Genomic DNA, 288,358 nt, shown 5'->3' on the forward strand with positions numbered 1-288,358 from the left:
AACACGTTCTTTCCAACATCCCAATACATGTTGACCAGGGGCGGATCCAGCATGATTTGGGAGGGGGCGATTAGGACGATTTTATAGACTATACATACATAAAAGCTTAAAATTTTAAAATTTTATATGTAATTAAAACAAATCCACCACTGTGTTTAGCTGTGTTGATCGGATACTAATACATTCTAATAGCTTAGAAATACCAAATAATTAAAAAATATATGTTTAAAACTTTTTTACCATATGCTGAGAGCACTAGAGGGTTGGAAACGCGTCCTTTCAACCTCCCTTAAAAGAGTAGCTCCCAGACTCGTACATTTGTCATGCTAGTAAATATGCTGATTGTAATTACTAGGTATTCCGACAGCATATTCCATAGAATTAAGTAATTAATTGAAATAATAAATTGTATTTAGTAAAGTTTTATTTTCAGCGAAATCCAAGCGGCAATAAAATCCCTTGGTTCCTATTTATTCAACTACGAATTGACACTAAACTGTCGCCGAACTCTTCAGGAGATGGCCCAACAGAACCGTGTACACCTCACATAGGTCCCGGGACGCAAGGACATAGAGGGAAACTGCGCTGCAGACGAACTTGCTAGGCAGGGTACGACCAGACAGATTCTTCCTGACAAAGAACGCCTAGGTATGTCTTTTGCCACTTGCAAGCTAATGCTAAACGAGTATTCCTACAGTCAAGCTAACCAAAGATGGCTACTAACCCCGGGGTGTAGAACATCAAAGCAATCCTGGCCCGTCACGTCTACACCCTTCTAGGAGTTCTGACTGGGCACTGCCTCATCGGACGGCATGAGGAAAGGCTTGGAGCGCCCTTTCGACGATGCTGCAGAAGTTGTAAAGAATACGAGGAAGAGAAACGGTGATGCACCTCATCTGCAACTGCCCGGCGTTAAGTGGCCCCAGACAACGTCGTATGGGAGCTCTCTTCCTGTGCAATCTCCGCCAGGTCTGGGAGCATGATATAAGGGACTTGGTAGCTTTTATCAGGTCGTCGAAATGGTTCGAAGAGAAGAGCTAATGGTGAACTGATACTGGCCTATGTTGCCCATGTGGCAGCCACAACTACCATCCTAACCTAAAGTTTTAGGCGTTAACAAGCGTAATAATAAATAAATTTAATTAAATATGGAGCTAAGTGCCACCTTTATCTATGCATAATGGACTGATTTCGAGACTATTTCGCAACCAATTTGGAACAATTTCATGACAGTTACAGGATGAATTCGGGAATACTTCTAGATTATTTCAGAGCCAATTTGGAACAATTTCAGGATCACTTCGGGACTATTTTAGGTTTCCCTTCGGAACAACTTCTGGATAATTTTATAGACATATTATAAAATAAATTGTTATTATTCAAGCTTATAAAAATCGAATGAAATTGCTTTTAAAGCCGAAGTAAAGGGTCTTCGAAAAGAACGTAAAAATGCCTGTTTTTGAGTTTTCACATTTTGTGCATTTGTGACTACATTATCACTTTAAACTGTAATACTGTACGAGTGAAAAATATTTATTTGGTGTTCCTTAAGAAAAAACATCCCACCTAAGGTCCGTCTCATACTTTACTGAAAGAAGGACGGGACTGTCGTGCGGTCACCTACGGGAGGCGAATCGTGTTACAAATATGAATGTATCATATACATATTTAGGAGGCGGGCCTCTGGCGACCCCAAGTTCCTCATGGAATGAGGGGTTGTGGCGGGATGACCTGGAAGGTTCAATGTGGTCATATTAAATCGTTCCCGTGATGTGGGGCCTCATGGAATAGAGGGGTGGGGCGGGATGGCCTTGAAGGTTCAATGTGGTCATATTAAATCGTTCCCGAGATGTGGGGTTAGTATCTTAATGGCGTTTGTTACCGGAACGTACCGGATATATCTCCGGCAAAGGACCATCAACATCGATAAAGCTCCCCAAAACCTTCGGGGTGTGTTTATCGCTACAACAACAACAATAACAACATGCCTATGTTCTCATAAATAGAGCTGAGCAACAGCCTTAACCCGTTTATAAGATGCGAACAAAAGAATGTATAGGATATGTAATATACAGAGAACAAATGTAAATACATATCAAATAAATAATAGATCAGTAATACTTATACAAAGTTTGACGTCTCTTGTTGTCAACATGGTATAGCTATGACGATGAATCTCTTATCTGAACAATAGGTTGTATGTATACTACATATACAACCGATCTCTACGATTTTTCAGACAACATATATGCCGTATACGTCAGCATTAGCTGAAATTTGAAGCTTCTAGCTGCTTGAATGGGCCGGGATTACGAAACCTTATCTAAACAATCGGTTGTATGGGATATATGCTATAGTGGTCCGATCCGGTCGGTTCGGACAAATGTCTGGTTGTTTGGTTGGTTGGAGTGGCGAGTCCCAACTGACTCCAGTTAGCGCTCAAGCGCCGTTTTGATACCACAACTCGTGGGTTAACCAATGAAAGGGTGTTGTAAGAAGATCAATAAACATTTTTAAGCGCCTCAGGGAAATCCGTCCCCCTATATCCATCCCGTGGAGTTTATAAATTTGAGAAGCTCCTTGAGTTCTGGGAGGCTTTCCAAGAAACTTTATTCTGCTTCGACAGTGTGCTGGGCATTCGCACAGCAGATGCTCAACCGTTTCCTCCGCCTCCGGACGCTTGCAGCTGTGACAGGAGGTATTGTGTTCCAGTCCCATCCGTGGCGCATGTGCCCCAATTGTCCAATGACCCGTGAGCACCGTAAATACTCTGGACATATCCCTTCTGTTCGTCTTAAGGGCAGCTATAGATCGTTTTTCGTTATATAATGGCCACATGTTCTTGAAAACTCTACAGGACCGCAACCGTTTCCACCTATTGTTGGCCTCGCTCAACCAGTGCTGGGAGATGCGACCCTTAATGATTCCCAGGGGTGCAAGGACCTCCTTCGCTCCTATCAAGAGCCGCTCCACCCCGTGCCAGCTCATCTGACATCTCGTTACTCTGTATGTTTCGATGCCTCGGCACCCATATCAGTGTAACCAACTGCCGGCTCGCCAGAATCATGGCGCTCTCCCTACACTGCCTAACCAGGTTTGATGATATCGTCTCTGACCCGAGGGCCCCAAGAGCCGCCTGGCTATCGGAGAAAATGGCTACCCTGTTACCATTACCATTGATATCCATTAACCCTTTACACGCCTCTTGGATAGCGAAAATCTCAGCTTAAAACACGCTTGCCGAGTCGGCAACCGGATACATAAGGACGTGGGCGGGACAGTCGCAAATATTCCCACTCCCACTCCGCAAGTCATTTTAGATCCGTCCGTGAAAACCGAGATTTCGAATATCTGTGTGATCCCCTCGTCTTTCCAATCTTTCCTTGTGGCGAAGAGAATTGTGTAGTTTGTGTCGAAGACTGTCCTTGGACATATGTAGTCCGTTTTTACTAGATGCGAAAGTCGTTAATATTGCGCAGGATACGCAATGTCCGTGTGTACGCTCTCTCCAAAGGCCCAACTCCGGAAACCTTAGAGCCCCTTGAGATGCCGTTTCCTTGATAAAGAGATCTACCGGTGGAACATTGCATATCACGTTTAAAGCTTCCGAGGGGCACGACCTTATTGGCCCCGTGATCGCTCCGTAGGCAGATAGCTGAACTTTCCCTAGCATGTTAGTTATGTATTTCACTTCTACCGCCTTCCACCATACGAGTGCCCCATATGTCAGAATTGGTCGAATCCATGCCATGAGGTCTGGCCTCAGACCCCACTTTTTACCTAGCATTCCTTTGCAGGCATACATAGCCCCGTAGGCTCGTTTGACTCTGTGCTCTGTGTTAAGCCTCCAGTTCAGCTTAGGTGTTAAAAAGGCTGCTAGGTATTTGGCCCTTTCAGAAAGACTCAACTCCTGGCCATCAAGAGTGGGAAGGTTTAAACTTAACGCTTAGTCCGGCGGTCTCCGCCCAACTACTCAGCTTCCTCAGTGATCTCTGCATGATCCCACTAATCACATTGGGACACAGACCAGACCGGGGTCCAATATATACCCGCTCACTAAATTTCATCAAGATATCTCAAATATTTAGAGACTTGCTTGCGTTCAAACAGACGGCCATGGCTAAATCAAGGATCAAGGATGATAAACCTGTCCCAAAATAGTCTTGAATTGATTGTGAAGTTTGCCCTAAATGATAAATTAATTATTCCGAAGTGCTCCTGAAACTGTTCCAAATTGGTCCCGAAATACTTTTCAAATTATTCTGAAGTAATACTCTAACTGTCCCGAATTGATACCTAAAATAGTCCGGAAGCGATCCGCAAATTCTTCCGAATTGGATCACATGTAATCTCGAAATATTCTGAAGCCATCATGAAATGTTCACGAAATGGTGTCGAAGTAGTTCCAACATGGTTCAGGAATATACGATACAGTTCCATCCCTTTAAATTTTTTATTGAAGTCCGTTAATCATTTACGCATGGACAAATGTGACACTTAGTTGACGTGCACGCGCGTCTCCCCTGCCCCTTATCTGAATAGCATGATTTGCCCACTTTTCATTGAACTATGTGCTATATCATCGTATGGAAAGAAACGATCAGACCCTGTGTTTTGTATAAATCGATGTGTTCTTGTTTTAAGGAAAAAGTTATAAGTCCGTTTTTACTGCTGTTTTTCTTAACCCACTCTCCTACGGATATGTTTACAAATTTCGCTTTTATTCACTCTTGAAATAAATAATTTTTATTCGCCGGCCTTTCATTTAGTAGTAAACGTTTCATTGTATAAAATTTAGAAATATGTTATTTATAGTTTTTACTATCTATGTAATACTTCTATATTGCTACCACCGGCTAGATCATGACCATGGCGCAATAAAACCAGTCAGGTGATCTCAGTAGTAAAATTTGTATTGTATTTGTACTGCCCTCATAGTCCGGTCATGAATTTAAAAGTAGTAGGAAGGGTAAATTTTTGGTACTATTTAGCTACTCTTTTGGTACTTTAGCAATGTAATGCGCGGAAGAGTCAAACTCGATATATCTCACACATTGGAAACGGAAACATGACAGAAAAGTAAAGACACCAAGAGGAAGAGTAGAAGTAAGAATGGTTTGAGAGAAATTGTTAAAAAGAGGTTTACAGGAAGAGTAAGAATAAGGATAAGATTAAGATTAATAGTTGGATAAGAGCAAGAGTAGGAATAGTAAGAGGAAAAACGGGTAGATTTACGGAATAATGAAAGTGAATTTGACTGGGCCGATTAAGGTAAAGTAGAAAATGCAGTGGGGAGGTAAAAAGAGAGGATGTAACGGGTTAGCCAGAGGAGAGGCAAGTGGATAGATAGAGAAAGTCGGAACCATGGCTGTCGGGTTTGGTCATACGGCTGTTTTATGTTTGTCTAAACGTTTCCAGGGTCAGCCAGAGCTGTTTAAAATAAAGTTTTGCTGAGCGAAATATTTCTTTTTTGCCATCAATTAATTTCTATGAGCTCTGATTTTTGAAGCATCGTTGCTGTAATATTGCCGCTATATTTTTACGCCAGCCACCATTTTCGGCTCACTGAACGCTACCTCTTAACGCTTGGTTTACATAGATATTGGTTTAGTTTTCATATTACAAGCCTCCCAGATACTCATCCGTGACTTCATGATGTTGTTCCAGATCGTCAATCTTTTCATTGACGTCAGCAATATGTTTCCACATTTCTTAGTTGTGGAAAATGGGATACTCTGTAGATCCAGATATTCAGTCGCGTTGACTAAAACTTTTCCATTTCCACTCAGAAAAAGAAAATAAACCCTCCCACAAAAGGAAATACAGATCGCAGGCATTGTTTTCCTGAACGTTACTTAATATTTAAGAAAGGTATTAATGTAATATTTTTTTATGATACTATAATTATAAGTGTTGCTTCTTTGTCATGTTTCCGTTTCCAATGTGTGAGATATATCGGGTTTGACTCTTCCGCGCATTACATTGCTAAAGTACTAAAAAAGGAGCAAAATAGTAACATAAATTATCCGTTCCTACTACTTTAAAATTCACGTCCGGATTATGGAGGCCGTCAAATTGTTGTTATATTACTGAGATCACCTGCTGGTTTTATTGCGTCATGGGCGGGCTAGGTACACTCACCAAAATCAGATTGCCGAGGTATTGTTGTGCCAATGTTTTTGTTTTTATACTCAATAATCGAATGTTCCTAAATTTTAGTTTTTTCTTGTCACACTTATGCTGCTACAATCGCAAAAATTTGTAGACTGTCTTATATATATATATGTATATACATATATAGGAGTATTACATATATGGCTTTTACAAGAAAAGTTGATTTACGCCAACATAATTAATTTATAAATATTTACAGAAAAGATTACACAAGTTTTGAGTTTCCATATTTAGATTCGCTTTAAGCTGTATCATATAAAACACGATAAACACACCTACCAGGTATAGTACAAAATTGAGTCAAAGGGTTGTGTAGCGCAACCCTCTCAAGGGGTTGCCAGCGAAATATATAGCTTCTCCAACCCAATTGTCAACCTCGCCTATCCGTGGCGAATCCTGTTTCATTAACAGCCGAGGCTCTGGCGACACCAAGCTCCTCATGGAACTTGGGTGTGGGGAGGGAGGGATGGCCTGAAGGTTTAATGTGGCCATATAAATCGTTCCCGAGATGGTCGGGCTAGTACTTTAATGGTGCTGTGTTACCGGAGCGTACCGGATCTGTATCCGGCAAAGGACCATCACATCGATAACACTCGCCAAAGCCTTCGGGGAGTGTCTTTATCGTTAATACAACAACAACAGCAACCAGGTATAACCGTTTCGGATATTATTGACGTTTTCCCGCAAAGAAAAAAATTCAAATTTTTCAACATGCATATTTATTTTTTCTCAAACAAAAACCAATTTAAATATCATGATTCAATCACAAGAGGTTTGCTCGACAGACACATTTTTTGACAATCGCAGCCATTTTGCTTCCAAATCGAATTGATATCCGTTAACTGTGTTGTTTCTTTGCGAGTTTTTGAAAAATATTAGTAGTAGAAATAGGAAGCAATCACTTTACAAATACCCGATAAGTACTGAACTGCATAATTCCTTAGAAATCTTTTTTAAATTTTATAGTGAATTTATTAACTATGCCTCGATCTATAAGTATGACTGAACATTGAACATAGGTAATTTTATGAAAAGAAGAAATCGCGCACTTTCGTAAACCCATGAATATACGAAACCTAAACCAATTCAAAATTCATCGTTCAACGTCAAAACCTCGACTATTAAATCGATTCACGTAAAAATGTCATTAGTAAATAATGGAGATTCCATAACGAAATGTACTCATTGGGCATGTTAACTTAATACGCGTCTAAAAATATCGAGAGGTGACCTCGACAACAATAATCCGAAGGCGGAAAAGAAAAATTGTATCTCTGTCCGGAGATATTTGCAGTTGAAGTTGGCAATTTTCATATGGTTGTTGTAATGTTTTTGTGCACTGAAAATTATTTTGTATACAAAGGGATTTTGCACGCATTTAATTTTGATCCCATCTCATTGGTGGACCGGCCAAAGTAATTTTTTATAAGCTCGGATGAAGGCCGCCACGCAACCCGGGGTAATTTTTCGGTTTTCGTCAATATCTTTTGAACGAGCTAAAATTTTTATTTCCGTCTGCGAATTATTGTTATCGAGGTCAATACGCGTCTTTTGACACTTCTCTGGATATTTTTGGGCGCATATTAAAAGTCGACCTTCCATTCTATTAATTCCATATATTCGGAACATTCGACTCCATTTAAGAATTTGGGGAATCGGTTTATATTTGAAATATTATGTATATACTTATTCGATATATTCGGACCTCGTGAGGTAGTATCAAATTAACGTATTCCGAATATTCTAAATTAACGGTTTATCTGGAACGCTTCCATGAATACTTAGCGGAAAAGAGCTTTCCGAAATTTCAGAATAAAAAGGTGAATTCTCGCTGTGTGGCAGGACCGCACAAAAGCTTTACTCTACTGTCAAAGTCAAGGTAGGAATATAAAGTTCTAAGACAATAAGCCATTTTCTTTTATTTTTGTTTTTGTCAGTTCATTGCGGCTGCTGAGTAGCGTATCACCCCATGTCGACTGCCTGTTCAAAATCGTGCTATCTCTAAATATTTTTCAAAAATTTCCCAATTCAGGATTTGTCACAAAACCGCCCTATATTAGAGTTAGATTGAAGAACGCTTCATCTCAGAATGCTTTTCATTAACTCCCTCTTATGACAAAATGCATTGAACTTATGCTCATATAGGGAGTTTTTGAAACAAATTTTGAGATCGTGCATTTTTGAATAAAATTCTAACGTACGGCATTCTTCAAACAATTTCTGAAATAATGACCAAGCCAACATAACTTTATCAATTCACGAAATATTTAGTAGAAAATTGTTTCCCCAAAAACTTTTGGCATTTACAAATTTATTATCACTACTAATATGCTACCAAAGAGTCCTTTCTACTACAATTTTCACTGAAGGGTATTGAATTATTCCCCGTTTTTCTTACTTCGTAAAAGCAACCCGTCCAGATTTTTCAACTTGGGATTGTCAAAGGTCTGTCCTCATTGGAGAACAAACCTGCAGTAATTGAATCATGATTGAATATTTTACTTTGTTTATTTTTTAATTTCCTTTTATTCTGAGATTGATTTTAAAATATATTGCGCAAAAACTTCAAAAAAAAAAATAAACAAGTAAGGAAGGCTAAGTTCGGGTGTAACCGAACATTACATACTCAGTTGAGAGCTATGGAGACAAAATAAGGAAAATCACCATGTAGGAAAATGAACCTAGGGTAACCCTGGCATGTGGTTGTATGATATGTGTATCAAATGGAAGGTATTAAAGAGTATTTTAAGAGAGAGTAGGCCATAGTTCTATGGATGGACGCCATTTAGGGATATCGCCATAAAGGTGGACCAGGGCTGACTCTATAATTTGTTTGTACGATATGGGTATCAAATGAAAGGTGTTACTGAGCATTTTAAGAGGGAGTGGGCCTTAGGTCTATCGGTGGACGTCTTTTCGAGATATCGCCATTCAGGTAGACCAGGGGTGACTCTAGAATGTGTTTGTACGATATGGGTATCAAATGAAAGGTGTTACTGAGCATTTTAAGAGGGAGTGGGCCTTAGGTCTATCGGTGGACGTCTTTTCGAGATATCGCCATTCAGGTGGACCAGGGGTGACTCTAGAATATGTTTGTACGATATGGGTATCAAATGAAAGCTGTTAATGAGTATTTTGAAAAGGAGTGATCCTTAGTTCCATAGGTGGACGCCGTTTCGAGATATCGCCATAAAGGTGGACCAGGGGTGTCTCTAGAATGTGTTTGTACGATATGGGAATCAAATAAAAGGTGTTACTGAGCATTTTAAGAGGGAGTGGGCAATAGGTCTATAGGTGGACGCCTTTTCGAGATATCGCCATTAGGGTGGGCCAGGGGTGACTCTAGAATGTTTGTACGATATGGGTATGAAACGAAGTGTTACTGAGCATTTTAAGAGGGAGTGGGCATTAGGCCTATAGGTGGACGCCTTTTCGAAATGTCGCCATTAGGGTGGGCCAGGGGTGACTCTAGAATGTGTTTGTATGATATGGGTATCAAATGAAAGATGGTAATGAGTATTTTAAAAGGGAGTAATCCTTAGTTCTATAGGTGGACGCCTTTTCGAGATATCGCCATATGGGTATCAAACGAAAGGTGTTACTGAGCATTTTAAGAGGGAGTGGGCATGAGGTCTATAGGTGGACGCCTTTTCGAGATATCGTCATTAGGGTGGGCCAGGGGTGACTCTAGAATGTGTTTGTACGATATGGGTATCAAACGAAAGGTGTTACTGAGCATTTTAAGAGGGAGTGGGCATTAGGTCTATAGGTGGACGCCTTTTCGAGATATCGCCATTAGGGTGGGCCAGGGGTGACTCTAGAATGTTTGTATGATATGGGTATCAAACGAAAGGTGTTACTGAGCATTTTAAGAGGGAGTGGACATTAGGTCTATAGGTGGACGCCTTTTCGAGATATCGCCATTAGGGTGGGCCAGGGGTGACTCTAGAATGTGTTTGTACGATATGGGTATCAAATGAAAGGTGGTAATGAGTATTTTAATAGGGAGTAATCCTTAGTTTTATAGGTGGACGCCTTTTCGAGATATGGCCATAAAGGTGGACCAAGGGTGGGTGACTCTAGAATGTTTGTACGATATGGGTATTAAACGAAAGGTGTTACTGAGCATTTTAAGAGGGAGTGGGCATTAGGTCTATAGGTGGACGCCTTTTCGAGATATCGCCATTAGGGTGGGCCAGGGTGACTCTAGAATGTGTTTGTACGATATGGGTATCAAATGAAAGGTGGTAATGAGTATTTTAAAAGGGAATAATCCTTAGTTCTATAGGTGGACGCCTTTTAGAGATATCGCCATAAAGGTGGACCAAGGGTGACTCTATAATGTTTGTACGATATGGGTATCACGAAAGGTGTTACTGAGCATTTTAAGAGGGAGTGGGCATTAGGTCATAGGTGGACGCCTTTTCGAGATATCGCCATTAGGGTGGGCCAGGGGTGACTCTAGAATGTTTGTACGATATGGGTATCAAACGAAAGGTGTTACTGAGCATTTTAAGAGGGAGTGGGCATTAGGTCTATAGATGGACGCCTTTTCGAGATATCGACATTAGGGTGGGCCAGGGGTGACTCTAGAATGTTTGTACGATATGGGTGTCAAACGAAAGGTGTTACTGAGTATTTTAAGAGGGAGTGGACATTAGGTCTATAGGTGGACGCCTTTTCGAGATATCACCATTAGGGTGGGCCAGGGGTGACTCTAGAATGTTTGTACGATATGGGTATCAAACGAAAGGTGTTACTGAGCATTTTAAGAGGGAGTGGGCATTAGGTCTATAGGTTGACGCCTTTTCGAGATATCGCCATTAGGGTGGGCCAGGGGTGACTCTATAATGTGTTTGTACGATATGGATATCAAATTAAAGGTATTAATGAGGGTTTTAAAAGCGAGTGGCCCTTAGATGTATATGTGAGGGCGTTCTCGCGATATCGACCAAAATGTGGACCAGGTGATCCAGAAAATCATCTGTCGGGTACTGCTAATTTATTTATATATGCAATACCACTAACAGTATTCCTGCCAAGATTGCAAGGGCTGTTGATTTCGCCTTGTAGAACTTTTTCATTTTCTTCTACTTAATATGGTAGGTGTCACACCCATTTTACAAAGTTTTTTCCAAAGTTATATTTTGTGTCAATAAACCAATCCAGTTACCATGTTTCATCCCTTTTTTCGTATTTGGTATAGAATTATGGCATTTTTTCATTTTTCGTAATTTTCGATATCGATAAAGTGGGCGTGGTTATGGTCGGATTTCGGCCATTTTTTATACCAAGATAAAGTGAGTTCAGATATAAGTACGTGGGCTAAGTTTAGTAAAGATATATCGGTTTTTGCTCAAGTTATTGTGTTAACGGCCAAGCGGAAGGACAGACGGTGGACTGTGTATAAAAACTGGGCGTGGCTTCCACCGATTTCGCCCATTTTCACAGAGAACAGTTACCGTCATAGAATCTATGCCCCTACCAAATTTGAGAAGGATTGGTAAATTTTTGTTCGACTTATGGCATTCTAGACAAACTAAATGAAAATGGGCGGAGCCACGCCCATTTTGAAATTTTCTTTTATTTTTGTATTTTGTTGGATCATATCATTACTGGAGTTGAATTTTGACTTAATTTACTTATATACAGTAAAGATATTAAATTTTTTGTTAAAATTTGAATTAAAAAAAATTTTTTTTTAAAAAGTGGGCGTGTTCTTCATCCAATTTTGCTAATTTTTATTTAGCACATATATAGTAATAGTAGTAACGTTCCTGTCAAATTTCATCATGATATCTTTAAAGACTGTCAAATTACAGCTTGCAAAACTTTTAAATTACCTTCTTGTAAAAGTGGGCGGTGCCACGCCCATTGTCCAAAATCATACTAATTTTCTATTCTGCGTCACAGCGCCAACCCATCTACCAAGTTTCATCGCTTTAACCGCCTTTGGCAATGAATTATCGCATTTTTTCGGTTTTTCGAAATTTTCGATATCGAAAAAGTGGGCGTGGTTATAGTCCGATATCGTTCATTTTAAATAGCGATCTGAGATGAGTGCCCAGGAATCTACATACCAAATTTCATCAAGATACCTCAAAATTTACTCAAGTTATCGTGTTAACGGACAGACGGACATGGCTCAATCAAATTTTTTTTCGATACTGATGATTTTGATATATGGAAGTCTATATCTATCTCGATTCCTTTATACCTGTACAACCAACCGTTATCCAATCAAAGTTAATATACTCTGTGAGCTCTGCTCAACTGAGTATAAAAATCATGGCCGACCAGAAGGGAGAACGGTTATACCTTTTAAGTGTTTTATCATGATATAAAACATTCAAACCGCTTACTCGAAAAAAAAATTTCCTACTTGTGACACAAGAATGATGTATGAATTAAATTCAGAGCTAAATTGATGGTTAAGTATATGACATCAGCTTAAAGGACGCCTATGTGAAGTTGCTTTCAAATATTATTATTTTTTAATTGAAAAAACAACGCATAAACTAATTTACATTTATTTGTTGTTGTAACTGTTTTTATTAATATTCCCACATTTAAATAAGCAAATCGTCTTTACTTTTTTTTTAATAGCTTATGGCAAAAATATTTACTGTCTTAGTTTTGTTCAAAAGTTTGTTATGCTTCTTCTTTCATTCTTTCTTTTACGCTTACAATATCAGCGCTTTAATTGGTTATTATTAATTTTTTATATTATAAATATGTAACTGTATAGATATATCGCATACTTATTTTATATAATTAATTTTTGTTTGGTATTTTTAATTTTAGCATTAATCTCTAAATATATATATTTACTACATTACTAATCATATAAATAGCAAATTGCTTTCAAATGGGCGTTGAACGATGACAGCCTTATGTGTCACGATGAACATAACAAAGAGAAAATATATATATATATATATATACATATGTATGTACGTCGTATATAGTGTATATGTATGAATGTACAATCAGATTTATATACAATAGATACGGCAATCTATGCTATAAAGATTGTTTATAAAGTGAAAGGTGCGAAAATGAGTTTACAGCATTCGGAGTTTAAGAACGCTCTAATATTAAAATTCATGAAGTAGTATGAAAATCAGTGCTCCCAACTACATTGTCACTGTATGATTTTTTTCTTATTTCATTCTTTCCAAGGAGTGTTCTTTCTCGGCTGTCAGTTCCGAAAAGTCTCATTTCATAAACCGATTGATGAACGAAATTTTTCAGAATATTTTGCATATTCAATCGAAGACCTTGTTACGGAAATGAATTACCTCTGAAAATGATTCAAATTTTGTTGAAAACCTGTCCATATAGGAATTTGTTTCAAAATTGACCAATCAAAATATATAATAAAAATATAAGGTTCTCAACGCGGCAGTTGGGAAAAGGTGTTTCTAAACTGAGTTTTGTGATAAGGCGTTCTGGAACCATTTTCGTACCGGCAGCCGAGGACGTTCTTTCACTCAAGCACCGATTATCGTTTCTTCCGCGTCTTGTAAACTTTGAAAGAAATGAGATTGCCTAACTGTGCGTGCACCTGCCATTCTTACTGCTAATTAGTTAATATTCAATATTTAACGATGTACAATCAAATGCCCATTGGAAAATTGATGAAAAGCGTAATAGTATAAAACAAAATACAACAAAAAAGATAAGAGTATATAGTAATAAATATTCGTTTAATTTTGACATAGTCGCCGTTACTTTCGTCACTATAAACACCGACGTAGTTGCCCCATTAATTTATTAAATGTTTAATATTTTTTCTGCTTTGCAGAAGTTGTTGTAGATGAGGTTTTTGCCGTTAATGAGCTGTCTTTGGCAACATCAGTGACACTGCCGACGTTTTTGCTAATTGCGCCGCCAAGGCTTCCAGGTGCCATAACTGATTTTACAACTAAAATTAAAAGAAATGATATTTTTTTATTTCATTTTACAACAATAGGTACGTTCGTAAAATTTAATAAGTTTAAGACGTATTACACAATAATTTCTTTTATTAAATTATTGTTTTTTATTATGCTGGAAAAACTGAAAGGAATTAAACACACGGCTATTTCAGTCCTGCCAAAGATCTATTCAGCTATCTTTGTATTTTCAATTTAGAAATTATATTCTCCCCGAGTGAGATTCGAGGTTTTAGTTCCGCAGGCCTAACATTAAGCTATGACTGCGTCTGTATGTATGTGGCTCTACTTAAGTTTTTCTTTTTGTTGTTGTTGTTTTTATTTAATTTTATTTTTCACCTCGCGAGACCTGACATTTTCACCGACCAAATCATAAATAACGTCGCATTTATAACATGGACATGGCAAATGCCGATCATATTGGACATCCACGTCGATGGCATTACGCTACCGACTGTTTTACACCCAAAAATACTGGCTGTGTGTTCGATCAGGATCTATATTTTGACGAACCGCAGTTTCTGTTGAATATCCAGAAGCCTGGGCATCCCAACAGGTGCTTGGAAAGTCATCCCCGCAAGCATTATGAGGAAATACGGCACCTGAGAACACAGCAGTATGTAGAAGAAGACACAAAATGCGTCGGACCTCTATGCCAGGAATTGACCGACGAACCCTGTTCTTAAATATAAATGCCGTGAACTCGCCGAAGAGGAAACCATTATCCCCAGGGATACGCGCGTAACTCTAGCTTCACTTCGATCTGGATACTGTAACAGGGTCAACTCTTACTCTTACCTACCCATAATCATCGTCTACATACATAATGTATGTTTACAAAGTACTCTTGCAACATGTTGAAAATAAGGGAAACCAATAATCAAATTAAAACACCTCATGGCATAGAAGGTTCAATGTGGTCATATTAAATCGCGCATATCTACTTCAAAGCACCTCATCCAAACCGACTAACTCGATGAACCCTAGCAGTTCTCTTGGCTTGAAGGATTGACTGTGGGAATGCTCTGGCCATGGTGACCCCATAACTTAGCCCTGCGTCTTTAGATTGCGTCGCATTGCAGGAGGATATTGGGACCCAGGCAAACAGTACTACTTTGTGTGCTCGTAATTGGTTCAGCTTTTCTACTCACTCAAGAACCAGTGCTGACATTATTTCGAACGCCGAATTGCCTTGAGTACGGAAATTGTTTCAGTGGACTATCCGCGCCGGAGGTTGAGGTCAGCGCATTGACTTGTAGCGCTTCCGGGTGCGCTCCCAGAGGTACTGATATTTTGGCCCTGAGTCCGAAGATTTCGGCTCCAATCCCCTCTGGTGTCTTCCAGCCATCTGTGTACCATACGATCTTGTGTAGCCGTTGGATGCTCTCCAGTCTCCTTTCATTCCATGTAGTCTTGGCTCCTAATTCTACTTTATACATTTTCTTAAAAATAACCTGCCTGAGGATATCATCCCTCGGAAGTTGAGATCTTCTCTCTTAATTCCTCCATGTTCCGGGGCGAGATAACTTTACCTTTGCCCGAGCCCCCTTGGCGGTATTCAGGAGGGTTCTCTTGGCTGACTGCTCTATCGCTATGTGTAGCGGGGCTAGGTCGAGGATAGCTTTAAGCGCTGTTGTGGGGCATTTGCACATAGCTCCTGTGATGCACAAACACGCCAGTCGTTGAAGTTTTGTCAGCGCTTGCCTCGTCGTCACTCGAGTCGTTCTCGATGCCCAGGCTATCGAGCCATAGGTTCACATAGGATTAAAATCATCAAATCTCTTGCCGGCAGTACTTGGGGTAAAGATAAAGAAACGCTCATTACCACTTACAAAGCAATTGGCCAGCCGATTGCATGCTAAGCGTCCCCGATATGGTCGCCAAGCCTAAAGGCTACTCACTGGAAGAAAATACAGGCCTGCCAAAATACCGCCCGCAGAACCGCTAAGGGCTGTCTTCTTATGTCCCCAGAACACCATCTACATAGTGAGGCGAGAATACTCCCCATTAGGGAGAGAAATGAAATGCTAACCAAACAGTTTCTGTTCAATACCGAGAAACCTGGGCATCCCAACAGACATCTGATTGATGAGGTTACACCGCCCAGGGGCTTAAGGGGTCATCTCCGTAAGCATTAGGAAATACGGCACCTGAGAACACTGCCGTATGAAGCTGAAAAGCACAAGCAGGTCCTCAGTGAAATCCACAAACAGGCGGCGGACCTCTATGCCAGGAATTGCCCGGTGAATCCACTACTTAAAGAACAATACCCAAAACTAGCAGAGGAGGAACGCACTCTCCCTGGGGAAACGCGCGTCACTCTAGCTCAACTTCGATCTGGGTACTGTAACAGGTTAAACTCTTACCTATTCATAATCAACTCCGACATACAAAATGTATATCCTGCTTGCAATGTGTCCCCACATGTCACCAACCATCTCTTCAACTGTATTGTGGAACCAACGCCTCTAACACCCCTCTCATTATTGTCCACCCTTGTTGAAACAGCAAGTTTTCTTGGACTCACGTTAGAGGACATTTATGAAAATTTGTGATTGGTCGCACCTATTGGATGAGGCGAAGCACTGCTACAACAGCAGCAACATGGTTTTTACTCTCATGGTATACATCAATCTTAGTACATGTGGGCTGCATCCCCATGATTTGCCCACTAGACGTTTGCATACCATGATGGACTTCGTGGCCCTAGTTGTCATGGAGTGAAGTGTTGCTTCCAGAGGAGGTTGGTGTCAAAGGTGACCCCAAGTCGTTAACACTCCCCAAAACCTTTGGGGAGTATTTTTATCGCTACATCAACAAATTTTTGCATAACGTTGACTAACAAGTTCCGAAGTATTTATTATAAGCTGGTTTTAGTTGTGGATACTAGTTTTTTAGTTTTGGATACTAGCTACTAAGTTTAAACATCTACAAAGTCTTTTTGAAGTTTCACTGCAAACTGTTAAATGTAATTACCAATTTTCTTTTGAGTATCACGCATTACACTTTCGCCATCTTTATGATGTTTTGTCGACGCTGTACAACTAATTTCACTATGACCTCCACTTAATTAATCGCCATGTTCGTCAATAGTTTGCATTACATTTAACGCAGCAGCGCTTGTTGGTGCCGCCATATTTGAAACACTAGCTGCGTTTGCTGCTTGCTTGATCTCTTCCTCTGACTCGTGTGTGCTAGTTGGTGAATCTTTTTCCTCTGCAATGCGCGGCAACATCTCTCCTGGAGCAGGTAAATTAATATTAGTGGGCGTACCAACAACTAAAGCCGTTGCGTCTGTTGTATTTAATATGCCACCACTAGATATTTGAGATTCATTAAAATTATCTGCAATAGCAATTGCGGTTGCTCCTTTTGTGCCACCGCTATAACTATTAGGTCCAGCAACGCTGCTACCACCACCCACACCACCACTAGAACAAATAAATCCTTGTTGCATTGCATTTATTGGTGGTAACATTGTTCCTGCTGCAGTGGTAGATGCTCCACCACCACTAGCAGTAACAATTGCATTCGTTGCCGTACCAGCATTTGGACGCCATACTCCACCAATTGCACGCTGCTGTGGCTGTTTGATAGGTGGCGAGCAACAAAGTGGTGAAATTAATGTACATTTTGCTTCAGCGCTACGCGGATGTAGACGGTCTGGTGATAGTGCACGTCTAAGTAAGGGCGAACTAGGTTCTCCGCTTTTGGTACGTACAAACCCGGTTTTCTTTGAACAGCTTCCTATTGTTTGCACGGCGGGCAATGAACTGCCTGGACTATATGATTGTGTGGTATTCGAAGCACCCGGCTGATGTCCGACAATTGGAAAAGCCAATGGTGATGGTGAACGTGTGGGTGAAGCTGGGAGTGGCGAAGGCGATGGAGTGCGTGCTAATGGCGAAAGTGGTATGTGGCCGACTGACTTGCGTCGATTTGGCGGCAATGCACCAGCGGCGCTGGTATGTAGCGATTTAACAACACCAGCACCACTACCACCGGTTGGACAAACGACAACGGCGTTACTGGCGCCACAACCAGCCGTGTGTAATTTGTGCTTAAGACCATGTAATGTAGATGGACGCTGATAAAGTTGCGGCACGGCAGTGGGTGATACTGAAATGTAGTAAATATTTTATATTTATATGAAGATAAATTTTTTGCATTTGTTTTATCTATATAGCATACCTGGAATATTACCCACACCACCACTACTGGCAACAGCAGCTGCTGAACCCATCACACCACCAACCATAGGGTTAGTCACACCATGTGGGAGCATTACGTTCGATGCTGATGTTGAAATTGCCAAAGCTGATGTTTTAATTGGTGTGCTAGCAAATGTCGGTTGTGCTTGGGTGGAATTGTTACCACCTGTTGGAGTATTTGGTGCTGATGAAGATGGTGAAGTTGATGGCGAAGAATTGCCAGCTGATTGGCAACAACTACTACTATGATAGGATGAGTCCATAGGTGATAAATTGCGAGTGCTTAGATTGGCACCTACGCTGGAACAAACATTACCACAAGAACCACCGACAACAGAGGACACTGTTGTATTAGTTGGAGAGCCTGCTATACCAGCGGCGATCTATAAACAAAGAGACGTGAGTTATTTGTACATTTGTTAGTAAAGCTTTAATATCGTCGGCTGTCAGGCAAATTGTCATATTGTAAAATTTTCAAATTTTCGTACTTTATACCGCAATATCATCGCTGCGGTGTAATACCAGCATAATACACACATAATCACTGCTACAACAACAACAACAAGCAGCATAATGTAGTCAGATACCATAAATACTGTGACGAATATTAGCAACACTAAGGGATACTATCATCTCCAAGCCGATACTGAGCACTGACTTGTATGCAAATAACCAAATTAATCATTATGTCTACACAAATGTCCATACAAGCAGCGGAGAGCAACGCACAAACACATGCATATATCTGAGATACTCCCAAAAGTATGCAATTATTTATGCAAGTATCACTCACATATACACGCGCATATGAGAAGCTATACACGTGCATCTGTAGTTATAATTTTATAGCTGATAACTAACTAGTAAATTCTAGAAATAGAACCGCCTAGAAATATGCCAACGAGGAAACCAAACACTATAAAAGCAGCAACAGTTGAGGCACGACCAATAAGTTTGATTTAAGCACGCTTTCTGTCGAGAAGTAGTAATGTTATTTTGAAAGTAGTTAATAAAGACCAATTTGCATTATCGAATATTGGAGTTATTTATTCAACAGTTTAGTGATTCGAACGTTAAGAAGGTTGCAAATAAGAGGAATTTCAGTAAATTGGTGTCAGAAGAGGATTTTTTGAATAAATTCCGAAGATGTCAAATACAACTTGGACATGGCAAAGTGGGGCGAATTGAAGATCCACCAACTGAAGAAGGAGTTGGAGGGCCGTGGATTGAATACAACCAGCAATAAACTCGAACTTCAGGCACGACTACGAGAGGCAATGGAAAGGCAGAGGTGGATGCTTTGAGAGGTCGTATACAGGAATTGCAACGTAATCGCCCGGCTGCTTCAGCGAGTAATACGAACGTAATAACTCCATCTTTTGACGGTTCTGTTCCTTTCCAGGTCTTTAAGCTACAGTTTGAGAAGACCGCAGCAGTGAACAATTGGAATGCTGAAGATAAAGTTGCAGATCTCTTCGTGGCATTGAAAGGGCCAGCAGCGGAAATCTTACAGACGATTCCAGAGTACGAACGGAACAGTTATGAAGCATTGATGGCCGCTGTCGAGAGACGTTATGGAAACGAGCATAGAAAGCAAATATATCAAATTGAGTTGCAAAACCGCTACCAAAAAGCGAATGAGACTCTGCAGGAGTTTGCGTCAGATGTTGAAAGGCTGGCCAATCTAGCAAATGCGGACGCACCCGTGGAATACACCGAGAGGGTAAAAATCTAAAGCTTCATAAATGGCATACGAGAAGTGGAAACGAAACGAGTTGCATATGCGAATCCAAAACCAACATTTTCTGAAACGGTATCGCATGCACTGACTCAGGAAACAGCCTCACTTTTGAGTAAGCTAGCGTACAAAGCTCATCGAGTGGAAGTGGAAAGGCCAGACTGGGTAGACACAATTTTGGCAGCACTGAAGGGGTCACAACAGAAAAATGCTGGAGTTATGAAGTGTTTCAAGTACGGCAACCCAGGTCACATTGCACGTCATTGCAGCACCGGTTCTAATAGTTCCAACCAGGCATGCTTAACGAACGAAACGATATCATTTCGTTACGATAAACAACGCTAATAAACGAAACGAAGTGACTTGCCTGGTTCCAACAATGTGGGTGGCCGTAAACGCAGAGCTGAAGTAGATGAGCAAATCTTCAAATCTACTCAATCGTTAAACTAAAGCGAGTCAGCCGCAACGGGCGACAGCTGGCTCCCGCAATTGAATGCCCCATAATCTCTATCTCGAACATTGGAGGAAGGTCAAGCAATCTTACTGTCGGAGGACATGTGGATGGAAAGGAACGTTTACTGACTGCAGATACGGGGGCATCTCATTCCATCATTCGATCAGATTTAGTCAATAAGAAGATAAGACCATTGCTTGGAGCAAGATTACGTACAGCCAAGGGAGAGGACACCCAGGTAATTGGAGAAGTAGCATGTGAAGTAGCAATTGGGAACGTCACGGTACTACATAATTTTATAGTGGCAGAGAGTGTTGATGAAATCTTAATTGGAGTGGACTTCTTACTCGATCAAGGCATCAAGATCGATATGCAGAACATGGATGCGATATAAGAACATGGATGTGCCACTTAATTTCGGCTACGAGAGAGGCTACAGCAGTACTGCATTGCAGGGATTTTATGGCAGCTTGGCTGTCAGAGAAAATTGAAATAGAATTGGTTACCTGCAGGTTAGCAAGATAGCGGGCTGCTTCCCAGATAGCTATGAGTTTAGCCTGAAAAACACTGCAGTGATCAGGTAGGCGAAAGCTCTCGCTTAGATTGAGCTTCTCCGAGAATATCCCGCTGCTGACTCTGTTGTTTAGTTTAGAGCCATCTGTAAAAACGGAGATTTCGTGTGATCCCGGCTCTACGCCGTTTGCCCACTCGTTCCTCTCTGGGATTCTTGTGGAAAATTTGTTGTCCCAGCAAGGGGGCGATGTTGTATGGTCCAATTTCAAGAAGGTTTCAGGGACTTGCTTCAGGATCCGGGTGTGACCAAACCTGCAATTGTTTTTTTGTATAGTTACTCCAATGGTGAATTACCTTCCAGCGATTTCATTCTTTACTTTTCTATACCTTATAAGTTCTATATTTAAAATGTTATGTCAAACATTTATACTACAAGTTTTGTTCGAAAAAATCACGTATGGCAACTCTACATGCGAGAGAAGAAATTGAGAATAAGCAGTAAAGTGACGCGCGGCGAAGTTCAAAACTACCCACTCAGCAGTTAGGTGATTAAATTTGGAATCTTTGCTATAACTTTTTCAAAAATTTACCGTTTGGGATCTTTTTTTTTAAATTTGTTTTTAAATGTAATTTTCGGAAAAAATATAAAAAAATTTTTCAAGTTTTTAATTTTTCAGTTTTTCAATATTTTTCGAATTTCGCCATTTTTTTTTTTCTCATAAAAACTTCAATCAATTCTGCAATCATCCCCACTAATCCCGGAGTGGGCCGATTTTTTTTTTTTTTTTATCGAAAAAAAAACTAAATATTTTTTGTATTTTTTCCGAAAAGTACATTTAAAAACAAATTTAAAAAAAAAAGATCCCAAACGGTCAATTTTTGAAAAAGTTATAGCATTTTGAAAAAAAAACACCGTTTTTTTTTTAAATTCATAACTTATTTTGAGTTGGACACCGGTTTTGTTTTCAAAATGCTATAACTTTTTCAAAAATTTACCTTTTGGGATCTTTTTTTTTTTTTAATTTGATTAAATTCGATAAAAAAAAAATCGGCCCACTCCGGGATTAGTGGGGATGATTGCAGAATTGATTAAGTTTTTTATGAGAAAAAAAAAAAACATGGCGAAATTCGAAAAATCTCGAAAAACTGAAAAATTACAAAAAAAAAAAAACTTTAAGAATTTTTTTATATTTTTTCCGAAAAGTACATTTAAAAACAAATTTTTAAAAAAAAAAAGATCCCAAACGGTCAATTTTTGAAAAAGTTATAACATTTTGAAAACAAAAACGGTGTTTTTTTTAAATTCATAAATTTTTTTGAGTTGGATGAAAAAATTTGAAAAAATTCTGAAAAACGTCTTTCGTAAGCTAGAAAAAGAAGAAAAACTTTCAGCCAATTCTAAAGGGGTCGGGTTCAAAATTGGTCGAAATGGGATGGAATACCTCGTTTAATATACAACGTGAAATTTTCCGATTCAGTCAAGTTGCCTTTAAATAATAATAAACTAAGTTCAAATAAAAGAATATATAATAAAATAAAATAAGAATAAGAATAAAAATAAATTAGCATAACAGACAATATAAAAAATTTAATGTTATATTTTTGTAACGTTGTTTTTTTTTTGTTTTTTTTGTTCAGTACAAGATCTACTTCATCTAAAATAAGGATTAAATCTGCAAATGCAAAAACATTTTCGGGCAAATTTACCATTGTTATAAATAAATTTAGTTAGTTTCAACGAAAGTTAACTCATTATTTGTGAATTCATGTTTTTTTGAAAACAACTGAAATAAAAAACAAAGAATCGGTTAAATAAAGACCTATGTATTTACGTGTGAGTGAAATTTACCACAAAAAATGGGCCGGTCAAAAATGAATTCTAATTAAGATTTTTTGGTACGCTACAAAATATTTTGGAACAATTTTTTAGGATTTTGGTAGAGGCTATTATAGGTAAGTGGGAACAATGGGAAACCATGTTTTAATCTTTCACCGTCTAGCGCGTACGCTTATGTAGGTTTGTGTCTTAGAGCACTTATATAATTGGTCCACAGATGGTGCGCTTTTGTGCATGAAAGTAAATATCGATATTTGGAGAGATTGTTGGATTTACAAAAAACTTTTCTATTAATTATAAACAAGTAGAGTAATATTTGTTAACAAAAATAAGCCTATGCACTGCGGCTGATCCATACGAATCGATTCATATAACTTTTATATGATTTTACGAATGCTAGCTATGCGAAACCGCCTGTCAATTGTTCGTATGGAAATTTTGTTATCGTATTAATATATATATTACTAAATATAGCAATAAAATCATTAGAAATGAAATTTACTTATGTGTAAATTATACAAATAAAAAAATAAAAAACTACATACGTAAGTTTAAAGATATATTTATCCGGCTTTTATTTTTTCCACAGGTATCAAAATGTCATAGGTATGAACAGAAAACTTTGTTGATGTAAAAGTTTACGCTATTAATCTAGAAAAAAACAGAAATATCTGTTATTTCGATAGATTTCACTGTCAGTGTCATTTCGACAATTAAACACTGTTAATTTAACAGTTTACGCTGGTTATTTCGAATGAACAGAAATCCCTTTCATGTTAACAGTTTTGATTGGTATTCTTAGAGCGATAGTAATAATTGTCAATTTAACAAAACTAGGGGTAAAGTATAATGAAACAACTTTTTTTCTTTATTTGGCTACTAAAACGGTCAATTACGAATCAACTATTTGTGCGTAGTTGATTCGACATCTTGTTGCGATGGATAAAAATTTACAGAAATTTCGGTTGAATAAACCCGTATTTCGGTTGATTTTACCAGTATTTTTCTTTCAGTGTATGCTTCAGTGGCCAGACGGCCTCCCATCATATACCAGCAGGCACAAATTGCTTGTTCTTCAGGCTTTGCATGACAGAAGAACTTTTATCTCACTCATGCTTGCCTATAATGTAATAAACTTTAGCATGAATTGCTCTGATTTATCTAATTTGTTCACTCCATATATTCCACTGCGTGATCTTCAGAATAATAGATTATTTATCGAAATAACTCATAAAACGATTATGGTATGAATGAACCTATAACTAGGACTATATATCTAGCAAATCGATTCAGTAGTGTTATTAATTTTAATAACAGCTTATATAAGTTTAAGCTTGAATTGTTTTCTATTTTTAACTAGTCTTTAAGAAAGCATGTAGTTATCGGCATGTAAGATTATGGTCAGCGCAAAGCATTTATCAAACACCAAAGACATGTCTCAATTGGGTGAATCCAATTTCAAGGGGTTGTGTTGCGCAATATATAGCTTCTCCAACCCAATTGTCAACCTCACCTACTCGTGGCGAATCCTGTTTCATTGACAGCCGATGCTCTGGCGACCCCAAGTTCCTTATGGAACTAAGGGCTGGGGAGGGCGGGATGGCCTAGAAGGTTTAATGTGGTCATATAAATCGTTCCCGAGATGGTCGGGGTAGTACCTTAATAGTGCTTTGTTACCGGAACGTACCGGATCTATATCCGGCAAAGGACCATCAACATTGGTAACACTCCCCAAAGCCTTCGGGGAGTGTCTTTATCGTTAATACAACAACAACAACAAAGCATGTAGTTTTAGACTGAATGAATCAAATAAATAAATAAAATGCGCGCACAAAGAAAGGACTAGTATTTCAGATTGATATTGTAACGAATTTACTTGCAAATCCTCTTATTTGCAACCTTCTGCTAAGTTCTAATCACTAAACTGTTGAATAAATAACTCCAATATTTAATAATGCAAAATGGCCTTTATTAAAGTACTTCACAATAAATAACTCAACTATTGCCCCGACAGATAGCGTGCTTAATCGAAAACTGATTGTAGCGCCTCTACCTTTGGTGCTTTTATACTTTATGATTTCCTCGTTGCATCTTCTAGGCGCTTCCAGAATTTACTTAGTTACTGCCATATAATTATAACTACAGATGCACGTGTATAGCTTCTCATATGAGCGCGTACTTCCACAATTACAATTGCATACTTTCGGGAGCATCTCAGATAAGATATCTGCATGTGTTTGTGCATCTCTTCTCCGCTGCGTGTACGTACATATGTGTAGACATAATGATTGATTCGTTTATGTAAATACATAATGATTGATTTATGGATGTGCATACAAGGCGCTGCTTAGCATCGGCTTATAGATGGCAGTACCCCTTAGTGTTGCTAATATTCGTAACAATATTATTGACAGGTTGACTTAGCACATTCTTTTTAACAGCTGACGACTTAGCACATTTACACATCTTGCCACACAGCACATAAAATTAAAAATTAAAATATTTTTTTTTGTGATCGATGTATTTTGAATTCAGTTTTAAAACTGCATTAAAATGCAATTTTTCAAAAAAAAGTGACTTAGCACATTTTCACATTAAGCTAACGATATAATGTTGTTATATTCCGTAAAGATATTGATGCATAGTCAAATTAAAAAGGGGTTTAAAGTCTGTTAAGGCTTTTTGACATTATTTTCTATGACCTATCTGTCAAAAAAGCTACAACCAGCATTAGAACCTACATATTTTGTATTAAACTAAATTGTTTGTCAAGACTAGTCTTTAAAAACAAAAATTTTAACAATGAGTGCGGTAGTTAACCGATTTTGTTTGTTTTCACCCAGTGCATAAGTATTATTAATATAAATATATAAATTATATTTTAAACGGTCTTATATATAAATAAATAAATGTAAGGCGCGATAACCTCCGAAGAGACTTTAGGCCGAACTTCTCTTCCAAATTGCATCGTGCTCCTTTTTAATTTTTCTTACAAATTGGCGGGACGCGACCTACTTGTTTTACGCCGACTCCGAACGGCATCTGCAAGGCATATGAGTTTTCACTGAGAGCATTTCATGGCAGAAATACACTCGGAGTGCTTTCCGAATTGAAAAAGCTTGTTTCTAAAATTAAGATGCTGCTTTTCCCGGGGTGTGAACCCAGGGTCTTCGGTGTAATAGGCGGAGCACGCTACCATCACACCACGGCGGCCGCCATATAAATATGTAAATATGTGAATACATAAATACGCATGCTTGCTACATATACATACATACATATGAATATAGAAATGAAAATAGTAGTCACGAAACTGATTCTCAATTCTTTCAGTTCCAGCCACGGTTACCAAATTTGGGACCAAAATTCGTCGAAAAAAGACCAAAATTTCAAAAATTTTCTTTTATTGGTATACAAACAATGTAATAACAACAACTTAAAAAGCATAAAACAACACGACGTTACAAACAAACAAAAAGTGCTTCAACTAAAATTGATGATAATTATTGATGATGATAATTAAATACATTTTATCACATATGGGCATATTTTTCAGTCTTATAAACATATGTATGTGTATATATTTAAAAACTTAAAGCATATATGTTTATAATATACTAGCAGACCCGTCAGACGTTGTTCTGCCCTAAATTTGATCTATCTGCATACATTTTAATAAGCTTTTTCCATCTAACTCGGCCCTCCCCCTCTTCACTTTTTCTTTATCCTTTTATTCACTCCTCCCTACGTGTTTTTCGCTTCATCTATCTCTATCTTCGTCTCACTCTATCTCTTCTCTATCTAGTCTCCTTCCCTCTTTTCCCTTCTCTCAAGTTTTTCCCACTCTTCTTAATTCCTTATTGCCAGTCCCAGAGTGTGGTATGCATTTTGTTCCAGTCCCATTCCGAGTCCCAGTCCCACTCCGAGTCTCAGTCCCAGTCTGTTGAAGATACCCAAAACACAATACTGCAATATAACAACTTCGAGTATTTATTAAAGTATATTTGAGCAGAAAATTTTCACACGTTTATTGAATTCAGATGTCTATCAAGAATTGAACATCAGCTTATTATGAGTATGTATATCAGAACGAATGTAAAAGGAAATGTTAAAAACAAGAGTTGCCATTAGTGTACTAATTTGATTATACATAACATTTTCCCTCCTCTCTCGGATTCATAAGCTGGTATATCTTAGGCGATCCACCGGTTTCTTATTTCGTTCGGAACGTCGCAGCGGAGGGGTCTGCGGCGGTGCATCATCTACTTCGGTACTCACCGGTAGACCTGAAGTTTGATGGGCTTGCGGTGCTTGGGTTGGTGACGTATTTGGCTTGACACTGGGTGCCGAAGACTCGATATCCCAATCGGGCGATTGGGGTGGAAAACTTGTATTAGGTTGTTTTTTGGGACTTGTACTGGTGCTCTCATTTTCGTTCCTCCTTATTTGGTTTTGGTGACGACGAATGGTGTATTTAGGTGTCTCTATGACATACATCATCCTACCGCAAGTTTCAATGATTTTACCTTGTATCCAGCGTTCTCTCCCTGCATAATTACGAGCATAAACGAGTTGTCCCACTTGAAACTTGGATTGCTTGGTTTTACTATGGTGTTCCTTCGGTAGTAATGCTGAGAAAAGCGTACGTGGTTGTCTTCCATGTAATAACTCCGCTGGTGATTTTCCCGTGCTCGGGTTTGGAGTGGCTCTATAAGTTACGAGATATTTTAAGAGGGCTGATTCGGTGCTTCTTGTTTCTTTTAACAATTTCGTTATCGACTCCTTGCAAGTCCTCACAAACCGTTCGGCCAAACCGTTAGATGAAGGATGGAACGGTGCGCTTTTCAAATGATCGATATTATTTAGCTTACAAAATTTTTGGAACTCCGATGAGGTCAACTGACTACCATTATCTGAGACTAACGTCTGAGGTAGTCCTTCAATTGCAAAAATTTTTTGTAGCGTGGAAATTGTTGCATCGGTTGTGGTAGAGTTCATTTTTACTACATACGGAAACCTGGAGAACGCATCTACCAGGATGATCCACATAGATCCTCAAAAAGGGCCAGCAAAGTCTACATGTACCCGTTCCCACGGTGTTGCGGCCTCCGGCCACGAAGAAAATTCACGTTTCGGTTGACTAGCCGACGACTGGCAAACAGTGCATACTCTACCCACTTTTTCGATAGCCTTTTCAATTTCCGGGAACCACACATAGCGACGCGATATCTGCTTTATACGCGCAGTGCCCCAATGACCATCGTATAGCATGTTTAATGTGCACTGCTGTAACTTTTTTGGTATGACTTCTCGCAGATACTCAGTTTGTAGTAGAATAACGCCATCTTGGCATGACAGCTGGAAACGACGTTCAAAAAACGGTTTCAATATTCGTTGCGATTCCTTGAGTCGGGCAAGCCATCCCTCTAAAATCATTCTTTTAACGAGTTTAAGGTTTTCGTCCTTTTCAGTATGTTCCGCTATGACGGCAGCACTGAGCGGAATAGACTCAATGACGACTGAGTTTATTTCTTGCACATATTGCATTGCCAATTCCTTGGAATCGAAGTCCTTGTCGCCTCCCGCTGGTAATCTTGAAAGAGCGTCTGCGTTTCCATGTAGAGACGTGTGTCGATATTTGATAGAATAATCGTAGGCCTGTAAGAGAATCGCCCATCTTTGAAGACGGTGCATGGTCATAACAGGGAGTTTCTTATTTGGACTGAAGATCGTTGTTAAGGCATGGTGATCGGTGAGTAACTCGAAATGCCGACCGTAAAGAAATTGATGGAATCTAGTAACCCTCAATATGAGGCCCTGTCCCTCTTTTTCAACTTGCGAGTAGTTCGCCTGACTTTGTGTAAGTGTTTTGGACGCAAATGCAATTGGTTTTTCTTGGCCATCGGGGTAGCGGTGAGATATCACTGCCCCAATGCCATTTTTAGAGGCGTCGGTTGCTAAAATGATGGACAGATTCCCGTCATACTGCACTAATAGTGTGGCTTTAACAATTTCATTTTTCAAGGTTTTAAAAGCTTCTTCTTGCTCACTGCCCCATTGGAATTTCGCTGTCTGCCTACGTAAGACATTCAATGCGCTAGACTTTGATGAAAAGTTAGGAATGAATTTGTTATAATAATTAAGTTTTCCAATGAATGTTTCCACTTCTCTAACACTCGTAGGCCTAGGCATAATTTTAATTGCTTCAAGTCTTTTTTCGGAAGGTTTAATACCCTGACAGCTAATTACGTGACCCACATATTCTATATGTTCGCTTGCAAATACATATTTATTGTATTCGCAGCGAAGCCCATATTTCACAAATCGTGTAAAAAGCTCACGCACGTTGACGTGCTCCTTATGTGTACGTCCTGTAACTATAACATCATCTAAATACGTGGCACAACCTGTCATTCCGCTTATAACTCCCTATAAAAATGCCTGGAGCGCTGGCAATCCCGAATGGCAGTCTTTGATACTGATATAACCCGAAGGATGTGTTTATGACCAGGAATTTCTTAGATTTCTCACTGAGAGGTAGTTGATGATAAGCTTCGCTTAGATCAAACTTTGAAAACAATTTTCCTCCACGGACCTTTATAAACAACTCCTCTACTTTGGGGACTGGATACCGATCAATTTCGATCTGAGGATTTATGCCTACTTTAAAATCTGCGCATATTTGGATTTTCCCATTAGGGTTTCGCACGGTGACAATAGGAGCGGCCCATTCACTCGCATTAATTGGTTTTAGAAAACCTACTGATACTAATCGTTCGATTTCGGCACGCACCTCATTATGCAACGCAAATGGTATACCATATGGTTTATTGAACTTCGGTGTGGCGTTTGGTTTGAGGGCTATATTAGCTTCGAACAACTTACACTGCCCGGACGGTTCTGATTTGAATATACCTGGAAGCTCCATGCTGAGGTTTTTTAATGTTAAGGCTAACGATTCGGTACATTCCTTGCCTGTGTGAGAAAGCGAAAAGTTATTGCATTGAAAATTTGTTGGTAACGATATTTGAAAATTGAGTTTACGAAACCAGTTTAAACCGAGAATATTGGTTGCGTCTTCGGAATCCGCAACTGGCAGTGGTAAGAACTCGTCAATATTCTTGCCCTGGACTTGAACTGTGGTTGCTCCTCAAACAGGAACGATAGTCCCCCCGTATGCGTTTAGCTGTTAATTTGTAGGTTGGCACGGTGGTTGGCCGATTTCCCTATAGCCAGCAGATCCAATAACCGAACACGACGCTCCCGTGTCTACTTGGAACGTGAGTTTTGTTTTATTTACGTGTAAGTCCACCATTATTTTTTTTGTCATTTCCAAAAGTATGTACTGTATCCAATGTACAGATTTCTTCCATATTTTCATCTTCACCGAACTCGATGGCATTGATGTTGTTGTTTCGAACAGGTTTCTTTGCTCCCATCGCCGACTTACATACCGAGGCTAGGTGCCCAATTTTTGAGCAGCGATTACATTTAACTTTGTTCTTATAATGATAACAATCTTCTCGTTTATGGGAATTGGAGCATCCGGGACACGATTGTAACATCTGTTCACTTACTTTGCGAGTTGATGTTCGAGACAGCTGTCCGGATTTCGTTTTTTGAACCACATTGACGGTGGCTGCTTCGGCTCCCTGAATTTCGTTGCATGTACGTACGGTGGCTTCGTATACTGTCGCGATATTAAGTATTTCCTCTACAGTTGGATTTACTTTTTGTAACGCAGCTGTTCGCACTTTCTCATGTGGAGTATGGATAACGATCATATCACGGATTTTACTGTCCGCGTATGATTCTTCACAGCCCTGCTTAGCACACTTAAATAGGCAGTCTTTTGCTGCCCCTTTTAGTTCAGCCACCCAGTCACTATACGATTGCTCTGATTTCATAAGGGTACGATAAAATTTAAATCTTGCGCTTAGAACGTGTACCTTTTCGACGAAGTGCTGAGTCAGCGCGGAAGTTATTTCTTTGAACGTTTTCTCCTTCACCTTCCCATCAAACAACTTCTGGAGAAGCTCCACGTTTTCAGTTCCGATCCAGCTTAGGATACAAGCGCGTTTTGCGTTATCGTCATTAACCCCATGAGCTTCAAAATGTTGTTCCAGCTGTAATAGGTATGTACTCCAGCGATATCGTTCATTTTACATAGCGATCTGAGGTGAGTGCGCAGTAACCTACATACCAAATTTCATCAAGATACCTCAAAATTTACTCAAGTTGTCGTGTTAACGGACGGACGGACATGGCTCAATCAAATTTTTTTTCGATACAGATGATTTTGATATATGGAAGTCTATATCTATCTCGATTCCTTTATATCTGTACAACCAACCGTTATCCAATCAAAGTTAATATACTCTGTGAGCTCTCCTCAACTGAGTATAAAAATATACTTGGTTCCACTAAAGATGTTGTGCCCATCTATGAACGAAGCGGGATTTACCAAATCAGTTGTGCGAGCTGCGATGCAAAATACATAGGACAAACCAAACGACAAATCGCGGTTCGCTTTAAAGAGCATGAGTAACATACAAACAACAAACATACACATCTTTCTGCAGTAGCAGCGCATTGTAATTCGAAGTCAGATGACAACCCAACCATGCGATGTACAACTACAAAAAATTGGACGCATACGAATCGTTGTACATCAACAAAAATAAGAGCACAATGAACGCTGACAATGGCAATATAAATTCACCTCCCTTTTCTTTAGTGTAGTTAATAATGTTTTATGAACAAATCTTTTTGTTACATGTACACATATTATGTTTGTTTATTTTCTGTAATTTTTATTTTAGTCGCGCGTCGCTGATGATGAGTAGCCGGTCCGCTCGAAATGCATACGTTGTGCCAAATAAATATACTGTTGTGTGAGACGTTAAGCATACCAGTGTTTTGATTTGACCAAATTTTTTTGTAGTCATAGAGGAAGTAATCTCTCAAATTATAAATTAATAGCAGACTACAAACATAAGGTTCAACTATTTGATAAAATATAGTGATTATATATTTCATGATTCTCGTTAATTATATTTAACCATTGAACCACACTGGTCAAAACAATATCAAAGATTTAGAAAACACTTTTTTTTTGGTAAGATTTTTTTAGGAGTGCTAATGTATTTTTACCATGAAAAGCTTTTCAGTGAAAATTGATCTGCATGTAAATCGTGTCAATTGTTTTTTATATAACACTGTCGGTATTATTTTGTTGTACTATAAAAGTTAGAGTATATTATGGATATGAAATTGGTGCGATAAAATGAATAACATGTGTAACATCGGAAAAATATCATATTGACTAGGAACACCACCAAGAAAGTTTATCACTCACCTGCTGTATCTCTGCCGAAGCACGTTTGCTGCTGATCCGCCGAAATAGTGAAGTTTTCCGCTTCTTGTCGTGATCTTTCTTTGTTTGTTTCTTCTGTCTGTTCACGCCTTTTTTTGCCAGCTTGCTTTGCATCAAATCACGCTTACGTCCACCACTTTGAATGCTAGTATGCTCCAAAGGTGTGGCACGTAAAGTTGCATGCTCACCACCGCTCAACAACAATTGCAGAACTTGTGTATGGTATAAACCCTGCACCTGTTCCCCATTTATATGTGTAATTAAATCGGCCGGACGTAGGCCTGCTTCAAACGCTGGACTACCTTCTTCGACAGCCATCACTAAATGATGCATCGTATAAAAATCTGTATCTCCATAATAAACACGAATCGTATGGACTGTGAAACCAAAACCACGTGGACCGCGCCTTATTATAATAGGTGGTTTTAAATTTGTCACTAACGGTGAAAGATCGCGACACGGTGATGTATCACGCGAACTTGCTGTACTGGAACCACCGTTACCACCGCCGGCACTACCTCCACCACCACTACCTGGCGATTGAATACCAGCTGTAATGCCGCATAGCTGCTGCGCCAACTGCTGATTATCCACAGCGCTGGACATCAATGACAAACCCAATGCCGATGCTGATTTTACAATAGAACGCGAACGATGTTTGCCTGAATGACCGTCCATTGATTTATGGTGATGATGTGTCAATGCTAGTGGCGATTGTTCGCGCGTATTCTCTGCAGATGATGAGCCACCACTTACCGTCTCGTCTTCAATTGAAATCGAGAAGCGTGGTAATATATCACGTGCACATACGCCCTTGCGTTTGCGATGGATTTGCGGCGAGAAGTCGTCACTATCTGTAGCGGTAGACGATTCTGGTGTACTGCGTGAGGGTGCTGCAACGCCTGGTATTAAAGATGTATGTACATTTGCTGTTGATTTAACTAAAACAGTGGGTGAGCTAGATGTCGCAACATTAGATACTGCAGCTGCAGCGGTTTGTGCAGGAGCAGCACTCAGCACTGTAGCTGGAGGTGTGGCTGGGGTGGTAATTATTGCTGTTGTAGATGGTGGCATGCTATGGCATTGTGATTGGTGTTCACGTTGTTGCAAATATGCTGTGCCACTGCCAGCGCTACTGGCAGGTGATGCCGATGGACTGGATATGGATGACTGACGTAAAAATTGATTGAGCAAGCGAAGTTCGTTGTCATTGCCGATAGTTATATTATGTAATAATTCTGGCAAATATTCAGCATCGGGAGTGGATGGTACTTTGAGACAACCAGATGTTAACTGTTGAAAAAAAGAGAACATCAATGAACTTATAGAATTTTACCAATTTACCTAGTTTTAATAACTCACGTCAAGTTTTCGCAGCTGAGGTGTTGTCAGCAACTTATTCGCTATAAAATCGCTGCTCATGCTTGGTGATAGGGCAGAGGAATTTTTACGTTTCATCAATGCCATAGATGGGTCCATGGTAGTTGTGGTGTTGGTGGTTTCGCTTGACCCTGAACTATGGCTTTTAGTGGTAGTAGCATCAATCGCGGGACAATTTTTCACATCAGCTTGTGGCCCCCATTTATCAATACTAGAAGAAAATGAAGCGCTAGTAGTTGTTGGTGTTATTGTATTGGTGGAAGTTGTCGATGGTACACGAGACCATGAATAGTGTTGTTTACGATATTGTGGTGTTAATGAAGAAAATGAACCAAAAACTGGTATATCATCGGTGTCGTCGGTATCTTCACCAGCCAAATCGTGATTGTAACGATCCATACGAGCTACGTGTGCAATAAAATGTATACATAACATCATAGATAAGGAATGTTAATATACAGATTCACTTACTATCAAAATAACTCGTGTCATCATCAGTCGATAACTGTGGTACAAATTCAGCCTTTTGTCGAAGCAGTGAATTCCAGTCTAAGCCTATGAAATAAATATGTTCTTTTACTTCCAAAGCGCCTCCTTGAGTGCCTAAGCGTTCCCGTGGATTTTGTTGTAACAATTGGGTGATAAGATCCTTTGCTTCCGGTTGTACATCCCAATCTTCACTATCCGGCCATTCAATATCGTCATTGACAGTATGGGCAAAAAGTTCTTCAGCAGTTTCGCCAAAAAACGGTACACAACCAATTAGAAACTCGTACAATATAATGCCCATGGACCACCAATCGACCGGCTTTCCATATCCTTGTCGTAATATTACTTCTGGTGCTATATATTCAGGCGTACCATAGACCTGAAATAATTTTGTAAGGGACATAATATATGGATTAGGTGAGGTTGAACTGGCTATACATTCACTGAATGCGCTAAAAGTGTCACCAAAAGTTTGTTCGACGACCAAACTGAAAACTCCTCTAGGGACTTACTTACTTAATTGGCGCTTGACCGTCTAAACGGTTATGGCCGTCCAACAAGGCGCGCCAGTCGCTCCTTCGCTCCGCCAACCGGGGCCAATTGGTCACACCACCTGGCCCTTCCAACGGAGTGGGGGCCGTCCTCTACCTCTGCTTCCATAGGCGGGTACCGATAGAAACACTTTCTTGGCCGGAGCATCATCTTTCATTCGCATAACATCGCCTAGCCAGCGCAGCCGCTGCGTTTTAATTCGCTGGACTATGTTGATGTCTGCGTAGAGCTCGTACAGCTCATCATTAAATCTTCTTCGGTACTCGCCATCGCCAACGCATAGAGGTCCATAAATCTTTTGAAGAACTTTTCTCTCGAACACTCCAAAAGCCGCTTCATCTGCTGTTGTCATGGTCCATGCCTCTGCCCCATATAGCAGGACGGGTACGATAAGTGACTTGTAGAGCATGATTTTCGTTCGCCGAGAGAGGACTTTACTTTTCAATTGCCTACCTAGTCCAAAGTAGCATTTATTGGCAAGATTGATTCTTGGCTGGATTTCAGCGGTGACGTTGTTGCTAGTGTTGATGCTGGTTCCCAAATAAACGAAGTCTTTTACTATTTCGAAATTATGGCTGCCAACAGTAGCGTGGTTGCCAAGGCGCGTATGCGCTAACTCTTTGCTCGATGACAGCAGGTACTTCGTTTTGTCGTCAGTCACCATCACCCTGCAAAAATCGCGAGTACTCCATGCATGCATGTATGGAGTACTCGCTATGGACCAACCGAGTACTCCAAAATTAACCACAATTCATACAAAAAATATGGTCCAATTAACATAGCGGTGTCCTAGGACTGCACCATATACTCCAGCTCCGCATTACATCAGAGTAATCCATGGAGTACCTACAGTCCAATAAACATCGTGTAGTGATTACAATCGTTAAAAACGAGCAATGATCGGCTTACAATGTGTTCGTGTAGAAACATGAGTTGGTCCATTGCTGCATTACAGATGAGTATAATGGTAAGTACTCCAGTGGACCACATGATCCAACGATTTTTGCAGGGCAATCCCATCTTTACCGCTTCTTTTTCCAGTTTGGAGTAAGCAGAACTAACAGCGCGGGTGTTAAGGCCGATGATATCAATGTCATCAGCATATGCCAGTAATTGCATGCTTTTATAGAATATTGTTCCAGTGCGGTTAAGTTCACCAGCTAGTATAATTTTCTCCAGCATCAAATTAAAGAAATCGCACGGTAGGGGGTCACCCTGTCTGAAACCTCGTTTAGTTTCGAACGGCTCGGAGAGGTCCTTCCCAATTCTGACCGGGCTGATGGTGCTGCTCAACGTCATTTTGCGGGGAAACCAAATTCAGACATAGCGGCATATAGGCAGCTCCTTTTCGTGCTGTCGAATGCGGCTTTAAAATCGACGAAGAGGTGATGTGTATCGATTCTCTTTTCACGGGTTTTTTCCAAGATTTGGCGCATTGTGAAAATCTGGTCGATGGTAGATTTACCAGGTCTGAAGCCGCACTGATAAGGTCATATCAGCCGGTTCACGGTGGGCTTCAATCTTTCGCACAATACACTTGAAAGGACCTTATATGCGATATTAAGAAGGCTGATTCCACGATAGTTGGTGCATTTTGCAGTATCCCCCTACTTGTGGACTGGGCAAGGAACACTTATAGCGTTTTCTTTTCTGGCTAAGGTGTTACGCTTTTTGTACGCCGCGCAAGGGTTGTTGTTCTATTCTAAAAAACAGGCAACGCATTTACGGAGTATTTCGTTCTTTTGTGAAAATTGTTGCGTGCTCACAACGCAAAAGCGTTACACTTTTACCCTGTATAAAATGGCGGTGTGTCAGTGCAACTCTGTGAAACTCTCAATTCGCTCTTAAGTTCCACATATACTCTGTTAATATGAGTGAATATGGTGAGTTGAAATGTTCTTTGCACTATAAAGGTTGAAAATTTTCTGGGGTAGGATTAACTCTATTAAGGCTTTACCATTTACTTAGGCAACAATTTATTTCAGAAAAGAAAACGGTATTAGATTCCAATCGTCGGGCATGCACTCGTCCGCCCATATTTTGCTAAGAAGCTGCTGCATGCGCCTTACCAACTCCTCGCCGCCGTACTTGAATAGCTCCGCAGACAATCCATCAGCGCCCACGGACTTGTTGTTTTTCAATCTGGTTATTGCTATTCTAACTTCGTCATAATCGGGCGGGGGGACATATATTCCATCATCATCGATTGCGGAATCGGGTTCGTCACCTCTGCGCGGTTCGTCATCTCTCCTCTAGGCAATTATGTTATAAAATAATAGTCTTGTTGTTGTAGCAGCGCTTCGCCCCATTCAATAGGCGCGACCGATCATTAATTACCATCAATATCCTCTAAAGGGAGTCCAAGGAAACTTGCAGTTTGAAAAGGGGTGCACCAAAGTGAGAAGGGTGTTAGAGGCGTTGGTTCCATATTGCAATTGAAGAGACTGTGGGGACACAGGGCAAGCAGCACAAACACTTTGTATGTCGGGGTTGATTCTGGATAGGTAAGAGGTTAACCTGTTACAGTACCCAGATCAAAGTTCACCTAGAGTGACCCGCGTTTTCCTAGGGAGAGTGCGTTGCTCTTCTGCGAGTTCTGGGTATTTTTATTTAAGAACTGGACTCGCTGGGAAGTTCCTGGCATAGAGGTCCGACGCCTGTTTGTGGATATCACTGAGGCCCTGTTTGTGCTTTTTTGCTTCATACAGCTGTGTTCTCAGGTGGGTGCGGTATTTCGTATTAGGACACCACCCTGTGGTACCCCTTGTTAATTCTTCTGGGTTTAGATGTTATGTTCCTGAATTGCACCGATGCTTCCCGACCGAGGAAATAATTTGCGGTCCACCTTTCGAGACTTGGAGGAAGGGAGGACCCTTCCAAGTCTTGTAGTAACGTGCCGTGGTTGACCGTATCAAAAGCTTTTGACAGGTCTAAGGCAACGAGTACTGTCTTGTGGTGGGATTTTTGATTTAATCAGCAATTTGTCTGCGTGTTAATGGCGTTTAGCGCGGTGGTGGTGCTATGTAGTTTTCGAAAACCATGCTGATGATGGCAAGATGCAAATTCGCAGTGAAATAGGGAAGCAGAATGGCTTCAAGTGTTTTGGCTACTGGCGATAGGCGAGATATCGGACGATAAGATTCTCCTATGTTAGCTGGTTTCCTAGGCTATAATAGCGGAACCACCCTGGCCATATTCCATTTTTCTGGAACGACGAGGGTGGACGGACAGGTTGAAGACATGCGCTGTAATATTAAATCCCTCTTTGCCAAGTTTTTTAAGCATCGACATGGCTATGCCACCTGGACCTACTGGTTTAGACGGTTTAGCATGAACGATGGCATCTCCAACCTTTTTGGCGGTGATGGTAATTGGGGACGCGCTGTGTTCATGCACGCTCCCCTTGACGGGCATCAGTCGGGATAGAGAGGGCAGCAAAACGATTGTCAGTATAAGTTTTGTAATCTTCCCACTTTCTTTTTTTAAGTCGATAAAAGTGCGTTTTTCAGTAGTGATGAAGTCGGCAGATCGCTCGAGAGAAAGAAGTATGGGTAGGTGGTCGGATGCCAATGTTACCATCGGCTGCCAGTTGACGCAGTTTACGAGTCCTGCACTCACGATAGAAATATCTAGCAAACTGCGACAGCTTCCTACCATACGAGTGGCAGCGTCTCCGTTTATCGTGCAGAACATCGTTTCCTCTATTTGGTCCGCCAACATCTAACCCCTGCTGTCCACCTGTAGGTTAGAATGCCATAGATCGTGGTGGACATTGAAATCGCCAAAGATAATGCAATTATCGCTAGTGAGTACCGCGCTTATGTCAGGGCAGTATCCACTGCGGCAACAGGTGACAGGAGGGATGTAGATGTTGATAATTTCTAAATTTACATCGCCTGACCAGACAGATATGCCTTGACGTTCCAGGACACTGTCCCCGCGGCCGATGTCGGGATCAAATATATTATATTGCACTGAGTGGTGGGTGATAAATGCGAGATCGCCTCTATTTCCACTCTCGCGATCTTTTCTGTGGATGTTATATCCAGAGCAGGTATGCAAAGCAGATCTTGCCGTGAGTTTATTCTCTTGGATCGCAGCAATGTGGATGGGGTTACATTAAATGGGGTTACAATGCGGACGTTGTGCCGTACCATACACTTAACTATCTCCGTGATCTTCCGTTAACCCATTAGAGTTTAACTTCAGTATTCTGAAGTGCAGTGGGGAAGACGTCGTCACTCTGGTGTAGGTGGGTTTGCGGCCTGGAAGCATGGCGAGATGAAACCCGTCGGGGGGTTGCCGTCGCTGAGACCAGAACATCTAGGAAAATGGCACTGTCCAAGGCAGTAACTGGGCAGATGTCGCAAACATATATATTCGGTGCTGGCGAACGGTGCACAAGGTGTTAGGGACTAAGGGTATGTTTTCCTGACCTACTCGTGTGAGAGTGCCGGAAGGAGGGGGAGAAGAAGACGGGGACAGGGGCTGATGCTCGGCATTTCTACCTACTCTGCTACTGAGATTTTAGTTATGAGTAGGAACGGCCGTATGAGCCGGTACTTGTTTTGCTTGCTGAGCAGCGGATCTGCTAGAGGGTAGTGGGGGGCGCTAAGGCGCAGACTACGCGACAACTTTGTGCGTGAACCGCAAAGTGCCACAAAAGATTTGTAAAGGTGACGGGGATATTCCGTCAGGTGTAACGTGTAACATAACACACCGACAAGAGTGTGACCGTTCTAAAAGGATTCTTTTCCCGGCAAACGCAGCAAAACCATTTCCCTGGAGCGGGAATGGTAAAAAAATGTTGTCCTGCGCAGTCGGTCTAGTACTAGAAGGTACTAGTACCGAACGTTATCGGATTCCTTACCGGCAAAGGTCTGCCCACATACTTAGCACTAGCCGAAACCTTCGCTAAAAAAATGGCACTGCAGATGGCACAGCACCAAAACCAGTTTGTCTTCTAATTAAATTTGACAAGGGATGACGAAAATTCGTTTCAATATACATCAACGTTTCATTTTGTTGCTTACTGATAAAAGTAGACGATCAGTAGGAATAAGAGACAAAAGGAAACGATTGATTCTTAAAAAAATTACTTGGCGCGATTTACCTCCGAGGAGATTTAGGCCGAGCTTTTTTTAAACTTGCATCGTGCTTCTCTTAATTTTACCTACAAATTGGCGGGACGCCACCTACTTGTTTTGACTCCAAACGACAGCTGCAAGGCAGATACATTTGCACTGAAAAGCTTTTCACTGCCGAAGGGCCACCCCGCAAAGAAAGGTTTTTGTTTTAATGAAACAAACTGTTTCCTAAACCTTCGGTGTAGTAGGGGGAGCACGATAATATCACATTTATCGGCCGCCCACTATGATTCTTAAATTTCTTAACAGTCCCCAGTTCTCTTTAATTTTTACATGTCAAAGCTACCTTCCGCACCAGAAGGAGTTACTATCATTTCCTAAGCAACGACTGCTCGATAGTGGCAACAGGACTTGGCCCTTCCCTATGGGCCACTTAGTTTCCTTGGACTCCCGTTATATGACTTTCATGACAATTTGTGAGTGGTCGCACCCATTGAATGGAACAAAGCACTGTTAACTCAACAACAATGGGCCACAAAAAAAATTATATGTACATTTGACCATGCCCATCTGTTGTCGTTGTTGTGTTAACAGTACTTCGCCCCATTCAATGGGCACGACCTCTCACAAATTATCATCAAAGTCTTTTAAAGGGAGTCCAAGGAAACTGGTAGTTTCAACAGGGGCGGACCATAGAGATTGGTGTTACAGGCGTAAATTCCCCATTACAATTGAAAAGATGCTTGATGTCATGTGGGGATACATCGCATGCAGGACATACATTTCGTATGTCGGGCTTGATTTTGGACAAGTAAAAGCTTAACCTGTTACAGTAACCAGAACGAAGATGAGCCCTGGTGACTCATGTCTCCCTTGGTAGTGTACTTTCTTCTTCTGCAAGAATGGGATATTGTATATTGATAACAGGATTCACGGGGCGCGTCCTGGCAAGGGCGTTAACCGATTCTGTGTGGATTTTGCTTAGGGCCTCTTTATGCTTGTCTGGATCAAACGGCTGTGTTGGCAGGTGCCGGATGTCGTCATAGTGCTTCCCTTAACCCCCAGGGAGGTGGGGCTAGTACAAGGAGTTGTTTGCTAAGTTGTCCTGGTTTGTAACAGATTTGCAAAAACTGCCTGTTCAGCATTTCGCTGTGCTCTTTAATGTTAAGCTCTTTGGCCTCAATATGGAGGTCGTGTTCCCGTGGCAGTTCTGATTGCAGCATTTTGACAGGCCTAGAACCTTTTCAAGTATATGTTTTTAAGACCTGGCGACCAAACTGGTGATGCTTAGCACATGGGCAGCCGGAAATTGATTTGTACGTGGTTAGCAACGTTTCTTTAACTTTTCCCCCGGCAAGCGACTTGAATATGCCCATCTGTCAGCATGTATACCGAAGTGTTTAGTCTAAATGTCAGGTTCGTTCAGATGGAACACAGAAGCCCTTTTTTGGTCACAAAATCTCAACTTCTCAACTCATTATAGTAAGCGCGAAAAAGGATATAATGTTGTTGTTGTTGTAGCGATAAGGTTTCTCCCCGAAGGCTTTGGGGAGTGTTATCCATGTGATGGTCCTTTGCTGGATACAGATCCGGTACGCTCCGGTAACACAGCACCATTAAGGTGCTAGCCCGACCATCTCCGGAACGATTTATATGACAACATTAAACCTTCAGGCCATCCCTCCCTCTCCACCCCCTAGTTCCATGAGGAGCTTGAGGTCGCCAGAGCCCCGTCTGTTAGTGAAGCAGGATTCGTCACGGATAGGTGATGTTGACAATTGGGTTTGGAAAAGCTATATATTGAGCTGGCAACCTGAAGGGCTACGCTACACAGCCCTTTGAATGTGTTATTTTAGTCGCCTCTTACTACAGGCATAATCTTTTGATATAATCTTTTTAACGTTACCGCTGTGGTAGTTGTCGTCTCTAGGCAGCAGTATCACACAATATTTTAATTAAAAACCAGATTCTCAGACATGTACTGCAATTTACTTTCGAGTGAAATCCCTTGCGGTAAATTTAAATAGGCTCAACAAGCAATTTTCAATTGCAGCGCAGGCCGGTATATTTTTAGATTTTAAATTTCTAGTAGAAGTCAAAATAAAATTTTTTTCGCTCACCTGTTTGTCGCTAAACTGCCTCGTTTCCGAATCTATATAGCCTTCATATAAGTTAGTTGCCAAGGACATTAAGCCCATTTTCGACAAACCAAAATCCGTTAGTTTTATATGCCCCAAAGCCGTTATGAGTAAATTATCTGGCTTAAGATCACGATGTACAATACCATAACTATGCAAATATTCTACCGCTAATACTGTTTCCGCAAAATAAAAACGCGCCATATCGGGTGGCAATGGACCAATATTCTTTAAAAGTGTCGCACAATCACCACCCTCAACATATTCCATTACCAAACACAAATGCTTCTTCGTCTCAAAAGAGCAATACATACTAACAACGAATGGATTATCAGCAAATGAGAGTATATCACGCTCAGCAAATACTTGTTCCACCTGATTACGTAGAATGAGATTATTTTTATTTATTTTTTTCATGGCAAAACGTTGGCGTGTAGTTTTATGTTTAACCAAATATACAGCACCATATGCGCCATTTGAGATCAATTTTACAACATCAAAATCATGTTCGTTTGGTATTGGTTGTTGCGCTGTTTGTGTATTCTGTTGAGCAGTATTAGTGCGTTGAGCGAGTGTCATTGTAGTTGTGGCATTAGCTACCGCTGTACAAATTGCTGCACCAAATGTTGGCAATGGCATGTCTGGACCACCAGCTACTGGCGTTTGTGGTGGTTGTAGTGGTACCGGCGGATGTGGAGTACATGTGCCACTACCTGCTCCATGTGAATCGATATTCAACAATGCATTCGACGATGAATTTAAGTTTGATGTAACACAGGTATGTGGTGATTTTAAAAGCAATGGTGTGGTGCTTTGCCCTTCGGAAATATTTTGCATAGTGGTACATTCTGTTGACGAATCATTACCCTCACATAACGCTTGTGTTTCTTTCATTTCCTGTTGCATCTCAGCAATTGGATCACGATTCAAGCCCAATTTATGTATTATGTACTGGGGTATATCTGCTTTAATACCTTGTATTGCTTTTGCTTGACCCTCAGCAGCCTCTAATAGTTGATAAAATTCCTCTGGATCAAATTCTAAACATTCAAGCAAACGCGCTGGTCTTGATATTATTAAAAGTAACTTTTTAATAACACCCGTTAATTCTGCAGCAGCCTCTGGCGATTTATCTTTCGTTTCCAATAGCAAACGTTCGAGATTCTCACTCATTTCGTAGAAATATCGTGATGTTATCAGCTTTGCTTCAGATTTATGTAAGCAATCCCGCGCCATCTCCAGAACTTGATGATGTACAAAACTATTTGTGAAAAGAAAAAGTTGCACATGAATATATTTAGGTATGTAACACGCATTTGACATAATACCAAGTCGCAATGCGAGGCCTAAACTTAATTTTATGGCAATAGTGGCTACAGCTAACGTGCATAGTTTTAAGGAAACTTTAAGACATTTCCTTTGCTCGACCACTTTAACTTCGTTAATCCTTTTTCCTCACTTCTGCTCTTTCGACCATTCACTCACTCTAACCTTCTACGTTTTACTCTTTCTATTATGCACCCAGGCAACTCTCTTTCCATCTCTCTCTCCGTATCCTTTTTAATCTTGAACCATAAGTATTTAGATTTTTCATCTAATAATTTGGGAAAATTTTAACAACGTGACATCAGGATGGACAAGGCGACAGCTGCTTCGATTATACCTTGTAAATCTCTTCAAAGCCTTTTCTTCCGGGAGTGGGATTTGAACCCGCACTTACATTTAAAGCAATAAGGGTAATCCCCGCTTTAAACTCATACCTTTAGATTTTTCTTTTCTAGCAATGGTGCCCTTGCCTGAATAAATACAATACTTTTTTTATGTTAATCTAAGTAAAAAGCTGCCTATGTCCCGAATCGAACCATAAATACGATTAATAATAATAGTAACTTTATCGGAACCCGCCTATGGAAGCAGAGGAAGAGGACGGCCACCACGCCATTGAAAGGACTAGGTGGAAAATCGATTTAAACTCCCTTGGAGGGACCAGTTGGCAGATCGAAGGAGCGACAGGCGCCCGTTGTTGGACGGCCATAGCCGTTTAAAAGGTTAAGCGCCAATTACGGAAGTAAGTAAGTAGCTTGGCGCGATATTAATCCGAGGATATTAAGGCCGTGCTACTCTTCCAATTTGTGGTGCGCTTTTTTTTTCTTCGGACCTACATGTTTTGTGCCGACTTCGATAGCCATTTGCTAGGGCAGATTAATTTGCTGAGAAACAGAAAACACTCGAAGGGCTTGCCAAATAACTGCCGACAGTTTGACCCGTTTAAAAAAAAATTTCTTCAGTATTTTGAGCGGGGACCATTGTTAAGTTAAGCCAAACGAACCACAGCGGCTGCCATAGAGGTTCCGAAAAAATGTGAATTTAATAATTGGTTTGCATGGTGGGTGCTATGCGCCTTTCTTTAAATAATTTTAAAATGCATAGTTCTCCCAGCAAGAGCTAGCAACCCAGCAAACACGCTCTCTTAACGTTAAAGAGTTTTTATGTAGGCACGTTCAATAACTAGTGTAATATCGGCTCGCGAACACACTAGTAATCGAGCTAGAATGATTAGTTATCTAATCTTCATCCAATCTTTATCTAACTTCGGAGCTTTTTAGGAATAAGTTGAAGAAGTATATAACATACATAATGAAGTATATAACATTCATGCCAGTCCCCACGGCTTCGCGATAACTGACGCTGATTAGAACAACAAAGAAAATGAAGTCTACCTTCACGTATATCTCCAACTAAGTGCTCCTTTTTAAGCGGTTTTATTTAGCTTGACTTGACAGGCCGGTCGGCTGGCTATGATAAAAAGAATCGCCGCTAGGTGGCGCAAGGATCGAGATATTCAAAAAAATCGGGTCCGATTTGGTCCATATTTGGAACAAATATTACATACAGTCCGGTAGAAGTGACATCAAAATATTTTGGAGTTCGAGGAGGGACAAGCATACGTGGCGCAGAGTCGAGTAAAGTATTTGGAAGGATTATGTATTGAAGACTTAGATTGCAACGAATTGTCAGGAAAGAGTCCTTGTAATAATGAGTCCCTAAATGATTTATTTTTATTTAATTGTCTGATCAACGCCCGAGATTGATGAGGAGCGTGATGACTAGTACCTAGGACCTACCTAATTATTTTCTAGCTTTTAGTATTATTATACCTTCATGTAAGTATTGTTTTCAATAAAACCATTTAACTTAACATTTTTTTAATGATTTTCTTTAGTTTTTTCTACAAACTGGCGGGACCGGACCAACATGTTTTATGCCGACTCTCAACGACAACTGCAAGCCAGATCAATTTTCATTGAGAAGCAGAAATACACGCGGAGTGTTTGCAAAACCACTACCGAGGGTCAACCCCACTTAGGAAAACTTTTTTCTAAATTTTTTATGTTACTTTGCCCGGGACTTTAACCCTGGATCTTCGGTATGGTAAGCAAAGAATACTGCGGCTGAAATCATGGTTATTGGCATGGTTTGCGAGATCCCCTTTTTATAAAATGTAATGCTTCTTTATTTAAAAAGAAAAAACGGTTAAGATCATCATAAATGATTCACTCTTTAAAGAGAGTAACCTACCGCACAATTGGTTGAGAATCACGGAAGCTATTGCATGCCACACTTTTATTCTCATTTATGAAATGTTTTAATCTTTCTTCCATTTGTTGTGTAGCTTTCGGAAAGCGTTCTTTGTACATCGTATTCATCATTGCAACATCATTGTCCACTATGGGCGAACGTGACGGGCTTGAGAGCGAACGTGAACGTGGACGGTGAAAAGGTGACGTACGACCAGCTAAACCAACAGAACTATTACTGTTTTCGCCACCACCAGGAGCATGTGCACCAGCTGCGTTGTTGATTGATGCACCACCGGACACTGCTTCAGAAGCTGGACAAACTTTACCGCCAGCACATAACACATTCTTATCGACACAACAATTTGGACAATTTAAGCGAACTTGTGAATGTTTTTGTTGGTTAGAAGCAAGCTCTAACGAACTTGAATTGTTGTTATTGGTACTCGTTAAACTGCTGATGTTCGTTGTAGATTGTGGAACGGACATTGTTTTGCTCGTTGTTGGTATAACCGCAGTAGTTGTAGAGGCGGTGGATGGCATTGATCCATATGCGCCAGATAATAAAGCGCAATGTTTTTGACAATGTAGGCGAGGTGCTGCTGCTATGGCAGCTTGTAAATGCTCAACACAACATGTAATGGTATTCGATGAGTCTTGTGCAGCATCATTGTTGGGAGGAATGTTTTGTAATTGATGAAGCGCTTCCTGGCTAGAGCATTGGGACTAAAATATAAATTATATACATATTGATTTTATATATGACGTGACATTTTATAAAACTTACCGACAAATTCGAACTTCCAGGCGTTGTACCATAACCTGAGGACGGGAACGATGCCACAGACCATCGCCTACCATCACCAAGGCAGGAAGCTAGTCGTTTTATGGGTGCAAATGGAAATTGCATAGGGGAGTTTATACGTGGACTATCGACAGGGCTGGCCGAGTATGGTGAATGTGAACGTGGTGAAGTTGTGCAAGCATTAATGCCAGCCGTAACTAAACTCAAACGATGATGTGCTACACCAGTAGATGTTCCGCTTACGATATTACCGCGCATCACTACGCCGTGTAAATGATGTTTGCCAATACCCAAGCCAACACCGCTTCCGGAACGAGAAATATTTAATGTATTCGTTGCTGCTTGTGCATTTGTAGAAGAGCTGCTAGAGCCACTAGCAATGTTGCTCTGAGAAGAGCTACAGTTATGCATAGATGTACGAGCATGTACGTTACATGTCGCTGACGAATGAGACATTGTAAGTGTATGCGGGCCTGGACTAACGTAGCTGGTAATGTCATGAACGCCACCACTATTACGTAAATAGCTGCCTGTAAGACATGGTGCCGATTTGCCAAGTGGGGAATTACGCATACGTGCCAGATTTGACGCATCTAAAGAAAGAATGTAAATACACACTTGAAACCGAATTAAGACTTCATGTAGCTCCTAAGCTCAACAGTCAATCAGAGTAAGTGGACCGGTTCTTTATCGAATTGACGCTTGACTTTAATTTAGGTAATGATTGATATTAACACAATTTTCTCTCATCTTACCACGTATATCCCGTGACAGAAAACAATTTTTAAATCACAAATGTGAAATGGTAGGTGCCCACTCTACGTACGTACCAGTGAGCTGCAATTATTCATCTTTTAAGGTTATTAGTGGACTAACCAAAAAATGAGTATTAGTGCGTATGCAAACAAAGAATATCAAGCACTTATATCCACTAACACACATTTACATAGTCATGCTTCGTAAAATGAATAACCGCTCATAAGCCACGAAGGAGTTTAGTACTCAATTGACTTATTGAGCTTCTGACGCTAGCAACACAATGATGTACGCGAAACTAAACTGAATACAGCGCCAAAGTAAAACCGATGATAAACGAAGTATACAGTGTATTACACACGAAATCAAAGTTCTACTGAGTTAAAGCCACTATGGCATCAGTTTATACTCAACAATGTCATATATGTATGAGACATATGTGTTACGGGGCACTCGTATGTATTTTCTATTTTATGTGCTAATCACTCATAGTATTTGTCTGTACTTGACTGAGTACGCATTTAAACACAATTTTTTGGCTCATGACTAAGTACACTAATTTTATTAGTACTGAAAGCAGATCTCTGGTATGTACTCGGTATTATTATTATTATTATTATTAGGACTCCTTGCACTTATTTATATCTATTGTGCTTGACCTTTCAGCCCTTTAATGAATTTAAGGTCCTCTTCTGGCTTTTTATTCCATATCTCGAAGGGATTAAGAGTCACGCCACCTAGATGGGAGATAACTGCCTTGCCAGAGAAGCGCAATCGCAGAGACTGTGAACCGGCGTTTCATCCTCCAGCTCCCAAAAGCGACAGATTTTTTTATCGGATGGATTTAACTTACTTTGGTGATATCGTAGCCTACAGTGTATATTGAGAGTTCTTAGGCCTGCTCTGCTTACATTAATGAATTTGGCTGATACTCTCGTCACTAGGAGTATAAACAATTTGGCCTGCCTTTGTCCTGGGCATTCAATCTAGTGTCGTCTGAACTGCTATGTTTCTCAGTTATTAATGCTTTCCCTAGTGTACCTTTGTGAGTCCACAGAAGACCTCTGGACCATAGAACGTTACTGAGGCACCCTCTTTGGCTAGTTATTCTAATGTCCCTGATGAACGAGAACCCATCCTAACAAAACCTTTTTTTTGGTTACAAGTCAATTCAGACCCCAATGCATTCGTCCGCTGGCTTAGAAGTAATTGTGTAAGACTGCAAGGCGCGCAAGACTGCTTGGCTGTCTGCCAAAACTTTTACTGTACGCAAAACTTTTACTGCATTGATTTCCGCGTGAAAAATAGTGGGGTTCGTATAGATGCCATTTTCCGTTTTTCCATCATCAAATTTTAATCCATCCGCGAACCAGACCGATGAGTAACTGTGAGTATATGGCCACTCTGTTTCTCAAAGAGTGCTGTCCACAATTAACACCTCAAAATTCCGTACGATTTTGAAAGTAGGGGCTAATGAATTACGTAGTATCAATATGGCATTTGCCATGCATTTTCTGATTACTTTCATATGCTCTGTCATGTTTCCGCTCTTTAATGCAGAAAGTTTTGCCTCTTTCCCTATGACAATAGGGAAGGGAGGTATTTCACTAAGCCACTATGTGCATCAACAGGGGACTTTCTCATCGCACCCATTATGCCAATACAAACTAGTGGATGCAGTTTGCTATCCTTTGCGTGGTCTTCGGTCTCCAACTAAACAAGCATAGGTGACTATTGGTTTCACAACAGTATTAAATGTCCAGTTTATCATTTATGGGTAGCGTGCTCCGCCTATCACACCGTATGCCCTGGGTTCAACTCCCGGGCAAAGCAACATCAAAATTTTAGAAATAAGATTTTTCAATTAGAAGAAAATTTTTCTAAGCGGGGTCGCCCCTCGGCAGTGTTTGGCAAGCACTCCGGGTGTATTTCTGCCATGAAAAGCTCTCAGTGAAAACTCATCTGCTTTGCAGATGCCGTTCGGAGTCGGCATAAAACATGTAGGTCCCGTCCGGCCAATTTGTAGGGAAAATCAAGAGGAGCACGACGCAAATTGGAAGAGAAGCTCGGCCTTAGATCTCTTCGGAGGTTATCGCGCCTTACATTTATTTTTTTTATTTTACTATGTGCATCAACAGGGGACTTTCTCATCGCACCCATTATGCCAATACAAACTAGTGGATGCAGTTTGCTATCCTTTGCGTGGTCTTCGGTCTCCAACTAAACAAGCATAGGTGACTATTGGTTTCACAACAGTATTAAATGTCCAGTTTATCATTTTGGGAGATAGCCCCAATGTTTTGCCTATATGACGAAACAAGCTCTTGTTGCTCTGTTGCACGTACTCAGTAAATTCATATATTATTATTTTGGATACTAGGTTAGGTTAGGTTGAACTGGCGAATCCGTGAGGACCTCAGATAGACTGAACGGGTCCATAGTGCTACCAGAGAGCAGGACATATGACCATAAAAAAACCAGGACATATGTTATACAACAACTCCGTTCTCTTGCAAATACTAAAGCTTTCTAGGACCTGTGCCACTTGCAGCTTCTATCCTGTCAGTCCTATCTTTTTAATGATAGGAGTAACTTTGTTAGTCCAAATTTGTAAGACCTACACTTGATCTTCGATACTTTCCAGCCCCGAGCTTGAGTTCACACCCTTCCCGCTTGGTCGATAATGTGCAACTATCACCTTCTCTTCATCTCGCCCAATCTAATTCGGACGTCTACGGAGGAAGCTTCGAGGTATGCGCCACTTTTCGCTAGTCCATTCGCTTTTTCATTCCCATCTATTCCCTGATGCCCTGGCATCCAATAAAGATGTAAGCTTCTCCCTATCCCGATTCTTTTCAGGGATATGTTAGTGTAGTCAGTTCGTCCTGTAATTGATGACGCTATACTTTTATGGCCGTATGGTCTGCGATCCAAGCTGCCTCGAGGCACTGAGCCTAGTAGCAGTTGTTAGCGCTTTGTTCTTTGCAGGTCTACAGGTGGAATGTGCAGGATAGCATACAGTGCAGCCGTTGGGGCTGTTTTCAGGGTTCTCATATTGCTAAAAAATTAGGTAGGTTCTTTTTTGAATGGCTGTCCACGAAGCCAGAAGCTAATTGTTGTCCTTACACCTGTGACAGTGGCAAAGTCATCTGCGCACGCCGTAAGTTTGACAGTCCTCATCGAAACGCCTGAGCAGCTGGTTGATGACCAGAGTTCACGGCAGTCGCTGTCCACAGATTCTGTGGCCTCATACAACCGCCATTATGAAGTAATTAAGACCACGCATGATGGCCCATTTAGAGACATTGTTGAAAGCTCCGGCAATGTTTAAGTAGATTCCTACCCACCCTACGCAGTGCCGTGCCTACCGACTTGCCTTAGGTGTATGCATGTTGTGTTGTGGAGAGCAGTTTTTCATCCATGCAAATAGTCAAGGAGTTATTTTTCTTGTTCTTCATTGAACACTGGTTTATGACCCAAATTTACTCTGTGGTAAAATACCAAAAAAAAACAAAAAAAATTTTTTTTTAAAGAATATACACAATAAACCAAAAAAAAGGTCAACCATTCACGCTCAGATGGTTTGCTCAACTAAAAGGCGGCGTGTTTGGCAAGTAGGTGCCACCAGACGTCACATATATTTTTTTTTTAATTCCACACCAATTGTAGAAGGTGGATCAGATATCCCTCTGTACCGCATTAGCCGCCTATACCACAATTACGCACTTCCTCTAAGCTTGAATAGAAAAAAATTGAATTAAAAGAAAATCTTACCACTTCCCGATGAACGCAACGAGTATCCATGCTGATAAGAGATCTTACGTAGTAACGCATTATAACTGCGTCCAGTTAACGATACAGAACTGCCTGACAATCCACCCGAAGATGATTTCGTCAAGTTCGAACTATGCAACAATGGATGCGATGTTGTTAACGAATTAGCACTAACATTATTATCTCCACTAGAAACTTTTGGTGATGCACTCAACACTTCCAAACGTGTTGACAACTTAGGAGCGCTAACATTCATATCCTGCTTATTGCTAATTCTTGGGCTACAACCTCCACTGCCGCCACCACTACCGCTTCCACCACTTGCGCTTAAATCGTGATCGGAATCATCAAAAACAAGTGCGCGTGCTGAATAGCTCGATTGTGGTCGCATTCGTGCCATAGATGCAGCACTCAAGTGACGCTTAGCTACTGGACTTCCAGTGGAGGTAGTAGCTGAGGAAGAAGATTTGTAAAAGCTTCCTGGTGCTGAAGCGACACTCAAATTATTGATACTCGGCGAGCTTATCGTTGTGGCAATACTTTCGTCGGGATGAAACGCAGCACTCAACATTTCGTGCAATGAAGTGGTGGGCTCAGCGCTCTTAACAATACATCGAGCATCATTTCCACCGGTCAAATTGTCAGTGGCATCACAGAGTTTATTTGGAGTAGATGTTGAAATTTTCGCACCACCTATATGACGGTCACCGCCACCACTACCAATGCCATCACTGCCACTTGAAGCTGTTAGGAACGAGGCGGTGTTTATATTAGAATTTGTTGTTGTTGCATCACTGCAGGTGGTATAATTGATTGATGTGGTTGCAGCTGTTGATGTATTTGTATTATTGGTGGGGATGTTAGTGGTACTAATGGTGGGATGGGACTTGCTGTTGGTGTTGCTTGTACGCGATTTTGACTCTTCCCGACTCATTTTCGTTCACCTGATTTTTGAAGCTTCTGGCCGGTCGTATTGAAAATCGGTCCGGGTTTATCAGCTTCGTTTATTAGTTATTATATTTCATTTGACAGGTAATTAATGCACATCTTAGCAGTCTCTTAGCAAGACAAAAATTTTACGCTAAATTTTAATTTCCAATTTGCCATGCATTTGATTTAAATGATCATCATTGCTGAATTAAGATTCAATGTAGCATCGCAACTCGATAATCGTAAGAATTTTAAGTCATATTTATTCACAACCTGTAAAAAATAAATAAATTTAATATATTTCATTTAATAGAGATATCTACATCTAATATATAAAATTCTCGTGTCGCAGTATTTGTGGTTGAGCTCCTTCGGCACGGCTCGACCAATACTCATGGAATTTTGTGAGCACATAGTAGGTCTGAGAATCTTATATAATAAGAGATGGAGAAGAATAAAAAGAACTTTAGAGGAAAACCAGGGAAGGAGCAAGCGACTGAGAAAGAGATACGAGCTAGACGAAGATAGAGAGAATGGGATAAATGGAGCGGGGGAGGGAGGAGAGGGAGCTAGAGAAAAGGGGGAATGGAAAAAACGAAGAGCGAGAAAAAGAAACAAAGAGAGGCAAAGGCAGAGGGAGGAGTGAATAAAAGGATAAAGAAAAGGGGGAGAGATGGGGAGGGCGAGTAAGATGTAAAACTCTTTCGAAAATCGACACTGATTATGGTGCAACGCCGAAACCGGTTTGTCTCCAAACCAATTTTGACAAGGGATGACGAAAAATCGTTCCAATATACATCAATTATCCATCCGGTCGGAAAATTAACAAAGCAAAACCAATCAGGTAAAAACTTCTTAAACGGAATGCAGCTAGAACAAATTTAGGGAAGCACAATGTCTGCCGGGTCTGCTAGTCATATTGTAACGAATTTCGGGAAATTCCGCTTATTCCAATATTCAATAATGCAAAATGGTCTTTATTAGACTACTTTGAGGTACTTCGAAATAACAATTATACTTCACAATTAAACTTCACTTCGCAACTGATAGCGTGCTTAAATTACTGGTTACTGACTACTTAGCTTGCGCTGCTTTTATACTCTCCGTTGCTTCATTCGCATATTTCTACTAAAGTCTAGACGTTTAGCCTTCTAGAACTGCTGCATCTCCTTCTTGGTAATTTCTATATACATGTATATTTGTAGTTTATGTTTATTTTATAGCCATATGCGGGTGTATGCCTGAGTACTACTTCGGTTGATGATTACATGTGTTTGTGAGTATCGCTTCGTTGCTTTGTATGTATGTGTGTAAATGATGATTGATTTGTTTACGTACACAAGAGTGGCAGCTTGCTTTATTGTTGTTGTGCCTTTATTTATTTAGTATCAGCTTAGTGATGCTAATATTCGTCAAAATATGTACATATAAGTTTTGTATTATGGGATTCGGACAACCCAATTAATAATGTAATTATACAGATTTCCTCAATTTAAACGATTACTTATTGTGTTCCGTTTCTCTTATTAAACGAACCATTAAAGCTGTTCCATTTGTGTGTTGAAGATTATCTGCCAGTCTTGCGATATTAAACAAAGAGAAAACTGATGCCTAATGATGCGGTGTTAATCTATTTGGAAACCTTCGCGCACTGGCAGAAAAGTCCTAGGAGAAATCGCTGTTCTAAGCTCGGTAATTGAAGATGATAATGATTTGATATTCCTGGTGTTTCCATATGACTTAAGTTACCACTCACAAGAAAAATCATATTGTAACGAATCTTATTCGCAACCTTCTACTAACGTTCGTATCCCTAAACTGTTGAATAAATAACTCCAATATTTAATAATGCAAAATGGCCTTTATTAAAGTAATTCACAATAAAACTTATACTTCGCTTACTGATAGCTTGCTTAACTCAAACTGACTGACTCAGCCTGTGCCGCTTTTATACTCTTCGGTTTCCTCGTTCACCCATTTCTCCCAAGGTCTAGTAATTTCGTGAACCTGATGCTTGTTTACCCACTATATACACGTATATTTGCAATTTGTATCCATATGCGTGTGTATATGTGAGCGGCTGATGATGACATGCGCTTGTATCTCTCTCTGTTGCCCCGCACGTATGTGTGCAGACATAATGATTAATTTGTTTACGTACATACAAGTGTAGCAACTTGCTTTATTGTTGTTGTGGCTTTATTTACTTAGTATCAGATTAGTGATGGGAGTATCACTTAGTGTCACTAATATTCGTCACACTGCCCTCCACATAAGTCTGATCGTCCCGATCAGACAAATCTCTCGATCTAACCGCTGCTAGCCTCTCCAAATGAACCACCCTTCTGTTTCGTGGTTTCCCAATTGTTTGTATGCGGTATATGACATCACTGATCCTCTTCACAACCCTGTACGGGCCTTCCCAACTGCACCAAACTTCGGATGGGACACCTTTCCGCCGGTGAGGGTTGTATAGCAGTTCCAAATCTCCCTCCCGAAAACCTTCCGAATTATTTTTCTTGTCGTACCTGTGTTTCATCTTACTACTCATTACCCTGGGTCGTTTCCTCGCACTCTGTTGTTTGGCCAATGAAGAACTACTTCGCAGAGCTTGATCTTGACGGATTGACTTTGCATCATCAGTTTCGTCTTGACGTTTCACAATAGTAGTGCGCGCTGGCTTGAAACCACCCTTGCATTCTTTCTGGCAAATTCTTTCAGTCATTTTAGTGCGTCCATTAGGGTTTGTCAATGCCAGTGTTTTTCTCGCAGGTACCGTTGGTTTTGATTTGTTTGGCCCATTCGTTCCATCAACCCTTGCCCGATTGCTGCCTTTGACTTTTGTTGTTTTTGTCGAATCTCTTTCACCAGCACTCGATTACTGCTGAACCCTTTTTCCAAACTGAAGTTAAGTGGCACATTCTGGCTCTCATAACGTATCACCCTTCACTGCATATCGATCTTGATGTCATGGTCAACCAAGAAGTCCACTCTCAATAGGACTTCATCAACGATCTCCGCCACAACGAATTTGTGTAGAACTGTGACCTTTGCAATTAAGACTTCACATATCACTTCTCCCTGGACTTGGTTATACTCGCCAGTGACCGTACGCAACCTTGCTCCAGGTAACGGTTTTACTCTCCTGTTGACCAAGTCAGATCGGACTAAGGAATGAGATGCGCCCGTATCTACAGTCAGTACACGTTCTTTGTCATCCACATTCCCTCTGACGGTAAGACTGCTCGATTTTCTACCAATTTGCGACACAAATATCACAGGACGTTCAATAGCTGGAGCTAGCTCTCGATCTCTACATTTTACTCGCTCCTGCTCATCTCCTCCAGCTTTGTTATTAAGACCACCCATGCTGTTGAAACCACTATAATCAAGATCGCAATGACGTGCAATGTGACCGGGCTTCCCGCATTTGATAACTCTTTCACTCCGCTTTTGCGATCCTTTCAGCGCCTCCAATATTACGTCGACCCACTCTAGCCTTTCTACTTCAACACGGCGTGCTTTGAAAACTGGCTTACACAGAAGCGACGCTGTTTCCTGAGTCAGAGCATGTGATACCGTTTCTGCGAATGTCGGCTTTGGGTTTGCGTATGTAGCTCGCTTTGTTTCGACGTCCCGCATGCCATTTATAAAGCTCTGAATCTTTACCCTTTCAGTGTATTCCACGGGTGCGTCCGCATTCGCTAAATGTGCCAGCCTTTCAACATCCGACGCAAAGTCTTGCAATGATTCACCAGGCCTCTGGAAGCGGTTCAGTAACTCCATTTGTATATCTGTCTCCTATGCTCAGTTCCGTATCGTCTCTCTAGAGCGCCCATCAATGCTTCATAAGAGTTCCGTTCGCCCTCTGGAATGGCTTGTAAAATCTCAGCTGCAGGCCCTTTCAACGCCATGAACAGTGCAGCAACTTTATCTTCAACATTCCAGTTTTTCATTGCTGCGGTCTTCTCAAACTGTAGCTTAAAGACCTGGAAAGGAACAGAACCGTCAAAGGATGGTGTTTTTACCTTTGGATTGCTTGCTGAAACAGCTGGGCGGTTTAGTTGTAACTGCTCCATACGACCTTTTAACGCTTCTATCTCGGCATCAATTTTGTCCTCGAGTTGTAAAATGTTTGCATCATGCTCTTCTAGTTTCACAAAGAGCTGCGATGATACCTGTTCCGAAATTTGTGCCGACATTTCAGATATAAGTTCCTCTTGCGCTTCCAGTTGAGATGCCAAATATGTCTTCTGTTCTTCCAATTGTTATGTTATACGGGTTTCCTGCCATTCCAGTTGGGATGCCATATCGGTTGATATTTGTGACGACATTTCTGAAATGCGCGTTTCTTGTGCTTCAATATTCGATGTTATACGTGTTTCCTGTGATTCCAGTTGAGATGCCATTGTCGATGTTTGAGCAGATATTGCAGCCAAAATCGTGTTCAAGTCTGTGCTCGTAACTGTCTGCGATGTTTCATTTTTCTCTTAAATTTTTGTTGTCTCCTCGCCATCAAGAGGAAAGACATACTCTTCCACGTTAATTCCTTCTGCTTCCATTGCCTCTCGTAGTCGTGCCTGAAGTTCGAGTTTAATGCCGCTTGTATTCAATCCACGGCTCTTCAACTCCTTCTTCAGTTGCTGGATCTTCAATTCACTGAACTTTGCCATGTCCAAGTTGTATTCAAAATCTTCGGAATTTATTCAGCAATTCCTCTTCTGACACCAATTGTAACGAATTTACTGCAAATCCTCTTATTCGCAACCTTCTACTAACGTTCGTATCGCTAAACTGTTGAATAAATAACTCCAATCTAATCTAATATATATCTAATCTAATATCTAATCTAATATCTAATATATATTATAAATGGGAAAGTTTGGATGTTAAGATGTTTGGATATTTGGATGTTTAGATGTTTGGATGTTTGGATGTTTGGATGTTTGGATGTTTGGATGTTTGTCCAGACGTTTGTCTTTGTGACTCAATAACGCAAGAACGGCTGGACCGATTTGGATGAAATTTTGCACACATATAGCCAATAGTCTAGAAGGATCTACTAGCTATATATTTTTCAAAAGGGGCGTGGTCCCCGCCCCCTAGGAACAGTTATAATTTAATTATTATATTTTTTCGTCTTTGCGACTGAATCACGCCAGAATGGCTACACGGATTTTGATGAAATTTGGGACACAGACAGTAGTCTACTAGCGAAATTTTTTTCGAACATGGAAAGAGGGGTGGGGGTCCCAGGACCCTTCGAGAAATTATTTTTCATAATTTTTACACATTATAACTTTACGTATACTGGCCTTCACCAATATCACAGACTCAAGGGGTCAAATAAGTCGAGGGCTTACAAAGTAAGCAGTGACACCCTCCGCCCGCCCCCCTTTATCTCCCCCTCTGGTGTAAAATCCATAAATTGTTATAACTCAATCTAAATTTTCTCCTAAATCAATAGTTTTTGGTATCTGGTACATACAGAACGAGATCTAGACAATTTTGGAGGAACGATGCTTTTATTAGCTTTACCTGTATGTTTCTATCTAACTTTTTATTCGCTCCAATGCGCCTGCTGCCTTATTAACATGGTTTTATAATTAGCTTCACCTTATTTGTAATCCCGTAAGGGTCAGTCGAGACCCTTCCGGGATCATTTCTGGATGGTTTTCGGGATCGGTCCGGGATTACGCCGGGGTAATTTCGGGACTTTTTCGGGACTATTTCGGGATCATTTTGGGACCCTTCCGGGATCATTTCTGTATAGTTTACGGAATCCGTCCGGGATCCCGTCGGGGTTATTTTGGAACATTTTCGGGACTATTAGGGGATCATTTGTGGACCTTTCCGGCATCATTTCTGGATAATTTTCGGTATCCGTCCTGGATGCCGACGAGGTCATTTCGGGATTATTTCGGGATCATTTGGGATACCTACCGGCATCATTTCTGGATGGTTTTTGGGATTCGTCCGGGATCCCGTCGTGGTCATTTCGGGACTTTTTCTCGACTAATACGGGATCATTTGCGGACCCTTTCGGCATAATTTCTGGATAGTTGTCGGGATCCGTTCGGGATCCCGTCACGGTCATTTCGGAACTATTAGGGGATCATTTGAGGACCTTTCCGGCATCATTTCTGGATAGTTTTTGGAATCCTTTCGGGTTCCCGTCAGGGTCATTTCGGGGCTTTTTCGGGATCATTTAAGGATGGCTTTCAGGATTCGTCCGGGAACCCGTCAGGGTAATTTCTGAACTTTTCCTAGACTATTTCGGGATAATTGTGGGACCTTCCCAAGATCATTTCTGGATGGATTGTGGGATCAGTCCGGGATGCCGTCAGGGTCATTTTGGTATTAGGTGATCATTTGAGGACCTTTCCGGCATCACTTCTGGATGGTTATCGGTATCCGATCAGGATCCCCTCGGAATCATTGCGGGACTTTTTCGGGATCATTTGGGGTCCCTCCCAAGATCATTTCTGGATGGATTTCGGGATCTGTCCGGGATCCCGTCAGGGTCATTTAGGGGTGCGTTCGAGATCCCGTCAGGGTCATTTCGTGACTTCTTCGGGAATATATCGGGATCATTTCTGGATGGTTTATGGGATCCGTCCATGACCCCTTAAGGGTCATTTCGGGACTATTAGGTGATCATTTGAGGCCCTTTCCGGCATCACTTCTGGATGATTTTCGGTATCCGTTCGGGATCCCGTCGGAATCAATGCGGGACTTTTACGGAATCATTTGGGATTCCTTCCGGCATCATTTCTGGATGGTTTTCGGGATTTGTCCGGGATCCCGTCGGGGTTATTTCGGGACCTTTTCGGGGCTAATACGGGATCATTTGGGGATCCTCTAGGGGTCGTTTCGTGACTTTTTCTGTATTATTTCGGGATCATTTTGGGACCCTTTCGGCATAATTTCTTGATGGTTTGCCGGATCCATCAGGGTCATTTCGGGACCATTTTGGGATCATTTGGGGACCCTTCCGAGATCATTTCTGGATCCGTCCGGGATGCCGTAGGAGCCATTTCGGGATTTTTTGTTACTTTTCCGGGATAGTTTTTGCACCCTTCCGGGATCATTTCTGGATCTGTGCGGGATCCCATCTGGGTCAATTCCGGACTATTTCGGGATCATTTTGGAATCCTTCCGGAATCATTTCTGTATGGTTTTCGCGATCCATCGTGGATCCCCTCGGAGCCATTTTGGAACTTTTTCTGGAGTTAGTCGGGATAATTTAGGGACCCTTCCTGGATATTTTCTGGATGGTTTCTGAGATCCGTCCGGGAGCCCGTCAGGGTAATTTCGGAACTTTTTCGGGACTATTTCGGGATCAATTTGGTACCCTTCAGGCATCATTTCTGTGTGGTTATCTGGATAAGTCTAGAATCGTGTCGTTGTCATTTCGGGTTTTTTTGGGACTACTTCGGGAACTTTTGGAAACACTTCCGGGGTGTTTCTGGATGGTTTTCGGGATCCGTCCGCGATAGCGTCGTGGTCATTTCGTGGCTTTTTCTGGATAATTTCGTTATCATTTTGGGATCCTATCAGGTTATCAGCTCATAAAGTTCTTTTTTTTACTCAATTACAAAAATAAAATGCATTAGACAGACAAAAAATTTTAAACAGATAACTTTATAAGCAGGCTAACGTGAATAGCCCACATATTTCATTTTCTCCTTGCGGACGGGGCCGCGGGTAAAGGCTATCTAATATATATTATAAATGGGAAAGTTTGGATGTTAAGATGTTTGGATGTTTGGATGTTTGGATGTTTGTCCAGACGTTTGTCTTTGTGACTCAATAACGCAAGAACGGCTGGACCGATTTGGATGAAATTTTGCGCACATATAGCCAATAGTCTAGAAGGATCTACTAGCTATATATTTTTCAAAAGGGGCGTGGTCCCCGCCCCCTAGGAACAGTTATAATTTAATTATTATATTTTTTCGTCTTTGCGACTGAATCACGCCAGAATGGCTACACGGATTTTGATGAAATTTGGGACACAGACAGTAGTCTACTAGCGAAATTTTTTTCGAACATGGAAAGAGGGGTGGGGGTCCCACGACCCTTCGAGAAATTATTTTTCATAATTTTTACACATTATAACTTTACGTATACTGGCCTTCACCAATATCACAGACTCAAGGGGTCAAATAAGTCGAGGGCTTACAAAGTAAGCAGTGACACCCTCCGCCCGCCCCCCTTTATCTCCCCCTCTGGTGTAAAATCCATAAATTGTTATAACTCAATCTAAATTTTCTCCTAAATCAATAGTTTTTGGTATCTGGTACATACAGAACGAGATCTAGACAATTTTGGAGGAACGATCAGTGGTCCTCTCCTCTACTCCCGCCATCCGCCCTCCATCAATTGTTTTTATTAGCACGCTTTTATTAGCTTTACCTGTATGTTTCTATCTAACTTTTTATTCGCTCCAATGCGCCTGCTGCCTTATTAACATGGTTTTATAATTAGCTTCACCTTATTTGTAATCCCGTAAGGGTCAGTCGAGACCCTTCCGGGATCATTTCTGGATGGTTTTCGGGATCGGTCCGGGATTACGCCGGGGTAATTTCGGGACTTTTTCGGGACTATTTCGGGATCATTTTGGGACCCTTCCGGGATCATTTCTGTATAGTTTACGGAATCCGTCCGGGATCCCGTCGGGGTTATTTTGGAACATTTTCGGGACTATTAGGGGATCATTTGTGGACCTTTCCGGCATCATTTCTGGATAATTTTCGGTATCCGTCCGGGATGCCGACGAGGTCATTTCGGGATTATTTCGGGATCATTTGGGATACCTACCGGCATCATTTCTGGATGGTTTTTGGGATTCGTCCGGGATCCCGTCGGGGTCATTTCGGGACTTTTTCTCGACTAATACGGGATCATTTGCGGACCCTTTCGGCATAATTTCTGGATAGTTGTCGGGATCCGTTCGGGATCCCGTCACGGTCATTTCGGAACTATTAGGGGATCATTTGAGGACCTTTCCGGCATCATTTCTGGATAGTTTTTGGAATACTTTCGGGTTCCCGTCAGGGTCATTTCGGGGCTTTTTCGGGATCATTTAAGGATGGCTTTCAGGATTCGTCCGGGAACCCGTCAGGGTAATTTCTGGACTTTTCCGAGACTATTTCGGGATCATTTTGGGACCTTCCCAAGATCATTTCTAAATGGATTTCGGGATTTGTCCGGGATGCCCTCAGGGTCATTTTGGGACTATTAGGTGAGCATTTGAGGACCGTTCCGGCATCACTTCTGGATGGTTTTCGGTATCCGTTCAGATTCCCGTCGGAATAATTGCGGGACTTTTTCGGGATCATTGGGGTCCCTTCCAAAATCATTTCTGGATGGTTTTTGGGATTCGTCCGGCATCCCGTCGGGGTCATTTCGGGACTTTTTCTCGAATAATACGGGATCGTTTGCGGGCCCTTTCGGTATCATTTCTGGATAGTTGTCGGGATCCGTTCGGGATCCCGTCAGGGTCTTTTCGGAACTATTGGGAGATCATTTGAGGACCTTTCCGGCATCATTTCAGGTTAGTTTTCGGGATCCTTTCCGGGTCCCATCAGGGTCATTTCGGGACTTTTTCGGCATCATTTAAGATTGGTTTTCAGGATTCGTCCGGTATCCGTCAGGGTAATTTCTGGACTTTTCCCAGACTATTTCGGGATAATTTTCGGACCCTCCCAAGATCATTTCTGGATGGATTTCGGGATCTGTCCGGGATGCCGTCAGGGTCATTTTGGGACTATTAGGTGATCATTTGAGGACCTTTTCGGCATCACTTCTGGATGGTTTTCGGTATCCGCTCAGGATCCCGTAGGAATTATTGCGGGACTTTTTCGGGATCATTTGGTGTCCCTTCCGGCATCATTTCTGGCTGGTTTTTGGGATTCGTCCGGCATCCCGTCGGGTTCATTTCGGGACTTTTTCTCGACTAATACGGGATCATTTGCGGGCCCTTTCGGCATCATTTCTAGATAGTTGTCGGGATCCGTTCGGGATCCCGTCAGGGTCTTTTCGGAACTATTAGGTGATCATTTGAGGACATTTCCGGCATCATTTCTGGATAGTTTTCGGGATCCTTTCGGGGTCCAGTCAGGGTCATTTCGGGATCATTTAGAGATGGCTTTCAGGATTCGTCCGGGAACCCGTCAGGGTAATTTCTGAACTTTTCCTAGACTATTTCGGGATAATTGTGGGACCTTCCCAAGATCATTTCTGGATGGATTTTGGGATCAGTTCGGGATGCCGTCAGGGTCATTTTGGTATTAGGTGATCATTTGAGGACCTTTCCGGCATCACTTCTGGATGGTTATCGGTATCCGATCAGGATCCCCTCGGAATCATTGCGGGACTTTTTCGGGATCATTTGGGGTCCCTCCCAAGATCATTTCTGGATGGATTTCGGGATCTGTCCGGGATCCCGTCAGGGTCATTTAGGGGTGCGTTCGAGATCCCGTCAGGGTCATTTCGTGACTTCTTCGGGAATATATCGGGATCATTTCTGGATGGTTTATGGGATCCGTCCATGACCCCTTAAGGGTCATTTCGGGACTATTAGGTGATCATTTGAGGACCTTTCCGGCATCACCTCTGGATGATTTTCGGTATCCGTTCGGGATCCCGTCGGAATCAATGCGGGACTTTTACGGAATCATTTGGGATTCCTTCCGGCATCATTTCTGGATGGTTTTCGGGATTTGTCCGGGATCCCGTCGGGGTTATTTCGGGACCTTTTCGGGGCTAATACGGGATCATTTGGGGATCCTCTAGGGGTCGTTTCGTGACTTTTTCTGTATTATTTCGGGATCATTTTGGGACCCTTTCGGCATAATTTCTTGATGGTTTGCCGGATCCATCAGGGTCATTTCGGGACCATTTTGGGATCATTTGGGGACCCTTCCGAGATCATTTCTGGATCCGTCCGGGATGCCGTAGGAGCCATTTCGGGATTTTTTGTTACTTTTCCGGGATAGTTTTTGCACCCTTCCGGGATCATTTCTGGATCTGTGCGGGATCCCATCTGGGTCAATTCCGGACTATTTCGGGATCATTTTGGAATCCTTCCGGAATCATTTCTGTATGGTTTTCGCGATCCATCGTGGATCCCCTCGGAGCCATTTCGGAACTTTTTCTGGAGTTAGTCGGGATAATTTAGGGACCCTTCCTGGATATTTTCTGGATTGTTTCTGAGATCCGTCCGGGAGCCCGTCAGGGTAATTTCGGAACTTTTTCGGGACTATTTCGGGATCAATTTGGTACCCTTCAGGCATCATTTCTGTGTGGTTATCTGGATAAGTCTAGAATCATGTCGTTGTCATTTCGGGTTTTTTTGGGACTACTTCGGGAACTTTTGGAAACACTTCCGGGGTGTTTCTGGATGGTTTTCGGGATCCGTCCGCGATAGCGTCGTGGTCATTTCGTGGCTTTTTCTGGATAATTTCGTTATCATTTTGGGATCCTATCAGGTTATCAGCTCATAAAGTTCTTTTTTTTACTCAATTACAAAAATAAAATGCATTAGACAGACAAAAAATTTTAAACAGATAACTTTATAAGCAGGCTAACGTGAATAGCCCACATATTTCATTTTCTCCTTGCGGACGGGGCCGCGTGTAAAGGCTAGTATATTATAAATGGGAAAGTTTGGATGTTAAGATGTTTGGATGTTTGGATGTTTGTCCAGACGTTTGTCTTTGTGACTCAATAACGCAAGAACGGCTGGACCGATTTGTATGAAATTTTGCACACATATAGCCAATAGTCTAGAAGGATCTACTAGCTATATATTTTTCAAAAGGGGCGTGGTCCCCGCCCCCTAGGAACAGTTATAATTTAATAATTATATTTTTTCGTCTTTGCGACTGAATCACGCCAGAATGGCTACACGGATTTTGATGAAATTTGGGACACAGACAGTAGTCTACTAGCGAAATTTTTTTCGAACATGGAAAGAGGGGTGGGGGTCCCACGACCCTTCGAGAAATTATTTTTCATAATTTTTACACATTATAACTTTACGTATACTGGCCTTCACCAATATCACCGACTCAAGGGGTCAAATAAGTCGAGGGCTTACAAAGTAAGCAGTGACACCCTCCGCCCGCCCCCCTTTATCTCCCCTCTGGTGTAAAATCCATAAATTGTTATAACTCAATCTAAATTTTCTCCTAAATCAATAGTTTTTGGTATCTGGTACATACAGAACGAGATCTAGACAATTTTGGAGGAACGATCAGTGGTCCTCTCCTCTACTCTCGCCATCCGCCCTCCATCAATTGTTTTTATTAGCACGCTTTTATTAGCTTTACCTGTATGTTTCTATCTAACTTTTTATTCGCTCCAATGCGCTTGCTGCCTTATTAACATGGTTTTATAATTAGCTTCACCTTATTTGTAATCCCGTAAGGGTCATATCGAGACCCTTCCGGGATCATTTCTGGATGGTTTTCGGGATCGGTCCGGGATTACGCCGGGGTAATTTCGGGACTTTTTCGGGACTATTTCGGGATCATTTTGGGACCCTTCCGGGATCATTTCTGTATAGTTTACGGGATCCGTCCGGGATCCCGTCGGGGTTATTTTGGAACATTTTCGGGACTATTCCGGAATCATTTGGTGACCCTTCCGGCATCATTTCTGGATGGTTTTCGGGATCCGTCCGGGATCCTGTCGGGGTCATTTTGGGACTTTTGCGGGATCATTTGGGGTCTCTTCCGGCATCATTTCTGGATGGTTTACAGGATCCGTCCGGGATCCTGTCGGGGTCATTTTGAGAATTTTGCGGGATTATTTGGGGTCTCATCCGGCATCATTTCTGTATGGTTTTCGGGATCCGTCCGGGATCCTGTCGGGGTCATTTTGGGCCTTTTGCGGGATCATTTGGGTTCTCTTCCGGCATCATTTCTGGATGGTTTACGGGATCCGTCCGGGATCCTGTCGGGGTCATTTTGGGACTTTTGTGGGATCATTTGGGGTTTCTCCCGGCATCATTTCTGGATGGTTTTCGGGATCCGTCCGGGATCCTGTCGGGGTCATTTTGGGACTTTTGCGGGATCATTTGGGGTCTCTGCCGGCATCATTTCTGGATGGTTTACGAGATCCGTCCGGGATCCTGTCGGGGTCATTTTGGGACTTTTGCGGGATCATTTGGGGTCTCTTCCGGCATCATTTCGGGATGGTTTACGGGATCCGTCCGGGACCCTGTCGGGGTCATTTTGGGACTTTAGCGGGATCATTTCGGGTCTCCTCCGGCATCATTTCTGGATGGTTTTCGGGATCCGTCCGGGATCCTGTAGGGGTCATTTTGGGACCTTTGCGGGATCATTTGGGGTACCTTCCGGTATCAATTCTAGATGGTTTTCGGGATCCGTCCGGGATCCCGTCGATGTCATTTCGGGACTATTTCTCGACTAATACAGGATCATTTGTGGACCCTTACGGCATCATTTCTGGATAGTTTTAGGGATCCGTTCGGGATCCCGACGGGGTCATATCGGGACCATTTGGGGTCTCCTCCGGCATCATTTCTGGATGGTTTCCGGATCCGTCCGGGATTCCGTCGGCGTAATTTCGGGACTATTAGGGGGTTATTTGGGGACCTTTCCGGCATCATTTCTGGATAGTTTTAGGGATCCGTTCGGGATCCCGACGGGGTCATATCGGGACCATTTGGGGTACCTACCAGCATCATTTCTGGTTGGTTTTCGGGATCCGTCCGGGATCCCGTCGGGATCATTTCGGGACTATTTCGGGATCATTTGGGTACCTACCTTCATCATTTCTGGATGATTTTCGGGATCCGTACGGGATCCCGTCGGAGTCATTTCAGGACTTTTTCGGGATCCGCCTGTGATCCCGGCGGGGTCATTTCGGGACTATTTCGGAATCATTTGGGGAACCTAGATGGATAGTTTTCGGGATTCGTCCGGGATTCCGTCTGGATCATTTCAGGACTTTTTCGGGATCATTTGGGATATCTTCCGGCCACTTTTCTAGATGGTTTTCGGTATCCGTCCGGGATACCGTCAGGGTAATTTCGGGACTATTTGGGGATAACTTGGGAACCTTTCCGGCATCATTTCTGGATAGTTTCCGGGATCCTTCGGGGATCCCGTCAGGGTCATTTCGGAACCCGCGACTAATGCGGGATCATTTGGGGACCCTTTCGCCATCATTTCCGGATGGTTTTCGTGATCAGTCCGGGATACCGTCAGGGTAATTTCGGGACTATTTGGGGATAACTTGGGAACCTTTCCGGCATCATTTCTGGATAGTTTCCGGGATCCGTCGGGAATCCCGTCAGGATCATTTCGGAACTATAAGGGGATCGTTTCATTTTTCATCTTTCTTTAAGGGGATCATTTCACATTCCAGCATCATTTCTGTATACTTTTGGGGATCCGTCCGGCATCCCGACGGGGTCATTTCTGGCCTATTTCGGGATCATTTTGGGGTACCAACCGGCATCATTTCTGGATGATCCGGGATCCGTCCGGGATCCCATCGGGGGAATTTCGGGAATTTTTCGGGATCATTTGGGGTCCCTTCCGGCATCATTTCTGGATCGTTTTCGGGATCCGTCCGAGATCCCGTCGGGTTTATTTTTTTACTTTTTCGGGAAAATGTCAGGGAATTTCGAGACTGTTCTTGGATCATTTGGGGATCCTTCAGGGATAATTTCTGGATGGTTTTAGGGATCCCGTCGGGGTAATTTCGGGACTTTTTCACGACTATTTCGGGGTCAGTTGCCCTTAAAGATCATTTCTGGGTGGTTTTCGGGATCCGTCCGGGATCCCGTCGGGGTTATTTCGCGCCTTTTCGGGATCATTTTGGGACCCTTCCGGGATAATTTCTCTATGATTTTCGGGATCTGTTCGGGATCCCTTCGTAGTTTTTTCGCGACTTTATCTGGGATAAATTGCGGACCCTTTAGAGATCAATTCTGGATGGTTTTCGGTATCGGTCTGGTCATTTCGGGACTTTTTCGGGACTATTTCGGAATCATTTTGGGACCACTCCGGCATAATTTCTGGGTGATTTTCGGGATCTGTCCGGGATCCCGAAGGAGTTTTTTCGGGACTTTTTCAGGACTATTTCTGGATTATTTGCGGACGTTTCAGAGCTCAGTTCTGGATGATTTTCGGGATCTGTCCGGGATCCCGTCGGAGTTATTTCGGGGTAATTTTGGGACCCTTCCAGGATAATTTCTTCATGATTTTCGGGATGGGTCTGAGTTTTTCGTGACTTTCGGGACTATTTCGGGATCATTTGCGGAACCTTCAGAGATCAATTCTGGATGGTTTGTGGACTTTTCCGGGATCATTTGGGGATCCCTCCAGAGTCATTTCTGGATGGTTTTCGGGATCCCGTCAGGGTCATTTCGGGCCTTTTTCGTGACTACTATTTCGGAATCATTTTGGGACTCCTCCGGGATAATTTCTGGGCGATTTTCGGGATTTGTCCGGGATCCCGTCAGAGTTTTTTCGGGACTTTTTCGGACTATATCGGGATCATTTGCGGACCGTTCAGGAATCAAATCTGGATGGTTTTCGGGATCCGTCCGGGATCCCGTCAGCGTCATTTCGGGACTTTTCGTGACTACTTCGAGATTATTTTGGGACCCTACCGGCATCATTTCTGGATAGTTTTCGAGATTTGTCCAGGATCCCGTCGGCATCATTTCGTGACTATTTGGTGTTATTTAGGGACACTTCCGGGATCATTTTAGGTCTCTTCGAAACCGGTAGTTCAGCACACATGGCCGTGGATTTACGGCAAATTATTCGTAATTAAAATTCGGTATGTTTTATCTTTAATATATCACAGCTTTTTCGTTCTATTTTTAAATGAATCCTGTAACGAACTATTACAACTATAATTAAAATTTTTGTAATATTTTAACCAACTAAATACCTGAAAAAGCAACACTGCTTTCATTTAAAAACTTCTTTTTGGTTTTAGCTAATTGCAGTTTCACTCCTTTGTTCTATGAGTAGTAATTCTTTCACCCCTGTCATATCAATTAATTTAACTTAGAAACAAAATGTATTTTTTTTAATTCGAAAAAAGTGTATTGTACTATTCATGTAAGCGTGCCCATCAGCTCAGTTAGTTCTTTTTTTTTACTGTATTAAAAAATAAAATACATTGACAGAAAAAAATTTTAAACAGACAACTTGATAAGCAGGCTAACGTGAATAGCACATATATTTTATTTTCTCCTTGCGGACGGGGCCGCGGGTAAAGGCTAGTATATATTATAAATGGGAAAGTTTGGATGTTTGGATGTTTGTCCAGACGTTTGTCTTTGTGACTCAATAACGCAAGAACGGCTGGACCGATTTGGATGAAATTTTGCACACATATAGCCAATAGTCTAGAAGGATCTACTAGATATATATTTTTCAAAAGGGGCGTGGTCCCCGCCCCCTAGGAACAGTTATAATTTAATTATTATATTTTTTCGTCTTTGCGACTGAATCACGCCAGAATGGCTACACGGATTTTAATGAAATTTGGGACACAGACAGTAGTCTACTAGCGAAATTTTTTTCGAGCATGGAAAGAGGGGTGGGGGTCCCACGACCCCTTCGAGAAATAATTTTTCATAATTTTTACACATTATAACTTTACGTATACTGGCCTTCACCAATACACAGACTCAAGGGGTCAAATAAGTCGAGGGCTTACAAAGTAAGCAGTGACACCCTCCGCCCGCCCCCCTTTATCTCCCCCTCTGGTGTAAAATCCATAAATTGTTATAACTCAATCTAAATTTTCTCCTAAATCAATAGTTTTTGGTATCTGGTACATACAGAACGAGATCTAGACAATTTTGGAGGAACGATCAGTGGTCCTCTCCTCTACTCCCGCCATCCGCCCTCCATCAATTGTTTTTATTAGCACGCTTTTATTAGCTTTACCTGTATGTTTCTATCTAACTTTTTATTCGCTCCAATGCGCCTGCTGCCTTATTAACATGGTTTTATAATTAGCTTCACCTTATTTGTAATACCGTAAGGGTCATATCGAGACCCTTCCGGGATCATTTCTGGATGGTTTTCGGAATCGGTCCGGGATTACGCCGGGGTAATTTCGGGACTTTTTCGGGACTATTTCGGGATCATTTTGGGACCCTTCCGGGATCATTTCTGTATAGTTTACGGGACTTTTTCGGGATCATTTGGGGGCTCTTCCGGCATCATTTCTGGATGGTTTTCGGGATCCGTCCGGGATATCGTCGGGGTCATTTGGGGACTTTTTCGGGATCATTTGGGGGCTCTTCCGGCATCATTTCTGGATGGTTTTCAGGATCCGTCCGGGATCTCGTCGGGGTCATTTGGGGACTTTTTCGGGATCATTTTGGGGCTCATCCGGCATCATTTCTGGATGGTTTTCGGGATCCGTCCGGGATCCCGTCGGGATCATTTCGGGACTTTTTCGCGACTAATACGGGATCATTTGGGAACGCTTTCGGCATCATTTCTGGATGGTTTTCGGGATCCGTCCGGGATCCCATTAGGGTAATTTCGGGACTATTAGGGGATCATTGGGAACCTTTCCGGCATCATTTCTGGATAATTTTCGGGATCCGTCCGGGATGCCGACGAGCTCATTTCGGGACTATTTCGGGATCATTTGGGATACCTACCGGCATCATTTCTGGATGGTTTTTGGGATTCGTCCGGGATCCCGTCGTGGTCCTTTCGGGACTTTTTTTCGACTAATACGGGATCATTTGCGGACCCTTTCGGCATCATTTCTGGATAGTTTTCGGGATCCCGTCACGGTCATTTCGGGACTATTAGGGAATCATTTGAGGACCTTTCCGGCATCATTTCTGTATTGTTTTCGGAATCCTTTCGGGATCCCGTCAGGGTCATTTTGGGACTTTTTCGGGGCTAATACGGGATCATTTGGGGATCCTCTAGGGGTCGTTTCGTGACTTTTTCTGTTTTATTTCGGGATCATTTGGGGACCCTTTCGGCATAATTTCTGGATAGTTGTCGGGATCCGTTCGGGATCCCGTCACGGTCATTTCGGAACTATTAGGGGATCATTTGAGGACCTTTCCGGCATCATTTCTGGATAGTTTTCGGAATCCTTTCGGGATCCCGTCAGGGTCATTTCGGGGCTTTTTCGGGATCATTTAAGGATGGCTTTCAGGATTCGTCCGTGAACCCGTCAGGGTAATTTCTGCACTTTTCCGAGACTATTTCGGGATCATTTTGGGACCTTCCCAAGATCATTTCTGGATGGATTTCGGAATTTGTCCGGGATGCCCTCAGGGTCATTTTGGGACTATTAGGTGAGCATTTGAGGACCTTTCCGGCATCACTTCTGGATGGTTTTCGGTATCCGTTCAGATTCCCGTCGGAATAATTGCGGGACTTTTTCGGGATCATTGGGGTCCCTTCCGACATCATTTCTGGATGGTTTTTGGGATTCGTCCGGCATCCCGTCGGGGTCATTTCGGGACTTTTTCTCGACTAATACGGGATCATTTGCGGGCCCTTTCGGTATCATTTCTGGATAGTTGTCGGGATCCGTTCGGGATCCCGTCAGGGTCTTTTCGGAACTATTGGGAGATCATTTGAGGACGTCTCCGGCATCATTTCTGGTTAGTTTTCGGGATCCTTTCCGGGTCCCATCAGGGTCATTTCGGGACTTTTTCGGCATCATTTAAGATTGGTTTTCAGGATTCGTCCGGGATCCGTCAGGGTAATTTCTGGACTTTTCCCAGACTATTTCGGGATAATTTTGGGACCCTCCCAAGATCATTTCTGGATGGATTTCGGGATCTGTCCGGGATGCCGTCAGGGTCATTTTGGGACTATTAGGTGATCATTTGAGGACCTTTTTGGCATCACTTCTGGATGGTTTTCGGTATCCGTTCAGGATCCCGTCGGAATTATTGCGGGACTTTTTCGGGATCATTTGGTGTCCCTTCCGGCATCATTTCTGGATGGTTTTTGGGATTCGTCCGGCATCCCGTCGGGGTCATTTCGGGACTTTTTCTCGACTAATACGGGATCATTTGCGGGCCCTTTCGGTATCATTTCTGGATAGTTGTCGGGATCCGTTCGGGATCCCGTCAGGGTCTTTTCCGAACTATTGGGAGATCATTTGAGGACCTTTCCGGCATCATATCTGGTTAGTTTTCGGGATCCTTTCCGGATCCCATCAGGGTCATTTCGGGACTTTTTCGGCATCATTTAAGATTGGTTTTCAGGATTCGTCCGTGATCCGTCAGGGTAATTTCTGGACTTTTCCCATACTATTTCGGGATAATTTTGGGACCCTCCCAAGATCATTTCTGGATGGATTTCGGGATCTGTCCGGGATGCAGTCAGGGTCATTTTGGGACTATTAGGTGATCATTTGAGGACCTTTTCGGCATCACTTCTGGATGGTTTTCGGTATCCGATCAGGATCCCCTCGGAATCATTCCGGGACTTTTTCGGGATCATTTGGGGTCCCTCCCAAGATCACTTCTGGAAGGATTTCGGGATCTGTCCGGGATCCCGTCAGGGTCATTTCGGGACTTCTTCGGGACTATATCGGGATCATTTCTGGATGGTTTATGGGATCCGTCCATGACCCCTTAAGGATCATTTCGGGACTATTAGGTGATCATTTGAGAACCTTTCCGGCATCACTTCTGGATGATTTTCGGTATCCGTTCGGGATCCCGTCGGAATCAATGCGGGACTTTTACGGAATCATTTGGGATTCCTTCCGGCATCATTTCTGTATGGTTTTCGGGATTTGTCCGGGATCCCGTCGTGGTTATTTCGGGACCTTTTCGGGGCTAATACAAGATCATTTGGGGATCCTCTAGGGGTCGTTTCGTGACTATTTCTGTATTATTTCGGGATCATTTTGGGACCCTTTCGGCATAATTTCTTGATGGTTTGCCGGATCCATCAGGGTAATTTCGGGACCATTTTGGGATCATTTGGGGACCCTTCCGAGATCATTTCTGGATCCGTCCGGGATGCCGTAGGAGCCATTTCGGGATAGTTTTTGCACCCTTCCGGGATCATTTCTGGATCTGTGCGGGATCCCATCTGGGTTAATTCCGGACTATTTCGGGATCATTTTGGAATCCTTCCGGAATCATTTCTGTATGGTTTTCGCGATCCATCGTGGATCCCCTCGGAGGCATTTCGGAACTTTTTCTGGAGTTAGTCGGGATAATTTAGGAACCCTTCCTGGATATTTTCTGGATGGTTTTTGAGATCCGCCCGGGAGCCCGTCAGGGTCATTTCGGAACCTTTTCGGGATCATTTTGGAACACCTTTAGGGATCATTTCTGTGTGGTTCTCTGGATACGTCTAGAATCGTGTCGCTCTCATTTCGGGTTTTTTTGGGACTATTCGGGGAACTTTTGGAGACCCTTTCGGGGCATTTCTGGATGGTTTTCGGGATCCGTCCGCGATAGCGTTGGGGTCATTTCGTAGCTTTTTCTGGATAATTTCGGGATCATTTGGGATCCTATCAGGTTATCAGCTCATTTAGTTCTTTTTTTTACTCAATTACAAAAATAAAATGCATTAGACAGAAAACAAAATTTTAAACAGATAATAAGCAGGCTAACGCGAATAGCCCATATATTTAAAATTTTCCTTGCGGACGGGGCCGCGGGTAAAGGCTAGTATATATTATAAATGGCAAAGTTTGGATGTTAAGATGTTTGGATGTTTGGATGTTTGTCCAGACGTTTGTCTTTGTGACTCAATAACGCAAGAACGGCTGGACCGATTTGGATGAAATTTTGCACACATATAGCCAATAGTCTAGAAGGATCTACTAGCTATATATTTTTCAAAAGGGGCGTGGTCCCCGACCCCTAGGAACAGTTATAATTTAATTATTATGTTTTTTCGTCTTTGCGACTGAATCACGCCAGAATGGCTACACGGATTTTGATGAAATTTGGGACACAGACAGTAGTCTGCTAGCGAAATTTTTTTCGAACATGGAAAGAGGGGTGGGGGTCCCACGACCCCTTCGAGAAATTATTTTTCATAATTTTTACACATTATAACTTTACGTATACTGGCCTTCACCAATATCACAGACTCAAGGGGTCAAATAAGTCGAGGGCTTACAAAGTAAGCAGTGACACCCTCCGCCCGCCCCCTTTATCTCCCCCTCTGGTGTAAAATCCATAAATTGTTATAACTCAATCTAAATTTTCTCCTAAATCAATAGTTTTTGGTATCTGGTACATACAGAACGAGATCTAGACAATTTTGGAGGAACGATCAGTGGTCCTCTCCTCTACTCCTGCCATCCGCCCTCCATCAATTGTTTTTATTAGCACGCTTTTATTAGCTTTACCTGTATGTTTCTATCTAACTTTTTATTCGCTCCAATGCGCCTGCTGCCTTATTAACATGGTTTTATAATTAGCTTCACCTTATTTTTGATATCGCCGGGGTCATTTGGGGACTTTTTCGGGATCATTTGGGGCTCTTCCGGCATCATTTCGGGATGGTTTTCGGGATCCGTCCGGCATCTCGTGGTCATTTGGTGACTTTTTCGGGATCATTTGGGGGCTCTTCCGGCATCATTTCTGGATGGTTTTCGGGATCCGTCCGGGATCCCATCAGGGTAATTTCGGGACTATTAGGGGATCATTTGTGGACCTTTCCGGCATCATTTCTGGATAATTTTCGGTATCCGTCCGGGATGCCGACGAGGTCATTTCGGGATTATTTCGGGATCATTTGGGATACCTACCGGCATCATTTCTGGATGGTTTTTGGGATTCGTTCGGGATCCCGCCGGGGTAATTTCGGGACTTTTTCGGGACTATTTCGGGATCATTTTGGGACTCTTCCGGGATCATTTCTGTATAGTTTTCGGGATCTGTCCGGGATCCCGTCGGGGTTATTTTGGGACATTTTCGGGACTATTCCGGAATCATTTCGGGATTTTTTCGCGATCATTTGGGGGCTCTTCCGGCATCATTTCTGGATGGTTTTCGGGATCAGTCCGGGAACCCGTCGGGGTACTTTCGGGATCATTTGCGTGCCTTCGAGAGATAAATTCTTGATGGTTGCCGGGATCATTACGGGACTTTTTCGGGGTTATTTTGGGTCCCTTTAGGCATCATTTCTGGATGGTCTTCGAGATTCGTCCGGCATCCCGTCGGGGTCATTTCGGGACATTTTCGCGACTAATACGGGATCGTCTGGGGACCCTTTCGGCATCATTTCTGGATGGTTTTCGGGATCCGTCCGGGATCTCGTCGGAGTAATTTGGGGACTTTTTCGGGATCATTTGGGGGCTCTTCCGGCATCATTTCTGGATGGATTTCGGGATCTGTCCGGGATGCCGTCAGGGTCATTTTGGGACTATTAGGTGATCATTTGAGGCTCTTCCCGGCATCACTTCTGGATAATTTTCGGTATCCGTTCAGGATCCCGTCGGAATAATTGCGGGACTTTTTCGGGATCATTTGGGGTCCCTTCCGGCATCATTTCTGGATGGTTTTTGGGATTCGTCCGGCATCCCGTAGGGGTCATTTCGGGACTTTTACTCAACTAATACGGGATAATTTGCGGGCCCTTTCTGTATCATTTCTGGATAGTTGTCCCGAACGGATCCCGTCAGGGTCTTTTCGGAACTATTAGGAGATCATTTGAGGACCTTTCCGCCATAATTTCTGGATAGTTTTCGGGATCCTTTCGGAGTCCCATCAGGGTCATTTCGGGACTTTTTCGGCAACATTTAAGATTGGTTTTCAGGATTCGTCCGGGATCCCGTCAGGGTAATTTCTGGACTTTTCCGAGACTATTTCGGGATCATTTTGGGACCCTCCCAAGATCATTTCTGGATGGACTTTGGGATCTGTCCGGGATGCCGTCAGGATCATTTTGGGACTATTAGGTGATCATTTGAGAACCTTTCCGGCATCACTTCTACATGGTTTTCGGTATCCGTTCAGGATCCCGTCGGAATAATTGCGGGACTTTTTCGGGATCATTTGGGGTCCCTTCCGGCATCATTTCTGGATGGTTTTTGGGATTCATCCGGCATCCCGTCAGGGTAATTTCGGGACTTTTTCTCGACTAATACAGGATCATTTGCGGGCCCTTTCGGCATCATTTCTAGATAGTTATCGGGATCCGTTCGGGATTCCGTCAGTGTCTTTTCGGAACTATTAGGAGATCATTTAAGGACCTTTCCGACATCATTTCTGGATAGTTTTCGGGATCCTTTCGGGGCCCCGTCAGGGTCATTTCGGGAATTTTTCTCGACTAATACGGGATCATTTGGGGACGCTTTCGGCATCATTTCTGGATGGCTTTCGGGATCCGTCCGGTATCCCGTCGGGGTCATTTCGGTACTATTTCGGGATCATTTGAGGTACCTTCCGGCACCATTTCTAGATGGTTTTGGGGATACCTCCGGGATCCCGTCAGGGTCATTTCGGGACTATTTCGGGATACCTTCCGGCATCATTTCTGGATAGTTTTCGGGATCCCGACGGGGTCAGTTCAGGACTTTTTCTCGCCTAATACGGGATGATTTGGGGACCCTTTCAGCATTATTTCTGGATGCTTTTCGGGATTCGTCAGGAATCCCGTCGGGGTCATTTTTGGACTTTTTCGGGACTAATACGGGATAATTAGGGGAGCCTTTCGGCATCATTTCTGGATGGTTTTCGGGATCCGTACGGGATCCTGCCGCGGTCATTTCGGGACTATTTCGGAATCATTTGGGGTACCTTCCGGCATCATTTCTATATGGTTTTGAGGATCCGTCCGGGATCCCGTCGGGATTATTTCGGGACTTTTTATCGACTGGTATCGGATCATTTGGGGACCCTTTCGGCATAATTTCTGGATGGTTTTCGGGATCCGTCCGGGATCCCTTCGGGGTCATTTCGGAACTTTTTCGGGATCATTTGGGGTCCTTTCCGGCATAATTTCTGGATGGTTTTAGGTCATTTCGGGACTATTAGGGGATCATTTGAGGACCTTTCCGGCATCATTTCTGGATAGTTTTCGGAATCCGTGTGCGATCCCGTCGGGGTCATTTCAGGACTTTTTCGGGACTAATACGGGATCATTTTGGGACCCTTCCGCAATCATTTCTGTATGGTTTTCGCGATCCGTCGTGGATCCCCTAGGGACCCTTCCTGGATTTTCTGGATGGTTTTCGAGAACCGTCCGGGAGCCCGTCAGGGTAATTTCGGAACTTTTTCGGGACTATTTCGGGATCATTTTGGTACCCTTCAGGCATCATTTCTTTGTGGTTCTCTGGATAAGTCTAGAATCGTGTCGTTGTCATTTCGGGTTTTTTGGGACTATTCCGGCAACTTTTGGAGATCCTTCCGTGGCATTTCTAGATGGTTTTCAGGATCAGTCCGCGATAGCGTCGGGGTCATTTCTTGGATTTTTCTGGATAATTTCGGGATCATTTTGGGATCCTATCAGGTTATCAGCTCATTTAGTTCTTTTTTTACTCAATTACAAAAATAAAATGTATTAGACAGAAACATCTTTTTAAACAGATAACTTGATAAGCAGGCTAACGTGAATATCCCATATATTTAATTTTCTCCTTGCGGACGGGGCCGCGGGTAAAGGCTAGTATTTAATAATGCAAAATGGCCTTTATTAAAGTAATTCACAATAACACTTATACTTCGCTTACTGATAGCTTGCTTAACTCAAACTGACTGACTATGCCTCAGCCTGTGCCGCTTTTATACTCTTCGGTCTCCTCGTTCACCCATTTCTCCTAAGGTCTAGTAATTTCGTGAACCTGATGCTTGTTTACCCGCTATATACACGTATATTTGCAATTTGTATCCATATGCGTGTGTATATGTGAGCGGCTGATGGTGACATGCGCTTGTGAGTATCTCTCTCTGTTGCCCCGCACGTATGTGTGCAGACATAATGATTAATTTGTTTATGTACATACAAGTGTAGCAGCTTGCTTTATTATTGTTGTGGCTTTATTTACTTAGTTTCAGATTAGTGATGGGAGTATCACTTAGTGTCACTAATATTCGTCACAATATATATTATTTTTAATTGCTGTTTATATGTACGAGTCCCTTTTTCGCTCCTATTTGGAATCCAAATCTATAAATAAAGTTTTGGTTGTAAAGATGGAGATTCGGGCTATTAGCGAGCGTGGGCAATTTTGGTCGTAGTGCTTTTGTTTAGCTATATTTTATTAAAATAATTTGTTAAAAATAAACGATTGTGAGCACACAAAGAAATCTATTTGTACTATGGCACTATTGTGAATATTTGCACTGCATTACCGGCAGTTGTTTTTGTACGCTAGATGGCAGGACAAGCTGTAAAGTTTAATTGATTGACGGCGGTTGCTGTTATACGCTATATGGCAGCGCAAGCTGTAAGTTAATAGAACAGCTGATTTCTGTTAATATTTGATAAGATGCGCACGGGTCAGGCTCGTCTAATAAAATTATGGAAAGTGTGACCTTAAAAGTCACCCACATCAACCGGAGTAAGTTTTTATTAACGAATTAATTTGTAGTATTTAAATTATTTTCAGAATTCCTTTGAGGAATGGTATGGGAAATGTGAAAGTACTGGGGAAGAAACTTCATTTTTACAAAGTAGTATTTTTTTTTTTTTTTTTCAAAACAAAAAAGTCCATGCACTCGAGGCTTCTAACAAACAAAAAAAGAAATTGCTTTTGTTATTTTTCGTTAAGGAATTGAAATGTAATCAATTCCTTTGCTGCGGAGCAACTTTCTTGTTCCAATTACCTAGGAATGTAATTGGTAATGTGATGTAATTGTATTTCGCCAGGTCTTGTTTTTAGGATTTCGGAATTGTCGGAACTGACCTTTTTTTGGAATAATTTCAGAATGATCTGAAATAATAAGGAAATAAAGCTGAACGAGTCCAGAATCTTGACAATATCTTAAAAAAGTGAAAGAAATAATCATACCAATCTCTGGTAATGAATGGTTCTAAATATAATAATTGGATGTTGTTGCAATATTTGGGTTTTCGCATCTTTTGTTATCTGAGCATTCCTTTGTAACATAGTGCCGAGCGATTCGCGAAAAAACACCTCTATAACTTTACATAATCTTATAATTTTAAACGAGCAATTCTTGTATATTTGTATGTGTATAGCCGAACGATCTCGGGAACAGCTCAACCAATTTAAATGAAATTTGGCACAGAGATAATAGCCGTGTTTTTTTTACACGCGTATACGTTTCGTTTTCGCGTGAAAAAAAACGCCTATCCTCGCTTAAATAATGCTTAGGATACCTATCTAGCGGCAATGGTTAAACAACTAGCTACAGCAACAGGGTGTACCGAAAAGCGGAGACACAACCCTCTGTTGTATTTCTGTGTATAACATATAGCTGAATCAGTTGTGATAGTGGACGCGCATCGAATATATAGAATTAGTGCAGAGGGTGAAACATAGACACATATTTCAGTTACATCTGAGTATAATGCGTATTGAAATTTAGTAGTACTAATTTTATGCGTCGCAAATTTCAGAGGTGTATTTAAAGTTTGTCGCCTAGCAGTCCATATAAAGTTTAAGCGTAAACGTATATAGATGAGAAAAAAAAAAAAAAACACAGCTAATGTATCACATTCTAAGACTTTCTACCTAGATGTTGCTACTCAGTGTTTCACAAGGTTGCCACCTATTCGAAATTTAAAAAAAATTGCATGAGATATGCCGATGCATTACAATAGAGACATTTTCAGTAGGGTTGCCATTTAGGGTTAGGGTAGTTAGACGAAATAGTATTCTTATATTTGTATGTTTGTATAGTCGAACGATCTCGGGAACGGCTCAACATTACAATAGGGACATTTTTAGTAGGGTTGCCAGTTAGGGTTGGGGTAGTTAGACGAAATAGTACTCTACTTACTCATATTCTATTAAAGCTTTAAAGGAGAACATTAAAGTTAAAAATCTTCGTAAAAAATCTTACACATGATTCGACTTAATTTTCTTAATTTCACACACGCTAATAAAATTGAAATACAATATCAAGGCACCGTGGCAAATTATAGCAAAATATATTTAAATGCATATTTCTGGCAAATATGAAATGAATAATTGCAATTTCTCACAGATTACTATTAGAAAGATTTCTCACATAGCAAAAAGATATCTCACCATGGTAATTTGGTACCGTTGAACACTAGAGGCATATGTTCAATTTGAAAACGATATCTAACCATTTAACTACTTACCAAGAGGTGGCGCTTAGGGAAGTAAGTTGACATTTAATTAAACTAACTGATAGTTGTCATTCGTAAAAATTGCAAGTTTTTGGAATGTAATAAAATTGTGAGAATTTCATAGTGTATAACTAAAAAAATGTTTGAAATTAATAATTCGGCGATGATGACATGTAGAACAAAGTATGTTATGCGGCATACTCGAAGATTGCCGAGCAAAGCTCGGTCGCCCAGGTACTTAATCTTTATATGTGACCGGGCCTATGAAAAGGTGGCTTATGACTCAAAAAAAAGAAAACTACTAAGAAACTGAAGAAATGCATTGCTTATCTTTAACAGCTGTCTCTCGCAATTTCTGTTTTGATTCAGAAGCCACCTTTTCATAGGCCGGGTCACATATGCTTTCTACGACCTATGCTACTTGCTGCTGCTAGATCTGATACCCATGCCTAAAAGTTGGATTCCCAGCCTTGCAAGCGCAGGGCACAACCACAAAACGTGCTCGATCGTTTCCTCCGCTAACCCGAATCTTCTACATCACTAATTAAATTATAAATATTTGCGTTAAACTTGTATCTAAATGATGCTTTCGTTTGAGAAATTTTGCATTCCAATGAGGTACTATACGAGTCTCTATAAGTATAAGTAATATTTTTATAGCAGAACTATTTAAATTACATGACCAAACGAAAAAAAAACGTTATCATAATATAACAAGCGAAATATTTGTATGCGCCGATGTGAATTTACTTATCTCAAAGCAAATGTTGATATTTAAAATCATGAATTTATCAACTATTCTGTTCAACAAGTACTTGACACTTTATTTAAAGATGTTGATTAATATTGGAAACAACTTAATCAACTTTGCTGACGGGGCTTTCAAGAATTTCTATAAACGGGCGATCATGGATGGTGTTAACTGCATTGAAGTACATCCAGTCATAACCAGATGTATTGGCTGAATGTTACATTGCAGGAAGATTACTTCACAATGGAGGTTGTATGAGGCCACGATATAAGTGGACAGATGACATTGCAGTTGTCACAAGTGTAAGGTGCCTTTCAAAAATTAGGTATTTGATGGATTGGCGCTTCGGGATTTACATACCTGGGCATATAATGTCGTACCGGATCTATATCTGACAAAGGACCATTAAAATCGATAACACTCCCCAAAATCTTCGGTCTTTAGTGAGTGTCTTTATCAGCGGCCGCCGTGGTATGATGGTAGCGCACTCCGCCATCCACACCGAAGATCCCGGGTTCACGCCCAGAGGAAGGCAACGTCAAAATTTTAGAAACAAGTTTTTTCAATTAGAAAATTTTTCTAAGCGGGGTCGCCCCTAGGCAGTGTTTGGCGAAGACTCCGAGCGTTTTTCTGCCATGAACGTCTCTCAGTGAAAACTCATCTGCCCGGAGTACTAGGGAATGTGTAGTCGTAGACGTAGTGTGTGGTATTGGTATGCTGTATGGACTAACAAAGAATATAAGAGTTATGGTTACTACTCTGCAGCGTAATGTGGGAGGGTTGATGAGCGCAATCACCCAGCACTTCACATACACATAAATTAAGATCACTGTGCATATACACAATTTGTATGCATACTATCGCACGAAGAGATGTAGTATATACTGGTGTTTTGTTGGAAAAATATTATTTGGTAAGATTTAATGAAATATAAAAGTGCAATCAAAGAAAAAATAAAATTAAATTTAAAAAAATAAAGCAAAATAAAAGAAGAGAAAAATAAAATAAAACAACCTAAAATCAAATAAAATAAAACAAATCAAAATTAAATAAAACGAAATAGAATTCAATAAAATAAAACAAAATAAAACAAAACAAAATAAAATAAAACAAAATGAAATAAAACAAAACAAAATAAAGTAAAACAAAATAAACCGCTGTGATAGCTGAATGGTTATGGCAGCGGCGCCTAAACGTTGCCGGTGAAGGAATTTTTTTTTTTTTATTTCTTCTATTCTTATTTGAACAATTTTTTTATTTACAAAAAAGTGTATCATAACAATAATAATTATTTAAGAATTCATGAGCTTAAAACCGGCTTATAATAATTGAATATTCAATTATTATGTTTCGATGAAACCTTTAATAACATTACCAAATTGCCGGATGATGATTACGTGGCTGTTTTCGAAATGGTACCATCGCAATATGCCAGTAAACGCTTCTTTCTTTCTTTTCAGTTTCTTTTAGAAAAATATGAATATTCAATTATTATAAGCCGGTGTTAAGCTCATGAATTCTTAAATAATAAGTATAAGTTGAACACACTATTAAACAAAAAAACATAACAATAATAAGATAAAACAATTATTAGCGGCGTTTTTTTTACATCTATATACGTTTACGCTTAAACTTTATATGGACTGCTAGGCGAAAAACTTTAAATACACCTCTGAAATTTGCGACGCATAAAATTAGTACTACTAAATTTCAATACGCATTATACTCAGATGTAACTGAAATATGTGTCTATGTTTCACCCTCTGCACTAATTCCATGTATTCTATGCGCGTCCATTATTTATCACAACTGATTCAGCAATATGTTATGCACAGAAATACAACAGAGGGTTGTGTCTCCGCTTATCGGTACACCCTGTGCTGTAGCTAGTTGTTTAACCATTGCCGCTAGATGGGTCCCCTAAGCATTATATAAGCGAGGATAGGCGTTTTTTCGCGCGCAAACGAAACGTATACGCGTGTAAAAAAAAAACCGGCTATTGTTAGGCCTTAAGCTCGATTCGAACCCGCGATAAAACCAGATAAAATAAAATAAAACAAAACAAAATCGAATGTAATAAAATAAAATAAAACAAAATAAAATGAAATAGAATCAAATAAAATAAAATCAAATACATTTTTTACGTAAACTTATAGATTTATTAAGAGAAAGTTACAATGGGTAAGTGTTAAATTTTATTGACGTGTTATCGCAAAATTATCGATTTTTTAAATGTATCGATTTTTTATCGTAATGTTATTGATTTGTTAACAACGACTCATCGGTTTGTTATGCAACAGATACCGATAAAATTTCTATATAAAATCGATAACAAAAGTGCAACCCACCGATAACAAGCTGATAAGAAACCTATGAGAATAAGATGAAAAGCTTCTAACAAATCGATAGCAACCTGATTCGTTATCAATAATAAACTGAAAATAAAACAATGACTTCTCGACGAGGCTCTTCTCACAAAGCCCGAGATTATTTGTTTCTAGAAAAATACCTCTGTTGTTTTACTTCAACCTATAGAGCTCACCCACTTAAAAACGTCAGTTTCCTAGATGTTTACACATAGAACTTTACGAGTACTTAGTACTTAGAGTACTTACACCCTTTTTTCGATAATAAAGGAAACAAGACTTCATTTGATAATCTCGTTTTTCAATAAGTTTAAAGTTATATATTATAAGTTTTTGATTGAAAAAAAAAAAACTAACTAATTTTGTTCGATTATTGGTAAAATTGACGTCAAGATCCTTTCCTGCAATAAGCTAGCTTACCGGAGTGCTTATTGGGTAGTACGTATGTGACAATTCAGTCTCAGGTTGTTATTTTTAATTACTAGCCCTGTAAAGTTCTGTAACAACTCTCACGCTTGTTTATTATTCGATTATTATTGATTCCGATTTTACAGCTTAATGTTATTTTTTATGTAGAAAACCCCCTGAAGCCGTGGCGATGCATTCACACATTTTTAATTAGCACAACATTCTTTGCATTGCTCAAGAGTTTGTTTTCAAATTTTATTTTCAAAACATATTACAAATGCAAACCAAATAAAAATAAACAAATAATGCAGGTGAATGTTTTTAAATGAATGAAAGTCAAGGCACGTAATATTGCAAAGAAAACAAAAGCCACTCAAAAAATACTAAGTATATTGCGCTAATGTTTTTTATGTATCAATCATCAGCATTCGAAAGTAGGAACATACTAAATTTAATATATTTGGAAATTTTATTTATCACTTAGTATTAAAAGAAGAAAGAAAAAAATTACACACTCATCATGAAGATTTACGCTGACTGACCGAATAACCGAACAACCGAACAAACGTGAATGACTTTTCATTCCTTCCTTTTAATTTATTTCTGGACACAGTACGTTCATACTAACAAATTGTATAGGTACTTACGTTATACAAACGTACGCAGGCTTATTAAGGTGTTCCAAAATATGCATATGAGAAAATCCCAGATCAAAATAAACTTGGCTTTTCTTAAGATTTGAAAATGTCCTCATTGGTACGGCGCTCAACCAGCCTTTTCAGGTACATATTGTGACGAATATTAGCAACACTAAGGCATACTATCATCTCTAAGCTGATACTAAGCAGTCACTTGTATCTACATAAACAAATCAATCATTATGTCTACACATATGTACATACAAGAAGCGGAGAGATATGGAAAGCACATGCATATACCTGAGACACTAACAAAACTGTGCAATCATCGGTGGAAGTATCACTCACATATACACGCGCATATGGCTATGCGAGAAGCTATAAACGTGCATCTGTAGTTTATAACTGGTAAACAAGTAGTAAATTCTAGAAGAAGAAACGCCTAGAAGTATGCGAACGACACAGCAGAGAGTATAAAAGGAGCAAAAGCTGAGTAAGCAGAATCAGTTTGATTTAAGCACGCTATTGGTTGCGAAGTATAAGTGTTATTGTGAAGTACTTTCAAAGAAGTCTAATAAAGACCATTTTTCATTATTGAATATTGGAGTTATTTATTCAACAATTTAGCGACACGAACGTTAGTAGAAGGTATAAAATAAGCGGAATTTCCCTAAATTCGTTACAATATGTATATATTTAAATTCATTACAAACAGTGCCACTTTTAAACTGCTATTATACCTACAGTTAAACCGTTATCGATTTGAGTGACCACCTGTAAGAAGTGTATGAATAAGCAAATAAATCAGTCAATTGACGTTTAGGTTTTTGATGTTTAAACATCTTTGCTCAGGGTATGACAGAATCTTACTTGGTTACCAGCTATATGCGTGTGTATTTGTAGTATATAGCCCCTTGCATAGCCATATGCGCGTATATATGCGAGTACTACTTCGGCTGATCATTACATCTGTGTGTAAGTTATCTCTTCGTTGCCTTGTATGTATTTGGTAAATGATGGTTAATGTGTTTATGTAGCTTGCTTTAATGTTTTTGTTGTTGTGCATTTATTTAGTGATGTGAAGATTCGCCACAATATTATTGCTTTTATCGAAACATGCTCAAACCTGATGTTTTAATTTCGAAATTTTTTGCGACGAGTACCAGACCTATAGAAATAACCGTTTAGATAGAACCCGGGGTGGCGTTTTGCTAGCTGCACATTCTTCAATTCCATCTGAAGATGTTTATTTAACCGCAGTCGATTCCATCGCATTAGAACGCATCCGAATCTTACTATGCGGGGGTCATATTTACTTAGCTGTTTCCTATATTCCACTGTCTTCTGATCTATTAGTGTATATATATTTCACTGTTAAAATCAATCAATCATACTCAATGATTTTATTAGGCGACTTTAACCTGCCACATATATCTTGGAGCACCGTTGATAACAACATTGTCCCTGTATCTTCCAATGTGCGTAACTTCTTGGAAGAAATTACTGGATGTTACCTTAATCAGATTAACGTCTTTCCGAATACATAAGTATGAAAAATTTTAGACTTAGCATTTGTTGACGACATAGCTGAATTCCTTGTAATTCGGTAAGAACCTCTTGTTTTACCTGAAGACATTTATAATCCTTCTCTTGAGATAATTTACGAAATTATAATCAACAAGCTCGGCTGCACTAATAAAACATGTGTCTCCAGTTGCTTTGATTTTTCCAAAACTAAGATTTAAAAAATTAAGTAAAGCTCTTTCTAAAATAACGTGGCATAAATATAAAGATGATGTAAAGCAAAACGTGTATATGGCCAAACGCACTTCCTCATGTACATAATTAACCAATGCAAGCCTAATTTACAAAGGAGCTAAAAGCCTTAAAAAATAAAATCATTATTCAAACTATATAACAAAACTTCTTTTGCAGGCCAAAGTCATTTTTTTGATTTCGTAATTCTAAACGCAGAATTAACGGATTCCCTTCTTTTAGAAATAGCATTTCTGGCAACAATTAAGACATTGTAAACTTGACTTACTTTGTTTCGCTGATTTTCCGACAGGGCGGATAAATGATGTATATTGGAACGATTTTTGTTCCGATCTGTTATTGTCGTTTGTCTTGTATTTATAGTTCGCAAGTACATGAGCAGGTATTGTAATAATTGATGCTTGTGTATATTTATGTATATGTCTGTTCTTCAGAACCGAGGGTGGTTTTTACTGCTCGATTAGTGTTGCTGACTGAGGCAGGTAAAAGTCTGTAATTCTAGTCGTTTCACCTTCTATGTGGGTTTGTTGCTTTGGTGCGTTTATTGTTTCTTATAAACAAGTTTTAAAGGCTCAAATATTGTGTCAGAAATTCTATTTATCTGTTCGTTTATTATTCTACCGTTGAATGCTTTCTGTTTGTAGATTTCCATGTTTTCGAGTACGTTCAGACATCGGCCTTTTGCTTGTATGTGAAGCGCACTGACTGTTTTATTGATGTTTGCTGGGGAACATTCCTGTTCGACCATGTGATTCGTTTGGATTCCTGTTTTTTTTTTGTTGTAATCTCTGATGTGTTCTCTGAACTTCGTTCTTATTTTCCGTCCTGTTTGTCCTATGTAACTGTGCTGGCATCCGCAGGTAAGCTGGTATACGCTAAACGGATCCTCTGAGTTAGTGTTATTTCTTAATTTTCGCCCTCAATTGTTCGATGCTTTGAACGCTGTGTTAATGTTGTATTTCTTAAAGAAATTTGCCAATTTATTTGTTGCCTTTCCAGTATATGTCATAGTCGTCCAGGTGTTATTATTTTCCTTTTCATTATTTCTTTTTGGTTCCCCATGCGTCCTTCTGAGCTTATCTACTAGTGCTTTTTTTTATATCTCCTGTTTGACTGCGAAGAATCGTAGACTGTAACGTAGAAGAATTCGCATTTTATAGTATGTATCTTGTTCCTACTCAGCGTGCAATTGCTGGCATATGCTGATGACATTGATCATCGGACTAAACACCCGCGCCGTTAGTTCTGCCTACTCCTAACTGGAAAAAGAAGAGGTAAAATGGGTTTGATGGAGAATGAGGTCAAAACGAAGTACCTGCTGTCATCGAGCAAAGAGTCAGCGCATATGCGCCTTGGCAACCACGCTACTGTTGGCAGCCATAATTTCGGCACGTAGTAAAAGGCTTCGTTTATTTGGGAACCAGCAGTAACACTAACAACAACATCAGCTCTGAAATCCAGCGAAGAATCACTGTTGCCAATAAATGCTAATTTGGACTAGGCAATTGAAGGGTAAAGTCCTATATCGGCAAACGAAATCACAATCTACAAGTCACTTACCGTACCCGTCCTGCTATATGGTGCAGAAGCATGGACCAGGACAACATCAGATGAAGCGGCTCTGGAAGTTTTCGAGAGAAAAGTTCTTCTTTATGGACCTCTACGCGTTGGCGATGGAGAGTACCGAAGAAGATTTAACGATGAGCTGTACGAGCTCTACGCAGACATCACTGCGCTGGCTAGGCCATGTTATGCGAATGAAAGATGCCGCTCCGGCAAAGAAAGTGTTTCTATCGGAACTTGCCTATGGAAGCAGAGGGAAAGGGAAGGACCAGGTGGAAACCAATTTAAACTCCCTTGGTGTGACCAATTGGCGCCAGTTGGGCAGAGAAAAGAATTGACTGGCGCGCCTTGTTGGAGGGCCATAACCGTTTAAACTGTTAAGCGCCAATTAAGTAAGTAAATAAAACAAAATAAAAAAAATTATTTAAATAAAATCGATTTTTAATCGACGAGTTATCCATTTGTTATCTAAAGCTTTTGGATTTATCTTCGAAAAATTGTCTATATGTTATCGATATGTCAGCTACTTTTTATCGGAGTATTTCGAAAACTACTATTTGCTATCAAAAAGTTATCGATTGTTAAAGAAATTTATCGCTATGTTATCAAAACGATATAAATTTATTTTCGGCAACTTATAGATTTGTTATTGGATTGATATTAACTGGTTATCGGCGTGCTATCCAAACGTTATCGATTTTGCTATGAAAAATTTTTGATTTGTTATCGAAAAGTTATTGATTTCTAATCGGATGGTGGTATTGGCAATTAGTTATCGATTTGTTAACCACACTCATTGCATTTTATGGAAAAGAAACCTAAAACTTCAATTTAAAATCGATTACATGTGTGTAACCCTTCGATAGCAAGTCGATATGAAACCAATAAGATGGCCATAACAAGTAAGGAAGTCTAAGTTCGGGTGAAACCGAACATTACATACCCAGCTGTACTTTAGAAATGCTGTTGTTGTTTCTTTTGTGTGCGTAATAGTGTTACAAGGCTACGCAATAATACATATACATATTGTAACGAATTTTCTTGCAAATCCTCTTATTTGCAATCCTCTGCTAAGTTCGAATCTCTAAACTGTTGAATAAATAACTCCAATTTGGAATAATGCAAAATGGCCTTTATTAAAGTACTTCACAATAACACTCAAACTGTGCAACGAATAGCTTGCTTAATAACCAAACTGATTGATAGCTCATATGAAACTCTACTATTCAAAATAATACTGCTCTTGCTCGCTAGATAGCGTCTTAGTCGAAACTGCTTGACAACTCAAATCAAACTGAATTCCAGCGCCTCTACAATTGTCGCCTTTTATACTCTTTGATTTCAACCTTCGCATCTTCTAGAATCTACTAGTCCAGCAGCTCTCAATCTTTTCAGCTGTAACTACAATTGCACAATTTTATACATCTTCTAGGCGCTTCCAGAATCTACTAGTCCAGTAGCTCTCAAACTTCTCAGCTGTAACTACAATTGCACAATTTTATAGTTTTTCTCATTGCATACTTATAGGAGTATCTCAGATATATGCATGTGTTAGTGCATTGACTCTCCGCTGCTCGTATACGTACATGGTACATATATGTAGACGCAGTTATTGTTTCGTTTATGTAGATACATAATGATTGAATTATTGATTTGCATTCACGTCACTGCTTAGCATCGGCTTAGAGACGGCAGCACTCCTTAGTTTTGCTAATATTCGTAACAATATGGTTCCATTCTGAACTACTTTTCATTTAAAAGAAGCAAAAAGGATACAGAGGCTAACACCAATAATAATAATGCAGTTTTCCTTCAGATATGGGGATTTCCTTGTTCCTTATTTTAAAATAAAGATACAACAGAACAATAAACATAAACACACAAGTGCCATCGTACTAAAAAGCGTTATTACAAAAAAAAAGGGCAGGGTTATTAACGAAATTTTCCAACTTTTACTAGAAATAGCTTATTACCTATATCTACGCACTTTTACAAAATCTTTTATATAAAAGAAGGCGATGTAAAAGATTTAGTCCATTTTTACTGAAAATATTTCCTGTTAAAAGGCATACATGTGCACGAAATTTTTCGTCGAGTTATGGCTCCAGAAACGTTGGGAAATGCATTGTAAGAAAGAGGCAGTGCCACACCCATTTTACAGGATTGGAATTTTTTCCCATTTCTTGTTATAACGGCACAAAATACGATTGGTACAAAACTTTTTTTTGCTAAGATTTAACTTATTATTTTTGCCTACGACCCTTTTTAAAGTCATTTATATAAAAATGGGCGTAGTCGTTAACCAAATTTACCCGTTTTTTTCTAGAAATATTTCCTGCTATAGTGAAAATTTGTGTACCCAATTTTATTACGATCCGTTAATTTTTCTTCGAGTTATGGCTCCCGAAATATAGAAAATTGCTTAGTCATAAGAGGGGCGGTGCCACGCCCATTTTTTTAAATTTGAAGTTTTTCCTGTTTATTGTTATAAATCCACTTGGGAAATGAAATAAAAAAAAAAATAAATGTAAGGCGCGATAACCTCCGAAGAGATCTAAGGCCGAGCTTCTCTTCCAATTTGCGTCGTGCTCCTCTTGATTTTTCCCTACAAATTGGCCGGACGGGACCTACATGTTTTATGCCGACTCCGAACGGCATCTGCAAGGCAGATGAGTTTTCACTGAGAGCTTTTCATGGCAGAAATACAATCGGAGCGCTTGCCAGACACTGCCGAGGGGCGACCCCGCTTAGAAAAATTTTCTTCTAATTGAAAAATCTTATTTCTAAAATTTTGATGTTGCTTTGCCCGGGAGTTGAACCCAGGGCATACGGTGTGATAGGCGGAGCACGCTACCATCACACCACGGGAAATGAAATACCATTGATATAAAGCTCTTCTTTTGCAAAGATATAGCTTATTTTATTCGACCACGACCCTTTTAAAAATCTTTTATATATAAGTGGGCGTGGTCTTTGACCGATTTCGTTAATTTTTCTTCAAAGCATTCCCTGTAGTAAAGGCAACCCAACCTCTCTGCCGAATTTCGTCACGATAGGTTTAGCGATTTTTGATTTATGATTAATAATATTTGTAAAATTGATTTCATCACAAGTGGGCGGTACCACGCCATAGCAGTCCACACGTCAAATTTCAACGTTCTAGGTGTTTTATTTCCTAAATAATCAGGGTTTTTATGTTTACCAAAATGTTATATGTATATATAAAAAGTGGGTTTGGTTATCATCCGATTTCGCTCATTTTCAATACCAATTTATTCTGGGTCAGATAAGCTCGTGTACCAGACATGGCTGAATGACATTTTTTTCGATACTGATGATTTTGATATATGGAAGTCTATATCTATCTCGATTCCTTTATACCTGTACAACCAAACGTTATCCAATCAAAGTTATAATACCCTGTGTACAAGTACAGCTGGGTATAATAAGATTTTATTGTAAATACGACTGAAATATTTTTGCTTGCGGCACATATATTCATATAAGGCTTTTTGTTAAAATGAAAGTGTGTGTGATATTGTACTTTGCCACAACCTGAAATTAAAGATTTTACAATGAATTCGACACCCTTGTGAATTGCCGAATTGTTTGTAAGCCAATTAAATAATACCAAAATTCGGTCAATTTCTTTGAGACTTGATCCGATTTTTCGATGAATTTTGGTCCCAAATGAAAATATCGTGTGGCAACCGTGGTTAAAATCATTGAAATAAGACGTGCAGCGCTCCGTCTAATAACATGGAACTCTCTATTACTTACGTTTTGTCGACATTTTTGAAAAATATATTCACTGTTATTATCCAAACAAAATTGTAATTGAATTATCAGGGCTCGCTTAATAAATAATACTGCACAAGTATTCATACCTAATTTCCTACTTTGTGATATTTTTAGAAGAAACGAAGGAACAATTTATATTCAGGATCGCTAACAAAAGAAAGTATTGCTGATGTCACGTATAAAGGTATGTACATATGTATGTGAAAAAAGTGGAAAAATCGGAGCTTATTATTTTTAAATTACAAAGGAAAATAAAAATATTTGTTAAGTTAATACATACATACATGTGTATGTGCATATGTAAATCACATGATTCACGATTTTTAAACAAAGTAATACATAGTACGTATGTCAAGTACCAGAACAAAGAGAAGTTCTTAAGAAAGCAGAATTTCAGGATCCCTCAATATTACGAATTGCTAAAATAGCTAAGTTATATTGAACTGGCCGGCCCGTGACGACCTCACATAGACTGAATGAGTCCATAGTGCTAAAAAGCTAAGTAACAGTTAACTTTTCAACGGGACTCCAGCTCAACTTTGGGCTATTAACTTTAATAAAATGTTTGTCCTTTTCAGCAATTTGGAAAAAGTTGTCTCGAAATCAAGGCACTAAACCCACTAAAATAGCTTCCTGTTTTTTTTTTTTAATATATCACTTTCAGTTCTGGTTTCGTCCTTCAACATTTATTTTGGCTTTGATTTCATTCCAGTTTTGGTTTCGGAATAAAAACATGAACACAAGTTGGTAGACAAAAAAATATTTATTTAATGATGTATGTATGTACTTATAAAGAAAACCAGTCTGAATCGTTGATCAGGTTATATTAGACCGAACTAGGCCTCAGGTTAAACTAGTTTGTTACGATAGAAGAGCCAGAGAATGTTTACAAGAACAAAGCACGTGGTTAGGTATTCAGAGTTGAGTTGAAATTAGTTTCTGTTTGTATATTATTATAGTAGGGGATCCGAGTGCAAAAAACATATTGCATGTTGTATTGAAAATGGACCAGTATAAACTCATTTACTGGTATTTGGGGCAACCTCAAACCGTGGACTTGCAGATCCTAGCTTGGCAGGAAGTGGTAATTCGTCGATGAAAAGTCAATTTTCTGCGAAAATATGTTGCATAGTGTATTCAAATAAAATGTTCAAATTATGAAAGCTGGCAACGCCCCGACCCCAAAAGTACCGACTTGCCACCTCTTATCCTGGAAGAAACCCTTGGCAAGTCGGTTCAAAGGTGGCGCACTATATGTTACATCTTTTTTACCGATCTGAAATTTTGCAGTAGGGGTAATCTCTATTTTCTCAAGCTATTATCATACACGTGGCAGGAAAAAAAAATTGCAGGCTTTAAGTTCACAATTGCTTGCACTATTTCAAAAAGATTTAATACTACGGATTATAATACGGTTTAGTGATTATTTATTAATGCATAGTTCAAACATGACGAAATAACCAACATGGCTGTATTTATAAATTAAAGGAAAAATGTTTACATTAGTCTGTGCCTTAATCGTATATATTGTGGCGAATGTTGACATCACTAGGCTGTTAATAATTAATCGCGCAACAACAAAAACCTAAAGCAGCCACTCTTATGTACATGTACACATTAAAGCTAGCAACACTTATGTATAAGGCAACGAAGAAATATCTCACACACACATATGTAGTCATCAGCCGAAGCAGTTACTCACACATTCACACGCATATGGCTATAAACTACCAATATACATGTATATAGCTGGTAACCAAGCATGAGATACAAGTGTTCGTGAAATTACTAGACCTTAGGAGAAATGGGTGAACGAGAAAACCGAGAGTATAAAAGCAGCGAAAGCTGAGTAATAACTAATTAGTTTTAATTTAAATACGCTATTGGTTGTGAAGTACTACTCCCAAAGTAATCTAAATAAAGACCAGTTTGCAATACTAAATATTGGAATGATTTATTCAACAGTTTAGCGATTCGAACGTTAGAAAAGGTGTATAAATAATCGGAATCTCCCAAAACTCGTTACAATTGGTGTCAGAAGACAAATTGCTGAATAAATTCCAGAGTTGCAGAGCACAACAAAGACATGGCAAAGTTGAGTGAATTGAAGATCCAGCAGCTGAAGAAGGAGTTGGAGAGCCGTGGATTGAATACAACCGGCAATAAATTCGCACGACTAAGGGAAGCTATGGAATTGGAAGGAATCGACGTTGACGAGCACACTTTTCATTCTGATGTGGAGGAGGCAACAACAAAAATGGAAGAGAAAAACGAAACATCGCAGACAGTTACCAGCACAGACTTGAATGTGATATTGGCTGCAATATCTGCACAAACATCGACAGTAACATCCAAGATGGAAACTCAGCTGGAAGAACTGAAGACATATATAACATCCCAACTGGAATCACAGGAGACACGACAAGAAGCACGTTTTTCATAAATGTCGTCACAAATAGCATCCAGGATTTAAGCACAGGAGGCACGTATATCTGAAATGTCGGCACAAATTTCAGCGCAGATATCATCTCAGATCTCTACACCACTTGAAGAGCAGGAAGCCCGTATATCATCTAAGCTGGAAGCGCGCATGGAAGAGAAACTAAACCAGTTTCATGAAGATTTCAGTGGTCGAGGTAGATGCTTTAAGAGGTCGTATACAGGAGCTGCAACTAAATCGCCCAGCTGTTTCAGCAAGCAATCCGACGGTAAAAACTCCATCTTTTAACGGATCTGTTCCCTTCCAGGTATTTAAGCTTCAATTTGAGAAGACGTCAGCAGTGAACAACTGGAATGCTGAAGATAAAGTTGCTCCACTGTTCGTGGCATTGAAAGGGCCTGCAGCTGAAATCTTACAGACTATTCCAGAGTACGAGCGGAACAGTTATGAAGCATTGATGGCCGCTGTCGAGAGACGTTACGGAAGCGAGCATAGAAAACAGATATACCAAATTGAGTTGCAAAACCGCTACCAAAAAGCTAATGGCTTTGCAGGAGTTTGCGTCGGATGTCGAAAGGCTGGCCCATCTAGCAAATGCGGACGCACCCGTGGAATACACCGAGAGGGTAAAAATCAAGAGCTTTATAAATGAGCTACATACGCAAACCCAAAGCCAACATTTGCTGAAACGGTATCCCATGCACTGATTCAGGATACTTCACTTTTGAGTAAGCCCGCATACAAAGCTCATCGCGTGGAAGTGGAAAGACCAGACTGGGTGAACACAATATTGGGGGCACTGAAAGGATCGCAAAAGTGGAGCGAAAGAGTTATCAAATGTCTGAAATGCGGGAAGCCAGGTCACATTGCACGTCATTGCGATCTTGACCCTCGTGGTTCCAACAGCTTGCATGGTTTTAACTACAAAGCTGGAGCAGATGAGCAAGAGCGAGCCAGATGTAAAGATCGAGAACTTGCTCCAGCTATTGAATGTGCTGTGATATCTGTATCACAAATCGGAAGAAAATCGAGCAGTCTTACTATCAGAGGAAATGTGAACGGCAAGGAGCGTGTACTAATTGTAGATACGGGCGCATCTCATTCCTTGATCCGATCTGATTTGGTCAACAGGAGAGTAAACCCATTGGCTGGAGCAAGATTGCGTGCGGTCACTGGCGAGTATAATCAAGTCCAGGGAGAAGTGGCATGTAAAGTCTTAATTGGAAAGGTCACGGTTCTACACAAATTCGTTGTGGCAGGGATTGTTGATGAAGTCATATTGGGAGTGGACTTCTTAGTTGACCATGGCATCAGGATCGACATGCAAAGAAGGAATATGTGCTATAAGAACCAGGATGTACGACTCAACTTCAGTTTGGAGAAAAGGTTCAGCAGTAAGCGAGTGCTGGTATCGTCTTATACGGTCACTTATAGAAACCCATTTTCACTCAAAACGATAAATATGAAACTGTCGAACTATTTATTAAAATGATAATAAATTGTGGATCTAATGTGTGCGTAATATTCCTAGCTCAAATATTTGGACTTAAAAGATTTATTTCGATGGCGGATCGTAACCGCGATGCGGGCCAGCTTTTAAATGTTATTGAAAAATTCTTCAGCTTCACTACTGCTACAGCTGAGTTAGGCTAATTTTTTTGCATCTCCTCTCAAGCCCCCACTCACCCAATAAGCAGTCGACGAAGTTCTTCTCACAAAGCCGGGAGCAGTTTGTTTTGGGTAAAGTTACCTCTGTCTGACTACTACGTACTCGCGCCTTTTTTTCTATCATGAAAAGCAAATGCCGTTCAAAGTTCATATAAAAAATGTTTACACGCTGAAAATTGAAAAGTACAACCATACGAACTGGAATAGAAACTCGGCCTTAATCTTAAAATGTATTACGCTACACACATTCTGTAAAATTTCAGAGCTTCTATTATTAAACGCTAAATGACATTTATAATAATATTATCTCACTTTTATAATCTAAGATCAACAGACAAGTGAGCCGTGGTCAGGGATGTCGTGAATGAGTGCTATTCAAAAATCATCAAATTATCACAAAGAAGAATGCTTTTACTTTATTTTGGAGATAGACGGCAATTGAAAAATTAAATATATAAGTGCCGAAAATTTACTCTAATTAGTCATGATACTTAAGTTTATAATTATATATACACACACATTTATACCAATAAGTGAACTATATTTTATGTAAATATTTTAGGCAATTTAAAAACGAGTGAAAGAAATGAATAAGTAAAGAGGAAATCAAGTACCAAGTTAAAATAATCAAAAAATATTCAACTTAAAATATAAGCACATTCGTACACTGAGGGAAATCTATACAATTTGCCCTATACGTAAGCACTTGGTGAAATTTGAAGCCTCTAGCTGTTAAAAAGCTTCTTATCTGAAAAAAATTCTTAATTGAACGGTGGTAAGGAATTTCCGCTATATATCCGGCCGATCTCTTCGATTTTTTTCAGACAAAAATATGCTCTTGATTTCATCTTATAAATTGAGGAAAATATGACAAAAATCCTCTTTTCTGAAAAATTGGTTGTAAGGGGATATATGCTTTAGTGGTCCGATCCGGCCAGTTCTCAAAAATGTATAAAACCGAAATGCACCCACTCGCGAAATTTTATTAAAGTATCTCAAAATTTGAGGGAATAGTTTTCGTTCAAACAGACAGACGGACATGGTTAAATCAACTCAGCTCGTCATCCTGATCATTTCAGCACACTTATTGGTGAGTTTATATCGTTTCTTTAAGGACTTACAATTTTGAGGTTCGTGACAAACTTAAAATGTTATTTCATTTTCATGAAAGATATAACAAATATGAGCAGGACTGTCTTCGGCTGTGCCAGACAACAATTAATGCCATATATGTTAGCATTTTGTGAAATCTTAAGCTTCTATGTCTGTTAAAATTGGGTAGAAATTACGAAAATCTTCTTATCTGAATAATCGGTTGTATGGGATATATGCTATATATACGACCGATGTCTAAAATTTTTTCAGACATAAGTTTATACAGTATACGTAAGCATTTGGTGAAATTTAAAGCTTCTAGCTGTTAAAATTGGTTGTATGGGATGTACATATTGTAACGAGTTTTGGCAAATTCCGCTTATTCCGTTCAAAAACACTACAATATTCTGTATTACAAAATGGTCTTTATTAGACTACTGTGAGAGTACTTCACAATTATACTTTACTTCGCAACTGATAGCGTGCTTAAATCAAAACTGATTACGTCATTCCTCAGCTTGCGCTGCTTTTATAATCTCTGTTGCCTCGTCAGCATATTTCTCCAAAGGTCTAGACGTTTCACCTTCTAGAATCTCTTGCTTGGTTACCAGCGATATACATGTATATTTGTAATTTGTAGCCATATGCGTGTGTATATGTGAGTACTACTTCAACTGATGACCACATATGTGTGTGTAAAATATCTCTCGTTGCCTTGTATGTATGTGTATAAATGATGATTGATTTGATGTATACAAGAGTGGCAGCTTGCTTTATTGTTGTTGTGCCTTTATTTACTTAGTATCAGTTTAGTGATGATAATATTTGGCACAATATGTATATGTAATATATGTACACATATGAGGCCGATCTCTACGATTTTTTCAGACAACAATATGTGCCATACACAAAACCATTTGGTAAATTGGCTGATGAATTGAGGAAGATATGACAAAAATCCTCTTTTCTGAAAAATCGGTTGTATAAGCTATAGTGGTCTCACCAAATTTTATCGAAATAACTCAAGAATTGAGGGACCAGTTTGTGTTCAAACAGGCACACCGACAGACAGACATGTCTAAATCAACTCAGATGGTCATCCTGATCATTCCGATATACTTATTGGTGGATGTATCTCTTCTCCTTTAAGGACTTACAATTTTCAGATTCTTGACAAACTTAATGCACCATTTAACTTTCACGAAAGTTATAAGCCTGTCCCATCAATAAATACACTGGATCACAAATTCCAACTTTTTTTCTGCACCAGAGACGCCATTATGAAATTCCTATGTAAAATCACCCCCTGATTTCGAAAATCAAGGTTATTTTTAATTCTATGGTAACGTTTTTGAGATATTTACGAATAACGGTTTTTTCCAAAAAAAAAAAAAATTTAACCACTTAATCATATATATCTCAAGAACGAATTGAGAAATTCCAAAACGGTTTGAAGCTTTCAAAAGGTAATACAATTTTCTATAAAATGTGCATACAACACTTTTAGCTAGACCCTGCAGACTCAAAGATAACGAACAATCATTACGGATTTTTTTCCATTTTTTTTTAAAAATATACAACAAATTGTACTTTGTTAGGAAGGATCTCGAAAACTTTTTATTTTTTTGCAAAATTGTTTTTTTCTCTCTAAGCTCTGTTTTATTACAAAAAAATAAGTTTTCATTCAACAAAATCGATGGACTAATACAAAAGTTATAAGCATTCAAGTAAATATATCCATTTAATACTTAAGTACCCTACTGGTACATATGTGTTTTCGAAATCAGGGGGTGATTTTACATAGGAATTTCATAATGGCGTCTCTGGTGCATTTTGGCTGTAAACCAGTGATATTAGAGCTGTAATTTTGTTCGCAAATTTTCGGGCTGTTCGAAGAAATTAGTATTCGAAAACATGTCTTTTATTTATTGCTCGAAAATAATTGAGCTTGAACTCCATCAATTCGAGCTTTTTCAAGTAGTTTGTGCAATTTCTATTAAAATACTTTTGACTTCTTTGTCAGCGGCTTACTTTTAAATTTTAGAAGCTATTTATACCATGATACCAAGGCGAATTCAGTACCAGGTGGTGTTATCCCATCAGCTGATTGATTCTTCTTGATAATATTTATACAACTAGATGCATATAAATATTTTGGCAGTCAATATGACCAACAGACAAATATGTCGATCAGCGTGACTGATCGATAAGTGTGTTGGTCAATGTGAATGGTTGACAAATGTAACAGATACGTGCCGTGTGTGTCAGCATGCCCATATGATGTTGAACTCGCGCTGAGTTCAAATAATTATGTGGGTCAGTTTAACTTGAATACTTGTGTGGTCGATATGTGTGTGTGTATATTGTACCATCAAGAATGCATTGACAGAAACGCATTCAAAGTAATGCTACAATATGTCAGCCAAGGCGAATTCATTACCAGGAGTTGTTATCCCAACAGCTGATGGCTTCTTCTTGATTATAATCAATTTAAGAAAATTAGTATAGTCGATTATAATGTCTATGTTATCTCAATAGATTTTCAGGTGTAGGAAAATTTAGAAACATGAAAATTTCAAAATGCGATATCTCAGCGAAAAAAAATGATATTTGAGCAAACTCAACGCCATTTGAAAGAAGAAGACTTGTATTTAAAGTTGCCATCCTTTAATTTTGGTGAAAGAAAACATCTGCAAGGCTACATAACCTCAAATATGGACAAACACGGCATTTTTTGCACTTAGGTTACGATATCTCGAAAACAAGAGCTGATAGAGCAATTTTGAGGCCAGATTTGGATTCAGCGCATCATAGACCTTCGGAAATATATAGTCTGGTTTCTGGGTCTGAGATGCTGTCGGCCTGTGTTATTTTCCAAGCACTGCTATCGCAAAAAAATTATGTTTTGGAATTTTGGATTTTTTGTGGTATATTTTTACATAACTCTATGTACTAGAAGCATACAAATATTTTCAGAGCTGATAAAATGTGAGGTAATTAAATGCAGCTAACTATCAGGAGAGAAGTGATTCTGAATCAATACTCTTTTTTTGAATAACTATACAAATAAATTTAAAAAATTTTCCAGAAAAATCCTTCAAATCAGAGCCATGGCTATTGTATAAGAGCCACACCGAACGCTCCTGAATATTAAAGAGGAGTTCGCTTGATGCCACATTACTGTGTGCTGGAGGTTAATCTGTAGCACTCGCCGCAATATTGATTTCTTTGCCCTTCTCCAAATTTCGGGCATTGCGACTACGTCTTCTGTTTGCACTGAGTACAACATATAATCCGCTTCCTTGTTTGTTTTGGCAGACGGATGTAAGCGGAGTAAGTTTTAATCGCGTGTCGGTATACCACTGTTATGAAGCAACCGGTTTGGCGCGTTCTCCGACTTCACCACACATGGGATTCAGGACTTGCTTTTGGAAGTTTGGAAAAACACACATTAACTATTCCAAAGTGCTAATAAACATTACTCAGCCCTATCATCTTAACTCCATTATTTATTTAGTTAGTCCCGGCGGCCACCGTGGTGTGATGGTAGCGTGCTCCGCCTATCACACCGTATGCCCTGGGTTCAACTCCCGGGCAAAGCAACATCAAAATTTTAGAAATAAGATTTTTCAATTAGAAGAAAATTTTTCTAAGCGGGGTCGCCCCTCGGCAGTGTTTGGCAAGCACTCCGGGTGTATTTCTGTCATGAAAAGCTCTCAGTGAAAACTCATCTGCTTTGCAGATGCCGTTCGGAGTCGGCATAAAACATGTAGGTCCCGTCCGGCCAATTTGTAGGGAAAATCAAGAGGAGCACGACGCAAATTGGAAGAGAAGCTCGGCCTTAGATCTCTTCGGAGGTTATCGCGCCTTACATTTATTTTTATTTTTTTTAGTCCCGTAACATTCTGACTTTTCCTCAGATCTCCAAGTTTCCATAGATATCTGACCATCCACTGAGCCAAAAAGTGCATTGTAAAAACAAGAACGCGACATATTAATTCAATAACTTTCAACTTAGAGGAAAAATAATATTGAAATACATTAATTTAACAATTTTCAACTTTGATTTGATTGTATTTATTCATTATTTCGAAAATAATATTGAAATAACTTCTTTTTAATGTTGCACCATATTATTTTAAAAATTTTTTGATATTAATTCTAACTAAATTTAAAAGACGGTATTTTATCAACCAAAAATGGTGAAATTGTGACAATAATGTAAGATCAAGGAGCAATTGTTGAAGAATTTGCACTAGAAAATGTGAATTTCAGTGAAAGTGACCAAAATAATGTGTCCATCGATGAAGCCAATGACGAAGAAGATAGAAAAAACTGATCGAATGGCTGAAAGATCATGCATTATCAAAAGTTTTGGTGTATCTTCAAAGCAAGTTTATCTATTATTATTAATATTAAAAAATTCTAATTTTAAATATGTATATATATAAGTGTAGATGCACAGGTAGCTCTTGAAAGCCTTCAATATTTAGACAAGGATGACATAAAGGAGGCTAATCCACCGATTGGCCTCCGGGCAAAGTTTCGCCGTAAAAACTGATATATGAATTGTACTGAAGGTTTTGTAAAGTCAGTAAACCTTAAAGGGGGTAGTAAAGGAGGGGGAGAGGTCTACAATTTCGTAATTTAATACTATTAGCGTGTGTGTTTAATTTAATAATATGCGTTTTTAATTTAATAATGTACGTTTTTAATTTATAACGTTTTCATTTAATATTAATAATTGGCATTCTGAATTTAATATTGCTTCTGTTTTGCATCAACAATGTTCACTATTAATTTAATAATTCTTTCATATTGATTCAATAAGACGACAACTAAATTCGATAAGAATCAAATATTAAATCAATGCCGAAAAATATTAAATATGTTGAATATTGCGCAACATTAAAATAAAGTTGTTCTATATTGAAATAAGAATTTTCGACATTACTAGACTTTCGTTAATGTTTATTATTGAATCTATGTCGTTTTTTTTTTTGATTTTATGTTGTTTTTTCTCTGGGTGTAGGAATACCTGCGATCTATAAGTGCCACAATTAAAACTGAGAAACTGCTACGTCGCTTCGTTCAACTTCTTGTTGACAAGGAAGCATCAAGCGTTTGCTCCTTTTAGGCTCTATGAGTAAACTGAGCTTCTTTGTTATCTGCTGTGGTAAGGCCACCGTTACTTGGCATGGTGAGTGTTCCCTTCACTTTCTGTTCAAGTACCGCGTACAAATTCAAGTATGGCGCTCGGTAAGCCCCTGCAACAGTCCCAGCTGGCTGCCCTAGCAATGGCTTGAGATCAAATACCGGAAAAAACTATGATGTATTTTGGTGTTGGGGTGAAGTTTGGAGCAATCGTTACGTTGAGCCGAATACGAAATAGATCAAAGAATCGAAAGAAAGACTATTAGAATTGCAGACCAAAATGTTTTTTTTCAAGGTTCGAATCGAGCTCAAAAAAAAGAAAAATGTTTTTTTTTTTTGAGACGTTATTTTTTTAAGATATGGTGGCGCTCTTTCAAAAGGGCAAAGGCGTAGAAAAGAAGAAGTGCAACTACCTCTCTATATTTATATCACACCAATATTGTGACGAATATTAGCATCACTAAACTGCTACTAAATAAATGCACAACAACAATAAATCAGCCACTCTCATGTAGAAGGTTGCGAAGAGATACATATCTCACACACACAAATATGTAGTCATCAGCCGAAGTAGTTACTCACACATACACACGCATACATATATGTAATACTCCTATATTGCTAATAGAAAATTCTCGCAATGTGTTTTGAATTCGAAATCAACACAAGACAGCCTATAAAATTTTTGTGATTGTAGCAGCATAAGTGTGACAAGAAAAAATTTTAATTTAGGTACATTCGATGATTGAATACAAAAACAAAAACGTTTAAACAGCAATATATCGGCACTCTGATGTTTGGGAATGTACCTAGCCTTTTGTAGCAATATAGGAGTATAACATATATGCACGCATATGACTATGAGAAACGCATAAACTACAAATATACATGTCTTTATTTTTTTATTTTTACATTTTTATAGATGATAACCAAGCAGGAGATACAAAAGTTCTAGAAGGTGAAACGTCTAGACCTTAGGATAAATATGCCAACGAAGCAACGGAGAGTATAAAAGCAGTGCAAGCTGAGTAATCAGGATCGGTTTGATTTAAACACGCTATTAGTTGCGAAGTGAAAATATTGGAGTTATTTATTCGACAGTTCAGCGATCGAACGTTAGCAGAAGTTTTCGAATAAGCGGAATTTCCCAAAATTCGTTACAACATCTTCTTGTGGATCATGAAAAGGTGGACCAACCAAAAAGGACGCCCGGAACGCATTGACTACTCTGGGTACAGTTATTTTACAAGCTTATAGCCCGCCCTACTCAAACAAAATCCAAGAACCGGGCATTGTGTCAAATGTTCACGCGAAAAATGAAATATTGAGAAAAACTTATTTTTAAACAAATAAAAAAATGTAAAATCCAACAAATTTGTAGAAAAAATTAAAAAGTAAGAAACTTTGAGTTAATCTCTTTACAACACTTTTCCATCAGTCGAACTAAAATCGATAAATTCTACCGAAATTTGGTTACAATATTGCTTTTAGAACAGTGTTCGGGAGAAAAGTCTGCGAAAAATCTTCGAACCTTTACGCGTTGGCGAGTTCCGAAGAAGATTTAATGATGATTTAACAAATACGAGCTTTACGCAAACATCAACATAGTCCAGCGAATTAAAATGCAGCGGCTACGCTGACAAGGCCATGGTATGCGAATGAAAGATAACGCTGCCTCTAAGAAAATATTTTTATCGTAACCCGCCTATGGAAGCAGAGGAAGAGGGCGGCCCCCAATCCGTTGGAAGGAACAGGTGGAGAGGATTTAAACTCCCTTGGTGTGAACAATTGACGCTAGTTGGCAGACCGAAGAAGCGACGGGCGCGCCTTTTTGGACGGTTATAACCGTTTAACCGGCTAAGCGCCCATTAAGTAAGTAAGTATTGCTTTTAGAACCGTATTCTTAAGTGTTTTGGTTAAGTTTCCTCCGATGTAAAACACCGATTTTTTCATGAAATATTATTACGAACACTCCGAGCATAATATTCAAAAACTACATGCTTACTAAGTTTTTGCAAAAAAAAAAACTTTTTGACTGCAGCTGTACACAAATATGTAGCTATTTTCTATTGTCGCATTACTGCCTGACAAAAACACACCCTGCAAAAATTGTTGGATCATGTGGTCCACTTGTGTCATACTGGAGTACTTACCACTATACTCCACTGTAGTGCAGCAATGGACCAACTCATGTTTCTACACGAACATATTGTAAGCCGATCATTGATCGTTTTTAACGATTGTAATCATTCACGATGTTTATTGGACTATGGGACTCCATGGATTACTCTGATGTAATGCTGAGCTGGAGTATATGGTCCAGTCCTAGGAAATCGCAATGTTAATTGGACCATATTTTTTGTATGAATTGTGGTTAATTTTGGAGCACTCGCCTGGTCCATAGCGAGTTGGTTGGTTGGTTGGTTGCTGTGCTGCCCGGCTATGTAGCCGGGCCAAAGTAGCGCTCTAGGCGCCATTTTGATGCACTTTCTTCTGGAACCAATTATGTGTTGGCTGATGTACCGGTGCGTGTTGCTTTACTCAAACCACTTGGTTGAAACTATAAACTTACTGATGTCCTTGATGCGGCAGTTTGACACCGCCCTTAAGTCGGGAAACACATAGTTGCCTAGAGTTCGGGACCGAAAGTTCGCGAGGGCTGGGCACTAGCAGAGGAAGTGGGTAACCGATTCCTCGGCACCCTCCTGTCTACAACTCCTACACCTCTCATTGTAGGGGATACCCATTCTACTCGCGTGCGGGCCAAACGGCCAGTGCCCTATAATAGTGGCGGTGATTCTGTGTATTTCCTGCCTAGATCTATTTAGTAGATCATCGGTTCTTTTCTGGTTGTACTCTGGCCAGATTAGTTTGGTGGTTCTACAGGTGTCCGTAGAGTACCAATCACGGATTGCTATTTTCTTAAGATAGGTGAGAATATCTCTTTTAATTGATGTGAGTGGTCGATGCGCGACTGCTTCTGTGATGTCTAACGATGCTCCCGCCTTTGCTATTTCATCCGCTTTTTCGTTGCCGTCAATGTTCCTGTGGCCGGGTACCCAGCTGAGTGTGATAGCTGCCTGGTTAGCTGCTTCACGTAGCACCCTCTTACAGTTGTCGACGGCTTTTGAGGATGTGTACGGTGATTCTAGCGTTTTTACCGCCGCTTGACTGTCGGAGTATATGACTACCTCACCGTCTATCCGGTTCTGCAGCAGGAAGATTCACGCCCTCTCTATTCCTTGCCGCTCTGCTTGGAAGATGCTGGCTGTGTTTGGAAGGCGGATGGGGATTGCGACATTTAGTTGGTTGGAGAAGACATACATGCATGCAAGGAGTACTCGCGATTTTTGCAGGGCAGTCGTCTAAGTTTAAACACCAGCTATCATTGACAGACGCAAAGAGCACCACACTAATCAAATACCTACATACAATTATCTTTGTCTTTGAGTATTTTCGTAATTTTGTATGTTTAGCATTGCAAAATAGAGGAACTCACATGATAATTGAATTCAATTCTGTTTGTTTTATTTACCTAAACGGCCCACTAAAGCGCAAATACGTATCAGTGTACTACACAAGCTGCTTTATTTACGTTTTCAAGTCGATAGTCGAGCTCTAACATAGAGCGCGTGGCTTAAAAAGAGCGTGCTCGAAACTTGGTCATATCCAGCACGAGGTGCATGCATAAAAGTACACATCAAGCTACATGGTTGTCCCCGATCGAAATACACGCAATCAGACCGACTACGTTGTGATAAGACTACTGACGGCATGTCTCCAGTCGCTACATCCAAAATACGCGCCCGCCTCTGGGTGGCTAATCGAAAGGAACAAGAAACACAAGGAAAGCTAGCTAAACGTCTGCAATCGCAACAGACTGCCAATAATTTCGCAACTCGACTCTCACACCTATTAGACAGCACAAGTCAACCGGACGGAATGCAGGAGCAGTTAGATCATATCTCTAAAACTCTTCGTACCGCCGCCGAGGAGAATATTTTATTAAAAAATTCGGCAACAGATGGAAGGTTTTAAGTCTGGAGAAAAGTCCTGTAAGAACGAAAACGGCGACGTTGTCACCGATGTGCAGAGATTGCCTATATTAACACTTCTGTTGTTGTTGTTGTAGCAGTGCTTCGCCCCATCCAATAGGTGCGACCGATGACAAATTGTCAGCAATATTCTCTAACGGGAGTCCAAGGAAACTTGCTGTTTCAACAGGGGTGGACCATCATGAGAGGGGTGTTATAGGCGTTGGTTCCACAATACAGTTAAAGAGATGATTGGTGTCATGTGGGGACACGTTACAAGCAGGGCATATATTTTGTTTGTCGGGGATGATTCTGGGATAGGTAAGAGTTTAACCTGTTACAGTATCCAGATCGAAGTTGAGCTAGAGTGAGTTTTGGGTATTATTCTTTTAGTATAGGACTCACCGGGCAATTCCTGGCATAGAGGTCCGACGCTTGTTTGTGGAGTTCACTGAGGACCTGCTTGTGTTTTTTGGCTTCATACGGCTGTGTTCTCAGGTGCCGTATTTCCTCATAAGGCTTACGGAGATGACTCCTTAAGCCCCTGGGTGGCGTTGGCTCATCAATCAGATGTCTGTTGGGAACTGTTTGGTTAGCATTTGATTTCTCTCCCTAATGGGGAGTATTCTCGCCTCATTATGTGCTTAGGTGTTCTGGGGACATAAGAAGACAACCCGTGGCGATTCTGAGGGCAGTATTTTGGCAGACCTGTAGCTTCTTCCAGTGAGTAGTCTTTAGGCTTGGCGACCATATCGGGGACGCGTAGCATGCAATCGGCTGGCCAATTGCTTTGTAAGTGGTAATGAGCGTTTCTTTATCTTTACCCCAAGTACTGCCAGCAAGAGATTTGGGGATTTTATTGCGGCTCTGGATTTTCGGTACAATTGCGGCTGCATGCCAACCAAAATGTAGATCCTGATCAAACGTCACACCCAAGAGTTTGGAGTATAAGACAGTCGGTAGCGTAGTGCCATTGACGTGGATGTTCAAAATGGTCGACATTTGGGACGTCCACGTTGTAAATAAGGTCGCCGATGATTTAGTCGGTGATAGTGTCAGGTTTCGCGAGGCGAAAAAATGGAGAGATCAGGGTGTTGAGGGGTAAATAAAAGCAATGTTGTCGTTTGAGAATATTTTTAATTCTGAATTCTAAAGTTATTTACAATAGCTTATAAAGAAAATCTTAAAAATATGTTCCTAAAACTAATTATATGTGTATGTGTGATTGTTTACATGTATGATAGGGATTCATTTATTATTTGATTAATGCTAGCCTCTTGATTTTTATAACATTTACAAGTAGGCAAACATTTTAAAACTAAGATAAGAAACGTATCTTGTGTTTGGCTATAAATGTCAGACAGTAAAATGATTTAGGTATATTTGTATATGTATGTACATTTGTAATTTTTATGTGTTGTGAACGAAGTGATCGTTTTGCTAAATATATGTATGTACATGTGTTTGTTGGAAATATCAGTTTACGTGTCAATATTACTTCTCAAAAATATCTACGGATTATATTACTAATATTTGTTCACATGTGTATATGCATGTTCAATTTTTATTTGAACATATTGCCGAGGGGAAAATTATCGTTTAGGTCTAGATATGTTTTTATTGAAATGGATGTGTGTGGACTGTATGTATTTTGCTATTTTACTGTGTGTGTAAATGTTTTTATATTTTTATGTTTGTGGATGTGAAAGATTTATAGTGATTTTATCTTTTGACTTGCATTTGTATATGACATAAAATATTAAAAGGCAAATAATAATTAAAATTATTAGTATTAGAGACAAATGTCCGCTATGATTTTTTAAATTTAGGTTGCTTATCTTTAGTTCATTTTTGGCCAATATTTCAATATCCCCTTTGATTTTGTCTAACTCCTTGTTACTGCTTATATTGTTGATTTGTAGTGGAGTTATGTTGTCCTCAGAAATGTTGTGTATGGCTGTGGCTATTGGATCCTGTTCTGTATTGATTGTGCTCTGCATTTTAAATATTTGTAAACCTGATATGGTTATACCTTCGTGCCTGGCAGTGCAACCGGATTTGATGGAAAGAATACCTTGGGCTGGAATTTCCATTATTTCGGTTTTGCTGTTACCGCAGTCTAAATGTAACGTGGAATTTTTAAATACTTTGTAAATCCACTTATTGTCTTGGTATAGTTCTGCCCATAATGGAGTTTTCTTTGTTTCCTCATACTGGCAATCTGCTTGGCTGCCTTTTAAAAGTGGTGACAGTTCACAGGTTTGATCCAAAGCAGATTTCCACGGCGTTTTTCCTTTGCATATGAGATGGCTATTTAAACCTCTAGTACACTTATTCAGTTCTGCTTGAGAAATTAAAAAATACAAGTGCAGCCCGAAGTTGTATACTAAGAAATTATTTTTTTGTTTTATCTTTATGATTTTTCCTTTGTACTCAAATGGGATCGCTATCAGTTTGTATATTTCTGACGATTCGCTGTGCATAAGTGGTATTTCTGCTTTAATTACCAGCTTGTTGTCGATTATGAGTCCATTTGCTCTCATAAGATTGTATACATCGCGTAGTTGGTTGTTATCTTACTGTCCAGGTATTTGAAGTTTTGATGGAAGTTTTTCTTTAATCAGTACCAATTCCTTGTTCAACTGTGTTGGAGTGATAAGAGTTGGATTAATTCGTCCATGGTTCAAGTCTATCAATAATTCAATTATAGACTTTTGAATAGTCTCACATTCGCTCAATAAAATGGTGACTTGGGTTACTAACATTTGAAATTGGATGGCCATTTTATCTTTGTTAATGTTTTTTATTAATTCTGACTGAAACCTGTTGATTTGACTGGCTATTTTTGTAAATTGCATATTGACCTCATTTACATTTTTACTTATTATGTTTGCCGTGGAATTTATTATTGAAAATTGAGCCTTTAATCTCTCTTTGATGTTATGCTGGTTATTCAGTAGTAATCTGAAGTTGGATTCTATTTGCTCTTCGCTGTCAGCATCCATTAGACCAAATAGCATATTATGAATAGAGCCAATCCATTCAAAGGGAGCCCTTCGTTGTCTTTTATTGGACACGATTAAATCGTGACTACTTTTTATCGCTTCATACCGCCTTCCTAGTGACAGCGATATAACCGTGCATGCTTACTCGAAATCTGACAACAGATTGCAGTGATTTTTTATTCGATGTAGACAGCCTGGCATCATATTCATTTGTTCAAAATATGAATGGAGATCATAATAGATTACCAAATTCCAATTTGAAGTTATGACGTCCATCTTTCCCAGTGAATCCAAATAGATAGCTGTGTTATCTGGAAGTTGAGCAACTACTCCATTGCTTCCTGTTTGACTGCTGACTGCTTTGAATCCATTTATTGGTGTAATACAAAACAGAACCATAAGTAGAAGTGCACATACGTTTGTACTTGGTCTGTGCTTTGCCAGTTTACTTGATTTAAATGTAGTTAGTACCTGTGCTAGTGATTCATCCGCTCGCTCTTCTTGATTAGTGTCTGGTGATATAGCTAGCGGACATAACTTCTGAATCGGTCGTTTCAGCGTACTATTCTGTAGCTTCAATGTGGCGACTCAAACTCTACCATCAAGTCCTGGATGGTACTCTATTATTCTACCAAGAGGCCATTTAGCTGCTTGGGTATTCTCATCCTGACAACAGATTGCAGTGATTTTTTATTCGATGTAGACAGCCTGGCATCATATTCATTTGTTCAAAATATGAATGGAGATCATAATAGATTACCAAATTCCAATTTGAAGTTATGACGTCCATCTTTCCCAGTGAATCCAAATAGATAGCTGTGTTATCTGGAAGTTGAGCAACTACTCCATTGCTTCCTGTTTGACTGCTGACTGCTTTGAATCCATTTATTGGTGTAATACAAAACAGAACCATAAGTAGAAGTGCACATACGTTTGTACTTGGTCTGTGCTTTGCCAGTTTACTTGATTTAAATGTAGTTAGTACCTGTGCTAGTGATTCATCCGCTCGCTCTTCTTGATTAGTGTCTGGTGATATAGCTAGCGGACATAACTTCTGAATCGGTCGTTTCAGCGTACTATTCTGTAGCTTCAATGTGGCGACTCAAACTCTACCATCAAGTCCTGGATGGTAGTCTATTATTCTACCAAGAGGCCATTTAGCTGCTTGGGTATTCTCATCCTTTACTATGACTATGTCACCTATTTTCATATCTTCTGCTGGTGTTTTCCACTTATTTCTCTGTTGAAGGGTGTGTAGATATTCATCCTTCCAACGTTTCCAAAAATCTCGCTGATTTTTTTGTATCAGCTTCCATTTATTCAAAGATGATATATTGTTGTCATCTTCTGAAGATGGTATCGATACCAATGGTCTCCCGATTAGAAAATGGCCTGGGGTCAAAGCATCCATTCGGTTTTCATCATTAATGGCATATAGTGGGCGTGAGTTTAATGATGCCTCGATCTGTGCTAGAACAGTAGACATCTCCTCAAATGTTAGTTTTGTGTCTCCGATTGCTCGTTTCAAATGATATTTCATTCCTTTTACACCAGCCTCCCATATTCCACCAAAATGTGGTCCTGCCGGGGGAATAAGATGCCAAGTAATTTGCTCATTGGCTAAGATTGGTGCAACTTCACAATTTTGTTTTACAGCTTTTTTAAAGTCCTTGTCGAGCCATCTGCTTGCACCCACGAAATTAGTTCCATTGTCGGAGTAAATGTGTAGAGATTTTCCTCGTCTGCCAAAAAATCTTCTTAGTGCTGCCAAAAATGCTTCTGTTGACAAGTCACTGACGGCTTCCAAATGTATAGCTTTGGTTGAAAGGCAGACAAATACTGCGACATATCCTTTGAACGATTTTTGTCCTCGTCCTTTAGAACACCTCATTTGAAAAGGTCCGGCATAGTCTACTCCAGTATATGTAAAGGGACTGGATATCGACACTCTGGCTAATGGAAGATCACGCATGAGCTGCGTTGCAGCAGCTTGCTTGAACCGTATGCATTTACAACAGATACGTATGCAATGTTTCACTGCATTTTTTAAACCGATTATCCAGTATTGTCACCTGACGACTGCTTCTGTTAACCGATTTCCACCATGTATTGTCGCATGATGAGCATCTTTAATAATTAATCCGGCCAAGTTTGATTTTGGTACGACTATTGGGTGCTTTTCATTATAAGGTAGCTCTGAATTTGTAAGCCTGCCTCCAACCTTTATTATGCCATTTTTATCCAAGAAGGGGTTGAGGCTTGCTAATTTACTTGAACTCTTGACTGCTTTTCCATCAAGAGGTTTTCTTAATTCTTCTTTATAAAAGTTCTTCTGTGTTTGTCGGATGACCGTTAATGTAGCTGTGTGAAGCTCCTCTGCCGATAAATGTGAAAATTTGCGCGTTTCTTTCTTTTTACGAAAGCGTAAAATGTATGTTACCACTCTTTGTAATTTTAGCCAACTTGAATATTTGTTTATTAAATTGTCCATAAAAGAATCTTGGTCTCTGGATTTCAATAAAACCGTTACTTTGTTGCATGCATTTATCGTTGTTGACTCTTTATCTTCTGTTGACGATAGCCACTTGGGTCCATTCCACCAAATATCCATATTTAATAATTTTGGAGATGGAATACCTCTTGACGCCACATCTGCTGGATTGTCTTTCGTGTTCACGTGTCCCCAGGTTACTTGTGGTATAAGTTTTTGAATGTCTTCTACCCGATTTCTGATAAATTTATCTTTGTTCTTCGGATTTGCAATCCAGCCCAGGGTTATTGTTGAATCACTCCATGCATAAGCTTTATGATCCCTTGCAATGATCGCGCACACTTTATTCAACAATTTTGCCAATAAATGAGCAGCACAGAGTTCCAGTTTTGGTAAAGTTTTCCGATTTTTAAGTGGATTAACTTTCGTTTTGGCAGTTAAAAGCTTTACGGAATCGCCAACTTTTGCATAAATTACTGCAGCGTACGCCTTTTCGGAAGCATCGCCGAATCCGTGAATTTCTACTTCACATCCCATGCTAGTTTCAATCCAGCGTGGAATTCGCACTTCTTCCAATATGCTAACAGTGTCAATGAAAAGCTTCCATTCGTTTTGTAGGTCACCAGAAAGCTGTTCGTCCCATCCAGCCTTTTCAATCCAAAGTTTTTGCATATATAGTTTTGCAACCACAGTGATTGGCGATAACCAGCCCAACGGATCAAATATTTGGGCGATTTGTGATAAAATACTTCTTTTTGTTATTTTCTTCGGCATTCCCAAATTAATTTTAAACTGGAACTCATCTTTCTTTGGATCCCAGTGTAGCCCAAGTGTTTTCACTGCTTCATTTTCTTTTATTTGAATTATTTCATTTTCTCCCAGAGTGGTGATATTTTTGGTAATACTGTCGCAATTCGATAGCCATTTCCTCAAATGAAAACCAAATAAATGAAGATGCTTGCTGATTTCTTTCTGGATCATAATACATTGATTAACCGTATCTCCACCAGTCATTAGATCATCCATATAAAAATCTTCCCTTATGATTTTTTGTAGCCAATTGTTTTCACTTGAGCATTTGTTGGCAATTTTAACTAATGTACGCATTGCTAAATATGGTGCTGAAGCGGTACCATATGTCACTGTTGTCAACTCGTATTCCTCTATATTATTTGAAGGATGTTCCCGCCACAAAATTCGATGATACACTTGATCTTTCTCCGAAATTTTTATTTGCCGGAACATTTTTTCAACATCTGCTGTGATTACCACTTTCCATAGTCTCCACTTGAGGATGATATCAAACACATCCCTTTGAAGTTTCGGTCCTGTTAACATGATATCGTTTAGGCATTTTCCATTTGAAGTTTTGGCTGACGCATCGAAAACAACACGAAGTTTTGTAGTTAATTTATCCTCGCGTATAACAGCATGGTGTGGCAAATAATACTTCCCATTTACCTTCTCGTTTGCTTTTATCATGTGCCCAAGGTTTTGGTATTCGTGAATGAACTCCTTGTAATCATTGCAAAGCTTTTCACTCTTTTTGAATTTAGCTTCCATGGATAGCAACCGAGCAACTGCCTGTTTACGAGAGTCACTCAGCTCCATGTCATCTTTAAATGGAATTTCCACAATGAATCGCCCATCTGCATCTTGTGTAGTGGTTTCCTCAAACTTTTTCAAACACATTTCGTCTTCCACTTTAGCTTCTTCATCCTGTTCTTCCTCTAGCTCCCAAAATCTCTCAAGGTTGGTTACTGCCGATGTGACTTTGCTTGGTTTCTTTTGCTTAATTATTCCAGACAAAATCCAGCCAAACTTCGTAGCTTGTGCAAGAACTCCATTGAGTTTTTTATGCCTTTTTCTATTATTCTGCCAAATATATCACCACCAATCACCATGTCAATTCTATCAGCTTTGTTAAATAATGGGTCAGCAAGAGTGTAGTTTTCCCATTTTTTAAAGTTGAACCTGAAGGATTGATCAGGTTGCGCAGTTGTAAGGGTTGATAAAACTATGGCATCCACTTCTTCGACGTGCTGGCTCAGAAAACGTGGTGTAATTTGCACTTTAATTTTAAACTTCGATTCACCAACCACAACATCTCCTAGACCATGAAGCTTTGTCATCACTTTTTTCTTTGGCGCACCTAATATCTGTGCTGCCTCTTCGGAAATTGATGTTATTTGTGACCCTTGACCAATAAGAGCCCTTAATAATATGTGCTCACCATTCGCAGCTTTTGCTCTCACTTGGGCTGTGGCCAGAATTACCGTTGTTAGACCTGCTTTTGTGGACATTGCTGCCTTCTTTTGAATGTTATCGAAATGAAGGAGCTCATGATGACTGCTGAATTTGCATATTTTACACTTCATATTACTAGCACAAGTTTCTCCTAATTTGTGAAGCAGACATCTGTAGCAGATTTTATTGTCTTTGGCATATTTATGCCTTTCATCCGTTGATATGCTCTTGAAACTTCTGCATTCGGTTAGGATATGATTTGGTATTTTGCAGTAAGTACACTGCCTAAATGGTTTCCTCGCGTTGGTTGACGTGTGATTTGCTTTAAATATTTTCTGCTTTCGGATTTTGTAACCTTGCTCCTTTTCGGCTACAGCTTTCAATGTCTGGAAGTGTTGATCCAGAAAATCTCTAATATCAGATAATGTCTGCACCTCTCTTGTCTTTTTAACCGTTTGTTCATATAATTTGAGTCCATCTTTGTCCAATTTGCGAACTATGACTCGAGCAATAAATGGATCTGCGTTTTCAATTTGTATTCCTAGTGATTGTATTGCGTTAAGGCACTCATTTGTAGTATCGAGCAATTGCCTTACGCTTTCAGCATTGTCACTATTTATGGGCGGCTGATCCATTATCCTATCCCACTGTGTTGTAAATAAAATACGTTTATTATCGTATCTTTGTTTAAGCAGACTCCACGCTGCTTCATAATTTTCGGTTGATATTTGCAGGTGTTGTATTAACCTTGCAGCTTCACCCTTCAAACAAAGGCGAAGGCGTAGCATTTTTTCTGAGCTTGATAATTGCTCATTTTTATGGACCATATCCTGGAACACATTGTAGAAATTGGCCCATTCTTTTATCTCGCCATAAAATATTGGAATTTTTAATTTTTCTAATTCCAAATTAGGGCGATAATTTATTTTTGGCTCTTCTTTCACTAGACATCTTTCCAAATGCCCCAGATTTTCAAAATATTCTGCAACTACCTTGGCATAGGCATCTTCTATTTCAGCATTGTAGTATTTTGAAAAATCATTTGTGTACGCATTTTGGATGTCGATATATAAACTTTCTAAATATTTTATTTGATTATTACCGATCGTGCTCTCGAAGCGCATATCAGTCATTTTGTTTGTTATTGTTTGAATTTTCTTCATGAAAAATTCAATTTTTGGGTCATTTTTACCCATGCTTGTAGTTTGTGCTGCTGTTGTTGGTGTTTGTGGCATGCGGTTATCTGCTAAAGAAGTATGCAATCTTCTTGGTTGAAATGACACTTCATCACTAAGGGATTGTTTGAACCCTTGAACTACTTCGTCAATTTGCATTTTTATGGCACTGTATTTATCTTGCGTGAAATAATCCTCATTGCCAACGCCATCCACCAAAAGTTTCTCGTTGTTGGCGTCCAATTCTTTTTGGAGCTTTTCTATTGCTTTTATCACCTCCTCGGCCTTCGACCTAGTTACTTTTTTTCCTGCAACATTATTGTATATCTGCAGTACTTTTTCACTTATGTCCATCTGGGATTCAAAGACTTTTCCTCTGTTTATTCCCATATTGCTTTTTTTTTATTTATTTTTCACTATTCAAAAATAAACACTGAGCACTATTTAAAACACTTCACCTTTTTATTTTGACTTGTTTTTCTCCAAAGGAATCGTTGGAGGAAATTGGTTTGGTCGCCCGGTTGACCTTGCTGTGCCTCGACTCACAGCTGATGTATTCCTTGGATTGATTACAAATCACTTTAATTTCGTATAATATTTTATATTATACAGCTTATTTCCACATTCGTTGGAGCTCAATTTGGCGGCTCGTATGGACCAAATGTTGAGGGATAAATAGAAACAACGTCGTTTGAGAATATTTTTTAATTCTGAATTCTAAAGTTATTTACAATAGCTTATAAAGAAAATCTTAAAAATATGTTCCTAAAACTAATTATATGTGTATGTGTGATTGTTTACATGTATGATAAGGATTCATTTATTATTTGATTAATGCTAGCCTCTTGATTTTTATAACATTTACAAGTAGGCAAACATTTTAAAACTAAGATAAGAAACGTATCTTGTGTTTGGCTATAAATGTCAGACAGTAAAATGATTTAGGTATATTTGTATATGTATGTAAACATTTGTAATTTTTGTGTTGTGAACGAAGTGATCGTTTTGCTAAATATATGTATGTACATGTGTTTGTTGGAAATATCAGTTTACGTGTCAATATTACTTCTCAAAAATATCTACGGATTATATTACTAATATTTGTTCACATGTGTATATGCATGTTCAATTTTTATTTGAACACAGGGAGCTTTATTTTGTTGCAAAGCTCAGCGATCTGTGGGCCTGGGCCTGTGGCACCCATTGTTTAATTCTTCTTGATTTTGATGCTGCGTTCCTAATTTCCACCGATGCCTACCGACCACCGAGATAATTTGCGGTCCACGCACTTGAAGACTTGGGGGAAGGGTAGACCCTTACAGTTCTTGCAGTAACGTGCCATGGTTGACCGTATCAAAAGCTTTTGATAGTCTAGCGCAACAAGTACTGTTCTATGTTGGGGGTTTTGATTTAAACCGTAATTTATCTGGGTGCTAATGGCATTTAGCGCGGTAGTGGTGCTATGAAGTTTTCTAAAGCCATGCTGATGACAGGCTAGCTGCAATTTGCCTTAAAGTAGGGGAGCAGGATGGCTTCAAGTGTCTTGGCTACTGGCGATAGGATGGATATCGGGCGATTGATACTTCTCTAATCTCCTAAGTGGAGAAAGTGGAAACTGCGATGTACCGTCCAGGGATGATGAATCCAAATCCCAAATCGATTATAATGGAAATTTGGTCTCCCCACCCGATTATGACCAAAACAGAATAGCAATAACTAGATTAAAACAACAACAAGGTCTGATGGATTGGCTGCGAAGCTATTTAAATACGTCGGCGAGAAGTTTGTTTGATTTCACAATGCGCCAAATCTTGAAAAAAAACCCGCGAAAAAAGAATCGGCACACATCATCTTTTCGTCGATTTTAAAGCTGCCTTCGACAGCACGAAAAGGAGCTGCCTATATGCCGCTATGTCTGAATTTGATTTCCCCGCAAAACGTATACGGTTGTGCAAAACCACGTTGAGCAACACCATCACCTCAGTTAGAGCTGTGAAAGGTCTCTCCGAGCCGTTTGAATTTAAACGAGATTTCAGACGAGGTAACCCCCTATAGTGAGATTTCTTTATTTCATGCTGGAGAAAATAATACAAGCTGCACAACTTAATCGCTCTGGGACAATATTTTATAGACGCGTGCAATTACTGGCGTATTCTGACGACATTGATATTACCGGTCTGAACACCCGCGCGGTAAGTTCTGCCTACTCCAAACTTGAAAAAGTAGCAGATATTATGGGTTTGATGGTGAATGAGGACAAACGAAGTACCTTGACAGCAAAAAGTCAGCGCATTTCCCTGGCAACCATAATTTCACCAGAATTAACACAAGCAAAAACATCAGCTTTGAAATCCAGCGAAGAATCACTCTTGGCAATAAATGCTACTTTGGACTAAGTAGGAAATTAAAAAGTAAAGTCCTCTCTCGGCAAACGAAAACCATGTACAAGTCACTTATCGTAGCCGTCTGAAATATGGATCATGAGTATGTGGGAATGTTCGAGAGAAAGGTAGGTAGGTTGAACTGGCCGGTCCATGAGGACCTCACATAGACTGATTGAGTCCGTAGTGTTACCAGAAGTTTGTTTTAACGACCAAACTGAAAAACCCTATCAAAAACCAGGACCTATGTTATAAAATAACTCCGTCCTCTTGGCAAATACTAGAAGCATCCTAGGACTTAAGCCACTTGCTGCTTCTAGATCTGACAGCTGTATCACTCCTAATAGCTGGAGTCTTAGCCTGGCAAGTGCAGGGCACGAGCACAGAACGTGCTCGATCGTTTCCTCCTCCAACCCGCACTTCCTACACCTGCTATCATTGACCAAGCCTAATTTAAAGGCATGTGACGCCAGAAGGCAGTGTCCAGTCAGAATACCCGTCATGAGTCTACAGTCCTCTCTTTTTAATGATAGAAGCAACTGTGTTAGTCTAAGGTTGTAAGACCTACACATAATCTTCGACACTTTACAGCCCCGCGCTTGAATCCACGCCTTTTCTGCTTGGTCGATCATGTGCATCATGTTCTCGTCTTCGCTTAATCTCGCCCAATCTAATTGGGATGTCTACGGAGCAAGCTTCAAGGGATGCGCCCTTTTTAGCTAATTCGTCCGCTTTTTCATTCCCATCTATTCCCATATGCCCTGGGACCCAATATAGATGTATGCTTCTCCCTGTCCCGATTCTCTCCAGAGACTGCTTACACTCTAACACGCATTTAGATGCTGTGCTATGCGAGATTATTGCCTTAATTGCTGCTTGACTGTCAATATAAAAGTTAACACGGTTGCAGCTTAAGCTATTCTCTTCCAGGGTTTCTACTGCTTTGGTTACGGCTAATATTTCCGCTTGGAAAACGCTACAGTAATCCGGCAGCCTGTAGGATCTGCTTAATTCCGGATCAGCGCAGTATACCGCAGACCCTACTCCTTCCACTATTTTGGAACCATCGGTGTACACATGTATCGCCTCGTCCGCCATTTGCGCACCCTTGCGCCAACCGTCCACCTCTATTGTGGCCTTAAGATCTCCCTCAAAGTGCAGGTAGGGAATCATGTAGTCTGTTCGTCTTGTGAGAAAAGTTTTCGAAATATTTATGGACCTCTACGCACTGGCGACGGCCAGTACCGAAGAAGTTTGAATGACGAGCTGTACAAGCTTCACGAAGACATCAACATGGTCCAGCGAATTAAGACGCAGCGGCTACGCTGGCTAGGCCATGTCATGCGAATGAATGATGACGCTCCGGCTATGAAAGTATTTTTATCGGAACCCGCCTATGGAAGCAGGGGGAAGAGGGCGGGCCCCACTCCGCTGGAAGGACCAGCTGGAATACGATTTAAATTCCCTTGGTGTGACCAATTGGCCCCAGTAAGCGGAGTGAAGAACCGACTCGAATTAATTTGTAGTGTTTTAATTACTTTCACAATTCCTTTGAGGAAATTAGTGGGGAAGAAATAACAATATCACAACATAATTTTGTTTATCTCAATTACAAAAAAAGTTCTCGAGACTTAAAAAAAACAAAAAAGAAACTGGTATGTGGTTAGAGGAATTGAAATGTGTACAATTCTGTATGTGTATGTATGCAATTGCTGTGGAAAAAAATAAGTGATTTCTTTTCCAATAACTGGGGGATATAAATGGCTGTTGTTGTTGTAGCAGTGCTTCGCCCCTGGTGCTACTACTCACGAAGTTTCAACAGGGGTGGACCAGAGAGAAAGGGGTACAATAGGCATTGGTTCCACATTTCCATGGAAAAGATAGATGGTGTCAAGTCGGGACACGTTACAAGCAGGGCATACATTATGTTTGTCGGGGCTGATTCTGGATAGGTAAGAGTTTTAAACTATTACAGTTTTCAGATCAAAGTTCAGCTAGAGTTACGCGCGTCTCCCTCTACTGCAAGTTTAGGGTACTTGAATTGAAGAATGGCGTTCGCCCGGCAATTCCTGGCAAATAGATCAGACGCATTTTTGTGGATATCTCTGAGGACCTCTTTGTGATTTTCTTTACAAGTTCTCACTTCTGAGTTCTCAAGTGCCGTATTTTCTCATAATGCTTGCGGAGATGACTTCTTAAGACCCTGAGAGGCGGGGCCTCAATGAAACGTCTGTTGGTATACCCAGGTTTCTGGGTATTCAGCAGACACTGTTTATTCAGCATTTCATTTATAGCCCTTATGGCGAGTACTCTCGACTGACTATGTAGATGGTGTACTGGGGACATAAGAAGACAGTCCGTGGCAGTTCTGAGCGCGGTGTTTTGACAGTCTTGTAGTTTCTTCCAGTGTGTATCCCTTTGGCTCGGTGACCGTATGGGGGGCGCGTAGCATACAAGCGGCCGGCTAATCGATTTTTAATTGGTAATGTGATGTTATGTTCCTGAATTGTACCGAAACCTGCAGTCAAGTAGTTGACTGTATCAAACATTTTTCCTGAACAAACATGGACATAGAGATATTTTTTAATAATTCGCATATGTAGGTGCCAACTAGACAGAGCTCCTCAAGATCAACCCGAAATGACTCCAAACAATCCCGAGCCGCCATTAAGTGGTGGTAGCGTGTTCCGCTTACGACACCGAAGATGCTGGCTTCATGTCCCGGGAAAGCAACATAAAAAAATCTAAGAAGTTCGTTTTTCGGCAGTGACATGGCAAATACTCCGACTGTAAATTCACCTACTTTTCAGCTGCCGTTCGGAATCGGCATAAAACATGTAGGTCCCGTCCCGTCAATTTGTATGGAAAATTAAAAAGGAGCAGGACAGGACGGCAATTGGAAGAGAGCTCGACCAAAATCTCTTTTTGAATTCCCTCAGTGATCCACAAATGATTCTCGAAGGATCCCGAAATTTCTCCAGAAAGATCCTGAAATAATCCCTAACACAAAGTGAGTGAACAAGAATAAGCATCAAAACATCTCGAAACCACCCCAACTTACCCCCAACGTGTTCCAGAATTACATACCTCGAAAGGACTTCAAAATTGTTACATAACTGGCTGTTGGGGTAAGGCGGAGGAGGCATGTGGCATGGTGGCAAGCCCCTGCTAGCTCATCGGGTAGGGTGACTGTGACAGGGAAGACAGGCTAGGGACATGGGACATTAACGTACAGACAAATGTCGGCCAAGGGGGGCGTTGCTAAAGTTTCGGAGTCAGTGCAACGCCCAAGGCTGCGTCAAAGTTTTACGCAGAAGGGGAGGGATGACTCCACCTGACACGGACAGGCCTTTTCTTTCTGCTTTCCTTCCGTGACGTAGAATTCAGGCATGAACCTCTTTTTGTTTATATAACTGTAGGTAAGGCTGGTGAGCAAAAACTCACCCCACCCGACGAGCTAGCAGGGGCTTGCCAGCATGCCACATGCCACCTCCGCCTTACCCCAACAGTCAGTTATATAGTCCTTAAAACCAGGCAGATATAACCCCATTTAAAACCTGAAACCGTTCCGAAATGACAACGAAATAGTCCTCAAAAACCTTACGAAAGTAGCCATAACAGCATTGCATTCCCAATCTCTGGGTTAAAATTTCTTGGGCTGCCAAAGGTTTTTCTAACTGTATGTTGCTTTTTTTTAGCTTACTTAACTTTTATTAATTTTTACTAATTTGAGAAATAACTTTTTAAACATTTTTTTAATGTTTGCTTAATGTTTATTAAGCAGTCAAAAATTTTTTTTTATAACTTCGTAACAACGTTTGTCGCAACATCTGGAGTACCAAAGTCAGTAATACCAGGACAGCCGTATATATGTATATCTTAAGTGCTCTCTAAAGTAGAATATGGTTCCAATATTTGGAGCCCCATCTACAGCATTCGCTTGGCCAGAATAGATGTAGAGATATCTTGATAAAATTTGGTGAGAGGGGAAAATTTAGGTGTCCGATTAGACATTTGTCGGAACCGGCCGGATCGGGCCACTATAGCATATATCCCCCATACAACAGATTTTTCAGAAGAGGATTTTTGTCACATCTTCCTCAAATTTTCAGATTGAAGCTTCAAACTTCACCATATCCGCCTCTACCGATTGTTCAGAAAAGCTTTTCGTAATTACGGCCTTTTAAGGGCTACAGGCTTCAAATTTCACCGAATGCTTACGTATAGAGCATTCATTGTTGTCTGAAAAAATTGTTTAGATCGGTGGTATATATAGTATATATCTCATACAACCGATTGTTCGGATAAGAAACAGCTAGAGGCTTCAAATTTCACCGAATGCTTACGTACATAGCATATATTGTTGCCTAAAAAAATCATAGAGATCGGTCGTATATATGGTATTATGATGAATATTTGCATCACTAAGCTGCTACTAAATAAATGCACAACAACAATAAAGCAGGCACTCTTATGTAGAAGGCGACGAAGAGATATCTCACACACACAAATATGTAGTCATCAGCCGAAGCTGTTACTCACACATACACTCGCATATGGCAAGTAGAAAAACATGAACTACCAATATATGTACATATATATAACAAAGCATGAGGTGCAATTGTTCTCTAACTGTTCGCGAAATGACTAGACCTTAGGAGAAATGGGTGAACGAGATAACCGAGAGTATAAAAGCAGCGCAAGCTGAGGAATCAGGATCAGTTTGAAGTATAATTATACTACTCCCAAAGTAATCTAAAAAAAAAACAGTTTGCAATACTAGCGATTCGAACGTTAGCAGAAGGTTTGAAATAAGCGGAATTTACCAAAATTCGTTACAGTATGCATCCCATACAACCGATTGTTCAGATAAGAAACTTTTCGTAATTTCCGCCCCATTTTAACAGATGATGAATACCAAAACCGATATGCATTGAACCCGACCACCTCAGATTTTGATGAAATTTTGCATACAGGTACACTTTACCTATACAAACACAACCTCATTTTTAGAAATTGCATTTTTGGGTGTGGCAAGGTGTCAAAGTTGTGAAAAATGCGTGAAAAATGACGGCAATAGGTACTTTTGTGCTGTGATAACTACGGAAAGGCTCAACCGATTTCTAAGATCTTGGTACCATTGGAAAGGCATTCTAATCGGCTATCAAAATCGTACACTGAGAAAATTTTTATTACAATGAAAAGCATTTCAGCAAATGCTTATGTATATAGCATATATTGTTGTCTGAAAAAATCATACAGATCGGTGGTATATATATTATATACCCCATATAAACTGACATCTTTTACCCCTTTTTAACGGCTAGAAGCTTCAAATTGCATCAAATTCTTACGTCTACGTTATATATTGTTAAGATAAGTGATTCATTGCCATAGCTATTTCATGCAGACAACAAAAAACGTGAAACTTTGCATCCTCACACAAACTACCTATTTTTTATTAATCTTAAAAATCGCTTAGGTATGTACATTTGTTTGTGAGAAAATTTTTATTACACGGAAAAGCATTTCAGCAAATGCTTATGTATATAGCATATATTGTTGTCTGAAAAAATCATACAGATCGGTGGTATATATATTATATACCCCATATAAACTGACATCTTTTACCCCTTTTTAACGGCTAGAAGCTTCAAATTGCATCAAATTCTTACGTCTACGTTATATATTGTTAAGATAAGTGATTAATTGCCATAGCTATTTCATGCAGACAACAAAAAACGTGAAACTTTGCATCCTCACACAGACTACCTATTTTTTATTAATCTTAAAAATCGCTTAGGTATGTACATTTGTTCACTATATATTTCAAATCTTATACAGCCGATTATTCGAATATTACGAATGGGATAAGATTATTGTTCAGCCCCATTCATGAAAGGTATGAAGTCTTCGGCACAGCCAAATACAGTCCCGTCCTTACTTGTTATATTTATTTTTAATATTTTATTGTATCTGTCTGTAAGGATTTTTGATCATAGATTGAATACACTAAACTAAAATGAAAATGACAATTCCTGCAATATCACAATCTTCTATAACATTGGATGATCCACTTAACCAGTTTTAGAGTTCATCTGGGCTTTAATGCAGACCGGCTGTTACTGGAGACTCCAAAAGCGGTATGTGAAGCCTTTTAGAAATAAGAGTCGTCGCGAAAAAACGCGTGAGTGCCGAGGCAAGGGTTACAAGTACACAGGCCCGTCGAGAAAGAGGGGGGGGGGGGGGGGGGGGGGGGGATTCCCCGGGAGAGTCTGTAGTTTTCCATGTGCAAATTTTAAGCCGAATTTCAAAAGCAACGAATATTGATAATGATTTTTTGCCTGAGCCGGAGGAGACAATAAAAATATCAAACAAAAATGTGTTTCTCAGGGGGCTCGCTATTTAGAGGTACTAAGAAATTTTTTTAATTCAGGAGAGTCTGTAGTTTTCCATGTGCAAATTTTAAGCCGAATTTCAAAAGCAACAAATATTGATAATGAGTTTTTGCCTAGGCCTGAGGAGACGAATAAAAACATCAAACAAAGATGTATGTTTACATGAATCCGAAATCGTAAAGTTTTCGTGGTTACACTGATGAAGGTTCATCTTCAAAAAGGCTTCCAACAATACCACCAACTCTGTATCAAAGTCCAGATTATTTAAACGACTTCGATATCGGTACTGTGAATAATGAGTTTTTGCGATCTGAAGAAGTCAACGAAATAATTCGCCGAGGTCATCAAAAGTGTCCTGTTATTTTTCCACGTGATTGCCATGACGAGGCATTTCCTACCTCGCTGTTAAACAGAATCTTGCCAAATGGAGAGAAAGTGGAGCGTGACTGGTTAGTGTGGAGTGCCAGTAGCAATGCTTTTTATTGCCTACCATGTCGTCTATTAAGCACCAGTACTTTAAATCGACCTAAAATTTGTTCTGCGGATATTCGAAATTCCAGGTATGGAAGAAGCTATACGATAAACTGCCATCACACGAAAATACTCAAGATCACAGTAAATGTTATATTCAATGGCGATCTTTACAAAATCTAATTCAAAAGGATGCTACAATTGATACACTTATCAATGACCAGCTAATCATGAAACTCAAAAGTGGAAAGAAATTTTATATAGAATTTTGGACACTATTTTATTTTTGGGTGAAAGAGGCCTAGCTTTCAAAGGCGAAAGTATATACATATATTGGTGAACGAAACAATGGAAATTTTTTGGGCATCTTAGAACACATAAGCCATTATGATCCGATACTTAGAGATCATTTGGAGAAAGTTTCACAACAGCAGCACAAACGTTTCAAGTTCACTATCCCAGACATTCAGAACGAGTTTATAGAAATTTGTGCACAGCACGTGGGGGAAACTATATCAGATCAATGCAAGAAAGCCAAGTATTTTGCTATTATCGTTGATGCTATGCCTGATGCTAGCCACGTTGAATACGTTAATTTTGCGCTAACTCCATTTCAATTCGAAAGCAACAAATTTTACAATTCAAGAATGGTTTTTAGCTTTCGTGGATTGTAACCAAAAAACTGGTAAGGAAATCGCTGATCTAATTTGCTCTAGGTAAACATGAAAGAAGCTTACAACGGAGCACAACGTCACATTCTCGACAAAAACTCGAATGCTGATTACTCGCCTTGTGGAACCCACAGTCTCAATTTATGTGGTGTTGATGCTGCAGAATGTACGGCTGCAATTACTTTCTTCGGAGTTGTTTTACTATTTTCAACAGCAGTCCAAAACGATGGGGCATCCTCAAAAAAAAAAATGTACCGAGTTCTCTTCACAGTCTTTCAGACACTAGGTGGTCGGCTAGAATTGAGGCAATCAGACCATTCGCAAACCATGTTCCAGGATTAACACAAGCACTAAACGCATTACTTAAGCTAAATTTGACTGCACAAGCATACGGAGATGTTACCGGCATTCTCAAGTACATAAACAAGTTCGAATGCATCTTGCTGTCCTCAATTTGGTTCAAAATACTGAATACCATTAATGAAAGAAAAGTGGTCCTCCAAGCTAGAGACGCCACCATAGATGTTGAGGTCCGACATCTAGATACCTTTGAAGTAGATCAGGAACCAATGAGAAACAATTTTAAACGAATGCAAAACAGTTGCTATTCAATTGAACATCGCGCCAAAGTTTTGGACATTCGAAAGAGAAAACCCAAAAGACGTTCTGAAGATAATTTAAATGAGATGATTACGGTTGATTCAGAGTCTAAGTTTAAAAACAACACATTCCTGGTGATCTTTGATTCGGTAATCACTGGCATTACTAAACGATTTGCAGCTAAGAGAAATTTGAACGAGACGTTTTCGTTTTTGTGGCAATTTAAGACATGGATGAAACTACGGTTCGGGCGAGCGCAGCAAAATTGGTCTAAAAATACAAGTCAGGCGTTTCTCAAAGCTTAGAATGCCAAATAATTCACTTGAAACACATTTACGAAGCAAATTTTGATAAAGGTCTGTCACCATTGGAATTGCTAAATGCCATCTATGTTCAAAATCTGTATACAATTTTCCCCAACATTGGTGTTGCTTTACGTATCTTTTGCACTATACCTGTCACTGTAGCTAGTGCAGAACTTGCTTTCAGCGTCCTTCCAAGAATCAAAAACTTTCATAGATGGTGTTCATCTCAAGAGCGAGTTTCAGGACTTCCCACGCTTTGTGTTGAATCCGTTTTGGCAAGACAGTTAAATTTTGATATTATTATAAAAATTTTGCAGCGAAAAAAGCAAGTAAAGCCACTCTTTGATATCCAAAGTTTCTATATTTAGTAATTAAAATTTATAATCATCATTCAATTTATCAGAAATGTATTACAATGTTACCAAATAACAAGAAAAGATTATTTAAAACTATGTGTTGCTGTTAAAAGAGAATTTTATGTCTACGTTACAATAAAAAAGTATAAATAGAAAATATTCTGTGTTAATTTTATTGTCAGCTCTTAGTCCAAAATTCATTTAGTTGATGTGGCAATGGATGTAATCCATCAATGATGATACATGAATGAGATGTCATTAATTCAAGTTAATGAAATGTATTAGTGGATTTTTTATGGGGGGCACGTAAATTGTTTAGTCCCGGGCCCGGATTTTCTCTCTACGGCCCTGCAAGTACAATAAATATATCACAATTGGATCATGTCCAATTTGGCAATTTTTATTCAACTCATGAATGGTGTGTAGGTGCTAAATTTCCAATAAATATCGTCAGTATTTACATAAACCAAAACAAATAAACAATTATTTCGATCTATGTTTTGCGCACTGCTACAACAACAACAACAACTATGTTGTGCTCGTGTAAATTGCGATTCTACCCGTACTGGATACTAAATTTTAATATTTTTCCTTATAATAATTGCAAAATACATAAAGTTTAATTAAATCTTTCTGATTTCTTTTTTCACAAAATATTGTATATTGCAAAAACAAAAACAAACAAGCAATTCTTTAGAATTATGCTTCTGGCATATCTTAATAAAATTACTATCGTCATGAAATCCCTTGAAAAAAACATAATACTTAATGAAATCAATTCTATTTGCAATAATTTACCTTTATTTCGCGAAATACTGATGGATCGTAGAGGTTCAGTACTTTCAATAAATATAATCAGTACTCCGATCCATATTATTGTACTTCAAAATATCTAGATATTTTGCGACTCGATTACGATCCATCAATATTCCATGATAAACATTCAATAAATATTGCGATCCAAAAATACTGACTGTTGTTGTTGTAGCGATAGGGACACTCCCCGAAGGCCTTGAGGAGTGTTATCGATGTTGATGGTCCTTTGTGGGATGCAGATTCGGTACGTCCCGGTAACAAGCACCATTAAGGTACTAGCCCGACCATCTCGGGAACTCGCAGAAAAAGAAACCACTTCCCTAGGGAGACGCGAGTCACTCTAGCTCAGCTTCGATCTGGATACTGTAACAGGTTAAATTCTTACCTATCCAGAGTTAACCCCAACATAAATAATATTGTTACGAATATTAGCAAAACTAAGGGGTGCTGCTATCTCTAAGCCGATGCTAAACAGTGATATCATGCACATCCATAGATCAATCATTATGTATCTACATAAACGAAACAATAATTGCATCTACACATATGTACCATGTACGTAAACGAGCAGCGGAGAATCAATGCACAAACACATGCATATATCTGAGATACTCCTGAAAGTATGCAATGAGAATAGCTATATGTCAGAAGAGGAATTGTTGAATAAATTCCAGAGGACAAATTGGACATGGCGAAATTGAGTGAGTTGAGGATCCAGCAACTGAAGGAGTTGGAGAGCCGTGGATTGAATACAACCGGCAATAAGATCGAACTTCAAGCACGGCTACGAGAGGTAATGGAGTCGCAAGGAATTGATGTGGACGAGTATGTCTTTTATCCTGATGGGGACGAGACAACAACAAAAATTGAAGAGCAGAACGGAAGTCCGAGCCCAGTCGCAAGCAGCGAGAGTAATGCGATATTGGCTTTGTTATCACAGATATCGGCAAAAATGGAAACCCAGGAAACACGCATAACAGAAATGTCATCACAAATATCCACAAATATGGCATCCCAGCTGGAATCCCAAGAGACACGAATAACATCGAAGATTGAAGCACAAGAAACGCGTGTCAAAAATGTCGACACAGATTACATCCAAGATGGAAACTCAACTGGAAGAGCAAAAGACATATATGACATCTCAGTTGGCTGAGCAGCTGAAAGCACAGGAGGCCCGCATATCCTCGCAGCTGGAGGCGCAGGAGATAAGGGTAACATCAAAGCTGGAAGCACAGGATACAAAAATTGTGCAGCTCGAGGACAAAATTGATGCCGAGATAGAAGCTTTGAGAGGTCATATACAGGAGTTGAAAATGAATCGTCCAGCTGTTTCAGCGAGTAATCCAAAGGTAAAAACACCATCCTTTGACGGTTCTGTTACTTTCCAGATGTTTAAGATTCAGTTTGAGAAGACCGCAGCAGTGAACAACTGGAGTGCTGAAGGTGCTGAAGATAAAGTTGCTGCACTATTTGTGGCATTGAAAGGATCTGCTGCTGAAATCCTACAGACTATTCCCGAGGGAGAGCGGAACAAGTACGAAACATTGATGAGCGCTCTAGAGAGGCGATACGAAAGCGAACACAGGAAGCAGATACACCAAATAGAGTTGCAAAACCGCTACCAAAAAGCTAATGAGACTTTGCAGGAGTTTGCGTCAGATGTCGAAAGGCTTGCACATTTGGCGACTGCCGACGCACCCGTGACATACGGGACGTCGAAACGAAGCGAGCCACATACGCAAACCCAAAGCCAACATTTGCAGAAACGGTATCACATGCATTGACTCAGAAAACTGCCTCACTATTGAGTAAACCAGCATACAAAGCTCATCGTGTGGAAGTGGAAAGACCAGATTGGGTAGACACAATTTTGGAAGCACTGAAGGGATCACAACAGAAGAATGCCGGAGTTATTAAATGTTTCAAGTGCGGCAACCCAGGTCATATTGCACGACATTGCAGCACCGGTCCCAATAGCTCCAACAATGTGGGTGGCCGTAAACGCAGAGCTGAAGGAGATGAGCAAATCTCCAAGTCCACTCAATCGTTAAACTAAGGCGAGTCAGCCGCAAGGGGCGACAGCTGGCTCCCTCAATTGAATGCCCCATAAGCTCTATCTCACAAATTGGAAGAAGGTCAAACAATCTTACTGTTGGAGGACATGTGGATGGAAAGCAAAGTTTACTGACTGTAGATAAGGGCGCATCTCATTCCATCATTCGAGCGGATTTAGTCAACAAAAAGATAAGACCATTGCTTGGAGCAAGATTACGTACAGCCACGGGAGAGGACACCCAGGTATTTGGAGAAGTAGAATGTGAAGTAGCAATTGGGAACGTCACGGTACTACACAATTTTATAGTGGCAGATATTGTTCATCAAATCATAATTGGAGTGGACTTCTTAATCAACCAAGGCATCAAGATCGATATGCAAAGCAAGACGATGCGATATAAGAACATGGATGTGCCGCTTAATTTCGGCTACGAGAGAGGCTACAGCAGAAAACGAGTGCTGGTGGAAGAGAGTCAGCAAATACCACCAAAATCCGAAGCAGTAATCTGGGCAAAGGTTGATGGAGATTGTGGGACAAACAAATTGTGGGTTGTCGAAGCAGCAAACAAATCACCACTGAACATACTTGTAGGAAAAACTCTGGCTATGACAAAACAAGATGGACGTATTCCGGTAAGAGTACTCAATGAGTTCAAGTCACCATTTAATTTGGCCAAAGGAGCTATTTTGGGAAGATGCCAAGAGGCTGAAGTAGTTATTAACTGTGAACAGCTCCAGGAACACGTTTAATTTAGTAATACTGATCTTTCAAATGACATCACGGCATGGACGCAGGGGCTAGATGAAGCCTATCAGAATAAGGTAAAACAACTGCTCCTAAAGTACGCAAACATATTTGCCAGGATGGTTCCAAACCAGGCCGCACCAATGTTGTGAAACATCAAATTGACACTGGAGACGCGAGGCCGATACGTCAAGCTCCAAGTAGTGTTCCACTGTCGAAGCGGGAAGTTGTGAGAAATGAGCGACAGCGGCGTCATCGAACCATCAGCTAGTCCCTGGAGCTCACCGGTAGCACTTGTAAAGAAGAAGGATGGAAAAATGAGGTTTTGCGTGGACTACCGGAAGTTGAATGCCATTACGAAAAAGGATAGCTACCCATTGCCAAGAATTGACGACACTCTGGACTCGCTATCTGGTACGAAATGGTTTTCCACACTGGACTTGAAAAGCGGATACTGGCAAGTTGAGGTGAAGGAGGAAGATAAAGATAAAACAGCCTTCAGTGTCGGTGATGGTCTTTGGCAATTTACAGTGATGCGTTTTGGACTTTGTAATGCACCAGGTACTGAAAGGACTACATTGGAAAACATGCTTGGTGTACCTTTTGCCTTGATGAACATCTTAAGAACTTGGAGGAAGTTTTCCAGAGAATAGCTGGCGCTGGTCTGAAGTTAAGTCCCAAAGAGTGTGCGCTGTTTAAAAAGGAAGTAAATTACTTGGGTCACAAGGTAACGACAGAGGGCATCTGCACTGCGAACGAAAAGATAGAGGCTGTAAAGGATTGGCCAAGACCACAGAACCTACATGAATTAAGATGTTTCCTTGGGCTGTGCACATATTACCGCCGATTTGTACCAAATTTTTCCAGCGTAGCCCATAGCCTCCATGAGCTTACAAGAAAAAATAAAGCTTTTGAATGGAAGAAGGAGAAAGAAGTGGCTTTCCAAATATTGAAGGAGCGTTTGTGCACTGCCCCAATGTTAGCACATCCGATTCCAGGAGCAACATTTATTCTAGATACAGATGCGAGTGGATATGCTATAGGAGGCGTTTTATCACAACTGGGCGATGGACAGGAGAAGGTAGTTGCATATTACAGCCGTTCGATTGGAAAACCAGAGAGGAACTACTGCGTTACGCGGAGAGCTGTTGGCAGTGGTAGAGTGCATTAAACATTTTCACAAATACCTCTACGGCCAGCGATTCCGTGTCAGGACAGATCACGCAGCTTTAAAATGGCTTCTGCAGTTCCGTAATCCGGAAGGACAATTGGCACTGGTGGATCGAGCGACTACAAAGCTATGACTTTTCCATTGAGCATCGAAAAGGTAGTACCCATGGAAATGCCGATGCAATGTCACGAAGACCATATAGTTTGGAATGCAAGCACTGTTCAAAAGCCGAGGCTAAAAAAGACAGTATAGATGTCCGGCTAATGACTATAACATGTACAGATGAATGGGACAAGGAACAGCTAAGAAAGTGTCAGCTAGAAGATACAGATCTGTCACGTGTTATGCAAGGACTCGAACGAAATGAAAGACCAAACAGAGAAGAGATGTCAGCAGAGAGTCCCATTGCGAAGTCATATTGGGCACAGTGGAACAGTTTAGAATTGATATCCGGTTGACTTCATCGAGTATGGGAGAGTGAGGATGGTAAATGCAAGAAGAAACTGATAGTTGTTCCCAGAAAGAGGATACCTGACGTGCTCAGCGAGCTGCATAATGGTCCAAGCGGAGGTCATCTTGGAATCACGAAGACGATCGAGAAGACTAAACAGAGATTGTATTGGGTTGGTTGCCGTCAGTCGGTCACTGAGTGGATTGCGAACTGCGAGGTTTGCAGCAGAGCGAAAGGGCCCAGAACCCGAAGTCATGGCCAGATGAAGCAATATAACTCAGGTGCGCCATTGGAAAGGATCGCTATGGATGTCGCCGGTTCATTTCCTACTAGCAACGGCGGAAACAAATATGTACTGGTAGTTATGGATTTTTTGGGCAAATGGCCAGAGGTATACCCAATCCCAAATCAAGAAGCGGAAACGGAGCAGAAGTGTTTATAAACAATTGGGTTGCAAGGCATGGTGTACCAATGGAGTTACATTCTGACCAAGGCAGGAATTTCGAATCAGCTGTGTTCCAGGAAATGTGTAAATCATTGGGCATTCGAAAAACACGGACAACTGCATTGCATCCTCAATCCGATGGTATGGTAGAACGATTCAATAGAACATTGGAGGAGCACTTAAGGAAAGTAGTAGACAAGTACCATAAAGAGTGGGATACCCGCATACCATTATTATTGATGGCTTACCGATCAGCAGTGCATGAGACAACGGGCGAAACCCCTGCAAAAGTAATTTTTGGCAATGACCTTAGACTGCCAGCTGATTTGAAGTTTGGGATAGATGCCAATACGGAGAGAAATGCCAAGAAATCCACTAGTGATTTGGAAGAAGAGCTAAGAGAAATACATGATCTGATAAGGCAACGAACAAAGATTATGAGTGACAAGATGAAAGCCAGATACGATAAAGCAATTAATTCGGAAGGTTTTCAGGAAGGAGATTCGGTGCTGTTATACAACCCAAAAGGTTTGTCCCCGAAATTGCAGTGTAATTGGGAAGGCCCATACAAAGTTGTAAAACGGATCAACGATGTAGTGTACCGCATACAAACCATCGGTAAACCACGAACCAAAATGAAAGTGGTCCATTTGGAAAGGCTGGCAACGTTAAGATCGGCAGATTTGTCTAATCGGGACGATCAGACTTAGGTGGAGGGCAGTGTTACGAATATTAGCAAAACTAAGGGGTGCTGCTATCTCTAAGCCGATGCTAAACAGTGATATCATGCACATCCATAGATCAATCATTATGTATCCACATAAACGAAACAATAATTGCGTCTACACATATGTACCATGTACGTATACACTCAGAGAAAAAATCGTTCTAAAACGAACGAAACAAGTTCAAAATTAAGAACATTCGTTGACAAAAGTCTGTTAAGTACGTTTTTTCTTAACTCGTGACCGATGGGCTTGTTTTAAGAACAGTTTTTCCAAGCACACCGTTCGCATTTTATGACCACTTTGGTATTGATGTGTGAATCTTCTGTGCTCATTTCAAGCACTTCTTGGGCTTGATTTAAGAATTTTCGTTCTCACGCTTCGAGAACGATTTGTGGTCGATTTAACATTTTTCGGTCTCAATTAAAGAAAGGTTTGTTCTTGATCTTTGGAGGACGAGAGGGGGGGGGGGGGGGGGGGGGGAGGGGGGGTGGGAGGGGTGGTTTGTTCATATTTTAAGACCAGCCGTTCTCTTTTCAAGAACATGGTTGTCAGTTCAAGAACAAGGTTGTTGTTTTGAGAACAGGTCGTTCGTTTTTCAAGAACAAAAAAGTAACAACATGAAAAGCTTGAATTGAGTCCGGTGGTGCTGGATTTTAGAACGGCGTTTTTCTCTGAGTGTACGAGCAGCGGAGAATCAATGCACAAACATATGCATATATCTGAGATACTCCTGAAAGTATGCAATGAGAGAAGCTATGAAATCGTGCAATTGTAGTTACAGCTGAGAAGTTTGAGAGCTGATGGCAACTAGTAGATTCTGGAAATGGAAGCGCCTAGAAGATGCGAACGTTGAAATCAGAGAGTATAAAAGGCAGCAAATGTAGAGGCGCTGGAATTCAGTTTGATGTGAGCTATCAAGCAGTTTCGATTAAGACGCTATCTAGCGAGCCATAGTAGTATTATTTTGAAAGTCAGTTTCATTTAAGCTATCAGTTTGGTTATTAAGCCAGCTAGTTGCAAAGTATAAGTGTTATTGTGAAGTACTTTAATAAAGGCCATTTTTCCATTATTCAATATTGGAGTTATTTATTCAACAGTTTAGTGATTCGAACTTAGCAGAAGGGCAAATAAGAGGATTTGCAAGTAAATTCGTTACAATATATATCCTGCTTCCAATGTGTCTCCACATGACACCAACCATATCTTTAATTGCAATGGGGTACCAACGCTTCTAAAACCGCCTTTCACTCCGGTCCACCTCTTTTGAAACTGTGAGCTTCTTTGCAGTCCAGTTAGAGGATATTGATGACAATTTGTGAGTGGTTGCGCCTATTGGATTAGGCAAGGCACTGCTAATACAACAACAAGACCCGATTCTTTGTGGATTTTTTCTAGGACCTTACGATTATCTGGATCAAACGGCTGTATTGGCAGGTGTCAGATATCATCATAGTGCTTATGGAGATGTTCCCTTAACCCTCTTGGGAGATGGGCTAGAATAAGCATCTGTTTGCGCATTTGTTTGCTAGGGTGTCCAGGTGTGTGACAATAAAACAAAAACTGCCTCTTCAGCATTTCGACATGATAAGGTGGGTTTGATAATTGGGTTGGAGAAGCTATAAATTGCGCTGGCAAGCGCTTGAAAGGATTGCGCTACGCAATCCCTTGAATTATTTGGGTGTTTAAGACGCCTCTTACAACAAGCTTACCTGGCGTGGGTATATCTAACCCTTTGAAGATGCCCACGTTCCTCTTCTTGTAAACTGTCACTTGAAACGTTTCTGGCACTCTTACATCTTTTACAACTTTCTATAAAAATCATTTTTATAGCTTTCTATTTTTATATTATAGCAACGCTTCTCGCTTCCACTCTGTCGTCAGCCCAATAAAACATGCAATTTCTGACAAAAAATTTTTATACCTTTCATGAAGATGAAATGGTATATTAACTTAGTCACGAATCTCAAAATTGTAAGTCCTTAAAGGAAAATATATAGACCCCCCATTAAGTATACCGAAATAATTAGGATGAAGAGCTGAGTTGATTTACCAATGTCCGTCTGTCTGTGTGTATGCAAACTAGTCCCTCAATTTTTTGAGTATCTTGATAAAATTAAACATTTGTCGGAACCGGCCGGATCGGACCACTATTTCATATATCCCCTATACAACCAATTTTTCAGAAGAGGTTTTTTGTCATATCTTCCTCAATTTATCAGATTAAAGCTTAAAACTTCACCATATGCTTTCCTATATTGTTGTGTGAAAAAATTGACGATATCGGTCGTATATATAGCATATATGCCACACACCGATTGTTCAGACAAGAAGCTTTTCGTAATTACTGCCCCATTTTAACAGCTAGAAGCTTCTAATTTCACCGAATGCTTACGTATATAGCATATATGGTTGCCTGAAAAAATCATAGAGATCGGAGGTATAAATATTATATACCCCATATAAACTGTCATTTTTGGCCCCTTTTTAACGGCTAGAAGCTACAAATTTCATCAAATACTTACGTTTACGTCATATATTGTTGAGATAAGTGATTCATGGTCATTAATCTGTGTCGATTTGTATGAACGAAAGTTAACCGATATCGCGCCATCGATTTTGCGATAGGATTTGGGCCCAGGAAAAAAAGTTCCACTACGCATACCCAAAAAACTAATTTTCGAGCCTGCAAAAAAAATGGCGAAAAGGTAAATTTTTCGACCAAAACACTCCCCAAACCCAAAAAAAAATTATTTTTTTTATTTTTTCAAAAAATTGTTATTGTCAACGTGGAATATCAGTTAATAAATCGACCCAGTCATAGCTATTTCTTGCAGACCACAAAAAACGTGAGACTTTGCACCCTCACACAATTTGGTATGTAAGTTCCTGAGCACTCATCACAGATCGCTATTTAAAATGAACCACGCCCACTTTTTCGATATCGAAAAACCAAAAAGTGCGATAATTCATTACCAAAGACGGATAAAGCAATGAAACTTGGTAGGTGGGTTGAACTTATGACGCAGAATAGAAAATTAGTAAAATTTTGGACAATAGGCGTGGCACCGCCCACTTTTAAAAGAGGGTAATTTAAATGTTTTGCAAGCTGCTGAGTATGTAATGTTCAGTTACACTCGAACTTAGCCTTCCTGACTTGTTTATTTTATATTGTGGCGAATGTTTACATCACTAGGCTGTTAGTAAATTATCACGCAACAACAAAAAACATTAAGGCAAGCCACACTTGTGTACATGAACACTTCAATCATCATTTACACACATACATACAAGGCAACGAAGAGATACCTCACACACACAGATGTAGTCATTAGCCGAAGTTGTTACTCACACATACACACGCATATATGTAGCTCAATTACCAAGCAGGAGTTACAGCAGTTCTAGAAGGCGAAACGTCTATACCTTCGTAGAAATATGCGGACGAGGCAAAAGAGAGTGTAAAAGCAGGGCAAGCTGAGGAATGAAGAATCAGTTTTAATTTAAACACGCTATTGGTTGTGAAGTATAATTGTGAAGTACTACTCCCAAAGTAATCTAAATAAAGACCAGTTGCAATACTGAATATTTGAGTAAGTTATTCAACAGTTTAACGATTCGAACGTTAGCAGAAGGTTTCAAATAAGCGGAATTTTCCCCAGAAATCGTTACAATTGGTGTCAGAAGAGGAATTGTTGAATAAATTCCAAAGATTTCGAATACAACTTGGACATGGCAAAGTTAAGTGAATTAAACATCCAGCAACTGGAAAAGGAGTTGGAGAACTGTGGATTGAATACAACCAGCAATAAGATTGAACTTCAAGCACGGCTACGAGAGGTTATGGAGTCGGAAGGAATTAATGTGGACGCGTATGTCTTTCATTCTGATGGAGACGAGAGATTAACAAAAATGGGAGAGAAAAACGAAACATCGCAGACAGTTACGAGCACAGACTTGAACGTGTTACTGGCTGCAATATCTGCACAAACATCGACAATGGCATTTCAACTGGAATCAAAGGAGACACGCATAACATCCAAGATGGGAGCCCAACTAGAATCCCAGGAGACTCGTATAACAACCAAGATGGAAACACAATTGAAAGAACAAGAAACACGCATAACAGTAAACTCGAAGCACAAGAGGCGCGTATATCATCAAAACTTGAAGCGCGAATGGATGAGAAAATAATACAGTTTGAGGAAAAAATCGAGGCCGAGGTGGATGCTTTGAGAGGACGTATCCAGGAGTTGGAACTTAATTGCCCGGCTGCTTCAGCGAGTAATACGAAGGTCAAAACTCCATCTTTTGACGGTTCTGTTCCTATCCAGGTCTTTAAATTACAGTTTGAGAAGACCGCAACAGTGAACAACTGGAATGCTGAAGATAAAGTTGCTGCACTATTCGTAGCATTGAAAGTACCAGCTGCCGAAATCTTACAGACTATTCTAGAGTACGAACGGAAAAGTTATGAAGCATTATTATTATATACCAAATTCAGTTGTAAAACCGTTACCAAAAGGCTAATGAGACTCTGCAGGAACTTGCTTCGGATGTTGAAAGATTGGCTCATCTCGCAAATGCAGACGCACCCGTGAAATATATAGAGGGTCAAAATTCAGAGCTTTATAAATGGAATACGGGATGTCGAAACGAAACGTGGTACATATGCGAATCCAAAACCAACATTCGCTGAAACGGTATCACATGCACTAACTCAGGAAACAGCCTCAATTTTGAGTAAGCCAGCGTACAAAGCCCACCGAGTGGAAGTAGAAAGACCAGAGTGGGTAGACAAAATTTGGAAGCATTGAAGGGAACACAGCAGAGGAATAATGATACAGTCAAATGCTTAAGTGTGGGAAGCCAAGTCACATTACACATCGTTGTGGTTTTGATTCTAGTGGTTCCAACAGCATGGGTGGTCTTAAGTACAAAGCTGGAGGAGATGAGCAAGAGCGAGCTAGATGTAAAGAGGAATAATGATGCAGTCAAATCCTTTAAGTGTGGGAAGCCATGTCACATTACACGTCGTTGTGGTTTTGATTCTAGTGGTTCCAACAGCATGGGTGGTCTTAAGTACAAAGCTGGAGGAGATGAGCAAGAGCGAGCTAGATGTAAAGATCGAGAACTTGTTCCAGCTAGTGAATGTCCTGTGATATCAGTATAACAAATCGGAAGAAAATCGGGCAGTCTTACCGTCAGAGAAAATGTCGATGGCAAGGAGCTTGCACTGACTGTAAATACGGGCGCATCTCATTCCTTAATCCGATCTGGCTTGGTCAAAAGGAGAATAAAGCTATTATATGGAGCAAGATTGCGTACGGTCACTGGCGAGTTTAACCATGTCCAGGGAGAAGTGGCATGTGAAGTCTTAATTGGAAAGGTCACGGTTCTACACAAATTCGTTGTGGCAGAGATTGTTGATGAAATCAGTCAGTCTTAGCTGACCATGGCATCAGAATCGACATACAGAGGGTTTTTTTGTATTTGTATTTTATTTGAAAATTTGTTCCTAGCACAACAATTTTGACAAATTATTTAACAGTGCTAGTCATGAATAGGATGAGCTATAAAAATTGAACATTTATAATAATAAATTGGATAAATCAAATTAAATTAAATATAACAGATAATAGTTAAATATTTATGTATTTTTAGATATAAATCTTAAAACTAAAGAAAAGTAATTAAAAAATATTAAAGACAGCAGTAGTGATGATAACCTTTGGCTGATTATAGATAGAATAGTATTTAAAAAATAAAGAAAGAAGACACAGAGAAAGGAAAGGGACTTAGAAATGAACATTTTAACAACAACAATTTGAGATCAAGTTTGAGAGTCGTTAAAAAATGATGTTAGCTCTTTTTTGAAGTGTAGACCATTACTTAAGAGTCGGAGACTTGTAGGTAGGGAGTTCCAAAGACGTATTACAGTAACAAAGAATTGGCGTTCAGAGGTTAGCGTGCGTATCTAATGTGCGTAAGAAGAAGCACCGATCTTGATGATTGCGGAAAAATAAGCTTACGATATAGATAGTCAGGTTCCTTCGTGTGTATCAATTTATGGAGGAAGGACAGTGTTTTGAATTTTAAGATTTTCGAAAGAAATGTTTAGCAACCTTTCAGCATGTTGTGATACGTGGTCAAGTCTTTTAAACCCATAAACATATCTAGCAATGTTGTTGTAAACAACATTTCTTGCACACATAGTCACAGTTTGAGCAAATCTCACAACCATAGAGTAGCGTAGATATTAAGTACGCTTTAGCTAGAAGTAGTCTTATGTGCAAAGGCGTGAAATACTGTGTTAACCATAGTGTATGAAGCATTCCATACACTTTTCCAACCGTTCTACAAATATGGTCTTTCCATGTCAATGTTTTGTTAAAAATTACACCTAAGTTTTTCGCCGTGTCTACGTATTCTATAACGGAATTGTCAAACACTACATTCTCTAAATCATTAGTGGGAAAAGACCTTCTATAAATAACAATACTTTTTTACTTATTCGGGTTTATACATAAGCCATTCATAGTAGCCCATGAAAATATTTGACTCAAATCGTGGTTTAAGTTACTTATGCACAATCTAGTTTGATCACGAGGACAACACGTAAACAACTGCACATCATCAGCGTAGATATGAACATTACAATACTTAAGGACATCGGGTAAGTCACTGATATACAAATAAAAGAGGAACCAGGATAGAGCCTTGAGGGACGCCTCTTAAGACATGTAGGAAGTCAGACTTTTTACCATCTATACATACTGCTTGAAGTTAAATAAGTTTTCCAGCTTCCTACAGAGCAGAGTGTGGTCTACAGAATCAAAAGCTTTAGAGTGGTCAAGAAGTGTTAACAAGGCAATGTAACTTTCATCCACTCGCTCACGAATTTATTCTATCACAGATAATAGTGCCGTTGTACAGCTTCGCTTTGACCCGAAACCGGACTGACTGTCTGACAGGAGCTTGTATTCACGTACATATGATACGATTTGCCCATGTAGAATACGTTCAACTACCTTAGAGAGGAAAGGGAGTATGGATATTGGTCGATACTCATTATTTTGTTTACGGATTGGAATAACTTTTGCAGCTTTCCAGTATATTGGGAAGACACCGGTCGTCAAAATTGAGTTGACCAAGTAAGTAATGTGGGGAAGGATTTTGGGAAGAATGACTTTTAAAAACTTTGAACATATACCATCAAACCCCATTGCGTTAGACTTCACAGAAAGTGGCTTGGACAACATCACAATTATCGACACAAACAAACTCAAAAGGGCTAGTGTCAACATTAACACGCACAGAGTAGTTATCAATACACACATTGTCCGCTGAGTTTGGTAGTCTTACAAAAGTATTATTTATTTCGTTGATGTCAACATCAGGGGGATGAGACAGGTCACTTTTGGGCTTTCCAATTCTTATTTGTTTGATTTTGATCCACTTTTTTTTTTGTATTCAAAGCAGAACTTAACTTATACTTAAAATAATTTGCCTTGGCCAGTCTTATGGCTGTTTTTGCAGTATGCAGAGCTGTTTTAAAGCAGTTATGCGCTTCGACTGTTTTGTACCTTTTTCACCGTGAGTAGGCTTGGTTACGAAGGTGCATTAGGTGTTTTTATTTTTAATGGAACGTGATCATCGAATAACTTATTTATGATATCCTGCAGAAACTTTGTCTGGTCATCAACCGATGTTAACGCACGAATCAAGCTCCATTCAACCGACTCCACGAACTCAGAAAGAGAATAATAATCTATACTTCTGCAATCGCGATACGTGAACGAACTTGGCCTACATGATGTTTGGAAGTTGTAATTTAGGAATATCAGGTCGTGTTTTGAGAAGCTGGAGGCGGATAGTTGCGTGTAGTGAATCATTTTATGAAGATCATTGACAAAAAATAAATCTAAAAGAGAAGAGTTAGTATTTGTGAAATGCATTGGTATAGCACAGTTTGTGGGAAAAAGTCCCAGAGATTCCATGCTTTATTTTAAACTGGCATCCATCAGTAGGTTACTATTAAAATCTCCAGCGATGAAAATATTGTCATAGTCTATTAGTAACGATTGAAGAAATTCAATAAACGCGGATTCGGTCTGTATGCACAGCAGATAAGAAGCCTACTATTATTCTCAGAAAACACATGAATAAACACATATTCCACAGGATCACCTGGGCTAAAAAAACAACACAATTTACAGGACATACCACTTTTTACATATATAGCAACACCACCACCATGACCACTTCTATCAACTCTGAAAAGTTGGTATCCATTTATCTTCACCATATCATTTTTATGAAACGAAGAAAACCATGTTTCTGAAACACATATGACATCAATATCGGAGCCTTCTGACAGAAACCCCAACTCGTCAAGCTTTTTATAAAGGCTTTGCGCATTGATATGAACAACTTTCAGCCCTTTGGCTTTTTTGCTGACTATGCGCAACAAAGTAGATAGACAGTCTTTGGAACTCGGGGACTCACTATGGGAGACCAACGTTACAAAAATAATTAAGTGAATGATTCGCACTGAATTTGGCTAACAACATAATTAAAGATTTTGTGATGTTGTAGGCGGAAAAAGACAGAGAAGGAATAGATGAAGAGAGGTTATGCGCTATAAAAACAAGGATGTGCCACTTAACTTCAGTTTGGAGAAAGGGTTCAGCAGTAAGCGAGTGCTGATGGAGGAGATTCGACAAGGACCACAAAAGTCAAAGGCAGTAGATCGGGCAAAGGTTGATGGAGCGAATGGGCCAAACAAATGAAAATCAAAGGTACCTGCGAGGAAAACACTGGCATTAACAAACCCTAATGAATGCATGGGTGGTTTCAAGCCAGGGCGCACTACTGTTGTGAACCGTCAGAACGATACTGATTATGCAAAGCCAATCGGTCAAGCTCAGCTTCTTCAAAGTAGTCCAGTGGCCAAGCAACAGAGTGCGAGGCAACGAAACAGGTTAAAGAGTGGTAAGATGAAACGCAGGTACGACGAGAACAACAATTCGCAAGGTTTCTTGGAGGGAGATTTGGTACTGTTATACAACCCTCACCGGCGGAAAGGTGTTCCATCCAAATTTTGGTGCAGTTAGGAAGGCCCGTACAAAGTTCTGAAGAGGATCAGTGATGCCATTAGCGCATAAAAACAATTGGGAAACCACGAAATAGGATGGTGCTTCATTTGGGGAGGCTAGCAGCGGTGGGATTGAAAAATGTGTCTGATCGGAACGAAGAAGGTTTCAAATAAGCAGAATTTTCCCTAAATTTTTAAAATATTTATCTTAGAAATCGCTGAGGTGTGTACATTTGTTCACTAAATATTTCATACCTTATACACCCGATTTTTTGGATATTACGAATGGGATTAGGTTATTGTTCAGCCCGATTGATGAAAGGTATGAAGTCTTCAGCACAGTACTGAACATAGTGAAATCACCGTACTGAACATGAATTATTCGGAAATTGGAAAAAGAAATATTTTTTTTTGTTGAAAATTAACAAAGCAATTAAAAAAACCGTTGTGAATAATGTTTAAAAATAAAAGGTTTCTTTGTTAATGTTTCCATTAAGTTTCAACGTTTTAATATACTGGCGAGCACTGACACGCTCTTAATAGGTAGGTACATATGTATGAAATATATCTAATATCTAATCTTTTTTTTTTTTTTTGTTGCGGGGAGGCTGACAAATGCCTAATGCACCATAATTGCTGCCGTCGCAGCAACCGTGTGTCCGTAGACTAAAAAAACCCCCGTTTTGGAACCGTCGCCCACCCCGGCACCACTTTCGCATTACTTCAGGGTGGCATTCCATATTTCTCATTTATTTTTTAAGAGCCTACTGTTGTCCCTGCGTCCAGGTTCCCGCTATTTGCTCTGAGTGTCCATTTAATCGCCACTGCTTCGCATGCGCATTTCTCTACGCTCCCTCTCAGCATCCATCAGGCGTGTCATTACTATAAATGCCATTTTGCTCACTGCAGTCCAGCACTCTTTCCTGTTGCACATATGTGATACTAAATTTCTCGTGGTAGATTCCTCCTCAAAGACTCCATGCAAGGCGAGTCTTTCCTCGTAGAAACGGGGGCAGTGGAACATAACGTGTTCTGCGTTTGCTAACTCCGTGGTAAACATTGGGCAACGAGGATATTCTTCTATCTTACGCTTCCATAAATACTCTTTGAAACCGCCATGTCCACTCATTATCTGCGTGAGATGGTAGTTCCGTTCGCCGTGCTTCCGCTCATTCCATTGAGCTACGTTCCAAACTAGCGTGAAAGTCCAACGCCCTTTACTCGAGGCCTCCCACCGTTCTTGCCACTTAGCTATTGTTTGTGTCCTTGCTCTTTTCTTGTCTTCTTCAGACGCTCGCTCGATATTAGTGCTTGCCAGTAAGTCCACTGGGATTTTCCGGGTTAGAACGAGGATCGCGTCGTCGGACACCGTCCGATAAGCACTTGCTATTCTTAAAGAAGCAAGTCGGTACGCTGCTAATATATATTTTTGATGGGTCCGTTTAGATCCATACCACACTGGTGCTGCGTATAGTATTATTGTGCTGGTTACTGTGGACAATAGCTGACGTGTAGCTTCGCTCGGACCACCAATGTTAGGCATTATTCGCATAAGTGCTCCATTAACTTTGGTAATTTTCTCCCCCACCGCTCTGAAGTGCTCTTTGAAAGTTAACTTAGAGTCAATGTGCACTCCTAAGTATTTTAAGGAATCCTATGAAGTGATTTGATGATCCCCGACAGTTAAGACTAACTCGTCCGCCGACCGTTTGGAGCTTACTAATCTATATATAACTTAACAAGGGGGCAGACACACTTACTTGTAAGAATGTGCTGACAGCACACTTCAACAAACACAAGCAAAGCCAACGTAGGTAATTGATCCGATATCATATTGCGTAAGCAGACAAAATGCAATCCATGGGAACTGCAGCGTAAGCGATATGATATGCGGACAAAATTCAAGTCGTGTGATTCGCCACGCAAGCGATAAAATATTATTTTGGCCCAACTTTAACTTTTTGGAGCCCCAGCCCTTGGGCTCCTTAACTGGCGCCCGAGCAGGGACCCACTGGCAAGTGGGTCCTTCAAAAAGGACCTCCTTAAATGTGAGGTCCATAGTGATTAGTGACAAAGTGATAGTGATAGTGGAGTGCTAAGGGAAAAAGAAAAAAATTGAGAGGCAAGACCTCAGCTTAAATAATTTAAGGCTTGTACAGCCAATAACGAAAATACCAAAACCGAGATTCACCTTCGAGCGGACCCTCCGGTTATAATGATAGCTTAACTCTGCGATTCCCTTCGGGACCCTCCAGGGTATAAAAGCTCCTCTCCCCAGGAGAGGTAAAACGAGTAATACAAAAAAAAAAAACAAAAAACAAGTGAATAACAAAAAGTTGAGTGAAAAGTGATGCTACAAGCAATAAATTACTACGTCCAATCCTAAAAGCCCTCAGAGGGCTATACAGGAATAATATCAAAAGAAGCGAGCCTGTGACCCCTAAGATCCTCTGGCGCGCGAATAAAATTCAACACGAAAATTGAAACATTTGATAAGTGAATTATCCTACGGCCCCACTATTGCTATTCCAAGTGCACGTATAATCACATTGGCTGGGTGAGTCCGTATACCTATACTTCTAGGACGGACCTCACCATACCAAAGGCCGAAAAATGGTTAACGACTCCTGTGACCGTGTCATGTACACAAAAAATTTTTTTTGCAATATGCAACTTGCCGCTCCCTTCAGGATACGGTAAAAATTTCCTTCTGAAAAAGTTAACCCGAGCGTACACATAAGAACACACTTGGGCCGGCTTATCCTTTTGTGGAGTTTCCAGGGTACACATCAGCACACACTGGAAACGGTCACTCGTTACTTGCGATACTTTCAGCGTACCCATAAGAACACGCTAAAGATTTTCAATATGTCCAGAGCGTTGTGGAGCAACTGTGCCTTAGTAGGTTGCCTACAATCTGATTGTCGACGACTAAAAAGGAATGGCACAGCCTCCCCTGACCAAAACCATAATTATTTAAAGACTAATGTACTGTGAAACGCCAACTTGGTACATGTCGCCGTTGCCATAAGAACACGGTAAAAGTTTCACAAATGTAACTAAAGTCCTTGTTTTCTTTGCAGGAAACTGTCAGAGTGTAAGGACAACCTTAAAACTAAAACAAAAAACAAACAAATCGTCTGTGCTATAAGGACTATCCCGTCAGGTGATCGCGAACGCCAGTAAGTAACACAAAAAAATAAAAACAAATTTTAAAGAGCCACTGTGTGCCAAATCAAAATTTAAAAATATATTTTTTAATCTCAAACTAAATTTTTTTTTCTGAAATGGACGCTTTAGCCAGGAAAGTTAATGAGCATCAATGCTCTCCTCGAGCAGATTAGGCGGCTTGAGACACGCCTTGGAGGTATCGAAAGCAACGGTGTTGCTCTGAACTCTAGGCTAGGGAAAATTTAATGCAATAAAGCGAGTTTAGAACAAAATCTTGCCAGAATCGATGAGCGATTGGGAAGAGTAGAACAGAGTGGCGTAAGAACGCAGCCACAGGGGGTATTGGCAGCGGTGCGAACACCACTGTCGGAGCAAGACCTAAAGGATATTGGCAGACTTCCCGACTGCGTGAAGGAGCTGCAAGTTTTTGAAGGCAGCCCTTCTCAATACATCTCATGGGTTCACAGCGTTGAAGGAATTCTGTCGGCCTACGATATCGTCAAGGAAAAGCCCCTGTATCGTGCCATCCTGCAACATATTAGGCAGAAAATCCGTGGCTTTGCCGATGCAGCACTGGTAGCGTATAATGTTTTCGATAGCGATTGGGTAGAAATAAAAAGGGTATTATCGCTGCATTACGAAGACAAAAGGGACATTAGGACTTTAGAGCACCAACTGAATCAGCTAGCTCAGAGAGGTTCAAAACAAGATGAGTTCTACGCAACGGTCAATCATCAGTTGTCTCTAATAGTGAACAAAATCAAGTGCGATGACTATAGCCAGGAAACCGTGTCGGTCCTTGTGGAAACGTACCGTAACAGGGCACTCGATGTTTTCATACGGGGTCTCAGTCCAGAATTGTCGCGTATGCTTATAGTGTAGAAGCCAAAAACACAGCCAGAAGCGTACTCGGCCTGCCTTGACATCCAGAACCTAACATTAAGGAACACAATAGTCCATGCAAACACTCCAAATAGAGTAGATGTCCCCACCAATACCCTGTCGCAAGTTACTCAGAGACCACCGTTACCTCCTCGTTCACGGTCTACATACCTCCTCGTTCACGGTCGGAATAGCCGGTCATCCTACAACAGATTCCAAGGCAATCAAGGGACGAACACCGCACCTCCTGGTAGACCCGCAGCCCCAAAACCTGCGGAAAGAATGGATGTCGACGACAGTGTTCAAACCAGACAGGTGAACTACATGAACCGACCGACGAATAACAACGCCTTCAAAAGGGGACCTACATCATCGATTGAAAAGATGCCCAAACAGCAGAGGCTCTACAACATGGAAACCAACAGCGCAGATGTAGAAAGCGGACCTTCGGCGTATGCTGAATCGACAGAAGACAACTTCCAGCAGGTAAATTTTATGGCGGACGGGCCACCAGCCTATTTCATATGAGGACTACCGCACAATCCAGTATACCCTATCTCACTTGTTTGACACCAAACAAAGTAGCCCTAAAGTTTCTAGTTGACACAGGGGCAAATAAAAATTTTATAAGACCTGAATTGGCAACTAATACAGTCCCAGTCAATCCACCTTTCTCAGTAACCACCGTAGCAGGACCTGTAGTAATAAACAAAAAAATCAGTGGGAGATTTTTCCAAAATGCTGGTAACGAAGCTATGGTGACCTTTTACGCACTTCCTGGTTTAAGCTCGTTTGATGGGATAATAGGCGATGACACCCTCAAAGAACTGGGTGCCGTCATAGACAGGAAAAAACATGTCCTTACAATAGATCCCAATATAAGAATTCCGCTCAAAAACAAAGTCGTAGGAAGCCTAAATTTTTTCGAAACTGACGATATACCCGACGCAATTCTCTCAAGCCCAAAAGCCATGATAGAAAAATATTCTCATTTGTTCGGTCCACTTAACATCAAAACAAATATTAAAACCACAGTTCGAGCTGAGATAAAGACTACCACGAATGAGCCCATATACACGAAAAGTTACCCATATCCTGCAAAAGTGAGGGAAGAGGTAGACAAACAAATTACTGAGTTGCTTGAAGAAGGAATTATACGACCATCCAAAAGCCCGTACAATTCTCCTATTTGGGTAGTTCCGAAAAAACCCAAACCCTCTGGTGAAAAGCAGTATAGAATGGTAGTGGACTTCAAACGTCTGAATGCAGTCACCGTGCCAGACGCCTATCCTATTCCAGGTACTAATGCAACGCTGGCCAGTTTAGGGAACGCAAAATATTTCACAACTATAGATCTGACCTCAGGCTTTCACCAAATCACAATGAAAGAAACAGATATACCCAAAACAGCGTTTTCAACCATGAATGGAAAGTACGAATTTCTGAGATTACCTTTTGGGTTAAAAAACGATCCGGCTATATTCCAGCGAATGATTGATGACGTCCTTAAAGAGTATATAGGGAGGATATGCTACGTGTATATCGACGACATTATTGTCTTTGGAAAAAGTACCGACGAACATTTAGTAAATTTAGAGATAGTGTTTAAACGGCTTGCGGATGCTAATTTGAGAGTGAATTTGGAAAAAAATAAGTTTATGAGAACGAAAGTAGAATTTCTGGGATATGTAATAACATCCCACGGGATGAAGGCAGATCCTTCAAAGGTCCAAGCTATAGAGAACCTCTCACCCCCAGAAATGCTTAAGGAACTAAAAATCTTTTTGGGAATGACGTCGTATTACCGAAAATTCATTCGAGATTACGCTAAGGTTGCTAAACCCTTGACCAATCTCACACGCGGTGAGAATTCGCAGGTCAAGGCAAACCAATCTAGAAGAGTGCGTATCAAAATGAATTCCGAGGCCCTTCAGGCCTTCGATACCCTAAAAAAACTACTCGTTTCCTCAGATATTCTCGCATTTCCAGATTTCGAAAAACCATTTAACCTTACCACCGACGCCTCAAACTATGCCATTGGTGGGGTGCTATCCCAAGGAGAAACAGGGAAAGATCGACACATCGCCTACATCTCAAGATCTTTAAGTAGAACAGAGGAAAACTGTGCCACAAACGAGAAGGAAATGTTGGCTATAGTTTGGGCTCTAGACAACTTGAGATCCTACCTCTATGGGGCGAAAAAAGTTAGAATTTTCACTGACCACCAGCCTCTCACTTTTGCGTTAGGAAGTCGAAACTATAACGCCAAGTTGAAGAGGTGGAAGGCTAGAATAGAAGAGTATAACCACGAACTGATTTACACTCCTGGTAAATCGAATGTCGTGGCGGATGCTCTCTCCAGAATTCCATCCCAGGCAAACCATTTGACAGCACCGTCGGAACCCAACGATGCACCAACAGAAGCTAGAAGTGACGAGGGGACAGCTCACAGTGCTGAACAGGATTCTTCGGACCTTATTCCACACGTAGAAGCCCCTTTGAACGTTTTCCGAAACCAAATAATTTTTACGGTGGGGAATGCAATGACTTGTGTTGAAAACCCACATCCAGGATTCACTCGTCATTATGTGAGACTAGATATAATTGAAAAGGCCAGCTTAACCGAAGCCTTGAAGGAACACCTAAACCCGGCATTCATAAATGGAATAAAGATTCCAGAAAGTTACTTGCAACTCCTACAAGAAGTATATATAGAACATTTCCTTTTATACAAAATTAGGATGACTCAGAGGGTGGTCGAGGATGTGGCCAACGAGGATAGGATTTGCGGTATAATAGAGACAGAACATTGGAGGGCCCATAGAAACTCAAAAGAAAATAGGGAACAAATCTTGGAAAAGTATTATTTTCCCAAAATGGCTAGTAAGATAAAAAATTTCACTTCTAACTGTGAAACCTGCCTTGCTAACAAGTATGATAGGCATCCGGCAGTACCACCGATAAAAGAGACTCCAATTCAAGGGGAGAAATTTTTAGCTTGCATAGACAAATTTTTAAAATTTGCCAAGCTTTTTCACATTAAAAACAAAGCATCCGTCACTCTCCGCTCTAAGCTAGCCAAAGTAATACACTATTTCACAACTCCACACACAATGAGAGGGGATTTATGACTCCCTTGGTATGTAACTACATAAGAGGTTTGGGAATCGAACTATATCAGACTCCAATTCAAAGAAGTGAAGTAAACGGCCAGATCGAAAAATTCCACTCTACCATTATTGAGATTTATCGGTGCCTCCGGAAAGAAATTAATAACGCTAGACCAAAGGAATTGGTGTATATTGCTGTCGATCGTTACAACACAACAATACACTCTGTAACGAAGAGGAAGCCTAGCGACATATTTTTCAACAGAACCGAAAGAATTAACTACCAAGGCCTAACCAACTTCAAAAGTAGGGTCCACAAGGAGATCAGGGAACAAATCAAGAGAAACCAGGAGTTAAGAAATCTCCGATTGAATAAAAAAAGGAAAAGAGCTAAGGAATTTAGGCCAGGAGATGAGATTTACGTCAGGGATAAACAGATAAAATGAAAACAAAAGGCACTTTACAAAAAGGAAACGGTTGGTAAGGACAATACAGTGACATTGGTCACAGACACTGGCAAAAGGATTCATAAAGCACAGATAAAAAATACGCCAACATAAGGTAAAAACAAAAAATAAATAAATAAATAAGGTCACCACGGGAAGTCAACAACAAAAAGATGTCCCAATAATCCAAAAAATTTTAATGAAGCAATATCTGCCCACAAGAAATTAATTACACGCTTAATAAAAGAGGCCAAATAAAAAATAAATTTTTTTTTCTTAAGAAGAAATCTGCCCACAACAAAAAACTAATTATGCGCTTACTAAAAAGGACAAATTAGACAAAACAAAAAAAATAGGAAAAAAACATAAAAAACTTTAAAGAAGGGAGTAAAGAGGAAACATTTCAGTAATTCTTAGAAATATTATCCTCTTTCCTCAGCTTCTTTACCTCGAGTTTTTGTAAGGCGGCAGGATCCAAGGGTAGAAACATCTAACGCTACCTTTCAAACAAAAGTAAAAAATTACAAACTACCTCCCTTTCATATCCATGCTCTCAGATCCTGTGGACCTTCCAAGTACCACAATTAGTAACCGGGGACGGTGGTAGGATATAGGAATACATTTAAACGCAACAAGAAACACATAAATGAATTGCAGTTCAATTCAAAAAAGCACACAAAAAATTTTATTTCTCCCTTAGTGTGGAAAGATTTTTTTTATAGAATAGAATGTTCTTTAAATAATAAAAATAAAAGAAAAAAAAAACAAAAGAAAACAAGATTTACATTATGTAACCATTTATTATTAGTTCACCGTCCCTGGGATAAATAATAAAAGTGCCTAAAAACAAAAAATGGTCAATACTAATCTTACGAACACTAATGAGTTTTTTTCTCTCCATAATGGAACACAGTTTATTTTTAATATCTGGCTTGTACGTGGGCGTGGTTGGATCCTGAACGGACTCTTCAGTTTAGTCCATGTGGTCGACCTAAACTACTTCAACACGGCTTTGGTCAAATTGATGGAGTCAACAGAGCACGATATTACAAGCAGGGCTGTGCGGACTGTGTTACAATTCCACCTAAATCAAACTAAGCTGCGTCTCGACGAACTACAAATAAGCAAATCACGAAGGGTACGTTCCATTGACTGGATTGGTTCTGCATGGAAGTGGATAGCTAGGTCTCCAGATGCAGCGGATTGGGACTATATTCTTCGAAGCATGAATGACGTGATAATAAACAACAATCACCAGTACCGGGTCAACGAAAAACTATTCAACGGTACCCGCGAGGCAATCGAGAAAGCAAACGAAGCGATGCTCCACATTAACGCTATAAGCAAAAACATTAGCGAGGAGAATATCGAACTTCTTGACCTAAGCAAAGTCCTTATCTTGAAGGAACAGGTGTAAGAAGTCGTCCAAGCGTGCCAAATGGCGAAATCTGGCGTAATCAACACAAATCTTCTTGATCGAGACGAGATTGGAAGGCTCATAATGGAGGAAGATTCCCTACCATATCAGAACACCATTGAAGCCATAGAGTACGGGTCGGCCTCCGTGTATTCAAACGGTAGCACACTTTTGTACGTACTCTCAATGCCAAAGGTAAAACCAGATGGCTACCGACTCCTAATAACACGGGCCGCTGCTAATAAACGAAGTTGAAACGTTCGGGGTGAACGAGGATTGCCATTCGATCAGCAATACAACAATTTGTTCTCCCAAATCCCTGACTAAACTTCGGGAAAACGGGTGCCTAGCTAGGCTAGTTAAAGGTGGCGATGCCAAATGCCGCTTTGAACCAGACAACACCAAAACCGTCGAGATGATCACAGACTCAACAATATTTCTTACAAACTTTGAAGGCCTATTACAAGGGAGGAACTACTCCACAACCCTAAATGGAACGTACGTCATTATTTTGAACAACGAAACAGTCACGGTGGGAAATCAAACAATCACCAGCAGATCAGTACGCACAGCGCAGGACCTGCCACCGCCCTTGGTAAACATCACGAGCGAAGGACTAAAATTGAACCTTAACTACATTCACGGCGTGAGCATGGAAAATATTAATCAGCTTAAACAACTTGGAAATAATTTTCACTTTTCGCTAATTTTTGACGCTCTTGCCTTGGCCATTCTGGCAGCCGTATGCTACATTATTTGGAGAAAACTCACTACTACAATCAACTTTCCTAGACTAAATCAGACCACAGATCAGGACCAGCCAAGCCATGCAAAGGATCCTTATGAAAAAGGAGCTCATCTGCGGGACGCAGATGTTTAAAGGGGGGTACTTAACAAGGGGGCAGACACACTTACTTGTAAGAATGTGCTGACACCACACTTCAACAAACACAAGCAAAGCCAACGTAGGTAATTGATCCGATATCATATTGCGTAAGCAGACAAAATGCAATCCATGGGAACTGCAGCGTAAGCGATATGATATGCGGACAAAATGCAAGTCGTGTGATTCGCCACGCAAGCGCTAAAATATTATTTTGGCCAATCGTGGGAAGTGCAGTGTCAGCAATTATGAAATCACTTAGACTAATGTAGAAGCTTAGAGCTTAGTTTAAGTTAATGATAAAGTCAGTCTGTTTTTGACATTGAATGGAAATAAATGGTAAATATTATTAAGTGGACCCAAAACTATTTTTATTTGGATCTTTACAGGTTGCAATGGGGCCGCGGGGCGGCTCCCAACTTTAACTTTTTGGAGCCCTAGTCCTTGGGCTCCTTAACTTATATAAAATAGGATGTATGTATGTATGTATGTTTGTTTGTATGAGGCTTATGGACTCCGAAACTACCACGCCGATTTTATTCAAATTTTCAGGATAACTTAGTAGGAACCCGGAGAGTGTTTGTGAACATTTTTTTTCCGGGAAGTGGACCAGGACCCATTTATTCTAAATTATCGTATATATGGCTCGATTTGCCTGAAATTTGGAAAATTTTTCTTCCGGGAAGTGGAACAGGATACATATTGGTGACTAGGGTCTCGAGATATAGGACAAAAAGTGGACCCGGTCACACCTAGAATGTGTTTATACAATATGGATATCAAATGAAAGCTGTTGATGGGTGCTTTAGTACAGGATAGTTTTCATACCTATCGGTGACTAGGGTCTCGAGATATAGGCCAAAACGTGGAACCGGGCACGCCTAGAATGTGTTTATACAATATGGATATCAAATGAAATCTGTTGATGAGTGCTTTAGTACAGGGTAGTTTTCATACCTATTGGTGACTAGGGTCTCGAGATATAGGGCAACACGTGGACCCGGGCACCCCTAGAATGTGTTTATACAATATGGGTATCAAATGAAAGCTGTTGATGGGTGCTTTAGTACAGGATAGTTTTCATACCTATCGGTGACTAGGGTCTCGAGATATAGGCCAAAACGTCGAACCGGGCACCCCTAGAATGTGTTTATACAATATGGATATCAAATGAAAGCTGTTGATGAGTGCTTTAGTACAGGGTAGTTTTCATACCTATCGGTGACTAGGGTCTCGAGATATAGGCCAAAACGTGGAACCGGGCACCCCTAGAATGTATTTATACAGTATGGATATCAGATGAAAGCTGTTGATGAGTGCTTTAGTACAGGGTAGTTTTCATACCTATTGGTGACTAGGGTCTGGAGATATAGGCCAAAACGTGGAACCGGGCACCCCTAGAATGTATTTATACAGTATGGATATCAGATGAAAGCTGTTGATGAGTGCTTTAGTACAGGGTAGTTTTCATACCTATTGGTGACTAGGGTCTGGAGATATAGGCCAAAACTTGGATCAGGGTAACACTAGGATGCGTTTTTACATTATGGATATCACAATTGATTTGGTATTTTGTTCTCGAGTTTTTGATCTCAACTTAATTATGGATGACTTTTGCGGAAAATGTGATAAGGGTTTTGGTCGTACTAACAATACAAGTGTGCCGTGTAATGGCTTTTGTAAAAAGCGCTTCCATCGTGCGTGCTGTGAGGGCGCCATCACTGAATATGACGTTAAACTAATAAAATCATATTGTCACGGATATTAGCATCACTAAGCTATACCATCACTAAGGCCATGCTAATACTATGTTCAAACAGAAAAATAAATTGAGGAAATTTCGATTTGAATTGAGTGCTGTTCATACAACTCGATTTAGCTTACACAATAGTAATTTGATAGCTGGTTGGCTCATCTCTACATCAAGAACATACCTTTGTTCAGACTGTCAAAATGAACACGTACATTATTAGGCGAATGAAATGGAATGAAAACATAAAACTTTGAAATTTTTGTGTGTTGTAAGAAAATGTGTTCAATGTTTTGGTTTCATTTTGAGTTTGCCATCTTCTTTTGACAATCCCTACTCCAGTGAAATGAAAGACATAAAATCAGCTGATGAGATGAGCCAACCATATAGTTCAGCCATGCGTAACTGACGTTGAAATATACTCAATAAACACACTTTACAATGTTGCATTTGCAGTTTGAAACAATTTATTACGCAATTTTTTTTAAATTGGCAATTTATTATTACAATTTATTATATGACAAATTGCGTAATAAATTGCCCAAATAGTAGAAATTGCCAATTTGGTGTGTGTTTGAACTTAGTATAAGCGATATTTACGTCAATAATCAAATCATGTATACACATATATAAGGCAGCTGAGAGATGTCACACACAGATGCATTTACTTATACGCCTATGTGCGCGCGAGAGACAGTAAACTACAAACATTCACATCAATAATTCAATCTTTATCTATCTACATAAACGAATAAAAAATTGCGTCTACACATATGTACCATGTACGAATACGAGCAGCGGAGAGTCAATGCGCAAACACATGCATATAGCTGAGAAGTTTGAAAGCTCATGGACAATGCTAGTAGATTCTGGAAAAATGCGAACGAGGAAACCAAAGAGTATAAAAGGCAACAGATGTAGAGGCGCTGTAATTCAGTTTGATTTGAGATTTCGATTAAGCGCTATCTAGCGAGCTGTAGCAGAATTATTTTGAATAGTAGAGTTTCATTTGAGCTATCAATCAGTTTGGTTATTAAGCTTGATATTCGTTGCAAAGTATAAGTGTTATTGTGAAGTACTGTAATAAAGGCCATTTTTTTCAATAATTCAATATTGGAGTTATCTATTCAACAGTTTAGCGATACGAACTTAGCAGAGGGTTGCAAATAAAAGGATTTGCAAATAAAATCGTTACAATTGGTGTCAGAAGAGAAATTGTTGAATAAATTCCAGAGGACAACAAGGACATGGCAAAGTTCAGTGAATTGAAGATCCAGCAACTAAAGAAGGAGTTGGAGAGCCGTGGATTGAATACAAGCGGCGTTAAACTCGAACTTCAGGCACGGCTACGAGAGGCAATGGAAGCAGAAGGAATTGATGTGGACGAGTATGTCTTTTATCCTGATGAGGACGAGACAACAGCAAAAATTGAAGAGAAAATTGAAACACCGCAGACAATGGCGAACACAGACCTGAACATGATGTTGGCTGCAATATCGGCACAAATGTCCGAAATGTCATCACAAATATCTACCAACATGTCGTCACAATTGGCATCCCAACTGGAATCACAAAAGACAGAAATAACATCTCAACTATCATCACAGATGGCATCCCAAGAGACACGTATAACATCAACGATTGAAGCACAAGAAACACGTATATCCGAAATGTCATCGCAAATGTCATCTCAACTGGAAGAGCAGAAGACATATATGGCATCCCAGCTGGAATCACATGAGACACGTATTTCAGAAATGTCGACACAGATTACATCAAAGATGGAAACACAACTGAAAGAGCAAGAGGCGCGTATATCATCAAAACTCGAAGCGCGTATAGACGAGAAAATAACGCAGTTTGAAGAAAAATTTGAGGCAGAGGTGGATGCTTTGAGAGATCGTATACAGGAATTGCAACTTAATCGGCCGGCTGCTTCAGCGAGTAATACGAAGGTAAAAACTCCATCTTTTGACGGTTCTGTTCCTTTCCAGGTCTTCAAGCTACAGTTTGAGAAGACCGCAGCAGTGAACAACTGGAGTGCGGAAGATAAAGTTGCTGCACTGTTCGTGGCATTGAAGGGGCCAGCAGCGGAAATCCTACAGACGATTCCCGAAGGAGAGCGGAACAATTATGAAGCACTGATGGCTGCTGTAGAACGACGTTATGGAAGCGAGCATAGAAAACAGATATTCCAAATTGAGTTGCAAAACCGCTACCAAAAAGTTAACGAGAATTTGCAGGAGTTTGCTTCGGACATTGAAAGATTGGCTCATCTTGCAAATGCAGATGCACCCGTGGAATACACGGAAAGAGTGAAGATTCAGAGCTTTATAAATGGCATACGGGACGTCGAAACGAAGCGGGCTACATATGCGAATCCAAAACTAACATTTGCTGAAACGGTATCGCATGCTCTGATTCAGGAAACATCGTCGCTTCTGTGTAAGCCAGTTTTCAAAGCACACCGTGTGGAAGTAGAAAGGCCAGAGTGGGTAGACACAATTTTGGAAGCACTGAAGGGATCTCAACAGAAGAATGCCGGAGTTATTAAATGTTTCAAGTGCGGCAACCTAGGTCACATTGCACGTCATTGCGATCTTGGTCCTAATAGTTCCAACAATGTGGGTGGCCGTAAACGCAAAGCTGGCGGAAATGAGCAAGAGCGTGTCGGATGTAAAGAACGAAAACTTGCCCCGGCTATTGAATGTCCTGTGATATCTGTGTCGCAGATTGGAAGGAAATCAAGCAGTCTTACCATCAGAGGGAATGTGGATGATAAAGAGCGTGTACTGACTGTAGATACGGGGGCATCTCATTCCTTGATCCGATCTGATTTGGTCTACAGGAGAGTAAAGTCATTACCTGGAGCAAGGTTGCGTACGGTCACAGGCGAATATAATCAAGTCCAAGGCGAAGTGGTATGTGAGGTATTAATTGGAAAAGTCATGGTTCTACACAAATTCGTTGTGGCGGAGATCGTTGATGAAGTCATATTGGGAGTGGACTTCTTGGTTGACCATGACGTCAGGATCGATATGCGGAGAAAAATTATGCGCTATAAGTATCAGGACATACCACTTAACTTTAATTTGGAAAAAGGGTTCAGCAGTAATCGGGTACTGGTGAAAAAGACTCGACAAAGACCACGAAAGTCAAAGGCAAAGGTTGATAGATCGAATGGGCCAAATAAATCTAAATCAAAAGTACCTGCGAGAGAAACACTGGCATTGACAAAACCTAAAAGACGCAGGGAAACGAAGCAACGAATTTCCGAGAAAGAATGCGAGGGTAGTTTCAAGCCGGAGCGCACTACTGTTGTGAAATGTGGGAACGATACCGATTATGCAAAGCAAATCCGTCCAGCGCAAGCTCTACGAAGTGGTTCATTGACCAAACAACAGAGTGTGAAGGAACGGCCCAGGGTAACGAGTAGTAAGATGAAACACTGGCATGACAAGAACTTTAATTCGGAAGGTTTCTTGGCGGGAGATTTGGTAATGTTAAACAACCCTCACCGGCAGAAAGGTGTTCCAGCCAAATTTTGGTGCAGTTAGGAAGGCCCGTACAAAGTTGTGAAGAAGATCAGTGATACCATCTAATGCATACAAACCACTGGGAAACCACGGATTAGAAGAGTGGTACATTTGGAGATGCTAGCGGCAGTTAGATCGGAAGATTTGTCTGATCGGGACGATCAGACTTAGGTGGAGGGCAGTGTCACGGATATTAGCATCACTAAGCTATACCATCACTAAGGCCATGCTAAGCGATATTTACGTCAATAATCAAATCATGTATACACATATATAAGGCAGCTGAGAGATGTCACACACAGATGCATTTACTTATACGCCTATGTGCGCGCGAGAGACTGTAAACTACAAACATTCACATCAATAATTCAATCTTTATGTATCTACATACACGAATAAATAATTGCGTCTACACATATGTACCATGTACGAATACGAGCAGCGGAGAGTCAATGCGCAAACACATGCATATAGCTGAGAAGTTTGAGAGCTTATGGACAATGCTAGTAGATTCTGGAAAAATGCGAACGAGGAAACCAAAGAGTATAAAGGCAACAGATGTAGAGGCGCTGTAATTCAGTTTGATTTGAGATTTCGATTAAGCGCTATCTAGCGAGCTATAGCAGAATTATTTTGAATAGTAGAGTTTCATTTGAGCTATCAATCAGTTTGGTTATTAAGCTTGCTATTCGTTGCAAAGTATAAGTGTTATTGTGAAGTACTGTAATAAAGGCTATTTTTTCAATTATTCAATATTGGAGTTATTCAACAGTTTAGCTATTCAACAGTTTAGCGATACGAACTTAGCAGAGAGTTGCAAATAAAAGGATTTGCAAATAAAACCGTTACAATATTATCATATACGCTACATGTGTGCGGAGTGTGTAAATGCGCCTATTAAAATTTCGAAGGCATTTGACTCCGTCCTAGCCTCTCAAAAACTGGGGCTGGAAGCTATAATGACTGCCTTTGAAGTAAAATTCAGGGATTTGTCTACCCAAATAGATGGCATAAAAACCTTAATTTGTTGTAACCAAGCTCTTAACATAGAGGAGGAAAAAAGTAGCAACAAAGACAAAGCGAAGGAAAAGCAAGCTCAAATAAGCGCAGTGCTAAAAATAAAAACAAAAACAAAAACAATAAGAACAATCGTGATAGCATTGGTGTGTTGGCTGCCGAAATCGGTGCGCTCCAAGCTGCAGTGAGTTCGTGTACTTTGCCCCCAAAACACAACAACGTAGGTCGATATTTGTATCACGGCTTCACGCATCGTTGACGGAAGATGACATAACTAACTATATTGTATCCAAGCTTGATTCTAAACCTATTAAATTAAGTGTTTACAAATTTAATTTTAAGTATGACAGGGACATCTCGTCTTTTAAAATATCAGTGCCTGATGCATATTTTGACAAAATTCTTGAACAGTCTTTTTGGTCGAAACATATTCGGTGGTACATTTGTTCACAAAAAAGGCAAATGTAAGAATTTCAAAAAACTTGCCGGACTCAGCAAGAATACCACAGACGTAAATATCGGTTTGTCTTATATATATATTCATTATCAGAATGTTCGTGGCTTACGATCCAAATTGAGTTCGTTATTTCTAAACAGTTTTTCGTTCACAGCGCAAGTGATAGCCTTTGCTGAGACCTGGCTTAAGGAAGATAATTATAACTCAGAGATCTTCTCGTGTAACTATGTCGTGTATAGGCGCGATCGTGTATCTAGAGCGGGTGGTGTCCTTATAGCCGTAGACTCTAGCCTACCGTCAGAATTACTGTCGTTGGACTATGACTCTGATATTGAGTTTATATCAGTAAAGATCTCATTACGTAGTGCTAGTCTATTTATTTGCTGCTGCTATATTCCGCCAAGTTCGGATATGCATGTTTATACTCAACATAGCTTATCTATACGTAGTGTTTACTCTCAGTTGCGAGATAGGGACCGCCTGGTGGTGCTTGGTGACTTCAATTTGCCTACAGTAAGTTGGATTGTCAACAGTGAATTAAACTTTTTGACGTCCACCACTCAGCATGATTTTTGTAAGAGTCTGCTTGATATACATTTACTACAATTAAACAATAGGTGGACTCATGTAACCGTATAAATGCCTTATAAAGTGTGTAAACGTATAAATTTATCTAGTGCGTAAACGAACTGTCAAATTTTGTATGAAAAATCATTTACACAATTTGTATAAATTTACGCGCACATTTCATTGTGTAAACGCGGTAAACTCAAAGGAATGCAACCTTGCAGACATTACAGCAGGCATTTTCATCAGAAATCTCCAACATCAGCAAGTCATTTACAAGAATATCTTAGTAAAGACGTTTTAGTTTTGATTTTTCACTTAATCTTGGCATTTTTTAATTTGTATAACAATCAAAAAATTTTTGTTTGGCAATAATACAGCTGATAAACAATCAAGTTTATCAAGAGTATTTCTAGGTGCGTTCATATAACAGCGTGTGTAAATGGATATAATTTTACACCTTATAAGTTTATATGCTTTCATGAGTCCCCCTAATATATTAAATTGCAAAAATAAAATGCTGGATTTGGTATTTGCGGATGACCCTGTGGGTATTGCCCTCAAGCGAATTCCCCCATTATCACTTCCAGAGGTTCCACTTCATCCTACACTTGAGGTAATGCTTGATTATACTCAGCCTGTGTAGTTTGATGCAGCAAAAGTAAAATCTAGCTTTCGATCAAGATGTTTATGTAAGGCAGATTTTAATAAGCTGAATTATCTTATTTCCACCCATGACTGGTCGGATCTATATGCTTGTAGATGTCGAGTCCGCAACTTCTATTTTTTACAGTTCTCTCGATGGTTTCTTTTCATGCGGTGTGCCTCTTCGTCATGGCAATGCTGGAACGGGCAAACCCCCGTGGTTCTCAAGACATCTTGTAAGACTATATAATATTAAATCTAGGCTATACAAACGACTTAAAATATCAGGATCATGCTCCGATTTTTCTAAATATTTAGTTGCTAGATCAAACTCAGCAGTGCTATAAACGTTACTTAAATCGGTGTAAGCTTCAATTTTTTAACAACCCGAAACAATTATTTAGTTTTGTCAGTTATAAGAGAAAAACCTCAGGATTTCCGTCTGCTTTTGCTTATGGATGTAAGAACGCAAGCTCGGATGATGATGTTGCCAACTTATTTGCTGAATACTTTAAGTCGACCTATTCATCTCAACTTTTTCAACATCCTTACACCTTAGAAAGTTCTAATTGTATTCTGGTTCCTGTCATAGATATAGATACTGTTCTGAAGAGTCTTCTGGAGTTGAAACCAGAGGGGTACTCCGGGTCCAGATGGTGTTCCTAGTTGTGTTCTAAAGTTTTGCGCTGTCAACTTATCTAAGCCGATCCTTAAATTATTTACACTATCTCTTGGATCTTCTGTATTCCCTTCAATTTGGAAGCAATCATTTATTATTCCCTTACATAAGAAAGGTAGTAGGTCCAATATCGAGAACTACAGGGGCATAGCTAAACTTTCGGCTATTCCTAAAATGTTTGAAAAGATCATCACCTGCCAAATTCAATATGTATCTACTTCTTTATTATCACCCAGCCAACGTGGTTTTGTGTGTAGAAGATCAACCACAACCAACTTGTTTCAGTTCACCTCTCTAGTCATGGATGGATTTTTATCCAATAAGCAAACCGATGTTATTTATACCGACTTCAGCAAAGCATTTGATTCTGTTAATCACGAGCTTTTAACTCATAAACTTGACTTACTGGGTTTTTCGAAGAATTTATTACTTTGGCTTCGCAGCTATCTCTTAAATAGAACTCAGCGAGTTATGTTCAAAAACAGTCTCTCAGAGTCGATAGAGGTAACTTCTGGTGTGCCTCAGGGTAGCCATCTGGGTCCATTACTTTTTACCCTCTTTATAAATGACTTACCAATGGTTATCTCGTATTCCCGTGTTCTAATGTATGCAGATGATGTTAAACTATGCTATACATACTTGCCTTCTGACTCTTCCCGTTTGGATTTACTTCAGGCCGATTTGGACTCATTTCAATTATGGTGTACAGTAAATCTACTAGTTTTGAACTGCTGCAAATGTAAACTAATGACATTTCATAGAGTCAACCCAGTTTTAAAATCCTATATGCTAGATGGTGCTCCCTTGGAGCGTATATCTGTAGTATGTGACCTAGGTGTTCTTTTTGATGCGAAATTGAGCTTTAACATGCATATTTCATCTATTGTAAACAAGGCATCGGGTGTACTCGGATTTATTAAAAGATGGGCTAAAGAATTTGATGATCCTTATTTAACCAAGACCCTTTACACATCTTTGGCTCGCTCAATACTTGAGTATTGTTCCTGTATTTGGTCCCCGGGGTATAAAAATCATATAGATCGGATTGAATCGGTACAGAAGCAGTTTCTAATCTTCTCTTTACGCGGTCTTAACTGGGAATCAAATCAACATCTTCCACCTTATAGAAATAGATTTCTTCCCATTAGTTTGCCAACTTTAGAGAATAGAAGAACATTACTCGGGGTAATGTCCTGCGAGAACTACAAGACACTATGTACTCTTTCATTTACCCATTCTACGGCGTAATTTTGCCAAATATAGCCCTCTTCGCAATTGGTGCTCGCGCTATAACTAACTGTACAACTGCATTAGTTTTGAGTATTCGATTGCTGCTATCCGTAAGGAATAGGCATGATATTTTTTAAAGATTTATAAATAAGATGTCAATTTTATTTCAATATTAATTTTAACTAATTTTTATTTTTGATTTGATTTATGTATTAATTGAAATTTAACTTAATTAATTTGACTGTTTATTATTTAAGTTTTTACTTTAAATTGTTATCCATTTGTTCTACCAATATTCCTGTAATAAAAAGCAAACCATATAAGTTACCTTGGTATAACTACCGTTTGAAGAAGTTAAAAAATCTTCGCAATAAATTTTACAAGAAGTATAACGCAACTAACAGCAAATGCCATTACAATACCTATAAGCGTTTGCTGAAAGAGTTTAACTGTCTGGACAAGTTTTTGCATAGAAATTATATTCCTAATATCTAACATAGCATCAACTCTAATCCCAAGGCCTTTTGGAACTTTTTGAAGTCGAAAAAGTCCTGCTCTTTAACACCATCAACCGTTTTTCTTAATGACAAATCAGCTCATACTCCTGTAGATGTGGCAAATTTGTTTGCCGACTTCTTAAAGTCTAATTTTGATAACAATTGTTCTGAGGCAGACCTTGATCTCAATTTTTCTTCTGAGTCGCTTCTTCTCACATATGAAGATGTTGCTAATGGTATTTTGAAATTGAAGCCCTCCTCACATACTGACGTAGATGGAATATCTGCAGTGTTATTAAGGAATTGTCCAGCTTTGATATTCCCTTTACTAACTATCTTTAACAGATCGCTATCCACGTCTGTCTTTATAGATGCTTGGAAATTGGCATCCATAACCCCGGTTTTTAAAAGTGGTAGCAAAAACAATGTAAGCAATTATAGACCAATTTCCAAACTATCTACTGTTTCAAAGCTACTTGAATGTATTATTAAGGACAAAATGTATTTTTCAGTCAAAAGCTTAATTGTTCCAAACCAGCATGGTTTTATTCCGGGCGCTCTACTGTTTCAAATTTGGCAGTGTTTAGTGAGTATTGTCTATCGGCCTTTTCTAGCAGATGTCAGGTAGACTGTGTCTACACGGATTTTTCGGAAGTCTTTGACAAAGTGTCTCATAGGATTCTGATTGCGAAGCTTGAGTGTCTTGGCTTTCATTCTGGATTTTTGAATTGGCTTAGGTCGTATTTATGTCATAGACCAAGCGTGGTTATGGTTGATAATGCCTCCTCTTATTCGTATGTTGCGACATCGGGTGTCCCACAGGGTAGCATTCTTGGTCCATTGCTCTTTGTGTTGTTTATAAATGATATTTCCTCATGCTTTAAGTTCAGTTACTTTTTGCTATATGCCGATGACTTGAAGATATTTTCGAGAGTTACCAATCTAACTGACGTGGCTAAAATTCAATTAGACCTTAATAATTTATACTTGTGGTGCCTGAAGTCGCACCTTTCGCTTAATATCAGCAAATGTTTTCATGTTTCTCTTTCAAAATCTAATAATCTTTTAGCATCATCTTACAGTATTTCAGCTCATACTCTGCAGATATCCAGTGAAATAAAGGATCTGGGTGTTATTTTTGATGCCAAGCTCTCTTTCAACAGCCACATTGATTTTATAGTATCGAAGTCATATGCTATGCTAGGTTTTCTTAGAAGAAATAGTTCTGATTTCTCAAATCCATATACATTAAAGTTGCTTTACACCACTTTTGTACGTCCCCATCTGGAGTATGCAGCCTTTATATGGCGTCCATTTCATCAATTTAGAATAGACAGGATAGAACGTGTTCAAAAAGTGTTTCTTAAATACGCTTTGCTTTGCCTTCGCTTCACGGAACCAGTTCCCTCCTACAGGTCTCAATCATTGTTAATAAATCTTAAATCTTTAGAAAAAAGGTCTGTCCTCTCGTTAACTTTTGTTTTTGGCATTATACAAGGAACTGTTGACTTTACTTACCTTCTGGAGCGCATTTAAATATCTTAATGTCCCGCTTTTTTGTCAAGGGCTGTTAATGAATTCAATATAATCTCTAATTCTATCGATATTGATTTTTCGGTCGCGAAATCATATTTTCTTTATTATACTTTAAATTTAATATAATTTATTAATTTGCTAAATTTTATTTACTCATAGTCTGTAAGAATGTTTTTCATGTTCGTAGACTAATTCAAATAAATAAATAAATAAATAAATATTTAAATAAATAAATTTTGTTTTTTACGCTTATGTTTTCTTTCCTTGTTATATGTATTGTATCTTATATCCAGTAGTCGACCGCTTTGTGTCTGTGTTGACTTTAACAAACAAATAAATAAATAAATAAAAATTGAAGCTGTTGAAGTGTGCTTTACTACAGATAATTTTTTATACCGCTGGGTGTCTTGGGTCTCGAGATATAGGCCAAAACGTGGACCCGGATACCCCGAGACAATGTTTTTCAATATGGATATCAAATGAAAACTGTTGATGAGTGCTTTACTACAACGTAGTTTTCATACCTATTGGTGACTAGGGTCTCCAGATATAGGCCAAAACATGGACCCGGATACCCCTAGAATGTGTGTGTATTTTGGATATCAAATGAAAGCTGTTGCTGAGAGCTTTTAAGTAATTTTCATTGTGATATTCGAATTAGTCGCATCAACCTGACAAAACTGATAAATATGCATGCGAAGCCAAAATTAAGTCATGAATTAATAATACCCACAAACCTATTTACATACGTCCTATTCGATTTGCCTGAAATTTGGTATATAAATTTGCCTATATTAGTATTTACGATGCTTTTTTCCGGGAAGTAGACCAGAGACGGACTGGGACTAGGATTAGGACTGGGACTGAGACTGAGACTCGGAGTGGGACTGGGACTGAGACTCGGAATGAGACTGGAACAAAATACATACCACCCTCTGGGACTGGCAATAAGATATGAAGAAGAATGAGAAAAACTTGAGTGAAGAGAAAAGAGAGAAAGAGACTGAGAAAGAGATAGAATGAGACGAAGATGGAGATAGATGAAGCGAAAAATACGGAGGGAGGAGTGAATACAAAGATTAGGAAAAAGTGTAGAGGGGCGAGGGCAGAGTCAGACGGAAAAAGCGTATTAAAATGTATGCAGATATACCAAATTTAGGGCAGAACAACGTCTGCCGGGTCTGCTAGTATATATTAATATATTATAAATGGGAAAGTTTGGATGTTAAGATGTTTGGATGTTTGGATGTTTGGATGTTTGTCCAGACGTTTGTCTTTGTGACTCAATAACGCAAGAACGGCTGGACCGATTTGGATGAAATTTTGCACACATATAGCCAATAGTCTAGAAGGATCTACTAGCTATATATTTTTCAAAAGGGGCGTGGTCCCCGCCCCCTAGGAACAGTTATAATTTAATTATTATATTTTTTCGTCTTTGCGACTGAATCACGCCAGAATGGCTACACGGATTTTGATGAAATTTGGGACACAGACAGTAGTATACTAGCGAAATTTTTTTCGAACGTGGAAAGAGGGGTGGGGGTCCCACGACCCCTTCGAGAAATTATTTTTCATAATTTTTACACATTATAACTTTACGTATACTGGCCTTCACCAATATCACAAACTCAAGGGGTCAAATAAGTCGAGGGCTTACAAAGTAAGCAGTGACACCCTCCACCCGCCCCCCCCCCCTTTATCTCCTCCTCTGGTGTAAAATCCATAAATTGTTATAACTCAATCTAAATTTTCTCCTAAATCAATAGTTTTTGGTATCTGGTACATACAGAACGAGATCTAGACAATTTTGGAGGAACGATCAGTGGTCCTCTCCTCTACTCCCGCCATCCGCCCTCCATCAATTGTCTTTATTAGCACGCTTTTATTAGCTTTACCTGTATGTTTCTATCTAACTTTTTATTCGCTCCATTGCGCCTGCTGCCTTATTAACATGGTTTTATAATTAGCTTCACCTTATTTGTAATCCCGTAAGGGTCATATCGAGACCCTTCCGGGATCATTTCTGGATGTTTTTCGGGATCGGTCCGGGATTACGCCGGGGTAATTTCGGGACTTTTTCGGGACTATTTCGGGATCATTTTGGGACCCTTCCGGGATCATTTCTGTATAGTTTACGTGATCCGTCCGGGATCCCGTCGGGGTTATTTTGGAACATTTTCTGGACTATTCCGGAATAATTTCGGGACTATTTCGCGATCATTTGGGGACTCTTCCGGCATCATTTCTGGATGGTTTTCGGGATCCGTGCGGGATCTCGTCGGGGTCATATGGGGACTTTTTCGGGATCATTTGGGGGCTCTTCGGGCATCATTTCTGGATGGTTTTCGGGATCCGTCCGGGATATCGTCGGGGTCATTTGGGGACTTTTTCGGGATCATTTGGGAGCTCTTCCGGCATCATTTCTGGATGGTTTTTGGGATCCGTCCGGGATTTCGTCGGGGTCATTTGGGGACTTTTTCGGGATCATTTTGGGGCTCATCCGGTATCATTTCTGGATGGTTTTCGGGATCCTTCCGGGATCCCGTCGGGGTCATTTTGGGACTTTTTCGCGACTAATACGGGATCATTTGGGAACCCTTTCGGCATCATTTCTGGATGGTTTTCGGGATCCGTCCGGGATCCCGTCGGGGTCATTTCGGGACTTTTTCGCGACTAATACGGGATCATTTGGGAACCCTTTCGGCATCATTTCTGGATGGTTTTCGGGATCCGTCCGGGATCCCATTAGGGTAATTTCGGGACTGTTAGGGGATCATTTGGGAACCTTTCCGGCATCATTTCTGGATAATTTTCGGGATCCGTCCGGGATGCCGACGAGGTCATTTCGGGATCATTTGGGATACCTACCGGCATTATTTCTGGATGGTTTTTGGGATTCGTCCGGGATCCCGTCGTGGTCCTTTCGGGACTTTTTTTCGACTAATACAGGATCATTTGCGGACCCTTTCGGCATCATTTCTGGATAGTTGTCGGGATCCCGTCACGGTCATTTCGGGACTATTAGGGGATCATCTGAGGACCTTTCCGGCATCATTTCTGTATTGTTTTCGGAATCCTTTCGGGATCCCGTCAGGGTCATTTTGGGACTTTTTCGGGGCTAATACGGGATCATTTGGGGATCCTCTAGGGGTCGTTTCGTGACTTTTTCTGTTTTATTTCGGGATCATTTGGGGACCCTTCCGGCATAACTTCTTGATGGTTTGCCGGATCCATCAGGGTCATTTCGGGACCATTTTGGGATCATTTGGGGACCCTTCCAAGATCATTTCTGGATCCGTCCGGGATGCCGTAGGAGCCATTTCGGGATTGTTACTTTTCCGGGATAGTTTTTGGACCCTTCCGGGATCATTTCTGGATCTGTACGGGATCCCATCTGGGTCATTTCCGGACTATTTCGGGATCATTTTGGGATCCTTCCGGAATCATTTCTGTATGGTTTTCGCGATCCGTCGTTGATTCCCTCGGAGCCATTTCGGAACCTTTTCTGGAGTATGTCGGGGATCATTTGGGGCTCTTCCGGCATCATTTCTGGATGGTTTTCGGGATCCGTGCGGGATCTCGTCGGGGTCATTTGGGGACTTTTTCGGGATCATTTGGGGGCTCTTCCGGCATCATTTCTGGATGGTTTTCGGGATCCGTCCGGGATCCCATCAGGGTAATTTCGGGACTATTAGGGGATCATTTGTGGACCTTTCCGGCATCATTTCTGGATAATTTTTGGTATCCGTCCGGGATGCCGACGAGGTCATTTCGGGATTATTTCGGGATCATTTGGGATACCTACCGGCATCATTTCTGGATGGTTTTTGGGATTCGTCCAGGATCCCGTCGGGGTCATTTCGGGACTTTTTCTCGACTAATACGGGATCATTTGTGGACCCTTTCGGCAAAATTTCTGGATAGTTGTCGCGATCCGTTCGGGATCCCGTCACGGTCATTTCGGAACTATTAGGGGATCATTTGAGGACCTTTCCGGCATCATTTCTGGATAGTTTTTGGAATCCTTTCGGGATCCCGTCAGGGTCATTTCGGGGCTTTTTCGGGATCATTTAAGGATGGCTTTCAGGATTCGTCCGGGAACCCGTCAGGGTAATTTCTGGACTTTTCCGAGACTATTTCGGGATCATTGTGGGACCTTCCCAAGATCATTTCTGGATGGATTTCGGGATTTGTCCGGGATGCCCTCAGGGTCATTTTGGGACTATTAGGTGAGCATTTGAGGACCGTTCCGGCATCACTTCTGGATGGTTTTCTGTATCCGTTCAGATTCCCGTCGGAATAATTGCGGGACTTTTTCGGGATCATTAGGGTCCCTTCCGACATCATTTCTGGATGGTTTTTGGGATTCGTCCGGCATCCGGTCGGGGTCATTTCGGGACATTTTCTCGACTAATACGGGATCATTTGCGGGCCCTTTCGGTATCATTTCTGGATAGTTGTCGGGATCCGTTCGGGATCCCGTCAGGGTCTTTTCGGAACTATTGGGAGATCATTTGAGGACATTTCCGGCATCATTTCTGGTTAGTTTTCGGGATCCTTTCCGGGTCCCATCAGGGTAATTTCGGGACTTTTTCGGCATCATTTAAGATTGGTTTTCAGGATTCGTCCGGGATCCGTCAGGGTAATTTCTGGACTTTTCCCAGAGTATTTCGGGATAATTTTGGGACCCTCCCAAGATCATTTCTGGATGGATTTCGGGATCTGTCCGGTATGCCGTCAGGGTCATTTTGGGACTATTAGGTGATCATTTGAAGACCTTTTCGGCATCACTTCTGGATGGTTTTCGGTATCCGCTCAGGATCCCGTCGGAATTATTGCGGGACTTTTTCGGGATCATTTGGTGTCCCTTCCGGCATGATTTCTGGATGGTTTTTGGGATTCGTCCGGCATCCCGTCGGGGTCATTTCGGGACTTTTTCTCGACTAATACGGGATCATTTGCGGGCCCTTTCGGTATCATTTCTGGATAGTTGTCGGGATCCGTTCGGGATCCCGTCAGGGTCTTTTCGGAACTATTGGGAGATCATTTGAGGACATTTCCGGCATCATTTCTGGTTAGTTTTCGGGATCCTTTCCGGGTCCCATCAGGGTCATTTCGGGACTTTTTCGGCATCATTTAAGATTGGTTTTCAGGATTCGTCCGGGATCCGTCAGGGTAATTTCTGGACTTTTCCCAGAGTATTTCGGGATAATTTTGGGACCCTCCCAAGATCATTTCTGGATGGATTTTGGGATCAGTCCGGGATGCCGTCAGGGTCATTTTGGCATTAGGTGATCATTTGAGGACCTTTCCGGCATCACTTCTGGATGGTTTTCGGTGTCCGATCAGGATCCCCTCGGAATCATTGCGGGACTTTTCGGGATCATTTGGGGTCCCTCCCAAGATCATTTCTGGATGGATTTCGGGATCTGTCCGGGATCCCGTCAAGGTCATTTAGGGGTGCGTTCGAGATCCCGTCAGGGTCATTTCGGGACTTCTTCGGGACTATATCGGGATAATTTCTGGATGGTTTATGAGATCCGTCCATGACCCCTTAAGGGTCATTTCGGGACTATTAGGTGATCATTTTAGGACCTTCCCGGCATCACTTCTGGATGATTTTCGGTATCCGTTCGGGATCCCATCGGAATCAATGCGGGACTTTTACGGAATCATTTGGGATTCCTTCCGGCATCATTTCTGGATGGTTTTCGGGATTTGTCCGGGATCCCGTCGGGGTTATTTCGGGACCTTTTCGGGGCTAATACGGGATCATTTGGGGTTCCTCTAGGGGTCGTTTCGTGACTTTTTCTGTATTATTTCGGGATCATTTTGGGACCCTTTCGGCATAATTTCTTGATGGTTTGCCGGATCCATCAGGGTCATTTCGGGACCATTTTGGGATCATTTGGGGACCCTTCCGAGATCATTTCTGGATCCGTCCGGGATGCCGTAGGAGCCATTTCGGGATTTTTTGTTACTTTTCCGGGATAGTTTTTGCACCCTTCCGGGATCATTTCTGGATCTGTGCGGGATCCCATCTGGGTCAATTCCGGACTATTTCGGGATCATTTTGGAATCCTTCCGGAATCATTTCTGTATGGTTTTCGCGATCCATCGTGGATCCCCTCGGAGCCATTTCGGAACTTTTTCTGGAGTTAGTCGCAATAATTTAGGGACCCTTCCTGGATATTTTCTGGGTGGTTTTTGAGATCCGCCCGGGAGCCTGTCAGGGTCATTTCGGAACCTTTTCGGGATCATTTTGGAACACCTTCAGGGATCATTTCTGTGTGGTTCTCTGGATACGTCTAGAATCGTGTCGCTCTCATTTCGGGTTTTTTGGGACTATTCGGGGAACTTTTGGAGACCCTTTCGGGGCATTTCTGGATGGTTTTCGGGATCCGTCCGCGATAGCGTTGGGGTCATTTCGTAGCTTTTTCTGGATAATTTCGGGATCATTTGGGATCCTATCAGGTTATCAGCTCATTTAGTTCTTTTTTTTACTCAATTACAAAAATAAAATGCATTAGACAGAAAACAAAATTTTAAACAGATAATAAGCAGGCTAACGCGAATAGCCCATATATTTAAAATTTTCCTTGCGGACGGGGCCGCGGGTAAAGGCTAGTATATTATAAATGGGAAAGTTTAGATGTTTGGATGTTTGTCCAGACGTTTGCTTTGTGACTCAGTCACGCAAGAACGGCTATACCGATTTGGATGAAATTTTGCGCACATATAGCCAATAGTCTAGAAGGATCTACTAGCTATATATTTTTCAAAAGGGGCGTGGTCCCCACCCTCTAGGAGCAGTTATAATTTAATTATTGCATTTTTTCGTTTTTGTGACCGAATCACGCCAGAACGGCCACACGGATTTAATGAAATTTGGGACACAGACAATAGTCTACTAGCGAAATTTTTTTCGAACATGGAAAGGGGGGTAGGGGTCCCACGACCCCTTCGAAAAATTACTTTTAAACAATTTATACACATTATAACTTTACGTATACTGGCCTTCACCAATATTACAGACTCAATGGGTCAAATAAGTCGAGGGCTTACAAAGTGAGCAGTGACACCCTCCGCCCCGCCCTTCTCTAACCCTCTGGTGTAAAATGTATAAATTGTTATAACTCAATATAAATGTTCTCCTAAATCAATAATTTTTCGTATTTCGCTCATACAGATCGAGATCTAAACAATTTTGGAAAAACGATCGGTGGTGCTCTCCGTCTCCTCCCGCCATCCGCCCTCCTTCAATTGTTTTTATTAGCACGCTTTTATTAGCTTTACCTGTATGTTTCTTTGCAACTTTTTATTCGCTCCAATGCGCCTGCTGCCTTATTACCATGGTTTTATAGTTACCTTTACATTATTTGTAATCCCGTTAGGGTCATATCGAGACCCTTCTAGGATCATTTCTGGATGGTTTCCGGGATCATTACGGGACTTTTTCGGGGTCATCTTGGGTCCCTTCCGGCATCATTTCTGGATGGTTTTCGAAATCATTTGAGGACCTTTCGGGCATCATTTCTGGATAATTTTCGGTTAGTATATATTATAAATGGGAAAGTTTGGATGTTTGGATGTCCAGACGTTTGTCTTTTGTTTGAACAGCTGGACAGATTTGGATGAAATTTTGCACACATATAGCCAATAGTCTAGAAGGATCTACTAGCTATATGTTTTTTTCAAAGGGGGGAGGTCCACGCCCCCTAGGAACAGTTATAATTTAATTATTATATTTTTTCGTATTTGTGACTGAATCACGCCAGAACGGCTACACGGATTTTGAAGAAATTTGGGACACAGACAATAGTCTACTAGAGAAATTTTTTTCGAACATGTAAAGGGGCTGGAGGTCACACGACCCCTTCGAAAAATTACTTTTTAATAATTTTTGCACATTATAACTTTACCTTTACTGAACTTCACCGATATTACAACTCAATAGGTCAAATAAGTCGAGGGCTTACAAAATGAGCAGTGACACCCTCCGTCCCCCTCCCCCCTTCTCAACCCCATCTGGTGTAAAATCTATAAATTGTTATAACTCAATATAAATGTTCTCCTAAATCAATAATTTTTGGTATCTGGCTCATACAGATCGAGATCTAAACAATTTTGGAAAAACGATCGGCGGTGCTCTCCGTCTCCTCCCGCCATCCGCCCTCCTTCAATTGTTTTTATTAGCACGCTTTTATTAGCTTTACCTGTATGTTTCTTTGCAACTTTTTATTCGCTCCAATGCGCCTGCTGCCTTATTAACATGGTTTTATAGTTACCTTCACCTTATTTATAATCCCGTTAGGGTCATATCGAGACCCTTCTAGGATCATTTCTGGATGGTTTCCGGGATCATTACGGGACTTTTTCGTGGTCATCTTGGGTCCCTTCCGGCATCATTTCTGGATGGTTTTCGAAATCATTTGAGGACCTTTCCGGCATCATTTCTGGATAATTTTCGGGATCCGTCCGGGATCCAGACGGGGTAATTTCGGGACTATTTCGGGCCTAATACGGGAACATTAGGGGACCCTTTCGGTATCATTTCTGACCGTCAGGGTAATTTCGGGAGTATTAGGGGATCATTTGAAAACCTTTCCGGCATCATTTCTGGATAGTTTTCGGGATCCGTCAGGAATCCGGTCTTGGTAATTTCGGGAATTTTTTGTGATCCTTTGGGGTCCCTTCCGGCCTCATTTGTGGATGGTTTTCGGGATCCGGGATCCCGTCTGGGTAATTTCAGGACCTTTTCGGGATCATTTGGGGTCCCTTCCGGCATCATTTCTGGATGGTTTTCGGGATTCGTCTGGGATCCCGTCAGGGCCATTTCAGGATTTTTTCGGGATCATTTGGGAACCTTTCCGGTATCATTTCTGGATAGTTTTCGGGATCCGTCCGGGATCCCGTCGGGGTAATTTCGGGACTTTTTCGCGACTAATACGGGATCATTAGGGACCCTTTCGGTGTAATTTCTGGATGGTTTCCGGTATCCGTCCGGGATCGCGTCGGGGTCATTTCAGGACTTTTTCGGATCATTTGGGGTACCTTCCGGAATCATTTCTGGATGGTTTTCGGGATCCCGGGATCCCGTCCGGGTCATTTCGGGACTATTTGGGGATCATTTGGGAAACTTTCCGGTATCATTTCTGGATAGTTTCCGGGATCCGTTGGGGATCCCGTCAGGGTCATTTAGGGACTATTAGGGGATCATTTGAGGACCTTTCCAGCATCATTTCTTGATAGTTTTCGGGATCCGTCCGGGATCCCGCGGGGTCATTTCGGACCTTTTCGAGATAATTTCGGGTCCCTTCCGGCATCATTTCTGGATGGTTTTCGGGATTCGACCGGGTTCCTATCGGGGTCATTTCGGAACTTTTTCTAGACTAATACGGGGTCATTTGGGGACCCTTTCGAATGGTTTTCGGGATCCGTCCGGGATCCCATCAGGGTCATTTCGGGACTATTAGGGGATCATTTGGGCACCTTTCCGGCATCCTTTCTGGATAGTTTTCGGGATCTGTCCGGGATCCCGTCGGGGTAATTTCGGGACTTTTTCGCGACTAATACGGGATCATTAGGGACCCTTTCGGTATAATTTCTGCATGGTTTCCGGTATCCGTCCGGGAACCCGTCGGGGTCATTTCAGGACTTTTTCGGGATCATTTGGGGTACCTTCCGGCATCATTTATAATGGTTTTCGGGGTCCGTCCGGGATCCCGTCAGGGCCATTTCGGGACTATTAGGGGATTATTTGGTGTACTTTCAGGCATCATTTCTAGATGGTTTTCGGGATCCGTCCGGGTTCCGTCGGGGTCATTTCGGGACTTTTTCTGGACTATTTCGGGATCATTTGGATGGTTTTCGGATGGTTTTCGGGATCCGTCCGGGATCCCATCAGGGTCATTTCGGGACTATAAGGGGATCATTTGGGGACCTTTCCGGCATCATTTCTGGATAGTTTTCGGGATCCGTCTAGAGATATACGCCGTCGATAAACGCCGCCGCCGATTTAGGTCGTTCGAATGTCAAATAGCGGCGCGGCGGCGGCGGCGGCGTCCGACGCGTTAATATATTTTCTACTCGTTTAAGACTGTTTAGGCCATTTATTGTTCATGTCGAAAATTTGTCGGATATGGCGAAAGTGGTATCAACGGATGCGCATCACTGCCAGTTATAAGAATCCAATTGCGAAATTTAACTCTTTCTAACGGTTCAAAAGTTATTTTAAAAAACTTGCTGTTTCGATGTCAGCTTAACACGGGCTTTGCATCACCCAATTCACCAAGTTATTAAAACAAAACACTAAAAGAAAAGTTATATAATAAATTTATATGCTAACATTTAATATATATGTTCATTGCATGAACAATGAATTCAAATAAAATGACCCAAGGCGAACATGTTTTCAAATTGTTCCAAGTTGTTAAAAAAGCAAGTTATCCAAAAAGGTACCGATTTTTAAAAAAAATTTATATTGCGATTGGCTCAAAGAATAAGCGAAATCGGTGATGCAAACTTCTTTAGTAGGTTCTAGGGGCATAAATACTCCTATGAAATGTTTCTTACCTCAAACTTAAGTTAAGGATATATATACGTATGATAAGGGTTTGAAAAATACTTGGGCTTACATTCAAACATCTTTTGTTTATATGCGAAACTATACAATAGCATCTGAAATGTTAATTTTGATTTTCACACTTCATCCTTCAACACCCAAGTCTCTCGGTTTGACATTTCCTAAAGTTGGCGGCCCTATCCCAAACTAGTCCCTTGGAGTGAAACATATTGATTATAGCCTATCAACCAAATTTAAATATCACCTACACGTTACGGCTCCTTTTACAAATGTGAATACGTAGGCACATATATTTACCAGGTGAGTCTTTGTCCTTCGCAAGAACACTCAAAGTGGTGAAGCAAAAGCTTTCCCAAGACAGTCGAACCAATGACCGTGTGTGCTACTACTCTAACGTAGTGGACAATCGAACTAGTCTGAAAACTGAAGCTACGCGGTCATCCATAATGAGCTCTTATATCATAACGCCGGAAAACAGAAGTTTACATCTTTCAACTTAAAATCGGTCGACTTTCATCCTAAAATATCGTTAAAAGTTAACGAAGACTATTGAAATCAATGTTTTGAACACAAACGTCTGCAAACTTTGGTCTACATTTTAAAAATTTTATCCAGGGTGCTTGTAAAATTTTTATTATGTAGATGCGCCGAGGATTATAAGATTTTCACGATGAGTTACGCATTGACATCCACTTAGACTGCTTATGATTTCGAAGGCGGCATCCTTGGCCGAATAGTCACTCCCTAACGTTTCAAGGTGTTTCTCTGGTGAAGTTCGGCAGCATAGCGCGACAAAAACATCCGTTAGAAATTCTTCGGAGTTACACCTAGAGCTTGTAGGAAAGTGACGTCGACGAAGGTGAGTTCGAAGTCGCGGTCCTATATCTTCTGTGATGGCATATGGTATGAGGGGGCGTGGTAGCGACTGATAGTTGGGATTGCTATGTTCGCACATGATTTATAGAAATTGTGTTCGTGACGATTGTTAGGAGTTAACCCCAGGTGAAACCACGCTTTGCACGAGCTATACAGACAAAAGTGTGACTATTTTATGTATCTCTATTTCTTTTCAGCAAACGCAGCAGTACCAATTCCAAAGACCGGGGTTAGGTTCGAAGCCTCTCTGAAGTAAGTGAACGAGGCACGATCCCTCCGCAAGGAGCTACTCCTGAAAATTTGTAACCTATCTGTGAGATTTTGAGGCAAAAACCCCGGATCTTTCCGAAATGGCCAAAACGTTTATGTCCTTAAATACATACAAACAAAACCTGGTAAAAGTCTAGTTGAGGGGCGACTGCTGATACGCTACCAAAAATATCGAGAGATATAATACCAACTGGGTAGTTAGTATTAAACTCTACGTTAAGCAGTACAAACGTGTAAATAAATTTTTTCCTGAAGACGATTACCGACGGTAATTCGAAATATATTGGCAGAACGAAAAACTTGTGTTTTATTAGTTTTTGCAAGAAAAATATAGACCTCGAGCCAGAAAATTGGAAAGTTAAGAAGAAAAGGTCGATAAAACAGATTTTTTTTTATTATTTTTTTAAATAGAAAAATCAAGCTTTTTAAAGTCAGAATACCGGCGTATGCCGGCGCGCCGCCCACGCCGCGCCGCCGATAAACTGATCGGCGTAAACCTCTAGATCCGTCCGGGATCCCGACGGGGTCATTTCGGGACTTTTTCGGGATCATTTGGGGTATTTTCCGGCATCATTCCTAGATGGTTTTCGAGATTCGTCCGGGATCCCGACGGGGTCATTTCGGGACTTTTTCGGGATAATTTGGGGTATTTTCCGGCTAGGGATGGTTTTCGGGATCCGTCCGGGATCCCGTCGGGTTCATTTCGGACTTTTTCTCGACTGATAAGGGATCATTTGGGGACCCTTTCGGCATCATCTCTGGATGGTTTTCGGGATCCCGTCAGGGTCATTTCGGGACTATTAGGGGGATCATTTGAGGACCTTTCCTGCATCATTTCTGGATAGTTTTCGGGATTTTTACGGGAACCCATCGCTGTAATTTCGGGACTTTTTTCGGACTATTTCGGGATCATTTGGGGACCCTTTAGGGGTCATTTTATGCCTTTTTCTGTATTATTTCGGGATCATTTGGGGAGCCATGCGGCATCATTTCTTGATGGTTTGCCGGATCCATCAGGGTCATTTCGGGACAATTTTGGGATCTTTTGGAGACCCTTCCGAGGTCATTTCTGGATCCGTCCGGGATAGTTTTAGAACCCTTCCGGGATCATTTCTGGATCCGTGCGCGGTCCCATCGGTGTCATTTTTGGACTATGTCGGGATCATGTTGTCATGTTGTCGTCGAGTGCAGGCGTGTTTTTCTTTTGCTCCGTGCTATTTGGTGTCTTGCAATCTTTTTTCTTTAAAAGTAATCTTTTGTGTCAGATATGCTTTCGCAACAATCTATACCTTGTTCAGACTGTAATGGCGCTATCAATCATGGTGATCATATGTGAAAGTTCTTATCATTATTCATGTGCAAAAATAGATATAAATAAAATTTCGCATATTCTAAATGAATATTTAAACGTTGTTTTTGTTTGCAATGATTGCCTGAGTGCGTCATCCAACTTGATTGCTATGTTTTCTCTTTTAACTAAAGAGATTAATACTCTTAAATGCCAGATGGCTGATCTACTTAGCAACAATAACATTGGTTCAAAAACTCATATACAACAATGCAATGATACAAACAACTCTGACAGTGGTTTACAGCTTGTTGAACTTTCCTGTGACAAAAACAATAGACAAAAATCATCTGTGTCTAAAAAAAAACTATGCCTAATATGCAATCTCGCGAAAATAAACGCACGGCAAATTCAAAACCTGCTAATGCTGTCTACAAAATCCGTTCGCTTGGTTCTCTGGATACCGACACAAATGCAAACTGTGCTGTCTCCTCGTCTGCTGCCACTGCCTCTGCTACGCAACCTTGCAGACAAATGATTGCACTACGCTTACACCTTCGCTTTCTTCTGGTACCCCCCAATCTCCAAACATCTTCTTCAATGCTGTCGGTGCTGATGATAATAATTTCGGTACCGAAAACAATAATAATACCGAAAGCAATAAATGTACCGAAAATAATAATAGGCAAAGAAGTGTGGTTGTTGGGCGTAATGTATCCTGTGAGCTTGAAGTGGTTGCCAAAAAAAAGTGGGTGCATATTTCGTCATTCAAACCCTCTGTTACTGCTGAAAACGTTGCTGATTATGTAGCAAAATATCTCGGGATTGCTAGTAGCTACTTATGCTTTAGTCTCTTAAAAAATGGCACATCTCTGAATGACGTTGAGAGAGTGACTTTTAAACTTGGTGTTTCTCCTGCATTATATGATTTTCTTTTTGATGAAAATGTATGGCCTTCAGGCCCTTTCGTAAATTCCAAAAAGAGTAATTTATGTGTAGATTATCGCTTGCCTAATTGTAGTGATAGTGCTAAGAGCAATAAAAACTTGTTGAATATCTACTTTCAAAACATCACGGGAATGCGCACAAAAGCCAAAGACGTATTTTTAGCCACCTCTCGGTGTGATTACAATGTTTATATTATCGCTGAAACATGGTTAAATAGTAACTTCGCTGACTCAGAATTGTTTGACCCTAACATCTTTAATATATATCGGAAGGACCGAGACGCAATTAAGACTAACTGCTTAAGAGGTGGAGGCGTTTTAATAGCGGTCAATCGAATGTTTCGTTCTTCTTTAGTTCAATTAGAAGATGCTGATTCTCTTCTTGATCAGTTGTGCGTATGTGTTCTTGGAAATTTCGGTAAACTTTTCATATGTGCTTCATATATTCCACCTACCAGCTCTGATTCTCTATACGCTGCTCATATAAGCAATATTGTAAATTTGTGCAAAAACAATGAAGAGTGTCATTTTTGCATTTTGGGTGACTTTAATCTCAATAAGATTGTATGGTCTAATTTTCTCGATAATGGCATCTTAACACCAACAAATATAAATAGTTCGCTCGAAATAAATTTTATTGACAGCCTATTAACCTGACTCAAATTAATTCATTTTACAATGAGCTCGGTAATATTTTAGATCTTATTTTTGTTGATGAAAATTTAATTTTCAAAGTTTCCGAATCTAGTTTCCCAATCTGCAAATGTGATAAGCACCATATCCCGCTCTCTCTCTCCCTCGAATTTTGTAATTTTATCTCAGGTCCGACCGGTTTGTCGAATACCTGTTTAAACTTTCATGATGCCGATTTTGACACCTTAAATGCCAGGCTTCTAGAAATGGACTGGAAGTCTATTTTCTCCTCAGAAAGTGTGGCGGATTGCTATGATGCTTTTATTTTAACTGTTAATGAAATTTTTGCTAATAATCTGTCTCCTCTACCCACGCGAATTCATAAACTTCCGTGGTATACGAAGAATTTTAATAAACTTAAAAATCTCAGAAATAAGCATTACAAACTTTATAAAACCTCTAATGATATTTTCCATAAGGATAAATATATTCAATACAATTTTTGTTGTTATATCGGCCTACTGATTTTAAGATCGCGGGTTCGAATCGAGCTCAAGGCCTAACAATAATTTTGTATCATTATTATTGTAATGATAAATTTTTTCTTAATTGAAAAAATTTTTAAATTAGAATAGAAGAAAGAAAAAATTTAGACAACTGCCAAAGCTCGTTGTATAGATCCATTTCGGGAACTGCTAAATTCCTTCGTCGGCAACGTTTAGGCGCCGCTGCTATAACCATTCAGCCACCACAGCGGTTTTTTGTTTGTCTTCATTAATCCTACCTCTATTCTGGTTCGTGCCAATTGATATTCACAACACTGCGACATCTGTTGCAGAATAGCTGTGAAAATTGGACTTGTTTGTTGGCAATGCTGCCATAGTGTCATATTTTTATTGACACTTTTTTTCCCCGTGCTCTGGGATGTATTAACAATTTTTGTTGTTATATCGGCCTACTGATTTTAAGATCGCGGGTTCGAATCGAGCTCAAGGCCTAACAATAATTTTGTATCATTATTATTGTAATGATAAATTTTTTCTTAATTGAAAAAATTTTTTTTTTTAAATTAGAATAGAAGAAAGAAAAAATTTAGACAACTGCCAAAGCTCGTTGTATAGATCCATTTCGGGAACTGCTAAATTCCTTCATCGGCAACGTTTAGGCGCCGCTGCTATAACCATTCAGCCACCACAGCGGTTTTTTGTTTGTCTTCATTAATCCTACTTCTATTCTGGTTCGTGCCAATTGATATTCACAACACTGCGACATCTGTTGCAGAATGGCTGTGAAAATTGGACTTGTTTGTTGGCAATGCTGCCATAGTGTCATATTTTTATTGACACTTTTTTTCCCCGTGCTCTGGGATGTATTAACAATTTTTGTTGTTATATCGGCCTACTGATTTTAAGATCGCGGGTTCGAATCGAGCTCAAGGCCTAACAATAATTTTGTATCATTATTATTGTAATGATAAATTTTTTCTTAATTGAAAAAATTTTTAAATTAGAATAGAAGAAAGAAAAAATTTAGACAACTGCCAAAGCTCGTTGTATAGATCCATTTCGGGAACTGCTAAATTCCTTCATCGGCAACGTTGCGTTAAAAACGTTAACGGGGAAAAAAAGTGTCAATAAAAATATGACACTATGGCAGCATTGCCAACAAACAAGTCCAATTTTCACAGCCATTCTGCAACAGATGTCGCAGTGTTGTGAATATCAATTGGCACGAACCAGAATAGAAGTAGGATTAATGAAGACAAACAAAAAACCGCTGTGGTGGCTGAATGGTTATAGCAGCGGCGCCTAAACGTTGCCGATGAAGGAATTTAGCAGTTCCCGAAATGGATCTATACAACGAGCTTTGGCAGTTGTCTAAATTTTTTCTTTCTTCTATTCTAATTTAAAAATTTTTTCAATTAAGAAAAAATTTATCATTACAATAATAATGATACAAAATTATTGTTAGGCCTTGAGCTCGATTCGAACCCGCGATCTTAAAATCAGTAGGCCGATATAACAACAAAAATTGTTAATACATCCCAGAGCACGGGGAAAAAAAGTGTCAATAAAAATATGACACTATGGCAGCATTGCCAACAAACAAGTCCAATTTTCACAGCCATTCTGCAACAGATGTCGCAGTGTTGTGAATATCAATTGGCACGAACCAGAATAGAAGTGGGATTAATGAAGACAAACAAAAAACCGCTGTGGTGGCTGAATGGTTATAGCAGCGGCGCCTAAACGTTGCCGATGAAGGAATTTAGCAGTTCCCGAAATGGATCTATACAACGAGCTTTGGCAGTTGTCTAAATTTTTTCTTTCTTCTATTCTAATTTAAAAAAGTTTTTTCAATTAAGAAAAAATTTATCATTACAATAATAATGATACAAAATTATTGTTAGGCCTTGAGCTCGATTCGAACCCGCGATCTTAAAATCAGTAGGCCGATATAACAACAAAAATTGTTAATACATCCCAGAGCACGGGGAAAAAAAGTGTCAATAAAAATATGACACTATGGCAGCATTGCCAACAAACAAGTCCAATTTTCACAGCCATTCTGCAACAGATGTCGCAGTGTTGTGAATATCAATTGGCACGAACCAGAATAGAAGTAGGATTAATGAAGACAAACAAAAAACCGCTGTGGTGGCTGAATGGTTATAGCAGCGGCGCCTAAACGTTGCCGATGAAGGAATTTAGCAGTTCCCGAAATGGATCTATACAACGAGCTTTGGCAGTTGTCTAAATTTTTTCTTTCTTCTATTCTAATTTAAAAATTTTTTCAATTAAGAAAAAATTTATCATTACAATAATAATGATACAAAATTATTGTTAGGCCTTGAGCTCGATTCGAACCCGCGATCTTATATTCAATACAGCAAAAATTTTAACGTACTCGATAAGTTTTTATACAATCAATATATTTCTCGATACGAAGAAGAGTTGAAGGAAAACCCAAAGGCGTTTTGGAAATACATTCGCTCGAAAAAAGGCTGTTCAAATATTCCGACCTGTATGTCGTATTGCGGTGTTGTCTCAGAATGCCCTTTGGACTCCGTCAATCTTTTCGCGGATTTCTTTAAATAAAATTTTGTATCGAGTCAATCGGTCAGTAATTTCTGTGGCGATGTTGAACAAATGGTCGATTTTGGATCCATGCTGGTCACAGAACAAGACATAATCAATTGCATATTTACCGTTAAAACATCAATGAAAAGTGATATTGATGGGAATTCTTCATTCATTTTAAAGAAATGCAGTGTGTCTTTTTGCGTGCCACTAAATCACATATTTAACCTCTCACTAGCTAAAGGTGAATTTATCGATCGGTGGAAAATAGCCTCCATTTCCCCTATTTTTAAATCGGGCAATAAAAATGATGTAGCTAACTACAGACCAATCTCTAAACTTTCGACATGCTCGAAACTCTTTGAGAAAGTAGTTAAATCCAAGCTGTCGTTTGCAATAAAGGCATCCATAGATGAGTGCCAACATGACTTTTTAACTGGTCGCTCTACGGTTACCAACCTTGCCTCTTTTCTCAATTTTGTATTTCGTCATTTAAAAAAGGTCATCAAGTAGATGTTGTTTATACTGATTTCGCAAAGGCTTTTGATACAGTTACTCACAGCATTTTACTGCGTAAGCTTGAGTTAATTGGATTCCACTCTGCTTTTCTATGCTGGATTGGTTCATATCTTTCCAATAGAATTGTTGAAATTGAGAATGTCAAGTCATATTCATTTGTAGCCACGTCCGGAGTACCTCAGGGAAGTATACTTGGACCAATTTTATTTCTTCTCTTTATCAATAATATAGGAGCCTGCTTTAAAAATTCACAATACGCAGATGACCTAAACATTTTTAGAACGATCACGAGCATGTCAGATGTATCTCTCTTACAGGATGATTTAAACAGTTTAACTAATTGGAGCGCTATAAACAACTTACGCCTTAATATCAAAAAATGCTTTCATATGACGCTTTCGAAAAACGTCAACACGTTTAATTCTACGTATACCCTTTTTGACCATAACCTTTCTACTGTCTGTGAATTTGTTGATCTTGGGGTAATGTTTGACTCTAGTTTCTCTTTCACAAATCATATCAGCTTCATTATTCCGAAGGCCTATTCCAATCTCGCTTTTTTGTGGCGATATGGCAGAGTTTTCAAAGATCCATACACAAGGAAAAGCTTATATAATTCCTTAGTACGTTCAAAATTGGATTATGCATCTATAATTTGGAATCCGATTTACTCTGTCAACTCTAATAGACTGGAAAGAGTACAAAAGAGTTTCATTCGATTTGCTCTCCAACCGCTTCACTTCGCTGAACCGCTGCCATCATATGGTGCACGGTGTGCCCTCATAAGCATTAAGTTAGGCTTAGTTGACTGCCCGGAATTGTTGGCACAAGTAGATTTCTATGTACCAAGTAGAACTCTCCATGCGCAATATCCGTTTCACGTTAATCTAATTAGAGCTAATTACCATAATTATGATCCTATTTCTACGGCCCTCGGTGAATTTAACAAAACTTTTCGTAGTCTTGATTTTGATTTCGCACTCCCGAGATCGTGTTTTAGTGCTAAATTAGATTCATATTAGGTATAATTTCAATTTTAATATGTATCTAAAATTAAGATTCTGATTTGTAAATACTAGTCTAAGATTATTGCAATCATAGACCTAATAATAAACTGAATTTAATTGAATTGAATCATTTTGGGACCCTTCCGGAATCATTTCTGTATGGTTTTCGCGATCCGTCGTGAATCCTCTCGGGGTCATTTCGGAACTTTTTCTGGACTTTGTCGGTATAATTTAGGAACCCTTTCTGGATATTTTCTGGATAGTTTTTGAGATCCGTCCGGTAGCCCGTCAGGGTCATTTCCGAACTTTTCCGGGACTATTTCGGGATCATTTTGGTACCCTTCAGGGATCATTTCTGTGTGGTTCTCTGGATAAGTCTAGAATCCTGTCGTTGTCATTTCGGGTTTTTTTGGGACTATTCCGGGAACTTTTGGAGACCCTTCCGGGTCATTCCTGGATAGTTTTCGGGATCCATCCGCGATATCGTCGGGGTCATTTCGTGGCTTTTTCTGGATAATTTCGGGATCATTTGGGGATCCTAACAGGTTATCAGCTCATTTAGATCTTTTTTTTACTCAATTACAAAAATAAAATGCATTAGACAGAAAAATATTTTTAAACAGATAACTTGATAAGCAGGCTAACGTGAATAGCCAATATATTTCATTTTCTCCTTGTGGACGGGCCGCTGGTAAAGGCTAGTATTATTAGTATTATTAGTATATGCACACTATAAACAGTGAAAGTATCATTTCTGGACAAGTTCACCGAAAAAGGCAACCAATTAGGCCGTGGTTTTCAGTGCCAGGTTGAACTCCAGTTAATTTTGACTAGAGTATAATCTTGCACATTGTTCGATTACTTCAAATTTTGCTGCTCATCCCAGCTTTAGCGGTCATAGTGGTAGATTGTATTTTAAACTCGCGCTGAAAACCAGAACCTCAAACTGCAAAATAAAATAATTGATTGTTAAATGCACTTTCTTTGACTCTTCATTTACAAATCACAGTGAAAGGGTGTGTATTATGCGATTTTTCTCAAATAGATGTAGGCACAATACTTATAATGCATGTACAATGTACATATGTATAAACATACTTTTAAGATTGTACTTACATTCTGATATCGGTTATCGAATCATAAAGACGCGCCTTTTTGGAAATTAAAATTAATAAAGAAAAATCTTCTTTTTAATAAAATCAAATTGCAATCGGGTGTGGAAACTGAGCAAAAACAGAAAGGAAAGTGAATATTTAAAATGGATAGTGATACGGGAGATGAGCCTCCCAAAAAAGAAAGAAAAAAGAAAAAGAGGGGCAACAGAGGCAAATTGGAGTCGGAGACTAAAAAAAAACCATCTGAAGATAAATCGAACGAAATTATGGATGATTCAATGGAATCCGAGCAAGAAAATGGTAAGGTAAAGGGAAACCAGTAGACATATGTACAAGAAAATACACTAGAATTCGGAGAAGACCATAAGGGTCCATTTATAGTTTATATTGACAAAAACGAAAAAAAACATATAAACAATGTGACTTTAGCCATGCTTTGCACGAAGCTAGGTATAACCAACATAGATGTGAGCAAAGTTGGATTTGGACGTTGCAAAATAGTCGCAAAAAGTGCAAAAGCAGCAAACGACATCAAAAGCCACCCCGGATTTAAAGAAAATGGCTACGAGGCAAAAATACTAGAGCACCTAACCCAAAAGCAGGTATCATCTATGATATTCCTGTAGACATAACATGTGAAGAACTGAATGAATTCATAAAATCAGAAATTCCAATAATAAAAATTCAAAGACTGTTAAAGGGACCAAAGGAAGATAAAAAACCCACGGAAAGGGTTAAAATTATATTCTAAGGCAATGTGCTGCCAAAATACATCGTTTTCGCATCAACTAGAGTTACAGTAAAACATTATATAATGGTACCACAGTGCTACAAATGTTATAGATATGGACATTTTGCTATGCACTGCAAACAACAACAACAAACGTGTTATAAATGCGCAGAATATCACGAAAACAAAAACAGTGCAGACTGTACAAACACTAAATGTGCAAACTGTGGCCAGGAACATGTTGCAATAGCTAAAACCTGCCCAGCCAGAGAAAAAGAGTATACAATCAAAAAAGCAATGATTGCTGAAAACCTGACTAAGTTAGAAATCAAAGCTAGATACCCACATTTGTTTGATAAAAAACCAGAAATGAAAATACATAACTTTAACAAAGAATTACCAAAGATTACAACTGAGACTAAAACCATCAACAACCATGTTGAAGCCGCAAAGTCAATACACCGATATATGCCATATTCAAAAACATTATCTAATAACGCTGGAGCAAGTAGAACCAATAAATTCACCCTACAGGACAGAATAAATTACATTCAGAAAAATGCCCAAGCACAATCGACAAACTACGAAAATTTTATTAACAACCTTAATCAGGAAATAACTAAGCAAATTTCTCAGTGGACAAAAGATTCCCACAACCAGTAAGAGAATTTTGGAACAAGGTTCGGAACGATATCAACAGATTCAACATTAACACTGACATAGCCCTTTTAAAAACCTGCAATCATGGCACTCAAGGTAATTGAGTATAATATCCAAAGTTTAAAAAAAGATACTAACAAAGAGCTACTAGAAATATATTTAGAAAACAACAAAATAGACATTGCAGCTATCTGCGAGACGTGGATACTAAACAATGCAAATACAAGTTTTAAAAATTATAAATTTATTTGCAAATGTAGAGCAGATGGATATGGCGGAGTAGGAATTTATATTAACAAAATAAAATTAAAATTTTCGATACTCAACATTAAAGCTGACGAAACAATAGGAATAACAACACTTAATCTTAAAACTAATTTAAATATTATTTGTACTTACCTAGCACCAACTATTAGTAATAATCAATTCAAAAATAGAATCGAAACTATTTTCACTTGGGCGAACAGACAACAACAAAATTCTTTAATAATGGGTGATTTTAATGGAAAATCAATGACATGGGGCAACAGTGTCAACGACCGAAAGGGTCACATTTACAATTTTACATGTATAAATAATGGAAAACCGACTTTCACACCGCCAAATGCAACCTCATCAGCAATATATCTAATTTTGTATAACGGCTATTCAGGAAACGTCAAATGGAGAAGAATTAATACAAAAATAACCAATAGTCACCACATACCAACAGAAACAGTAAAAAGTAAAGCACACATCAAAAACAGAAGAACAAAAAAGATATTCTTGCAGAGAGTAATAGATGAGCTGAACAAAGATTCACTCCCCAGTGAGATTGCTAATATATACCGTACAATTAAAGAAGCAGTTAAAAAACACACAATAGTAATACCAGCCAACAACAAATATGTTCCAAAACATTGGTGGGATGAAGAGTGTACGAAATTAATAAGGCTACGAAATGTAGCAAGAGCGAAATTTTTACAAAACAATAGTATCGAAAATGGAAATGCCTTGGCTGAAGCAATAAAGGCAGTCAGAAAACACATAAAAGAAATTAAAAAGAATAAGTTTATAGAAACTTTAAACGAACTTTCAAATCCCACAAGTATTAGTCAGTTCTGGAAAACTTCCAAAAACATTGCGAAATACAAATGTGAAAAAACAAATCTGGGAAACTCATGGACAGACCAACAAAAATACGATTTTCTTGAAACCATAGCTGGAGATAACCCTCCAAACAATAATTTGCTAAATATACAATGTTTTAAAAACAATACAATGCCCGAACTATCAGAAGAAAGATTTAACAACTGCATTAGTAGCAGGAACCCAAATTCGGCCAAAGGACATGATGGGATCAGCTACAAAATTATCCAAAACTTAAGGGAAGAAAGTAAAAAAGCATTATTTGACTCAATAAATGAAGTATGGAAATCAGAACGAATTCCAAAACACTGGAGAACTGTCAAAATTGTACCAATACGAAAATCTGGTATGGACCTGGCCGTACTTACGAATTACAGACCAATAAACCTCTTACCAATATTTTTAAAAATTATGGAAAACCAAATTAAAGAAATAATAGAACAACACATAACAAACCAACTACCGGAACAATCATATGCCTTCAGAAAGAAAAGGTTAACTTCCAATTGTATAAATCATGTGCTACTAGCAGTTGAAGAAGCTAAAATGAAAGGGTATCAAGTAATGGCAGCTTGTGTAGATATAAGCAAAGCATTTGAATCAGTAGATATAAGCATACTAGCAAACATACTTAATGGGTACGGAATACCAAAGAAAATAATTACCTGGATATGGTCATTCCTAAATAACAGGGTCCTGAAATTAGAAAACATATATAAAACTACAAGGCAAGGTCTAAGCCCACTTCTCTTCAACATTTACACAATTAGTCCACATACACTAAACAACGAAAACTACAACATCTTTCAGTACGCGGATGATTTTTTCATAATATGTCATCACTACAACTTACAGCAAAATATATATTACAAAATAAAGTAAATCAATTCAATGAAAAATGCAAGGCTATTCAACTCAAAATAAATCCAAGCAAATCCAGTGTTACACATTTCAGTCGACGTCAAGAAGCGATAAACTGTCAAATTGAAAACAACACAGTGCAGCAAGTGGTAACAGTAAAATATCTCGGACGTATGATCACAACAAACAATTCCATAGCTGAACACGTTCAAAAGATAACAACTCATATAAACAAAGCAGGTAACTTTACAAACATTATAACGGGATTAAATATGGAGCCCACCCGGCTACGGATTTACAGCTGTATAAAGCTATAATCAGACCCAAAATTGAATATGCAGCATCATCATTCTCAAATATCAACAACACAGCACTATCCAAACTAAAAGTATGTATGAATGCACAACTTAGAAGATGCTTGGGCTTCATCCGATCAACTCCTACAAATATACTATACCACATGTCGGCGGAACTACCGCCACATCTAAGGTTTCAGTTCGCAACAGCTAAAGAAATTACAAAATGATTGAGTTGGGCCAAATATTTGCTTAGCTATTTAATATGAATTTGGAGCTTTTAGGCCGATTTAATTAAATAAAACAAGTTTATTTTTTTTTTTTTTTTTCTAATTGCTGATATTGAGCAAAATATACAGACAATAACAGACAATAGGGAGAAAGATATGGCTAGATGCAATTTCGCGAAGAAAATTAATACCTTTAGGAACAAAATTCAGAACAACGCAAAAGATAAATTCATACTCCAAATCTACGAGAATACACGAAAATTTATTAGTCAACATAAATATAACATAATTATCACAAATGCAGACAAAGGCAACAAAACAGTGGTGATGTATAAAGAAGATTACGAGAAGAAAATGCAAGACCTGTTAAACGATAAAACCACATATAAAACAATTAGAAATGATCCCACCCAATATCTAGTGCGCAAAAACAACAACATTGTAAACTGTCTCTACAAAAACAACAACATAACCTTGAAAGAAAAAAGCTATCTGATGTGCACAGCAGCTACGGCTCCCAGACTTTATGGCTTGCCAAAAGTTCACAAAATTAACACACCACTTAGACCTATCTCATCATCAATCAATGTACCTTGCTCCAAACTATCTAAATTTGTTGGGAAAGTTCTAAAAAACGTAGTGTCTGAAACGCTGAATATTAAAAATTCCGTAAGCCTAAAAGAAAAAATAAAAAATTTAAATATTGAAGAGGATGAAATTCTCATATCTTTGGACGTCGTCTCCCTCTTCACGAACATACCGATCCAATTCGCCATAAGCACAATAATGAAGAAGTGGTCAAGCTTGAAGACTTTTACAAACATCAACAAAATAAACTTTTTAACACTACTTGAATTTTGTCTGAGAGAGAATAACTACTTCCTTTACAATGAAACCTATTATCAGCAAACTTACGGAATGCCAATGGGAAATCCTTTATCCCCAACCATTGCAGACATTGTCCTTGACAAAATTATTGACGACAGCATCGCTGAGCTAAAATCTTCCGACATATACATCAAATACATAACGAAATATGTAGATGATATATTCGCCGTAGTTAAGGTCAAAGACGTGGACGAAATTCTAAGAACATTCAATAGACAACACACAAAGATACAATTTACAATAGAAAAAGAAATGGGCAGCAAACTGGCATTCCTGGACATAGAAATATACAAATCCAATAACAAACTAACAACTAACTGGTACACAAAATCCATAGCATCATCAAGACTAATTAACTATCATTCAAACCACCCATGGACGCAAAAGAAGAACACCATTATCAATTTTATATCGAAAATTTACACCTTGAGCGACCAGGAGTTCATAAATCACAACAGAGAGAAAGTGATACACATATTACGCAAAAATTGTTATCCAGTCAATACAATAGAAAATTTAATACAAACAGCAATAAACAAAAACAAACACAAGAATCTGAATACAGCAAATAGCGAAAATACCAAAAAAACATACACTAGCGTTACATACATACCACACCTAACAGACAACAAAACATTACACAAAATCATACCAAGCAGTAACACAAGCTATGCGCACAAACCTAATCATACATTAAAAAGCATATATACAAAAACAAAGGACAAAATTGAAAAGGAACAACTACATAACGTAGTTTACGAAATTCGATGTCATGGTAAAGAAGGAGAGAAATGTAACAAAGTTTATATCGGCACAACAAAAAGATCACTAGGAACGAGAATAAAGGAACATAAACTAGATGCAAAAAACAACAAAAGCAACACAGCACTGGCCCAACACCTTACGGAAAAGAAACACACAGCTGATTTCGACAACGCAACAATACTGGATGTGGAAAGCAGAACACGTAGAAGGATGACACTAGAGGGACTGCGCATACAACAAAAACTACCAACAACGATTAACTTCAAAGAGGACGTTGATAATATTAATTGTGCCTATGCGACGTCAATAACAAAGAATGTCTGGAGGTGACAAGTGCAATATTGTTTTTAATGTTAATAGACGGTATTTTAATGTAGCAAATGTCGGTGTGATTTTTAATTATTGTTCTTATTTGTTTGTTATTAATATGTGTACTTATATTTTTAAAGAAATGTGACAAAAACCACTGGTTTAAATAATGTAAGTGATTTAATATTGAACATTAATACCAATTATTGTATATGTAACATATATGTTTTTCGTATTTAATAAATAGATTCCCTGAGGAAGACACGAAAATGTGTCGAAACGCGTCGGAAATAAAAAAATAAACTTGTTTTATTTAATTAAATCGGCCTAAAAGCTCCAAATTCATATTAAAATTACAAAATGTTTTGCATATGAACTACCAGCTAAAAAGATTTTGGAAAAAAATAACTTTATGAACGCAAGCTACTACAAAGTATACCAGGAATATAAAGATATACATATTTAACAGCATAGAAGTAATAAAAGAAGACAGCATCAGATCTAGCAAAATAAGTTTCACACTAAACTTCTTCCCAAGAGGTAAACAAAAATCTTCAACATCAACGGATATTATCTTTCAAATATTCAATCGGAAGTTAGAAAGACTTCATAATGAAGGATTTACAATAATTTTCACGGATGGTTCAGTCAAAGAAAACATCACCGGAGCTGCTTTCCATTTGGAATCAACAGACATAACACACATCTTTTATGTAAACCAAGAATTATCATCGATGACAGCAGAACTGATCGCTATAGACCAAGCACTAAACTATATAATAGAAAACAACTACACAAAAATTGCAATAACAGACAGTTTGAGCGGGCTAACGGCCATTAAAAATAGCAATGCCTCAAATTTCATTATAAACGAAATAATCAAAAAAATACACAACAATGTTGATATCGCGGAGTTCCACTACATTCCTAGCCATCGTGGTATAATAGGAAACGATACAGTAGACAAAGCAGCAAAGAAAGCTCAAGAAGAAGGAACAGAAAAACACTATAAGATTACATTTAAGGACAGTTACAATATCATTTACCGAATATTAAAAAAAAAATGGCAATCCCAATACAGTGAGCATTCACAAGTAAAAGGAAGACAATATGGAACTATTTAACCCAACATAACAAGTAGGCCATGGTTTTCGCATAAAGTATTCAAAACCATGAAAGCAACTGACAAAGAAAATAAACAGAATCTTCTTAAGTAGACATGGCTTTGGAAAGCCACTTTGAACAAAATGAACGTTACAGAAGAAATAAACTGCGAAAATTGCAACGTACCACAGAAGCCATTGATCATGTGGCAGCACAGATTTGTAATGTCATAAAATATATATACGTATACACATATAAAAGTTGTATAGAAATTTGCAAACTTTAACAACAAATAACTTTTAAATTATAAGTTTGCGCACTTTAAAATATATATATTTCTGATCGGGAGAACTCCCTCTTTCATTTGACACCAAGTTAAAGGCCGAACTCGGGGGGTGCTAACTAAATCGGTTTTTTCGGTTTTTAATTTCTACTCCGTGGTTATCTCAATCATCTTGTTTTTGAAAATATATAATTCATTATATCATAAATATGGAACTTCTTTAATTCAATGGCATTTAAGTAAATTTTGTGGTTAAATCCTTACCTTTTTAAAAATATGCAATTGATGCATATATGTAGGTTTCGCCTAGGTATGTATGGCGATGAAGTGGCTATTGTTGTTGTTCAACTCCTATTGTTGTTATATTGGTTTGTGTTGCTACTGTTGTTGGTATTGTCGCTGCTGATGCAGAAAATTTTCTACCACTTTTTCACTTAGATTATTCCACACTTTCACTTTACAAATTTGCAATTTTTGCTCCAATACATTATTTCCTACCCACATAGTTCACTTTTCGTACATTTCTACAAAAATTTATTGAAGAATATGCAAGAAAATTTTCAGTCAAAAATTTTTTCACACCACCGCACACATATGTATATCTCGCCGACGCGAACGAATTCGTTATACATCAGAGAAATCATGAAAAAATTCAATAAAACAAAATGTCAAATATTAGTGCTGTAAAACTAGCAAATATCTACAACTAATGGCCTCGTCAGAATGACCGTTTTCATATGCCATCCTAATAAAAACGCAGCAAGTCCATTTCTGTAAAAAATGTCTCATGCACATACAACTTGTATGTGAGCAACCGAAATTGAATTTGCTGCGCGAAAACCTAACTCGATTTCCAATTTTTGTTCTGCGTGACATTTCAGTTTGACGTTTGGACACATGCTTTACATTGTCGCAACGCATGCTTATTTAGGGCAAAAAACGCCGGTTGTTTGCGTGCGCTAAAAAACGCAGTGCGGTTATTAGGTTGGCTTGTGATATAGGTACTTTCAAACATGATACAAAAATTGGAGGCAGTTCCATTTCGGGTGACACTAGCAACATTACTTTTGCGGAGACCGTGCCAATTTCATAAAAGTCTAGTTACCAGATTGAAAAATGTTATAATTTTTTGTGATTTTGATGGATTTGAAATCAACATATACTAGTCAAATATTTTAATTGTTTTTTTTTTTAAATAAACGCGAAAAAATGAGATGTGCGCATTGGAAATTCGCAAATACAAAATACCAATGCAAAAAAAAAAAAAGAAACTTCGTTCTTCATGTTACCAAAAATTCCGTTTATAAAACAACAATGGCTCGAAGCATGCGAAGTAAGGGAAGAAATCCTTGCCAAATGTCCTTACGTTTGCTCCGAACATTTTGCTCCAACGGACATAAGTAATAGTGGGACTAAATTGTTCTTTTAAAAAGTGCAGTACCGCGAAATGAACGGTAAGGAAAATATTCCTTTATGGTTTGAAATAGCCGAGTTTTTTAACACGCGTATATCCGTTTACGCTTAAGACTGCTAAGAGACAAGTTTTTTTGTCGCTTGTGAAATAGTAGAATATAAAATCAGTACTTCCAAATTTTAATAAGTAGTTTTTATCGACTTTTTTAGTCTGTTTTACCATCCCTAATTAAATAACAAAATGTTAGCAGGAGAAATGTAAGTACATTCGGCGTTAGTTGCTTCTACCATTTGGACGAGTTTCTCCTATATTAGTTTTTTGGCAAAGCAAAGCATCTCACAAAAAAAAAAAATATATCAAGTTTACATATAAATTAAAAAAAAAGCCTACAGAATTTGTGATAAGCTATCCAGCTTTAAGTAAAAAAAGGAAGAAAAAATTGAAAATTAACAAATCGTAGCGGAGTTAAAGATCTACAAATAAATAAGTTTAACACATTTGCGCATGTATTTCGACAACAGTAAACGGCTAAATTGGTGGTTTAAAGAAAAAAAAAAAACAAAATAACGTTTTACGCTCAATCAACATATGCTAGTCAAATATTTTAATTGTTTTTTTTTTTTAAATAAACGCGAAAAAATGAGATGTGCGCATTAGAAATTCGCAAATACAAAATACCAATGCAAAAAAAAAGAAATTTCGTTCTTCATGTTACCAAAAATTCCGTTTATAAAACAACAATGGCTCGAAGCATGCGAAGTAAGGGAAGAAATCCTTCCCAAATGTCCTTACGTTTGCTCCGAACATTTTGTTCCAACGGACATAAGTAATAGTGGGAATAAAATTGTTCTTTTAAAAAGTGCAGTACCGCGAAATGAACGGTAAGGAAAATATTCCTTTATGGTTTGAAATAGCCGTGTTTTTTAACACGCGTATATCCGCTTACGCTTAAGACTGCTAAGAGACAAGTTTTTTTGTCGCTTGTGAAATAGTAGAATATAAAATCAGTACTTCCAAATTTAAATAAGTAGTTTTTATCGACTTTTTTAGTCTGTTTTACCATCCCTAATTAAATAACAAAATGTCAGCAGGAGAAATGTAAGTACATTCGGCGTTAAGCCCCCATTACTGATACTTAGCATAGACTTGACTTGACTTGGCGTAAACTTGGCAACTTAAGGCTCCATTACTGATACTTAGCATAGACTTGACTTGGCTTGCGAACTGTCACATACAGTTCTGTTAAATGAACATTGCATGTTACTGATTACTCAAAACTTAACTTGACTTAGAAGTCTGTTGAATTTTGATTTTCTATGTAAGTTCTAAGTGACGTTTACATTTTGAGATGCCATTTGTTTGTTTCCATTTCATTTTGACATTTTGTCGTACAAATTGACATTTATTTAAAAATAAATTTCAACGCTGATTATGATGCCAGATTTTATGCGCCAAGTGGAGTATAATCGTGGCTAAGTTGCCAAGTTTACGCCAAGTCAAGTCAAGTCTATGCTAAGTATCAGTAATGGGGGCTTAAGACACGATTATACTCCACTTGGCGCATAAAATCTGGCATCATAATCAGCGTTGAAATTTATTTTTAAATAAATGTCAATTTGTATGACAAAATGTCAAAATGAAATGGAAGCAAACAAATGGCATCTCAAAATGTAAACGTCACTTAGAACTTACATAGAAAATCAAAATTCAACAGACTTCTAAGTCAAGTTAAGTTTTGAGTAATCAGTAACATGCAATGTTCATTTAACAGAACTGTAAGTGACAGTTCGCAAGCCAAGTCAAGTCTATGCTAAGTATCAGTAATGGAGCCTTTAGGTGCTTCTACCATTCGGACGAGTTTCTCCTATATTAGTTTTTTGGCAAAGCAAAGCATCTCACAAAAAAAAAATATATCCAGCCCAATTCTAAACGAAAATTCCGTGCGAGTTTTTTCCCTTCTCCCATTCCTCGTATTCTAAATAAAAATTCCTTGAGAGTTTTTTCACTTCTCCCTTTCCTCCTATTCTGAACAATGTTCGAAAAAGAGGAAACCGGTTATGGGAGCAAAGTAGGTATTATGAATGTGAGGGAGAGGGAGATTTCTTTGCCATTTCATAGGAGTTTTTTCACTAGTTAAATTGAAGGGAATGCATCAAAATAGTTAAAGGAAATTGGTTCTTTTAGAAAGAACACTTATTTGTACAAATTTGCGCTAAAATATGTATTTACATTCTACCACAATATTCTCACTGTTAATACAACAACAACAGCAACAATATTCTTTATTTTAAGTCGAAAAGTATATCATAAGCAACGGAAGAGCTCTTTGTATATTTGATGCATCCATCCAGAAATTGCGCAAGGATTTTTAAAGAATGCTTAATTAGATTTTGGCATATGGCGAAAGGCGAACTCAACTCGACGTGGCCGCCAGAAAATTGCTTTGCAGAATAAAAGCAGGTAACTCCGGCGGATTTGTGTTAACCCGCCGTCTTCTTCTTATGCTCCTCTGTTGATGTTGCTGTGGCACCAATTCATTACTCATTTCAGTGTATACCACATGAAATGCAATAATGTGCATTGGTTATACCTTATTTCTTAATTTCAAACAAATTCGCAACAATAATTAAGCTTTTCAATTTTTTAAACAAAATAAGAAATGCGCAACGAAATTTCAATTGACAAAACAGCTGACTTCGAAAATTCGAAATTCCTATTCCCCAATTTTTCTTCTCCCTAGGAGAAAAGAATTGGAGGAATTTTTCCGCGGGAATAAAAAAATCCGCGAGAACAAAATTCCGAGAGAATATTTAGAATTGGTCTGATCAAGTTTACATATAAATTCAAAAAAAAAAAAAAGCCTACAGAATTTGTGATAAGCTATCCAGCTTTAAGTAAAAAAGGAAGAAAAAATTGAAAATTAACAAATCGTAGCGGAGTTAAAGATCTAAAAATAAATAAGTTTAACACATTTGCGCATGTATTTCGACAACAGTAAACGGCTAAATTGGTGGTTTAAAGGAAAAAAAACAAAATAACGTTTTAAGCTGAGCAGAAAAGAAGTGTCCCAGAACGCAAATTCAATTTTAAAAGACAAACAGCCGCCGGCGCCATTTTAATACGTGAAAGCAAAAAGTGCCATAGCACACTGCATGTAATTTTACTACCAGCATATGCATCCAAAGAAGTTCGTGGATTTGGAGGTACTGTACCTATGTATGTAGATATAGAAAGTGCAAAAAATAAATAGATATTCATAATTTAACACACATAATTTAAATACTCCCTTCCCATTTGAAAATAAATTTAGTGAACGTGTCTGTGTGTAGGGGACTCTATTTTTGATCGCTAACACAGGAAATAACCTACAAACCAAAACCAGGTGAGAGATTCTTTCTGTGCAAATACGGGTAAGGTATAGCAATTAGGGTGGTGTGGTTGGGGTACAGGCCCTAACATTTAAACGTGTTCCTTTTCCTTCAAATTGTGCCCCATAATGTTGACAGGGAAAAATCCAAAACTGAAATAACGCCCTCGACATCCAGGGAATCACAGGATACAGACAATTTTGCAAGTCTAAATGCAAAGGCTATACAACAAAAAAAGAAACGGAACAAAAAGTAATTAAAATAGTAAAGATGCAGGATTTTGTGAAAACGAAATCCTCATCTGCATCTAACGAAAAAAAAATTGAGGTTAGGAAAAAAGACAACGAAAAAAGAAACAACGCAATGTTTCCCGCCAATAATAACGGTACAAAAAGCGCATCACAAAATCCTACAGGTACACAGACAGGTAACACGAACAACGGACAAGAAAGACAAAATGAAAACACATACACATACCCCAACGCACAAAACGGGAAAACAGCTGCGACCACCGTACTGTACCCACCTAATTACAGTGGCATATACTTTGTTCTGGTTGAGTCATCAGCATGCAAAGAGATGACAAACGAAAAAATCATAAACGGCTTAAATCTTTTTAACTGCATAAGACATCTCAAAATAAAAGATATCATCTTATTTATGCAATAGGCAAATCTCTATACAAAATTCTTTTTAAAAATGCAGCTGCAGCAAACAATTTCCTACTCAAGCAAAAAGCTAAAGAATTAGGCCTAAAATCCTTTATACCAAGATCAGCTTTTGAAACATATGGAGTCATTAGAGGTATCCCAATAACATATGATGAGGAAGAATTAAAACTCCACATACAATCTCACATACCGATCAATTCAGTTCAGCGTTTTATGCGCAAAAACCACACTCAAGACACACTCATACCAACAACAACGGTAAAAATAGGCTTTATCTGCCATGACATTCCAAGCGTCATCATACTGGATTATGCCAGGATTCCAGTAGCTTTCATTATTCCCCCTTTCCCCAATCTCTAAACTGTGGTAGACTTGGGCATGTTCAAAACTCGTGCAAATCCAAAAAACGCTGCATCAAATGCGGTCTTCCCCAATGTAGTAACGACAACTGCGAAAAAAATGCATCCTTTGTGCAAGCACGGAGCACATTTCAACGGACAAATCTAAATGTTTCGCGTGGGAAAGGGAACAAACAATAAATTTCGTGAAAAACGTAAAAAAAATTTCGAGACGCGAAACTCTGGACACATACTTTTCAGATAGATCCAACAAATTTGCACCACTGGCAACTGACAACACACAGTTCCCTTATCTACCAGATACATCGAATAATACAGCGAACAATACAATTGACAGGGACCTCACAATAAACAGAAAACTCACAAAAGTTAGGTACAACACAGTAGCTCAAAAAGCCAACACTGTAAAAAAACTGAACCACCTGACCACAGAATTTAGGGGAAAAAATAAAATAGTGCCAGTATACAACACAACAGAATACCTTAAGGGAAGAGTCACAGAGATGGAAAAGATGATAAATGATCTGTTCCAAAGTCTACAAAGGGAAGGAGTTAGGGAGCACCTGGGAGATGCTCTGGCAAAAATGGCTAAAATAAAAGAAAAATTTCATGCAAATGCATTAAATGAAGATATCCTTGCAATACAAACAGGGGCTGACGTCCCCTCATTTTAACCTTCACAAAAGGCGCGCTGAAAATTCTACAATATAACTGCCAATCTCTCAAAGCCAACATAAACACAGTAGAATACCACCTAAATCGGAATGACATAGATATAGGTTGCCTGAGTGAGGTATTCACCAATCAGGAACAAACACATAGAAACATTATAAACTATAACATTCTGGAGAAAAACAGAAATAACGGCTACGGTGGAGTCGCAATTCTTTTAAAAAAGAAAATAAAATTTCATAAAATCAGCTACAGTGCAGACAAGGACATCCTTATTATTAGGGCAACCAACCTCAAACCAAATTTAATAATTTGTGCAATATATTTTCCACAATCAATCACGATAGAACCCTTTAAGGTGGAAATCACTAAACTTCTGTCCTTCCTCGAAAATCAAAATAACGTTCTCATACTGGGAGATTTCAATGCGAGAGCTAGAATCTGGGGGGACTCGGTCCAAACTTGCAGAGGAAATAACCTACAAAATATAATGGAGGAATTCAACTTCACCTGCCTCAACAATGGCTCACCCACCTTCATATCTGACGAAACGTCCAACACGGGATCGGTACTAGACCTATCCTTCTCTAACTCAAACATCCCATTTTCATGGAAGGTGGATAGTATGAGGCTTGGTGGAAGTCACCACCTCCCGATTGTCATCGAAACAAAGTCAATAGTAACGTTAGGTATAAAATTCCGTTCTACCAAAAAACTTATGAAAAATTTCAAACAAATTGACTTTGAACTTGATTTTGATGACATTCACCAAAAATTCAACCAGGAAATAAAAGCCGCCACCCATGTGGTCAAAGAAAACTATGTTCCCAAAGCATGGTGGGACGAGAACATCGCCAAAAAATATCGTTTCTTTAAAATCGCCTTTAAAAAATGTAGAATCCACCCCTCACCAGAAAATCTACAAGCCCTACAGGATACTAAAAAGGACTGGAAAAAGGAAGTCAGATTAGCCAAGACAAAAAGCTTTGAAGCAAAAATCAAAGAACTTAACTCAGATCCATCCTCGAAGGAATCTTTGGAGATTTGTAAAGGCTATGAGGGGTGACTTCAAAAACTCCAACAAGCTCGAATGGTCCCCGGACAACGATAAGGACAACCTTCAAATTCTAAAAGAGCAAGTCCCCTCATCTGAAATCCTCCCGATTAACATTGAAACAATCCCAATAAACTCCCTCGCAATTAGCTTTGAGGAACTCAAAGATATCCTGACTAGCAAAAGGAAGAAGTCTGCGGGAGGGGTGGATGGCATTACATATGCGATGCTAAAAGCCTTACCTGATGCAATGCTCAATAACATAAGAACTGCCTTAAATAATGACTTCCTTACAAATCAAATACCCGAAAAATGGAGAACAACGAAGATAGTTCCCATCCCTAAGAAAGGCAAAGATCTAAGTGATTTAAATAACTTCAGACCCATTTCACTCATACCCGTGTTCATGAAATGCATAAACCTATGCATCAAGGATAGAATCTCCAAGTTCATAGAAGAAAATCAAATTCTTCCCAATCACTCTTTCGCCTATAGGAAAAAAAAACAGCAACAGTATGTATCAACTACCTATTATATGAAGCTGCAGCTCTTAAAGACCAGGGCCTCAAAGTCCTTATCTGTTCGACGGACATTAGTAATGCGTACAACTGTGTGAGCATCAAACGCCTCAAAAGCATTTTTGAACATACAAACCTAGAGGAACTCTACATCAGTTGGATCACAAACTTCCTAGCCTGCAGAAATTTACAACTAGGAAAAGAAACAATAATGAAAAACGATGGACTCCCACAAAGAAGCTGCCTTTCCCCCTGTCTGTTCAATCTCTATACAAAAAACTTGCACATTATTGAGGACGCAAACACAAAATTGTACCAATTTGCGGACGATTTTATCCTTATGTCATCGCACAAAAACCTGCAACAGACCGCAGCAAACCTACAAAACAAACTCACCCACTTCTCTAATCTATGTCAACAACTTAATTTGTCATTCAATCCCGACAAAACAAAGGTTATGGCTTTAAACCAAAGTAACAACTTAAACTTCGATATCACTTATTAAAACAGATCCCTGCAGCGGGTACGAAACATTAAATTTAGGCAACCCCAGTGCCATTGATAACCGCACTATCTAACGAACTCCCACCCAAAGAAAGAGGCAAATGGCTCACTGCCAAAGAAATAACAAACAACATTAGCATGGACTTCAATTTCATGCAAACGCTAGTCAACAATCCAAATGTCAAATCTAGCTACGCCCAGATATATAAAGAGTTCAAACTAATTCTTGACAGATTTCAAACAGTGGACTCATCCGTATCCTCGCCAAACCTAAAAGTAATTACATCAACCCTACCTGACAAAAAGTCCAACCTAAGCCCCATTATTATACAATCAATGTATGCCAGTTTTCGTAACGAATATACAAGCCTCAACTACAAAATTTTTTTCACAGATGCGTCTGTAGGTACCACAGCAACTGGCTGTGGAATATACAACCACACACAATACCGAATTTACTTTCAAACTCAACCTCAAATCCTCATCATGTTTCGGAGAAATAGTTGCGGTTTATATGGCACTGCGGCAGGCCAAGGATAAGAACTATAGCGATGTTGCAATTTTCACAGACAGCCTAGGTGCTTGCCAACTCCTCTCCAAAGATCGCACACAACACTACTTTATCTTAAAAATCCACGAACTAATAAGTGACAACAACTTTGATAAAGTTGATGTAATATGAACTCCCAGTCACAAAGGTATCACTGGGAATGAAAAAGCCGACACCCTTGCCAAAAATGCACTAAACTGTGATAATACAATAATAGTCAACCTTTCCAAAGAAGAAACCCTTAGACTCATAAAAAACCAAATCATGGACAAATGGTACGAAGATGTACTAAACTACGCGACAGACAAACAAATTATTTTCACCAAACTCTTTCCAAACAAACCAAACAAAACATGGTTTCGAAAATGCAACCTAAACCCAAAACAAATCAAAACCTTAAATAGAATTCTCGTTGGGAGCACCTATGACAGTGCGTACCTGCACAAAGTTAACATTCTTGATTCTGACTTATGTGAATGTGGGGATACAAACAATTACACCCACAAAACTTTTGAATGCAGACTCCTTGAACACGTCCGAAGAGGCTTTAACATCTTTAACAACTACACCACTTTTGAGCAAATTTTTCAGGGGTTTAACCCAGAAAGAATCACTCAACTGGCAGAATTCTATACGAAAGCAAAATTAACCTTCTAAATTAAATGAAATACTTATATTTAACATCAAAAGATGTTTCGCATATATGTATTTAGACCATTGAGTCTCCTACGGTGCTGACACCGATCATCACTTACTCCCATGTATCCCCTTAATCCTAATAATATCAAATAAACAATCAAAAATAAAAAAGATAAAAATAAAAATTAAATGCACTACAAGAAATACGATATACTACTGAACCACAATATGGCATCACCAGCTTTGGCCTTTGGAACATTGTACACAATGGATTGGAACTAACATGCTTGCAAGCACATTAGTTCATATTTGGATATATAAACACATCACTTACACGCTCGTGTAGTAAGCAGAATTTTCCGAAAAATACCTAGACAACAAGTGAGAAAAGTCACAAATTAGCAAATTTAAGCGTAATTCTACACTTTCGTGTAGTTAATCAAAGCGCAGATTTACCAAACAAGAGAAAATACCTGGCGTGTGGAGACATACTCTCTGGCCAACAAAGTTTAAACAAACAAAAAATAAAAAGAAATGTAAGTACTCTTGTGTAAATATTATAAAGAATTTCAAATAATGCATATTTACTAAATTTTTTTCAGAAAAGAATCAAGGAAACGTTGGACGAGGGAGGAGACGCTTCTTTTGTTGCAGTGCTATAGTGCCCGAAAGGACGATTTTAAGTATAGCAGGAAAAATAAGTATGCTTACGTGAACGTGTTGGAAGATATGTTTGGACGAGGCTTTTTGGTATGTTTCTTTTACAAAATTTTGTATTCAAAAGGTTGATTATGTTTTATATTGATTTTGTAGGATACCACTGTAACAATAAAGGCGTTAGAAGCGAAGATGCGCACACTTTTGATAGCGTATAAAAGCGCCAAGGACAACAGGCAGACCGGTGCGTAATATTGCAAAGCTCCATTTATGGAAGAAATGAATGAGATTTTGGGTCGTAAGCCAATAATCTCAAATTCTCACAGCCTGAATTTAGGCTCAAGAATTCAAAGGCCATTATCTGAGCGCTGTTCGTTGGCTGCTGTTGGTAAATATTTCACTAATTGGTTATCTATTAGTTTCTCTTAAATACAATATTTGTTTATATTTATTGATAGAGTCATGTTTACTTCGTGATACCCTGTTGTTGTCCAGTGAAGACTCATCATCGAACACAGAGTCTCAGCGCAATATAGCTTGCACATCAAGGTGTTTGTCGACTTGTAATACCGATCCTTTAGGAGATGTGCCAGCGTCCAGTGGAAACTCATTTCCTTAAGCCAAGGAATTCACACTTTTGTGTACTCAGTGCATCTGTTGTATAAACTCGGGGAGCGTGAGCATAATGTGTTGTGAAGTACCTGAAAAATGCTGAAATACATTGAATCAAATTCATTTGCTTAAATATATTAGTAAACAACTTGTGCGTATGTTACACTTACACTTCAATATTTCTACAATCATCTTCAATTGTTGCTAAGTCGTGATAAATAGCATTTTTCAGGTACTTCACAACACATTATGCTCACGCTCTCCGAAGTTTATACAACACATGCACTGAGTACACAAAATCGTGAATATCACGTTCGAAAAAATAAGTGCTTCTTAAGATTTCTGAAACTTCACATAAATTTTCTTAAGCAAAAATTCAAGTAGAAGGTGGGAAGTCTTAAGCTGAAGCAATTGCTCAATTTTTATTAAGATGCAAATGAATTTTAAAATTAAAAAAGTAAAAAAAAAACAATGAATTTAAAATGTGATAAGCAATGAATTTAAAAACTTAGTGATAGTCTATTTATTTCGAAATTCAGGGCTAAGGCTAAATTAAGTATTTAAAAAAAAATGATCGTTAGTATTTTAGAATTTTAAAATTAAAAAATAAAAAAAAACAAGAATGGATTTAAAATGTGATGAGCAATGAATATAAAAACTTAGTGATAGTGTATTCATTTCGCAGGGCTAAGAGTAAATTAAGTATTTAAAAAAAAAAAAAATAATAATCGTTAGTATTTTAGGCAAGTAAGCGAATTTATAATCTGAATTATGTTATGAATGTGTGTAAATATGTATGTAAATTTAAAATGATTGAATTGAGGAATTTAATTTTGTGATAATTAGACAAATATATTTTGAATTTGATAATTTAATTTTGTTACAAAAAACCTGACTATATATGGACTACTGAATGGAATACCTCGGCTGCTAGTTCGAAAACTGTTTCAGAGTTTGTTTGGAAAATGCAATGCTCAGAAATAGGGCGATTTCGAACTGGAAGCCGAGGTATTCCACTCAGCAGTAGATATAGTAATAAATAAATGTATATACATGAAGTCAGCAAATTTAAATGAATTTTATGAATTAATTTTAATTTTTGTCAATCGTGTAACACAGTACCTGTTTTAAGACAGCATACAAAACAGTTAATTAAGTAATTTGAGCTGTCGCCACGAGTGGACGTGTTTTTGCAGTGTGTGTGGGGTGCGCGCATTTGAACATTTCAAATCGTTAACTACTCGAAATTTACTTATATAATTTTTAATTTTTTTGCAAATAAATAAATTAAGTATGAACTGCCAAGTTTGCGAACAAAAAGTTGACCGCTCGGATCCCGGAAAAATAACCTGTGGCGATTGTAAATCTATTTTCCATTGTGTGTGCGTAAATTTAACAAAATCCGACGCTGATTATATGAAAACTAACAATGTGAAATATAGATGTAATGGATGCAGCACCGCTCGGCGCAAGTCGATGCTTGTACAGACGCTGGCAGTGGACGCTACTTCCAAGCCGCCCTCTCCCTCTATAAGTGATAAGTTGGATGTTAACTCGGACTCAACAGGTACAGTGCAAGAGCAACAACAATATTCAAACGCAAACAATACAGTCGACATGCACAAAAAAATTAGAAAGCAAAATAATTCACAAATGCCTACTCCTTCGGGTCAGCAACCTTGCGGTAATTCAGTTAGCAACAATAAAACAATTACTCTTCAACTATTATATGAAGAGCTTGTAGCTCTGAGAAGTGTAAACACCGAGATGCTTAACACACTAAGTATGCTGACAGTGGAAACTAGAACATTAAAAGAAAAGGTAAATAACTTAGAAAGCAAGTTGTATTGGAGAGCGCAGAGAGAGTGTGGTAATGCTGTAGAAATTACTGGCATTCCACAACAAAACTGCAGCAATGCAGAAGCTTGCGTGCAAAAAATTATCGTTGATGCTCTGGGAGTCTCAATTTCACCAACTTATATTGATCACTGTGTAGTGAAAAGCATAACAAACAAAAATGACTCATCGCGAAATCGTGATATTATATGCGTGCAGTTCTCTTCTAATAAAATCAAGAAAAGAGTAATGGCAGCTAGAAAAACCAAAGCACGTAAGCTGACTTCGGGCCTCTTCGACCATTCTACAAACAACAGAATATATATAAATCATGCTCTCACACGTTATACTCGAGCTCTGTTTACTGCTGCGTATAAGATAAAGAAAGAGAAACGCTACAAATTCTTATGGATAGGGAAATCTAGTTTTCTGTTAAAAAAAGCTCAAAATGAGAGGGTTTTCAACATCAGAACATTCGATGACTTAAAGTTAGTTGCTGATTAGCTACTTTGTAGCTCTTTTATTTTATTTTTAAATCTTTACTCTTAAGAGTCGTATCTAATGTTCGATGACGTTCTGATAAATGATAACCCAATCATCGCTAATAAAAATATTCAGCATAGCTCGACCTCAGCAGGTAATAACGATTTATTATTTATCCATCAGAATATACGCAGCCTTAGGCAAAACTTTGACGTATTTGTTAGTTATCTAGATGCTTTGAGTGTCCAACCAGATGTAATTTTTCTAAGTGAAATCTGGATTTATTCGTATGAAATAGGTGATTATAGTATCCCCCATTATAGGTTCTATGCGAATGCAAATGATAACTACAGTGCAGGAGGTGTTGGAGAATTTGTACGCGAAAATTATGATTGTACTTCAGTATTAGCTTAAATAGTGCTGATTTATTAAAACTTACGTTAAACCTTAAAGGCGAACAATTTGTCCTATTGGGAGTATATAGAATTCAGTCTGTACCTACTTCTGCTTTTCTTGACGAATATTCACCTATCGTCAGCAATGAAATAGCTACCAATTTTTTTGTTTTAGGCGATTTTAATTTAGACCTTCTACATCATTGCATACTAACTGATGACTATTTGGCATTAATGGCTGAAAACGGTTTAACATCATATATTAATGAACCAACACGAATAAACTCAGGTACTTGTATTGATCACGTTTTTTGTCGCTTTAAAGCTTCTCAGTGCAGAGACTGTTCGAGTTTTAATATGGACTTACAAGTGACCGATCACACGATGACCGGTTTACAGATAAAAAGAATTGCGTTAAGCAAACCAAATCTTAAGGGTACTCGTAAATCCCTAACTAAAGTTAACTTTACCAAGTTGAACTTAAAGCTACGTTTTGAAAGTTGGGCTACCGTATACGCTGAAAATGATATATCGCTAGCTTATGACGTTTTCATAAAACGTGAAAGGCTCATATTAACAGTTGCACTTATAACTTAAGCCTTTCAAAGAAAAATATTAGACTTAAACCTTGCATCACTCGGGATCTGTTAAATAAAATAAAGCTTAAAAATAAATTAAGGAAAAGGTGTGCTAAGCGTCCCGGTAATGCAAGGCTTCGGTGCCGATACAATAAAATTAGTAAACAGACCAACAAGGAAATAAATTCGATACGCGATAACTTTTTTCGTAAAAAACTTGAATCAGTACTTGGCAACTCAAGAATAGAATGGGGAGTGGTCAACACTATTCTAAATAAAAACTGCATTAGAGGTGATGAGCCAGTTGTATTGCGTACTGAAAATCAGCTAATTTCAGACACTGTACAAGTAGCTGACAAATTTAACCAACACTTTACCACGATTGGTAATCTAAGTTCACGCAGCTGTGATTGTCAGTCTCCTCCCTCGTATAGTTGTGCTCAAAATAGCTTCTTTTTTAAAACCATTTCAAGCTTTGAAATTACTAAAATTATTAGCACACTGCAAAACTCGAGTTCGTGTGGTGAGGATGGTATTTCAAATATACTACTCAAGAGAATATCTCTTAATATAGTTGATATATTGAAATACTTATTCAATGCCAATATTACTCAAGGTATTTTTCCTGATATCCTTAAAAGCGCTGTTGTTATTCCGATTTTCAAAAAGGGGGACAAGAGGGATGCAAACAACTATAGACCCATATCGCTACTCTCAGCTTTATCGAAAGTATTTGAAAAAGCAGTCAATAAAAGAATTTTAAACTTTCTAGACAATTCAAACTTTTTCAGTCCTATGCAGTTTGGATTTCGTTCCGGCTTATCAACAGAAGACGCTCTGCTGAGTTTCTGCACAAATAATTACAGAGCTCTAGACGGTAAAAGAAACTGCGCCGGCCTATTTGTTGATATAACAAAAGCCTTTGACATGGTCGATAGAGATATTCTCTTGGATAAAATACACCATGCAGGCTTCCGAGGCTTTATTCATAACTGGTTTAAATCCTATCTTTCTAACAGAATACAAAGAGTAAAAGTAGATAGCAGTTACAGTAGCCCACTGTTTGTAAATCTGGGAGTACCCCAAGGTTCTGTTCTTGGTCCAATATTGTTCCTAATATACATCAATTCAATATTGTCCCTGCCATTTAAGGGCAAAACAACTGCGTTTGCAGATGATCTGGCCATTGCGTACAGTACAACTAGTGAACTTGAATTAATATGTGACATTAACTTTGATTTGCATTTGCTGAGAGCTTGGTTTTCTTCACAGAAACTACTTGTTAGTAATAAAACGAAACTTATGTATTTTAGCCATGTTGCCAAAGAACTACCTAGCTGTGATATTATATTTCATGCCGAAGAATGCCTCCGTTTTAACTTACACCATATGGAGTGCACTCAGAATGTTGCGATAAGTTCTTTCGGTTGCAATATTCAATGCAGCGACAACTGTTTCAGAGTTGATGTTGTTGAGAATTTTAAATATCTTAGTATAATAATTGACAATCGTGTGAATTGGTCTGCGCACATCCATACATTGAAACAGTATTTTCTCTATACTACTAGGCAGTTCTATCGTCTCAAAAAGTGTTGCACTGTATCTACTTTAAAAACTGTTTACTACGGCATATTCCAATCTAAACTTCAATATGGTATCAGCTGCTGGGGTGGCGCCTCGGCAAATAAACTGTCACCACTTGTAACGATTCAAAAGGGAATTATTAGACGTATCTGTAGTGCAAAATATAGATCACACTCTATGCCGCTTTTTAGGAGACTGGATATACTACCGTGCCGTCATTTGTATTTATATAAAGTCATGAGTATTTTCTTTATTCGTTCAGGTTACTTGGAAAGCTTTCCCTCAGAAGTCTATAACTTACGTAGGAATATACTTCCAACTGTACAAATTCCGTATTCTAGAATATCACACTTTAGAAGCTTTTATATTTACACGTCGCGCAAGTTCTTCAACTCCCTTCCTAACACTGTATAGGTTATTAGAAATTTTAACTTCTTTCAAAAAACAGTTAAACTGTATCTGCTTGGACAAAATCATTATGAACTGGAATCGCTGCTGAGGGCGATATTATAAAAAATTAAAAATATAAAAATAATTTTACCTGAAGTTATTTTTTAATAAAATTTTTTAGTATTAGTAAATATTTAATGTACACCCCACACAAAAACAAAAGCAGTATATAATTATTGAAAATGGCATTAGTACTATTTTAATTCTTAAAATAATAATTGCCATCTACATTTCGTAAGCTATGTTATAGTTAATGTGTTGAATACAATATGGAAATTTAAAATATGTACATAAATAAATAAAAAAAATAAATGTAAGGCGCGATAACCTCCGAAGAGATCTAAGGCCGAGCTTCTCTTCCAATTTGCGTCGTGCTCCTCTTGATTTTTCCCTACAAATTGGCCGGACGGGTCCTACATGTTTTATGCCGACTCCGAACGGCATCTGCAAGGCAGATGAGTTTTCACTGAGAGCTTTTCATGGCAGAAATACAATCGGAGCGCTTGCCAGACACTGCCGAGGGGCGACCCCGCTTAGAAAAAATTTCTTCTAATTGAAAAATCTTATTTCTAAAATTTTGATGTTGCTTTGCCCGGGAGTTGAACCCAGGGCATACGGTGTGATAGGCGGAGCACGCTACCATCACACCACGGAGGCCGCCGTATAGCATTAAGAAAATGATTAATAAATGAAATGAAATAAAGCATACAAGTTTAATTTTACTTCTGTTATAGTATTCAGCGTTGTGGGCCCATTGGGAAACCATTCTATTTTGCGATAGGTCGTTTTCGGGCCTTAATACCAAGATCCATCAGCTAAAAGTGACTTAGGAATGGTATTTTCGAATCAAGAAGTTCAAGAAAATTGTGGATAGGGTAGATGTCTTTGTTCAATATTACAGCTTTTGTTTCTAGATGGCGACCGCATCGGAAATTCGCCAGGTCTGCTTTTGAATCCGTAGTAGCGAATATCCTATCCGGACGTTACTATTATGCGTATCCCTCTATCACACTAATGTCTTTTCTTACCCTCTTTCTTTTCCTTCCTAGCTTTGCCTCTATTACTACTGTTGCCCTTACCATCTACCTCTACCTTTTATCTCTACCCCAGTTTAGGCCAATACCTCGGGAGCAGAATAAGATATTGAAATAAAAACCATCATTTATTCATATCTTTCGTTTGAAACCCATATCGTTAAAACAAAAATCCTTGGAGGTACCTCTGGTATATATGAGCCGTTTATTTTGAAAGTGGCATAAGTCATTTCATGTCGTTTAGGTTCAGTGATAATTTGTTGGTATCTCTCCTCGCCTCCAGTTTGTTAGAGTCCAATATCCAAAAGATGCAATTCTTATTATTATTTTATAATTGTAGAACCATCTATATATGCATTCGTTCAAAAATAACAATGCATTTAAGACCATGAGTTGGAAATGACTAATGCCACTTTCAAAATAAACGGCTCATATATAGCTTTCTATCTCCAGAACAGAGCAAAGGTATATAAACTCTCGTTGTATGGTCTCCGGTGTCCATATTTAGGTAGATATCTCCAGGCCGTGGTTACCCAAAAGTATGAAATATATTTAGCTACGTTCTCGCATACCTACCATATATACATACAAAATTCGGTTCAGTAATTTCTGAAGGAGTTGTTCCAGTAAAACCATGACACGAGATTATTATATATAATAAATACATTTTAATTCTGATTTTCAATCATACATTAAGCCAGCAAATTATATTATTTATGGCATTCAAAGGTTTTTAGTGTAGTAAGGAAATCTCATGTTGGGACTTTTGTTCTCTAAAACTCCAGGCAGTGGAATCATTGTGTCCTTACCGATTAGCTTATATTCGATTCCCGGATGAACTTTCCTTCGAGACTCCCTACAAGGGATATTTATTGCTTTCATCATATCTTTGTCGCTTCAACGTACTGTTAGGGGATACACGTATTGAATTATAACTATTGTTACGGTGATGCTGTAATAGAAAAAAAACTTATTAAAATAACAATATGGTAATGAGTGGTAGTTTTGACTTTAGGGCACTATTAACTTTGTCATTTTCAACATCAATTAAAACAAGGAAGGACGGGACATACCTTTCATGAACGTAGCTGAACTAAGGAAGCGAATTTTTAGATAAAAATTAAATTAAAAAGTATGTAATTTGTGTAAGAATACAAAGATTCACGTTTCTTGTGGTCTGCATGACATAGCTATGAATCACTTATCTGAAGAACATACGACGTATACGTAAGTATTTCATGAAATTTTAAAGTTGCAGTTTTTAAAATGGGGCAGAAATTACGAAAAGCTTCTTATCTGAACCATCGGTTTGTATGGGGCATAGACTATATCACCATCACAGGGCGGTGCTCGCGGCACTTGACTTGTCAAAAGCTTTTGACACAGTCAAACACAGCACGCTACTCCAAGACATACATATATATTAGGCTCACACATGTCTGTTTCTAAACAGATGGACTGCTAATTATCTGAATGGTTAGCAAGCGTCGGCTCAATTTAGGAACGAAATCTCAAAGCTAAAGAAAATTAAAAAGAAGGTTGCTGTTGTTGTAGAGATAAGGTTGCTCCCCGAAGGCTTTGTGGAGTGTTATCCATGTGATGGTCCATTGCCGGATACAGATTCGGTACGCTCCGGTAACACAGCACCATTAAGGTGCTAGCCCGATCATCTCGGGAACGATTTATGTGGCCACGTTAAACCATCAGGCCATCCCTCCCTCCCCATCCCTAAGTTCCAGGGTCGCCAGAGCCTCGTCTGTTAGTGAAACAGGATTCGCCGCGGATAGGTGAGGTTGACAATTGGAGAAGCTATATATTGCACTGGCAACTTGAAGGGTTGCGCTGTACAGCCCCCTGAATCTGGTATTTTAGTCGCCTTTTACGACAGGCATACCTACCGCGGGTATATTCTGACCCCCTGGGGGTCCCGCTGGGGGATCCCACAGGATGGTGTCCAATCCCCGCCTAATCTCATTTCTACATATCAAGGGGCCCTTCCCACCAGAAGGAGTTACAATCATTTCCTATGCCGGCGACAGCACGATTATGGCAATGGAACCTGGCCCTTCAATGGATGAATTAGTTTCTGAGGTAAATAGCTATCTCCTGTTGTTGTTGAAGCGATAAGGTTGCTCCCCGAAGGCTTTGGGGAGTGTTATCGATGTGATGGTCCTTTGCCGGATACAAATCCGGTACGCTCCGGTGCCATAGCACCATTAAGGTGCTAGCCCGACCATCTCGGGAACGATTTATGTGGCCACATTAAACCTTCAGGCCATTCCCTCCCTCCCTACCTCCAAGTTCCATGAGGAGCTTGGGGTCGCCAGAGCCTCGTCTGTTAGTGAAACAGGATTCGCCGCGGATAGGTGAGGTTGACAATTGGGTTTGGAGAAGCTATATATTGCGCTGGCAACCTGAAAGGTTGCGCTACACAGCCCCTTGAATCTGGTATTTTAGTCGCCTCTTACGACAGGCATACCTACCGCGGATATATTCTGATCCCCTAACCCGCTGGGGGTTCTTTCTAGTTTCGATCAGGATCTACATTTTGGTGAGCATGCAGCCGCAATTGTACCGAAAATCCACGGCCGTAATAAAACTTCAAATCCTTTGCTGGTAGTACTTGGGGAAAATACAAAGAAACGCTCATTACAACATACAAAGCAATTGGCCAGCCGATTGCATGCTACGCGTCCCCTATATGGTCCCCAAGCCTAAAGCCTACTCACTGGAAGAAGCTACAGACCTGCCAAAATACTGCTCTCAGAACCGCAACGGGCAGTCTTCTTATGTCCCCAGAACACCATCTACATAATGAGGCGAGAATACTCCCCATTATAGAGAGAAATGAAATGCTAACCAAGCAACCCCAGAAACCTGGGAATCCCAACAGACATCTGATTGATGAGCCTACACCGCCAAAGGGGCTTAAGGAGGCATCTCCGTAAGCATTATGAGGAAATACGGCATCTGAGAACGCAGCCGAAGGAAGCTAAAAAACACAAGCAGGTCCTCAGTGAAATCCACAAACAGGCGTCGGACCCCTATGACAGGAATTGTACATTGAATCATGTACTCAAAAAACAATACCCGAAACTAGCAGAGGAAACGCGCGTCACTGTAGCTCAGCTTCGATCTGGATACTGTAACAGGTTAAACTCTTAGCTATCCACAATTAACCCCGACATACAAAACATATGTCCTGCTTGTAACGTGTCCCCACATGACACCGACCATCTCTTCAAATGTATTGTGGAACCAACGCCTCTAACACCCCTCTCATTATAGTCCACCCATGTTGAAACAGAAAGTTTCCTTGGACATTGATGACAACTTGTGATCGGCCGCACCTATTGGATGGGGCCAAGCACCGCTATAACAACAACAGCAGGCGGACAACCCGGAAAGAGAGGCAGCAACTGGGCGGACAGTAGGGTGAGATCTTGGCGGATCAAATAGAAGAAACGACGTTTTGCACAATAAACGGAGACGCCCCCACACGTATGGTAGGAAGCTGTCACAGTTCGCCGGATATTTCAATCGTGAGCGCAGAACTCGTAAACTGCGTCAACTGGCAGCCGATGGTAACATTGGCATCCGACCACCTGCCTATACTTATTTCGCTCGAGGGTTCTGCCGACTTCATCGTTACAGAAAAACGCACTTTCATAAACTTTAAAAAAGGAAAGTGGGAGGAATACAAATCTTTTACAGACAACCTCTTTGCTGCCCTCCCTATCCCGACTGATGCCCGCCAAGGGGAGCGTGCTTTCCGCAAGGTCATTGAATCCGCCTCGGCACGTTTCATTCCCGCCGGGAAAATTCCCGAAATTCGGCCCCACTTCCCGCGGAGGCCGCAAATTTAGGAGAACGTGACCTTATAAGACAGCTCGACCCAGGCGACCCCCAAATAAGGGACATAAACCAACGCATCAGATTGCTTGTGGAAATGGGAGGAGCACCTAAGAGGTTGTAACCTCTCTGCCGGTGTGGGTAAACTTTGGTCCACCGTAAAGTCCCTATCGAATCCGTCTAAGCACAATGACAAAGTTTCCATCGCCTTCGGCGATAAAGTGCTGTCGGATTCGAAAAAATGCGCGAGCGCTTTCTGCCGTCAATATGTGATGCATTCTACGGTCGACAAAGATAGACGGAGGGCCAACAGACACGCACATAAACATAATTTCAGAGCATCACCAATTACCATCACCGCCAAAGAGGTTGAGGATGCCATCGGTCAGGCTAAACCATCCAAAGCAGTCCGGTGCTTAAAAGCCTAGTGAAAGAGGGTTTCAAATATTTAGCACATGTCTTCAGCCTGTCTGTTTCCACCTTTGTCATACCCTAAAAATGGAAAATGGCCAAGGTGGTCCCGCTACTAAATCCTGGGAAACCAGCTAACATAGGAGAGTCAAATCGCCCGATATCTCTCCTATCGCCAGTAGCCAAGACGCTTGAAGCTTTGGGATTCAAGGGGTTGTGTAGCGCAACATATAGCTTCTCCAACCCAATTGTCAACCTCACCTTCGAGCGGCGAATCCCGTTTCACTAACAGACGAGGCTCTGGCGACCCCAAGCTCCTCATGGAACTTGGGGATGGGGAGGGAGGGATGGCCTGAAGGTTCAATGTGGCCATATAAATCGTTCCCGAGATGGTCGGGCCAGCACCTTAATGGTGCTGTGTTACCGGAGCGTATCGGATCTGTATCCGACAAAGGACCATCACATCGATAACACTCCCCAAATCCTTCGGGGAGTAACCTAATCGCTACAACAACAACAACGCTTGAAGCCATTTTGCTCCCCTACTTCAAAGCAAATTTGCAGCTGGCCTGTCATCAGCATGGCTTCATAAAACTCCATAGCACCACCACCGCGCTAAATGTCATCGGCACCCAGATAAATTGCGGTTTAAATCAAAACCCCACAGTAGAACAGTACTCGTTGCGCTAGACCTATCAAAAGCTTTTGATACGGTCAACCATGGCACGTTACTGCAAGACCTGGAAGGGTCTACTCTTCCCCTATGACTTAAAAGGTGGACCGTAAATTATCTGGGTGGTCGGCAGGCATCGGTGCAATTTATGCCCCTATTACCGTTTACAACTCAACTTAGTTGGGTTATAATTAAAACAACTCAACTTTAGGACAACTCAACTCCTGTTTGGTATTACGAATTACAACTTATTTCAGTTGAAGTTGAATTGAGTTGCCAACTTCAAAAAGTGATGATTTGACAGATAAATAAACAGCTGATCAATTTGTGGCAGAAATTTAAGCATTTTCAAATGTGATTTTTTTTATTAATATTACAAGAAATCTATTTTATAATGGCGAAAATGTTGGTGATTGACATGTCGCGAATACGGAAAACATTCGCGTGATCACTCCAATCCCTTGGAACTACCAATCACCAAGTAAGAAAATGTTTAAGTGACAAATAATGAGTTATTTTGCAGATTTGAAAGGAAGCATTTTACTCAGTACTAAACAAAATTAAGGACCATTTCCGCATAAGCGTTCGTATTTTAAAATTATGCGCCACACTCCGATTCCTTGCTGACGGCACCTATCAAATATGCTGTGGAAATGATTTTGGTGTTGGACTGGTTTTAGATATTATTGAGGAGCGTATTTGTGCGAAGTAGATTAAAACCCAAACAGAAAAAACTGTATTTTACTCAAATAGGATTCCCAGGAATAGTGATTAGTATCAATGGGGCTTACATAATTTCACCTATTTTGGCTGCATCCGAACAGCAATTTGTCCAAATTGTTGATTATTGTTTGATTAAAAAAGGTTTAACTACCCGCTTTAAATGTTTTTTTTTTTTTTTTGTAACGTTTTATAAGCCCGCGCACCATCTAACTCTTTTCAAAGGTGGTATCTCCGTTTTTAGTATTCGAAAGCGGAAATTAAAAATTTTATTTCTTTCGAAAGATATTTACAAAGTACCACAAATGGCCCGAGAGGGTCCGAAATATGAGGCCCGTTCCACAGTTTTTTTGCACAGAACATCTGTGTGCGTTGGCGGCCTTTGGCCGCGATTCGTAAAAATAGCCCGGGTTGTGTTCAACACCTTTCTGCATTGCTGTGTACAAAAAATTTGGCAAAATACAACAACCACATGAAATTAGATTTTATTAGAAATACAATTTTTGATTTTTGTAGTAATTCTTTACGACAGCATAACACTGCTAATACGTCGCTTCCCAAGGCAGTCGGTTCTATGTACCGGAGCGACTCGGGATTTTTCCCGACCAAGGACTGTCAATTTCAGTGTGACCCCATTTAATGCCCCTATTACCGTTTACAACTCAACTTAGTTGGGTTGTAATTAAAACAACTCAACTTTAAGACAACTCAACTCCTGTTTGGTATTACGAATTACAACTTATTTCAGTTGAAATTGAATTGAGTTGCCAACTTCAGAAAGTGATGATTTGACAGATAAATAAACAGCTGATCAATTTGTGGCAGAAATTTAAGCATTTTCAAATGTGATTTTTTTATTAATATTTTATGAAATCTATTTTATAATGGCGAAAATGTTGGTGATTGACATTTCGCGAATACGGAAAACATTCGCGTGATCATTCCAATCCCTTGGAACTACCAAGCACCAAGTAAGAAAATGTTTAAGTGACAAAGAAATAATGAGTTTCATATGAAGTTATTTTGCAGATTTGAAAGGAAGCATTTTACTCAGTACTAAACAAAATTAAGGACCATTTCCGCATAAGCGTTCGTATTTTAAAATTATGCGCCATACTCCGATTCCTTGCTGACGGCAGCTATCAAATATGATGTGGAAATGATTTTGGTGTTGGACTGGTTTTAGATATTATTGAGGAGACTATTTGTGTGAAGTAGATTGAAACCAAAACAGAAAAAACTGTATTTTACTCAAATAGGATTCCCAGGAGTAGTGATAAGTATCAATGGGACTCGCATAATTATTTCACCTATTTTGGCTGCATCCGAACTGCGGCCAGCCTCGTCCAACTAAAGTCAAAAAGTTATTCAATGTAATTCGTTTAAACGTTGTTTTTTCTAGAAATGTGTACAAAATTGTTGATTATTGTTTGATTAAAAAAGGTTTAACTACCGGCTTTAAATGTTTTGCTTTTTTTTGGTAACGTTTTATAAGCCCGTGCACCATCTAACTCTTATCAAAGGTGGTATCAAAAGACGGGTTTCCATCTCCGTTTTTAGGATTCGAGAGCGGAAATTAAAAATTTTATTTCTTTTGAAAGATATTTACAAAGACCCACAAAATGGCCCGAGAGGGTACGAAATATGAGGCCCATTCCACAGTTTTTTTTGCACAGAACATCTTTCTGCGTTGGCGGCCTTTGGCCGCGATTCGTAAAAATAACTCTGGTTGGGTCCAACACCTTTCTGCATAGCTGTGTACAAAAAATCTGGCAAAATACAACAACCACATGAAATTAGATTTTATTAGAAATAAAATTTTTAATTTTTGTGGTAATTCTTTACGACAGCATGACACTGCTAATACGTGTCCAAAAATATCGATAGAGGTATTAAACGATGCGTCTTGGCATCAGTATTAATAATCCGAAGGCGGAAAATAAAAATTTTAACTCCTTAAAAAGATATTAAACAAAAACCGAAAAAAACCAACAACATTACAACAACCACATGAAAATCGCCAACTTCAACTACAAATATCTCCGGACAAGAGATAAAATGTTTCTTTTCCGCCTTCGGATTATTGTTCTCGAGATTAATACGCGTCTCGATATTTTTGGACGCGTATTAGCGGTGCCATGCTGTCGCAAAGAATTACAATTTTTGTTTTCGGATTCTTAAATCGGAGGTCGAAACGTGTCTTTTGATATCAACTTTGAACATCTTTGTTAAAAATTAGGTGGTGAACCGTCTTCTAAAACGTAACATTTTTTCAAAACAACTGCAAAATTGCATGAGACAACTGCTAGTAAGCAGTTGTAAGATTTTGACGTCTTTGACAACTACACCAACACAAGGTTGTAAACGGCAATGCCACAAAAAGTTGTAAGACTAGACAACTCAACCGAAATTTTTTTTGACAGGTTGAGTTGTAATCTGTAATACCAAATTGCGAAATTTCAACTCAACCAGAGTTGAGTTGTAAACGGTAATAGGGGCATAATTTGTTTCGTCCCTCCCACAAATTGTCATCCTCCCAGCAGCTCCTTGCAGCAGGACTGCTACATATTCTCTTACTCCGGGAAGGTATCGAACCCAATCCGGGTCCGTCTCCTGACCCCGGTCATGAGAAATGGTTTTGCTCCATTTGCCAGAAAAGAATCTTTTTAGGACGGTCATACTCTGTTCAGTGTGTCTCGTGCAAGGGATGGTTGCATCGGACAGGTTGTTCTGGGCTTGATCCCAAAACCCGACGTCCACGTAACTTTTATAAATTTTTTTTGTGGCTCCTTGCTGCCCAAGGGCGTCCCGTAGTCTACGCCTAAGCGTATCCCCACTACCTTCCAGCAGCTTCGCTGCTCAGCAAGCCACAACAAGTACCCGCTGCTGCTCGCGCCCCACGGCGCCAACAACTGAAACAGCTGATACCACTCATAACTACTACCTTCGTAGTAGAGCTGGTTGTAATGCTGAGCATCAGCCCCTGCCCCGTCTTCTTCTCCCCCCCCCCCCCCCCCTCTTTTCTGGCAGCAATCGTGCAGGTCAGGGAAACAGACTCTTAGTCCCTGCCTCCGTTTGCACCGTCTGCCAGCACAGAATATAAAGGTTTGCGACATCCGCTCAATGCAGCTCCTGCCTTGGGTGGTGCCACTTTCCTAGATGTTCTGGTCTCCGCGACGGCAACCACCCGACGGGTTTCATCGCGCCATGTTGCCAGGTCGCAAACCCAAATCATCCGGGTACCCCAATGCTTGCCCAAGGGCGCCCAGTCCCAAGACCACAACAGCAATTGCGTCCTGGCCTTCCACAACCTAGGCGTAGTCACCCCTCACTTACCCCTAGAGTGGCGGCGTCACCCCTCATGCACTTCAGAATTCTGCAGTTCAACTGTAATGGACTAACTGGGAAGATTACGGAGATAGTCGATTTCATGAAGCGGCACAACATCCGCATTGCTGCGATTCAAGAGACTAAACTCACAGCAAGATCTGCATTGCAGACCTGCTCTGGTTATAATGTCAACAGGAAAGACCGCGAGAGCGAAAATGGAGGCGGCCTCGTGTTTATTATACACCACTCTGTGCAATATCATATATTTGATCCTGGCATCGACCGCAGTGACAATGTCTTAGAACGTCAAGGCCTATCTGTCCGGTCAGGCGATGCAAATCTAGAAATCATCAACATCTACATCCCTCCTGTCACCTGTTGCCCTAGTGGATACCGCCCTAATATCGAGGCCTTACTCACTGGCAACAATCGCATTATCTTAGGCGATTTCAATGCCCATCACGACCTATGGCATTCAAACTTGCGGGCGGACAGTAGGGGTGAGATGTTGGCGGATCAAATAGACGAAACGACGTTCTGCACAATAAACGGAGACGCCCCCACACGTATGGTAGGAAGCTGTCATAGCTCGCCAGATATCTCAATCGTGAGCGCAGAACTCGTAAACTGCGTCAACTGGCATCCGATGGTAACATTGGCATCCGACCACCTGCCCATACTTATTTCGCTCGAGCGTACCGCCGACTTCATCGTCACCGAAAAACGCACTTTCATAAACTTCAAAAAAGGAAAGTGGGAAGAATATAAATCTGCAACAGACAGCAGCTTTGCTGCCCTCCCTATCCCGACTGATGCCCGCCAAGGGGAGCGTGCCTTCCGTAAGGTCATTGAATCCGCCTCGGCACATTTCATTCCCGCCGGGAGAATTCCCGAAATCCGGCCCACTTCCCGGCGGAGGCCGCGAGCTTAGCGAGGGAACGCGACCTTATAAGACAGCTTGATCCAGGCGAGATTGCTTGTGGACGAACACAAGCGGGCGAAATGGGAAGAGCACCTAAGAGGTTGTAACCTCTCTACCAGTGTAGGTAAACTTTGGTCCACCGTAAAGTCCCTATCGAATCCGACTAAGCACAAAGACAAAGTTTCCATCGCCTTTGGCGATAAGGTGCTGTCGGATGCGAAAAAATGCGCGAGCGCTTTCTGCCGACAATATATAATGCATCCTACGGTCGACAAAGATAGACGGAGAGCCAATAGACACGCACATAAACACAAACTCAGCGCGTCACCAATTACCATCAACGCTAGAGAGGTTGAGGACGCCATTGGTCGCGCTAAACCATCCAAAGCAGTGGGCCCAGACGGCACAGCCATGCCGATGCTTAAAAACCTAGGGAAAGAGGGTTTCAAATATTTAGCGCATGTCTCTTTCCACCTTTGTCATACCCGAGAAATGGAAAATGGCCAAGGTGGACCCGCTACTAAAGCCTGGGAAACCAGCTAACGTAGGTGAGTCATATCGTCCGATATCTCTCCTATCGCCAGTGGCAAAGACGCTTGAAGCCATTTTGCTCCCTTATTTCCAAGCACATTTGCAGCTAGCCCCTCATCAGCATGGCTTCAGAAAACTCCATAGCACTACCTCCGCGCTAAATGTCATTAGCACCCAGATAAATTGCGGTTTGAATCAATATCCCCACCATAGAACAGTACTCGTAGCGTTAGACCTATCAAAAGCTTTTGATACGGTCAACCATGGCTCGTTACTGCAAGACCTGGAAGGGTCCACCCTTCCCCCATGTCTTAAAAGGTGGACCGCAAATTATCTGGGTGCTCGGCAGGCATCGGTGCAATTCAGAAACGAAACATCAAAACAAAGGAGAATTAAACAAGGGGTGCCACAGGGTGGTGTCCTATCCCCGCTTTTGTTTAATTTCTACATATCTAAGCTACCTTCACCACCGGAAGGAGTCACAATCGTTTCCTACGCCGATGACTGCACAATAATGGCCACAGGCCCAGGCCCAAAGATCGATGAGCTATGCAATAAAATAAACGGCTATCTCCCTGATCTCTCCAGTTTTTTCGCCTCGCGAAACCTGGCATTGTCACCGACTAAATCTTCCGCGACCTTATTTACAACATGGACGCCCCAAATGTCGACCATATTGAACATCCACGTCGATGGCACTACGCTACCGACTGTCCTACACCCCAAAATCTTGGGTGTGACGTTTGATCAGGATCTACATTTTTTGTGCGCACGCAACCGCAATTGTTCCAAGAATTCAGAGCCGTAATAAAATCCTCAAATCCCTTGCTGGCAGTACCTGGGGAAAAGATAAAGAAACGCTCTTGACCACATACAAAGCAATTAGCCAGCCGATTACGTGCTACGCGTCACCCATATGGTCGCCAAGCCTAAAAACCACCCACTGGAAGAAACTACAGGCCTGCCAAAATACTGCTCTCAGAATCGCCACGGGCTGTCTTCTTATGTCCCCAGAACACCATCTGCATAATGAGGCGAGAATACTCCCCATCAGGGAGAGAAATGAGATGCTGACCAAACAGTTTCTGTTGAATACCCAGAAACCTGGGCATCCCAACAGACATCTGATTGACGAACCAGCACCGCCTAGGGGCCTAGGGAGTCATCTCCGTAAGCATTTTGAGGAAATACGGCACCTGAGAACTCAGCCGTATGAAGCGGAAAAACACAAGCAGGTCCTTGGTGAACTCCATAGACAGGCGTCGGACCTTTATGTCGGGAATTGCCCGGTGAATCCAGTACTTGAAGAAAAATATCCAGAACTCGCAGAAGAGGAACGCATACTCCCCAGGGAAACGCGTGTCACTCTTGCTCAACTTCGTTCTGGATACTGTAACAGGTTAAACTCTTACCTATCCAGAATCAACCCCGACATACAAAATGTATGCCCTGCTTGCAATGTGTCCCCACATGACACCAACCATCTCTTTAATTGTAATGTGGAACCAACGCCTCTAACACCCCTTTCCTTATGGTCCACCCCTGTTGAAACGGCAAGTTTCCTTGGACTCCCGTTAGAGGATATTGATGACAATTTGTGATCGGTCGCGGCTATTAGGTGGGGCGAGCATTGCTACAACAACAACAACAACAACTGCTAATACGTGTCCATTAATATCGAGAGAGGTATTAAACGTATTAATCCGAAGGCGGAAAATAAAAATTTTAACTCGTTCAAAAGATATTAAACAAAAACCGAAAAAAGACAACAACATTACAACAACCACATGAAAATCGCCAACTTCAACTGAAAGTATCTCCGGACAGAGATAAAATGTTTCTTTTCCGCCTTCGGATTATTGTTCGCGTCTTTTGTCACCTCTCTCGATATTTTTGGATGCGTATTAGCAGTGCCATTTGTATTTGTATTTATTAGGCAATTCATCCCAGCACAACAATTTGAAAAAAATTATTTTACAGTGCTAGTCGGTAAAAGGCATAAAATAGGAACAATCTAATCTTGAAACTTAAAGCTAATGACTATGGCTAAGAAAAGGTTACAACAAGTAATATATTTAATAAATAGTAAATAGATAAATAAAGGAATGATAGAGTACATTTGCTTAGAAGGAATCAGTATTTTAATTGTCTAGGTTATTATAGAAACTTGTTAATTCTTTATTGAAGAGCAGAGCATTGCTTATAAGCCTAAGTCTAGAAGGGAGCGAGTTCCAAAGACGTATGGAATTAATGAAGAACTGGCGATCAGATATTAGCATACGATGTCTGAAGTGGGTAAGAAGAACAGATCTATACGACTGGAGAAAATTTAGCCTCCGATACAGATAGTCAGGTTCCTTCATATATATTAATTTATGTAGCGTAGTGAGCGTTTTAAGTTTAATAAGGTTATCGAAAGAAATGTTTAGCAACCTGTAAGCATGTTGAGAGACGTGGTCAAGTCTTTTCAACCCATAGACGTATCTAGCAATGTTGTTATACACAACATTAAGTTTCCTATTACATACATAGTCACAATTGGAGTAAACCTCACAACCATAAAGGAGCGTAGGTATTAAGTACGCTTTTGCTATTAGTAGACGAATATGTAACGGAGTAAAATATTGTGTAAGCCAGAGTGTACGAAGCATCCCATACACTTTTCCCACTGTGCGGAAGATGTGATCTTTCCATGTCAGGGTTTTGTTAAAAACTATACCTAGATTTTTTGCCGTGTCAACGTATTCTATAATAGTGTTGTCTAAAAGTAAATTTTCCATTCCACTTTTATCTAGTGACCTATGAATGACTATACATTTCGACTTCTTAGGGTTAAGACATAAACCGTTCATAGAAGCCCACGTACCAATTTGACACAAATCGTAATTTAAGTTATTAATACATGAACTGGTACGATCACTAGGACAGCACATATACAATTGTACGTCGTCAGCATAAATGTGAATATTACAATACTTGAGAACACCAGGCAAATCGTTTATATACAAAACAAATAACAGGGGACCAAGGATTGAGCCTTGTGGGACTCCTCTTAAAACACTGACGAAGTCAGACTTTCTGCTACCAACACTTACTGCCTGAGTTCGGTCGGCCAAATACGATCTGATTAGGGCTGTTGCACAGTTGGAGAAATTAAATAGGTTGTCCAGCTTCTTGCAGAGAACGGTGTGGTCGACCGAGTCAAACGCTTTTGAATGGTCAAGAAGAGTCAGGAAAGCAGTAAAATTTTTGTCAACTTGTTCTCGAATATCCTCTATCACCGATAGGAGCGCCGTTTTACAGCTACGATTTGACCTGAATCCAGACTGGGAATCTGTGAGAAGGTTATTATTCTGCACATAAATATTTATCTGGCAGTGCAAAATTCGTTCGACGACCTTGGAAAGGAAAGGCAGAATAGCTATAGGCCTATACTCCTTGTTTTGCTTGGGGATTGGGATTACCTTAGCAACTTTCCAACATTTGGGAAATACACAGGACGTCAGCACAGAGTTAACCAAGTAGGTTAAGTGAGGAAGGATTTTAGGAAGAATTATTTTTAAAAATTTCGGACATATACCATCGAACCCCATAGCATTAGACTTTACTGAAAGAATGGCTTGAACGACATCACAATCATCGACACTAGCAAACTCAAGAGGACCAAAATTAACATTAGCGCGAATACAATAATTATCAGCACATATATTGTCAGTTGAGATTGGCAGATTTACAAAATTTATATTTATCTCATTAATGTCTACATCAGGGAGGACAGAAATATCACATTTGGATTTTCCGATACCAATATGTTTAATCGACTTCCAGGTTTCCTTCGAACTCAAAGCAGCACTAAACTTGTTATTATAAAATTTCTGCTTAGCTGACCTAATGGCTTTGTTTGCAGCGATCCTAGCTGTTTTGAAGCAGTTGTGAGCCTCCAGGGTTTTGTATCTTTTCCATCGTGAGTAAGCAAGGTTACGCTGGTGAATTAAGTGTTTTAGATTGGGACTAAACCAAGGGGTATTATTGTGTGTAGCAGCTTTGAGTTTCACTGGCACATAGTTGTCGAAAAGCCTAATAATATGGTTCTGTAGGAATGATGCCTGATCATCGACCGATGTCAGTGTACGAATCAAGCTCCACTCAACCGACTCCTCCGCTGCATTAAGGGAACTGTAATCTATGCTTCTAAAATCACGATATGTAAAGGAACATTGTATGTGTGACGTTTGAAAGTTGTAACTAAGAAATATCAGATCGTGTTTTGAAAAGCAAGATGCCGACAATTGATCGTAGTGGAGCAATTTCAGGGGATCATTCACAAAAAATAAATCCAGCAAAGAAGAATTTGAGTCAGTAAAGTGTGTAGGTGAAGTTAAATTGGTGGGAAAAAGTCCAAAAGACTCCATACTTAGCTTTAGAGTTGAGTCGACGAGAAGGTTGGAGTTGAAATCCCCAGCGATGATTATATTATCATAGCTTATAAGTAGAGGCTCGAGAAATTCAATAAAGCCAGAGAAGTCAACTCCACGATTAGGTCTGTATGCACAGCCGATAATAAGCCTTTCATTATTTACAGAGAACACGTCTACGAACAAATATTCGACAAAATCACTTGGACTAGCACTGCAGCAAAGTTTACAGGATAAACTACTTTTAACATATATAGCAACACCACCACCATGACCACGTCTATCAGCCCTGAAAAGTTGATATCCATTTAGTTGCACCAAATCATTTTTGTGACATGAAGAAAACCAGGTTTCGGAAATACATATAACATCTATATCAGAACCCTCAGATATGAATCTCAATTCATCCAGCTTTTTATATAGGCTTTGCGCATTAAGATGGATGACTTTGAGCCCTTTAGTACGTTTGTTGAATACGCGCAACAGTGTATGTAAGCAGTCTTTGGAACTAGACAACCTATAGTCTAGGACCATCACTATATATGGGATATAAAGAATGCTCTGCGATGCGTAACAATAAAGACAACATAAGTGATTGTTTACAAGTATGATAGGGAGAGATAAAGACAGAAACGAAGAGACTCAAGAACTTAAGTAATATACCATACATAGAAATTAATTTATTGATCATTATTCGTTGGCGCATCATCAACTCGAAAGGAACTCGCGCTTTCTTCGCCGGTATTCTCAAGACGCTCTAGAAAATCCAAGCTATGTATTGCTTCAGGGCTGGCGTTGGCTGTTCGTCTGATATGTACCAGACCCTTCTTAGAAAAAACCGCCACTACCTTCCTTTTCTTCTTTAGACGGATCGCTGCCTTGAAGATCGCATAGTTTTGCCTAGACAGCGAAGCATTTACATAAATCGGAGCATTTGAATTTATGCCCACATGAACTAATTGCAGACCCTTGATGTTTGGATTGTTTTGGCGCCTAAAGGTGCCTATACTTTTTAGCAATTTGTTTCTGTCTGTCGGCGACTGAAATTTGATTATTACGGCCGGATCTGTCACGCTGTTGTCTATTTTCCGTAGCCGAAAAATGCTCATTATAGGTATTGGTTGCAATCTAAGAGTGGAACAGAGGTGATGAAAGACACTTGCTAAGTTTTCTCCTTCCTTAAAGGGAATTCCGTGTACACGGACTTCACTTGCGGCAATATGGCTCTCTTGCTTTGACGCATTGTTTTTGAGTTTTTTTACTTCCTCTTCGAGATAACCAACGCGCTCGAACACACTCTCCAGCTGAGTAACTCTTGCATTAAGCTCACTGACCTCTTTCTTCAGCACCACAAATTTGTATTCTAGTTTTTTGCATACGAATTCGATGAGCCTTTTTTCCGAGTCCAAAATTTGCTTAGCAATCAGATCGTTGAACTTGGCAAATCGCTGATCCATGCTTTGCATTAAACTAGGAGAGAAGCCGCTGATCCGTTGCACCTTTTTGGCGCTATCAACCTCGTTATTAAGGTCGTCACCACGACGTTTACCATTGGCTTGATCCATGGTGTTCGAAAAAAACGGGCCAAAAAATATTGCTCCAAGAAACTGGGTGGCAGCTCTAACGCAGCTTAGATTATTATGACGCAGGCCAAGTTTAGCATAGACGCAAACCACAAAATAAAGCTTGAAGCACAAACAAACTTCAGTGACTATAAAACTTTTGGCGGGAAGATACACAGTTGATGAAGGTGTCAAAGAAAAACAAGTTGACTGACAACAACAAAGCAGGAGCACCAATCGCAATATACTGCCAAATTAGTAAAGTTGAATTGGAGATCACCTGGACAGAGGATCTTACTTTCCACAGACAAATGTCACGTTTATTAATGTTTAGACACAGGTTGTAAGAATTAAGACTCACAATAAACAATGAATTTGAAAATTTAAAGAGGAGCACAAATTACTTTAGCTTTCACACACCAGGGTTACCACAAAAAGTTGTAAGGCCAGACAACTCAACCGAAATTTTTTTTGACAGGTTGAGTTGTAATCTGTAATACCAAATTGCGAAATTTCAACCCAACCAGAGTTGAGTTGTAAACGGTGTTAAGAATTACTCTTCGGAATGCTTTACCAAACGTCATCAAACAAATGAAACGTTACGTCCCGTCAACTGAAGGAAATTTTATATTGACTGTATGGCAGCACTGTCACATACATATATGTACCAGTATTTTTCTTTCAATTTTGTGTCATATCATTTTGCGCTTGTAATTTTCATATTTCATCATTCTTAATAAACGGTTCAATCTGTTCAGTTATCTATACTTAATTCCGCGGTACAGTTATTGCTAACATTTTGGTGCCTCCTGTGAGGACTATTTTTTTTGGTTAAGTACAAAATGGCAGAATTGAAATTGCGTTCAACGGCAGTCAAATCAATAAGGCGCATTCTTGAGCGCGTAAATAGGGAGACAGTCAACGAGTTGGATGTATTTCAGCTGGAACAGGAGCTGAAAATGCTAGAATCACATTTTACGCGATTTACGGAGAATCACGACCACCTAATTGGATTAGCTGAAACCGCGGAAGTTGCGGCACATGAAGCCCTGTGGGAAGACATCGAGCAGGTGTATGTAGAAGCGTGCAGCAAACTTAATCGCCTTATTGCCGCATGCAAAGAAAAATCACTGCCCACATCAAATGCGCTTACACGCAACAGCCCGACTGCAAGCTTAGAAGGTTGCTCGTTGGATCTAAAACTTGATCCATTAGCTATTCCACAATTCGATGGTGACATGTGCAAGTGGTTGGCGTTTAAAGATGCCTTCGAAACATTAGTGCATCGGGCTTCCTTCCCAGAAGCATTCAAGTTGGGCAAACTTCGGCAAGCTGTTAGTGCCAGCGCAGTGCCATTAATCGGAGGAATCTACTCAGGCGGCTACGAAGAGGTGTGGAAAGCTCTTAAGGAGCGCTACGACAATAAGAAGCAACTTGCGGAAATACACGTGTCACGTTTCCTTAACCTCAAAGTTGCTACAGAGGAATCGGCTAAGGCATTACTTGCCATTGTTGATACGGTGCACGAGACTCTTCGTGCCCTACGTGTAATGGAAATCCCTGTTCAACATTGGGATGCTTTGGCAGTGCCAATTGTGGTATCGAAATTACCAGCGCTAACGAAGAGAGATTGGTCCATGAAGTGTTCGACGCATGAAATACCAACTCTAGACGATTTACTTAAATTTTTGGAGAGACGCGCTCATAGCATTGTTCCAGAACCATCCAGTGGGCAATCTGCGCGACAACAACGACAAGTGAAATCTCACATGGCATCCACTGAGGTTGGACAATGTGCACATTGCCAAGGTGCTCATCGAATCACAAGGTGCCCCGCTATCACAGCAATGGGGATAGATGCGCGCTTTGAAGCAGTCAAAACTTTAAAGCTATGCTACAATTGTCTACGTAGTGGTCATTCTTCACGTCAGTGCCCCTCTGGTGGTTGTAGAAGCTGTGGCCGTAAGCACAACACGCTTTTATGTCGTGACAAACCCAACAAGACGGCTTTGCCTGCAGTGCCAGACGAGGCTAGTGATCAAGCGAAGCTAAAATCAACATCATGACTAACCGTACCTGCGAAAGCCTGCGTTGCGCAATCCCAGGCAATCACTCTTTTGGCAACAGCGCGTGCATATGCCTTTGGAGAAAGCTTAATTCAACGCGTGGCTCGTATTTTATGTGATCCGGGATCGCAGGTAAGCTTCATAACGGATCGCTTGGCAAACTCTTTGCAGCTTTATCGTCGTAAATGTAATGTAAATGTGGAAGGCGTCGGGGCTACAGTAAACACCCGAGCAAATGGCAGCGCAACGCTCACACTTAAGTCGACAACGAAGGATTTCAGCATACAACTTGAAGCACTGGTGTTACCGTCCATTACGTCTGAGATTCCCGCAGTGAGGGTTAACGTAAGCCAGTGGTCACATCTGAAAGGACTCGATCTGGCTGATATTTGGTTTGGTACGCCAGAAGCAATTGACGTTCTCATCGGTGCAGATGTATGGGGACAAATCGTACAGGGTGAGGTCATCGGTGCTCGACCAAACGAACCTTGCGCCCAGCGTACACACTTTGTTTGGGTGGTATTTGGCCCTGCAACAGTATCTTCAGTTTCCAATGTTTCATCGCTTTCGTTTAAGACCGTCGTTGGCGAAGATGACGTTCGCCTAGAAGAACTGGTGCACAGGTTCTGGAAGATTGAAGAGGTTCCAACGGCGGATGAATCTGACGAAGATGAGTGTGGTAAAATATTTGATACCACACACTCCCGTACACAAGACGGACGTTATGTCGTACACCTGCCCTTGCGGCGCGACGCTCCACAGCTTGGAGAGTCTTTCTCGTTGGCCATGCGCCAGTTCGAGCGGTTGGAACGACGCTTAGTTTCAGACCCTACACTGAGAGAAAACTACGTAAAATTCATGAGAGAGTATGCTACTTTGGGCCATATGGAGAAGGTAGAATCACCGTACGACCATACGGGCTGTTATTATATCCCACATCATGCGGTCGCTGCGAAGTTTCGAGTTGTATTTAATGCTTCGGCGCCGACCACTACTGGTTTATCGCTCAACGACATTCAGCTGGTGGGTCCAACAATCCAGGACTCGCTAATCAACATCCTGTTGCGTTTCCGGCGTTATCAAGTAGCAATTACTGGTGACATTGAGAAGATGTTCCGCCAGGTTTTGGTGGCGTCGAAGCATCGAGACTATCAGAGAATCATATGGCGAGAGTCTCCTTCCGACGAACTGGGCATATATCGTTTGAAAACAGTCACATATGGCATGGCGTGCAGTCCATACAACGCTGTTCGTGCTTTACAACAATGCGCACATGATAACTACTCGACCGTTCCTGATACTACGAAAGCGATCGTCGTGCGTGAAGAGATACTCCATTCGTTCTACGTTGATGATTTTTTAACAAGTTGCGACAATGTCTCCCAAGCCGTTGACCTAGCGTTGAACGTGGACACCATTTTATCCAACGGTGGATTTAAGCTAAGGAAGTGGAATTCCAATGATAGTAAGGTTTTGTTGTATTTATCTAATAACCCGTCTCTTTCTAGTTACACGTTCACGGCATCTGTGGCAACGGTATTGGGACTGAGGTGGGATTCGGTATCCGATCAGTTATTCTACCATGTCGATCTTAATCAGGCAAGTCAGATACCTACAAAACGACATGTGCTCAGCGAGGTGGCACGTCTTTTCGATCCTGTTGGACTAATAGCACCAGTAATCATAACAGGAAAGCTATTCATTCAGAGAATGTGGTCTGCGGGTCTATCTTGGGACTCGCCTTTACCCGAAGAACTCCGTGACGAATGGCTTAAGTATCGTTCTACTTTGGAGGCCCTTAGCGAAATCCGTATCAATCGCTGGTTGGGCATGGTTCGGAATAATCAACCCACGTTACACGGGTTTTGTGACGCCAGTTCACAAGCATATGCTGCTGTTATATACATCCAAATAAATGACGCGGATGGGGTGCGCTTATCATTACTAACTGCACGAACAAAGGTAGCACCATTGAAAGGTGCGACGATACCCCGCCTTGAACTTTCGGCTGCGCTTCTTCTGGCTGAGACTTTGCATAATGTGAGAGGTGCTTTGCGTTTGGACGCATCTCCGTATATTTTATGGTCCGATTCGGCGATCGTATTGTGCTGGCTGAAGAAGCACCCAACAACACCAAAACCATTCGTATCAAATAGAGTTCGCAGGATTCAAGAGCTAACATCTCCCGATTGCTGGTACCACGTTCGCTCAGCACAGAACCCTGCCGATTGCGCGAGTAGGGGCATCACTCCAAAGGAATTGCTGAATCATCGGCTTTGGTGGCGTGGGCCAGGTTTCATAGAACTTCAGTCAGCCGAGCAAGACATTCTACTTAGTCAAGACGAATCAGAAGTACATCGTAGTGAAATGCGCATCGTTTCAGGAGTGGCTAGTCTTCCTTCTGCCTATCCACTAGCAACTCGACGCCTAGATGGTCAGGTCATACCATTGGACGAACGATTCAGTTCCATGCAGCGATTATTGGGTACGGTGGCTATCATACTGCGTTGGTTGGGTAGATATCGACACCTTCGCCAACCTGTCATAAGTGCCAGAGAAAGAGACGACGCATTGGATGTTTTGATTCGCATTGAGCAACAGAGACACTTCAAAGTCGAAATGAATCAGTTGACGACTGCTTCAGGTTTGTCATCTTCCAATAAATTAATTTCATTGAATCCATTTATAGATGAGCATCAGATGTTACGTGTCGGAGGTCGGCTCGCTAAGGCAGATGTAGAGGATGATCAACGTTTTCCTATAATACTTCCGAAATCTACTCCATTAGTTCAGCTTCTAATACGACAAGTCCACGAGACCACGCTCCATGGTGGAACCCAGCTGATGCTGCATACTTTACGACGCAGGTATTGGATATTGAATGCTAGACAGGCCGTCAAAACTTGTATACACAGATGTGTGGTGTGTCGTCGTCATCGAGGTCAAGTGTTCCAACAGCAAATGGCTTCGTTACCCGGGCAGAGAGTTAAGCCTGGAAGACCGTTCGTTTCATCTGGCGTAGATTACTGTGGACCGTTCACTCTGCGTATCGGTGCGAAACGCTCTCGTACTCTCGTTAAAACGTATTTGGCAATATTTGTATGCATGGCTACTAAGGCCGTTCACATAGAAGTGGTTGACGACCTGTCCGCACAAGCCTTCATCGACGCATTCACCCGCTTCATCAGCCGTCGTGGTCCGTGTTGTGATTTATACAGCGACAACGGCACTGCCTTCGTAGGCGCTAATCGACTTCTCCAAGAAGACTTTTCGGCATGGCAAAGCGCTTATACTCAACACTTCTTAGCGGGCACAGGGACGAATTGGCATTTCATCAGACCGAGTGCTCCTCATCAAGGTGGTCTTTGGGAGGCTGCTGTCAAGAGCGCTAAACGTCACTTGGTCCGCTGTGTTGGTTCGCAAACTTTGTGGTATGGTCAATTACAGACTTTAGCCGCACGCATTGAGGCGTGTCTGAATTCTCGTCCGATAACTCCGCTCTACGATGATCCTCACGACAAACTTGCGTTAACACCCGGCGATTTCCTTATCGGCGCTCCGCTTCTGGCTGTTCCAGAACCAGACGTACGCCATATTCCAACCAACCGCTTGAAGCAATGGCAATGGGTCAGACAAGTGCACCAAGAATTCTGGCGGCGATGGAGTGAGGAATACCTGACCACACTGCAACGGCGCAATAAGTGGCAAAGGCGTAAACCAGATATAAGGATCGGTGATATTGTGGGGGTTAAGAGCGAGAACCTACCGCCAACTCAGTGGCGCATGGGTCGTATGACAGGAGTCCATCCTGGCGACGATGGTGCCATACGCAATGTAACCTTGAAGACCGCCAGTGGAATTATGAAGCGAGCTGTCCAGAAACTGTGCCGCCTCTTCGACCAAGAAGATTTCGAGTCCGCCGACTCGACCGGGCAGGATGTTAAGAATTACTCTTCGGAATGCTTTACCAAACGTCATCAAACAAATGAAACGTTACGTCCCGTCAACTGAAGGAAATTTTATCTTGACTGTATGGCAGCACTGTCACATACATATATGTACCAGTATTTTTCTTTCAATTTTGTGTCATATCATTTTGCGCTTGTAATTTTCATATTTCATCATTCTTAATAAACGGTTCAATCTGTTCAGTTATCTATACTTAATTCCGCGGTACAGTTATTGCTAACAAACGGTAATAGGGGCATTAAAAATGAAACATCTAAACCAAGAAGAATTAAACAGAGGGTGCCTCAGGGTGGTGTCCTATCCCTACTTTTGTTTAATTTCTACATATCTAACCTACCTTCGCCACCAGAAAGAGTTACTATCGTTTCCTACGCCGATGACTGCACAATAATGGCCACAGGCCCAGGGCCACAGATCGATGAGCTTTGCAACACAATAAACGGACACCTCCCTGATCTCTCCAGTTTTTCGCCTCGCGAAACCTGGGCATCCCAACAGACATCGGATTAATTAGCCAACACCGCCTAGGGACTTAAGGAATAATCTCCGTAAGCACTTTGAGGAAATACGGCACCTGAGAACTCAGCCGTATGAAACAAAAAAACACAAGCAGGTCCTTGGTGAACTCCACAAACAGGCGTCGGACCTTTATGCCAGGAATTGCCCGGTGAATCCAGTACTCAAACAATAGTACCAAAAACTTTCGGAGAGGAACGCATACTCCCCAGGGAAACGCGAGTCACTGTACTGTAACAGGCTAAACTCTCACCTATCAAGAATCAACCCCGACATACAAAATGTATGCCCCGCTTGCAATGTGTCCCCACATGACACCAACCATCTCTTTAATTGTAATGTGGAACCAACGCCTCTAACACCCCTTGCATTATGGTCCACCCCTGTTGAAACAGCAAGTTTCCTTGGACTTCCGTTAGAGGATATTGATGACAATTTTGAATCGGTCACATCTATTGGATGGGGCGAAGCACTGCTACAATAACAACAACAGAGGCAGCAACTGCATCACCCATCGATCCCGAGCCGTTCCTGCCAGTTGGCTTACAGGGGCATTTATTAGTAGAAGGGAGGGAGAAGAGAGAACACTGGAGCAATACGCCAGGTATCAGAAAATCTAAGATACTGTTTGGAGGTTATAGCACAAGTCGCTACAGGGCAATAATAGACCTGTCGCAAGATAACCTAAGAATCCCAAGAGCTGTTCTTACAGGGCATTATAGACTGAACAGCCGTATACAGAACCTGGGCATACTATCGAATAACACATGCCGATTTTGTGATCGATCAGCAAACGGCCATATGCTCCCAGAATGAGACGCAATCTCAAGACGTAGGGGTAAGTTCATGGGCTCACCATGGCCAGAGCATTTCCACATTTAATCCCTCAAGCCAAGGACACTGCTAGGGTTCATCAAGGAAGTCGACTAGGAGCCCCAGCGGGTTAGGGGATCAGAATATACCCGCGGTGAGTATGCCTGTCGTAAGAGGCGACTAAAATACCAGATTCAAGGGGTTGTGTAACGCAACCCTTCAGGTTGCCAGCGCAATATATAGCTTCTCCGAACCCAATTTTCAACCTCACCTATCCGCGGCGAATCCTGTTTCACTAACAGACGAGGCTCTGGCGACCACAAGCCCCTCATGGAACTTGGGGGTGGGGAGGGGGGAATGGTCTGAAGGTTTAATGTGGCCACATAAATCGTTCCCGAGACGGTCGGGCTAGCACCTTAATGGTGCTGTGGTACCGTGTGTTATCCGTCAAAGGACCATCACATCGATAACACTCCCCAAAGCCTTCGGGGAGCAACCTTATCGCTACAACAACAACAACAACAACTAGGATGAGGTGCTGTGAAGGAGATGAGCAAGTCAATGTGCAATCCTCAATAAATTATCTATCTATCTACGTCCCGGTAACAAGCGCCATTGAGGTACTAGCCCGATCATCTCGGGAACTTTGATATGACTACATTAAACCTTCTAGGGTTTGAATATTAATAATGACCGCAATGCGAAAGTCTGCTAAAATTTACCATTCTCCATGGAATGCTCGATATATAACTTTCCACTATGTGAATCATTAATAAAAAAAGCAAAATTTACTAAAATTTTAACTGGCTGTGGGTAATAAAGTGATGATGTCCTCTCTTAGCGCAATGTAATGACAATGGCGGCGCAGGGAAAATGATAAAAATATTGTAAATCTACTAATCATAATTAATTAATTCCGCCCTTTCTATGCATACATACATATGTATTTTACTCTCCAACGCTAATTAAAGAAATTAATTGGTATTTACATGAACTTCGAACTCTTTGGTATTTGCTTTCTTCAGTTGATTATAAACCAAAGCATGACAAATGATCACTAACAAATTCATACATGTTGTTTATATATTTAAAATAGTAGGCAATTTACTTACCCTTTCTGGTGTGATGATTCCTGGACAATCGGGTCTGACTATACGCGATTTATTTTGCCTTAAGACAGCGTGTTTAACGCGAACCATATCATGTTAGGACACACCTTTGGTGAGGCAAACAATCAAAGAAATTTCTGCTTCTAATGCTTCTAGGATAGCAGCAGCAGCTCCCGGTGGCGGCACATAAATAACAGTTGCATGCGGATCAGTTGCCTTTTTTGCTTCGGCTACCTATTCAATTTTAATTCACATTACATTATCTACAATTCAATTTTTAATCAATACAAATATAAATTACCGAAGCAAATACTGACAAACCAAGATGCGTAGTTCCACCCTTTTTTGGGTAAATACATCCAACCAGTTTGGTACCGTATTCCAAAGCATGTTGGTTGTAGAAAGTGCCTTGTTTCCAGGTAAATCCTTGGCAAATGAAACGTGAATCTGCACTTAATTGTAGGTTTCCTCTTATTTTGGCATATTCAGAGCTGAATCGCACCCCGGCAGAGATGTTATCTATTAAATTAATATAACACTTTTTTATTATTTAAAAATTAACATACGTATGAATGAACAGCAGAAAATAACAAATGTTGTACCGATGACACTCCCCGTTATGGACTTTGTTGGTCCTTTGCCGGATGCAGATCGGGTACGTTCCCTGAACAAGCACCATTAAAGTAATAGCCCGACCATCTCGGGAGCGATTTAGTATAACCACATGAAACCTTCTAGGCCATCCCGTTGATTCTATATAACTTAATATTATTTTGGGCGAAAGCCGCCAACGCAGAAAGGTGTTTTGTCATTTAGAAGTGCCTAAACAAAGCACAAGAATTTTTGCTTTTTACACACCATATTAAGCGAGAGCTTGTAAGAATTTTATTAACATTTCAGCGATTATATTTTTTCTGCGTTTTAATGTTTTCCGGAATAATTACTGAACTGTCATAAATAAACAAAAAAAAAATATGTATACGTATACAGTTCTGAGCTTTATGGCATTTTGACATTTGCGGGGCAGTGCTGCGAAATCTTTTATATGGCTATGCGCAACTGTCGATGGCCGTTTTTTTTACCCGTAAACGTAAACGTATATACGTGTGTTAAAAAACACGGCGAATGTTAAGTACTAAATAATGTGTACATTCTTTTTTTTTTTGGAGTTGGTACTCTTGAAATATATACCAAATCATTTTCAATTTTTATTTATTACAAAAGCATTTAAGGTAATAGTCTAGTTGAGGGGTCGACTGCTAATACGCTACCAAAAATATCGAGAGAGGTGTCAAACGACGCGTCTTGACATCAGTATTAATAATCCGAAGGCGGAGAATAAAAATTTTAACTCGTTCAAAAGATATTAACGAAAAACCGGAAAAAGACCCGTGGGTACCTCCGAAACCGGGGATCGGATCCATAGTATTTTTGCGCAGAACATCTTTCTGCGTTGGCGGCCTTCGGCCGCGATTATAAAAAATAACCCTGGGCTACGCCATGCCAAGTCCGGGTGTGTGGTATAACCGTGGCTACCGCCACGGTGATGCACAATTTTTTTTGGGGGTACAAACACAACAACAACCACATGGAAATCGCCAACTTCAAATGCAAATATCTCCGGACAGAGATAAAATTTTTCTTTTCCGCTATCGGATTATTGTTCTCGAGATCAATACGCGTCGTTTGACACCTTCCTCGATATTTTTGGTAGCGTATTAGCAGTCGACCCCTCAACTAGACTATTACCGCATTTAACTTCTTTTAAATTAATATATTTAGCCTAGGCTGTCACCTTTTTTTGATCCTCTGCTGTACCTGCTTTATTTTGTGTCTCTTGGCTTATCAAATCTTTAAGTATATCTTTTTTGCAGTCAAGACTGTGGCGAAGTTTTCGAACAGGGAGAATATTTAGATGAGTATATTGAATTTATGGAAGGGTAAAGGCTCCATTACTGATACTTCATAGACTTGACTTGTCTTGAGAACTGTCACTTACAGTTCTGTTAAATGAACATTGCATGTTACTGATTACTCAAAACTTGGTAACACTTAACTTGACTTAAGCCCCCATTACTGATACTTAGCATAGACTTGACTTGACTTGGCGTAAACTTGGCAACTTAGCCACGATTATACTCCACTTGGCGCATAAAATCTGGCATCATAATCAGCGTTGAAATTTATTTTTAAATAAATGTCAATTTGTATGACAAAATGTCAAAATGAAATGGAAACAAACAAATGGCATCTCAAAATGTAAACGTCACTTAGAACTTACATAGAAAATCAAAATTCAACAGACTTCTAAGTCAAGTTAAGTTTTGAGTAATCAGTAACATGCAATGTTAATTTAACAGAACTGTAAGTGACAGTTCGCAAGCCAAGTCAAGTCTATGCTAAGTATCAGTAATGGAGCCTTTAAGCCTCCATTACTGATACTTAGCATAGACTTGACTTGGCTTGCGAACTGTCACTTACAGTTCTGTTAAATGAACATTGCATGTTACTGATTACTCAAAACTTAACTTGACTTAGAAGTATGTTGAATTTTGATTTTCTATGTAAGTTCTAAGTGACGTTTACATTTTGAGATGCCATTTGTTTGTTTCCATTTCATTTTGACATTTTGTCATACAAATTGACATTTATTTAAAAATAAATTTCAACGCTGATTATGATGCCAGATTTTATGCGCCAAGTGGAGTATAATCGTGGCTAAGTTGCCAAGTTTACGCCAAGTCAAGTCAAGTCTATGCTAAGTATCAGTAATGGGGGCTTTAGAAGTGTTGAATTTTGATTTTCTATGTAAGTTCTAAGTGACGTTTACATTTTGTGATGCCATTTGTTCGTTTCCATTTCATTTTGACATTTTGTCATACAAATTGACATTTATTGAAAAATAAATTTCAAACCGATATTTTGTCAAACAAATTGACATTTATTTAAAAATAAATTTCAAACCTGACGCTTTATTCCAGAAAATGTAAGTTATGCTTGCTAGTATGATTTATTAAGTTTAGTATGATTTATTAAGCAATATATTCTCCTTTTTAGAATGATTAACGACGAACGATTAATTGAATTGGTGCGCGAGCAGGAATTGCTCTACGATAAATCTTGTCCAAGGTACAAGCTCTCAGACAAAAAATTGGCGGCTTGGACAAAAATAGGCCAGGAGCTTCACGCAACAGGTAAATAAAAAACTAGAGTAATTTATGTGTTGCGTAATATTAGCTTTTTATTTAGGAGACCAGTGTAGCAAGCGGTGGACGACAATACGCGAGCGCTACACAAGAGAGTTGCGCAATCTTGATGCCCCTTCCGGAAAAGCTGCAGCTGCACACAGAAGGTGGCATCTATTTCCAAATATGGAGTTTTTAAAGGCACACGTGACTCCAAGACCGTAAGAACTTTTATATTAAATATATTGAATACAATAATAAAATATATTTTTTTTAGAACAATATGCTGAAATAATATATTCAAGGGGTACCCGTCACTACAGGAGTCGCAGCTGTTTTCACCACCTCCACCATCGCCGCTTCCGTTTACGCAAGATTTAGTCGAATGAGACACTGGTATTGACTCGGTTGACCAAGTGGCGTCCACGCCAAAAACATCAAAGAGGAAGAGGCAACAGGAGAGCTGTGAAGAAGACTTCCGTGAAGTGTGCCAGCTCTTGAAAGATGTGCAAAGGGAGCGCTTGGGAGAAAACCGAAGGCTGCGGTCGTTTGGTGACATGATTGTTGCTGCCATAAGAGAGATGGGGGAGCGGAAACAAGCAAAGGCTATTAAAGTTTGTTATGGTAACGCATTTACAGTGGAAGCAGTAAGGAAGGCGGTCGGCATGATGTGTTGGTGCAGAGTGGCTAGTCATTGTCGGCTGGGGCGGGTCCTTGCCAACCTTACTGTTCCTGCGCCATAAACAGAAAAAAGTTCCTATCATGCCTATTCAAAACTCAACTGTCAAAAAGCGCAGAGACGACACAAAACGCTCATAATTCAAAATAAAACAACATCCGGCCGGACCGGATGTCACGGACAGACCGTTAAAATTCAAAACTTTAAAATTCAAAAAAAACTAACGCAAAAAAAGTGTTACCGAACCGGACATGGCCGGTTACTAACGCTGAAAATAAAAAAAACGCTGAAAATTAAAAGGAAACAAAAAAGGCTGAATATACATAGGGGCGCCGCGGGTGGTGTTGCGACGCCCGGTGCATTATCCCACCCTCAAAAACCATGGCCACCGTCGCACCTAAATTTCGGTGGCCCCTTACCTGTTTCCCTAAGTGCCTTCTAAATAAATGGCGACGCCAGCATTCCCATTTTAAATACTTATTTATTTATAATTCATTTCAATGAAGACTTAGGCAATATATATATACTAAGACTAACTAACTTTATAAAAAATTTTTTTTTTTTTTGTTATTAGCCGTGTTTTTTAACACGCGCGTATACGTTTCGTTTGCGCGTGTTAAAAAACGCCTATCTTCGCTTAGATAATGCTTAGGAGACCCATCTAGCGGCTGTGGTAAAACAACTAGCTACAGCAACAGGGTGTACCGAAAAGCGGAGACGCAACGCTCTGATGGCCATAGGGTATAACATATAGCTGAATCAGTTGCGATGAATTGTGGACACACATATAATACATAGAATTAGTGTACAGGGTGAAACAAAGACACATATTTCAGTTACATCTGAGTATAATGCGTATTGAAATTTAGTAGGACAAAATTTATGCGCAGCAATTTCAGAGGTGTATTTATAGTTTGTCTCTTAGCAGTCAATATAAAGTTTAAGCGTAAACGGATATACGCGTGTTAAAAAACACGGCTATTATTTAGTGTAAGGTTTGACGTAGTCATATGAAGTGTATCTAGTTATAAATGAAAGTTTAATTATAAAACAAAAAGAGAAAAACGTGTGCTGATTTATAATTTTTAATTATAAAATTTTTTCCTGTTACGGTTTCAGCTTTTATAAACCAAAGTTGTCTTAAAAAAAAAATTTTCGAAGTCTCAAAACAAACTATTCATGACCTTGCGAAATAGTCATTCAAAACGACAATCGGTAAAAGTTAAAAATTTTGTTTTTCTCTTCTTCTTTGCTTCTCCTCCAACGCTTGCATTTACATTTTTTCCCTCAGCCAAAAATAGATAATAAAATTTGTATATATGCCGATATAAATGAAACCAAATATCTTACCCTATCAAATAATAGCTATATGTAATAAGGATTAAAAGCGAAAAATATGTGCATCCTTTTTGAAATTGTATGTGTGAGCTGTACCTAACTGGGCTGAAGCTAGAAAATTTCTGATTTCAATTTTAAGGTGAAGTATTTCTATTTTTATTAATATTTTTAAACCTTTTCTTTGAAAAACCTCTCTTTTTTTTTTGTTTTATTTTTCTTTTTATTTTTATTTATTATTTTATCATTATTTTATCGCATATTTCTTTCTAATAATGTTTTCAAGTTAACTTATGATCTTTCATCATAATTTAGTTTTTTTTTTTTAGTTATTTGTATTCCTTTCTTTCAATTAAATTTAAACCTAACTTGGATCCACTTAAAATGTTAGGTAATAATATATATTCCCAAAAAAAAACTAAAAGCTATCGATAACAAAAAAAAAATGTACAAATTAATCTTCCATAATCAGTTTTGAATGTTGTAACATAACAGCTAAAGCAATATTTTTAGTTGAAGAATTACGCGGAAATATCCTGTCTTTGAATTGTATAATACGGTTTTTATGGATGAATGCATGTGAACAAAGGCAGTTTTATAGGTGCGTAATTTCATGTATGTATGCATATCGGTCTATATGCGTATAACGCAAGTGCTATAGACTTTAAGCTCATCAACGTTCCTTACGACTTTTACAGCATTAAGCTACTCCTTTTATTACTAAGTTACGTTTAAAGTTCATGTATATTTACGTACTAATATAATTATCATGCTTCAGCGTTTGACATCCATTCTTTAAGTATATTTACTTTGGTTTAAAATTTGATAATCCGAGATTTTCAAATTCGGTATACCGTAAATATTTACGCTTATATTTTCATAACTAGATAGCGGAAAAAGTTCAATACTTATTGGCCGTCAACGGCAATAGTGTTCGCCTTTCAAAAGCGCGCTTCCTTATAATTTAAGTATATTCAAATGAACACGCCCTAGGCGTCATATACATACGTAGTGTATGAAGAATAAATTCTTATGCAAAAGATTAAATGCAGTTCATATAATTTGATGTACTTCCCTTTCTACGATTTTGCATATACATACATTTATGTATATTTTAAATGGATGTATATTTTAAATGGTGTTATTTCAAAAATTTGTCAAAAATTCATTAAATTGAATAGAAAGAAAGTTGAATTGTTTACAGCCGTGGTTACGAAAATAGCATTGAAAACTAATACCAAAGCTTCCGATTATCTCCCCTCATTTATTTTCGTTGGAAGTTCGACAGTGTTCAAAAAAAAAAAACTTCATTAAATTCCAGAAAAGGAAAATCCTCAAACCATGGCGAAGCCATTACCGAAAATCTAATGCTTGGAAAAAAAATTTTACGGAAATCTCGCCTTAAGTATTAAAATTCACACAAAAAAGAACAAATTTATTTAAATGCTTAAGTCCACTCATATATCATAGTGGTCTATTCCTGACTTCCTTTTTCGGCTTATTTTAATTTGCAAGATATATATATGCTACTAACTACTTGGCGGCGACTCACCCGGTGGCTGGTACTTACATAGCCGGCAAGAGTCCGTACCGTGGGCTTCTGCCGGCGTGGTTACTGGTGATGTTGTTTTGCGGTTGTTGTGGCATGCGGTATTGGCGCGCTTGGTTGGTGGTTATGGCGCGCGGCCTTGGCGCGCGGTGTTGGCGCACTGGGTTGGTACTTTTGGTGGTTATGGCGCGCGGCCTTGCCGTGTTGACGTTATTGGTGGTGGTGGCAAACTCAGCGTCGAATATAAGGTGTCTTGGCCACGTTACAATTTAGTGTTTGGCGCTTCTCAGCTTCACCATTAATTTTCCACAATTATGTTTAATATCCCCCCACGCCTTCGACAGTATCTCTTTGTTTTGTGATTAGTTATATCTTTATGTAATCAGTTCCTCGGAGCCATTTTGGTTACACTATGAATGGAGTTTTCCCATGCAGTTAATATGCTAAACACCCAGAATTTTGTGTTGAATACACATCTCGAAACATTCATTTAAAAAGCAATCATATAACTAGCGAGCACTGTTAAATTTCCAAAATAAAATTACACCTTAGTTATATAGCATGCAACAAATGATTTCCACAATTTATTTTGGATTATTAGCAATTATTTCTTTGGTGGTGAAGTATGCGGTCTAGGAATACCGCTTTATAGTGTCGTGTTGCTCGCAACCACTTCTTTGAAAAGTTTTCTTTTTTTTCAACCATCACCGACGCTTGCCATTAACTTTATAATCATTCAAAATGGCCTACCGAGCCGATAAAGAGAAAAAAAATTTCCACTTCTTATTGCGGCTGCGCCATGGAAAGGCTCCGTTTTTATCTAACTGTGACTGCCATTATTTTATGGTTCGACCATATGGTTGGCCCATCTCTACCGCAATACATACTTTTTTTTTCCAGGCTGTCAAAATCTTCGCGTTGATGTCAGGCGAAAGGAATGTACCGAAAGCGTAAAATTTCTCAACCTTTGTGTGTTGTGGGAAATTTGTGCGCTTAATTAGCAAATTGGCCACCGTGGTGTGATGGTAGCGTGCTCCGCCTACCACACCGTATGCCCTGGGTTCACACCTCGGGCAAAGCAACATCAAAATTTTAGAAATAAGGTTTTTCAATTAGAAGAAAATTTTTCTAAGCGGGGTCGCCCCTCGGCAGTGTTTGGCAAGCGCTCCGGGTGTATTTCTGCCATGAAAAGCTCTCAGTGAAAACTCATCTGCCTTGCAGATGCCGTTCGGAGTCGGCATAAAACATGTAGGTCCCGTCCGGCCGATTTGTAGGGAAAATCAATAGGAGCACGACGCAAATTGGAAGAGAAGCTCGGCCTTATATCTCTTCGGAGGTTATCGCGCCTTACATTTTTTTTTTTTTTTTTTTTAATTAGCAAACAATTGATCACCACGCGTTAAATAATTGCCAATGTGTTGTTTACATTTTGCGCTTTCCATCTCGTTTTCACAATCTCTAAGTCAGTACAACGAAACGAATCAAATCAGCTGATGAGATGAGCCACCTACACCATTGCGCCAAGTGTTATTGAAAATTCGTCAATGTCATGGAAATTTTTGGCGATGCCACCCACACGAAACTAACAAAATTTTGTTTTAACCACCCAGGCAGACATAAGTGAGAGTGAATCCTATCTTTTCCCTAACACTAGCCAACTGGTACGGTCTAAGGTTGAATCTCCCAAGTGGACCATAACAAGTTATAACAACGGCAGTGATGGACCTGCAGCTGGAGCCTGATGAATAATCCTTTGCAGGTCCATATACATAATACCAATGAACACTACTTTCAATTGTAATAACTTCATACTTTATTGCTTTTAAATACAAAGTGGTTACAACTGAAAATAGTGTTCACTGGAATTATGTATATGGGCTAGATCCTTTATCCCCTCCTCTTCCAAACCCAATTCCCATCCCTCTTTCATTTTCTCCTCTTCCCCTCGGCATCTCTACCACATACCTCCTCCCCTCTTCACGCATTAATTTCTAAAATAAATTACACGTACTCAGATCGCGGGTTCGAATCGAGCTCAAGGCCTAACAATAATTTTTTTTATCATTATTATTATTATGATAAATTTTTTCTTAATTGAAAAAATTATTAAATTAGAATAGAAGAAAGAAAAAATTTAGACAACTGCCAAAGCTCGTTATATAGATCCATTTCGGGAACTGCTAAATTCCTTCATCGGCAACGTTTAGGCGCCGCTGCTATAACCATTCATCCATCACAGCGGTTTTTTGTTTGTCTTCATTAAGCCTACTTCTATTCTGGTTCTTGCCAATTGATATTCACATTGCAGAATGAATGTGAAAATTGGACTTGCAACAGATGTCGCAGTGTTGTTCACTGAGGTACACTGAAGATAAAACATTCCATAATACCTCAAAGGTCTCCAGCACTATATTGCGTACAGTGGTCCTTCCTAACTTATGCATGTAGGCAATAACTTCAAAAGAAGTTCCGTGAGCGAGATACCTAACCAAAAAAAAAGAAAATGTAAATGTACTTTCTCGTTCATCCTTAATATTATGTATATATGTATGAAGAGCAGATTTCATTTACATTACTGTTATAACTATACGCTCTTCAGCACAAATTTGCTGCTTGGGGTTTTCAAGAAATCCCCTAACCAAACTAAGAAGCAAGTCGAAAATTGGGCGACGCATTCTGGTCAGGCCGAACAGCTTATCGTCATCTTCCTTACTTATTAAGAACACCCTTGAAAAATATCCGTTGGTGTTTCGATCCATATTTGCTGGGTGGACGGCCCATCGGCGGATTCTTCTCGATGCCTGCTGTTGTTGGTAAATACGGAGAACGTTTAAAAATGCAAAATCCAGGAAAGCGTCTGGGTCCATTTTCTTGCAAATGTATGTAGACCTTGAAGAATGAAATAATTATTAAATCAATATTAGGTAAAAGTCTAGTTGAGGGGTCGACTGCTAATACGCTACCAAAAATATCGAGAGGTGTCAAAAGACGCGTATTAATCTCCAGAAAAATAATACGAAGGCACAAAAAAAAAAACATTTTATCTCTGTCCGGAGATATTTGCAGTTGAAGTTGGCAATTTTCATGTGGTTGTTGTTGTGTTAGTACCCACAAAAAAAATTTTACATCACCGTGGCGGTTATACCACACACCCGGACTTGGCATGGCGTAGCCCAGGGTTATTGTTTATAAGCGCGGCCGAAGGCCGCCAACGCAGAAAGGTGTTCTGCGGAAAAATACTATGGATCCCAACCCCGGTTTCGGAGGTACCCGCGGGTTTTTTTCGGGTTTTCGTTAATATATTTTGAACGAGTTAAAATTTTTATTTTCCGCCTTCGAATTATTAATACTGATGAGAAGACGCGTCGTTTGACACCTCTCTCGATATTTTTGGTAGCGTGTTAGCAGTCGACCCCTCCATAGTGTACAAGTACAAGTGTGTTGACTTATCTGTCAAGCATTCTGACAGGCACTCGCTGGATTCGGAATGACAGCGAATTCAAAATGGATACCATTACCGAATGCTCCGAATGATTGAAAAATTGAAAAAGTCCATACGATTGGTAGTCAAAAATGTTGTCGTTGAGACTAAAAATGCGACTCTAGACCTGAGATTTCCATCAGGTGAGCGAGGCTGTTTGTAGTTTTGACGTTTATCGCTTAGTGAACACACTTGGTATAGGTACACTATGGACCCCTCAACCATAGATGAATGGATTTGCAACTCTTTATTTCGAGAAAGCGCTGTCATAATGCACATTTTTTATAACATTTGTCAGTGATGCCACTCCAAACAAAAATTAATAGATCTGAATATGGGGATTTTTGACATACATTTCGGCGATTATAATTTCAATCATTAAAAAAAATGATAGTCGTAAAATATTCATTTCTTTAAACTCATTTTACAATAATACTACTAGTTGGAGTCAAATATAAACAAATCTAAGTAAAATTTACATTTTGATTAAAGTAATTAGTCAAATATTGTAACGCATTTAACTCACAGTGAAAACCATATATTCTTTTGAAATTTCAGTAAATCCGACCTATGATATAATAGTTAACATCATTCAATGGTAGGGCCTATCCTACATGTCTGACGTTCTAGGTTCTGTGATCAAAATGGACTGGTTGCATCAAGACTTCATATTTACAAAACCTGTTTTAGCGATAACTTTTGATCGGGAAATAATATTTACCCTCCGCCTTCGAACTAATAATATTTACACTAAAACAAGTATTTTTATCCTTTTTCCCATAATTTTTGAACGCTATTCTACAGTTGTAGGTCAAACTAAAGTTTACCAAAATTTTTGGCACGTTTTTCGTTTTGGCTGGCACAATTTTTGTTCTGGCACCCGCTTCAGCTGGCGCGAGGGATTTATCTGTGATTGTTGCCAGCATCAACTAGAAGATAAATCCCTCATGAGAGCGAAAATATGAGAGCGTAAACAAAAGATTCGTATCAATCTAATCTATGCCCTCAACTAGACTATTACCCATTGTAAACTTTACCAAGTAGCGCAACTAACAGCTGATCGCTCAAAATTTGCACACACACACAAACATCACTAATGGCCATATTACGGAAATCTTAGGGAAATTGAAGTTAAATTTTTAAACAGACATAAAATGTTATACAGCCCTATTCTGCATTTCGACTTGGATTGGAATTTTTTCGATTTGGCAATTTTGGTATTCTGTGTTCCAATCTCTTTCGATCCAACTTCGAATCGTTCGATTTTTTGTATTCTGCATTTCGATCGTAGTTCCGTTTTTCTAAGTTGCAAATTAGTTGGCGGAAAAATATTTTCTTTTTATTTTTTTTATTAATTTATAACAGAATTTTAACAAAAATGTAAGTAAAACTTGTTAAGAAACGTAGAAGGCTGATGATGATTGTTTTTTATATGTTTCCAGGTCAAAAACAACATGTTGATGTCGAAGTTCTTGGACGTATTTACCCCGCAAAAGTATATAACACATACTTGAAAGCATCCTTGTTAAGTCGAAAGTTTTTTTTGAATCTAGATAAGAAAATATGTCATTAAACTTTACCACTTTTAAGTTCAATTTCTTACAATTCGTCACTCATCTCAAATAGATTACACAAATCTCGCAGTATTTGCCTTTCCATTCTCGCCTGGCCATTTTCGTATGCGTTGCTTTCCAACTCCACAAATAACGCCGCGGCTATTGATTCCATTATAATAGACAGCTATAATTTGTGTCTGTTCGTTGGGTCCAGTTATATGCTAAAGCAAGCTGCCGGCGTAGAGGAAGGTGAAGCGAAAACGTAAACAATCCTTGGGGAAAGAATAAATAAACCTTTATAAAGTAATTTAGGCCAGTGCAATGAAATTAGAATCCTTAAAATTCAGAAAATGTCAACTATATTCGTGCAGGAATCCGTTTTAACAAAACTCGGTGGCCACGGCAGGGAATTGGCCAAAAGAACGACTAAAACAAACTTATAATTATGAAAGCACTTCACTCAAAAAAATATAACACTGCGGCAATATATTCTATTGCTTTTTTTTGTACAAAATGGCGTTGACAATAAAATATAAACGTTTTTCAGTGTTTTTTTTACAAATTTTCTTTAATTTATTTTGTTCCAATGCTCACACATTCCGTACCAACAGCTGATTTCGAAAAATCATTTGCTCTTCCTCTTCTCTTTACGATTCCGTCGTAATGCAGAATACCAAACTTCGATTAAAGCGGAGCGTAGAACGGGAACGTAATCGAAATGCAGAATAGGGGTGATAATTTTGGAATATATAGCATCTAGGACACCTTAATTGCAGTAATTGAAAGAAAATGTTTGCTTATACTCAAGTATTTAATTATTTTTTTCTAAATTTATCTTTAATATTGATGCAATGATTGATCCAATGCAACTCTGGTCTTCCTACTGTTCTTCATTCCACTCCATTCGAGTGCCTATTTTCATGGCCTGCGAGTGCCTTCCACTCTATTCGCAACATAACCTCGAATTAAGCTGCCAAACTATATAGTAAACAATGCTATTACCCAATATTATTGCAAGTGTATTGATGTGCATCACAAATTAAAATATAAAGTTAATGTCGAAAGAATAGTGAAGCACAAGGAACAGTCTCCACCTTTTTTGTAGGTTTGGAAACATGATGCACATTAATACACATAAATTCCTTCCTTTAATATTAGATATTAGTTCTCTATACTAATCTTTATACTTTTGGACGATTAATAATATTTGTGTAGCTTTGGTCAAACAAAATCGGCAATGATGGCTTCTACAAAAAATATGCCACTACGGAACTACACTATCACTTATTACCATTAGTGAACGGTTTTACAGTCTTAATGATTGTTTTAAACAATTTTTACACTCATAAATTAATTGTAGTACTAAAAATTAACTTTGCTTAAAAACCACCACTTTTTGTAGCAAATATTTCACAATAAAATGACAGCTAGAAAACAGCTGATTATGATGTCAGATTGTATGCGCTAAGTGGAGTATAATCGTTGCTAAGTTGCCAAGTTTACGCCAAGTCAAATCAAGTCTATGCTAAGTATCAGTAATGGAGCCTTAAGTCTTTGATCAGTTTCAATTATATACATACACATGTGCATTATTATTTCAAGACAAAACAAGACAACAACAACAACAACAAGCGATGCAACAAATGGGATCTCATGGAAGGTTAAGGGGAAATATAATACCTCTATCAGCACACAAACAGGGTATGATAACATTTTTATTTACTACGAGTGCATTGCTTTGTCCTTTTTTTAGAAATCTTGTGTTATTTTGACCCTAGATATGATGTCACAGTCATACGAGCCATTTATTTTGAAAGTGGCATAATTCATTTCATGTCGTTTAAGTTCAGGGGTAATTGATTGTATCTCTGCTCACTTCCTGTTTGTTAGAGTCCAATAGCCAAAAGATGCAATTCTTATTATTAGTTTATAATAGTAGAACGATCTATATATGCGTTCTTTCAGAAATAACAATGCATTTAAGACCATGAGTTGGAAATGATTTATACTACTTTCAAAATAAACGGCTTATATATGAACTTGCCTCTAAAAATATGAAATGTATATATATATGCTTATTTATAGCGAGCTCCGCAGTAAATGCAAGTCCACTATGAATGTAGAGAAAAGTTTTCAAAACAATTCAAAATGTCCGCGCTACAACTTGGAGCAGATCTCATCAGCAATATGCATGTATTCTGCAGGTCCTCGCTGTTATCGACTTTTAAGAAAGAAAGAAACTCTTCCCTTATCATCCGCATCAACTTTGCGCAGGTGGGCATCGAAGTTATGTGTAGAACCGGGATAGCAACTGCAAATACTATCGCATATGAAGTTATGTGATATACCATCCGAAGAAAAGCTGTGTTTTTTGCCATTTGACGAGATGAAAGTCCGGGAAGAATGGGCTTTTGATCGAAAAAATTACGTAAAAGCAAGTACTCTTAATCTAATTATACATGACATGCACGTAATTGTTAAATGGTTTTTTTTAGGGAGAACCTCTTTTCGTCTTCGCCATTTAAATTTACATCTAAAAGAAACTAAAATTTATTATGGAAATAAAAAAATGAGAAAAATCACAACTTAATGGTATCTTTGTCAAGTATTTAATTTATTGAATAAAAAGGTCATAAAGACGCAGATACGAGTACATACATTTTTTTTTTTTCAAATTTAGGGTCAGGCTGCCATGAAAGTAAGTATACGAAACATATTTATGAGTTATTATCCATTTTTTTTAAGTAAAATTACATGTTTCACAGCATTTTTAATATATTATAATTCCGGTTTATTTGTAATAATAATGCCAAGGTTGAGTTTTTTATGTATATCCGTTCGAATTCAGTGCTCTATTCTTAATCAATCTTTTTTCTTTTTTTTCGTGTCTACATCATTGCCATATTTTCACATTTTTTCTTTTTTTTTTAAACATCTTTCTTATAATAAGTTACCGATGTTTTCCTACAGAGGGCTGCGTCAGCTAAGAATCAAAGCAGGCACCTGATTGGCTGATCGCCAGATTCTTGCCTAAAAGACAGCGCTGCCATACTTATATTTTTCACATTACACCTTCTGCTCGTGCAACCGATCTGACTGTTAGATGGCGTTGGCTGCAATCCATCCAGTGACTATTAGGGCTGGCACACAATTATTACTAACGACGAGTGTCAGTACCTTCATTTCTGATGGATTACAGCTTCGGCCAATCTGACACTATAATCGACCACGATTATTAAGTCACTTATTTTTATTTGTAACTATAAGCTAAATTGTTCTTACTTAAAATAAACACAATATACTTGAAATACATGGAGTGTCGCCTAAACGGGAGTTGAGTGGCATTCAGATGCATCGGCAGACCACATTCTAATGCGCGATGCTTCTATAATACCATCATAGGGTAACTGGTTTAACTGGAAATTTTCTATGTCTCTTATTACGTATCGGTCATGTGGTAATACCTTATGAATTACGTATGGGCCTCTATATTTTGGTATAAACTTTTTATTAGAACCGGCCGATGTATCTACATTACGTATGACAACAAAGTCACCGACACTGTATGTCTCAGGAGGCTTGGAGCGATTGGAAAAGTATTTTGAGTTATATTCTTGTGACTTTTCTATAGCAGCTAAGGCAGACGCACGGGTAGCCTCAAGGTCACGAGGCGCACTGTAATGGTTTTCATCCTCTAGGTGTTCTGTCAATTCATCGATTATCGCTCCTCTCTGTTCCACACCGAACAGCAACATACTTGGTGCGTAACCAGTGGTGGAGTGTATGGTATTATTAAGACCGTATTCTACTTGACCTAACTTGGCTGACCAGTTGGCATGGTTAATCGGCTCGGAGATTTTACTCAACATGGCCTTGATTATTCTATTCACCCTTTCTACCTGTCCGTTTGCTTGTGGGGAAGCCGTGGCTACTTTCACGTGACATATGTTGTTTTTTAACAAATACGCGTCGAATTCGAGAGATGTGAAACAAGAGCCGCGGTCAGATATCAGCCTCTTGCGTCTGCTGTAATAACTGAAGTATTTGTCTAGGGAAGCTATGACTTCTTTCGTACTCGTTGAATTTACTGGATACAAACGAACGAACTTCGTGAATGCATCAACAACCACTAAAATATATTTGCGCTTCGAGTTAATGAAGGGCAGAGGGCCAAAGTGATCGACATGTATGGTGTCGAATGGTATCGGTATTTTAGCAATGCTATGCATATTTCGCTTGTTCACGCGGGCTGGGGCTGAGTACATGATGCATTTAATGCAATTTCGAACAAAGTTTTCTACTTTATCTTTCATCTTGGGTAGCCAATAGTGTTTCTTTAGTTGATCGCACGTCTTATCGACGCCTAAGTGACCAATTTTCTCATGAACCAGTCTAATAATGTTATTCTCCATCTCATTCGGGACGTACAACTGTAGCCGGTATTGTGGCGCTTGGATGTGAAAATCTGCTTCGTCAGCGTCCGCGGCGAAGACCATTTCGCAAAGTTTTGTTATTCCCGCAGGCTTCTTGTCGATAGTAGCGACGAGGGCAGCGGCTAAGCGCATCAACGTGTCCCATGTTAACTCCACCTCTGTGTTGAATTGTACAGTTATAATTTTCAAGCTCTAGAGCCCATCTGGCTATCCGCGGGTTAAGTTGTTTTTTACTTAAATTCATTGTAAGGGAGTTGCAATCTGTGACTATCTTGAACGGAATTCCTTCCAAATAAACTCTAAACCGGCGTAGAGCGTATATGATGGACAGGGTTTCCAGTTCGAAGCTGTGGTATCTTGCTTCCGCGGGTGAGGTGACTTTTAAAAAGTACATAATCGGGTGCAAACGACAGTCCGTTTGCCTTTGGAGTATGACCGAACCGAAACCTGCTGAACTTGCATCGCAGTGAAACTCAGTTTGTTTCTTCGGATCGTATATTGCAAGCATTGGGGCGGACGACAGTTTTATTTTAAGTTCCTTAAAGGCTCGTAAACAGTCTTCTGACAGTTCGAATTTAACACCATCTGGTGTCAGTTTTTGTAATGGTCCAGCTATTTTAGCAAAATTCGGAATAAACCTTCTGAAGTATGAGAAGAGGCCTAAGCAGGTCTTAAGTTCTTTACAATTTTTCGGGATCCTATATTTTTTGATTGCTTCTATGTGCACATCGCTGGGGCGAATGCCATCCGAACTGACTGAATAGCCTAAATATTCGAGAGTATTAAACCCGAACATACATTTATTTAGCCTAAGTTCTAAATTCGTTTCCTTCATTCTTCTAAGTACTTTGCCGAGGATCTTAACGTGGGTTTGGAATTCTACCGTGGCTACAATAAAATCATCCATATATATCATTATCGATCCATCGTCAACCAAATCTTTGAAAATGTTGTGGACATATCGCTGGAATACAGCGGGGGCGTTTTTTAACCCAAACGGCATACGCATATATTCAAATTGACCGTAAGGCGTTACAAAAGATGTATATTTAATGGAATCTGGGGCCATTTTAACATGGAAGAACCCGTTTTTTTAGGTCTAGTGTTGATAAAAATTTTTTTCCGCCTAGATAGTCGAGGCAGTCTTCGATCAAGGGGAGCGGGAAATTGTCCCGAACTGTTAATTTATGCAGCGGTCGGTAATCAACACATTTACGAATTTCGCCATTCTTTTTTTTTACTAATACAACCGCAGAGGCATATGGTGAATCGCTTGGCCTAATGATACTCTTTTCCAATAATTCATCCGTTATCTTTCTAAGTTCACCTTTTTCATAATGAGAAAGTCGCCTTGGCAACGCATGGAATGGTTTATCCTCCACTAACCTTATTTTCATCTCGTAATCATACGGTTTAGATTCGATATTTCTTGGCCTCAAATAGTTATCTTCTAAGGTCTTTCTCAATACATCAGTACTATTTTCTTCTAATTCTTGATTTATATTAATTTCAGATATGCAGGCGGCCTGTTTATTAAAAATATTCTCACTAAAATTTTGATCAAGTGGGCATAACCCATCGCTGCAAGCCTCATGAGACACTACGTTTATTTCTTCGAGCTCAACATCTTCTACCCGTATACTGCTATTTGGTACAGAGATTTGTAATTCTGAATGCCTCTTTTCACCCTTAAGACTAGGTATATTATTCAAGTTAAGCGTACAGAAATAAGAAGTGTTATCTGGCATATCATTATTTTCTTGTTTTGTATGTTTAATTGTCGCATCACTTAATAAGCATAAGCAAATATGAAATCTTTTTAAAAAAACTCTGCCTAAAATTAGAGGAATCTCCATAGTGTCATCAGGCAGCACATTTAAAACAAATTCATCTATTTTATTTTTAAATTTTATTTCGCATTTAATTTTTCCAAAAATCATTAATTTGTTATTTCCCAATCCTCGATATTTTGACTGCTTGGCGACTCCGCTCACATCAAATGGCACGGCGGACTTGCGAACAAAGCTAGTTGGACTGCCAGTATCAAAGAGAGATAAACAATCCATAAATCTTTTGTACTTAACTTGTTTTGTTACATAGGCGACACTTACCATATTCATAGATCCTAACATTCGGTAGCAACGTTCTTCATCCCCATCTTCAGTGTCGGTCCCGACTGCAGCTACGGTTTTCTTCAAGTTTAGTACCTTTTTTGAGTTAGTACAACTGCGGTGGTCATGGCCCATCTTCCAGCAACGGAAACAACTTCCCACCGGCCTTTTTTCGTATGGACATTTGCTCTGAAAATGTCCCATATGGGTGCTATTGAAGCAGCGTATTTCTGCTGCATCAGTTTCATCGTTCTTTGGCGTATTTGATTTTGATGGTTTCGGTTTTTGAACGTTGTCGTATATAGATGGGCGAGATGAGCGACGACGCTCGTATAGGTCAAGCGATTGTTTGAATTCTTTCATCGTCCTGGCGTTTATTTGGATATATATTTCCGGGGACCTGTCTAGGAGGCTATCAACTATAAAGTTGATCAGTTCAAATTCGTCGACATAGTCACAACGAGCAGCGATGTTTTCCATTTCCAACACATATCGGCGAATGCTGCTTGTTTTATCCCATTTATGAGTGGCCAACGCTTTGTATACTTCGTGGCGGCTCACCACCCGACCAAATTCTCTAACCAAAAGCGATTTTAAATCTTCGTAATTTAGAACGTCTCTATACAGTAAAAGTTTAGCGTCACCGCAAAGAGAATTGCACAAGCAAGTTTACTTAAAAATGTCGTCTGCATTTACCATCTGCATGACTCTATTAAGATTGCGAAGAAAGTCGTGCACGCTATATGCTTTATTTTCACCGTCAAATTTTGTGATGGTATGTTCGATGTCCCGAAAAGTTAAACGATTTGGGATTTGTAGCCTACCGTTACCAATGGGGGTCGTTTCGTACGTTTTGGAATTCACATTTTAAGTCCGCAACGGATTTTTCGAAAGTCAGCATTTCTTTTTCCTTTCTTAGGATTTCTATCCTTTTGTTCAGTTGGCCATAGTGGCAGCGGTGGTGATGGCGTCGGTAGTGGCAGTGGCAGCGGTGGTAGTATAGGCGGCGGTTTCAGCGTCGGGAATGGCGATGACAGCGGCGGTGGTGATGGCGTCTGTAGTGACAGGGACATCGGTGACAGCGGCATCGGTTACGGCAGCATCAGCAGTGCTGGAAGCACCAGAAATAATAACATCATTGATAATGTTTTGGTTATCCGCGGCAAATGAATCATTTGTATTAATAGCTGAAGGAACGCGTACTGCAATATTGGTGGAAGGGATTTGGCCAGTCCCAACCACGTTTTTTAACAATTTCCGCAACTGCGTTGTTGTAGCTGTTTGTGGAAATTCCACCCCAGCATCATCCAAGATATTGGCCATTTCCTCACGAATGTTCATTTTTCAATTGTTTTTGTGGTACTTAAGTTCTTTTTTTCACACCTGAGCTATAATTGCGGTTTATTTGTAATAATAATGCCAAGGTTGAGTTTTTTATGTATATCCGTTCGCATTCAGTGCTCTATTCTTAATCAATCTTCTTTCTTTTTTTCGTGTCTACATCATTGCCATATTTTCACATTTTTTCTAAACATCTTTCTTATAACAAGTTACCTATGTTTTCCTACAGAGGGCTGCGTCAGCTAAGCAAGAATCTAAGCGAGCACCTGATTGGCTGATCGCCAGATTATTGCCTAAAAGACAGCGCTGACATACTTATATTTTTCACATTACACCTTCTGCTCGTGCAACCGATCTGACTGTTAGATGGCTGCAATCCATTCAGTGACTATTAGGGCTGGCACACAATTATTACTAACGACGAGTGTCAGTACCTTCATTTCTGATGGAGTACAATATTGTTACGAATATTAGCAAAACTAAGGAGTGCTGCCAGCTCTAAGCCGATCTAAGCAGTGACGTGAATGCACATCAATAATTCAATCATTATGTATCTACATAAAAGAATAAATAATTGCGTCTACACATATGTACACATTCCGACGAGCAACATTTACATACAAGGCAGCAAGAGATGAGATGTCACACACCGATGAATTTACTTATACGCTTATGTGTGTGCGGGAGACTGTAAACTACAAACACATGCATATACCTTATCTGAGTTGTCACAAGAGAGAGCAATAATTTGTGCACGTAGTTGTGGCTGGCGATTTTGTAGCCGAAACAACTAGTAACTTCTGGAAATCGAAGAGCCTAGAAGTATGCAGCGTAAACTATAAAAGCGGCGCCAGCGAGTAAGAAGTAATTCAGTTTGATTTGAGTTGTCAAGCAGTTTGATTAAGACGATATCTAGCGAGCAATAGCAGTGTTATTTTGAGTAGTGGAGTTTCATTGAGCTATCAATCAGTGTGGTTATTCAGCAAGCTATTCGTTGCACAGTTTGTTATTGTGAAGTACTTTAATAAAGGCCATTTTGCATTATTACAAATTGGAGTTATTTATTCAACAGTTTAGCGATACGAACGTTGGCAGTAGATTGCAAATAAGAGCATTTGCAGTAAATTCGTTACAATTGGTGTCAGAAGAGGAATTGTTGAATAAATTCCAGAGGACAACAAGGACATGGCAAAGTTCAGTGAATTGAAGATCCAGCAACTGAAGAGGGAGTTGGAGAGCCGTGGATTGAATACAAGCGGCGTTAAACTTGAACTTCAGGCACGGCTACGGGAGGCAATGGAAGTAGAAGGAATTGACGTGGAAGAGTATGACTTTCATCTTGATGGCGAGGAAATAACAAAAATGGAAGAGACAGTTACGCAGACAGTTACGAGCACAGACTTGAACATGATTTTGGCTGCAATATCTGCTCAAACATCGACAATGGCATCTCAACTGGAATCACAGGAGACACGTATAACATCCAAGATGGAAACTCAACTGGAAGAACAGAAAACATATATGGCATCCAAGATGGAATCACAGGAGACACGTATAACATCCAAGATGGAAACTCAACTGGAAGAACAGAAAACATATATGGCATCCAAGATGGAATCACAGGAGACACATATTGCAGAAATGTCGTCAGAAATAACATCGAAGATAGAAGCACAAGAAACACGGATATCCGAAATGTCGGCGCAAATTTCAGCACAGATATCATCGCAGATCTCTGCTCAACTGGAAGAGCAAGAAGGACGAATTTCCTCGAAGTTGGAGGCGCAAGATACAAAAATTTTACAGTTTGAAGAAAAAATCGAGGCCGAGGTGGATGCTTTGAGAGGACGTATCGAGCAGTTGCAACTAAATCGCCCAGCAGTTTCAACGAGTAATCCAAAGGTAAAGATACCATCCTTTGACGGTTCTGTTCCTTTTCAGGTCTTTAAGCTACAGTTTGAGAAGACCGCAGCAGTGAACCAATGGAATGCTGAAGATAAAGTTGCAGCTCTGTTCGTGGCACTGAAAGGGCCTGCCGCGGAAATCTTACAGACTATTCCAGAGTACGAACGGAACAGTTATGACGCATTGATGGCTGCTGTAGAACGGCGATACGGAAGCGAACACAGGAAACAGATATTTCAAATAGAATTGCAAAACCGCTACCAAAAAGCTAACGAGACTTTGCAGGAGTTTGCTTCGGACATTGAAAGATTGGCTCATCTTGCAAATGCGGATGCACCCGTGGAATACACGGAAAGAGTGAAGATTCAGAGCTTTATAAATGGCATACGGGACGTCGAAACGAAGCGGGCCACATACGCGAACCCAAAGCAAACATTTTCTGAAACGGTATCCCATGCATTGACTCAGGAAACGGCGTCATTATTGAGTAAACCAGCATACAAAGCTCATCGTGTGGAAGTAGAAAGGCCGGAGTGGGTAGACACAATTTTGGAAGCACTAAGGGGATCTCAACAGAAGAATGCCGGAGTTATTAAATGTTTCAAGTGCGGCAACCCAGGTCACATTGCACGTCATTGCGATCTTGGTCCTAATAGTTCCAACAATGTGGGTGGCCGTAAACGCAAAGCTGGCGGAAATGAGCAAGAGCGTGTCGAAAGTAAAGAACGAAAACTTGCCCCGGCTGTTGAATGTCCTGTGATATCTGTGTCGCAGATTGGAAGGAAATCAAGCAGTCTTACCATCAGAGGGAATGTGGATGGTAAAGAGCGTGTACTGACTGTAGATACGGGGGCATCTCATTCCTTGATTCGATCTGATTTGGTCTACAGGGGAATAAAGTCATTACCTGGAGCGAGGTTGCGTACGGTCACAGGCGAATATAACCAAGTTCAGGGAGAAGTAATATGTGAAGTCCTAATTGGGAAGGTCATGGTTCTACACAAATTCGTTGTGGCGGAGATCGTTGATGAAGTTATATTGGGAGTGGATTTCTTGGTTGACCATGACATCAAGATCGATATGCAGAGAAGGGTGATGCATTATGAGAACCAAGATGTGCCACTTAACTTCAGTTTGGAAAAAGGGTTCAGCAGTAAGCGAGTGCTGGTCGAGGAGATTCGACAGAGACCACGAAAGTCAAGGAAAGTAGATCGAGCAAAGGTTGATGGATCGAATGTGCCAAATAAAGCGAAATTAAAAGTACCTGCGAGGAAAAGACCGGCATCAACAAACCCTAATGGACGCACTAAATTCACTGAAAGAATTTTTCAGAAAGAATGCAAGGATGATTTCAAGCCAGCGCGCACTTTTGTTGGGAAACGTCGGAACGATACTGAGTATGTGAAGCCAATCCGTCAAGAACAAGCTCTACAAAGTAGTTCTTCATTGGCCAAGCAACAGAGTGCGAGAGAACGATCCAGAATAATGAGTAGTAAGATGGAACACAGGTACGACAGGGAAAATAATTCGGAAGGTTTCCGGAATGGAGATTTGGTACTGTTAAACAACCCTCACCGGCGGAAAGGTGTCCCAGCCCAATTTCGGTGCAGTTGGGAAGGCCCGTACAAGATTGTGAAGAAGCTCAGTGATCCCATCTACCGCATACAAAGCATTGAGAAACCACGGAGTAGAAGAGTGGTACATTTGGCGATGCTAGCAGCGTTTAGATCGAGAGATTTGTCTGATCGGGACGATCAGACTTAGGTGGAGGGCAGTGTTACGAATATTAGCAAAACTAAGGAGTGCTGCCAGCTCTAAGCCGATCTAAGCAGTGACGTGAATGCACATCAATAATTCAATCATTATGTATCTACATAAACGAATAAATAATTGCGTCTACACATATGTACACATTCCGACGAGCAACATTTACATACAAGGCAGCAAGAGATGAGATGTCACACACCGATGAATTTACTTATACGCTTATGTGTGTGCGGGAGACTGTAAACTACAAACACATGCATATACCTTATCTGAGTTGTCACAAGAGAGAGCAATAATTTGTGCACGTAGTTGTGGCTGGCGATTTTGTAGCCGAAACAACTAGTAACTTCTGGAAATCGAAGAGCCTAGAAGTATGCAGCGTAAACTATAAAAGCGGCGCCAGCGAGTAAGAAGTAATTCAGTTTGATTTGAGTTGTCAAGCAGTTTGATTAAGACGATATCTAGCGAGCAATAGCAGTGTTATTTTGAGTAGTGGAGTTTCATTGAGCTATCAATCAGTGTGGTTATTCAGCAAGCTATTCGTTGCACAGTTTGTTATTGTGAAGTACTTTAATAAAGGCCATTTTGCATTATTACAAATTGGAGTTATTTATTCAACAGTTTAGCGATACGAACGTTGGCAGTAGATTGCAAATAAGAGCATTTGCAGTAAATTCGTTACAATATATATATATCCAGATAAATCGTGCTAAAGTATATTATTATTGCCTCAGATTACCATTGCATTTTCATACTGAAGGAAATTTCCATCCCGAAAATCCACAATTTTGCCTTAAATAGTAACGGTATGGCAACGCTTCTAGCAAAACAACAAACATTATCAAACTTCAAAAGTCCCCAAATACGTCAAAATTTTTTGAGTGGAACTACCTTCTTTTTTGTATCATGCTTTCAACGCTATCTTATGCATGACAGCCGAGACACAGTGCATTTTTTAATAAATTCGTTCAACGCATACTTGAGCATTCCAGTAAAGGCCGCGGCACAATGACATTTTCCATATAGAAGCGTTTAACACAAGCTTATGCATTCCAATAACATCGCCACAATCAACCAAAATGTTGCGTTTGTAAATATGAAGGAACTTCAGACTTGGCAATTGAAGTTTATTGGGACTTGCACATACATACAAAATTTCGCAAAGCTTTGTTATAAACATTCTCACTATTCAAAATACTTGCTAACATATTTTGCGTCGTATTCGATTGTTATATTGCAGTTTTTAATTGCAAAAAATGTTAAAAAAGTTACCAACCAGTGGGAAAAATTATTTCACTCGCAAAATGTGCCAACACCCTTAGCCAAATCAAATGTCAAATTCTCCTTCTTATGATTGGCTTGTAACATAATTTGGGAGTTGGCTACTTTTCCATATCAGATGGCGCCAGTGTCGCTCAATCTACCGTTCTCCATAAAAATACGTGCAATCTACACATAATAGATAAGCTTGTGTTGCCATATCTTCAATTTATCGCTGTCCTCTGGCACTTTTGTCGATAGATGGAAAATGAGCTATTTTCAAATCCGGGAACAAAAATGACATCTCTAACTATAGGCCTATTGCCAAACTCACAGTATGCTCGAAGCTTTTTGAAAAAATCATAAATGAGAAGTTATCTTTTGTGATTAAAAGGGTGGTTGACCCGCGTCAACATGGGTTTGTTGCTGGTCGCTCTACTGTTACTAACCTAGTGTCGTTTTCTGATTTCTGCATTTAGGGATGGCTGCCAGGTGGATACCATATATACTGACTTCTCAAAGGCTTTCGATAAAGTTTCACATCATATCTCTTATTATCTAAACTTGAGTGTATAGGATTTCATTCTGTCGTCTTATCTTGGTTAAAATCGTATCTGTCGAAATTGAGGGCTGAAAGTCCCACCCTTTTTATGCAACGTCCGGACTTCCTCAGGGTAGCATTCTCGGGCCTCTGTTGTTTGTGCTTTTTATAAATGATATTGGTTCCAGCTTTAAATCGTCCTCTTTTCTTCTATATGCAGATGATCTTAAGTTATTTCATAGAATTAATGGTCCGTCGGATTCCCTACTCCTACAAAATGACTTAAATAATCTTATTGAATGATGTAAGGAAAATAATGTCTTCCTTAATGTTAATAAATGTTTTTACATGGCTTTTTCTAAATCATCTAACTTACATCTCACCCTCTATGATATCTTAGGTGCTCGACTGGCTTCTGTCAATGAATTTATTAACTTAGGTGTTGTTTTTGATACCACTTTTTCTTTCTTCTATCACATCTTTTATATGCTCCCCAAGGCTTACAGAGACCTTGCCTATCTTCGTAGATATGCAAAAGACTTTAAGGATCCCTACACCAGGAAGGCTCTTTATACCTCTCTTGTTCGTGCAAAACTTGAATATGCCTCAGTTGTATGGAATCTTATCTATAGCAGCTATGCTGCCAGAACTTAAAGGGTTCAAAGAAAATTTATTCGTTTTTGTTTAAATTCACTCAACTTTGACGACCCAATTTGTTATGGTTTACGCATTTTCTAAGGGAGCAGCAAGGAAGGCAGTCGGCATGATCTTGCGTTGCACTGTGGCTAGTCATGTCGGCTGGGTTGGGTCCTTGCCAACCTTGCTGTCCTGCGCCATAACAGGAAAAAGTTCCTATCATGCCTTTTAAATGATCACACAGCGCAGAACTAATTCAAAGCGCTAGAAATTCAAAATAAAACAACATCCGGTCGAACCGGATGCCACGGACAGACCGTTAAACATTCAAAATTTAAAAATTAAAAAAAAAACTATACGCAAAAAAAATTACCGAACCGGACACGACCGGTTACTAACTGCTGAAAATCAAAAGTGAAGGAAAAAAAAGCAGACAAATTTAAATAAAAAAAAGAGCCGAATACATCTTGGGGCGCCGCGGGTGTTGTTACGACGCCCGGTGCTCATCCCACCCTCGAAAACCATGGCCACCGACGCACTTAAATTTTCGGTGGCCCCTTACCTGCTTTACCTAGTGCCTTCTAAACCAGAAAAACTGCCAGCATTCCCATTTTAGAATACAAATTTATTCACAACTCATTATTAATTATTAAGTAGTAATCTTACTTGATTTAAGACTAAACTTATTTATAGGTTATTTTGGTTTTGCTATTTATTTCGCAAAGGGGTTCAAACAAAATCTTTGACCAAAAGGAGAAAGGAACACGTTAAACTTATTGAAAAGCGGAACAATAATGAAATCTTATTCTTTTGTTTATTGATAAACCTAACAGTAAATGCAGTTTATTTTAAAATTAGCAAGTATTATGGGTTTTTATGAGTGTCCTATTATCTCATTAGTGGTTATGTGGTTAATCGTGTTTTGTATATTAATTTTAGTTATCTCTTCACTTACTATTTTCATTTTATCTTGGTTTTACTGGATTTTATTTTGATTTATCTTTATTTTATTTTGTAACATCTTTATTCGTAAGCATGTTATTGCAATCAGGTTAATTTATGTATGTATAGAAATGTATTTACGTAAATGGGTTTGAGTATATCATAGGGTGAGAAATAAATGTATGCATAGATTTAAGTCCCCTATAAAAAATTCCGGATGAGAAAAAAAAGAAGATAAAGCTTAATATATAACCAAATTCAACATTTTGCATTCCTGTGCGTAGGTATGTATCTGTCACGCCTAATTAATAAATATTCCGCAAGGTTGTTAAAGACATACTAGATATTTTAAGGATGAAATAGAAAACGTAGGTTTCCAAAAAAAAAAACCCAAAGATCTCACAGGCGTGTCGCGTGCATTACTATGTACTTTACTATTTACCCCTTTTTTTGTAGCGTCTCTCAAGAAAAAAATTTTATTTATGTACATATATATGGGGTATTCCATCCCATTTCGACCAATTTTGAACCTGACCCCTTTAGAATTGGCTGAAAGTTGTTCTTCTTTTTCTAACTTACGAAAGACGTTTTTCAGAATTTTTTCAAATTTTTTCATCCAACTCAAAAAAAGTTATGAATTTTAAAAAAAAAAACCGTTTTTGTTTTCAAAACGCTATAACTTTTTCAAAAATTTACCGTTTGGGATCTTTTTTTTTTTAACTTTGTTTTTAAATGTACTTATCGGAAAAAATACAAAAAAAATTTAAAATTTTTTTTTTTAATTTTTCAGTTTTTCGAGATTTATCGAATTTCGCCATTTTTTCTCATAAAAAACTTCAGTCAATTCTGCAATCATCCCCACTAATCCCGGAGTGGGCCGATTTGTTTTTATATTTTTTTTATTTAATTGAAAAAAAAAATTTCAAAAATAAAAAATTTTTTTTTATCAATTTTATTTATATAACAAAAAAATGTTAGAAAATGATTTTTAAGTATTCTTTTCTATATATATTATGGTAATCTACGATTAAAATAACCAGGATTAGTGAAAAGAATACTTAAAAATCAGAAATCAATACATAGAATCAGAAAAGAATACTTAAAATCATTTTCTTACAGTTTTTTGTTATATAAATAAAATTGATAAAAAAAATTTTATTTTTGAATTTTTTTTTTCAATTAAATAATAAAAAATATAAAAAAAAAATCGGCCCACTCCGGGATTAGTGGGGATGATTGCAGAATTGATTGAAGTTTTTTATGAGTGTTAAAGTCTGCATTATCAACTACAAACCTCACCTGGAGGGGCCGCTGGTAGAAGACTCGTTGCAAGTACTAGTTGGGTTTTTTTTCCTTTCTTGGACTTTGTTCCATCATACCGATCCGTTACATGGTATCAGTTCCTTAGAGCCTATAAAAGGGGCGAACAGCTATAGACTCGCCCTTAATCTTTTATCAGCGATCCACCAGGTGAGTGTTTGTCATTAGAAATTTTTAACCTTATTTTTCTCAATTGTGTTTGAATAAAAGCCTGCGCGACCATATACATATACATTTCATATATAAAAACAGAGTAGTTTTGCTTGTTGTTGTTGGACAGCTAGGCAAAGCTGGTAAGTTTTCATTTTCATTATCGCGAGTTTCAAGAACCGGCTCCCCATAGGTTCCCCGTTTCCGGAATTCACGAGGAATTCCGGCTCCATTTGTACCCGCTCGAACATAGTCCTTCGAGCCGGATATTGAAACATTTTTTTCATTTCTTGGTAATAAAACCAGCTGCCATTAGGGTTTCTTTTTGTCTATACGCGTCCAACAACAAAAATTCATATCTTTTGTCTTTTCCAACAGTGTTGCTTTTTTAAAACCTGTCCACCAACAATTGCCATGTCCCATTGGAAACCAAACAAACACACCATACCAAAATCCATTGTGAATAGGCAGTGCAAGTAAGAAGCTGCTTGTTTACATTTGCTTTTTGACATTTCGTAGTTAGCCATTGAAAAAATTAAAAAAGGGATTTTGAAAAGCAAGCAGGCAGGCAGGCAGGCAGGAGAAGTTCGTGTTTTTATTGGACATTTGGCGGCCGCGATCATCCAGAATTACACCAGGACGGAAAAGGAAGCACCCCGGAGCAAAAGCAACGTGTTGAAGGCACAAAGACCGCACATACAGGAAGGTAACTGGTTCTCAACGAAGGGTAAAATTATTGTGATTTACGTGTATATATTAACACCAAACCATAAACGGCAAACGCTGCTCGTCAGTTGCTCATTTCCCTTTCCAGCCTTTCGTCCACAGCATATCACCCGTCTAATCTACCGGGAAGGAGGCCAGCGACAAGGAAACGCAATAAACAGGTGAGCGTCAACCAGTTTTCGCTCCGACTCACAGAAAGATTGTGGCCAGGCCCACAATTAGAATACCGGTTCGAAAAGGCTGTTAAGCGAACAGTCCCCACCGGTGGCCAGTGAATAAAAAGCCTTAGTAGTTAAAGTGATTCAAAGTCCCTGAGTAGCAGGGCAGTAAAGTGAAAGGTAACGTAACAAAAGCCCCTAAGAAGAGGGCAAGCCCCCAACACTGTAGTTAAGTGATTAAAAGCATCTGAAAGGCCAGTTGTGTGTGTGTGTGCAAAAGTCCTTGAAAAGCAGGGCAGTGAAGTGAAAAAGGTGCCTTAAAAGAGGGTGAATATACCCAAAAAAAAAAAAAGAAAAAACGCTGGGCATACTAGGCCAGTTGTGTGTGAGTGCAAAAGTCCCTGAAAAGCAGGGCAGTGAAGCGATAAAGGTGCCTAAAAAGAGGGTGAATATACCCCAAAAAAGCAGAGCATACTAGGCCAGTTTTGTGTGTATGCAAAAGTCTCTGAAAAGCAGGGCAGTGAAGTGAAAAAGTGCTTTAAAAAAGGGTGAGTATACCCCCTAAAAAAAGCAGAGTATAAAGGTAAAAGTGTTTGTGAGTAAAGTCCCTGAAAATGAGGGCAGTGATTCCACAAAAGGTGGTTAAAAGAGGGTGACAGCCACTGCCAGTTTTTAAAAATTGAAATTTTTCGGGTTAAGAATTGAAGCTCGGGCAACTCGGCGGCAAACGAGGCTGTCAGAAAACATCAACTCTCCTACTGCATCCAGTAAAAGCTATACGGAGTCATCAAAAGGCAGAAGGCCAACCACGGTCCAAGATTTCAGACGGTCAGCTATAAAACGGGCATAGGTAGAAGGAAAACGTGTGGCAGTTACAGGCCAGGTAAGTAATTTATCCTGAACTCACCTCCCCACGTCTGTCTGTGTAGGTATCGGCCCTCACGCACGGCCCGCCCAATTGGAAATCAATTGTGTAGCGCAACCTTTTCAAGGACCAGACGAACTGCCCACCGCTTTGGATATCACGCAACACATCCTAAAAGGCCCACACGAACGGCCTACCGCTTTGGGAATCTGCAAGCGCCGCCCTCCAGTAAGTCTACCAACGTTAAGCAGTAAACGGGTGAGTTTTTTTTACTTTGCCTATTTTAAACAGTTTATTGGTACTTAGTTTTAGTAACCTCTTAAGTTGCGGCTAACGCAGTACCTCTCTCTAGCTTTTCACCCCGTCGGCAGTGCTAAAGGCAACTTTCACCTCCCACCCCCTTACGTACCCACAAGCGGAATATTGAAACATAGTTGACCAAACCCCCTTAAGTTGCGACGAACACCGTCCCCCTACGCAGTACCCCTATCTCACAAGTTTGTAAATAGCTATTTATCAGGGTCCCTGAACATTGCCAACGCACAGGATTCCTCTCGCGCTTGTGATGCACTTCTGGAGTTTGAAAATCGGTTCAACGAATCTCCAGGGGCGCATCACACAGCATTTTCCTTAGAAATTCAAAAGGAGGAACTTAAGGCCCTTTGGGATGCAGCGAAGAAGTCTTTCAGCAGCTATTCCCGAGACCTTACCGACGACGATGACGGGGCCGCGGCCTTGCGAGAGGCGAAGGTTAAGTATCAAAACTGCTACACAGCATATCTGACGTGCGCAGCCCTGATGGGTGAGACCACCCATAACCTCACCCTCATCCGTCAACCCTCCTCCACGGTAAATCACCTCACACACGAGCCTGATTTGACGGTGCGCTACAACGTTAAACTTCCACCGTGCGACACCGAAATTTTCTATGGTGACTACACTGTATGGCCGTCCTTTCGGGATCTGTTTACGGTCATATATATAAATAATACGCGGTTAAGTGAAGTGGAAAAGTTATACCATCTAAATCACAAAACTCGGGGGGAGGCCAGGGATATTGTGAAGAATACCCCACTCACGAATGAGGGTTTTGCCATTGCGTGGCAGAACATTTCCGATAGGTTGGAAAATAAGAGAATTATGATAAATTCTCAGCTGAAAATAATATTTAATCTGCCATCGGTGACAGGAGAGCGGGGGACTGAAATAAAAAATTTACAGCGATCTGTAAATAACTGCATCTCAATACTGCAGATGCATGGCATTGACACCAACAACTGGGATGCAATCTTTATTTATCTGGTATCCAGCAAGCTGCCGGACGCAACACTAGCCTTATGGGAGCAGGGAATTACCAACAAAAGTGAGATTCCGGCGTGGCAGGATCTGGACAATTTCCTGACGAGCAGGTGCCAAACCTTGGAGATAGTGTCGGACATTCAAGGAGTTTGAGTTTCCCGCGGAGCAATTAGTCCGCCCTCGACATCCACCCACGAAAAAAGGAAGGTATCAGCCAATCACGGCAATGTTTCACAGGCAGGCTGCAGGCTGTGTCTCAATGTTCCCCATACTCTGAAGTCGTGCCCCAAGTTTTTAGCAATGAAGATAGAGGAGCGCTGTAGGGTAGTAAGGAAGTAAAACTTATGTATGAATTGCCTCGCGCATTCACACGTTGCACGTAATTGTACTAGTACCTTTAATTGCATGACTTGCCGTCAGCGTCATCATTCACTCCTGCATCGCAACCCCAATGGAACAGGCAAATTCCACCAAATGCCAGTCCCTCCCCCCAAACTAATACGACTCAACCATCTCAGAACCCAACGACCTCAGGAATGTAAACGCGTTATACGCGGCGAATTTTAAGAATACTATTTTAGGAACCGCCATGGTACACGTATGTCATAATGGAGTAGCATATCAAGCCAGAGCTCTTCTGATTCGGGTTCAGAAGGGACCTTTATCACGCAGCGCCTCCAGAGACGCATCAAACTTCCAACACGCGCTGCAAACACCAAGGTAAGCGGCATCAATGCCACGGCCGCTGCAAACGTGCGTAAAGTAGCACTGTTCATTTTAGGATCATCTGTCGACCCCCAGCTCCAAATCGAGGCAAGAGGCCTCATTTTCGCCCAACTGACAGGTAGTCTTTCCCAGTTTTCTGTCGACCAAGCCTATCTTGGTCAACTCCCCCCGATGCAGTTGGCCGACATCAACTTTCACAAAAGTCAGCAGGTCGACATGATTATCGGTGCTGACTTGTACCCCGCGGTAATAAAAGGGTGTGTAAAGAAGGATGTCTTAGGCTCCTTGTTAGCTCAAGAAACAGTGTTTGGCTGGATCCTAACTGGCCCAGCCCCGCTCCCCCTCCAAACGAGTCCAGAGTCTTGCGTCTCCCTCTATACAGAATTTTCCAGCGCCCAGTTAACGCGGTTTTGGGAATTAGAGCAAGTTCCGAACAAAAAGTCCGTTACCCCCGAGGAACAATTTTACGAAAACCACTATGTAAGGACAACGATCAGGAATGATGACGGACGGTACATGGTAGCATTACCATTTCGACGTGAGTTCCCTGACGTCATCAATATTGGACATTCGGGAAGCAGCGCAGTGCAACAGTTCATCCGGAACGAAAGCGCTATGTGTCAAAAACCGGAGTTAAAGGACGAGTACCATAGGGTGCTGCGGGAGTACATCATGCTGGGGCATATGAGTCCAGTGGAGCCCACGGAGGGCAGGAACTCCTCAATTCCCTATTACCTACCTCACCATGCAGTCATCAAACCGGACAGTACAACCACGAAGGTGCGCGTGTTCTTCAACGCTTCCAGTCCCACGTTGAGTGAAGTTAGTCTGAATGATGTTCTCTACCCTGGACCAGTTCTACAAGCCGACCTTACTGCCCTATTATTAAAATGGCGCTTTTTTAAGTATGCGTTCAATGCAGACATCGATAAGATGTGTAGGCAGATCCTGTTACACCCCAAAGACACCCAGTTTCACAGGATAATTTTCGGGAGTCCCAGAACGATGAGCTGGTAGAATACGAACTCCGCACTGTGACTTTTGGAGTAAACTGTGCCCCGTACTTAGCTATCAGGACTCTCTTCCAGTTAGCTGACGATATCAGGATTCGTTTCCCTTTAGCTTCCAGGATATTGAAGCAGCATATGTACGTCGACGATGTTCTCGCAGGTGCCCATGACCGCAAGACAGCACTACAAGCTCGTGACGAGCTCATAGAAGCGCTCAAAGGAGCTGGATTCCCCCTTCGGAAATGGACGTCAAACTCGAAAGAGACCTTGGCAGCGTTACCAAAGGAGCACCTTCTAAAGGAGGAGTTCCTGGAAATTGATGACCTCAGCGAGCAAGCATGTTAGGTATACGGTGGAATGCGGTACACGATATGTTCCTTTTTAGCGTCCAGGAAATCCCAACAAAACCAAATTTCACCAAACGTGAGGTTTTGTCTTATGTTGCCAATTTATTTGACCCCGCAGAATGGCTAGGACCCATAGTAGTAGAAGCCAAAATCTTGATGCAAGACATATGGCTTACGAAGATTGATTGGAATGATAGCCTCCCTACAGACCTCACCGGCGATGGGAAACTTTTCTAAAAAATTATACCCACATTTCAGAAATTAAAATTCCATGGTGGATTCATTTTACACCGTGGCATGAAATCGAGTTCCACGGTTTTTGCGATGCCTCGGAAAAGGCATATGCAGCCGCCCTGTATGTTAGAGTGTACGACCGCACAACAAACTGGACTCCTCATGTCAGCCCACTGGTAGGTAAAACCAAGGTGGCCCCAGTTAAAACCGTCTCTTTACCACGGTTGGAATTATGTGGAGCATTGCTTCTGGCCGAACTTATCCATGCTTTGCTCCCTCAATTCGACGTTACGCAGCCGACCATCTACAAATGGACGGACTCGACCATCGTGCTCTCCTGGATGAAGAAGCCACCGTGCTGATGGACAACCTTCGTGGCGAATCGGGTCGCAAAAATTGATGAGCTCGTCGGAGTGGAGGGATGGAATCATGTGGAATCTAGCGATAATTCAGCGGACCTGGGCAGTCGCTGCGTGACTCCGCAAGAGTTGGCGGACAGCACGCTCTGGTGGCAAGGCCCAAGATGGCTGAAGGCGTCCCCATCGGAGTGGCCAAGCAAAACAGATGCCTTGCTTATGGAAACGGACCTAGAACATCGAGCTGTCTGGGCTCATACCACCAGCGTTCAAGAACTCCCGGATATTCTGGAGCGATTTTCGAACTTTTCTAGAGCCCTCAGAGTCATCGCACGGATCTTCCAGCTCTACCGCAACACGCATCCTGTGCATAAGCTAACCCCCCGCAAGGGCACCTCAGATATTTCACCAGAAGAAATTAAGATGGTAAAAGCCCGGCTTATTCGTTTAACGCAGAAACGATGCTACGCTGAAGAGTATCGGATGCTAGCTTCAACTGATGCCGTGAGCTCAAAGAGTTCCATCCGCACCCTCAACCCCTTCCTCGATGCGGACGGAATAATGCGCGTGGGAGGATTGGAGCTGTCGACGATACACTACAACGAACGTTGTCCAATTATTCTCCCATACGACTGCGCGTTTTCGCGGCTTGTAGTAAAATTTTCCCATTTGATTTCCCTACACGGGGGAAATCAACTAATGCTACGACTTTTGCGATCAGGATATTGGATCGTGAAGCTAAAAAATTTGATAAAAAATATAATAAATAATTGCAAAGTTTGTCTCATCTACAGGAAAAGGACACGTGAGCTCTCGCGACCCTTCACTAGGCCGGGTCGATTTGTGGGGAGGCAAAAAAATCGCCCATTGCTCTATGAAAATTATATATATATTCTATATATATATTCTAGGGATCAAAATAAGAAACTTTGCCGAAGGAACCATACCTCTAAAACGAATTCTGATGTCCCCCCCTTTAGGTCGTAGTGGCAAATTTTAAAAAATCCCACTTTGAAATGCCTATATTTTTTCTTTTTGGAGTTTATTTTTCGCTTTAGAAATTTATTTAGTCAGAACATATGTAAATGAAAAAATGAATTTAACTTAGTAATAGAAAAGAAATTAAAAAAAAATGATTAGAAATTAGTGTTTTTACAACCCCCTTTTAAAACCAAGGTGATGCATTTGCATGTCGTAAACATAGTTGTGTGGGTTTTTTATTCAACCGTTTTAAAAAATGAAGGTATCACTGTGACACAATTGCAGATCGTAAAATTGCTTGTGTTGTTTTTTTTAAGCCACCACAAGACACAGCAGGTAGAATTGAAATTGCCCCTACCCAAAAGTTCGACCCAAAGGGGGGGGGGGGGGGGGGGGACATCAGAATTCGTTTTAGAGGTATGGTTCGTTCGGCAAAGTTTCTTATTTTGATCCCTAGAATACGATTTTCACAGAGCAATGAGCGATTTTTAAATCGACCCGCCCTACCCTTCACTAATACCGGAATCGATTTCACTGGTCCGTTCGACATCAAAAATTATACGGGCAGGGCATACCTATTAACGAAGGGTTATGTCTGCGTGTTTGTTTGCTTTGCTACGAAAGCAATACACTTAGAGGCAACAAGCGATCTATCGACAGCCACATTTCTGGCTGCATTTGCGCGGTTCATATCTCGGCGAGGCTGTCCCCACCAGGTGTATTCGGACAATGGGACGAACTTTGTAGGAGCAAACAAAGCATTAAGGCAAGACTTTCGGAATTTCATGACTGAAGCTGCTCGGCATACCACTATGTCATATGCCCATCAAGAAATCCACTGGCATTTTACACCACCAGGAGCACCCCACATGGGAGGACTATGGGAAGCAGGGGTGAAGAGTTTCAAAACCCATTTCCGCAAAATTTCAAATACCATGCGATTCAGAATGGAGGAATTATCCACTCTACTGGCTAAAATAGAAGCCTGTCTGAACTCGAAACCGATCAGTCCGATGTATGACAACCCCGACTGCATTGAACCCCTCACCCCTGGACACTTTCTGATTGGAAGCCCCATACTCGCGAATGCAGAACCAGAGGTTCAAGGAACACCGATGTCAATCGTCAGCCGACGGCAAAAGCTCAAAGCTATTCATCAAGGATTCTGCCAACGATGGTAGGGAGAGTACTTGAAGGATCTACATAAGAGGGTTAAGTGGCAACACCCCCAACGAAATCTTGAGGTTGACGATCTAGTAATTATCAAAGAGGATAATTTACCCGCTAGTGAATGGCGACTTGGTAGAGTGATGAAGGTTTTCCCAGGCCAAGATAATCGAGTACGGGTGGTAGAAATACGCACAGCCCGTGGTGTGATTACACGGCCAATAGTTAAATTAGTCCTACTACCTATCGAAATCCCTAAGTAACCAATTCTCTCTTTTCAGCTTTCTTTTTTCTTCTCTTAGCTAAAAGTCGTTCAAACCAAAATGGTCCGAGCCAATACTAAAAACACCCATCGAAGCCCCTTATGTCAGCACAACCACCGACTTCTGTTCTGTCACCAACTGCGCCATATGGAACCAGAGGAGACTACGCGCCGTCCTCCTCCACCGCCATTGTGCAAATTTCCTGTCACCGCACCATGTAACGCGCAATTGTCCGTCAACAGGGCGATGTGACCGATGCCAGGAGCAGAATCACAGCCTTCTCCACCTATGGGAGACACCACAACGAGAGGATGACGTGCCACAGGGCCATGACGAGGTGGAAAATCGTCCAAGTCAGCGACCACGACCATACCGGGCTCGACAGTTGTCGGAGTCAAGAGAAGAAATACTGGAGATTGATGCCAGCGATGAAGACCTCCAGCAGATAAATGCTCTTGTGCCAGTCACCCCCGAAACACCGGTACTCAGACCACCCCTGTCGGGTATCCGGTCCATAGTTTCTCGGCCGCCTCCTTCGCCCCACCCGCGTCGAGCACAGTGACACCAACGAAGGTGCGTCACACAACAAGGTCCACCCCGAGGGCTAAGAGACGCTCGAGAGCGAATTCAATGGGCTGCCAGAAACACTACGGGTTTTTTTGTCCTTATGCCCACCGTGGTGACCAAAGTAATGACAATGGGACGAACTCATGCAGTACGCGCGATCCTCGACCTTGGACAACCCATATCCACCATATCTCGGGGCCTTGCACAACGACTCCATCTGCTGCCACGGAATGAAAGGGAACACTGCAGCCTTACCTTGAAGGGTCTGAATGAGAGGATGCCAATCCAGGCAAAGGTCCTTGGGCGCCTCGTAAGGAGCGCCCCTGAGCGTACTATTGATGCGCGTGTTGCCGATGATTTCGACAACCTGCGCCTGGCAGACCCCTCATTCTACCGCTCAAGCGCAGTGTCTCTGATTCTGGGAGTAGACGCGTGTGGAGCCATGCTTCGTTCTGGACTTAGGCCAGCAACCCCGACGCGACCGGCTGCTCAAAACACCGTTTTTGGATGGGTCATATTCGGAGTAACCCCATACTGAGCTGGCAAGCAAACAACTTTAGCGTTAAGAAAAAATGAATTTATAATGTAGTTTATACGTAATTGAATTTATAATGAAGTTTATACATTAATATTGAATTTATATTGCAGTGATGCTGCAAGGCGGGCGGCATGTTAAAGTCTGCATTATCAACTACAAACCTCACCTGGAGGGGTCGCTGGTAGAAGACTCGTTGCAAGTACTCGTTGCGTTTTTTTCCTTTCTTGGACTTTGTTCCATCATACGGATCCGTTACATGGCATCAGTTCCTTAGAGCCTATAAAAGGGGCGAACAGCTATAGACTCGCCCTTAATCTTTTGTCAGCGATCCACCAGGTGAGTGTTTGTCATGAGAAATTTTTAACCTTATTTTTCTCAATTGTGTTTGAATAAAAGCCTGCGCGACAGGCTATCATATACATATACATTTCATATATAAAAACAGTGTCGTTTTGCTTGTTGTTGTTGGACACCTAGGCAAAGCTGGTAAGTTTTCTCTCCATAGGTTCCCCGTTTCCGGAATTCACGAGGAATTCCGGCTCCATTTGTCCCCGCTCGAACAATGAGAAAAAAAATAATGGCGAAATTCGAAAAATCCCGAAAAACTGAAAAATTAAAAAAAAACTTTAAACATTTTTTTTGTATTTTTTTCGAAAAGTACATTTAAAAACAAATTAAAAAAAAAAAAAACAAGATCCCAAACGGTCAATTTTTGAAAAAGTTATAGCATATTGAAAACAAAAACGGTGTTTTTTTTTAAATTCATAACTTTTTTTGAGTTGGATGAAAAAATTTAAAAAAATTCTGAAAAACGTCTTTCGTAAGCTAGAAAAAGAAGAAAAACTTTCAGCCAATTCTAAAGGGGTCGGGTTCAAAATTAGTCGAAATGGGATGGAATACCCCATATATAGGCTATATCATATATGCAAATAAGCTTATACGTCATATATGTATGTATGCGCTTGTGATGTCCTACACTATAATTACTTTTAATCACATATTCCTTTCGCTACATTTACATAATTTATTCTCATTAAATTTCGATGTATAATCTCCTTTTTTTTTTTTTTGTTAATTTCCTCTCATATTTTGGGTTGTCCTATCCTTGGTTCACCAAATATTGTTAAATTGTATGTGCAGATGTATATATGAGTGTATTACAGTGATTCCTAACTTATCAATTTAACAGGAGTATATCTCTCTTATCCCCTAATTCTATGTTGTCATAACATTAAATAAAATGTGTGTATATTCGAGTTGAGTGGGAACGGACTCACCCGGTTGTTCCTAAATTTGGTGTTTGTTGTCGTTCCTAGTAAGTTGTCGTTACCGGTACTGTTGCAGCAGGCCTATGCTTGTCGGCCCTGCTGGTGTTGTTATAAAGTTGATGTTGCAGCAGGCCTATATGAGGCGGCCCTGCTGGTTGTTTTTGCTAAGGTTGATGTTGCAGCAGGCCTATATGAGGCGGCCCTGCTGGTTGTTGTTACCAAAGTTGATGTTGCAGCAGGCCTATATGAGGCGGCTCTGCTGGTTGTTGTTGCTGAGGTTGATGTTGCAGCAGGCCTATATGAGGCGGCCCTGCTGTTACTAAAGCTGGTGGTGGTGGTACGTCCGGTGGTTGTTGCGCGCTTGGTTGGCGCTATTGATGGTGGTTGCGCGCGGTGTTGTGGCCGCCTGTTTTAGTAGGCGGAATCGAAAGGTGGTCGCCTGCTTATGGTGGCAGGTTGTCGGGCGTGAGTGGTGGCGCCCATACATATATACAAGAATGCGCTTTATGTTATTTCTCAATTTTGGTTCGGCAACACTTGAACGCCCCTAAGCACCTGACACACGTTTCTATTTCGAAGATTTAGTAGTGAAAATATGTTTGTGGCTGCTAGATATGAGAATGCGGTTGGCTCACGTTTCTCTAAAAGGTTGCAGCTTCCGACGCCTGTTACTAGAAAATTTTGAGTCCTACGACTTAAGTATCATTTATGTGAATTCATGTACGAACTAACCAACTTGCGCCGTCGAGGTGGAATACTGGTGTTTCACTTAGTCTTTCAAGAGTCATATAAAACAAGTAACTTCCCTCCTTGGGGTGCGCCAAATAATTCACCCGGAAATCCAAAAATTATCGTCCGAGAAATTGCTATTCAATGCAACTTTATAAAGAGTTTACGCCAGTATATCTTTTTTTTGGTGTTATATCAGTTCTGAAGGCGTTTTGCTCTCAAACACGTTTTTATTTCCAGATTTCGTCGTGAGAAAAAAAGCATTGGTACCGGAAATTGTGTTTTTTTCCTTTTTTCCTCCTGGTTTTGCAAATGGCTTCACAGCGGCGGTGGCGACATCTAGTGTTCATCTCGCTCAAATTGCCATGGCACCTTTTTATTTGCTATCACTAGCCACTAGGTGAGTTCCAAAGGTGACTCTCCCAAATGGACCGTAACAAATTCCATCCTATTACTCGCGCTTCTTGCTCATGAATCTCCAACCTCTCGAATCCAGAAGGGTAGTACATCTGCTAATCTTCGTCTATGATCTCATCGCTGGCTCTCTGGATTGCTCAGCTCTCTAAGCGAATGTGTCATTTAATGTACTTAATAGGAGTCTTCGTATTTTTTCCATTTTACTTGCGTGCTTGCAGGTCTAATTATTGTAGTTTTAACCCAGTTTTTCGTGCGCTTACTGAATTTAACAGACTCTCTAGGAAGTTTTTTATTGATTTTTCTTTTTCGAGAAATATTTTCAAGTCAACTCTGGAAATGTATCTCTAATTTTAACTTGAAAAAATTTGTTTATTTGCTTATGTTATTCATATTTTTAAATTTTTTGTGTATTTATAAGTTGATTATTTAGTTTTTAATTAAATACTTTTGTTTCTAGTCTGTAAGTTTATTTCTGATCATAGACTGAATAAATTAAACATAAACATAGACATAAGCTCATCCATATGAAAAACTGCTTATGTATCGGGGCTTTAACATCGTCGCAATCACGCAAGATGCTTCGTTTGTAAATATGAAGGAACCTCAGACTTGGCATTTGGACTGGTTCAATTTGTGAGCCGGATAATTTGTCAATAGCCATGTTTTTTTACACCCGTATACGTTTACGTTTGCGCTTAAAAAAAAATCGCTTATCCTCGCTTAATAATGCTTAGGAGACCCATCTAGCGGCAGTGGTTAAACAACTAGCTACAGCGCAGGATGTACCCAAAAGCGGGGACACAACCCTCTGTTGTATGTGTGTATAACAGAGAGATGAATCAGTTGCGATGAATTGTGGACACGCACCATTTTAAGAGGTGATACATAGAATTAATGTAGAGGTGAAACTTAGACAAATATTTCAGTTACATCTGAGTATAATGCGTATTGAAATTTAGTAGTACTAATTTTATGCGCAGCAATTTCAGAGGTGCATTTAAAGTTTGACGCTTAGCAATCCATATAAAGTTTAAGCGTAAACGTCTATAGATGTAAAAAAAACACAGCTAATATCTTGTCCATTCTGAATTAAAATAAGTGTGATATCTTCTGCATATACGTCAAAATTCCAAAGTGATTGGATCATCTGATTTGTAATTGACTATCGCTGTCTCATTCTGTATCTCTTTCCCCTACAAGAATACTGACTATCATATGACTATCATCTGATTGTCAGCAATGTCAACCTAACGATCAGCGCCTCATACAAACTTTCTATCACAAACTTAAAGGGACTTGCGCAAATGTGATGTAAAAAACTGTGTACGTGTGAGTTTTTGTCTCCTTCTTATACACCAACATGGCCTACTGATTAAGTGTATAGCCGTACTGCTCACTCTCATTCCTTTTCCTGGATCAGTGCAGACACTCTAACTTTCAAAAAGTGTCATAAATGATAGTTTACTGTAGATATCAGGTTTGACTGTTATACTATCATAAATGACCATTGTTATATTCCACCAAAAATGAAACAATGCTTTTTGCTTTTTATTTACTTTATTTCATTACGTTTTTAATTTTGTACGTGATAAAAGCATACGTGTTTCTTATTTGTTTAAAATAAATAATTTTATAAGAATTCAAGTTTAGAATGTTGAATTTAAATTCAGAAATTAACAAAACAACAGAAGAGCGCTTTCCTCATGCGGAAACACATTTAAAAATGAATCACCACTAACCACTATTATTTTTCGCGTATCAATTTTTTGAGTGCGCCCCATACATTTTGACAGCTTTTGGTATTTTTTAATATTAATTTCGATTTTTTTTTCTTTTAGCATGGAGCTTTGAATGCTCCCTTTTTCATTTTTTAAACTTATTTTTTATATGGTTTTCGTCGGTTGAAAATGGCGGAATTTAAAAAATAACAAAACAACCGTGATAATAATTTGATTGTCATATGACAGTCAGTAGTGACAACATGATTAAATCGGATAAACTGTTCTCGCATACATAAAATTCCGTTGAGAATTATGTATCTGTCTCACATGCATAATGGTATCTGCTGTATGTTCTTTTGTTCTGTACCAGGTGTCCGAAGCTTTCCCAGTTTGAGTCCTTTATCATGATTATAGGCTGTCGTTGGGAACATGCCAACATGCGTGAGCGAACAAAGGAACATACATAAACTTGAGTATCAATGTTTACGTCATCGCAGGATCAGCATTGTCAACTACAAGTGGGAGTGTATTAGTAAAACTATCAGCGTTTCTTGTAGGGTCTATCACCCGCTGAAGATAACGCTCCCTATGCGCCACCATATTGAACACCCTGTCAAAACGCTAAAAAGTAGCCATATTGAACATCAAGTCAGGCAGTTGACTGATAATATATCACACCTAGTTTGATTCACAATGATCTTTGCCGTCTTTCAGTGAGTTTTACAGCTCCGGCTAACGCTCAATTCTCACGGGAATGCTCTGGATCATTGAGAGACTTGAGAAGCAGATGTTGTGAAATTTTCGCACACGTGAAATGTGATAGGCAGATGGCGCCACTGTTTTTCAATTAACTCATATTAAAGGCCGCGTTGCCAACCTAAAAAGAAGTCATTAACAGATTATCTGGCTCACAAATTGAACCAGACTTCCATCTGGATTTATATGGCTCAAATCGTTGTTGTTGAATTTACATGCAAAATTATTTATCTGGCTCAGGATTTTGCCACCGGATGATAGCTCTTATCTTTAGTTTGGCCATGGCGGAACCCTACATGGTGACACAACAAACATAAATAAAAATTCCATGTACTTTGTTTTTGTACATTCGATGGATTAATGTCAAAATCGTACTGCGCTGGAAGTTGATATATCAAATAAAATAAAAAAGTATCCAATCACCCTACAAGAATACTGACTATCATATGACTATCATCTGATTGTCAGCAATGTCAACCTAACGATCAGCGCCTCATACAAACTTTCTTTCACAAACTTAAGGGACTTGCGCAAATGTGATGTAAACAATTGCGTAGGTGTGAGTTTTTGTCTCCTTATACACCAACATGGCCTACTGATTAAGTATATAGCCGTACTGCTCACTCTCATTCCTTTTCCTGGATCAGTGCTGGCACACTAACTATCAAAATGGGTCATAAATGATAGTTTACTGTAGATATCAGGTTTGACTGTTATACTATCATAAATGACCATTGTTATATTCCGCCAAAAATGAAACAATACTTTTTGCTTTTTATTTACTTTATTTCATTACGTTTTTAATTTTGTACGTGATAAAAGCATACGTGTTTCTTATTTGTTTAAAATAAATAGTTTTATAAGAATTCGAGTTCAGAATGTCCAATTTAAATTCAGAAAATAACAAAACAACAGAAGAGCGCTTTCCTCATGCGGAAACACATTTAAAAATGAATTACCACTAACCACTATTATTTTTCGCGTATCAATTTTCTGAGTGCGCCCCACACATTCCGACAGCTTTTGGTATTTTTTAATATTATTTTCGATTTTTTTTTCTTTTAGCATAGAGCTTTGAAATGCTCTCCTTTTCATTTTTTACACTTATTTTTATATGGTTTTCGTCGGTTGAAAATGGCGGAATTTAAAAAATAACAAAACAACCGTGATAATCATTTGATTGTCATATGACAGTCAGTAGTGACAACATGATTAAATCGGATAAACTGTTCTCGCATACATAAAATTCCGTTGAGAATTATGTATCTGTCTCACATGCATAATGGTATCTGCTGTATGTTCTTTTGTTCTGTACCAGGTGTTCGAAGCTTTCCCAGTTTGAGTCCTTTTTCATGATTATAGGCTGTCGTTGGGTACATGCGGACATGCGTGGGCGAACAAAGGAACATACATAAAATTGAGTATCAATGTTTACGTCATCGCAGGATCAGCATTGTCAATTACAAGTGTGAGTGTATTAGTAAAACTATCAGCGTTTCTTGTAGGGCAGCTGTCCCGTGCTACCACCTTGTATATTTCCGCCATGAGTTTGGCAACGCTGCCTTTAATAAACCTCATTTTTCAAAAGTAGATGTCGCTGTTTGGCATATAGCTGTTTTTCTAAGGCTGTCTAACTCTGTAAATTATTTTGCCTTTGGAAAAATGACCCTTTTGAAAATAAGCTGGCTGAAAAATAGTGGCATAACAGCTTAAGTTAAATAAACAATTGAAAATCTCAACCAAGCGATTTGTAAAAAAGGCTAATTTCTTTATTTGTTTCTTATTTTTCTTTTTATGACAGAGCATAATGTTTTTCAGCAAATTTTGAGCAGAAAATACAAAACTCAAAAGTGACTCCGGTTGTTATGTCCGCAGCATTTATTGGGTTCAAAGTGACAGCCAATAATAGCCAAAGCCATAATATTTTACATGGGTTATCAATTCGTTCTCTGATTCAAAAGCAGAACTACCAACGCTACTGTCATCAGCTCAGTGTCATCATTGCCAGTAGCGCCAATAACACCAAACTCGTGCCTGACACAAAAATCGTTTCACTCAATAGCGCAAGTAAAATTTACTACGCACTCACTACTGAGCAGCGTCAAAAATTCGCTTGGAGTCATTGCTTCAATGGGCTACCATTGAGCTGGCACCAGAGAAAATTTTAAGATAGAGATATTGCAGGCGCGAACTTCAGTGGAAAGCAAAATTCTAGTAGTCACTTTCCCCACACCACAAACTTTAACACAATTTTTAACATAATTTAAGCAAATAAAATACACTGATTGGGGTTCTAGAGAGTAAAAATTAAAATTCTGAACAGATTAGCTGAATAAAAAATGTACAAATAATTGTTAAATAATAAATACAGACAGTGGTAGTTTAACAAATTCTGCTGTGATGAGTGGTGAATGTGACCTACCAGAGTTCTGTGAAGGTTGCTTTACACTATTTTTTCGTTCCTGCAATATCTCTATCTTGGCGGCCACCGTGGTGTGATGGTAGGGTGCTCCGCCTACCACACCGTATGCCCTAGGTTCACACTTCGGGCAAACCAACATCAAAATTTTAGAAATAAGGATTTTCAATTAGAAGAAATTTTTTCTAAGCGTGGTCGCACCTCTGCAGTGTTCGGCAAGCGCTCCGAGTGTATTTCTGGCATGAAAAGCTCTCAGTGAAAACTCATCTGCCTTGCAGATGCCGTTCGGAGTCGGCATAAAACATGTAGGTCCCTGTGCAAAGTTACGAGTTGCGCAGTAATGTTGGACACAAAATAAGAAGAAATTATCTATATTGTAACGAATTTACTGCAAATCCTCTTATTCGCAACCTTCTACTAATGTTCGCATCGCTAAACTGTTGAATAAATAACTCCAATATTTAATAATGCAAAGTGGCCTTTATTAAAGTACGTCACAATAACACTGATACTTCACAACCAATTGCTTGCTTAAATGAAACTGATTTTCAAAAAAATTCTGCTAATTCTAGCTAGATAGCGTCTTAAATCCAACTGATTGTCGCGTCTCTACTGTTGCTGCCTTTTATAGTGTTTGGTTTCCTCGTTGACATTTCTAGGTGGTTCTGTTGTAGAATCTACTAGTTGGTTATCTGCTATAAGTTTCTCAGCTATAACTACAGATGCAGAATTTTTATAGCTTCTCTCACAGCTCATGGGCGTGTGTTAGTGAGCGACACTTCCACAATTATAATTGCATATGTATCTCAGATAAGATATCTGCATGTGTTTGTGCGTAGCTTCTCCGCTGCGTGTACGTACATATGTGTAGACATAATGATTTAATTATTGATGTGCATACAGTCACTGCTTATCATCGGCTTAGAGATGACAGTACCACTTAGTGTTGCTAATATTCGTAACACTGCCCTCCACCTAAGTCTGATCGTCCCGATCAGACAAATCTCGATCTAAACGCTGCTAGCCTTTCCAAATGAACCACTTTCATTTTGGTTCGTGGTTTGCCAATGGTTTGTATGCGGTACACTACATCGTTGATTCGTTTTACAACTTTGTATGGGCCTTCCCAATTACACTGCAATTTCGGGGACAAATTTTTTTTCGTTGTGGGTTGTATAACAGCACCAAATCTCCTTCCTGAAACCCTCCGAATTAATTGCTTTATCGTACCTCGCTTACATCTTGTCACTCATAATTTTTGATCGTTGCCTTACAAGATCGTGTATCTCTCTCAGCTCTTCTTCGAAGACATGATATATTTATAGATATGCTAGATATGAGAATGCGGTTGGCTCACGTTTCTCTAAAAGGTTGCAGCTTCCGACGCCTGTTACTAGAAAATTTTGAGTCCTATGACTTAAGTATCATTTATGTGAATTCATGTACGAACTAACCAACTTGCGCCGTCGAGGTGGAATACTGGTGTTTCACTTAGTCTTTCAAGAGTCATATAAAACAAGTAACTTCCCTCCTTGGGGTGCGCCAAATAATTCACACGGAAATCCAAAAATTATCGTCCGAGAAATTGCTATTCAATGCAACTTTATAAAGAGTTTACGCCAGTATCTCTTTTTTTTGGTGTTTTATCAGTTCTGACGGCGTTTTGCTCTCAAACACGTTTTTATTTCCAGATTTCGTCGTGAGAAAAAAAGCATTGGTACCGGAAACTGTGTTTTTTTCCTTTTTTCCTCCTGGTTTTGCCAATGGCTTCACAGCGGCGGTGGCGACATCTAGTGTTCATTTCGTTCAAATTGCCATGGCACCTTTTTGTTTGCTATCACTAGCCACTAGGTGCGGTCCAAAGGTGACTCTCCCAAATGGACCGTAACAAATTCCATCCTATTACTCGCGCTTCTTGCTCATGAATCTCCAACCTCTCGAATCCAGAAGGGTAGTACATCTGCTAATCTTCGTCTATGATCTCATCGCTGGCTATCTGGATTGCTCAGCTCTTTAAGCGAATGTGTCATTTAATGTACTTAATAGGAGTCTTCGTATTTTTTCCATTTTACTTGCGTGCTTGCAGGTCTAATTATTGTAGTTTTAACCCAGTTTTTCGTGCGCTTACTGAATTTAACAGACTCTCTAGGAAGTTTTTTATTGATTTTTCTTTTTCGCTAATATCTTGTCCATTCTGAATTAAAATAAGTGTGATATCTTCTGTATATACGTCAAAATTCCAAAGTGATTGGATCATCTGATTTGCAATTGACTATCGCTGTCTCATTCTGTATCTCTTTCTATCACCCGCTGAAGATAACCCTCCCTATGCGCCGCCATATTGAACACCCTGTCAAGACGCTAAAAAGTAGCCATATTGAACATCCTGTCAGGCAGTTGACTGATAATATATCACACTTAGTTTGATTCACAATGATCTTTGCCGTCTTTCAGTGAGTTTTACAGCTCCGGCTCACGCTCAATTCTCACCGGAATGCTCTGGATCATTGAGAGACTTGAGAAGGAGATGTTGTGAAATTTTCGCACACGTGAAATGTGATAGGCAGATGGCGCCGCTGTTTTTCATTTAACTCATACTGCGAAACGCTAAGCAGCGACATCTATTTTTGAAAAAGTAGGTATACTAAAGGCCGCGTTGCCAACCTAAAAAGAAGTAATTAACAAATTATCTGACTCACAAATTGAACCAGACTTCGATCTGGATTTATCTGGCTCAAATCGTTGTTGTTGAATTTACATGCAAAATTATTTATCTGGCTCAGGATTTTGCCACCGGATGATAGCTCTTATCTTTAGTTTGGCCATGGCGGAACCCTACAAGGTGGCAGCATGGTGACACTACAAACATAAATAAAATTTCCATGTACTTTGTTTTTGTACATTCGATGGACTAATGTCAAAATCGTACTGCGCTGGAAGTTGATATATCAAATAAAATAAAAAAGTATCCAATCACCCTACAAGAATACTGACTATCATATGACTATCATCTGATTGTCAGCAATGTCAACCTAACGTTCAGCGCCTCATACAAACTTTCTATCACAAACTTAAGGGGACTTGCGCAAATGTGATGTAAACAATTGCGTAGGTGTGAGTTTTTGTCTCCTTATACACCAACATGGCCTACTGATTAAGTATATAGCCGTACTGCTCACTCTCATTCCTTTTCCTGGATCAGTGCTGGCACACTAACTATCAAAATGGGTCATAAATGATAGTTTACTGTAGCTATCAGGTTTGACTGTTATACTATCATAAATGACCATTGTTATATTCCGCCAAAAATGAAACAATACTTTTTGCTTTTTATTTACTTTATTTCATTACGTTTTTAATTTTGTACGTGATAAAAGCATACGTGTTTCTTATTTGTTTAAAATAAATAGTTTTATAAGAATTCGAGTTCAGAATGTCCAATTTAAATTCAGAAAATAACAAAACAACAGAAGAGCGCTTTCCTCATGCGGAAACACATTTAAAAATGAATTACCACTAACCACTATTATTTTTCGCGTATCAATTTTTTGAGTGCGCCCCACACATTCCGACAGCTTTTGGTATTTTTTAATATTATTTTCGATTTTTTTTTCTTTTAGCATAGAGCTTTGAAATGCTCTCCTTTTCATTTTTTACACTTATTTTTATATGGTTTTCGTCGGTTGAAAATGGCGGAATTTAAAAAATAACAAAACAACCGTGATAATCATTTGATTGTCATATGACAGTCAGTAGTGACAACATGATTAAATCGGATAAACTGTTCTCGCATACTTAAAATTCCGTTGAGAATTATGTATCTGTCTCACATGCATAATGGTATCTGCTGTATGTTCTTTTGTTCTGTACCAGGTGTTCGAAGCTTTCCCAGTTTGAGTCCTTTTTCATGATTATAGGCTGTCGTTGGGTACATGCGGACATGCGTGGGCGAACAAAGGAACATACATAAAATTGAGTATCAATGTTTACGTCATCGCAGGATGAGCATTGTCAATTACAAGTGTGAGTGTATTAGTAAAACTATCAGCGTTTCTTGTAGGGCAGCTGTCCCGTGCTACCACCTTGTATAGTTCCGCCATGAGTTTGGCAACGCTGCCTTTAATAAACCTCATTTTTCAAAAGTAGATGTCGCTGTTTGGCACATAGCTGTTTTTCTAAGGCTGTCTAACTCTGTAAATTATTTTGCCTTTGGAAAAATTACCCTTTTGAAAATAAGCTGGCTGAAAAATAGTGGCATAACAGCTTAAGTTAAATAAACAATTGAAAATCTCAACCAAGCGATTTGTAAAAAAGGCTAATTTCTTATTTGTTTCTAATTTTTTTTTTATGACAGAGCATAATGTTTTTCTGCAAATTTTGAGCAGAAAATACAAAACTCAAAAGTCACTCCGGTTGTTATGTCCGCAGCATCTATTGGGTTCAAAGTGACAGCCAATAATAGCCAAAGCCATAATATTTTACATGGGTTATCAATTCGTTCTCTGATTCAAAAGCAGAACTACCAACGCTACTGTCATCAGCTCAGTGTCATCATTGCCAGTAGCGCCAATAACACCAAACTCGTGCCTGACGCAAAAATCGTTTCACTCAATAGCGCAAGTAAAATGTACTACGCACTCACTACTGAGCAGCGTCGAATTTAAGCAAATAAAATACACTGATTGGGGTTCTAGAGAGTAAAAATTAAAATTCTGAACAGATTAGCTGAATAAAAGTGAAAACTCATCTGCCTTGCAGATGCCGTTCGGAGTCGGCATAAAACATGTAGGTCCTTGTGCAAAGTTACGAGTTGCGCAGTAATGTTGGACACAAAATAAGAAGAAATTATTACGAATTTACTGCAAATGCTCTTATTCGCAACCTTCTACTAACGTTCGTATCGCTAAACTGTTGAATAAATAACTCCAATATTTAATAATGCAAAATGGCCTTTATTAAAGTACGTCACAATAACACTGATACTTCACAACCAATATCTTGCTTAAATGAAACTGATTTTCAAAAAAATTCTGCTAATTCTAGCTAGATAGCGTCTTAAATCCAACTGATTGTCGCGTCTCTACTGTTGCTGCCTTTTATAGTGTTTGGTTTCCTCGTTGACATTTCTAGGTGGTTCTGTTCTAGAATCTACTAGTTGGTTATCTGCTATAAGTTTCTCAGCTATAACTACAGATGCAGAATTTTTATAGCTTCTCTCACAGCTCATGGGCGTGTGTTTGTGAGCGACACTTCCACAATTATAATTGCATATCTCAGATAAGATATCTGCATGTGTTTGTGCGTATCTTCTCCGCTGCGTGTACGTACATATGTGTAGACATAATGATTGAATTATTGATGTGCATACAGTCACTGCTTATAATCGGCTTAGAGATGACAGTACCCCTTAGTGTTGCTAAAATTCGTCCCGATCAGACCAATCTATCGTTCTAAACGCTGCCAGCCTTTCCAAATGAACCACTTTCATTTTGGTTCGTGGTTTGCCAATGGTTTGTATGCGGTACACTACATCGTTGATTCGTTTTACAACTTTGTATGGGCCTTCCCAATTATACTGCAATTTCGGGGACAAACCTTTTTTTCGTTGCGGGTTGTATAACAGCACCAAATCTCCTTCCTGAAACCCTTCCGAAATAATTGCTTTATCGTGTCACTCATAATCTTTGGTCGGTTCCCTACAAGATCGTGTATCTCTCTCAGCTCTTCTTCGAAGACACCAGTGGATTTCTTGAAATTTCTCTCCGCATCGGCTTCTATCCCAAACTTCAAATCAGCTGGCAGTCGTAGGTCATTGCCAAAAATTACCTTTGCGGGAGTTTGGCCTGTTGTCTTATGCATTGCCGATCGGTAATCCATCAAGAATAATGATATATGTGTATCCCACTCCTTATGGTACTTGTCTACTACTTTCCTTAAATGCTCCTCCAATGTTCTATTGAATCGTTCCACCATACCATCGGACTGAGGATGCAATGCAGTTGTCCGTGTTTTTCGAATTCCCAATGATTTACACATTTCCCGGAACACAGCTGATTCGAAATTCCTGCCTTGGTCAGAATGTAACTCCATTGGTATACCATTCCTTGCAACCCAATCGTTTGTAACCACTTCTGCTACTGTTTCCGCTTCTTGGTTTGGAATTGGGTATACCTCTGGCCATTTACTGAAATAATCCATAACTACCAGTACATATTTGTTTCCGCAGTTGCTAGTAGGAAATGGACCTGCGACATCCACAGAGATCCTATCAAATGGCGCACCTGAGTTATATTACTTCGTCTGGCCATGACTTCGGTTTTTGGGCGCTTTCGCTCTGTTTCAAACTTCGCAGTTGGCAATCCACTCGGTGACCGACTGACGGCAACCAATCCAATAGAATCTCTGCTTAATTTTCTCGAGCGTCTTCGTGATTCCAAGATGACCTCCACTTGGACCATTATGCAGCTCGCTGAGCACGTCAGGAATCCTCTTTCTGGGAACAACTATCGGTTTCTTCTTGCATTTACCATCCTCACTCTCCCATACTCGATGAAGGCAACCGGATATCAATTCTAAACTGTTCCACTGTGCCCAATATTACTCTCTGCTGACATCTCTTCTCTGTTTGGTCTTTCGTTTCGTTCGATCCCTTGCATAACATGTGACAGATCTGTATCTTCTAGCTGACACTTTCTTAGTTGTTCCTTGTCCCATTCATCCGTACACGTTATAGTCATTAGCCGGACATCTATAATGTCTTATTTAGCCTCGGCCTTTGAACAGTGCTTGCATTTCAAACTACATGGTCTTCGTGACATTGCATCAGTATTTCCATGGGTACTACCTTTTCGATGCTCAATGGAAAAGTCATAGCTTTGTAGTCGCTCGATCCACCGTGCCAATTGCCTTCTGGATTACGGAACTGCAGAAGCCATTTCAACGCTGCGTGATCTCTACTGACACGGAATCGCTGGCCGTAGAGGTATTTGTGAAAATGTTTAATGCACTCTACCAATGCCAACAGCTCTCTCCGCGTAGCGCAGTTGTTCCTCTCTGGTTTTCCAATCGAACGGCTGTAATATGCAACTACCTTCTCCTGTCCATCGCACAGTTGTGATAAAATGCCTCCTATAGCATATCCACTCGCATCTGTATCTAGAATAAATGTTGCTCCCTCGGATATGCTAAAATTGGGGCAGTGCACAAACGCTCCTTCAATGTTTGGAAAGCCACTTCTTGCTCCTTCTTCCATTCAAAAGCTTTATTTTCTCTTGTAAGCTCATGGAGGCTCTGGGCTACGCTGGAAAAATTTGGGACAAATCGGTGGTAATATGTGCACAGCCCAAGGAAACTTCTCAATTCATGTAGGTTCTGTCGTCTTGGCCAATCCTTTACAGCCTCTATCTTTTCGTTCGCAGTGCAGATTCCCTCTGTCGTTACCTTGTGACCCAAATAATTTACTTCCTTTTTAAACAGCGCACACTTTTTGGGACTTAACTTCAGACCAGCGCCAGTTATTCTCTGGAAAACTTCCTCCAAGTTCTTAAGATGTTCATCAAAGTTCTTGCCCAATACGATGATGTCGTCCAGGTACACCAAGCATGTTATCCAATGTAGTCCTTTCAGTACCTGGTCCACGAGTCTCTCAAAAGTAGCTGGTGCAGTACAAAGTCCAAAATGCATCACTGTAAATTGCCAAAGACCATCACCGACACTGAAGGCTGTTTTCTCTTTATCTTCCTCCTTCACCTCAACTTGCCAGTAGCCGCTTTTCAAGTCTAGTGTAGTAAACCATTTCGTACCAGATAGCGAGTCCAGAGTGTCTTCAATTCTTGGCAATGGGTAGCTATCCTTTTTCGTAACGTCATTCAACTTCCGGTAGTCCACGCAAAACCTCATTTTTCCATCCTTCTTCTTTACAAGTACTACCGGTGAGCTCCATGGACTAGCTGACGATTCGATGACGCCGCTGTCGCATTTCTTATATGATTTGAATCACAGCCTCCCGCTTCGCCAGTGGAACACTACGTGGAGCTTGACGGATCGGCCTCGCATCTCCAGTGTCAATTTGATGTTTCACAACGTTGGTGCGGCTTGGTTTGGAACCATCCCGTTCAAATATGTTCGCGTACTTTAGGAGCAGTTGTTTTGCTTTACTCTGATACGCTCCCTCTAGCCCATGCGTCCATGCCGTGATGTCATTTGAAAGATCAGTATTTCTAGATGAAACGTGTTCCTGGAGCTGTTCACAGTTAATAGCTACTTCAGCCTCTTGGCATCTTCCCAAAACAGCACCTTTGGTCAGTTTGAGTGGTGACTTGAACTCATTGAGTACTCTAACCGGAATACGTCCATCTTGTTTTGTCATAACCAGGGTTTTCCTACAAGTATGTTCAGTGCTGATTTGTTTGCTGGTTCGACAACCCACAATTTGCTTGTCCCACAATCTCCATCAACCTTTGCCCAGATGACTGCTTCGGATTTTGGTGGTATTTGCTGACTCTCTTCCACCAGCACTCGTTTACTGCTGTAGCCTCTCTCGTAGCCGAAATTAAGTGGCACATCCATGTTCTTATATCGCATCGTCTTGCTTTGCATATCGATCTTGATGCCTTGGTCGATTAAGAAGTCCACTCCAATTAGGATTTCATCAACAATCTCTGCCACTATAAAATTTTGTAGTACCGTGACCTTCCCAATTGCTACTTCACATGCTACTTCTCCAATTACCTGGGTGTCCTCTCCCGTGGCTGTACGTAATCTTGCTCCAAGCAATGGTCTTATCTTCTTGTTGACTAAATCTGATCGAATGGGATGCAGCCGTATCTACAGTCAATAAACGTTCCTTTCCATCCACATGTCCTCCGACAGTAAGATTGCTTGACCTTCTTCCAATTTGCGAGATAGAGATTTAGGGGCATTAAATTGAGGGAGCCAGCTGTCGCCCTTGCGGCTGACTCTCTTTAGTTTAACGATTGAGTGGACTTGGAGATTTGCTCATCTCCGTCAGCTCTGCGTTTAGGGCGCCCCAGATTGTTGGAACTATTAGGACCGGTGTTGCAATGACGTGTAATGTGGCCTGGGTTGCCGCACTTGAAACATTTCATAACTCCAGGGTTTTTCTGTTGTGATCCCTTCAGTGCTTCCAAAATTGTGTCGACCCAATCTGGCCTTTCTACTTCCACACACGATGGGCTTTGTACGCTGGCTTACTCAAATTTGAGGCAGTTTCCTGAGTCAATGCGGGGGATACCGTTTCAGCAAATGTTTGCTTTGAGTTCGAGTATGTGACTCGCCTCGTTTGGACGTCCCGTATGCCGTTAATAAAGCTCTGAATCTTTACCCTTTCAGTGTATTCCACGGGTGCACCAATCTTTCAACATCAGTAGTATGGAAATACCAGTTCTAGCCCAATTTTGTATGGGAAAAATTATGCAAGGAAAAGTATATACAAACACACACACATATATGCTAGGTGTCGCATCCTTTCTTCCGGTTTTTGTTCTGGCTAATCTCACCTCTGACCGATCTATACACCGCTAGGTGGCGCATACGTTTTTCGGTTTGTGTTCTGGCTAACTTCCGCTAGGTGGCGCATAAGAAAAAGCTTAGTGGTGTATAAGAAAAAGCTTTGAGCTTTTTACCTTTAGCAGAGCTTTGTCGTAAACATGACAGCATATAAATTATATATATATATATATATATATAAACAAACCGCAAAATACATACCGACACAGACACACCCATCCATATACATACATTTAGATAAGGGCTACTTGTCTCAATGTATATAAGTTGGACATCTTTTGAGTAAAAAAATGAGGATCGTTCAATGGGGGGCCCTACATTTTTAAAGGGCCGCAAATTTTTAAATGTCCCCTCATATTTCTAATGAGTCCTAGACTTCACCCGAGCCGTTTTAAAGAGTCCAATAGATTTCTAATCGAGCGACTGCTCCCCAATACCCCCACCCACCCGCCTTTTTTCTCGTCTGCAAAAAGTAGCAGTTGGACACCTGTAGTACCGCCCAACCCCAACCCCCTCTTTTTTCTCGTCTACAAAAAGGAGTCGATGGGCACTTGTAGTACCGCCCCCTTTTTTTCTCGTCTGCAAAACGGGCCTGTCGGGCACCCAATCAGGGGCAGATTAAACATTTTGTTTAGCATTTTGTTTGATTGTAAGTTTGTGTACACATGCTGATGCTGGTCCATATATATATGCATGTGAGAATTTCATAATTCCATTTGGGCTCCTTTAAAATGAGAGCATATACATAAATTATATTTTTTTTAAATATGAATATTGAACATTTTGTGTACATGCCATCACATATGTTTGTACATGGGAATTTTATTAAACCACACTGATAAGAAACTTCAACCGTACAACATATTTATATGTTTATATGTAAATAAAACTTCATGCTGTATTTCATTTAATTAAATCCGTTATCAGAATTTTCCCTAAGTATAAAACATAGAAACCTGATCCCTTCCCATTTTAGTTGAGCTTTACAACTATTTCAAAATTAGCTACCCGTTGAGTTAAACTTTAGCCTGCGCTTCAAAAATCGTAGAAGAAAAAACAAAAAACAGAATTTTTTATTAAGATTTAGATCTCGAGCCGACAAAAACATCAAAAAAGGAACCAAACATAATAAAAACTCTAGAAAAAAGAAAATAAAAAAAAAATAGTATGCTTTCATTTTTGTGCGAGTATTGTAACAAAGAATTTAAATATAATCGCAATTTAAGACGACATATTAGAAACTATCATGCGAAAGAAGTGAGTTGCATTGTATGCAAACAAAAGTTTAATAACATTCAAATGTTGTTAACACATAAACCCTATATATTGTGATATTTGTGCAATTAATATCGCCAAAAAACTGTGGTCATATCACATACGGACTAATACACACAAACACAAGGCTAGACAGAACTTCACTTCTAATGTTAAAAGCATTAAATCAATATTCAATAAGCGAATCGAAACATTTGTATTTGAAAATTATGTAAAAGAGGATTTGATTGTTGAACACTTTTTTGCAATAATAAAAAAAGAACTTTGTAAAATTTTAAGAGAAAAACTAACTCATTATCAAAACATTAAGTTTAATTGCGAGCTGTTTTGTAAATATATTTTGATTGAAGAAGGCATAGAGTGTTTGATGGAATTGAAATCAAATCAAACCAAGATGATTTTGCTTGATTCAACTTCTACGGAAAATGATTTTAATCTGTTTTACGAGGACCAGTGTGTTATTTTATCTTCAAAAATGAGCTAATTTCAAGAAAGAGATAGTGGTTGGTCACTAATTGAGATATCATATCTAGAAGCGAACATAAATAAATATGAGCCTATTAAAGGCTCAAAATATATACCTTTACCACCAACAATTAAAAACAAACATTCGTGTATAAATATTCAAAACACAGATGAATACTGTTTCAAATGGGCAATTATATCAGCTCTATATCCTAGAAGCTGTCACACAAATAGCTGTTCATCATATGAAGTTGATGATATAAAAGCAGATGTGATAGAACTGCGAAACAATATTACAATCAACTTCCATAATCTAAATTTTCCAATTGCGGTTAAACAAAACAAGATATTTGAAGAAAACAATCCTGACATTAGTGTCAACGTTTTCGGCCTGGATAAT

General features: G+C 39.8%; 3 protein-coding genes and 2 long non-coding RNA genes across 5 annotated transcripts; 3 read left to right on the forward strand and 2 right to left on the reverse strand.

Annotated features, from left to right (window-relative positions):
- Positions 1 to 13,864: 13,864 nt before the first annotated feature.
- On the reverse strand, positions 13,865 to 190,299 carry dop (microtubule-associated serine/threonine (MAST) protein kinase dop). Its single transcript, XM_067789131.1, has 11 exons — positions 189,950 to 190,299; positions 50,800 to 52,002; positions 46,252 to 46,862; positions 45,466 to 46,190; positions 41,869 to 43,147; positions 34,092 to 34,488; positions 33,603 to 34,024; positions 32,223 to 33,533; positions 18,303 to 18,705; positions 17,088 to 18,230; positions 13,865 to 14,101 (listed from the first exon to the last, which is right to left on the reverse strand). The coding sequence occupies exons 2-10, from the start codon at positions 51,731 to 51,733 to the stop codon at positions 17,182 to 17,184; spliced, it is 7,131 nt and encodes a 2,376-aa protein (XP_067645232.1). The 5' UTR covers positions 51,734 to 52,002; positions 189,950 to 190,299; the 3' UTR covers positions 13,865 to 14,101; positions 17,088 to 17,181.
- Positions 187,036 to 189,837, forward strand: LOC137252963 (uncharacterized). Its single transcript, XM_067789132.1, has 2 exons — positions 187,036 to 188,469; positions 188,546 to 189,837. Exon 1 carries the CDS (start codon positions 187,123 to 187,125, stop codon positions 188,317 to 188,319), a length of 1,197 nt encoding a protein of 398 aa, XP_067645233.1. The 5' UTR covers positions 187,036 to 187,122; the 3' UTR covers positions 188,320 to 188,469; positions 188,546 to 189,837.
- A 9,363-nt stretch (positions 190,300 to 199,662) lies between the features above and the next one.
- LOC137254493 (uncharacterized) lies at positions 199,663 to 206,431 on the forward strand. Its single transcript, XM_067792195.1, has 4 exons — positions 199,663 to 199,970; positions 200,037 to 200,184; positions 200,248 to 200,479; positions 200,550 to 206,431. The coding sequence occupies exon 4, from the start codon at positions 201,997 to 201,999 to the stop codon at positions 203,041 to 203,043; it is 1,047 nt and encodes a 348-aa protein (XP_067648296.1). The 5' UTR covers positions 199,663 to 199,970; positions 200,037 to 200,184; positions 200,248 to 200,479; positions 200,550 to 201,996; the 3' UTR covers positions 203,044 to 206,431.
- A 1,285-nt stretch (positions 206,432 to 207,716) lies between these two features.
- LOC137252776 (uncharacterized) lies at positions 207,717 to 233,731 on the reverse strand. Its single transcript, XR_010953660.1, has 4 exons — positions 232,555 to 233,731; positions 232,254 to 232,471; positions 231,956 to 232,186; positions 207,717 to 208,015 (listed from the first exon to the last, which is right to left on the reverse strand). It is a non-coding gene; the product is annotated as an uncharacterized lncRNA (long non-coding RNA).
- LOC137233665 (uncharacterized) lies at positions 213,531 to 214,182 on the forward strand. The gene is made up of 2 exons (XR_010947529.1): positions 213,531 to 213,690; positions 213,749 to 214,182. It is a non-coding gene; the product is annotated as an uncharacterized lncRNA (long non-coding RNA).
- Positions 233,732 to 288,358: the final 54,627 nt, after the last annotated feature.

The sequence above is a fragment of the Eurosta solidaginis genome, chromosome 5 (genome assembly GCF_040869045.1).
Source record: "Eurosta solidaginis isolate ZX-2024a chromosome 5, ASM4086904v1, whole genome shotgun sequence".
Classification (NCBI taxonomy): Eukaryota; Metazoa; Arthropoda; class Insecta; order Diptera; family Tephritidae; genus Eurosta; species Eurosta solidaginis.

Excerpts from the sequence above, each read along its gene's own strand:
- dop (XM_067789131.1), bottom strand. The coding sequence starts at position 51,733 with ATGAGTCGGGAAGAGTCAAAATCGCGTACAAGCAACACCAACAGCAAG. Across the intron at positions 46,191-46,251 it reads CTGGAAGTTCGAATTTGTCG|TCCCAATGCTCTAGCCAGGA; the intron begins GTAAGTTTTATA and ends TTTATATTTTAG. Across the intron at positions 34,489-41,868 it reads GGCAGTTTAGCGACAAACAG|GTCTATGGTACGCCTGAATA; the intron begins GTGAGCGAAAAA and ends AAATTATTTCAG.
- LOC137252963 (XM_067789132.1), top strand. The coding sequence starts at position 187,123 with ATGAAGAAGTGGTCAAGCTTGAAGACTTTTACAAACATCAACAAAATA.
- LOC137254493 (XM_067792195.1), top strand. The coding sequence starts at position 201,997 with ATGAACTGCCAAGTTTGCGAACAAAAAGTTGACCGCTCGGATCCCGGA.